General features: G+C 38.2%; 3 protein-coding genes and 3 long non-coding RNA genes across 12 annotated transcripts; 5 read left to right on the forward strand and 1 right to left on the reverse strand.

The window, feature by feature from the left end:
• The first annotated feature begins 49,255 nt into the window (after positions 1-49,255).
• LOC135776143 (uncharacterized) lies at positions 49,256-50,511 on the forward strand. The gene is made up of 3 exons (XR_010544070.2): positions 49,256-49,456; positions 49,551-49,667; positions 50,377-50,511. It is a non-coding gene; the product is annotated as an uncharacterized lncRNA (long non-coding RNA).
• A 17,245-nt stretch (positions 50,512-67,756) lies between these two features.
• LOC135775971 (uncharacterized) lies at positions 67,757-78,453 on the forward strand. The gene is made up of 4 exons (XR_010543985.2): positions 67,757-68,285; positions 68,394-68,499; positions 72,319-72,340; positions 73,991-78,453. It is a non-coding gene; the product is annotated as an uncharacterized lncRNA (long non-coding RNA).
• An 11,495-nt stretch (positions 78,454-89,948) lies between these two features.
• tp53inp2b (tumor protein p53 inducible nuclear protein 2b) lies at positions 89,949-106,269 on the forward strand. 3 transcript variants are annotated; one of them, XM_065282578.2, is made up of 4 exons: positions 89,949-90,208; positions 91,460-91,814; positions 100,725-101,145; positions 101,638-106,269. In XM_065282578.2, exons 2-4 carry the CDS (start codon positions 91,691-91,693, stop codon positions 101,888-101,890), a joined length of 798 nt encoding a protein of 265 aa, XP_065138650.2. In that variant the 5' UTR covers positions 89,949-90,208; positions 91,460-91,690; the 3' UTR covers positions 101,891-106,269. The 3 variants fall into 3 exon arrangements, with proteins under 3 accessions (XP_065138650.2, XP_065138653.2, XP_065138652.2); XM_065282581.2 differs by having other exon boundaries at positions 89,955-90,208; positions 101,016-101,145; XM_065282580.2 differs by lacking the exon at positions 101,638-106,269 and adding an exon at positions 101,405-101,631 and having other exon boundaries at positions 90,069-90,208.
• A 1,147-nt stretch (positions 106,270-107,416) lies between these two features.
• LOC135772987 (glutathione hydrolase 7) lies at positions 107,417-138,427 on the forward strand. Its single transcript, XM_065282582.2, has 16 exons — positions 107,417-107,569; positions 113,093-113,292; positions 113,440-113,666; positions 116,471-116,622; positions 116,814-116,928; positions 117,075-117,142; positions 117,546-117,619; positions 117,753-117,946; positions 118,088-118,175; positions 131,021-131,148; positions 131,721-131,809; positions 132,765-132,917; positions 133,006-133,123; positions 133,549-133,686; positions 133,788-133,887; positions 135,789-138,427. Exons 2-16 carry the CDS (start codon positions 113,100-113,102, stop codon positions 135,956-135,958), a joined length of 2,007 nt encoding a protein of 668 aa, XP_065138654.2. The 5' UTR covers positions 107,417-107,569; positions 113,093-113,099; the 3' UTR covers positions 135,959-138,427.
• An 879-nt stretch (positions 138,428-139,306) lies between these two features.
• On the forward strand, positions 139,307-191,480 carry ncoa6 (nuclear receptor coactivator 6). 5 transcript variants are annotated; one of them, XM_065286585.2, is made up of 15 exons: positions 139,307-139,498; positions 140,708-140,986; positions 141,674-141,829; positions 142,046-142,168; positions 145,044-145,181; positions 170,773-171,624; positions 171,720-171,851; positions 181,182-182,472; positions 182,566-182,681; positions 182,790-186,233; positions 186,328-186,387; positions 188,378-188,408; positions 188,732-188,773; positions 189,106-189,257; positions 191,028-191,480. In XM_065286585.2, exons 2-15 carry the CDS (start codon positions 140,752-140,754, stop codon positions 191,078-191,080), a joined length of 6,825 nt encoding a protein of 2,274 aa, XP_065142657.1. In that variant the 5' UTR covers positions 139,307-139,498; positions 140,708-140,751; the 3' UTR covers positions 191,081-191,480. The 5 variants fall into 5 exon arrangements, with proteins under 5 accessions (XP_065142657.1, XP_065142659.1, XP_065142660.1 ...); XM_065286583.2 differs by having other exon boundaries at positions 139,308-139,498; positions 186,328-186,399; XM_065286584.2 differs by having other exon boundaries at positions 139,308-139,498; positions 186,328-186,399; positions 189,106-189,251.
• LOC135775975 (uncharacterized) lies at positions 157,139-159,404 on the reverse strand. The gene is made up of 3 exons (XR_010543986.2): positions 158,826-159,404; positions 158,244-158,318; positions 157,139-158,087 (listed from the first exon to the last, which is right to left on the reverse strand). It is a non-coding gene; the product is annotated as an uncharacterized lncRNA (long non-coding RNA).
• Positions 191,481-223,597: the final 32,117 nt, after the last annotated feature.

Consider the following 223,597-nt stretch of genomic DNA (forward strand, 5'->3'; position numbering starts at 1 on the left):
GCTCTCGACTCTCATTTGTAGATCTTAGGTTCGAACCTGGGAAATGTATGTGCTACGTCATCATAATAAAATAGTTTTGTTGTTGTTTTAACATCTGTTTGACAACTACATGAGCTTTTAGGCTCACAATTGTCGATAACTATAGGCTATTCGGGTCTATTTAATGAAAAAAAATAGAATAGAAATATACCAAATAAATAATAAGAGATTCATAAAATATATCAAGCCATAATATGCCACATTGTTTACATATAAAGATCTTTATTCAAATATATAAATTGTTCTGTGTTGATAAACTCAACCAGCTACTTTTTTACATATAATTTCTCCAGCCTTTGAAAACATTCTCACACAAGGGACACTTGCTGGCATGCATTTTTTGTAAGTAGCCTAAGTGTTACATACCTATGAGGAAAATTTACTTCTTTTCAGTAATTTATAGTATTTGATCTTGCCAAAAACGCATCTATGAGGTATTGTCAGTTTTGTTTCCTACCGTCAGTTTAAGATTCGAAGCAGATTCGACAGGTACGCCACCTTTCGAAATACTTGTGAAATGCACCGCTTGGTGTTTCGAATCACTTCATCACGTGACATGGGTTTTTCGAATCACATTTCGGAGCAGTGTTTCGAAACATTTACGCTTCGGGATCTCGACACAGTGTCGAAACGTCAGTTTCGCAGGAGCCATCCCTATTAATCTGTGCTCTCTGCTGCCCAGGATTTCCTTCATGCCTCTGTGATCGCTGGCGGCTCCAAGGACTGTTATTCATTAAAGACTGCCTTTTCATCTGCAGCGGCGGACGCTCACCGCGGCATTGCCGCTGTCCAGCGGGGCGGTCCTTCGCCTCTGGAGCTGTCCAGTCTTTCCCGTCAGCACCACTAACGCTCTCTCTCTCACTGCCCGTCTAAGGACACCTTCGAGCGGTCTGCTGGGTTCCAGAATGGCCGGTTCATTCTGTCAGGGTGTGGGGGTGGATAGAACCCAATCGCAGACAGCTCGTAACTTAAAGATGTTTAATAAACATAAATCCCCTCGATGGGGGCAAACAATGACAATAACTAGAAAATAATCATGACTTGGACAAACAAGGCACACGCGACAGTATCTCACAATACACAATGAACCGGCACAAGACGTAAGACACAATGGCTTTAAATAGTGAGAACTAAACTAGGGAACAATGACAAACAGGTGAAGGGAATTAACTAATCAAGACTTAACAAGGAAACAGGAGGGAAAGGGTAAGACTAAAGACAGGAGAGCATGCGGTACACAAAACATACACAGACCACATGACTCTCCACACAAAACAAGACAACAGTGGGCTGCCATGATCCTGTCACATGAAACACATAAAATACATACAGGGCTGACAGGACCATGACAGTCTAGTGTTCTGTTTTCATGTGTATATATATTTATATATTTGTTTATATATATATATATATATATATATATATATATATATATATATATATATATATATATATATATATATATATATATATTTAACTATATTTATGGTTTGTCTTGTTAGTGCTGTGGTTGTCTTGTGTTTGTGTTTGTTTTGCAGGTTCACGTGTGATTCCCTCAGGTGTTCCTGCTCTGTGTGATTGCCTCCTCATGTCTTCCTCACCTGTTGCTTGTTATCCCGTCATCATGTCTGTGTATTTAATCCCTGTGTGTTTAGTGTGTCTTTGCAAGTTCGTTTGTCTAAGTTTGTCTATATACGCTTTGTCTCTGTTCGCTACAGTATATGTGCTCTATACAGTTCTTGTCTCGTCCAGTCGTGTTTCTCTTGTTTGTACCAGTCTTTTATTTGCCCTTTTCCCCTTTAATCTGTGCTCTCTGCTGCCCAGGATTTCATTCATGCCTCTGTGATCGCTGGCGGCTCCAAGGACTGTTATTCATTAAAGACTGCCTTTTCATCTGCAGCGGCGGACGCTCACCGCGGCATTGCCGCTGTCCAGCGGGGCGGTCCTTCGCCTCTGGAGCTGTCCAGTCTTTCCCGTCAGCACCACTAACGCTCTCTCTCTCTCTCTCACTGCCCATCTAAGGACACCTTCTTCCGCCAGTCTAGTGAGACACGGAGCCCAGTTGAGTGGTGGATTCCCTCGCCGTTGAGCCATCGGTGGATTATCGCCCCAGTGCTTGTGTGTGCTCCCCTCCTCGAGCCGTCTGCCTTGGTGTGGCTTTGCCCAGACGTGCCATTGTTGGTTTTGCTGTCATTATTATTTAAATAAACATTTCTGTTACCTGCACTGGGATCCCCTGTGTTTTTGTGCCTGACACTATGATACTATAAATTACTCTATCAAATAAACTCTGGAGAGACAAGGGGAAAAAGCTTCTGTCCAACTTAAAGTTAGGAAAGTGTTTATTAATTGTTGCATGGTAAAGACTTACCATAAGTGAATAGTTAAAAAAAAAAACGTCCCAAAAAAGGATTTCTGCATCTCATTCAACTCATATGAAAATTTTGATTTTGAAAGTTAGGGGTAAGTGTTATCCTGTGTGAAAAATATTGTCCATGATGGAATGTCAGTTGTTACTGAAAACATTGAATTTTGGTGGAACCTGAAATCTTTATCTAATATTGAAAAGTCATTATTAAGTGTATTTGATTTAACAAAAGAAAGGTTAACAGAAGGAAGTTTAACAATTAAAACAGAAGACTCTGAGATAAATACAGTTACGTCTGCATATAAAATAGCACAATTAATCAGAGAGATCTTTTGTGTTAATTTTAGTTTGCCTGAGATAAGAAGTTTTTCCAGTTGTAAGATTAATGTGTCAAAGACAATTGTGGGATATAAAGAACTGAGCATTGAAAGTGGTAAGTTTACATTTGAATCAAATCTTAAAAGTGGTTGTGTGACAGATAAAGTGACTGGTGAAAAGGAGATCATATACATACTTGTGGGACCCTTTGTGATTTATTCCAGTCGCCTGACTGGAACATTTTATAGTGCAGAGAAGTGCATTGAATTATTGGTAAATAAATAAAGCAAACAACCATTCAGTGTAACATGGAAGCAGCAACAAAAGAATTAGAGCGTGCTATCACTGTGGCCCCGGCAGAATGGTGTAACTTACAAGACAAAGGTTTTGATGGTAAAGCATTGGCTAAGTGGTGTAATGATCTAAAATGTTATACCAGAAGTAACAAATATAAGAAAGGAGAGCAGCCTCCCTTTCACTGGCCAGAACAGGGAACGTGGAATAAAGAAAAAATTAGGAGTATGAAAATTTGGATGACTAATTATATGGCTAATCAGGATTTGAAAACCAAGAAAGATGGAAAGAAGAAAAAGAGAAAAGCTTTGTTAGATGGAATGGAATTGTGGGAAAGAGCTAGAGGTTGCTGGAGTAAGGAAGCTGAAAGAGTGATGGCTGATAGAGAAGAGGTCAGAGCTCGAGAGATGGCAAAGCAAAACGAAAGAACAGAAAAGACAAGATTGCTAGAACAACCATTAGACACTGCAAACCAATTACCTGTGATAACTACAACAGTTAAGCCACCACCCTATGCACCACCCACTGCCTCTGCCTCCCTCAATCCATGCCCTCCCTCTACCACACACACAAACTGCCCTCCCTTCACAGCTCTCTCTGAAAGTAACCCTCCCTTCACTACTCTTTCTGAGAGTGGCCCTCCCTTTACAGCTCTCACTCCAGCCCCAACCACCCCTGTTGCTTCACCAAATGCTAGCACACTGTATCCAGTTATTAAAGGAACTATGCAGATTAAAGGGGAATTAGAAGTTGAGGGAAATGTGGAACTGTATGATGAGATGCATAGAGGCAAGGAAGGATCATTCAGTGAACAAAGTCAGGCAGAAGGAGGAGCTAGTCAGTATACCAAGACTCAGAACATCTGGACCGAATAACTGAACAGAGAGCAAAGGAAATAACTGAATTAACTAAAGAGGTGAAGTCTTTGGGTTTAGCAGGGCTATCGCAGGACAGAGAGCTGGGTAAAAGATTACAAGAAGAAGAAAGGATGATTTTGGAGCAAGAAAGGCAGGATAGAGAGAGAGAGCAAAAGAAAGGGTGCTTAAGCAACAAAAGGTTAGGGCAGTGCAGGCTATGGAACAGAGAAAGCGAGAAACTGATGATTGGCTAAATATGAAAATGACACAAGAGTACCCAGCCTCTAAAGGTGGTATAGATATGACAAAAATGTCAGGACCTGATGGATTAAGAACTTACAGAGCTAAGATGTTGGTAGAGGAGAGAAACAGAGATTTGGAGTATAGGGACACATTAGCTTTAGACTTTGACCCAATAGAGCACAGATCCCCATTATTGAAAAGCACCCCTAGAGGTGGAATGAATGAGCCAGGTGTGAGTGTATTTCCATTACGTATTGAAGGGAAAACAGCTGTGTATGTCCCATGGACTCATAGGGATTTAGAGACTATAATAAATTTGTTGCCAAGTTTAAGAGACGGTGCTGGTCCCTGGATTGGTGTGTTGGAGAGAGAAACACAAGGTACAAGATTGGCGGTGGGTGACATAAAAGCCTTACTGGCAAAAATTACTAGTTTAAGAGAAATGGAGGATGTGTTGTGGTTAGCAGGTATGGGACAGAGTGTGGTTTGTATGATTTTGACAGCCAGGCTCTTGACTATTACAGAGGCAGACTTTGGGGTGCCTTGAGAACTGAGTTTCCTGTCAAGTTAGACAGCACCAAACTGACCCCCGCTGCACTGGGTCAGGAGGACTGTGCACTGTGGATTGATAAAAACATGCAAACTTGGAGAGGGCAGGGGCTGAGAAAAGATCCCACTGACCCAAGAGACTTTGAAACCAGACTTTTCAGAAAGGAACTGCTGGACGCACTGCCTTGTGTCTGTGCAAAACAAACTAAGTGACACCCCAGGGCTAGATGCAATGCCACTCAGCCAGTGGGTGGAGACCCTGAAACACCATGCTTCCAAACACCAGAAACACGAAAGAGACTTAGAGCAACAAGCTAAAGAGGTTATACGAAAGCTGTCTCAAGTTAGTCTGGAAGAAAAGAAATGACACAAAGACATTAGTAAGGCCCCAAGGGTAACCTATGTAGTGGGATGGGCAGGGTCATACGAGTCAGCGAGCCACTCTCAGGGCGAAATGGTTGCAACACACCCTCCTAACAAGTCTGAACAAGTAGCAGATCTGAAAAAACAAGCTGCGGATCAAACCCAAAATCGGAACCTATGGCAGCATCCCCAGGGAGCAGCCCCGTCTAAACCAGTAGTTGTGAATGTAATGGCACCTAGTTGACAGAGTAGAGGAATTAATTTTTGAAGATGGCCAAGGGGCAGAGGAAGGGGATATTTTCAGAACAGGGCATCCGCTGATCAGTGATGGGAATAACGGCGTTATAAGTAATTGGCGTTAGTAACGGCGTTATTTTTTTCAGTAACGAGTAATCAAATAAATGACTGTTTCCCCCGTTATAACGCCGTTATCGTTACTGACATTAAAATGCGGCGCGTTACTAAAATTGATCTTACTGTAGTGATTTTCAGCCGCGTATGCTCACTCTCTCAGCCAAACACTGTTTTTCTCTTGTGTGTGTTGTGAGAAACATAACGAATGATGATTGGCTTAATTTCCATCGGTAGCCAACCAGAGGCAGAGTTCACAAAAAGGCCCGCCCACACGCGCAGTCCAAGTCAGAGGAGCGAGCAGCAGTGTTAAAAAGTCTGAGCAACTTGGTCACTTTGTCGCTAGATTTAGCAACTTTCTATCACTTTAGCGACTTTATAGGACAAATCTAGCTATCTTTTCTGACGTGGTTGGAGACTTTTGTAGACTGACATGAAAATACGCGTCGTTTTGTCTTCTCAACGAGCAGCGGTGCTGCTGCTGACTGTGCCCCATCTCAAAGCACTGACATGCAGCCCGGTCATCGCGCATCAATCACTCCGAAAACACCGGCGACAGGGCGATGGCAAGTACAACAAGCTCAAAGGTAGCGGTCGCAAACACGAAGTTTAAAGCACTACTTTTCCATTGTTGAGGTGAAAGGCAAGAATGTTTGTGTAATGTGCAACATATGCCCATGAAGAAAAAGTCTCTCCACCTCTGTGGCAAGTAATTCTGATCTAATAAAGCACCTCACATCGTCACATGCTGCCAAAAATGAGTGATTTCTCTTTAGTATCCATTTTATTAATTTAACATATTTAATTTTGTAAGGGGCATTCAAGTTATTTGAAATATAATTTTTTTTTAAGTAACGCAGTAATTACTTTTCCTGGTAATTAATTACTTTTATAATAATGTAACGGAGTTACTAACTCAGTTACTATTTGTGAGAAGTAATTAGTAACTATAACTAATTACTTTTTTAAATTAACGTTCCCAACACTGCCGCTGATCTGGGTCCATATTTCGGGCAAAACAATGTTTGCTGGGGATGTGGGGAGAATACTCAGGCTACGCGTGACTGTCCAACAAACCCATGGAAGCAATAGGGGTGTTCGGAGGGTCCCATTAACCAACAGGTAGCATTATCCGAAAATGATTGGGAAGAACCTAAATTAACATGCATTATTAATGGTGTAAAAATTGAATGTAATTGACACCGAAGCTACATGTAGCTAAATTGATCCAAAATTGGTACCTGGGGTTGTTGCATCACAATCATTTGTTAGAACAATAGGATTCTCTGGAAAACTTATGCAAATATGTCTGTCAGAACCAATTATGGTTCAGATAGAAGAGAAAACGGTTGTAAATCAATTTCTGATGGCACCTCAGGTTCCAATCACATTAATTGGAAGGAAAATTTTGTGTAAATTAGATGCTACCATCAAAACCAAAACACAGGGATTAACGTTGCAGTGTCTAACCAAAATAACTCAACAGGAGCTAACCCTTTTAGTTAGACCAGAAGTATATTGGATAGGGAAATTGGAAAAAAATAATGGCATGGTGCATTATTTTGGGGGAATATGGCGTGAAAATGGGTTTAAGCGAAGTAACGGCCACCCAATTAAACATCTTACAGAGATCACACAACTATTTGAGGCAATACAAAAACCAGCTAAAGTAAATGTCATTAAGTGTGCAGCACACACAAAAGGAGATTCATTCATTGACAAAGGAAATGAAAAAGCAAATGAGGAAGCAAAATTAGGCGCAGCAAAACCAGAGCGAGCTGAAACCATGACCATGGTAGTGACAAGGTCAGGTAAAAAGACTGACAGTGAACAGGTGAGCATTTTTGCAGACGTAACTGTAGATGAAATCAGAGACATGCAAAATACAGCGTCACAAATTGAAAAGATGGAGTGGCAAAGCAGAGGTGTTGTCAATGTAAAAGGTTTGTGGAGAACAAAGCAACAACAATTACTAATACCATCTAGAATGGAGAAAATGGTGATGATGAACGCGCGTGGTAGTGAACATTGCTCGAGGGGGGAGATGGTAGATAAGATTTTGAGACAACGGGGTTTTTGGTTTATCAATATGCATAACAAAATTAGCGAATTTTTGTCAGAATGTGACATTTATAGAAATCTCAAACCAGCAGTACACCAAATGCGTCTGTTTCCAAGTGTGGAATGACCATTTGTGTGTCTAGTGATGGATTTTGTAGATATGATCCACCCAATTAAAGGGGAAAATGTTTCACATTTTTGAGATGGACAGAAGCTTCAATCTAGTGTGAACGCAGAGTGCGCAAGCAGTGGCTGGAGCACTTAAGAGGGAAGTGGTCGTAAGATTTGCGCTTTCCAAGGTATTACAGTCAGATAATGGACCAGAATTTCAGGCCAACCTGTTGAGAAAAGCACTTGCTAGGGTAGGAGTAACCCAAAAATTTGGATCAGTGTATCATCCACAGTCTCAAGGGGCGGTTGAGAGGTGTAACGTTTTAATTAAATCAAAAATAGCCAAAATCTGTGCACAGACTAAACTAAATTGGGTTCAGGCCTTACCAAAAGCGCTCATGGCCATAAGATCTAGTACGAACAGGGAAACACGTTTATCCCCTCATGAAATGGTAACTGGGAGACCAATGTTCAAAGCTTACCAAAATTAAATGAATTTGGAGCATGAGGAGGATCTAAAAATTAATTGAATATTAATGAATATAATATATGAATATATTAATGAATATTAATGAATATATTGCTGAACTAATGAGAAAACATAAAGCTATTTTACAGATTAAAAGCAGGCACAAAGAGACACCTGATGACACCTTTTCCTGTAGAAACCGGGGTGTATATTAAAGTTTACAAGTGTAAGTGGGATGAACCCAGACAAGAAGCCCCATATGAGGTCACAGAAGCCAGCCCAACAGCCAGGCCCGGAGTGGGTAATCGGGAGAACCGGGAGAATTCCCGGTGGGCCGCTTCACTTTTGGGCCGGTCGAGTATTTATTTTATTTTTTACATTTGTCACGTTAGTGAGTCTATCTTCTCTTAAAAAACACTTCACAAGTTTCGCATTGACACTGCAGCGCGCAGCCTCTGCATGGGTTGTACCATGTGAGTTCCAACTCCCATAGAGTTGGTTCGGTCCATAGCGCGTCCAAGAAAACTTTTCTCCGGTAGGCTGGGCCGGCCCTACCGTAACAATACGCCTCTGAGAGGAGGAGGGCGTAAAAAACAGGTTGAAGAAAAAATCCATTAGAGGATGATGCTGCCAAATGTGCCAAACTTACAGATTTATTTTCAAGAGGACAACAACAGGTAACTTAAAGAGAAATAAGCCTAGTAATGATTAGCATTAGCAACGTAATTATTTGGCTAATACCGATGTCAAACTATTTACAAGCCAACATTTTTTTTTTTAAGTTAAAATATTAGCCTTTTGTGTATACATGACGATTCATAGACTTTGCAAATATTATGCAAGCAGCTTCTGAGCAGCAGATAAGCCAGTTCCCCGCTAAAAACGAGGAGGCAATGAGTAAACAATATGAATTAAAGTTATGTAACAATCAGGTTGTGTTCATATAACGCCTTTTGTGTCCCCAGTCAAAAAGCTTATAAATCACTTGTTATGCTATATATTTACCCAATATTGGATTCAATATTTTTGTCAAATTGTTTTCTTTTTTAATTCGGACTGGGTTTTATGTTTCTATTTGCATCTGATTAATCATAGCCCTCATAGCATTAGCAATGCTAATAATTTATCAACCTTTTCTTGTGGAATAGACTCCAAAAAGGGCTGGATTATTTTTGACCCATAATGTGTAAATATTGGACAGAACACGCTGCTGGGTTAAAATTGACCCAATGCTGGGTTGTTTTAACCCAACTGTTGGGTTATTATAATCCATGGTTGCATCCCTGCTGAAAAAACCAGCATGGACCAGCATGGGAATTATGCTGGTCTATGCTGGTTTAGCTGGTGAACACAGCATACCAGCACCAAAACACAACATATGCTGGAATGACCAGCATGGGATGCTGGTGCTAATGCTGGTTTAGCTGGTGCTAATGCTGGTTTGTTGCTGGTTTAGCTGGTGCTAATGCTGGTGCTGATGTTGGTTTGATGCTGGTTTAGCTGGTGTTCACTAGCAAACCAGCACCAAAACACAACATATGCTGGTCTTGCTGGTATGCTGTTTTTTTCAGCAGGGATAACAACAATCCAACATTGGGTTATTTTTAACCCAGCATGTGTTCTGTCCAATATTTACCCATTATGGGTAAAAAATAACACAGCCTTTTTTAGAGTGTAGAGGAATATTTTTGTTAACTTCTCATCTTAAGTGAAATATTATTTAACTTTTACCTTATTTGTTTAACCATGATATTAATATAAACTATAGTAAGAGCTGAACTGTTGCTTTATTTATCCAATTTGAAAAAAGTGCTAATTTAGAATAACACTTTGGAAAAAGTGGGCCGGTCTTGGGTACGAAACTCCCGGGCTGAAAAGTGGCCCCACTCCGGCCCTGCCAACAGCTGTTAAGGTAAAAGGTTCCAAATAGTGGTATTATAATACTCATTGCTTCCAGGTACCAGAGAAGATGACCCCCAGCGACTGTCTCCATGTCATTATGTTGAAATAACCATATGATAAATAAACACTGTAACCTTATTTTTTAGATTCTTATTATTTAGTGATGTGATGAACCATAGAAACTGGATTTGGAGATCACAATGAATGGGTAATGTATGATCAAAGCATTTAAGGATATGGAGGATGAAGATTGTATGACTGTTTTTTATTTGTTTCTAATAATGAAAATGTTTCTCCCACCAAATGTACAGGCTTATAAGAGTAATTATACATGTTTTAACCCTCTGGGGTCTAAGGGGTTTTTAGGGCCCTGGGGAAGTTTTGACATGCACTGACATTTGTGCTTTTTTCAGTTGCTTGAAAACATATTAATGGCAAAAGTCTCATAACACTGTGTTCATCACAAACTGGGCTTCAATATCATATAATCAACATGTATATACATGTTTGTATTTTTGAGAGAAAAATGTTTATGCGTGGTTTTTGAAAAAGCAAAATTTTTAAGTCACTGAAAAGTCATTCTAAACAGGTTTTCCCAAGACTTTTCAAAACAGCATCTAGTAGTCTAGAGTTTTTTCTTCAAAATGATGTGAAAATCATATGGCCTACTTATTCACATAAAGCAAGATATTGATTTACAATTTCTAAGACACTTTTGCTTGGGAAAGGCTGTATGCGTGGAGGCGGGAAAGCTCCTGAATAATCAGTGATTGACAGCTGAGAGACAAAAGAGTTGAATAATGAGCCACATAATGTATTTTTAATGTATTAATGTACATCTATTAATATCACAAGTATAAGTTACCCTTTAAAAACCATAGTAGCCTAATCATGGTAAAGGTACTGTTTGGCCATCGTAAAGTGAACACAGGGTTTGTGTTTGGTTGGCCAGCGAGAGGTTTACTTTTGTGCAGTAAAAAGCTCAAAAGAACAACTGCCTATCGTTGTCTGGACTCCTATTTGTGTTTTTGTAATCATTATAGTAGAAACACAACCAGGGACACGCGTGGTAAACATATCAATGTTTGTTTACAGCCGCCGCCATTACCTCACGTGTTGATCATGAATGCAGTAAACGTGTGCACATGCGAGTGACATGTGTTTAATAAACTTGCTGTGCGGAGATATGCGCTTAGACGCAACTAAATAAGGATTGTACTGTTTGCAATCGCGTATTTATAAGAATACCAAAAAGCGCATCGAGTTTCCTGACTCGCGTGTTTGTGTATGTGTGTTCCCGTCGAGTCAACTGTTTGACGGAAGACAAAGAAAACACTCGCGTCTGGAGAAACTGACACACATCCGCAAGTAAATAAGGATTTAGATGTCGGACATCGATCGCGTCACACTGAAGAAGTACACACACTCGCGTCTGTCTGGAGATTTAGGCGCGAGTAAACAACAGGGTTCCCGCGGGGTCTTAAAAAGTCTAAAATTCAGAATGTTAAATTTAAGGCCTTAAAAAGTCTTAAAAACACCCAGATTTTTATCCCAGGTCTTAAATTTAATTTACCCAAGTCTTAAATTTCTTACCTCTGTTCATTCCCGAAAAGCGTTGTCCGCAGAATATAAAATAGTAATTTAAAACGCTGAAGAATTAATCAGTGGCGGAGGCAGAAAGTGTATGATGGTGGGTCTCTAAAAAGAAACGTTCCGCACTTTTTCATAATCCACGCAAATCGTGCCATAAGCTATATTTCAGGTGTTGTAATCTGACTGTATACTGTGGGTTTGGCGAGAAACAATCCTTAAATTTAGTTTTGTATAAGCAAAAATCTTTTTCGGGGTAAATTATAAGCCCGTGGCTTACCTGAGCATTTGCCAGGTTCTGAAACATAGAGGACTCAGAAGCGAACAAAAATCAATGCTGCTTTATTGAAAATCAACTTAAACAGTCGGGCTGTCGAGTCACGAGTCAACTTTAGTGTACACAGTTTTATATTTTAGACTTTAATATTGCTCTCTGCTGCAATGCACTCGAACCTAACGCGCTTTCCCTTCAGCTCTCCACAAACAGCAGCGATTGGCAGACGGAAAGCAAGAAAGTACCGTAATAAACCATATATTTCAAAAAAGTGCAATTGTCTTCTTTTAGGAACAATTCAAACTTTATGATGGCGCAAATGCTTCAGGAGTTACGGTTAAATGAATAGCGGTAGAATCAGAGCCCTTTCGTATAGGCAGCCTGCTGCATACACCATCGCCTGGTTTATTTAAGTTAACTCAGCATTACATTCGCAAGTCATAAGCATATTACAACAATTAACGATTAACTAAGAATAATAATCAATATTTTAAAGTTAATTTCAAAGTTAATATTCTGAAATAAGACAGTCTTTATGACGTATCCATCTTAGAAATGCGACCCTTCGGAGGCTACAGCCTTGGGATTGAGAAACGGTCTTAGTGGATAACGTTAGCAACACATATCAAACAGCCTTTTAATGGTAAATTTCATTTTCTTAATGCAGATTAATCCGTTATAGTGTAATTAGAGAGGCTATTAAACCTGATGGCGGTATATAGTGCATATTTATAAAACGTATGGGTGGAAGTGTTTTTTTGGCTCTGTGATTCTGTATTCAATTAAATGCAATACATTAATTTATTAATAACTTGTATTAATAAAATGCATATATTAATGCTTTTAGGGATTAATAATAATTTAAAATGATCTTTTGTTCTTTGTATATTTATAAACAGGCACAAGATATATACACAGCACACAGTCAGTTGTACATTAAACATTCTGGGGTGGTTTCCCGGGCAGGGATTAGCTTAAACCAGGACTAGGCCTTAGTTTAATTATGACATATAACTAGTTTTAATAAACATGCCTTACTAAAAGCATTACTTGTGTGCATTTTGATGTATTTTAAGATATGTCAGTGCAATTAGTTTTCAAGTTTGGAAAGCTCTTAAAACTAGTCTTATCCCTGTCTGGGAAACCTCCCCTATAAGCTTACGTACTACAGAGTGTGATGCATTTTAAAGCTTTAAAGTTGTATGAGGCAGTGTAAAACTAGGCACAAACCATTAGCTGACCATACTAACTGATCTATTATAATAGTGGTTTTTTTTTTCAAAAAACATTGTTGATAGAATTTTATAAAAATACTACTTATTACACATATTAGCGTGATGTATAAATATTATAAATCAATGCATTTCTTGACTATTAATTAAGAACAATCACAGCTCTTTGTCTCTAACTCAATGTATTTCAATGGCTCACTATGAGCCATTTTTGGGCTTCCATTGTCAGAAGTCTCTTCCTAAAGGGCTATGGATCAAATTTGTCGGCACCAACACTCGCGGTCTAATAGAGTTAAGCATAATGTATTTCCATGTATTTTGATTATCTGTTTTAAAACTGCATTCATTTTATATTTTTCTATAACTGAATCAATAAAAATAGAAAGTTTTGAGAATTTCTGAGATCATTTGAATGCTTCTAGTAATGTGTCGTGTTGGTCTTAAATTTTACTAATAATGGTCTTAAAAGGTCTTATAAAGGTCTTAAATTTAACTTGCTGAAACCTGCAAGAACCCTGTAAACAAGTATGTGATGTGTGCAATCGCATCTTTTATGATGATACCACAAAGCGCTTCAAATATGAGGCATTGTGTGTTTGTGTGTGCGTTTGGACGTCGATCGAGTCACACTCGCGTCTGGAGATAACTTTAGTTACAGTCACGAGTAAACACGTATATGTCATGTTTCCAGCACTCGGATTAAAACTCAACACAGCAGTGAATGGCTGCAGAGACAGAATGTCCATTGACTGTGGGGTTGACTAATGAATATGGATGATCTCTGCTCTTCTCTTCAATGGAGCGGGGCGTGGCTCATTATAGATAATGAAGCAACTGAAGAAAGACGGTACATCTCTCTCTTCTAATACAGTTAACAACGAATTACAATATTTGTTTTCGATTTCACTTACATCTTCCAAAAGCAGACATTCCAAGCATTATGTAGACATTTATCTTTTGTTTCTATGACAAATATTCGTTAAGTTAGAGTTAATTTTTCTGACGTGTTTCTGAAAGGACTTCACTGAGGGAGAGAGAACAAAACGCGCATCATGTTTATTTTCTTAATTTTGCGAAAAGCACAACATGCTGTTTTTATTGGGAGTGGACAGAAAAAAACTAGACAATTTAATGTTTTAAATGATGTATAAATCATATCTGTATGTCCAAAATCAGCAGAGTTATCTAAGTCTCTTTGGGGAGTGATTGAAAAATAAAGGGTTTGCGGCGCCCGCGCCGCAGCCGACCCCAGAGTGTTAAGCTCTGATAGAGTTTGTGGGCAGCTTCATGCTTGGAATTTCCGTTTTGCCTTTACAAAGCAAGTAAGTTGATCCCTTTATCACTATTAATATGGCTACTGAAGCAGTCTTCAGAGCTGATGTGGGCTTAAAATTCCTGTTGGATCTTTGTGATGAAGTTTAAGAAAGAGTCTTGGACACAACATTTAGTGCTTTCAAGCTAAATAAATTCATGTATTTCTCAGTCTGTGTTTGGTTGACTCTGACTTTCCCAGCCAACTTTTAGCATAGAGAGCAATGAACAGGATCAGCAACAGGCTGCCTTGATTCAGCACATTCCCTGTGGTCTAGTGATTAGAGCACTTGCTCTCCCATGTGGGAGTCCCAGGTTCAAATCCCAAGAGGTGTAGGTGTTCTTCTCCCTTGCCAGTAAGGCACTACTCTATCTATGATAGAGTTTATGAGCTTCTTGCTTGTAAATTCTGTTTGCCTTTACAAAGTGAACAAGTTGATCCTTTTATCACTATTAATATGGCTACTGAAGCAGTCTTCATAGCTGATCAGGGCTTAAAGTTCCTGTTGGACCTTGGTTATAAAATTTAAGAAAGATTCCTGGACATAACAAGCAAAATGCATTCATGTATGTGTCAGTCTGTGTGGGATTAACTATAATTCAACCAGCCAACCAAGTGCTTAAAAATAGACAGCAATCAACACATCCTCTGTAGCATAGGCACTTCTTAAGCTCTGATAGAATTTGTGGGCAGCTTCATGGTTGGAATTTCCGTTTTGCCTTTACAAAGCAAGTAAGTTGATCCCTTTATCATTATTAATATGGCTATTGAAGCAGTCTTCAGAGCTGATGTGGGCTTAAAATTCCTGTTGGATCTTTGTGATGAAGTTTAAGAAAGAGTCTTGGACACAACATTTAGTGCTTTCAAGCAAAATACATTCATTTCTCAGTCTGTGTTGGGTTGACTCTGACTTTCCCAGCCAACCTTTAGCATAGAGAGCAATGAACAGGATCAGCAACAGGCTGCCTTGATTCAGCACATTCCCTGTGGTCTAGTGATTAGAGCACTTGCTCTCCCATGTGGGAGTCCCAGGTTTGAATTGTAAGAGGTGTAGGTGTTCTTCTCCATTGCCAGTAAGGCACTACTCTATCTATGATAGAGTTTATGAGCTTCTTGCATGTAAATTCTATTTGCCTTTACAAAGTGAGTAAGTTGATCCTTTTATCACTATTAATATGGCTTCTGAAGCAGTCCTCATGGCTGATGTAGGCTTAAAATTCCTGTTGGATCTTTGTGATGAAGTTTAAGAAATAGTCTTGGACACGACATTTAGTGCTTTCAAGCAAAATACATTAATATATTTCTCAGTCTGTGTTGGGTTGACTCTGACTTACCCAGGCAACCATTAGCATAGAGAGCAATACACAGGATCAGCAACAGGCTTCCTTGTTTCAGCACATTCCCTTTGGTCTAGTGATTAGAGAACTTGCTCTCCCATGTGGGAGTCCCAGGTTTGAATCCCAAGAAGTGTAGATGTTCTTCTCCCTTGCCAGTAAGGCACTACTATATCTATGATAGAGTTTATGAGCTTCTTGCATGTAAATTCTGTTTGCCTTTACAAAATGAGTAAATTGATCCTTTTATCACTATTAATATGGCTTTTGAAGCAGTCTTCATAGCTGATCAGGGCTTAAAGTTACTGTTGGACCTTTGTTATAAAAGATTCCTGGACATAACAAGCAAAATGCAATCATGTATGTGTCAGCCTGTGTGGGATTGACTCTAATTCTACAGCCAACCAACAGTTTGAATATAGACAGCAATCAACACATCCTCTGTAGCCTAGGCAATTCTTAGGCTCTGATAGAGTTTGTGGGCAGCTTCATGCTTGGAATTTCCGTTTTGCCTTTAAAAAACAAGTAAGTTGATCCCTTTATCACTATTAATATATGGCTACTGAAGCAGTCTTCAGAGCTGATGTAGGCTTAAAATTCCTGTTGGATCTTTGTGATGAAGTTTAAGAAATAGTCTTGAACACAACATTTAGTGCTTTCAAGCAAAATACATTCATGTATTTCTCACTTTGACTTTCCCAGCCAACCGTTAGCATAGACAGCAATACACAGGATCAGCAACAGGATGCAATAATTCAGCACATTCTCTGTGGTCTAGTGGTTAAAGCCCTTGCATTCTCATGTGGGAGTCCCAGGTTCAAATCCCGAGAGGTGTAGGTGTTCTTCTCCATTGCCACTAAGGCACTACTCTATGATAGAGTTTATGAGCTTCTTGCATGTAAATTCTATTTGCCTTTACAAAGTGAGTAAGTTGATCCTTTTATCACTATTAATATGGCTTCTGAAGCAGTCCTCATGGCTGATCAGGGCTTAAAGTTCCTGTTGGACCTTTGTTATAAAATTTAAGAAAGATTCCTGGACATAACAAGCAAAATGCATTCATGTTTGTGTCACGGCCGGGGCGGACCCGAGATAACTAAAGGGCCACGCCCCTCTCTACTTCCACCTCGAGGAGGTTCCCAAGACCGCTCCAATGACCAGACAGACAAGTTACTACGTTTAAAAGTATAGCTTTATTTAAATAATTAAAAGTAAGGAAAGGGGAGGGGAAAAAGGGATAGGGGCACTTTAAAACGACTTCTCGCCCCCCAGGGCGGCTTGAACCATGAAGCGGGGCTGGGACTCCTTTCTTACTTGGTCCTATAATCCGTGGCGCCCTCCGCTTCCTCCTGGAGGCATAACAGGTAAAACACAATTATTGGCTTGCTTTCTGTGCGGGATTACAACTGGCCTAATTTCTCTCCGTATCTCATGCACCCTCAGGTCTTCCCCGCTGGGACGTCCTGGTCACTGGGGCTCTCACTGGAGCACGGGCAAGGGCAGACTCTCTTCGTTCCTTCCTCTAGGCGTTGCTATAGACCAAGGTAAGTTACGAAAGTTACTCACACGACTTGCAATCTTTACACTCCAGGACAATCACGTTGGCACGGGGCGATTTCACGTCCCCAAGGTAAGTAGTCCACACTATCTCCACAGTTCGTTCTTCCTCAGGGCATGGCTGTAAGCACAGATAGACAACACATCACACAGGTAAGTTACTCACGAGGCTTGGACTTCTCGTTTCCTTCAGGACGTGTACTAGGGCAAAGGTAAGTAGTTCACACTATTTCCACAGTTCGTTCTTCCTCAGGGCGTTGCTGTAAGCACAGATAGATAACACATCACACAGGTAAGTTACTCACGAGGCTTGGACTTCTCGTTTCCTTCAGGACGTTTACTAGGGCAAAGGTAAGTAGTTCACACTATTTCCACAGTTCGTTCTTCCTCAGGGCATTGCTGTAAGCACAGATAGATAACACATCACACAGGTAAGTTACTCACGAGGCTTGGACTTCTCGTTTACTTCAGGACGTTTACTTGGGCAAAGGTAAGTAGTTCACACTATTTCCACAGTTCGTTCTTCCTCAGGGCGTTGCTGTAAGCACAGATAGATAACACATCACACAGGTAAGTTACTCACAACGTTATAGCAACAACGTTCATACACAATATACCTCCACCCGTCCGCTTACGCTTCAGGGGTGTCGTGGAGATTGATGGGTCGAGTGTCACGGAGCCGAACGCTTCCCTAGCTCCCCCTCTTTGTTTCCACGACCGGGTCACGAGCTGGGGCGAACTCTCGATGAGGCTCCGCACACACCAGTGGCTTCTGTTGAATGGATCTAAACACCGCCACGACCCAAAAATCCGTACCGTGCACTCAGTATGTTACTCACTTTGACGTCACACTGGGCTTCACCACTGTCTGCTTTCAAAAGTGATGCGGTTATGACTGACACACAGGGGGCCGAAAGGTTTGGTCTCCTCTTCTCACGGGGCGCGGACCACAACGTGTTAATATTCCCTCACGAGCCGTCCGAGGCTGGGGCGGTTCTGGCCACTACAAACACAGCATACCCAGCAAGCTTTTGTGAAAACACCAAATGTTAATTTCAACTCACCCACAGCACTCTTACGTGAATCTTTACAAACTGGACCGCCTGGCTGCGACCGGCCAGTGAGGCTGGTTGGGCGTTGTTCTCGCCTCAGGAGGGACGGTATAATACACAATTGCAATCAGCACCACCCCTGTATGTTGCTTAGCTACCGGTTTGGCTCACCCACGCTTCTTGTCTCCGCAGGGCCAGACGGTGTACAGCAAACGACTCCCCAAACGAGTTTTCCTGTTCGTGTTTCCGGTTGTTCCACGGCTCACCCACGCTTCCCTCTAAAGTGGGGCCAGGTACCTTTAACACACTCAAAATACACAACAGCAGCCCTTTGTCCAATATTTCATCCACATACAACAGCTGTTACTCACTCGTTGTTTGTCCACACAATCCTGCATTAACTGCACTCGTTGACTCTGTATTTAGCACACTCACGAGTATATCCGCCCACAAATCTCTTCGCCCAGTCACCTTCTGCCTCTTTTCTTCCCCAAGGGATCGATATGAGTTAGTGATGGGTCGTTCGCGAACGCCGGCTCTAAGAGCTGATTCTTTGTAGCGAACGAGCAGAGCCGATTCTTCAGACGCATGCAGGGGAGCCGGCTCTTCTAAGGGAGCCGAGCCAGAAGAGCCGAATCTATGAAAAGAGCCGGACTGCCATCACTAAGATGTAGAGCCGGAGCTTGAGCCGAAAGAGCCTTACCAATGGAAAGAGCCGGACTGCCCATCACTAATATGAGTCAAAACGGCGGGTCTGCACAGCAGCAACACAGCGCACACAAAGTACACCAACAAGCACCCCGTCTGATGTCTTCAAAGGTCTTTTTGTACTCTGCATTCCCTCCTTATCGACCTATCAGCAATTGCTGTGTTAATCGCCTTCACCTGTACGTGATTCGGCTTGATTTAGTCTTCGGGGAAACCTCGGAGATTCCGGTGTTCGGAGTTAGTCGTCCGGGCGGAACCCATCTTCCACGCTTTTGGTTCCGCCCTCATAAATCGACACCTGGTGACATTTGTGTCAGCCTGTGTGGGATTGACTCTAATTCTACCAGCCAACCAACAATTTGAATATAGACAGCAATCAACACATCCTCTGTAGCCTAGGCAATTCTTAAGCTCTGATAGAGTTTGTGGGCAGCTTCATGCTTGGAATTTCCGTTTTACCTTTACAAAGCAAGTAAGTTGATCCCTTTATCACTATTAATATGGCTACTGAAGCAGTCTTCAGAGCTGATGTGGGCTTAAAATTCCTGTTGGATCTTTGTGATGAAGTTTAAGAAAGAGTCTTGGACACAACATTTAGTGCTTTTAAGCAAAATACATTAATATATTTCTCAGTCTGTGTTGGATTGACTCTGACTTACCCAGCTAACCATTAGAATAGAGAGCAATGCACAGGATCAGCAACAGGCTGCCTTGATTCAGCACACTCTCTGTGGTCTAGTGATTAGACCACTTGCTCTCCCATGTGGGAGTCCCAGGTTTGAATCGTAAGAGGTGTAGGTGTTCTTCTCCCTTGCCAGTAAGTCGCTACTCTATCTATGATTGAGTTTGTGTGCAGCTTCATGTTATAAAAGATTCCTGGACATAACAAGCAAAATGCATTCATGTATGTGTCAGCCTGTGTGGGATTGACTTTAATTCTACCAGCCAACCAAGTGTTTGAATATAGACAGCAATCAACACATCCTCTGTAGCCTAGGCAATTCTTAAGCTCTGATAGAGTTTGTGGGCAGCTTCATGCTTGGAATGTTTGCCTTTACAAAGCAAGTAAGTTGATCCCTTTATCAATATTAATATGGCTACTGAAGCAGTCTTCAGAGCTGATGTAGGCTTAAAATTCCTGTTGGATCTTTGTGATGAAGTTTAAGAAAGAGTCTTGGACACAACATTTAGTGCTTTCAAGCAAAATACATTAATATATTTCTCAGTCTGTGTTGGATTGACTCTGACTTACCCAGCTAACCATTAGCATAGAGAGCAATACACAGGATCAGCAACAGGCTGCCTTGACTCAGTACGTTCCCTGTGGTGTAGTGGTTAGAGCACTTGCTCTCCCATGTGGGAGTCCTAGGTTCGAATCCCAAAAGGTGTAGGTGTTCTTCTCCCTTGCCAGTAAGGCACTACTCTATCTATGATAGAGTTTATGAGATTCTTGCTTGTAAATTCTGTTTGCCTTTACAAAGTGAGTAAGTTGATCCTTTTATCACTATTAATATGGCTTCTGAAGCAGTCTTCATAGCTGATCAGGGCTTAAAGTTCCTGTTGGACCTTGGTTATAAAATTTAAGAAAGATTCCTGGACATAACAAGCAAAATGCATTCATGTATGTGTCAGCCTGTGTGGGATTGACTCTAATTCTACAGCCAACCAACAGTTTGAATATAGACAGCAATCAACACATCCTCTGTAGCCTAGGCAATTCTTAGGCTCTGATAGAGTTTGTGGGCAGCTTCATGCTTGGAATTTCCATTTTGCCTTTACAAAGCAAGTAAGTTGATTCCTTTATCACTATTAATATGGCTACTGAAGCAGTCTTCAGAGCTGATGTGGGCTTAAAATTCCTGTTGGATCTTTGTGATGAAGTTTAAGAAAGAGTCTTGGACACAACATTTAGTGCTTTCAAGCAAAATAAATTCATGTATTTCTCAGTCTGTGTTGGGTTGACTGACTTTCCCAGCCAACTTTTAGCATAGAGAGCAATGAACAGGATCAGCAACAGGCTGCCTTTATTCAGCACATTCTCTGTGGTCTAGTGGTTAGAGCCCTTGCTCTCCCATGTGGGAGTCCCAGGTTCAAATCCCAAGAGGTGTAGGTGTTCTTCTCCCTTGCCAGTAAGGCACTAATCTATGATAGAGTTTATGAGCTTCTTGCATGTAAATTCTATTTGCCTTTACAAAGTGAGTAAGTTGATCCTTTTATCACTATTAATATGGCTTCTGAAGCAGTCCTCATGGCTGATCAGGGCTTAAAGTTCCTGTTGGACCTTTGTTATAAAATTTAAGAAAGATTCCTGGACATAACAAGCAAAATGCATTCATGTTTGTGTCACGGCCGGGGCGGACCCGAGATAACTAAAGGGCCACGCCCCTCTCTACTTCCACCTCGAGGAGGTTCCCAAGACCGCTCCAATGACCAGACAGACAAGTTACTACGTTTAAAAGTATAGCTTTATTTAAATAATTAAAAGTAAGGAAAGGGGAGGGGAAAAAGGGAAAGGGGCACTTTAAAACGACTTCTCGCCCCCCAGGGCGGCTTGAACCATGAAGCGGGGCTGGGACTCCTTTCTTACTTGGTCCTATAATCCGTGGCGCCCTCCGCTTCCTCCTGGAGGCATAACAGGTAAAACACAATTATTGGCTTGCTTTCTGTGCGGGATTACAACTGGCCTAATTTCTCTCCGTATCTCATGCACCCTCAGGTCTTCCCCGCTGGGACGTCCTGGTCACTGGGGCTCTCACTGGAGCACGGGCAAGGGCAGACTCTCTTCGTTCCTTCCTCTAGGCGTTGCTATAGACCAAGGTAAGTTACGAAAGTTACTCACACGACTTGCAATCTTTACACTCCAGGACACTCACGTTGGCACGGGGCGATTTCACGTCCCCAAGGTAAGTAGTCCACACTATCTCCACAGTTCGTTCTTCCTCAGGGCATGGCTGTAAGCACAGATAGACAACACATCACACAGGTAAGTTACTCACGAGGCTTGGACTTCTCGTTTACTTCAGGACGTTTACTAGGGCAAAGGTAAGTAGTTCACACTATTTCCACAGTTTGTTCTTCCTCAGGGCGTTGCTGTAAGCACAGATAGATAACACATCACACAGGTAAGTTACTCACGAGGCTTGGACTTCTCGTTTCCTTCAGGACGTTTACTAGGGCAAAGGTAAGTAGTTCACACTATTTCCACAGTTCGTTCTTCCTCAGGGCGTTGCTGTAAGCACAGATAGATAACACATCACACAGGTAAGTTACTCACAACGTTATAGCAACAACGTTCATACACAATATACCTCCACCCGTCCGCTTACGCTTCAGGGGTGTCGTGGGGATTGATGGGTCGAGTGTCACGGAGCCGAACGCTTCCCTAGCTCCCCCTCTTTGTTTCCACGACCGGGTCACGAGCTGGGGCGAACTCTCGATGAGGCTCCGCACACACCAGTGGCTTCTGTTGAATGGATCTAAACACCGCCACGACCCAAAAATCCGTACCGTGCACTCAGTATGTTACTCACTTTGACGTCACGCTGGGCTTCACCACTGTCTGCTTTCGAAAGTGATGCGGTTATGACTGACACACAGGGGGCCGAAAGGTTTGGTCTCCTCTTCTCACGGGGCGCGGACCACAACGTGTTAATATTCCCTCACGAGCCGTCCGAGGCTGGGGCGGTTCTGGCCACTACAAACACAGCATACACAGCAAGCTTTTGTGAAAACACCAAATGTTAATTTCAACTCACCCACAGCACTCTTACGTGAATCTTTACAAACTGGACCGCCTGGCCTCGACCGGCCAGTGAGGCTGGTTGGGCGTTGTTCTCGCCTCAGGATGGACGGTATAATACACAATTGCAATCAGCACAACCCCTGTATGTTGCTTAGCTACCGGTTTGGCTCACCCACGCTTCTTGTCTCCGCAGGGCGAGACATCGTACAGCAAACGACTCCCCAAACGAGTTTTCCTGTTCGTGTTTCCGGTTGTTCCACGGCTCACCCACGCTTCCCTCTAAAGTGGGGCCAGGTACCTTTAACACACTCAAAATACACAACAGCAGCCCTTTGTCCAATATTTCATCCACATACAACAGCTGTTACTCACTCGTTGTTTGTCCACACAATCCTGCATTAACTGCACTCGTTGACTCTGTATTTAGCACACTCACGAGTATATCCGCCCACAAATCTCTTCGCCCAGTCACCTTCTGCCTCTTTTCTTCCCCAAGGGATCGATATGAGTCAAAACGGCGGGTCTGCACAGCAGCAACACAGCGCACACAAAGTACACCAACAAGCACCCCGTCTGATGTCTTCAAAGGTCTTTTTGTACTCTGCATTCCCTCCTTATCGACCTATCAGCAATTGCTGTGTTAATCGCCTTCACCTGTACGTGATTCGGCTTGATTTAGTCTTCGGGGAAACCTCGGAGATCCCGGTGTTCGGAGTTAGTCGTCCGGGCGGAACCCATCTTCCACGCTTTTGGTTCCGCCCTCACAAATCGTCACCTGGTGACATTTGTGTCAGCCTGTGTGGGATTGACTCTAATTCTACCAGCCAACCAACAGTTTGAATATAGACAGCAATCAACACATCCTCTGTAGCATAGGCAATTCTTCAGCTCTGATAGAGTTTGTGGGCAGCTTCATGCTTGGAATTTCCGTTTTGCCTTTACAAAGCAAGTAAGTTGATCCCTTTATCACTATTAATATGGCTATTGAAGCAGTCTTCAGAGCTGATGTGGGCTTAAAATTCCTGTTGGATCTTTGTGATGAAGTTTAAGAAAGAGTCTTGGACACAACATTTAGTGCTTTAAAGCAAAATACATTCATGTATTTCTCAGTCCGGGTTGGGTTGACTCTGACTTTCCCAGCCAACCGTTAGCATAGAGAGCAATACACAGGATCAGCAACAGGCTGCCATGATTCAGCACATTCTCTGTGGTCTAGTGGTTAAAGCACTTGCTCTCCCATGTGGGAGTCCCAGGTTCGAATCCCAAGAGGAGTAGGTGTTCTTCTCCCTTGCCAGTAAGGATCTACTCTATCTATGATAGAGTTTATGAGCTTCTTGCTTGTAAATTCTGTTTGCCTTTACAATTGAGTAAGTTGATCCTTTTATCACTATTAATATGGCTACTGAAGCAGTCTTCATAGCTGATCAGGCCTAAAGTTCCTGTTGGACCTTGGTTATAAAATTTAAGAAAGATTCCTGGACATAACAAGCAAAATGCATTCATGTATGTGTCAGTCTGTGTGGGATTGACTCTAATTCTACCAGCCAACCAAGTCCTTGAAAATAGACAGCAATCAACACATCCTCTGTAGCCTAGGCAATTCTTAAGCTCTGATAGAGTTTGTGGGCAGCTTCATGCTTGGAATTTCCGTTTTACCTTTACAAAGCAAGTAAGTTGATCCCTTTATCACTATTAATATGGCAACTGAAGCAGTCTTCAGAGCTGATGTGGGCCTAAAATTCCTGTTGGACCTTTGTGATGAAGTTTAAGAAAGAGTCCTGGACATAAAATTTAGTGCTTTCAAGCAAAATACATTCATGTATTTCTCAGTCTGTGTTGGGTTGACTCTGACTTTCCCAGCCAACCTTTAGCATAGAGAGCAATTAAAAGGATCAGCAACAGGCTGCCTTGATTCAGCACATTCTCTGTGGTCTAGTGATTAGAGCACTTGCTCTCCCATGTGGGGGTCCCAGGTTTGAATTGTAAGAGGTGTAGGTGTTCTTCTCCCTTGCCAGAAAAGGCACTAATCTATATATGATAGAGTTTGTGGGCAGCTTCATGCTTGGAATTTTTGCCTTTACAAAGCAAGTAAGTTGATCCCTTTATCACTATTAATATGGCTACTGAAGCAGTCTTCAGAGCTGATGTAGGCTTAAAATTCCTGTTGGATCTTTGTGATGAAGTTTAAGAAATAGTCTTGGACACAACATTTAGTGCTTTCAAGCAAAATACATTAATATATTTCTCAGTCTGTGTTGGGTTGACTCTGACTTACCCAGGCAACCATTAGCATAGAGAGCAATACACAGGATCAGCAACAGGCTTCCTTGTTTCAGCACATTCTCTGTGGTCTAGTGATTAGAGCACTTGCTCTCCCATGTGGGAGTCCCAGGTTTGAATTGTAAGAGGTGTAGGTGTTCTTCTCCCTTGCCAGTAAGGCACTACTCTATCTATGATAGAGTTTGTGTGCAGCTTCATGCTTGGAATTTCCGTTTTGCCTTTACAAAGCAAGTAAGTTGATCCTTTTATCACTATTAATATGGCTTCTGAAGCAGTCTTCATAGCTGATCAGGGCTTAAAGTTACTGTTGGACCTTTGTTATAAAAGATTCCTGGACATAACAAGCAAAATGCATTCATGTATGTGTCAGCCTGTGTGGGATTGACTCTAATTCTACCAGCCAACCAACAGTTTGAATATAGACAGCAATCAACACATCCTCTGTAGCCTAGGCAATTCTTAGGCTCTGAAAGAGTTTGTGGGCAGCTTCATGCTTGGAATTTCAGTTTTGCCTTTACAAAGCAAGTAAGTTGATTCCTTTATCACTATTAATATGGCTACTGAAGCAGTCTTCAGAGCTGATGTGGGCTTAAAATTCCTGTTGGATCTTTGTGATGAAGTTTAAGAAAGAGTCCTGGACACAACATTTAGTGCTTTCAAGCAAAATACATTCATGTATTTCTCAGTCTGTGTTGGGTTGACTCTGACTTTCCCAGCCAACTTTTAGCATAGAGAGCAATGAACAGGATCAGCAACAGGCTGCCTTGATTCAGCACATTTTCTGTGGTCTAGTGATTAGAGCACTTGCTCTCCCATGTGGGAGTCCCAGGTTTGAATCCCAAGAGGTGTAGGTGTTCTTCTCCCTTGCCAGTAAGGCACTACTCTATCTATGATAGAGTTTATGAGCTTCTTGCATGTAAATTCTGTTTGCCTTTACAAAGTGAGTAAGTTGATCCTTTTATCACTATTAATATGGTTACTGAAGCAGTCTTCATAGTTGATCAGGGCTTAAAGTTCCTGTTGGACCTTTGTTATAAAAGATTCCTGGACATAACAAGCAAAATGCATTCATGAATGTGTCAGCCTGTGTGGGATTGACTCTAATTCTACCAGCCAACCAGCAGTTTGAATATAGACAGCAATCAACACATCCTCTGTAGCCTAGGCAATTCTTAAGCTCTGATAGAGTTTGTGGGCAGCTTCATGCTTGGAATTTCCGTTTTACCTTTACAAAGCAAGTAAGTTGATCCCTTTATCACTATTAATATGGCTACTGAAGCAGTCTTCAGAGCTGATGTGGGCTTAAAATTCCTGTTGGATCTTTGTGATGAAGTTTAAGAAAGAGTCTTGGACACAACATTTAGTGCTTTTAAGCAAAATACATTAATATATTTCTCAGTCTGTGTTGGATTGACTCTGACTTACCCAGCTAACCATTAGCATAGAGAGCAATGCACAGGATCAGCAACAGGCTGCCTTGATTCAGCACACTCTCTGTGGTCTAGTGATTAGACCACTTGCTCTCCCATGTGGGAGTCCAGGTTTGAATCGTAAGAGGTGTAGGTGTTCTTCTCCCTTGCCAGTAAGTCGCTACTCTATCTATGATTGAGTTTGTGTGCAGCTTCATGTTATAAAAAATTCCTGGACATAACAAGCAAAATGCATTCATGTATGTGTCAGCCTGTGTGGGATTGACTTTAATTCTACCAGCCAACCAAGTGTTTGAATATAGACAGCAATCAACACATCCTCTGTAGCCTAGGCAATTCTTAAGCTCTGATAGAGTTTGTGGGCAGCTTCATGCTTGGAATGTTTGCCTTTACAAAGCAAGTAAGTTGATCCCTTTATCACTATTAATATGGCTACTGAAGCAGTCTTCAGAGCTGATGTAGGCTTAAAATTCCTGTTGGATCTTTGTGATGAAGTTTAAGAAAGAGTCTTGGACACAACATTTAGTGCTTTCAAGCAAAATACATTCATGTATTTCTCAGTCTGTGTTGGGTTGACACTGACTTTCCCAGCCAACCGTTAGCATAGAGATACACAGGATCAGCAACAGGCTGCCTTGATTCAGCACATTCTCTGTGGTCTAGTGGTTAGAGCACTTGCTGTCCCAAGTTCGAATCCCATGTGGGAGTCCCAGTTTCGAATGCCAAGAGGTGTAGGTGTTCTTCTCCCTTGCCAGTAAGGCACTACTCTATCTATGATAGAGTTTATGAGCTTCTTGCATGTAAATTCTGTTTGCCTTTAAAAAGTGAGTTAATTGATCTCCTATCACTATTAATATGGCTACTGAAGCAGTCTTCGTAGCTGATCAGGGCTTAAAGTTCCTGTTGGACCTTTGTTATAAAGAGTTTATGAGCTTCTTGCATGTAAATTCTGTTTGCCTTTAAAAAGTGAGTAAGTTGATCCTTTTATCACTATTAATATGGCTTCTGAAGCAGTCTTCATAGCTGATCAGAGCTTAAAGTTCCTGTTGGACCTTTGTTATAAAAATGTAAGAAAGAGTCCTGGACATAACAAGCAAAATGCATTCATGTATGTGTCAGCCTGTGTGGGATTGACTCTAATTCTACCAGCCAACCAACAGTTTGAATATAGACAGCAATCAACACATCCTCTGTAGCCTAGGCAATTCTTAAAATCTGATAGTTTGTGGGCAGCTTCATGCTTGGAATTTCTGTTTTGCCTTTACAAAGCAAGTAAGTTGATCCCTTTATCACTATTAATATGGCTACTGAAGCAGTCTTCAGAGCTGATGTGGGCTTAAAATTTAGTGCTGTGTTCAAAATATTTCTAATAGCTAATAAATGAATGGCAAAAACACAACTGTTACAACACTGCTTATTCAATGTACAATAAACAAATAATAATAAAAATAATAATAATAATGTTACTAAATTCTGAACAAAAATGTAATTCAAAATAGTCTTGTATCGTGATGCGCATCGTATCGGGACCCTTGTATCGTGATACGTATCGCATCGGGGAATTGTTGGCGATACACAGCCCTAATGTTCATTAATTATTGGTTAATTTTGTATATATTCTGTTCCCTTTCAGTCGGTCACTACGACGTCACGTCGTGACCGACGAATTGGGAACTCGCTTAGAGAGACCAATCTGCTTCGAATACTACTAAAACGCCAATGAACTTGGCATTGAGATATTTGCATAATGCTGGCGCCGCCCCTCCAGGTGCGTATATAAGCATATACTCCAGTTGCATATAAGCATATTCTCCAGTTGACTGAGGTGTGTGGCTGTTAAGCTCGTACAGGACGACCTCCGACCTTCGGATTTCCTGTCGTCGGTGAGAATTACATCGCTGGACGCCGCGTGTGGTCTCTTTCTTCTCCAGTTGACTGAGGTGTGTGCGCATCATCAACTGAGCATCTGAGTGAATTTCCCTAAAAGAGTGATACGAGAGAGCTTTGTGCCTTGTTAAAGGCAGCCACTCTCTCGTATATCCGGAAATTCTTTTCAGGATGGCTTTTCGTCCGTGCGATCTTGGGTGCGGCAAATATATGGGTCCGAAGGACGGTCACGAGCGTTGTCTTTCGTGCTTGGGCATCGAGCACGCGGAGGCAGCGTTTGCTGGGTGTAAGTGTTCTCACTGCGAGAATATGTCCCTTGTGGATTTGCGGAGACGGTTGTCTTTCCTTCGGGAAAAACGCAACCCGCGTCATGCGAGTGCTGAGCGCCGCCACGGTGCGGCTGTCAAGCTCGTACAGGACGACCTCCGACCTTCGGATTTCCTGTCGTCGGTGAGAATTACATCGCTGGACGCCGCGTGTGGTCTCTTTCTTCTCCAGTTGACTGAGGATTTATGGTGTTCGTCTTCCCTATCTTTCTCCTCTCTCTTCTAAATAAACATTTCCTTTATTTTCGCATGAGACTCGACTCTGAGTTTTTCCTGACAACAATAACATAATATACAGTAAAATGACAAATTTAACCTTAAATTGTATTAAATCTAAGTAAAGTATATTACACTGATTTATTCTTTAAAGATTATAATTTTCTTGCCACGGATGCATTATTTTACTTACTAGATGCTTACGGATAAAAAATGCTTTACTGGTGCTTTCTTTGAAATATTGAACATGGAGAAGTGCTATAAAAATCAAGATGTATTATCATAATAATAGTTTTTAGAGAAATGTGCAATCAAACACTAAAAAAATCTAATTTATAGAGAACTACATACGATAGAAATGACAAAGTCAAACACCAGCGTCTTTAATTGGCTGCTGAGATGTCAATATTCAGACCACACTTTATGATTGGTTGTTTTTGACACTTGGGAGTCTTTCGCAATGAACGTGGAGTGGGCGGGACAATAAATATTTACAAACAAAAGAGACAATAGGTGTGTTCGTGATCATCCGTCGCTGCGCAGACCTATCGGCGAGGTTTGCCGCTTGCAGTCGAGGGAGGAACTAAAGACGGAGCCGTCAAGCCCGACACCAGCTGCTTGCCGTAGTGACGTGTGCGCCGTGTTTCCTTGTTATTAATCGCGATGAAGTGAATTAGATGCTGAATTTGATAAAAACAAACCTTTAAATAAAAAGTTGCAACCAGAAACATTTTATATAGAATATTTTAAATGCTGCTTATACTGTATACCCGAAAATAACGTGAAACAAGCCTATATTTTTTATTTTCATTTTTATTTTATTACACGACACAATATAACATATTTATACATAATAACGTGTTTTCCCTGTTTTAAAACATGAATTTATAATGTTTATTAGTGGAACTAAAGGTTGGATCAAACTTGAGACGCACGTGATAAAATACTAACAAAAAAATACTAAACCGGAATCCACTGCTTCAAGTCAGCCACCGATCAGTCTGCGCAGCGCCGCATGAAGTCGAACACACCTACCGAGTACACAACGCTCACTTAACAACGCTAAGTACACAACCACTTACCGCACTTAATGTTTACCCCAGCTAGTTGTCATAAAATAATATTTTAAACATTTAAAAAAGTGATACATTATATTTTTATCTCTATTTATCTTAAGCTAAAGTATAATAATACAAAAAAATATTTTGGGCATGCCATGTTAACTCAGTCTAGTAATCTGCTTTACTATTTCCATATAATTTTACTATGCATTGTATTTGTAGGTTAAGTGTTAAAATCTATACCTATATCTATAGAAACAAATGATTCTGATCTTAGCTACTCTTCAAAATATAGCATGATAAAAGTACCCAATTTGACTCGACCGAAGAAACGTTCTAGATTCATTTTTTTTTTTTTAACTAACAGACTACAAGACTTTAAAACGTTGGTCCGAACTGTGCGGTTCACACTACATGACTTGCTCTCTGTGAAATCAGGAGTGTTCACGTTGTTGAGCAGTTCACACCACACGACATAACGTGAATGCCCCACAACAGGAGGTAACGCACTACACGAGTTGAGTACAACTCTATCACCCGACGACTCTATCTTGTCTACAAACCACGTTTTGTCACGAAAAATCACGCGATAAAACAAACCAGAAATGACACGAAACAACACGCGCACCAGTAAACCCACAGAAGAAGAAACAAGACGATGCGCAAAACTTTTGTTGGTATATATAGACTTCAGACAGGGGGCCGGGCAAGATGGCGGCGTGAACAGTTGAAAGTTACAAGCTCTCGGTACAGAAAATTTGTAAGACGCTAAGGAATATAAAATTAATAGCCCAACTTAGATTGTTCCACATTTTGTGCACATTGGTGACATTAGCCATGCCTAGAGTCGCCCAAAAAAGATCAAGTGAGGCGGGAAAAGGAAAAAAAACCTGGAACTGGAGTCGGAAGAAGAATTTCCTGCTCTACCTGTAACGCCGAGTAAGCCTCCAATAGCGAAAAACTCTACAATCTCCGGAGTCCAAGCTGCAAATATCTCTAAACCTGACGAAATTGTGGCTATGCTTGCTAATCTAATAAACACCAGGAGTGATGCGCTCGAATCCATGATAAAAGGCACTTGCGCCGAAATAAAAGAGTTGAAAAGCAAAATGACTTATGTTGAAAAACGGGTGGAGAGAAGTGAGCAATCTACCAAGATTTGCATGACTTGTGTGTCGAATCTGGAACAGAGACATATGAAAAATAATAAAAAATACTTTTTTGCACCACAGGGACGCGACTCCGCCGTACGTCGTCGAGGGTCACGCGACGCAACTTTCTGTAAAGTTTGGGGCCCTTCGGGCCCTCGGGTGCCGTACGGGAGCCGTGTCCGTTTGGCGTCAAACAAGTCGCCGGTGGGAGTTTCCTGTTTGGCAGGAAGGTCGCAGGGGCCCAGAACTCGGCACGTCACACCACCTAGGGCCACCTAGAGTTCCACAGCCCCAGGCGTTTTGGGGGCGGGGAAAAATCATCTAGGGGGCGGCGCGCAGCGTCCAAGACAAGCCTACCGTTCGCCGTCATTTAAGCAGTCCAGACTCCCCTGTCCGATTTCACTTCCCTAGGGCGAGAAAGTTACGGTAGATGCTGGAATCTAAGGCTCCACGGATTACAAGAAACGGCAAAGGAAAATGTGCGAGAAGAAGTCATACGTGTGTGCCAAAAAGTGTTACCACATGAGGCGACAATACCAGATGCTATTGATGTTGCACACCGAACAGGATTCAAACATTCCAACGAATCAAGACCTCGAGCAATCATCATTTGCTTCATTGCTAGACGACTTAGAGATACTCTGTGGAAAGCTGCTAAGAGTAACGAGTTCCTCAAAAAACAGGGCTTGCAGTTTAAGGAAGATCTCACAAAGGAGGACAGAGATAATAGACAAAAGCTATGGCCTTAGATTAAGAAAGCTCGTGAAGAAGGTAAACCGGCATACTTTGTTGGGGGTCGTGCTTTTATCGAAGGGACAGAAATTTCTGAAGGATAAGACCCGGTTAAAATGTCTGATTTTGATGATGGTCATCATCGGGGCTTTTCCTCCCTGAAACTTTGAAACACGCTTACTTAAATGGATCCTGATATGTTGTTACAAAGGTAATAACTGTATCCACACTATATTTAAAGACGTGCTATTAAGCCAACGTTCAAAAGGGCTTTAACATTTTGGAAATATGTTTATACTAAGTTTACTGCTTTCTAAATGCTGCTAGTTCTACTAAGACATCCTTTATGTTATGTTAATTATATTATATTCCCGTTATATACGGCATTATTTAAGTACCGATCTTGATTGCAATCTGTTCATTACCTTCTTTAAATTCAAATAACACCTGTGTGTGTTTGTTGGAAGCGCTATGTCTAAGTTATCTTTTGTTTCTTTTAATGCTAGGGGGTTAAGGAAAAATATTAAAAGGAAAGCAATGTTTTTGTTTGCTAAACAGTTTATGTCAGAATTTTGTTATTAACAAGAGGCTCATTCTATTAAAGAGGATCTAAATTTTTGGAGTTCACAATGGGGTAATTCAATATGGTTTTCGCATGGATCTGAACGATCAGCTGGAGTGGTTACCTTAAAGAATAGATTTAATGGGGATATATTACAAACAAAGTGTGATTCAAATGGTCATTTCATTTGCCAATTAATTAAATATAATGAAAATATCTTTATTATTTGCAATATATATGGGTACAATAACAATTTGGAAAACTCATATCTTTTTGAAGCTATAGAAAGTATATTTCAGGAATGGCTAAAAAATTTCCAAGTGCCACCCTGTTGGTAGGAGGGGATTTTAACATTGTCTTAGATGGAGTTTTGGATAAATGGCCTCCAGGTCGACCTAATATTAATAATAATCATACATTTACACTGGGGACGCTTGGGACATGTCCCCACCACTTTTTGAAATGGCTGATTTTGTCCCCACCACTTTTTGAAAGCATTTGGTTAAAATGTTCTGAAAAATCAAGTCATGCCTTTGTGACCCTGGTGAAAAAGTAGTACAGATGGATAAAAGTTTTCCGTCACTAGAAAATTGCAAAATTATTAAATTCACTTTTCATAAAGACGACGTGTATTAAGTGGGATGTGATCAAAGCCTGGAGTGGACCCCAATCACGTTCCTCTCTCCACTGTAAGCATTCTGTAATCGCTACGTACCAGATCCAGTTTTGTGGCTATATCACGTTAAGCTGAGATAAAACTTTATTTCAGCTAGCATGGACAAACTTATAATGCATGAAGGCTTCGATGTTTTGGAGATCGATAAAGGTGTAAAAGACCAATGAAGATTGACTTGGCTTAGCGAAATGATGAAGATTGGCAAGCCTTTCAGTTCGAGGGCTAAAAAAACGAAACAGAGAGGTACCTTGCGTGTCTTTGCACAGTATGATTAGGGTCCTGTATTTTGAGGGTAAGTGATTTCTCCCGTATGTGATCACCCGCCTCCCGTTTTTGACTGCTATGCTGATCTGACCAGTGGCTGATACAACGGGTTTGTTAAACTCGTAGGTAAACTTCATGTGGTGCCACAAGAACCAAGAGGCAGATGACATCCAAATCCTGTGAGAGCGATTGACGAGAATAATAAGAGGAGACTGCTTCCGAAATGCTCTCGCGGCACTTTGATGTCATCCACCTGTCGGTTCTTGCAGTTCCATTTGCGTGTGGTCACAAAAACGTAACATTTGTACATATATTTAAGCACCGCAGTTTAAAAACAAGTGATTTTAAGCCATTCAAACACAAACAACAGTGCTGTTTCTGTGTCAGAGGAGTATGCAAGTTGCGCATTCGCTTCTCATTGAGCTTGTGTTGTGAGTATTTTTGCCACTTTATTGGCCTTAAATACAAATATGCGTCAAAAATCATGTCTTTGCAAATATCTTCATATAAACACGACCATTTAGGTCTTAGGAGAAAGTAAACAGCAGAAACATTGCGCATAAAATAGCACATCAGCACTGCCTCTATTGTAACATAATATTTTGTTGATAAAGGTACAGTCATCAAATTTACAACTGTCACTATGGTTACAGACATCCTGTGCGAATTGTACACGAGTTTGACTGGAGTTAACTCGTTCAGGGTTTATATTCATACATAACGTTACTGTATTAGAGCTGTGACTGTAAGCTGTTGTGTGAACAAAACAGACCCTGGATTATTAGTTTATGTGTACTGAATAATATGTTATGAAAAAGTTGTATTTGATCAGTCAGAAGAATTTTTTTCACTTTAATACATGACTTCCATAGTGTACTTAACATGCTTTATTTTCGCACACTAATTTTGTACTTAATATAATAAAAATTAATCTTTAGTACTTCTTAAAATGTTCTTAAGATCATCTAAGTTGTGCTATTTTGAGACACCATAAATATGAACTAAAATGTGCTAAAAATGTATTTAAAAAATGTATTTAGGTACCACTTGTACTAGTAAACTTGAACCAATCTTTGTATGAAAGCTGAGTTCAAGTTTAATACAAGTGTTAACTAAATACATTTTTAATACAGATATAGTATGTTAAAAGTGCATTTTAGTTCATATTCATGGTGTCTCTAAATAGCACAGAACATCTTAAGAAGTACAAAAGATGAATTTTATATTAAGTACAAAACTAGTGTGCGAACATAAAGCACCTTAAGTACACTATGGTAGTGTACTACTTTTTCACCTGGGGACTTACGACTAGTTTTGTGGTCCAGGGTCACATATGTTGCGTTTTATGCTTATAGTTTTCTTTTACATATGTAATGAATTTCATTGTAATTATTGACTTAATGCGCTGCTGTTTTCTACAGTATGGTGCTTTGGCACTATTCATTTGAGCTGGTGTTGCAGGGACTGTTATATGTGCAGTCGACATTGTTAAGGGTTTTATGCTGAGTATTTTTGTGTTGTTGACTGGCCTACGCTATGCCCATCTTTGATGCGCCGTTATTTAGTATTTTTCCCATACTGCTGTAATGTTTTTTCATCTGATCTTTTGTCCCCACCACTTTTCAACACAAACTGACGCCCCTGATAATAATAACCTAAAATCCTTTATGGAAAAATTTAATCTCATAGACATCTGGAGAGACAAATTCCCATTACAAAAGTCCTTTACCTGGAGTAATAAAACCGGTTCTAGCCAATCTAGAATAGACTTCTGGCTAGTGTCAGAAAATTTTAATAGAGACTACGTAGAAGTGAATATAGTATCAACACCACTTACAGATCATAAAGCTATATGCATCAATATCAAACTATCTAATACAAATTGTGCTGGTAATAGGACATATTGGAAATTAAATAACTCATTATTGTTGTACAATGAAGTCCAAATAGAAATTACAAAACTGATAAACAAGTTTTGGGAAAAGGCCAACAAAGACTGTAATTATGGTCTAAATTGGGAACTTCTAAAATTTGAAACTGCAAAATTCTTTAGGATGTTTAGCAGCCAATTGGCAAAGTCTAGAAAAAATGAGGAGATAATTATTCTCATTATTCTAAAGCGGATTCAGATACTTTCATGAATAACTTAGAAGTTAAAAGTATTAATGACAGTGATAAAACATTTTGTGAAGCACCATTTTCCATTGAAGAAGTTGTTCATGCAATTTCACATCTCAAAAATAATAAATCACCAGGCACTGATGGCCTGAGTACAGAATTTTACAAACAATTTTCTAAAGATCTTAGCCCATTTTATTTGAGGTTTTTAAGGAAAGTATGGAAAATCAATGCCTCCCACCCACCCTAACTCAAGGATTAATTACATTACTTCCAAAACCAAAAAAAGACATTCTCCTCCTTGACAATTGGCACCCAATCAGTTTACTAAATAATGATTATAAAATTTTCGCTCTCATTTTAGCTAAAAGATTAAAAACTGTATTGGACACAATTATTGATGAGACACAATCTGCTTTATGAGAAATAGGCACATAACAAATAAGATTAGATTAGTTTTAGACATTTTAGATTACCCAGAATTTGTTGAAGATAATAGTTTTATTTTATTTGTAGATTTCTATAAGGCATTTGATTCTGTGGAACACCAGTTTATTTTTGAATCACTGAAAAGTTTTGTTTTGGGGACTACTTCTCTAATGCAATTAAAACACTCTATAAGAATAATAACAGCTCAATCAAGTAAGTACAATTGAAGGCATTTCCATTATTGAGAAAAAGCTAATTATAACTCAATTGGCAGATGACACTACGCTTTTTCTTCAAAATGACAAGCAGATTCCTACTGCAATTAGAGTTATTGAGGAATTTTCAAAGGCCTCTGGTGTTTATCTAAATTTAACCAAGTGTGAACTATTGGCTATCAAAGATTGCTCAGAAAATTCTTATTGTGACATTCCTGTGAAATCTGAAATTAATTACTTGGGAATTTTGTTACATAAAAATCAACAAAATAGATGTTCTTTGAACTTTAATCCAATTATGCAAAGAACCCAGAAGAAATTAAATCAGTGGCTCGTGAGAGATTTATCCTTAAGGGGAAGAGTCTTACTCACCAAAGCAGAGGGAATATCCAGATTAACGTATGCAGTTCTGGCTCTTCATGTGGATAATAAAGTAACTAAGGAGGATGATAAAATGCTGTTTAATTTCATCTGGAGGTGCAAAATACACTATATCAAAAAAAAACGGTTAAATGAACTCATATGAAAATGGTGGCCTTAATGTTTTAGACTTTGGTTCTTTGAATAATACATTCAAAATTAACTGGATGGCACAATTTATTAGAAGCCCTAACTCCATCTGGAATGTTATCCCCTTCCACATCTTTTCTAAACTAGGTGGCATGGAATTTTTTCTAGCTTGTAACTATGGTGTCAACAAAATCCCTATTAATCTTTCTAATTTTCACCGCCAGGCTCTTTTGCCATGGAAACTAATTTACAAACATAACTTTTCACCTCATAGATACTTTATATGGAACAACAAGGACATTTTATATAAACAAAAATCACTTTTTTTGATAATTGGTTTCAAAATAACATTGTTTTAGTAGATCAGTTGTTTGATGCAGATGGTTTTCTTTTTAAGTATGACAAATTTATGAGACATTACAACATACCTGTTAGTTTAACATCCTGTCCTTGTGGGGGCGCTAACAGGGAGAGAATGCCTCATGTTGGTGTATGTTTATGTTTATGGGAGACCGGTGAGCAGTGGTTGCTGTAGTCGGGGGTTGCTGATAATAAAGTCTCAAAAAGCTATTTGTTTGTTGTCATTCGAGTTTACATTGGTAGCAGAGGATGGCTGCGGGAAACTACAAGGTCCCGCCACAGTTTGATGAAAAGAAGTGTTATGAGAGCTGGAAAAATGAGGTGGAAATGTGGATGCGTGTCACAGAGCTGGAGAAAAGAAACAAGCACTTGCTGTCGCGCTATCGTTAACGGGGAGGGCGCGAGATGCTGCTCTGGAAATATCTGCGGATGATTTAAACAAAGATGATGGTATGAAAACTATTTTAGACAAGTTGGACTCTGTATTCCTGAAAGAAGAAAAAGATCGCCAATACGACGCGTATACGGAGTTTAATCGTATCACACGAGAGCACGGAATCCCGATGGCCGATTACATCATCGAGTTTGAAAGCAAATATAACAAGCTGCGGAATATCGGTATGACACTTCCAGATGCTGTACTGGCGTTTAAACTGCTCGACACAGCGGGTCTCGATGCTAAAGATAAACAATTAGCGCTTACCGCTTGCGCAACCCTCACATTTGTGGACATGAAATCTGCTCTGAAACGAATTTTTGGAGAAAATTACATGCGTGGAAATCACTTTACTGGTGAGTCTGCATGTTTCACTGATTTTAGTAAGAAAGAAAACAAGCCACGTCTACAAAGACCACTGAAAACACAGCCAGGAACGAATCCTCTTGATAGATATGGCAGGCGATCTAAATCTGTCAGAGTACATATCACTGGGCAAAAGACTGCCCTCACAGAACTGAACAAGCAAAGCTGACTGAGGATGTAGAGCAATGTAACATCACTTTATTTTCTAAAGAAACTTTGTCAGATGCAGAAGTGTTTATGGTTGAATCACTTGGGTCAGCAGTTATTGATACAGCGTGTACTAAAACGGTGTGCGGACAGAAATGGTTTGATCACTACGTCAGTGGACTAAAAACAGCAGAGCTAAAAAAGTTGAAACGCACAGATAGTGCAAGAGCTTTCAAGTTTGGAGATGGAAAAGTTGTACATTCTACAAAACAGGTCAAGATTCCAGCTATGATTGGACAGACCAAATGTCACATTGAAACTGAAGTAGTCCCAGTTGATATCCCTTTGCTCTCGAGCAAAACGTCCTTAAAAAGAGCAGGTGCTGTACTGGATCTTCAGAATGACACCGCAATAATGTTCAAACACCCTGTGACCCTTGAGCTTACCTCATCAGGACATTACTGCTTCAACCTGATGGATCAAGACTCCTCCTGTGATGCTGAGAAATGTAGTGAAGATGAAATTCTATTTGTTACAGAGAACATGACATCTAAGAAAGAGAAAGAAGTCCTTATAAAGTTGCATAAACAATTTGGCCATGCTACTGTGGATAGGTTAAAAAAAGCTGCTGATCAGTTCAGGTAATCATGATGAGGAGTGCATTGTGATTTTAAAGGACATAGTAGATCACTGTGAAACATGTGTGAAATACAGCAGGCCCAAACCTAAGCCTGCGGTGGGACTGCCTATGGCCTCAAGTTACAATGAAACAGTAGCTATAGACCTGCATGAACTGGGTACAGGAGTGTGGTATCTTCATGCTATTGACCACTTCACTCGCTTTAGTGCTGGAGTTATTATGACCACAAAAAGGGCAAGTGAAATTGTAAAGAGCTTCATCCACTGCTGGATTAGCATACATGGTCCACCTAAAAGACTGTTAATGGTGGAGAGTTTAACAATGAGGAAATGAGGTGCATGGCAGAAAAGTTCAACATTGAGGTAAAGACCACTGCAGCATATAGTCCCTGGAGTAATGGTCTTTTGGAAAGACACAATCAGACGCTTACAGACATACTAATGAAAGTGAAAACTGACAACAGATGTGACTGGAAAACCGCCCTGGATTGGGCACTGATGGCAAAAAACTCAATGCACAATGTCCACTGTTTCAGTCCCTACCAGCTTGTATTTGGTCAAAATCCAAACCTACCATCAGTCCTTACTGACAAACCGCCAGCTCTGGAAAGTAGTAATACAAGTACTTTGGTAGGACAGCACATTTCAGTTTTACATGCTGCAAGGCAAGCGTTTACAGAGTCTGAATGCTCTGAAAGAATTAGACGAGCTTTGCGCAAACAGTTACGACCTACAGATGAGAAATATGAGACTGGTGACAAAGTTTACTACAAGCATGCAGATAGTGCACAGTGGAAAGGCCCAGGTGTCGTGATTGGCCAGGACGGGGCAGTGATTTTTGTACGGCATGGAGGTACTTATGTTCGTGTACACCATTCTAGGCTCCGAAAGACAGATGAAAATCACACAATACAGGAAGAAGGAGATGCAAAAGAACAAGACATTGAGAACAGTACAGTTTTACAACCTGCAGTTTTAAACAGAATGGAGTACGACGATGACACTGATAGCATAGAGAAATCACAAGCAAATGTTGAAGGTGAAATTGATGAACAAAATGACACATCGACTCAGTCAGAAGATGACACACTGACTCAATCAGGAGAAGATGCAAGAAGTTGTACTCCTAAACTGAAAGCGGGACAAACCATTATCTTTACAGACAGAGAGAGCAGTGAGTCACGTACAGCACAAAAATTGACCCTGCAGTGTTCTACTGGCTGGACGACAAAGGTGAGTTGACTGGAATCCTCGCCTCTCATGTTGATGATTTTCTGTGGGCTGGTTCGAAAACGTTTTCCTCTTTGGTCATCCCACATTTGAAAACAGCTTTTGAAGTTGGCCGTCAAGAGATTGATAGTTTTAATTATGTGGGAATGGAAATCTCCTCTGGAAATGGAGAGATACATGTACGTCAAAGCACATATATAAAGAATCTTCAGCCTTTTGTTTTGGATCCAACCAGAGCTGTGCAACGTACAGCTCCACTGACAAACTTGGAAGCTGACATGCTGAGGTCCAAGATTGGACAAATCCAGTGGGTTGCTAGACAGAGTAGACCAGATATAATGTGTGACACTTCTCTCCTTGCTTCAACTACAAAACATGCTACTGTTCAGACTTTGCATGATGTAAACAAGCTTATCAGAAAACTAAAGTCAGAGGAGGTCATTTTAAAATTTCAGAACCTGGGAAAAGACAGCTCCCTGAAACTGGTTGTTTTTAGTGATGCCTCATTGGGAAATCTTCCGGACGGTGGTACTCAAGGTGGACATCTAATTTTCTTGGTGGGAGAAGATGGAAAATTTTCTCCTATCTCCTGGCAATCTAAGAGAATCAGAAGAGTCGTCAGAAGCACTTTGGCAGGAGAAACTCTGGCGCTCGCCGATGGCATTGATAATGGGATGTGTATATCTGCTCTTTATTCAGAAATTACAACAGGCAACATTGCTTTAAACTACCTGCCAATTATCTGTGTAACTGACAATCATTCTCTTTTTGATGCTGTGAAGTCCACAAAGTCTGTTACAGAAAAAAGACTTTGTCTTGAGATCAGCAGCATAAAAGAACTAATCCACTCTGGAAACATCAAGCAGATCCTTTGGTCTGCTACAAAGCAACAACTTGCTGACTCTCTGACTAAAAACGGAGCTTCTACTTTGTTTCTTCTAAAAACCCTTAGTGAAGGTGTATGGGAACATAAATAAGTTAAAAAAAAAAGGGATAATGATCTCTTTAAAGAGATGTAACTGTCATTTAATTTTGTTAAATATGTTCACCCCTTCTTTTAGGATAATGTTTCTCCTCCCTTTAAAAATGTGTATTTGGTTTTATTTATTTTTTTTTTAAGAGGGAGATTGTTAGTTTAACATCCTGTCCTTGTGGGGGCGCTAACGGGGAGAGAATGCCTCATGTTGGTGTATGTTTATGTTTATGGGAGACCGGTGAGCAGTGGTTGCTGTAGTCGGGGGTTGCTGATAATAAAGTCTCAAAAAGAGCTATTTGTTTGTTGTCATTCGAGTTTACAATACCTATACCACCTGGAGAATTTGCTAAAGTTTTTGGTGCAATCTCTGATGGAGTTTGCATGTTATTTAAACAACAGAGAAGACTGGACTATAATCACCTTCCTCCTTTTACACCTATACACTCTTTTGTTGGTGAAATATGCTTCTCTTCTCATTATCGCAATAATAATAAATCAATCAGAGCACTGTTCCAAAAGGATATTGTTACACAACCAAAGGTAATTTCTTACTGGAATCGGTCGGTTTGTGAATTATGTTAATTGGAAAAAAGTTTGGCATTTGCCTAATCGTTTCTTTGTCACAAACAAGATTAAAGAGGTGACCTTTAAACTTATCCATAGAATATACCCTGTCAAAAATTTTCTTCTCAGATATAAGAGGGATATAGATGTTAATTGTAGCTTTTGTGTTTCTTCTAAAGAGACAGCCATTCATTTGTTTTGGTATTGTAATGTAGTTGCAGTTTTCTGGCAACATATACTTGACCTCATTGTTAAAAATATTGACAAAAATTTTGTTTTACTGGAAACATGTTTTATTAGGTTTATTTGTAAATCAGAAGGACAAACAAATTCACACATACATGATTAATTTCATTATCTTAATGGCGAAATTCCACATACATAAATGTTAATTCTCTGGGCGAAAACCATGCTTTAAAGTATTTAAAGAAGAAATTGTACACTATGTTGATCTAATATTACCCTCAAAAAACCAGAAAGCCTCTCAGATTCTAAAGGCATGTAATTATTTTCATATTTTTATATAATTTTTTGTTTCCCCCCTAGCAACAATGTCTTTTTTTTATTTTAAATTATTTAATTTTGTGTTATTTTTGTTCATTTTCATATTCATACAATTTATATTTGGCTACACTGCTGTAATATTTTTTTTACTGTCAATTATTCAATAAAAAAAAGACTTCAGACAGAAATTAGTGCAGCAAACGGTTTGCGCGATGCAAAGCCGCAAAAGAAAAAAAATTAAGAGATGTGTATGTGGAGAGGTGGATCAGCACCACACGCGGACAGCAGGGATTAAAGAGTTGGAGGTGAGTACAGCTTGTTTATATAGGAAATATAGCTGCATGCTTATGTTTGGCTATGATCACATTTAAAATATCAAAGTGTTGTCTACTGTGCTTAAAAGCTGTGTTTCTTGATTTAATAATCGTTCAAATAGAACAGGACAGGCTTCGCAAAGCATGACTTGGAGAGCGTTTGTCTTTGACCCTGCGATTCTATGCAACAGGTTTGTGTGATTTCATTTCAAACGAATATGAACTGAATGTTATCATAACGTTTTTCTGTCTGGGTATGTTTTTGAACTTTTTGGTGTCATGCAGGTGACACGTTCAAGTCCCTCAGGTTCAAGTCCAGGATGGGGGACCAGCACCATCCCACAAATAGTTTTGGATACCTGTTCTGCTCTATACCAGGTTATAAAGGAAGATTTCTTAAAGGTAGGGTTATTACAAAATATAAAGATATATAATCTTCTACTAGAAACAGGGATGTAGTTCCGAAAAGCATAAGTAATTCTATTTTTATGTCTATACATACCTGTATACATTAATTTCATAATTTGATCTGAGCTTACACTATGTGTATATTAAAGTATTTTGTGTATAAACATGAATTATGTTAACACAGCAATAAATATAAAATTACTTCCAAACTTTATATTGTAATATTTGTTATTCTACATGTTGTTTAGTCCCTAGTTTATCTTTATACTTATTTATATGGATTAAGTAAGAAGGGGTCTCATTTATAAAGTATGCGTACGCACAAAACAGGTCATGAACCATTCGTACGCCAGTTACCACGCAAAGGTTGTGATCTTTAAAAAAAAAAACTTAATGGGAGAATGGACTTGCATGGTGGGATCAGAAGATAATTCATGTACGCACACTTGCAGAAAGGGAACATTGCCTTGTCTGTTTTAATATTTTTTGGCGTATGCCATTTTTGGTTTTTTTTGTGCATACGTAGACTTTTAGTAAGGATCCTACGCACAGTTTTATAAATGAGACACAATGTGTTTGACTAACAAAAGCATGGCTATCCAATTTTGTTCTACATATAACTATGCAAATAAATCCATTGTAAACCGTAGTCTTGAATATATAATAATTTAATCACTGACATTTGGTGTGTCCTATTGTTTTAGACACCATCAACGGGAGGAGAGTGGCATACAATAGCCATGGACTTCGAAAGGAAGTGGCAGTTTCCACATTGCTTTGGGGTACTTGCTACCACTCCAGCTGTAGCAGACTGCTGACCACAACATGGTTGATGGGCAGTGGAAAAATCATGGGATGGGTGCTTTTCAACCGATGAAGAACACCTCACATCACAATTGTATGGCAATAGCAAAAGTGCAATGCAATCTGATGCGGGACTACTTTGTCTCACCAGCGGGTAGTGTTTATTGTCAAGTTCAACACATTTTAAAAGGAACTGATGTAGAGTTATCCCTGGAAACAGCACATTAAATCCAGTTATTGTCAGTTTAGGACATTCGTTTTCTTGTGTGTTCTAAAGTCCTGTATTTGTAAAGAACACAAATGTGGTTCACTCATTCATTGTTTTAAGTATTCTGTTTATTGTTGTGTTATTATTCAATAAATTTTAATTGCATACAAATCAAAAGGTGCAGGAATGTAACAAATAAGGGCAAATATGCATGTTGCAATTAAGTGCCTTATACTAACTTTATTTCTTGATCCACATTCATTATTCACAGAACATTAACAATGTTTCTATACTAGGGCGATAAACATCAACATATCTGATCATGATAAAATGTATGGCGATTGTGATGATAAGCTCTGGGCATTTTTACTCAATGTGGATTAATCTAACAGCCAATCACACACAATTATATTACGATATTTATATATCACCCAGCCCTTAAAGGGGCTCTACATAGGGAGTTTTGTAATTTAATGTGGCGAACTGCACGTGTTCTAACAATGTATATTTTGTCTGTCCACATAATATACATTCAAATGTACTACATTGTTTTCAAGTTGCACAAACAACAATGCAAGGCTATAAAGCACTATTCATATTGTCTGTTTTTGTAAAATATGACTCACTGTGTTTTATACTTTGTTGCATCAAATGTATTACTTTTGACAGACCATTTATTTTCATGAAACAGCACTGGGAAATTCAATCTAAACCCTTAAACAAGTTTAATCACCTTATTGATAAATGTAATACATAGTAAAGTCAATAGTTTGTAAACAAAAACACATTGGGACTGCACATGTCTTGCATGATATATGCATAGGGTAGGTTTGTCAGGTGACAACATTGATCTGCTTCTGTCAGTCTCCTGGGCGTTGTATATCATCACCATTATGCTTCTTTTGAGATGTGATAAGAGAACTGGGTCTTCAATATCCCTCAAATCCAAAGCCATGGTTCCCAAATGAAGTTAATGTATCCCTAGTTGTTTGTTAGTCCACTTGTGCAACATTAAAGTCTAAAATCAATAAAGAAAGGCATTGTTTTCAGTTAATATTTACCTCCACACTTTCATTTATTTTGTCTATTCAAACTAAATATGAGAATTTATTCCTTTGTTTACAAACTCTTTCGATTGGTACAACAGGCAGATTGTAATGTAACTAAATATCCTCTAAAACACAATATATAACAACTAGATATTAAAGTTTGAAGACAAACTTTATGTTGGCTTGAAAAAGCGTAGCCTGAACGTTTAAAACGGATTGACAGAAGTTTAGTTTAGTAGGCTATCTGGCAGTTAGTATGTTTAAGTATGAAGCTAACATGATTAGCATGAAGCTAGCATGAAGCTAACATGATTAGCATGAAGCTAGCATGATGCTAGCATGATTAGCATGAAGCTAGCATGATGCTAGCATGATTAGCATGAAGTTAGCATGATGCTAGCATGATTAGCATGAAGCTACCATGATGCTAGCATGATTAGCATGAAGCTACCATGATGCTAGCATGAAGCTAGCATGATTAGCATGAAGCTAGCATGATGCTAGCATGATTGGCATGATGCTAGCATGATTAGCATGAAGCTAGCATGATGCTAGCATGATTAGTATGTAGCTAGCATGAAGCTAGCATGATGTTAGCATGATTAGCATGAAGCTAGCATGATGCTAGCATGATTAGCATGAAGCTAGCATGATTAGCATGTAGCTAGCATGATGCTAGCATGATTAGCATGTAGCTAGCATGAAGCTAGCATGATTAGCATGAAGCTAGCATGATGTTAGCATGAAGCTAGCATGATGCTAGCATGATTAGCATGAAGCTAGCATGATGCTAGCATGATTAGCATGAAGCTAGCATGATGCTAGCATGATTAGCATGTAGCTAGCATGAAGCTAGCATGATGCTAGCATGATTAGCATGAAGCTAGCATGATGCTAGCATGATAAGCATGAAGCTAGCATGATTAGCATGAAGCTAGCATGAAGCTAGCATGATGCTAGCATGATTAGCATGAAGCTAGCATGATTAGCATGAAGCTAGCATGATGTTAGCATGATTAGCATGTAGCTAGCATGAAGCTAGCATGAAGCTAGCATGATTAGCATGAAGCTAGCATGATTAGCATGAAGCTAGCATGATGCTAGCATGATTAGCATGAAGCTAGCATGATGCTAGCATGATTAGCATGAAACTAGCATGATTCTAGCATGATTAGCATGAAGCTAGCATGATGCTAGCATGATTAGCATGAAGCTAGCATGAAACTAGCAAGATTAGCATGAAGCTAGCATGAAGCTAGCACGAGGCTTGCATGATTAACATGAAGTTAGCATGAGAATAGCATGATTAGCATGAAGCTAGCATGATTTAACGTGAAGCTAGCATGATTAGCATGATGCTAGCATGATTAGCATTAAGCTAGCACTATTTAGCGTGCAGCTAACAAGATTTAACATGAAGTTAGCATGATTTAGCATGAAGTTAGCAAGATTTATTATGAAATTAGCATAAAGCTAGCATGAAACTAGCATGAAGCTAGTATGACTTAGCATGGAGCTAGCATGAAGCTAACATGACCCAAAGACCCAACCCCCATGTCTCTAAGATGTTCAGATCCAGAGATATAAGGCTTTGTTTATTATGTTGCTAGGGTGCTCAAATTGGTTGCTAGGGGCGTGGTTTAATACCTCAGTAGGAATCCTAAGAGACTGATTGGATGCCTGAGTAAAATGAGCCCACCCCTATGTCTCTATGACACTCTGGTGTAAAGATATCCATCTGGGCTTTTTATAATGGTAGTCTATGGGAGATGTTGCTAGGGTACCCAAAATTGTTGCTAGGGGCGTGGCTAAATAGCTTTGGGGCGATCCTAAGAGACTGATTGGATGACTGAGTAAAATGAGCCCACCCCCATGTCTCTACGACACTCTAAAGTAAAGATATTCCATCTGGGACGCTTTTATTCCCTTATATGGGCATGTTTCCTGCCCCATTATAAGTCAATGGGAAATTTTGGGGGCCTCTTACACCCCAGGGGTATAGCTTACACCCCATTGTGATGTATGTTCTTACAGAGCCTGTCAGCCACCTTAAATGTGGTAAGCCACAAGTTTCTACAAGTTTCTCACTCACAGCTATGACCCGTCAAAGTTTGTCTCAATGTTAAGTCAATGGAAATTTTGGGGTGTTCGAGACCCGTTTAGGAATTCGGAAGGTCCCATCAGTTAGAAAAGATATAGCACACTAAGTCAGACCAGTCTGAAGGTCTGTGGAAAATTTGGTGCATGTAGCTTGAAAGCTCTAGGACGAGTTAGTGTCAGAAATTTTGGAACAGAAAAAGAATAATAATAATAATAATAAGATATAAGTTTAAAAGCAATAACAATATGTTGGCTTTTTCAAGCCAACATAATAAACAGAATTACAGTAAAAACATTATACAATTTATATATGTTTTACAGACATATCCCAAAAATAGGATTACGCTAGCTTCTAAAATATGCATGTATATGGAAATATGACCAATTAATTTACATTTTACCCTATAACATTTAGATAATGTAATAATAACATTTGCTCACCTGGCTGTTTTACAGCGTTTGCTATTTCTCTCCACCGTTTCTTTTTCTCAGCACAGTTGTGGTAAATATATGTGAAACGTCATACAGGCATTCATGCCTGAGTTCAATGGTGACATGCTGCTCATCTTTCCGTGTGACGTCAACCCCTCGTCGGATTGGCTGTAGCTCGTGACATCATAGGAGGTCGAGTCGCGCGACAGCTCCAGATATCTAGCGTGCTAGATATTTTTCTGTTGTCGGCGACGCGTCTGGGAGCGTCTTTGATGCGTTGTTGGCTCTTTCATACCAACACCCGATCACACCCCGACCTGTCGGCGAGCGAACGACTTGCAAATCGGGCTAAAATCTGGCTTTAAATCATGTAGTGATCTGGCAATCTAAGAGAATCAGAAGAGTCGTCAGAAGCACTTTGGCAGGAGAAACTCTGGCGCTCGCCGATGGCATTGATAATGGGATGTGTATATCTGCTCTTTATTCAGAAATTACAACAGGCAACATTGCTTTAAACTACCTGCCAATTATCTGTGTAACTGACAATCATTCTCTTTTTGATGCTGTGAAGTCCACAAAGTCTGTTACAGAAAAAAGACTTTGTCTTGAGATCAGCAGCATAAAAGAACTAATCCACTCTGGAAACATCAAGCAGATCCTTTGGTCTGCTACAAAGCAACAACTTGCTGACTCTCTGACTAAAAACGGAGCTTCTACTTTGTTTCTTCTAAAAACCCTTAGTGAAGGTGTATGGGAACATAAATAAGTTAAAAAAAAAGGGATAATGATCTCTTTAAAGAGATGTAACTGTCATTTAATTTTGTTAAATATGTTCACCCCTTCTTTTAGGATAATGTTTCTCCTCCCTTTAAAAATGTGTATTTGGTTTTATTTATTTTTTTTTTAAGAGGGAGATTGTTAGTTTAACATCCTGTCCTTGTGGGGGCGCTAACGGGGAGAGAATGCCTCATGTTGGTGTATGTTTATGTTTATGGGAGACCGGTGAGCAGTGGTTGCTGTAGTCGGGGGTTGCTGATAATAAAGTCTCAAAAAGAGCTATTTGTTTGTTGTCATTCGAGTTTACAATACCTATACCACCTGGAGAATTTGCTAAAGTTTTTGGTGCAATCTCTGATGGAGTTTGCATGTTATTTAAACAACAGAGAAGACTGGACTATAATCACCTTCCTCCTTTTACACCTATACACTCTTTTGTTGGTGAAATATGCTTCTCTTCTCATTATCGCAATAATAATAAATCAATCAGAGCACTGTTCCAAAAGGATATTGTTACACAACCAAAGGTAATTTCTTACTGGAATCGGTCGGTTTGTGAATTATGTTAATTGGAAAAAAGTTTGGCATTTGCCTAATCGTTTCTTTGTCACAAACAAGATTAAAGAGGTGACCTTTAAACTTATCCATAGAATATACCCTGTCAAAAATTTTCTTCTCAGATATAAGAGGGATATAGATGTTAATTGTAGCTTTTGTGTTTCTTCTAAAGAGACAGCCATTCATTTGTTTTGGTATTGTAATGTAGTTGCAGTTTTCTGGCAACATATACTTGACCTCATTGTTAAAAATATTGACAAAAATTTTGTTTTACTGGAAACATGTTTTATTAGGTTTATTTGTAAATCAGAAGGACAAACAAATTCACACATACATGATTAATTTCATTATCTTAATGGCGAAATTCCACATACATAAATGTTAATTCTCTGGGCGAAAACCATGCTTTAAAGTATTTAAAGAAGAAATTGTACACTATGTTGATCTAATATTACCCTCAAAAAACCAGAAAGCCTCTCAGATTCTAAAGGCATGTAATTATTTTCATATTTTTATATAATTTTTTGTTTCCCCCCTAGCAACAATGTCTTTTTTTTATTTTAAATTATTTAATTTTGTGTTATTTTTGTTCATTTTCATATTCATACAATTTATATTTGGCTACACTGCTGTAATATTTTTTTTACTGTCAATTATTCAATAAAAAAAAGACTTCAGACAGAAATTAGTGCAGCAAACGGTTTGCGCGATGCAAAGCCGCAAAAGAAAAAAATTAAGAGATGTGTATGTGGAGAGGTGGATCAGCACCACACGCGGACAGCAGGGATTAAAGAGTTGGAGGTGAGTACAGCTTGTTTATATAGGAAATATAGCTGCATGCTTATGTTTGGCTATGATCACATTTAAAATATCAAAGTGTTGTCTACTGTGCTTAAAAGCTGTGTTTCTTGATTTAATAATCGTTCAAATAGAACAGGACAGGCTTCGCAAAGCATGACTTGGAGAGCGTTTGTCTTTGACCCTGCGATTCTATGCAACAGGTTTGTGTGATTTCATTTCAAACGAATATGAACTGAATGTTATCATAACGTTTTTCTGTCTGGGTATGTTTTTGAACTTTTTGGTGTCATGCAGGTGACACGTTCAAGTCCCTCAGGTTCAAGTCCAGGATGGGGGACCAGCACCATCCCACAAATAGTTTTGGATACCTGTTCTGCTCTATACCAGGTTATAAAGGAAGATTTCTTAAAGGTAGGGTTATTACAAAATATAAAGATATATAATCTTCTACTAGAAACAGGGATGTAGTTCCGAAAAGCATAAGTAATTCTATTTTTATGTCTATACATACCTGTATACATTAATTTCATAATTTGATCTGAGCTTACACTATGTGTATATTAAAGTATTTTGTGTATAAACATGAATTATGTTAACACAGCAATAAATATAAAATTACTTCCAAACTTTATATTGTAATATTTGTTATTCTACATGTTGTTTAGTCCCTAGTTTATCTTTATACTTATTTATATGGATTAAGTAAGAAGGGGTCTCATTTATAAAGTATGCGTACGCACAAAACAGGTCATGAACCATTCGTACGCCAGTTACCACGCAAAGGTTGTGATCTTTAAAAAAAAAACTTAATGGGAGAATGGACTTGCATGGTGGGATCAGAAGATAATTCATGTACGCACACTTGCAGAAAGGGAACATTGCCTTGTCTGTTTTAATATTTTTTGGCGTATGCCATTTTTGGTTTTTTTTGTGCATACGTAGACTTTTAGTAAGGATCCTACGCACAGTTTTATAAATGAGACACAATGTGTTTGACTAACAAAAGCATGGCTATCCAATTTTGTTCTACATATAACTATGCAAATAAATCCATTGTAAACCGTAGTCTTGAATATATAATAATTTAATCACTGACATTTGGTGTGTCCTATTGTTTTAGACACCATCAACGGGAGGAGAGTGGCATACAATAGCCATGGACTTCGAAAGGAAGTGGCAGTTTCCACATTGCTTTGGGGTACTTGCTACCACTCCAGCTGTAGCAGACTGCTGACCACAACATGGTTGATGGGCAGTGGAAAAATCATGGGATGGGTGCTTTTCAACCGATGAAGAACACCTCACATCACAATTGTATGGCAATAGCAAAAGTGCAATGCAATCTGATGCGGGACTACTTTGTCTCACCAGCGGGTAGTGTTTATTGTCAAGTTCAACACATTTTAAAAGGAACTGATGTAGAGTTATCCCTGGAAACAGCACATTAAATCCAGTTATTGTCAGTTTAGGACATTCGTTTTCTTGTGTGTTCTAAAGTCCTGTATTTGTAAAGAACACAAATGTGGTTCACTCATTCATTGTTTTAAGTATTCTGTTTATTGTTGTGTTATTATTCAATAAATTTTAATTGCATACAAATCAAAAGGTGCAGGAATGTAACAAATAAGGGCAAATATGCATGTTGCAATTAAGTGCCTTATACTAACTTTATTTCTTGATCCACATTCATTATTCACAGAACATTAACAATGTTTCTATACTAGGGCGATAAACATCAACATATCTGATCATGATAAAATGTATGGCGATTGTGATGATAAGCTCTGGGCATTTTTACTCAATGTGGATTAATCTAACAGCCAATCACACACAATTATATTACGATATTTATATATCACCCAGCCCTTAAAGGGGCTCTACATAGGGAGTTTTGTAATTTAATGTGGCGAACTGCACGTGTTCTAACAATGTATATTTTGTCTGTCCACATAATATACATTCAAATGTACTACATTGTTTTCAAGTTGCACAAACAACAATGCAAGGCTATAAAGCACTATTCATATTGTCTGTTTTTGTAAAATATGACTCACTGTGTTTTATACTTTGTTGCATCAAATGTATTACTTTTGACAGACCATTTATTTTCATGAAACAGCACTGGGAAATTCAATCTAAACCCTTAAACAAGTTTAATCACCTTATTGATAAATGTAATACATAGTAAAGTCAATAGTTTGTAAACAAAAACACATTGGGACTGCACATGTCTTGCATGATATATGCATAGGGTAGGTTTGTCAGGTGACAACATTGATCTGCTTCTGTCAGTCTCCTGGGCGTTGTATATCATCACCATTATGCTTCTTTTGAGATGTGATAAGAGAACTGGGTCTTCAATATCCCTCAAATCCAAAGCCATGGTTCCCAAATGAAGTTAATGTATCCCTAGTTGTTTGTTAGTCCACTTGTGCAACATTAAAGTCTAAAATCAATAAAGAAAGGCATTGTTTTCAGTTAATATTTACCTCCACACTTTCATTTATTTTGTCTATTCAAACTAAATATGAGAATTTATTCCTTTGTTTACAAACTCTTTCGATTGGTACAACAGGCAGATTGTAATGTAACTAAATATCCTCTAAAACACAATATATAACAACTAGATATTAAAGTTTGAAGACAAACTTTATGTTGGCTTGAAAAAGCGTAGCCTGAACGTTTAAAACGGATTGACAGAAGTTTAGTTTAGTAGGCTATCTGGCAGTTAGTATGTTTAAGTATGAAGCTAACATGATTAGCATGAAGCTAGCATGAAGCTAACATGATTAGCATGAAGCTAGCATGATGCTAGCATGATTAGCATGAAGCTAGCATGATGCTAGCATGATTAGCATGAAGTTAGCATGATGCTAGCATGATTAGCATGAAGCTACCATGATGCTAGCATGATTAGCATGAAGCTACCATGATGCTAGCATGAAGCTAGCATGATTAGCATGAAGCTAGCATGATGCTAGCATGATTGGCATGATGCTAGCATGATTAGCATGAAGCTAGCATGATGCTAGCATGATTAGTATGTAGCTAGCATGAAGCTAGCATGATGTTAGCATGATTAGCATGAAGCTAGCATGATGCTAGCATGATTAGCATGAAGCTAGCATGATTAGCATGTAGCTAGCATGATGCTAGCATGATTAGCATGTAGCTAGCATGAAGCTAGCATGATTAGCATGAAGCTAGCATGATGTTAGCATGAAGCTAGCATGATGCTAGCATGATTAGCATGAAGCTAGCATGATGCTAGCATGATTAGCATGAAGCTAGCATGATGCTAGCATGATTAGCATGTAGCTAGCATGAAGCTAGCATGATGCTAGCATGATTAGCATGAAGCTAGCATGATGCTAGCATGATAAGCATGAAGCTAGCATGATTAGCATGAAGCTAGCATGAAGCTAGCATGATGCTAGCATGATTAGCATGAAGCTAGCATGATTAGCATGAAGCTAGCATGATGTTAGCATGATTAGCATGTAGCTAGCATGAAGCTAGCATGAAGCTAGCATGATTAGCATGAAGCTAGCATGATTAGCATGAAGCTAGCATGATGCTAGCATGATTAGCATGAAGCTAGCATGATGCTAGCATGATTAGCATGAAACTAGCATGATTCTAGCATGATTAGCATGAAGCTAGCATGATGCTAGCATGATTAGCATGAAGCTAGCATGAAACTAGCAAGATTAGCATGAAGCTAGCATGAAGCTAGCACGAGGCTTGCATGATTAACATGAAGTTAGCATGAGAATAGCATGATTAGCATGAAGCTAGCATGATTTAACGTGAAGCTAGCATGATTAGCATGATGCTAGCATGATTAGCATTAAGCTAGCACTATTTAGCGTGCAGCTAACAAGATTTAACATGAAGTTAGCATGATTTAGCATGAAGTTAGCAAGATTTATTATGAAATTAGCATAAAGCTAGCATGAAACTAGCATGAAGCTAGTATGACTTAGCATGGAGCTAGCATGAAGCTAACATGACCCAAAGACCCAACCCCCATGTCTCTAAGATGTTCAGATCCAGAGATATAAGGCTTTGTTTATTATGTTGCTAGGGTGCTCAAATTGGTTGCTAGGGGCGTGGTTTAATACCTCAGTAGGAATCCTAAGAGACTGATTGGATGCCTGAGTAAAATGAGCCCACCCCTATGTCTCTATGACACTCTGGTGTAAAGATATCCATCTGGGCTTTTTATAATGGTAGTCTATGGGAGATGTTGCTAGGGTACCCAAAATTGTTGCTAGGGGCGTGGCTAAATAGCTTTGGGGCGATCCTAAGAGACTGATTGGATGACTGAGTAAAATGAGCCCACCCCCATGTCTCTACGACACTCTAAAGTAAAGATATTCCATCTGGGACGCTTTTATTCCCTTATATGGGCATGTTTCCTGCCCCATTATAAGTCAATGGGAAATTTTGGGAGCCTCTTACACCCCAGGGGTATAGCTTACACCCCATTGTGATGTATGTTCTTACAGAGCCTGTCAGCCACCTTAAATGTGGTAAGCCACAAGTTTCTACAAGTTTCTCACTCACAGCTATGACCCGTCAAAGTTTGTCTCAATGTTAAGTCAATGGAAATTTTGGGGTGTTCGAGACCCCCGTTTAGGAATTCGGAAGGTCCCATCAGTTAGAAAAGATATAGCACACTAAGTCAGACCAGTCTGAAGGTCTGTGGAAAATTTGGTGCATGTAGCTTGAAAGCTCTAGGACGAGTTAGTGTCAGAAATTTTGGAACAGAAAAAGAATAATAATAACTAGATAGAAAAGTTTGAAGACAAACTTTATGTTGGCTTGACAAAGCCTAGCCTGAACGTTTAAAACAGATTGAGAGAAATTTAAAACAAGTTTAGTTTAGTATTATAACTTTCCGTAAACATGATACCAAAAGTTACCATGTTAGCATGTTTAGCACTAAGTTAGCATGATGCTAACATGAATTTGCATGAAGCTAACATGATGTTAACATGAATTAGCATGAAGCTAGCATGATGCTAACATGAATTAGCATGAAGCTAACATGAATTAGCATGAAGCTAACATGATGCTAACATGAATTAGCATGAAGCTAACATGAATTAACATGAAGCTAGCATGATGCTAACATGAATTAGCATGAAGCTAGCATGATGCTAACATGAATTAGCATGAAGCTAACATGAATTAGCATGAAGCTAGCATGATGCTAACATGAATTAGCATGAAGCTAGCATGATGCTAACATGAATTAACATGAAGCTAGCATGATGCTAACATGAATTAGCATGAAGCTAGCATGATGCTAACTTGAATTAGCATGATGCTAACATGAATTAGCATGAAGCTAGCATGATGGTAACATGAATTAGCATGAAGCTAGCATGATGGTAACATGAATTAGCATGAAGCTAGCATGATGCTAACATGAATTAGCATGAAGCTAGCATGATGCTAACATGAATTAGCATGAAGCTAGCATGATGCTAACATGAATTAGCATGAAGCTAGCATGATGCTAACATGAATTAGCATGAAGCTAGCATGATGTTAGCATGATTAGCATGAAGCTAGCATGATGTTAGCATGATTAGCAGGAAGCTAGCATGATGCTAGCATGATAAGCAGGAAGCTAGCATGATGTTAGCATGATTAGCACAAAGCTAACATGAATTAGCATGAAGCTAGCACGACGCTAACATGAATTAGCATGAAGCTAGCACGACGTTAACATGAATTAGCATGAAGCTAGCACGACGTTAACATGAATTAGCATGAAGCTAGCACGACGGTAACATGAATTAGCATGAAGCTAGCACGACGTTAACATGAATTAGCATGAAGCTAGCACGACGCTAACATGAATTAGCATGAAGCTAGCACGACGCTAACTTGAATTAGCATGAAGCTAGCACGACGCTAACATGAATTAGCATGAAGCTAGCACGATGCTAACATGAATTACCATGAAGCTAGCACGATGCTAACATGAATTAGCATGAAGCTAGCACGATGCTAACATGAATTAGCATGAAGCTAGCACGATGCTAACATGAATTAGCATGAAGCTAGCACGATGCTAACATGAATTAGCATGAAGCTAGCACGAAGCTAACATGAATTAGCATGAAGCTAGCACGAAGCTAACATGAATTAGCATGAAGCTAGCACGATGCTAACATGAATTAGCATGAAGCTAGCACGATGCTAACATGAATTAGCATGAAGCTAGCACGATGCTAACATGAATTAGCATGAAGCTAGCACGATGCTAACATGAATTAGCATGAAGCTAGCACGATGCTAACATGAATTAGCATGAAGCTAGCACGATGCTAACATGAATTAGCATGAAGCTAGCACGATGCTAACATGAATTAGCATGAAGCTAGCACGATGCTAACATGAATTAGCATGAAGCTAGCACGATGCTAACATGAATTAGCATGAAGCTAGCACGATGCTAACATGAATTAGCATGAAGCTAGCACGATGCTAACATGAATTAGCATGAAGCTAGCACGATGCTAACATGAATTAGCATGAAGCTAGCACGATGCTAACATGAATTAGCATGAAGCTAGCACGATGCTAACATGAATTAGCATGAAGCTAGCACTATGCTAACATAAATTAGCATGAAGCTAGCATGATGCTAACATGAATTAGCATGAAGCTAGCATGATGGTAGCATGATTAGCATGAAGCTAGCATGATGCTAGCATGATTAGCAGGAAGCTAGCATGATGTTAGCATGATTAGCATGAAGCTAACATGAATTAGCATGAAGCTAGCACGATGCTAACATGAATTAGCATGAAGCTAGCACGATGCTAACATGAATTAGCATGAAGCTAGCACGATGCTAACATGAATTAGCATGAAGCTAGCACGATGCTAACATGAATTAGCATGAAGCTAGCACGAAGCTAACATAAATTAGCATGAAGCTAGCACGATGCTAACATGAATTAGCATGAAGCTAGCACGATGCTAACATGAATTAGCATGAAGCTAGCACGATGCTAACATGAATTAGCATGAAGCTAGCACGATGCTAACATGAATTAGCATGAAGCTAGCACGATGCTAACATGAATTAGCATGAAGCTAGCACGATGCTAACATGAATTAGCATGAAGCTAGCACGATGCTAACATGAATTAGCATGAAGCTAGCACGATGCTAACATGAATTAGCATGAAGCTAGCACTATGCTAACATAAATTAGCATGAAGCTAGCATGATGCTAACATGAATTAGCATGAAGCTAGCATGATGGTAGCATGATTAGCATGAAGCTAGCATGATGCTAGCATGATTAGCAGGAAGCTAGCATGATGTTAGCATGATTAGCATGAAGCTAACATGAATTAGCATGAAGCTAGCACGATGCTAACATGAATTAGCATGAAGCTAGCACGATGCTAACATGAATTAGCATGAAGCTAGCACGATGCTAACATGAATTAGCATGAAGCTAGCACGATGCTAACATGAATTAGCATGAAGCTAGCACGAAGCTAACATAAATTAGCATGAAGCTAGCACGATGCTAACATGAATTAGCATGAAGCTAGCACGATGCTAACATGAATTAGCATGAAGCTAGCACGATGCTAACATGAATTAGCATGAAGCTAGCACGATGCTAACATGAATTAGCATGAAGCTAGCACGATGCTAACATGAATTAGCATGAAGCTAGCACGATGCTAACATGAATTAGCATGAAGCTAGCATGAAGCTAACATGAATTAGCATGAAGCTAGCACTATGCTAACATAAATTAGCATGAAGCTAGCATGAAGCTAACATGAATTAGCATGAAGTTAGCATGATGCTAACATGAATTAGTATGAAGCTAGCATGATGCTAACATGATTAGCATGAAGTTAGCAAGATTTATTATGAAATTAGCATAAAGCTAGCACGAAACTAGCATGAAGCTAGTATGACTTAGCATGGAGCTAGCATAAGGCTAACATGACCAAAAGACCCAACCCCCATGTCTCTATGATGTTCGGATCCAGAGATATAAGGCTTTGTTTATTATGTTGCTAGGGTGCTCATATTTGGTTGCTAGGGGCGTGGCTTAATACCTCAATAAGAATCCTCCGAGACTGATTGGATGCCTGAGTAAAATGAGCCCACCCCCATGTCTCTGTGACACTGTGCTGCAAAGATATCCATCTGGGCATTTTATAATGGCAGTCTATGGGATATGTTGCTAGGGTGCCCAAAAATGGTTGCTAGGGGCGTGGCTTAATAGCTATGGGGCGATCCTGAGAGACTGATTGGATGCCTGACTAAATTGAGCCCACCCCCATGTCTCTACGACACTCTAAAGTGAAGATATTCCATCTGGGACGCTTTTATTCCCTTATATGGACATGTTCCCTGCCCCATTATAAGTCAATGGGGAAATTTGGGTGCCCCTTACACCCCAGGGGTGAAACTTACACCCCAATGTGAGGCATGTTCTTACAGAGCCTGCCAGCCTCTTCAAATGTGGTAACCCAGAAGTTTCTACAAATTTCTCGCTCGCAGCTATGACCCGTCAAAGTTTGTCGCAATGTTAAGTCAATGGAAAATTTGGGGTGTTTGAGCGCCCCGTTTAGGAATTCGGTAGGTCCCATCAGTTAGAAAAGTCATAGCACGCTAAGTCAGACCAGTCTGAAGACTTTTGGAAAGTTTGGTGAATGTAGCTTGAAAGCTCTAGGAGGAGTTACAGTCAAAAATTTTGGGGATCAGAAGAATAATAATAATAATAATAATAATAAGCTTAGATCGAAGAACAGTATGTTGGCTTTGTCAAGCCAACATAATAATAACTAGATATTAAAGTTTGAAGACAAACTTTATGTTGGCTTGAAAAAGCGTAGCCTGAACGTTTAAAACGGATTGACAGAAGTTTAGTTTAGTAGGCTATCTGGCAGTTAGTATGTTTAAGTATAAAGCTAACATGATTAGCATGAAGCTAGCATGAAGCTACCATGATTAGCATGAAGCTAGCATGATGCTAGCATGATTAGCATTAGGCTAGCATGATGCTAGCATGATTAGCATGAAGCTACCATGATGCTAGCATGAAGCTAGCATGATTAGCATGAAGCTAGCATGATGTTACCATGATTAGCATGAAGCTAGCATGATGCTAGCATGATTAGCATGAAGCTAGCATGATGCTAGCATGATTAGCATGAAGCTAACATGAAGCTAGCATGATTAACATGTAGCTAGCATGATGTTAGCATGATTAGCATGTAGCTAGCATGAAGCTAGCATGATGCTAGCATGATTAGCATGAAGCTAGCATGATGCTAGCATGAATAGCATGAAGCTAGCATGATGCTAGCATGATTAGCATGAAGCTAGCATGATGCTAGCATGATTAGCATGTAGCTAGCATGAAGCTAGCATGAAGCTAGCATGATGCTAGCATGATTAGCATGAAGCTAGCATGATGCTAGCATGATTAGCATGATGCTAGCATGATTAGCATGAAGCTAGCATGATTAGCATGAAGCTAGCATGATGCTAGCATGATTAGCATGTAGCTAGCATGATGCTAGCATGATTAGCATGAAGCTAGCATGATGCTAGCATGATTAGCATGAAGCTAGCATGATGCTAGCATGATTAGCATGAAGCTAGCATGATGCTAGCATGATTAGCATGAAGCTAGCATGAAACTAGCAAGATTAGCATGAAGCTAGCATGAAGCTAGCATGAAGCTAGCATGATGCTAACATGATTAGCATGAAGCTAGCATGATGCTAGCATGATTAGCATGATGCTAGCATGATTAGCATGAAGCTAGCATGATTAGCATGAAGCTAGCATGATGCTAGCATGATTAGCATGAAGCTAGCATGATGCTAGCATGATTAGCATGTAGCTAGCATGATGCTAGCATGATTAGCATGAAGCTAGCATGATGCTAGCATGATTAGCATGAAGCTAGCATGATGCTAGCATTATTAGCATGAAGCTAGCATGATGTTAGCATGATTAGCATGAAGCTAGCATGATTAGCATGAAGCTAGCATGATGCTAGCATGATTAGCATGAAGCTAGGATGATTAGCATGAAGCTAGCATGATGTTAGCATGATTAGCATGAAGCTAGGATGATTTAGTATGAAGCTAGCATGATGCTAGCATAATTAGCATGAAGCAACCATGATGCTAGCATGATTAGCATGAAGCTAGCATGAAGCTAGCATGACTAGCATGAAGCTAGCATGATACTAGCATGATTAGCATGAAGCTAGCATGATGCTAGCATGATTAGCATGAAGCTAGCATGAAGCTAGCATGATTAGCATGAAGCTAGCATGATGGTAGCATGATTAGCATGAAGCTAGCATGATGTTAGCATGATTAGCATGAAGCTAGCATGATGCTAGCATGATTAGCATGAAGCTAGCATGATGCTAGCATGAAGGTAGCATGATGCTAGCATTATTAGCATGAAGCTAGCATGATGTTAGCATGATTAGCATGAAGCTAGCATGATGCTAGCATGATTAGCATGAAGCTAGGATGATTTAGTATGAAGCTAGCATGATGTTAGCATGATTAGCATGAAGCAACCATGATGCTAGCATGATTAGCATGAAGCTAGCATGATTTAGCATGATGCTAGCATGATTAGCATGAAGGTAGCATGATGCTAGCATTATTAGCATAAAGCTAGCATGATTAGCATGAAGCTAGCATGATTAGCATGAAGCTAGGATGATTTAGTATGAAGCTAGCATGATGCTAGCATAATTAGCATGAAGCAACCATGAAGCTAGCATGATTAGCATGAAGCTAGCATGACTAGCATGAAGCTAGCATGATGCTAGCATGATTAGCATGAAGCTAGCATGATGCTAGCATGATTAGCATGAAGCTAGCATGAAGCTAGAATGATGGTAGCATGATTAGCATGAAGCTAGCATGATGTTAGCATGATTAGCATGAAGCTAGCATGATGCTAGCATGATTAGCATGAAGCTAGCATGATGCTAGCATGATTAGCATGAAGGTAGCATGATGCTAGCATTATTAGCATAAACCTAGCATGATGTTAGCATGATTAGCATGAAGCTAGCATGATTAGCATGAAGCTAGCATGATGCTAGCATGATTAGCATGAAGCTAGGATGATTTAGTATGAAGCTAGCATGATGCTAGCATGATTAGCATGAAGCTAGCATGATGCTAGCATGATTAGCATGAAGCTAGGATGATTTAGTATGAAGCTAGCATGATGCTAGCATGATTAGCATGAAGCTAACATGATGCTAGCATGATTAGCATGAAGCTAGCATGATGGTAGCATGATTAGCATGAAGCTAGCATGATGCTAGCATGATTAGCATGAAGCTAGCATGATGCTAGCATGATTAGCATGAAGGTAGCATGATGCTAGCATTATTAGCATAAAGCTAGCATGATGTTAGCATGATTAGCATGACGCTAGCATGATGGTAGCATGATTAGCATGAAGCTAGGATGATTTAGTATGAAGCTAGCATGATGTTAGCATGATTAGCATGAAGCAACCATGATGCTAGCATGATTAGCATGAAGCTAGCATGATTTAGCATGATGTTAGCATGATTTAGCATGAAGTTAGAAAGATTTATTATGAAATTAGCATGAAGCTAGCATGAAACTAGCATGAAGCTAATATGACTTAGCATGGAGCTAGCATGAAGCTAACATGACCCAAAGACCCAACCCCCATGTCTATATGATGTTCAGATCCAGAGATATAAGGCTTCGTTTATTATGTTGCTAGGGTGCTCATATTTGGTTGCTAGGGGCGTGGCTTAATACCTCAATAAGAATCCTAAGGGACTGATTGGATTCCTGAGTAAAATGAGCCCACCCCTATTTCTCTATGACACTCTGGTGCAAAGATATCCATCTGGGCTTTTTATAATGGTAGTCTATGGGAGATGTTGCTAGGGTAACCAAAATTGTTGCTAGGGGCGTGGCTTAATAGCTTTGGGGTGATCCTAAGAAACTGATTGGATGCCTGAGTATAATGAGCCCACCCCCATGTCTCTACGACATTCTAAAGTGAAGATATTCCATCTGGGACGCTTTTATTCCCTTTTATGGGCATGTTTCCTGCCCCATTATAAGTCAATGGGAAATTTTGGGGGCCTCTAACACCCCAGGAGTACAGCTTACACCCCATTGTTAGGTATGTTCTTACACAGCCTGTCAGCCTCCTTAAATGTGGTAAGCCACAAGTTTTTACAAGTTTCTCACTCGCAGCTAAGACCCATCAAAGTTTGTCTCAATGTTAAGTCAATGGAAATTTTGGGGTGTTTGAGCGCCCCGTTTAGGAATTCGGAAGGTCCCATCAGTTAGAAAAGATATAGCACACTAAGTCAGACCAGTCTGAAGGTCCGTGGAAAATTTGGTGCATGTAGCTTGAAAGCTCTAGGACGAGTTAGTGTCAGAAATTTTGGGGTAGAATAATAATAATAATAATAAGATATAAGTTTAATAGCAACTAGATATTAAAGTTTGAAGACAAACTTTATGTTGGCTTGAAAAAGCGAGTCTGAACATTTTTAACAATTTCACAGGATAAACGTTTACTTGAGAAGTTTAGTTTAGTCTAGCTGTTTGCATGTTTTAGTATGATGCTAGCATGATTAAACAAAGTTACAATGACTTAACATGAAGCTAACACCATTTAACATCATTTAACAAAGTTAACAGTATTTTAGCATAATTTAGAATGAAGTTAGCATGATTTAGCATAAAGTTAGCATGATTTAATACAAAGCTATAGCCTATAGTTTAGCATGAAGCTCCCTGCTGACAAAAACTGCATCACACCAGCATGGATCAGCGTGGAAATTATGCTGGTTTGATGCTGGTTTAGCTGGTGGTTACAAGCACCAAAACACAACATATGCTGGTCTTGCTGGTATGACCAGCATGGGATGCTGGTGCTACTGCTTGTTTGGTGCTGGTTTAGCTTGTGCTAATGCTGGTGCTGATGCTGGTTTAGCTTGTGTTCAGTAGCTAACCAGCACCAAAACACAACATATGCTGGTCTTGCTGCTAGGCTATGCTGCTTTGTTCAGCAGGGCTAGCTTGATTTAATATGAGGCTAGCTAGGATGATTAGCTAGGATGCTGCTATGCAGTTGCTATGTAATTGTAAGCTACAAGATCTGAGTATGCAGTAAACATGAAGGTCTTGATGCTTGAAACTTCAATATATTTAAATTCATTATTAGTTGGGAAAACATTTATGCAGCATTTTTCGGACAATAATGTAATGCATAATGATATTCATGTTTTTTTACGTCTGGGAACTGATACACAGTATACTTTAATGCACACTGCTGTTGTTTGTATGTGAATATTGATGCATCTTTTCCTTTATCTATGTTTTAGACAAGATAAATAGGATGTTGACCTTTGATTTTTCCCAGCTGGTGCTTTACTGCAACATCTATGTGAATTGTTTGCCATTTAAGAGGTTCACAAATAGTCACTAGGATAATGACACTGATGATAGTGTGTCTGTACCTATCAGTGCCATCTTATCACTGTGTAATATTTTAGGCCAGAGCTTCCCAAACTTAACACTGGTAAGCCCCCCCAAAAACATAGCAAAAGCTCCACGACCCCCCCCCCCCCCACCCCATTTGTAGTATAACATATCTTTTTAATAAAGCCGATTGTCTCTTTGCACATTACCAACATTTAATAACCAGTTTTTAAGAATCTCACGTGAATCATGAGAACTATGGAAAGTATTTTATATTCTGTTGAAAGATGACGTAAAAATTCTTTACAAATAAATGAAGAGTTAAACGAGATAAATCCATTTTTTAACATTTTTGTGAAAATATGTTTATTATTATGTTATCATGTTATTATTTTGTTTTATGGTGCTACTTAGCTGTATGTTTTAAGTTATGAAGGTTTAAATCAAAACAAATCAACTGCAGTTGAATTGAAATTAATTGGAATGCACAACCAAAAAACAAGATTTCTGAACATTTAAAAAAATGGTGGTTATCTCGTTTTGCAACGAAACTCTTCATATATAAAACCATAACCCTACATACTTTCTGCATAGTATTTACCATTATAACACAAAGGGGTGGTTTCCCGGACAAGGATTAGACTAGTCCTAGACTAAAATAAATATAAGAGCTGTCCAAACTGAAAACAACATGCACTGACATATCTTAAAATACATCAGTGCCCTTTGTTTTTCCTTAAAATGCACGCCAGTATGTTTTTAGTAAGGCGTGTTTATTCAAACTAGTTATATTTCATAATTAAACTAAGGCCTTGTCCTGTCTTAAGCTAATCCCAGTCTGGGAAACCACCCAAAAGTGTGTAACAGAAGCTACATAGCTCACAAATAGTTAATAAATCTATTGCAATTAATTACATAACTATGTTAAAAAATATTTAAAAAAAATATAAAAACGTTTAAGCAATGTATCTCACCTCAGTATAATAAAAAAATGAAATAAATATAAATAAATATAAATATATACATAAATACGCTTTAAAATCACATGATTTTTTTATTTAGCCTAGTCAAGGTCCCCCGCAGTACTGCGACGGCCCACTGGGGGGCAGCGGCCCACAGTTTGGGAAGCACTGTTTAAGGCAAAGAATTTATCAATTTATTGTAGAATTGTCCATTTTGGGCATTTCTCAAAGTTAATCAATTAAATAAAATAACGAACAAAATGATAAGCATTTTATATATATATAAGAGCAAATGAGTTCATATGGCCATTGATAGCATTATATTTATTTTATTTTCATTTATATTACTGTTTAAGGAAGGTTTTCTTGTTTTATTATTTTTAATATTATGGTTTAATATTGTCTGGCCCGTATCCAAAGCTCAAATGTGATAATATTTTATATATATTTTTGAAATACTTTTGTTACACGACTAGTATTCTGGTATTAGGTAACATCACGTGATTAATTCAAACCAATGAGACGACAGCTTTGGACGAGAGTCTGTATAGCTAATGAGCTTGCTTCCGGTTCTGGTTTTACCTTCACTGAGCGAGCGCCACTTTCTCAGCTATCTCTTGAGGTAGGTCAAATTTCCTCATAAAAGTCTTAAAATTTCACAGACAGACGGTGGATTAATCAATTTGATGATTTTAAATATGTCGATTGTTAATTTAGATGAGTGTAATATTACTTACGTTTAAACAATAAAAAAATATAACGGATTATCTTCTGCTATCATTGTTTTCTGAGGTAAATTATGCGTTGGAAAAAAAACAAACGGATAGTTCAAATAATTGTAGCCTAAGAAATTGTGGCTAAAGCCCATTTTTATTGTTTATATGATTTTAGTTTGATATATTGTTAATGTGAACCGTTTAACGGACGGACCGACCGAACAATTTCAGTGAGGGAAAAGGTAACCGTTAACTTAAGTGGTTGTCAGACACTCAGGCGTCTGCCTGTTTTTGGTAACAAAAATCAGCTTAACCGAGGTTATATGGATGGTAGGAACAACCACTTAAGTTGTGGACTAACATATGCAATTATATATAATAAATGCATGGTGTCGTCTATAGAAGAATAACATAACGTTACGTTACTCGAAGCTACAGTGACATCTGCAGGCGAGGCTTTACTTAAATGCCTTGTTTGTTCATGAGTTTTTGACGTGTTTCATATTTTATCATAGTTTTTTACGTTCATTTTGAAGTTATGGTAACTTAACTTATTTGTTTAAGATACGTTTGGTAGGCGCGAACCCGGGAGGTCGCGCCCAGCTTGAGCTTCCGCATTATTAACACTGTTAGCTTCACTGTTATTTGCGATAGACGAAAAATGTTTGAATAAAGAGCCTAGGTAGGGGGAAGTACGCAAAATACATGGGTTTTTTCTAGTGTAACGTTTATTAATATGTTGGAGGCAATTCCTCAAAATATACTTTATAAAATATACTATTGTAAACAGAATATGGTTGGTATATCAACCCTTATGATTTGATAATAATGTATGTTTTTTTTCTCTTCACCCTGTACTTTTGTTACATCATTTTTTGCTGTCTAGACATTTTTGTGGTAAGTCATTTATATAATACGGGGCCCTTCTGGTCACCCCCTGGAAAAAAGAAAACAATCCGTGATCACGGTTTTGTAATTCGTCCCCTCAGTTTATAAACCGTACTCACGGATTATTAAACTGTTCCCTCAGTTTTACAAACCGTGCGCTCGGATAAATAAACCGTACACACGAGTTAACAATCCGTGCTCTTAGATTTGTAAACCGTACCATCAGTTTTTGCAATCCGTACCCACGAATTTATAAACCGTGCGCACGCTTTTGCAATCTGTTCTCACAGTTTTGCTAACTGGATTTGTAGCCCCTCCCTCATTTTAGAAATCGCTATTCATTCTTATTCATTCTTTCCAAGTTTCCTATTAATGTTTGATATTTTCGGAAATTAATAAAGTTAAAACCGTGTTAAGCTGTTTTATACGTTCCTAACTGGAAACGTGCTTTAATATTTACGAAATATTTTAATCGGATGCTACAGTAAACAGATATCTTTGTGTAAAATTAACATATGTTATTTAGATTTATTCATCAAATAAAATAAATATTTAACTAACAAATGATTTCTACATATCCTTAATATTTTAATCAATATATTTGAGAATGCCACACTTAGGCTTGCTATATATTTTCGTTTTTAATTGCTCATTTCAAATTCATATTTTATGTATTTAACATCAGCTTATTAGGTAAGATTAAAAGATTATTAAGAGCTGCACAATAATATACATATAAGTTTTATATACATATAATTCTTAATTATTGTAAATCAATATTATTATATCTGATTATCAATATATTTGAGAATTTCACACTTAAATATTTACACGTTTTAAAACTTATAATAATAATTGCTCATTTAAAATTAATATTTTATGTATTTAACATCAACATAACATCGACAATCAAACATTTTTACATTGTAGCCTATTATTTGAGTAAATATAGGCAAACAAAGTAGATCACGTGTTAATTTAAAAATCAACAAAGCAAACGGGTTTTATTCAGCAGCAGATGAAATTGCGTCTTTTGCAGAAAATAAACATCTCCGAATCTCCTCAAAAATCCTGGTAAGTGTGGAGTATGAGTAATTACATTTACAATATAGGTGCAGGATTCTGCTGATCCACCTGTCTGGAATGAAGAAGTGATTCTGCAACCTCTCAGAGTTTATTCAGCTCATTGTATTTGTAACATGTACTGTTTGGCATTTTTGGAGTTTCATGATGACTGTAGAGTTATGTCATGTGTAAATAAATGTTCAATAAAATAATTGTGTACAATTGCTTTGTTCATCGTTCATAAAGGATGGTATGAAATAAATTCACTTTACATTAAGTAAATTCAACTCATTTTTTATTTAAATAAAATTCATAAAAAACAGCTACATCTACTTAACATTTGCAATTACTTATTTTTACTCAATTTTATTTTTAATAGGAAATCAATTTAATTATTGTTAATACCAGATTTAAAGCTTTCAAATTTACTCAGTATTTGTAAGTATAAAATGTTTTACCAAAAATTGAATAAATCATAGTAAATGTTTTACAGAGTGTGGCTCATATACCCGCTCATTGTGCATTAAAAATATGACCAGAAATTGATTCTTTTACACACATTTCAAAGAGCACAGCTATTTTAACACTTTGGTGACCTAAATAAATACGTACAATACAAATAGTCACGATTATTCTAGCAGTATTTGCACAGAAAGCTGTTACCCAGTTAATATAACAGTATAACTTCAAGTATTCAGATAAAAAAACTTTACGCAAGGACAAAGACAATATTTAATTAACAAAGTACAAATTTTAAGTTTAAATATTAATAAACTCCAAACTTATCTGGATTTTTTAAAGAGTTTCTCAGATGTTTGTCATCCCAGAAGTTTCCTTTGATTAATATTTTCTCATTGATCCTTAAATTAACATGTGATCTACTTAATTTCTAACTACTTTTTTGCTTACATTAGCTCAGATAATAAACATAATGTAAAAATGTTTCACCAAAAAATTAAGTAAATCATAATAAAAGTTTGGCATGAAGTTGATGTTAAATGCAAATAATATTGATTTACAATAATTAAGAATTATAGGTATATAAAACTTATATGTTTATAATTGTGCAGCTCTTAGTAATCTTTTAATCTTACCTAATAAGTTGATGTTAAATACATAAAATATGAATTTGAAATGAGCAATTAAAAACGAAAATATATAGCAAGCCTAAGTATATTGATTAAAATATATAGGATATGTAGAAATCATTTGTTAGTTAAATACTTATTTTATTTGATGAATAAATCTAAATAACATGTTAATTTTACACAAAGATATCTGTTTACTGTAGCATCCGATTAAAATATTTCGTAAATATTAAAGCACGTTTCCAGTTAGGAACGTATAAAACAGCTTAACACGGTTTAAACTTTATTAATTTCCGAAAATATCAAACATTAATAGGAAACTTGGAAAGAATGATTAAGAATGAATAGCGATTTCTAAAATGAGGGAGGGGCTACAAATCCAGTTAGCAAAACTGTGAGAACAGATTGCAAAAGCGTGCGCACGGTTTATAAATTCGTGGGTACAGATTGCAAAAACTGATGGTACGGTTTACAAATCTAAGAGCACGGATTGTTAACTCGTGCGTACGGTTTATTAATCCGAGCGCACGGTTTGTAAAACTGAGGGAACAGTTTAATAATCCGTGAGTACGGTTTATAAACTGAGGGGACGAATTACAAAACCGTGATCACGGATTGTTTTCTTTTTTCCAGGGGGTGACCAGAAGGGCTCCGTAATATAACAATCTCTGTTGCAACATAATACTTTTTTTCTGAACAGTTAACCTTGCACATGATATTTAAATAGTAATGTTTAATTTTTCTTTCTTTTGCTCTTTTGAAAACATTTAACTGCTTTAGCTAAGTAAGTATTAATTTTGAATGTCAAATTTTTACTAAATGTACAAGTTATGACATATTTTATTTAGATATTTAGTGACCATTTCTTTTTCTTCTGTTTGATTTTCTTTAGACCTCAGCCAAATTCCTGGTTTTGCTGGGCAACAGCACCTATTTCATACAATTTTGTTATAGCGAACCCAAAGGCTCTTTTCAGAGCCATCCACATTGCGTCACTGGTAAGTCATTTTCAATTACTTTTGAATCAGTAATTGCCTAATGACATTATAACATTGTTTTTCTGTTAATGTAACAGATATTGTTTACCAATGTTTATTGTTGTTTGTCAGTTTTGGCCATTTCAGCATGTTTGAAATAGGGGTGTAACGGTTCAAATTACTCACGTTTCGGTGCGTATCACGGCTTAGGGTCACAGTTTCAGTACACATTGGTCACAACAGGCTGCTTTACAAAAATAAAAACCTAAGCCGTTTTTAACCTCTGCCAAAATCAACATTTTCACTTAAGAGCACTTGTATTATTATACTATATACCAGCTTTACTGTGCAATTCAATATGAACATAAAATAGCTTAGAACACTGGGTTACTTTTTATATTCTATGCCGCTATCTTCAAGTTTTTTTTGCAAGAAGATAGGTTTGTTAAAATTCAAACACAGAAGGCAATTTGTGCTGTTTCTGTCTCACATGCGATCGTGTGCTATCTAGGCTTGCCGCGATGGTCGGTGAAACGGTGATAACCGGTGCTTCAGCCTCTCACCGGTTAGATCACTTGCCCACCGCGACACCGTCTTTCACCGTCGTTTTGATATTTTCGTGTAATTGCATCATTTAGTTTCGTTAGAGAGAGCAAACACTTACAACTGAAAGTGTCTGCTGAGTGAATTTAGCGGAGCTGAACGCGCGTCACATCACAGAGAGCAGCAGGTGTCAGATTTCATTTATTCCTGTCAGAGTTTGCGAGGCGAGCTGACTGAACAGACGAAGGCAGAAGCCGCGTGCTTACTCGTTTTTGTCATAATATACATAAATGATGTTTAATATAACCGAGATCGTTTTGTTCTGGTGTTTTTCATCAAGAAAAATAATAAAGCCATCATTCAAGCAGCGCTTTATGGAGAAGTAGCCGGTTGCTCTGCTTGGGACTGAGGGGTTCTGTGAGAATTACATGGGCACATTGACTTAAGCACTTAATTAAACCAGCTGTTGCACTCGCATTGCACACAAATGCATACGCGATTTAACGCAGCGTACGCAAGCACTGCATTTAAACAGTTGCGTAATTCAAAAGTGAAAGTAAAATGTGTACGTCTGCATGCGCATTTATAAGCCCCTCCCACCCGGTGAAACCGGGATCACCGGGTTTGTGACGCGCCGATTAACCGGTGAGAAAATTCTGTCACCGCGGCAACCCTAGTGCTATCAACAAAACCCTGGTGATGACGTGTAAAGCGACTCGTCATATTAGATGTATTGCCTTAGGCATACAGCACTTGCGAATTTTACAGTTTTGTCCACATTTTCTTGAGCATCGCTGCTGCAGTAGACTTAAATGCAGCTGGGGATGACTCTGTTAGCGTCTTTTCTCCTTCGTTTGCCGTGCTAAACGGTCTGTGAAACACACAAACACGCGAGGATGAACTGTGAGGTTGGCAACAAATTTGCATACTTCGAGTTGATTGGACAGGTACTCTCACCTTAACACATGCAGAGATTATTCAGAACCATACATTAGCTTTTTTATGCATCGTTTTTTCACCAAACTATAATAGAAATGTGTGGTCGAATTAAACACGGTGCACGTGCGTCCCAAACTGTGGGCGGAAAACAGGACGATTCGATTCTTTACCGAGAACCGTTACACTCCTAGTTTGAAAGTAAAACTGACTTTATTGAAGATGTACTCCACCTTCAGAAATAAAAATGATAGATTTTTTTACTTAGCCCCATCTAAGTCATCTAAGGTGTTTATGCCTTTTTTTCATCAGCTGAACACAATCAGAGTTCTAATTATTAATATCCTGGCTCCTTTTTGCTTTGTAATAAGTTTGATCATGGACCAAACATTCACGATCTCAAAAAAGTCCATCCATCCATCATTAAAGTAATCCATATACAACCCAGTGGTTTAATAAATGTATTTAGAAGCAAAGTATAAGGTTTATAAGAAAAAGTTTAGTTCTGAGCACTTTTAGTGATTAGTTACATATACGTAATTTTATAAAACAAAATCAACTATAGATTTAAATATAGTGGTATGTAAAATCTTATTGGTTCTTGTGTTTCATCATGAGTTGTGACAAAACTGACAGTCGTTAGACACTAAATGTTTTATTGTCTGTTTATTTAAGGTATGTTTTGTAACTAAAAGGTCCAAATATGAATTGTTTTTTTATTAACCCACTGGATACATTAAATTTTGATTACTTTACTAATGGATGGATGCAGTTTTTGGAGCTTCTAAACATTTGGTCTCTGATCAGAGCCATTACAAAGCAAGGAACAGCCAGGGTATTATTTAATATAGGTCTGGTTGTATTCAACTGAACAAAGAAAGACAAACATCTTGGATGACAAGGGGGTGAGTTAAAAAAAAAAAATAATTCTGAAGGTGGAATTTTACAGTTTAGGTTCTATTGTGTTGCCTGATGCGATAATTTATTAAATTAACAATCTTTACATTAATACCACAGGAAAGGGAACATTTTGAACAGGAATATCATATAATTAATTGTTTATTCTGAAGCATATGTGACTAACTAGATCATTTTGGGTACGACTAAATAAGATCAAGACTTAATTTTTACCAATTATTATAGGACAGCAGAAACACTGAAGTTTGAATGACATAATACTGCACATTGTGGACCTTTGTATTTAGAAACTATTTAGACCCCCTACACAGTTCAATTTTGTTAGGTCTCAATCTGATACTACAATAATCCCCCCCCCCCCTTATTATTAATCTGCACTCAGTACCCCATTATGAGAAACTGAAAACAGGATTTTGGAAATGTCTAAATGTATTTAAAAGAAGAAAAAAACTGAAATTATTCAGACACTTTACTTGGTAGTTAGTTGAAGCACTTTTTGCAGCAAGTACAGCCTCGAGTCTTTTTGGGAATGACGCAACAAGCTTTGCACATCTGGATTGAAGGAATTTCTGCCATTCTTCCTTTTAAATCCTTTCAAGCTCAGTGAGTTTGGATGTGAACTGTCGGCTGACAGCCGTTTTCAGGTCTCTCCAGAGATGCTTGGTGAGGTTGAAGTCGGGGCTTTGGTTGGTCCACTTCTCACATAGTTGTCCCTAAACCACTACTGTGTTGTCCTTGTTCTTTGCTTAGGGTCATTTTGATAAGGTTTTAGTGAGGATATCTCAGTGGACTCGAGTCAAGGTGTAGAAAATATCGGCGTTGATCAACACAAATAAATGGCACCTAAACAAAATTTCTAGTGTTATCGCAAAGGGTCTGAATACTTAAGTAAATTTGAAATTATTTTTTTCCTTTAAAACATTTTACAGAAATGTCTTAAATTCAGTTTTCACTTTGTCATTATGGGGTACTAGATGTTGATTAATGAGAATGATTTAAATTCTTTTTTTTTTTTGAGTCAGAACATTTTAATTAGGCCTTGAAAAGCTGCATCTGACATGGGACTTTTATTAACACACCCCCAGGTTCACAGAGAAGGTTTAGTAAAACACATCTTAAGATATGCCAGTGCCATTGATTTGTCTTATGATACACACCAGTAATGTCTTCTTCAAAGGAGTGCTTTTTAAAGATGCTTAATAGGCTTGTCTGTGAAACCAGTCCACAGTGTTTAATATTGTGACTGCGTTAAACTGCATTATCTTTGGAAAGTAATATAATTTTAAATTCTTGAGGTATATATAAATTATTAAAAGGATTAATGCAAACATAACAAATTTGCAAATAAAGTAAAGGGGTTTAAGTACTTTCTAAATACACTGTAAATGTGGTCATGCCTACTTTGAACTAATTTGTCGTTTTTGTTGATTTTGTTTTTCCTAGATTGGACATCTAATTCATCTTTGTAAGTAACAGTTACATATTTCACATTTAAAGCAATAATTCATCTTATGTTTATCAGCTTACCCCCAGGCCATCCAAGATGTAGGTGAATTTGTTTCTTCAGTAAAACACAAATATAGATTTTTAACTCCCAACTGTTTCAGTCTGTCAGATGTATAATGCATGTGGGTGGTAACAAAACTTAGAGGAATGTACAGACAAATCCAAATTAAACTCTGCGGCTCATGACGACAACTCAATGTCCTAAGATACGAAACGATCGGTTTGTGCAAGAAACCGAAAAGTATTTATATAATTTTTTTACCTTCAATACAGCACTATGCCTAAAGGAGTACGTGTGTACACATCTTCTTCTTGGTGTTTAAGGGTAGGTTGCAAACCAACTTCATAAGAGCATACCGCCACCTACTATATCGTTGCCCCGTATAGTGCTTATGCACCCTCATGCAGTGCACCCGATACAATAGGTGGCAGTATGCACCTATGAAGTTGGTTCGCAACCTGTTGGTTCAGTTTTATCTCTTAGGACATTGATGTGTCGTCACGAGCCGCAGAGTTATTTTTCTCTATCAAATTTTAATACCATCCACATGCATATTCACTGAGAGACTGAAGGGTTGGAGTTAAAAATCTACATTTGTGTTTTACTGAAGAAACAAAGTCACCTACAATTCGGATGGCTTGATGGTAAGCTGATAAACATAAAAATTTTATTTTTAGACAAACTATTGCTATAACAATGGGGGAGAGATGACTGGGATTTTATTAAAATAATTTTCCTAAGGCTGAATAATATTACTCAACATAAAATTTGTACAGATTAAAAAATTACTACATATCACATACCTGGCTGTCAGAATATTGCGCATTACATGCCCAAAACATAAGATCATACATCGTCCTGCTGTCTAGTCAATCTGAACACAACAAACCCATGTGTAGTCACATCCTTGTTTCTGCCAAAATGGCAGCCAATATGGTTTAAAGGTAGCATCTAGTAACTGCAATGCACAATTGATTTTCACTGCCTGGTTACTTTATGACCTCATGAAGGAACATGCACTATTAAATTTAATCAGCAGTTTGCATGGAAAATGAAAAATATTATATGATTTTAAAAGAAGAAATCAGAGTCAGTTTGTGTCATACACTTAACACTGTACAGAGCATCAGCTTTTGACTGCCCCACCCTTAACAGAATGGACATACAGACTGGACCTATATTCTGTGTAACCAAGATAATTCAGCCTTTTCAAAAACTGATATTAGAGTGTAGTTTTAATATGATCTTAATACTTTGAGTTTAAACAAAAATTTTAACTTATTTTTGTCCTGCAATATGTTTTGTACAATTAAGTATGTACTGTTAATCATTCTGTAATATGCGTGCTATTTTGACTTTAGAATGTAACTAACTTGTTTTTTTTCTCTTTGTGTTGTGTTTGTTTGTCATGTCCTGTCCTGACCTTTATATACATTTTCTTTCAAACTTTTATCTTGCTAAAATCATTGCTTCTCTTCTATTCTGTACTTTTACTTCACAAACACCTGGCTGCGCATTTCAAAACGTTGCTGCTTTGCTTGCTTGCTTCCTCTTCAAACGCATCCAAACCGCATTTAAACACTGCAAAACATGCCATGCATACCCAAGCAGCTTGCCTCTTAAAAACTGCCAGGAAACCCAAAAAATCACCGATTCAACTAAAAAAACAAAGCCTACAATTTCTACCCAAAAAAAACGACCCAATTTTTTACCCCACCCAACCAATCTGTTGCCCTAACCCCCATACACCGACTTTCCCCAAAACAGAACGTCCCTTTAACTTTTTGCTTTGACAGAAAAAGTGAGAACAGAACTACCTACAGCTCCAGTGTGCCCTGCTGCCTTGAGTGTCTTCACAAAGCAACGTTGATTAGAGGACTGCGTTGGGAAATCAACACCATCAACACACACAATAATTTACTATAGTTTTAAAATTACATAATTTCCTATAGTCTTTTAGACTGCTTATAATAGATAATACACATTACAGTACTTTTAAAAGTCATTAATATATCAGTAAAAAAAAAATTGTTTTTGAAGTTCATCTTTGAAACGTATTACATTTATATCTGAGTCTTTTCACATTTGCTTATACTCTACTAATTAATTGCATTAGTTATATTGCCTTTGGTTATCATTTCTGTACAATATTGGGGTTAACAGTTCAACAGTTCCATTGCTATAGTCTTGTGTGTTTGTATATCTAATTTCTTGACTGTTTTAACGGTGAAATTTTAGTACAGTACTTTAATATATCAGTAAAATATTCTAAGTTTGACTGTTGTTGTAACTGCTATTTGAATAGACTACATTTAAAGGTCATTAAAATATTTTGGTTTGCCAAGTTCCTCTTTGAATCTTACCACATTGTAACATTTACCTTTATTAATTGGTTGCATTTCTGATATTGCTTTTGGTTAACATTTTTGTACAATATTGGGGTTGACAGTGTTTGACAGTATAACAGTTCAATTGCTATAGTTTTGTGTGTTTGTATATTTAATTTGTTGACTTGTTACTAAAATTTCAGTCCTGTACTTTAAAAGCTAATTAATATATCAGTATTATATTTACAGTTTGACTCTTGTTGTAATTGTTATTTGAGTGCAGTACATTTAAAGGTAATTAAAATATCAGTAAAGTATTTTGGTTTGGCAAGTTCATATTTGAATCTTACCACGTTGTAACATTTGCCTTTACTAATTGGTTGCATTACTGGCATTGCCTTTAGTTAACATTTTATAATTCAGTGAAATACAAAGGCTTGACGGTATAACAGTTACATTGTGTGTATGTAAATACAGTAGGTTGACACTTGTTACCGTGGTATACTAGCATAACGTATAATAAGCATTAATATTCATTGAGTGGGTCTTTGTATTTGTTATTAAGGTTTTATCCGGAAAATTTGCACTTGTTTAACATACGAAAGGTACTTTGCTATAAACAGATCTTTAGATTTCTAACACCTGTTCCATCGTCATGCCACGTAAAGGTAAACGAAGTGAAGCCCAGAAGCAGCGCAGAAAGGTAGAAGCTTCACTGTGCATTAACTCCGTGTCAAGTGCGAGTGACGTAAGCCCAGACGTGCTCTCTGTTACGGCGTCCCACTGTCAAAGTGACCCGAGGTACGGTATTTATTCGAGGGGGCAACAATGCACGTGCAATTCCTTAATGTTTCTCGCGGTGCACAACGAACGTAATGAGCTGACCAGTTTGGAATTAGATGACATTTTAAAGAAAGGTGATGCTTTGTACACTCTTGTCAAGCAAACACTACAGAGTAAAGGACAATTTCGGAGTAATTTCCTTGATTTTGATGAGCTACCGGATAAACTTGAGACAAACTTGTGCTCTTACAACATCATTAAACATGGCCAGAAGTTTGGATTACTAAGAGATGCACCTGCACTAGGCAGCTATGACAACCTCGAGAATACTCTGCAATGTTTCAGAAGTGAAATCAGCAACTGCCTGTTTTTGTGTGGACTTTATTGTGTTGCTTTGTTTAGAGATCGCTCAGGGAGGTTTGGATTTTTTGATTCACACTGCAGAACACCAGATGGCATGTCTACTAATGATGGCACGGGTACTGCTGTAATGTTGACATTTTCACGTTTAGAAGACATGATAGAGAGACTGTTGCTGTTGTTTCAAGGGTGTTTCCAGTTAAGCGATAACGTGCAATTTGATCTGCTGCCAGTATCATTCACAAGCACAACAGTATGTACTGATGTCTCCATGGAGTATCTTGATAACATAGAGCCGTGTGTAGCATCTCAATTTCTGTCCACTAATGACCAATGTGCATCGTCACAACAGCAAATTCAGGTCCGAAATCCAGTTCAGTGTCCAGTCAACATAACAGATGAAGATGAAATGGAGATTCAAACTACTGTAACTGACAATTTGGACAGAGACAAAAATGTTCAATTAAATAAACTTTCTCATAACATCTCAAAAGATTCCTCAATTCAAATTATATTGTCAGATCCAAATGATCACTGTTTGGAAACATCCGACTTAAATCAACAATCAAAAAAGCTTAACAAATCCAGAAGGCGCAAGGATTACAAGATAAAATGGCACAAAAAAATGAATTTAAACAAAAAAGCCATGATAAACAACTATAAAAAATCTGAAGAATATAAGAATAAAAAAAGAATTTATGCTATTATGAATTACAGGAATAATGAGGAATACAGAGAGAAAAAGAAGAGAAAAATAATCAGCAGTTACAGTAGTAATGCAAAATTCAGGGAGAGACAAAGAACTTATATCACAAAAAATTACAGAATGGATGAGCACTTTAGAGAGAGACAAAAAACGTATGCCATGAGAAATTACAGGAACAATGATAAATTAAAAGAAAAGCATAAGAGGTACATAACTGATAGATATTCAAGAGATGCAATTTTCAGGCAAAGGCTAAAAGACTATTATAAAAACCGGTGCAAAATAGATTCAAACTTCTATGAACAAAGAAAGGTCATGTTTAAAAAACGTTATCAACATGACTCGCTTTTCAGAGCTCGTCAGAAGGCATATAATTTATTCAAAGCTAAAGACGGGATATCAGCACTCAAATTACTTCACAAGATAAACTGTGCACAAGACATACAGCACAAATATAAAGTAATTGACTGTGTGCGCCAGGCCACACAAGTGTTCAGACATAACCAACCTGTTGAAATACAGAATCCAGTGATATTGAAGGCATTGCAAACTTTCAGAGACATTATAAAACAGGGACCAACATATATATGCACATGCTGTGCAAGAGCACTCTTCTCAAATCAAGTGCGCACCTGTGATCGTGAAAGCTATCAAAAGAACCCAACAGTTGTTTCACTATGTTTGACAGGTAACTATGTTCATATATGTTCTGATTGTACTGATCACTGTAAGAGGAACACAGAATGGATCTGTCACAGCTGCCATTCAACACTTTTGAGAGGTACAATGCCAGACATTGCTGTAGCCAATAAGCTTCAGTTTAGTCCTATTCCTCCAGAGCTATGCAATTTGAATATTCTAGAAAGACATGTTATTGCAAAGTACATTCCTTTTGCTAAAATCTTAACACTTCCTAAAGGCCAACAGAGAGCTATAAAGGGTGCTGTGATTTCAGTTGCATCTGAAGTGGAAACAACAGTTAATTGTTTACCTAGACCAAGAAGTGAATCGCAGCTGCTTACAGTGAAACTGAAAAGACGTCTTTGTTACCAAGGTCATTATCAGTATCAGACTATTAATATGCACAAAGTTTTATCTGCTTTAGGAAAACTTAAAGATACGCATTCCGAATATAAAAATATTGTTATAAATCCATCTCCGCTGGCAGATGAAATGCTGAATGAACAGTCTTTAAATGACAGCAGTGCACACAATGAGCCAATGGACATTGACAACAACAGCCAAAGTGAAAACACAGAACGACAAAGCAATGAAAATGAACATGATAATTCAAGTGATGACCCTGAATCTAATAATGAACAACAATCTGGTCTTGTCTTGGACACATGTCTACAGCCCCCAGATCCTGGTCAACATTTGTTGTCTTATGATGATGGAATATTTTGTATTGCCCCTGCAGAGAAAAACAGTCCTGTAAGCATTTTTAAAATTCCTAAGCTTGAGTCTATGGCATTTCCAGTGCAGTTTCCTGATGGTAACAACACTTTTGATGAAACTGACAGAGTGAAATGTGTCTCCCCCAGCAGATACTTTAACACCAGGTTATTCTCTGTAGATAACCGTTGCGCGAAGGATACAAACTACATATTTTTTGCACAGTTTGTCACAGAAATGCACATGGCCAAATCTAGTATGTCCATTCAGTTGAGAAAAGCAAAACCTATGACACGTGATGGTCGTAGAATAAACTGTTTACTGCTGCAGAATAAATCTGAGTTAGAAAAACTTGTACACAACAAAGAGGCAACACGTTTCATGCAGCCACTAAGAGGAACACCAGCTTACTGGGAGAAGACTCTGCGTGATTTGTTCTCTATGCTAAGACAACTGGGCACACCTACATTTTTCTGTACATTTAGTGCTGCTGAGATGAGATGGCCAGAAGTTATTACTGCTATTAAAGCACAACAAGGTGAAACAGTGAACTTTTCTGAATTAGACTGGTCAGAGAAATGTGACATTCTTAAAAGCAACCCAGTCACAGCCATGCGCATGTTTGAAAAACGAGTTGAAGCCTTGATAAGAGATCTAATAATGTCACCTGCTCAACCCATAGGTGAGGTAATTGACTTTTTTTATAGAGTAGAATTTCAACAGCGTGGCTCTCCACACATTCACTGCTTATTTTGGGTGAAAGATTCTCCAGAATTTGAAAAAGATCAAGATGAAGATGTGTGCAATTTTATTGATAAATATATCTCATGTAAACTACCAGACCCAAACAAAGACCCAGAACTGCATAGAATTGTAAGTGAAGTACAGATGCACAGTCGAAACCACTCCAAATCCTGTAGAAAAAACAATAAGCACTGTAGATTTGGATTTCCTAAACCACCCATGAACACGACCATGATAACTCATCCCAGGCCTCCTCCAATAGATCAGTCTGATGAAGAAAATGAAGCAACAGAGGAGAGAGAAAATGACAGTACTGCACAAGCAAAAGCACAACTTCAAAAAGTGTGGGATCTGCTGAATGACACAACACAGAGTTTTGAAACCACAACACAGCTGCTTCAAAAAGCAAACATGACTTATGAAGAATATAAAAATATTTTCAATGTCTGTCAACATCAAATGTAATTGTCATGGAGAGACGACCACGTGACTGCTGGGTTAATGGCTATAATCCAATGCTGTTAAGAGCCTGGAATGCAAACATGGACATACAGTTCATTATCAATCCATACAGTTGTATCATGTACATTCTCTCATACATTTCAAAAGCTGAACATGAGATGAGTGATTATTTAAAAAAAGTAATAAAAGATTCAACTCATGATAACATGTCTGACTGTGAAAGCATGAAGCAGGTCATGAATTGCTATGCAAAATCTAGGGAAGTTTCCGCTCAAGAAGCAGTTGCTCGCACATGCAGTCTAAAACTGAAATCATCATCACGAGCTGTCATATTCATACCCACTGATGACAATGCTGTAAAAATGAGTTTACCAATGAAGTATTTGCAGACAATGGACCCTGACTTAGAGAATGTGTGGATGACTGGACTCCCAGAAAAGTACAAGGCCAGACCAAACAAACCTGAATTTGATAAAATGTGCATGGCAGAATTTGCAAGTGAATACCGCATTGTTTATGGAAGACAGAAAAAGGGTAAAAATGTTTTGCCACTTCAAAAGAATATAGGACACATTCAAAAAAGAACACGGGGTAAACCTGCTGTTATTAGATTTGCCCGTTTCTCAGAACAAAAAAACCCAGAAAAATACTTTGGGACATTGTTAAAACTCTACCTACCATATCGCACTGATGAACAGCTTAAGTCTCCAAGATTCCCAACATATGAATCATTTTACAAATTTGCTTCAGTAAACCTTCCCGGCACTGATGAACTGCAACGCGTGTGCATGATTGTAAATGGAAACCGTGAAAAGTATGAGAAGCATAATGAGGCAATAGAACAAGCAATTGAGGATTTTGAACAGAACGGTCCAGTCGAGGATGCATGGACTACATTAGCACCGGCAACTGAGGTGATCAGGCTGGAATGCATAATGGAGCGTGAACCATCTGATGCAAACGATGAACAAGATGATATTCCTGAATATACAGCATCTTCTTCTGTCAATAATACAGCTATGCCAGTAATAGAAGTTCCCCAGCTCAATTCTGCACAGATTCGCAAAATGTTTCAAAGCTTGAATCAAATACAAGCTTCAGTATTTTATGCCGTGCGAGACTGGTGCAAAAGATGTGTTTCTGGTGAAAACCCACAACAGTTTCTATATTTTTTGAATGGAGGAGCAGGAGTTGGCAAATCACATGTTATTAAATCTATTCATGCAGAAGCATCTAAAATATTGCGCAAACTTCCATGCGTGAGAGAGCACACTGACATTTCCAAACCAACAGTTCTTTTAACAGCATTTACGGGTACTGCTGCTTTTAACATTTCTGGTAAAACATTGCACTGTCTTTTAAAACTCCCAAGAAGCTTAAAACCTCCATACCAAGGCCTAGGAAACAGCTTGGATGAAATCAGGGCAGATTTTTCTAATGTACACATTATAATAATAGATGAAATATCTATGGTATCAAAACATTTGTTTGCATATGTTAACTGGAGACTGCAACAGATTAAAGGAAACCAGAAACCTTTTGGTGGATTGTCTGTTCTTGCTGTTGGAGATTTTTTACAATTGCCACCGCTTGGAAAAGCTAGACCACTCTGTGTGTATGAGAATCATGTGTTGGACTTCTGGAAAGATCAATTTCAGATCATAACACTGACACAGATTATGAGACAGAGAGAGGACCTTGAATATGCTGAGCTGCTCAACAGACTAAGAGTAAAACAGAAGCATGACAGGCTCACAGCTGCAGACCAGTGCATGTTACAAACTGCCACACGTTTGTCTCCCGAAGAGTGCCCCACTGATGTTTTACACATTTTTGCAACCAATAAAGAGGTAGACAATCACAATACTGCAGCCATATTCTCTCAATTTTCAAATATTATTACCATTGATGCCAATGACTACAAAAAAGATCCACGAACAGGTGAAATGAAAAAGCAAACTGCACCATTTAAAGGAGACAAAGGTGATCTTATTGACAAACTACAGATTGCAATTGGTGCACGAGTAATGCTTACCAGAAATATTGATGTGGAAGATGGACTGGTTAATGGTACTTTTGGTAAAGTGGCAAAAATTACAACTCAGGAACGAGATGGTGTTCCATATGTGCTGTTAATTGGTCTTTACCTGGATGATGTAAATGCTGGACATAAACATCGTAACAAAGCACCTGGTGGAGATGACAACATTGTTTATATTGAGAGGTCAGAGGAGCCACTAAAAAAAAAGGGAACAGTTCGAAGGCAATTTCCCATGAAACTTGCTTTTGCATGCACTATACACAAAGTTCAAGGAATGACAACTGATCGTGCTGTTGTATCTCTGAAGCATATTTTTGAACCAGGCATGGCATATGTTGCACTAAGCAGAACCACAGCGCTTAGTGGATTGCACATCATAGACTTTGATGAAAAAAAAATTTACTGTGATCCAGAAATAAATGCCTCTTTGGAGAACATGTCAAAAGCTGATTTTCAACATGTCCAACCTCTTCTACACACTGAGTATGATGTAAATTCTCCTCTTACTATCATTCATCATAACACAGAGGGACTACAGTGTCATATGGATGATTTAAAAAGTCATCATGAGCTTTTGTTGGCTGATGTTTTGTGTCTCACTGAAACACACCTGTCTGGCTCATCTGCTCATGAGTGTCTCCAGCTGGAAGGATACAGAATTTATAATCGCAACAGACATACATCCTACACAAATAATCTACAGTTGGCAAACAGAAATGGTGGTGGAGTGGCCATTTATGTGAGAAATAGCTTACAAGCTCATCCTCTGATGTACATACAGAACGTGACAGACCTGGAATATTTGGTTTTAAAAGTAGAACACCCCAAAGAAGCACTGGTCACAGTAATCTACAGACCACCTAAATACAACCTAGGAGTGTTTTTGACTAACCTAAATGCCCTTCTGACATCCCTGGAAATCATAAACATCAACCCTGTTATCATTTTAGGAGACTTCAATGAAGACCAGCTGTCCCATGGGAACAAACCCATTTTGAAACTGTTTAATGACAAAGGATATACACAACTGATCCACACTGGGACTACTGAAAACAACACCCTTCTGGATCTTGTTTTTATTAGTAGCACACACTCACATATCAGAGCAGGAGTACTGCAAACATACTACAGTTATCACGATCCTGTCTACTGTATTTTGGAATAGATACTGTAAGAAATTATCAGCTGTGAAACTTCATCCTGATCAACAAGTACACATTAGGATTAACATTGCCTTTAAAACATTCCAGGTTAAAAAGATTCCAATAAAATATACCCACATCAGAGCCATTAACAACAATCTGTCACATGAACAAGATATATATTATGATTTTATCATATTACATAAATGTAGATGAATTCAATTTATCACATTTACTATCAGGGATGATGCAACCCTATTATTTAAATGCACACACACACACACACACACACACACACACACACACACACACACACACACACACACACACACACAAAAAAACAAACACCCATCTATTTGATTCATTCTTATCTGTGTGGGGACATTTGGTCCCCACAACGTAAATACCAGGTGTTTGTGCACATGTGTGTGTGCGCGCGCACACACACACACACACACACACACATTTTTTATTCTTTATGGGGACATTTGGTCCTCTCAACATAATAAAAACTAGGTATGTGCATGTGCGTACACAGACACACACACAGTTTTCATACTCTTCTAGTTTTCCTATACTATTCATGATTTAAACATTTAAACTGCAACATATACTATAATGTTTTTAAGCATGATAAACACATTAAAACATAAAAAATGTAAATGGAAAAAAGATTCATGCATCTGAATTTTTTTGTTTTTGGTTAAGACAGATTTGCTGTGCTGGTTCTCAAGTGCCCCACTACCAACCCAAAAAAACACCTACATGATAAGAGTTGCCAAATAGGATGGAGCATGAACCAGGTGCATGAGGTGATGATCCAATGACGGGTAAGACTCTCTTTTGGCCAGCGGAGGGCAACCTAAGGCAGGACATCACCGCCCTGGGCATCTGCCTGAGCAGGCAGGTGTGAAATGGATCAAGAAAGTGGATATGATGCTTTTTGGGCCAAAAGCATCAAATAGGAGGGGCTGTAAGACATTACAAGCTGCCTCAATCAAAAATCCACCAGATCATCCCGACCAGCTCCTCGATCACATCATCCTGGCAGGCAATTCTGATTTTCGTTGCCACACTACTTGAGTGTGAGATAAAACAATTATGGACAATCAAATGTGGGTCACTTGAGAATCATCTCTAAATTTGTAAGGCTACATTTTATAGAAAACATACAGCAACCCAAAAGCATGACTTTAATATACACAAATATACATATTCAAATTTATGTGTGTGTGTTTGTATCAATACAAATAAATCACTGTTTAAACAAACTTACTTCTTGTGGTTCTTTAATATTTATTACAGCATATCCAAACCCCTCATACAATAAAACTGTATGTTTAAGCAATGATGTAAACACATTTAAATATTAAGCTAAAATGTTTTAACATTTGTGTTTTAGCATAATAACAACATGAAACATCTTGAATAAGGGCAAAACATTTTATCATGTTGTTAGCTTGTTTTACAATAATGATTAGCATGATACAGTTATGTGGTTTTAAATGTTGTTGCTAGGGTGCTGCTAAGTAGTTTCTAAGGGAATGCTGGGTGGTTGTTATAGTCTTGCTATGTGGTTGCTAAGATGACAATTTATATTATAGCACAAATTAAAAACAATGGCTGTCGACTGATGTGCCATTGACAATGTAATCAAATTCATACACAAACAAACAATACAAATAACAAAAAAAAAAACAGAAATGAACATAAAATCGCATGATTAATATGTATGACACAATGTCAATCAAAAGCTTTTGAAATTTAAAAAGTTTTTAGTCTGGACTTAAAAGTGAGAAGAGGTGGAGCTTGTCTTATCCTAATTGGAAAGGCATTCCAAAGCCTGGGAGCTGCAATGTAAAAAGCTTAATCTCCCCTACACTTAAGCCTCGATTTAGGAGTACACAAAGCCTGATTTGATGACCGAAGAGATCTTGAAGGTTGATATTCAGTCAGTAGTTCAGAGAGATAGGTTTGTGCTAAGCCATTTAAAGGTTTGTAGACAAGTAACAATATTTTAAAATTTACTCTAAAATGCACCAAAATACCAGGGGCCCATTTCAATAAGGAGGTTCAACCTACTCTGAGTTAAAACTTGAACTGCAAGTTGATTTACACTGATATTCGAAACTCTTACGTTTTCGGTTTCATAACAGCTGAAAAGAGTTAGTTTAAGCAACTCTGAGTCTATGAAAAGTCATTATCAAAGGAGCTCAGATATTATGATTCACCATGGCAACAGCATGTGAAAAGAGGTCTGGTGTCATGAGCAATTTTGTCCCCCCTTACAATTTTGCTTCCCAAGCCCCCCCCCCCCCCCCGATGGTATCTAATACTATTGCCTGATCAAGATTTGTCATTGCAATATCATATAGCACGCAGTCTAGCAAACTAATTACTTCGTACAAAATACACTGAAAAAAATCATTCATTGAATTTTATAAATTTTTTTAAGGTAAGTGGTTGCAATCAATTTATTTAAGCTACATTTAAACAAAAAAGATTAGTAACGTAAAATAAAATATAAAACTTTTGCTTAAATGTAGATTAAATAAATTGATTGCAACCACTTAGGCCACCTTAAAAAAATTATTAAATTCAATGAATTATTTTTTTCAGTGTAAAAGCATACAAAATACTTATGTGTCATTATGCCTTAAAATAATCAACATTCAACATTTCTAACATGCATATGTTTTATACTAAAAGTTTAGTAATCATGGCTTATAAATAATCATTTTAATGTGTGATTCAACTATGTAGTAACCATGTTCTGTATAAGTAATTTATTAACTTTACACAGTACAAAAGTGGAAAGGGTATAGTATATTATATTTAAGCAATAAAATGACACAAGCAATGTGTAGATCTCACCACCTATAGCCTCATTTATATACTACATGAAACATATCATTTACATAAATTCTAATTTAAGACGCAATCAGATGCGGCCTCATGGGGCAAATGCAAATGACGCAAATTAGGCGACGCAATTGCCGCGAGAAAACACGCTTTTTCCTCAAGCGAAAAAAACGAAGAACGCGCTCTCACACAGGATCATTTGACATTATAGAGGCGAGAGAGAGAGAGAGAGAGAGAGAGAGAGAGCGAAAGAGATAGAGAGAGAGCTAAAGTATGTATGTCACTCATCTAATTACAGTATGTTAACTGGATAACAGTGGATATAACTCATTGTATAGTTTAATAAAATAATGTATTTTGATTACAAAAATCAAACCTAGTTTTACTAGCTGCTGACCAGCATAGGGAATCTCTATGGCTAATTTATAAGACATGTTGATTATAAAGACAGTACTGTGTGTTGTACCTTTTCTTGTTAATTTAGTCTTTTTGGGTAGCCTGTCTTATGCATAGAATGATTCAAGGAGGTTGATTATTTTGCTTCCTTTAAAGTTTGATCAATTGTGCATAAAGACATGTGCAACAAATGGATATAGGGTGTCAAACTCATAGATTTGCATAATTTAAAATTCAGACGCTCTTTTTAAAATATTTGGGCTCAACCTCTGTCACAGATTTAAAGTTGAAACTTACAAAACCTATCAGAGGTCCAGAATGTAATTAAAACACACCAGTGGCTTTGCTGTCAACAGTATTAAACATGTTACCCCTCAAAGAACCCCTCCCAACAGAGTCCCCACATAACAAATCCCAATTTAACCCCTGATGTTAACATGATTAATCATGAAGTTAGCATGATTTAACCTAAAGTTAGCATGAAACTAGCATGATTTAGCATAAAGCTAGTATGATTAAGCATGAAGTTAGCATGAAGCTAACATGATTTAACATGAAGTTAACATGAAGCTAGCAGGATTTAGTATGAACCTAGCATGATTTAGCATGAAGTTACCATGATTTAGCACATAGCTAACATGAAGCTAACATGAAGCTAACATGATTTAGCATGAAGTTAACATGAAGCTAACATGATTTAACATGAAGTTGGCATGAAGCTAGCAGGATTTAGGATGAAGCTAGCATGATTTAGCATGAAGTTACCATGATTTAGCACGAAGCTAACATGAAGTTAACATGATTTAACATGAGTTAGCATGAAGCTAACATAATTAACATGATGTTAGCATGATAAGCATGATGTCAGCTTGATTAGCATGATGCTACCATGATTAGCATGAAGCTAGCATGATGTTACCATGATTAGCATGGTGCTAGCATGATGCTAACATGATTAGCATGAAGCTAGCATGATGCTAGCATGATTAGCATGAAGCTAGCATGATTAGCATGAAGCTAGCATGATGTTAGCATGTTTAACATGAAGCTAGCATGATTAGCATGAAGCTAGCATGATGTTAGCATGTTTAACATGAAGCTAGCATGATGTTAGCATGATTAGCATGAAGCTAGCATGATGTTAGTATGATGTTATCATGAAGCTAGCATGATTAACATGAAGCTAGCATGATGTTAGCATGATTAACATGAAGCTAACATGAAGCTAGCAGGATTAGCATGAAGCTAGCATGATGCTAACATGATTAGCATGAAGCTAGCATGATGCTAACATGATTAGCATGAAGCTAGCATAATGTTAGCATGATTAGCATGAAGTTAGCATGATGCAAGCATGATTAACATGAAGCTAGCATGATGCTAGCATGATTAGAATGAAGCTAACATGATGCTAACATGATTAGCACGAAGCTAGCATGATTAGCATGAAGCTAGCATGAAGCTAGCATGATTAGCATGAAGCTAGCATGAAGCTAGCATGATTAACATGAAGCTAGCATGAAGCTAGCAGGATTAGCATGAAGCTAGCATGATTAGCATAAAGCTAGCATGATGCTAACATGATTAGCATGAAGCTAGCATGATGTTAGCATGATTAGCATGAAGCTAGCATGAAGCTAGCAGGATTAGCATGAAGCTAGCATGATGCTAACATGATTAGCATGAAGCTAGCATGATGCTAACATGATTAGCATGAAGCTAGCATAATGTTAGCATGATTAGCATGAAGTTAGCATGATGGTAGCATGATTAGCATGAAGATAACATGATGCTAGCATGATTAGCATGAAGCTAGCATGAAGCTAGCATGATTAGCATGAAGCTAGCATTAAGCTGATTGATTAACATGAAGCTAGCATGAAGCTAGCAGGATTAGCATGAAGCTAGCATGATTAGCATGAAGCTAGCATGATGCTAACATGATTAGCACGAAGCTAGCATGATTAGCATGAAGCTAGCACGAAGCTAGCATGATTAGCATGAAGCTAGCATGAAGCTAGCATGATTAGCATGAAGCTAGCATAAAGCTAGCAGGATTAGCATGAAGCTAGCATGATTAACATGAAGTTAGCATGATGCTAGCATGATTAGCATGAAGTTAGCATGATGCTAGCATGATTAGCACGAAACTAGCATGATTCTAGCATGATTAGCATGAAGCTAACATGATGTTAGCATGATAAGCATGATAAGCATGAAGCTAGCATGATGCTTACATGATTAGCATGAAGCTAGCATGATTAGCATGAAGCTAGCAGGATGCTAGCATGATTAGCACGAAGCTAGCATGATACTAGCATGATTAACACGAAGCTAGCATGATTCTAGCATGATTAGCATGAAGCTAGCATGATGTTAGCATGATTAGCATGAAGCTAGCATGATGTTAGCATGATTAGCATGAAGCTAGCATGAGGCTAGCACAATTAGCATGAAGTAAGCATAGGTTAGCATGATTAGCATGAAGCTAACATGATTTAACGTGAAATTAGCATGATTAGCATGATGCTAGCATGATTAGCATGATGCTAGCATGATTAGCATGAAGCTAGCACTATTTAGTGTGCAGCTAACAAGATTTAACATGAAGTTAGCATGATTTAGCATGAAGTTAGCATGATTTAGCATGAAGTTATCAAGATTTATCATGAAATTAGCATAAAGCTAGCATGAAGCTAGTATGACATAGCATGGAGCTAGCATGACGCTAACATGACCCAAAGACCCAACCCCCATGTCTCTATGATGTTCAGATCCAGAGATATAAGGCTTTGTTTATTATGTTGCTAGGGTGTTCATATTTTGTTGCTAGGGGCGTGGCTTAATACCTCAATAAGAATCCTAAGAGACTGATTGGATGCCTGAGTAAAATGAGCCCACCCCTATGTCTCTATGACACTCTTGTGCAAAGATATGCATCTGGGCTTTTTATAATGGTAGTCTATGGGAGATGTTGCTAGGGTACCCAAAATTGTTGCTAGGGGCGTGGCTTAATAGCTCTGTGGTGATCCTAAGAGACTGATTGGTTGCCTGAGTAAAATGAGCCCACCCCCATGTCTCTGCGACACTCTAAAGTGAAGATATGCCATCTGGGACGTTTTTATTCCCTTTTATGGGCATGTTTCCTGCCCCATTATAAGTCAATGGGAAATTTTGGGGGCCTCTTACACCCCAGGGGTACAGCTTACACCCCATTGTGAGGTATGTTCTTACACAGCCTGTCAGCCTCCTTAAATGTGATAAGCCACAAGTTTCTACAAGTTTCTCACTCACAGCTATGACCCGTCAAAGTTTGTCTCAATGTTAAATCAATGGAAATTTTGGGGTGTTCGAGCCCCCCGTTTAGGAATTTGGAAGGTCCCATCAGTTAGAAAAGATATAGCACACTAAGTCAGACCAGTCTGAAGGTCTGTGGAAAATTTGGTGCATGTAGCTTGAAAGCCCTAGGACGAGTTAGTGTCAGAAATTTTGGGGTAGAATAATAAGATATAAGTTTAATAGCAATAACAATATATTGGCTTTTTCAAAGCCAACATAATAACAATATGTTGGCTTTTTCAAGCCAACATAATAAGATATAAGTTTAAAAGCAATAACAATATGTTGGCTTTTTCAAGCCAACATAATAAACAGAATTACAGTAAAAACATTATACAATTTATATATGTTTTACAGACATATCCCAAAAATAGGATTACGCTAGCTTCTAAAATATGCATGTATATGGAAATATGACCAATTAATTTACATTTTACCCTATAACATTTAGATAATGTAATAATAACATTTGCTCACCTGGCTGTTTTACAGCGTTTGCTATTTCTCTCCACCGTTTCTTTTTCTCAGCACAGTTGTGGTAAATATATGTGAAACGTCATACAGGCATTCATGCCTGAGTTCAATGGTGACATGCTGCTCATCTTTCCGTGTGACGTCAACCCCTCGTCGGATTGGCTGTAGCTCGTGACATCATAGGAGGTCGAGTCGCGCGACAGCTCCAGATATCTAGCGTGCTAGATATTTTTCTGTTGTCGGCGACGCGTCTGGGAGCGTCTTTGATGCGTTGTTGGCTCTTTCATACCAACACCCGATCACACCCCGACCTGTCGGCGAGCGAACGACTTGCAAATCGGGCTAAAATCTGGCTTTAAATCATGTAGTGTGAACTTAGCTTAAAATGAAATGAAAACTATCTACCCAACCCCCATAGTTTCACAGCATAGCTCTAGGTTTTGTGTAAAGCTCCGATTGGTCTAGCGGCCAGAATAGGCGTGGTGAGCTCGTTGCTACGTGCACTGTGACATCACGATCAGCTGTTTTGTACGGTCTGATCTGCGGATCAGCTGGGCGAAGCAATAACATCACAATATCTGCCGGAAAGAAAACAAGCTGCAGATACTACGATTAAAACGTTGTGTGAATCAGAATTTACACGAAGATTCCTTCTAAGAAGAAATACATTTTCATATTTATTTTTATTTTTTTGTGAATTTACTACCTCATATAAAAGAACACCTAAGCTATGCTTAAGATCGTTGTCGTTTTTATTGTGTGGTCGTCGCGTTTACAACTTGAATAATCTTGCAGGTAAGATCGTAATCTTTTAAAACTTGGTTTGTTCTGATAAAACCACAAATTGAACTTTTGTACAATGCAACGATAATAAGAGTTATCTTTAAATTCTCACTTTTCCTTAATTGTGTGTATGTTTTTATGTTGCCAATTATTGTGTTAAATCTTCTTTATGGCGCATTATATTCGTTATTTCGCACTCGTCCAATATAATGTCGTTTTCAAGGTTGATACGGTGTCAGGTTTGTCAGTGTCAGTACGCTGGTAAATATTATACCCTTGATCCGAGCTGTCATTGCTTTGACCCTTTGCGCTTTCTTTTGCCTTGCTCTTCACAATATATGCTTATATTTAAGACTTCGGGGTGTTTTATCAATGACAATGCCCTCTCTTTACCCAGCTGTTTTGCCGCATATAACAACCATTAAGCTTTCGAAATTGTACACATATAATGTTTTATCCATTATCTTGATAGACATAACCTAAAATATTGAATCAAAGCATTCTCCAAATAAGATGTATTCATTACATGTGTACCCTACTTTTGAATATTCTATTATAAAACCACAGTCATCGACAGTGTTTTCTGTGGTTGCTGTTACTGAAAACCTGTCCCTGTTTCCTTTCTGCTGTTACATACATCGTCCGCTAGTCTAAAGAAGGTGACGTCAATTGCGTCTGACGCTATCACGCATGGTTCGTAGTTGAGGCTCTGCCCACTGAACAGTAGGCGTCTATGAATATAAAAACCATCAATGACCATACACGAACAGGCCACCATTAGGAAATAGGAAAGCAGTAGCACATAGCATCTAGGCATCTAGTGGTGAGATTGCGAATATATTGCGAACCCATTTGGTAGCCACCACAGGACAAACATGTGTAGGGATGAAATGCCATCTATAGAACAGTTTGTACAAACTGTACAAACATGACAGAGAAAAATTGCTCATTCTAAGATAATAAAAACAATACAATTCATTATGTCAAATTATGTATTTATACACTACTTTATACAGTTTTGTATTCATCCTAAAAGCTGTGTCAGGGTGCAGCCCGTCTTGGTCCATCCCCTTTTGTGTAAGGAAATTAATGAAACAAAAAACACTGAGACAAATTTCCTAATCAGATTGTTTAGAATATTAAGAATAGTTTTTTCTTTTGACCAGCGATTTCTCCAAAGAATGATAACCCATTTATGGTAATTTAATCATCATATGATTCCCTTCACCAATTTTGTTCTCTTTCTGTCTTTGTTCATTCTAGATCTTTGCACAACTTGAACCAAGTGACACCTTAAATTGTATAGCGCCTTTTCTAAAATTCTTGTAACAACAACAATACGGCCAAGAAACCTGTGATCAACCTGCCCTCTGTTACATATTTTAAAAAACAACAACATTAACTATAGTTCAAAAACAGTTTTTGTGAGATAAACTTTTAAGGCAGCTATCCCTTGGGAAATAAAAACTGTGACCATCGAACACTGAGGCAGGCATGTTCCAGCAGCTCAGCAATCTGTTCTTTGGAAGCGTGGAGCAAGTTACTCCAGAGCTGAGTGGACCAAAGCTCTCTGTGACTGAGGCTGATGAAGAAGGATGGCTTCTAGTCAACCTGCCAGGTGAGTGTCATGAAGAAAAACATTGTCTTTATTGAAAGCATTATGCGTTTGGAAAACATTAGCTCTGTTCCAAACCCTAGTGAGCTGCTTAAGATTTATAGACAGACTCCAATGTTTAATTTGTTATGCGTTTCGCCATTTAGGATCCACCATCCAAACATTCATACAAGCCGTGAAAAAAAAAACTTTGGTTCCACTTTTGCAACAGTTTACACTAAAATTAGCATCAGTGTTACACAAATGTCACTTGGAAGTAATAGAGATATGCCGAGACAGCTACTGATAAGAAAAGGAAAAACTAAAGGTGATTTTAATTGATGAATGACAACTCGTTTATAAAAAAATTCAGTTCACAAGCTTTAATTTATATGTGTATGGCCTTGTATAGCTTAATAGATTTACACTGAGACTGGCTATAAAATGTACTAAAAACAAAGTAACTATTACAGGTTTGATCAATTTTGAAAAAAAAAAAATTTAATAGAAGGCCGTTTTTTTTTAGTCTACCTACATGACATCAAATGGTTGGAGTTCAAACATGTTATTTTAATGCTACAGTGAGGTAATCATGTTTTCTGTCAGATGTAATCATTTCAATTAAAAAGCTGTCAAACAGAAGATGAACTATAATAATACACATGCAGGTGGCAGTATGCACTCATTTTATTCGTCTTACAAGATAATAATAATAAAAATAATTTGTTACATTTATATAGCGCTTTTCTGCAGCACTTAAAGCACTTTACAAATGAAAGGGGGATTCTCCTCAACCACCTCCAATGTGCAGCATCCACCTGGATGATGCGACAGCAGCCATATTGCACCAGAACACCCACCACACACCAGCTTATTAGTGGAGAGGAGACCGAGTGATATAGCCAATTAGAATGAGGGGATGATTAGTAGGCCAACGGGCAAGTTTGGCCAGGATACACCCCTACTCTTTTTCGAAAGACATCCTGGGATTTTTAATGACCACAGAGAGTCATGACCTCAGTTTAACGTCTCATCCGAAGGACGGTGCTTTTTTGACAGTATAGTGTCCCCGTCACTATACTGGGATGTTAGGACCCACACAGACCACTGGGTGAGCACCCCCTGCTGGTCTCACTAAGACCTCCACCAGCAGCAACCTGGTTTTCTCAGTTGGTCTCCCATCCAAGTACTGACCAGACTCAGCCCTGCTTAGCTTCAGTGGGCAAGCTGTCTTAGGCCATAGGGTGATGTCTTCGGTTGAGCCTTTTCAATTTGAAACGGAGCATAACATAAACGCTGAGTACAATACAGAAAACTATAAAACATCACGCTAAAATCGAAGACGATCAGATAGGAAAAGAGGCAAAAAATCAGTGATGTCTCTGCAGCAACTTTTTTGTATGCCAACTGACAGAGAGAGTGTGTGTTGTAAGGAGCTGCGCTTTCTATCAATACCTGTTCAGAGTAAGCATATTCATTATACAACATTACACAGAAACAGATACTCATCTACAGTCATGTGAAAAAAGTGTTGCCCCCCTTCCTGATTTTTTTCTTTTTTTGCATTTGTTACATTTTAATGTTTCACATCATGAAGCAATTTAAATATGAATGAAAGATAACATGAGTAAACACAACATGCAGTTTTTATTATGAAGGAAAAACAAAATCCAAACCCACATGGCCCTGGGTGAAAAAGTGTTTGCCCCTTAAACCTAATAACTGGTTGGACATTTGCAACACCCTTTGAAGGGATAGTTCATCTTAAAATAAAATGTGTATGTTTATCAGCTTACCCCCAGATTTTTAACTCCAACCGTTTCAGTCTGTCAGTCATATAATGCATGTTAACAAAACTGGTAACAAAATAACAAAAATGAGGGCACATACTAGTACACCCGATAAATGCTGATATACACTAATTATGCGTGGCCAATAACTACTCCGAATCGCACAGCCGATATTATTCACAGCTATTTCATGTAACACGGCTTTTGATCAGTAAGTCCTTATCCATCTGAAATAACTTGGGTTTGAGTCGTTTAAAACATGCATTTTAGAAAGCGACACTCGTCAAACATAATCATTATACATATTCTTTATTATCATGAAAATACCTGAAAAGGTTTGAAGAACAACAATATAATTAAAACTGCAAGCAGAGATGGAAGGGCCCTCGCACACATGACACCGCCACACCGTGGCATAAGAATTAAAGGGAACAGTAGTAAATAGGGATTTAAGCATGTAAACATAGGTGAACCATTTAAAAGTGTAGTATAATGTGCCACATTTCCTGTTGCTAATTACAAATGCCAGCAAGGTAGCATTGTGTATGATAGCATGAGAGAGAGAGTGAGTGAGAGAGTGAGTGAGAGAGTGAGTGAGTGAGAGAGAGAGTGAGTGAGTGTGCGTGCGTGCACGTGCGTGTGTGTGTGTGTGTGTGTGTGTGTGTGTGTGTGTGTGTGTGTGTGTGTGTGTGTGTGTGTGTGTATGTGTGTGTTAATAATGCATAATCATTGTAAAAATGTCACTTCCTGTTGCCAGCTGGTGGCGCTATTGCCATTGGTGACAAATGGCATGTAGATGTGTGCAGTCCAGGACTCTTGTCAATTATGTAAAGTTTGGGACAGATCAGACATTGCATAATTATTGTAAACATGTCACTTCCTGTTACCAGCTGGTGGCGCTATAACCACAAGTGACTAATGGCAGGTAGATGTGTTCAGTCCAGGACTCTTGTCAATCATGTAAAGTTTGAGACAGATTAGACATTGCATAATCATTGTAAACATGTCACTTCCTGTTGCCAGCTGGTGGCGCTATGACGATAAGTGACCATCGGCATCTAGATGTGTTCAATACAGGACTCTTAGCAATCATGTAAAGTGTGAGACAGATTGGACATTGCATAATCAGTGTAAACATGTCACTTCCTGTTGCCAGCTGGTGGCGCTATGACGATAAGTGACTATCGGCATCTAGATGTGTTCAATCCAGGACTCTTGTCAATCATGTAAAGTTTGAGACAGATTGGACATTGCATAATCAGTGTAAACATGTCACTTCTTGTTGCCAGCTGGTGGCGCCATGACGATATGTGACTATCGGCATCTAAATGTGTTCAGTCCAGGGGCCTCATTTATCAAGCGTGCGTACGAACAGAAGTGTGCGTAAAGTGTGCGTAGGAACAGTTTTACGCAAAGTGTGGAATTTATCAAATTGTACTTATACGTAGAAATGTGTGTAAATATACGCACACCTCGGAGTATGCGTACGCAGAGCAGCTAGTGGTAGAATAGCGATACTACACAGGACCGTCCATCCCCAGCGTTAAAAGAACACTTTGCCTATTTATTATCCACCCCAAGGTGTTAAAAATGATTACTGTTAATAAAGTAACTGCAAATCAGTGTTGAAGTTAATTAATGAAATTAGTGTCTAACCCTATATTAGAAAGCTCCGTCAAATGCTTGACACAGTGCAATGGCTTATCTTGCATTATTGGAAGACTTGGCAAATCATCCATTCCGCCGGGAGCGCGTTTTCAGAGATCGCGCCGATGATGCTGGTTATGCGGCTGTCCAAGTTGTGTCATTGTCTGTCCTCCCACAGATTTCACGTCGGTGTGCTGTGACGCGTTTTTTTTTTTGGCTGATAATTTAATGTCAAACCACTTTTTTATTTCTAGAAGTGTTCTCATACCCAACGGAATTAAACTCACTGGTAACATGTTCCCATGCAGATTTGTTTTCTTTTGTTAGTCATTCCTCCCGTACTAAGTGAACCAAACAGATGTGTTATTAACCTCATCCACCAGTAACTCAATTTCTGTGTCTGTAAAGTTCCTATTTTACGCTCTCTTTGCCATTATTGCGATGAGGGAAAAAGCAAAACCACGTGACTTATAACGGGAGGTGTTGTCACCATATATGGTTCATTGGAGGCGTTTCGGAATGCAAATGACCATGAACGTGCACGAGCATAGGGCTTAACAACAAGTGGGATTTATCATCAAGGATTACTTACTGATGTGCGTACGAACCCCGTGCGCACGTTTGATAAATCCCGATTTTTTTGTACTTAGGCACATTCTAAATTTCATTCGTAGGTACAAATATAGAACATTTTCTACGCACTGTTGATAAATGAGGCCCCTGGACTCTTGTCAATCATGTAAAGTTTGAGACAGATTGGACATTGCAAAATCAGTGTAAACATGTCACTTCCTGTTGCCAGCTGGTGGTGCTATAACCATAAGTGACTATTGGCATGTACATGTGTTCAGGTCAGGACTCTTAGCAATCATGTAAAGTTTGGGACAGATTGGACATTGCATAATCAGTGTAAACATGTCACTTCCTGTTGCCAACTGGTGGCGCTATAACCATAAGTGACTATTGGCATGTAGATGTGTTCAGGTCAGGACTCTTAGCAATTATGTAAAGTTTGGGACAGATTGGACATTGCATAATCAGTGTAAACATGTCACTTCCTGTTGCCAGCTGGTGGCGCTATAACCATAAGTGACTATTGGCATGTAGATGTGTTCAGTCCAGGACTCTTTTCAATTATGTAAAGTTTGGGACAGAACAGACAGTGCATAATCATTGTAAACATGTGTCAATCACATTATTTTCCTAGAAGGAGTATTTAAAAGTTCACTGCATGCAACTGAAAGGCTTAAATATGCCTTTAAAATGAAAGTAACATTTGACGCGTTGCCATGGGGACAACGTTCGAGATATCAAAAATCCCTTTTGCAATTTATCATCTACAATGTCTCAGCATCATTTTAACCACTTTTGGTGTCCATCGCATGAAAAACCTAGAAGGAGTATTTAAAAGAACATCGCATGGAACTGTCAAAAAAATTCACTTTTGTGACTGACACACTTCCTGGCGCCTGGTGGTGGCGCTATACCCAAGAGTCACAATAGGCACATCAATGCAATCGGAATCTTCAGACGAACAAACACCCCGCTTGGGATTGCAATAGGCATTTTTTGCCTTAAATATTAGACACTTCCTGTTTTTCTGATTTCCCCACAACTTTGTCGCCTCGCCATGGCAACACCGTTCGAGATATCAAAAATCCCTTTGCAATTTATCATCTACAATGTCTCGGCATCATTTTGACCACTTCTGGAGTCAATCGCATGAATATTCTAAAAGGAGTATTTAAAAGTTTACTGCTTGCAACTGTAAGGCTTAAATATGCCTTTAAAATGAAAGTAAAGTTTGAAACTTTGCCATGGTAACAGCGTTCGAGATATCAAAAATCCCTTCGCAATTTATCATCTACAATGTCTCGGCATCATGTTGACCACTTTTGGTGTCAATTGCATGATTATTCTAGAAGGAGTATTTAAAAGTTCACTGCATGCAACTGTAAGGCTTAAAAATGCCTTTAAAATGAAAGTAAAGTTTGACACGTTGCCATGGGAACAGCGTTCAAGATTTAAAAAATCCCTTCGCAGTTTATCATCTACAATGTCTCGGCATCATGTTGACCACTTTTGGTGTCAGATGCATGATTATTCTAGAAGGAGTACTTAAAAGAACATAGCATGGAACTGTCAAAAAAATCCAGCTTTGTGACTGACACACTTCCTGCCGCCTGGTGGTGGCGCTCTACCCGGGAGTCACAATAGGCACATCGATGCGATCGGAATCTTCAGACGAACAAACACCCCGCATGGCATCACAATAAGACATTTTTTGCCTTAGATATTAGACACTTCCTGTTTCTCTGAATTCGCCATAAATTTGTCGCAGAACCGTTGGAGATATCAAAAATCCCTTCCCAATTTAGCAAGATCAATGTCTCAGCATCATGATCACCACGGTTGGTGTCATGCGCATGGAAAAAATTAAAAATAAAATAAAAATAATACATCCGAGCAAAAACAATAGGGCTTCGCACCTTTCGGTGCAGGCCATTCTGGCCTGCTCCTCGGTCCTCAGGCCCTAATAAGAAGTAGAATATAGCGGCTAAGGTTAAACCGTACAAGCGAGCGTATGAATAATGTAACGTATACAGTAAAGTGCTAAGTTAAGCCAAAATTGGCTGACTCTCCCGGGGACTAAAAAACCCCATAGGAGAAAACCCGGTGGGAAAAACTCCTAGAAGGACAAAAACCCTTGGGAGAAATTAATATATATTTATATATATAAACACGGTAGGGATATTATTAGGTAGTGAGCGACTTAAGAGGCACACCTATGTCTGACCTGTTTGCCCACACTTAACAATCGACAACTCTGACGTGTGCCAAATTTGAAGTTAATCTAAGCATGCCAAGACGCTTAAATATGCCTGAAATTATAGTAAACTTTGATGCGTTGCCTTGTAACAGCGTTGGAAATGTCAAAAATTATTTCGCAATTTATAATCTTTAATGTCTCGGCATCATGTTGAACTCGTTGGGTGTTTGACACGTTGCCATGGGAACAGCATTCGAGATATCAAAAATCCCTTTGCATTTCAGCATCTACCATGTCTCAGTATAATGTGGACCACTTCTGGAGTCAATCGCATGAATATTCTAGAAGGAGTATTTTAAAAAAAATCACAGTCAACTGAAAGGCTTCGGCATCGGAATCTTCAGATGAACAAACACCCCGCATGTCATCACAATAAGACCTTTTTTACCGTAGATAATAAACATTTTCTGTTTCTCTGATTTCGCCATGAATTTGTCGCCTCGCCATGACAGAACCGTTCGAGATGTAAAAAATCCCTTTGCAATTTATCATCTTTAATGTCTCTGCATCATGTTGAACTCATTCTGGCCTGCTCCTCTGTGCTCTGGCCCTAATAATAGTCCGAGCAAAAACAATAGGGCTTCGCACCTTTCGGTGCAGGCCATTCTCGGTGCTCGGGCCCTAAAAAAATAATAAATCCGAGCAAAAACAATAGGGCTTCGCACCATTCTCCTTGGTTCTCGGGCCCTAATAACTCCTTGAAAAACAATAGGGTCCTCACACCCCGGTGTGTTCGGGCCCTAAATATAACCTCAAGCCATTTCCTGGATCTGCGTGTCATAGGCTGTTTTTCAATATGCGTTCTTCAGCAATCTTGCGTCTTTGTATTGTCGCTCTACGTCATCATTAACCGTTGAAGTTCAATTCCAATTCTCAAGAACACAAGTACAGAGGACGCATGAAAATACCCGGATGTGTTCTTGATATCGAGGATGCATCGAGTGCAGACTTGCGCGCTGAAATCTGGAGAGGTCAGGTGACCAACAGCAAGATCACACACATCTCAATTCTTACAAGTGCGCTCTGTGTTCTCGCGACCTTCTGAGTTCATTTTTCCAAGGTCGCCTGGCAAGACCAATTTCCACGAGAACATAAGTCCATTCTTTGAATTGAGAAACAGCCATAGCTGCATGTGTATAGTTCTTCGTCTGCAGCGCATATTGAGTTTGTGCACGAGAGCCCTCTTGCTTTTGGATGTAGCGGCATTTCACTGTAATTCATTGAGAAGCATAGCAAGCATCATCGGCCAATATATCGGTGCACCCCATACACACCATAAACTGTAAAAAAAAGAGCTTTTTGAAGCTTATAGTAGGCAGTGCCTGCTGTCGCCATCTTGGCCGTGCGACACTCACGGTTTACCGAAAATGGGTAAAGAGGTGGGACGTGGGTGAAGCTGAGGTGGTTGGTTGCTGAAACCACACCCGCCTAGCTCGATTTTAGAGACAGCAGTGGCAGTTCACATGTCACTCAAGTGGCCACGCCCTTAATTATGCAGAACTTTAAGGCTTAATATAATTTAAACGGATGACTTACAAAATAATTCACCCCCTCACAGTTGTCATGAAGGGCAAACTTCTATATAGCTATATAGACGGTTTCAGCAGTAACAACATAAACAAGCGGCTGTCGCGGTCCGCGCGTAACTTCCGGTAAACTCCGCTAAAAATAAATAACAACAAAGTACTTTAAACGTAGTTTATTTATATAACAAGCAAAAAAACAACACATAGATTAAATAGGAAACCAAAACATTTGTTATTTTCGACGAGGCATTTGTTCAAGAGATCAGTTTAGCAACTAGTCAGACCATTAAAAAAACGAAACCGGAAGTAAAGTTCGGATCCAGACGTGTATCACGTGCGTCCGATGAAACCGTCTATAGACCAAAAACACTTTTTGTACCAGGCAGTTAACATATTATTTTCTACTGTAAAGTTGGACATTTAAACATGGAGGTCTAGGGGAATTGACTCTCTTTTGGAGCCAGCTTCTAGCGGCCAGTCGATGATTTGCAGTTTAAGTCACTTCCATATTGGCTTCATCAGGGAGATCGAAAGGTTGCCCCTCTGTGGTGGTATGCACCTCATTATATGACTAACCGACTAAAACGGTTGGAGTTAAAAATCTACATTTGTGTTCTACTGAAGAAACAAAGTCATCTTGGATGCCCTGGGGGTTAAGCTGATAAACATAAACATTTCATTTTAAGATGAACTATCCCTTTAAGTCACGTATGGCTGCACGATTAATTGTTTTTGAACCAAAATACATTCATGTATTGTTCTGTTCCGAAATGTTAAAAGATGCATGGCCAAAATTAGGCATCTTGACAGGCTGCCTATTCTTTGGAAAAGCCTTTTGGAGTGCACATACAGAATATGCTTTACAAAGTGGTTTATGTTGGCAACTCACTTGGTTTGGAACATATTCACTATGAATTCATATATTAGTAAATGGTGATAAGACTTTAAAGGGTTTATAAACACTAATGACAGTATTTCTATGTTTTATGTTTTTCTGTTGTTTCTGTACCCCTTCTCATTTTATCATATTTGATTGGACTATTTTTTACTGGTATGTGTGCTCATTGTACCAACATTTCCCAACTTTGATATTCTGAAATACATCCTTAAATTCATACATCCTCTTCATCCTTCACTGAAGGCGAGAATGGGCCAAAGGCAGAATCAGTAGCACATGCCCATCCTCACAGTGAATGTCATACATCTAAAATATGTGTCTCATCACCTCATACCTGCAAAAAACGCAGAACTAGAGTGGCCAGGGTACAGGCAGGACATCCCACTTCCCCTTCCATATACTCTTCTGGCCCTGTCCCCTTCTGTCACCTTGAATCAGTAGAAGTGAATGTGGTGTTAAGCAAGCAGGGCTCCTGTAGTGACTGCAGCATGGATGAGAGCTGGTTTGTCACCCCTCCCCCCTGTTTTACTGCAGAGGGAGCCACAGCGGAAGCCAGCCCCATGGAGGACCTCCTCATCGAGCACCCCAGCATGTCTGTCTATGTCTCACCTGGCCATCTCCCTGCAATGGAGGAGAGTGCCATCAGCCTAGCTGGGAGTGTGAGGTAAGTTTCATATCTGCTGTGTGTGTCCTCAATGCATTTACACATTTAACACATTGAGCAAATGTGGCAGGTCATGCTTGTTTTACGAACTGAAAGTTGACTGATGTAAAAGAAACTACCCATGATGTAAGTGTACATTTATTGTCTAATATGTGCACAAAAGACTAACAGCAACATTTAAAAAAAGTGAAAATGATGTAATGACCAATGTCTGGTAACCCATACTTGGAATGTGTCTTCTGCATTCAACCCATCCCAGTAATGAACACACACTGCAGGTCATGAACATGCACACACACCCTGAGCAATGGGCATCTATAACTGCATCACCCAACCAGCAACTGAAGCAATGGTGCCTTCAAAAATCAAATCAAAACAGGAACCTTTGGGTCACAAGTGTGACTTTCTAACCACTAGCCAGCAACAATAATATAATCATTCTGAAGAGCCTTTTTGTACTTTCAATAAATCTCCATATCCACTCTTTTTTAGCAGGATGTCTGAATCAGCACATCCCGTTACCAGGAGCAGCATGCCCACAAGGGTGACACAAGGAGCAGACGCCCTGACTAAAATCACCAAGGTCTCCAGGGTTCAGAGGGCCAAAGCTCGCACAGAGCGTCACCATCTGGGACGCAATCTAATGCAGCGCCAAAACCGTGCGCGTGAACAGGTCCAAGGCCGTGCAACCCACACCCGCAACTCCTTCCTGCACCAACCGTGCCAGCGCAACTTCTACCACTGAGGCACCTAAAGTTTACAATGAGGGCATTATTATACACAAACACCCCACAGCCCTTCTACTTTCTCAGTTACCCCTTTAATTTACTGGTTTTGCATCCATAATACTATTGAGTTTATGAATTAAGTTTGTCTATCCCTCGTTAAGCACAAGTGAGTGCATGTATATCTGTTCCCCATTCTTATCTGACAGCCCACCGCTAAGGACAATTTCTCCAAAATTTCTTGATTTCAACAAGAAGCTGCATATTTTCTGACAATGGCCCCACTAAATTAGACCCCAAAAGCAGAAGTTGCAGTAAGTATATCTAAAATGAGATGTAAGCAAACTATGTAGGTAGTTCTACGAACAACACATTAGATCTAGAACACAAACAATTCAAAATCTATGTTTCCTTTTTATATTTTCATATATGTGTAATCAGGTAAATTATCCCAACCTTGTTGAAAGGTTTAGAACATAACCTATTCCTTTGTTTCTGGCTGCTGAGATACATGGATATCGAGATAGGATCGCCATGTATCTCATGTACTAATGTCACATTAGTAAAAGCAGCTACTACATCAATAGTGATCACTTTTGAAAACGACAATTATAAGAAAGTATATAAAAATGGATGAACATGAAAAACAGACTAAATTGTAAAAAACGTTTGCAGAGCAAGACAATGATTAGAGAAACATGTATTTGTTAAGAAGAAAATTTTAAAGCATATGTTAAAACAAAAAAATCATCAACACTTTTAAGTAGTAATTGTAACACACAAAACTGTGTTTAAAACTATGCCATTACACAAGCTCTGTTGCAAACCCTAAACATCTGACTCCCCATAGAAAGTAGCATCTTAGGTTTGCAAAGGATGTTCCAAAATTTTGCAGCAACATTTTATCTTTTGCAGATTTGGTAATCTTGGTAAAATATTGTGATGAGATTCCAGGAACAATGTTGAGATAAAAATGGAGATGGAAAGAAATTTTAATTTAAAAGTATATTTTTTTTAATAATTATAAATACCAATAAAATAGTAAATCAAATAGCTATTGAAATAATGTAAATGACTTATTTTAACAAATATTTGTGTTGTGAATTGTTTTATTAGCTTAACAACATGCCAACAGTAAAATCTAGTCACCAAACTAAAAAACTGTGGCATCTAAAGTTGCCCATAATGAGTGGCTAAAATAAATTATAAACTTTCCTACCTTGGAAGGCAGCTAGGTGCAGCAGATATCTAAGAACTTACTAGGTTTTCACTCTAACGATTGATATTACCAACATCTCACTGAATGAGTGACATTGCACTTAATTAATAAATTAATTCAGCTATTAAATTAACATAACATAAGAAATAAGGAATGAGGAAAAGCTGAAATGCAAGAAAGAGTTGTATTTTGATGTTTGTTAACGATCGCAATGTTGTCTAGTCAACAATGTTCATTTCCATTATGTGTTAGTATGTCCCAGTACTTGCAACCTCTTTAGTGCTACTTATTAAAATATATATACTTTCCCATAGCAAAAACAGTGCATACTTTTAGGGCATAGTATAAGTAGGCGAATTGGGATGTAGCAATGGTCTTTTAGCTTTGATGGAGGGTCCATCATGACATAACTCAAAGTATGGCAGGAACTCGTTACTAAGAAGATGTATTTAGTTATTTTAAGTTATCTTTCAGGTATATTGCTGTTTAGCTTTTCTTTAAAACATGAACATCTAAACATGAGGTATGGTTGCATGTCAACATCCAATCTACACATGCAGACGATCATAGGGGTGTCAGGGCAGTGTGCAATGTAATTTCAGGTCACATTATCAACATGAATACAGAGACATTACCATGTGATATGGATTATTAAAAGTTTTCTAAATGGAAGAATGTTGTTGGGTGCATCTCATAAAACCATGTATGGGTAAAATGCCCTCGGATAAATAGATTTATATAAAATTTGATTTAAATATTAGTACTTGTTATATTCTATATAATCACACAAAAAATGTAATTGGCAAACACAGGAGTTTAAAATTGTGTGCTTCGTCGATTCGTTAAAAAAAAGGTGTGTTTGACTTCCTTTGTCACCATGCAGGCCAACAGGCGTATGGGATCAAAGTACTACGGGAATAAATTTTTTCCTCTGATTCGCCATACAAATGATTGGCAATTAATTTGCCCTGACCATTGAAAACGTTTTTCTTGGTTTCCTAGACAGGGTTTAGATTAATCCAGGAATAGGCCTAAATTATATTGGGGGAATTAAGTGTTTTTTTTTTTACAAAAAAACCTTACAAAAACATTACTGGTGTGCATCTTGAGACAAGACAATGGTCCTTATATGTGTTAAGATACGTCAGTTCAAGATGTTTTTTAATTAAAGCAGCTTAAACAGGCATGTTAACAGAATACCGCCACATAATGTTAACCTAAAAATAATTTCCAGGACAATTTCCTATTCAGCATATGCTTATGTGAGAAATCACTGTGAACACGGATTGAAAGAAAACTGCTGATGTTGTTTGGTCCTTTTCTCCAATAATCTGTTACTTACAAAAGGCAGTTTTTTGCATTGTTTATAAAGTTTTGTTAATATATTGTGCTCTACTTTTATTCAACATTTTCATTGTAGTCTAATTTAAATTTGTTTGTGCAAGTTTTCAGGGTCTTGCTTGTGACAGACCATGCAAACATACTCTTACACTAACACAAATGTTGAATCCTAAAATGTGCACTTCCTTAATAGTCAGTAAATACTCTGCACATTTATGGGAATTCACAACATTGTGATCTATCTCATATGTGTATTCAGTAATGAATAGACTAACAATGGTGCTAAAAATATATAAATATATGACTGTTTGTACATTTATGAGACATTTAAGAGAGAAAGTCTTAGGTTTTATGGAAAATTATGGTATTTAGCAGTAAGCTGTTTTGTTCTAATGGTAAATGAGATGTCAAAATGTATGGGTTAGGGGAAAAGCTATCATAAAAGGTAAACAATTATTTGCATTCAAATGTATATAATTGCAAACTATTTGCAGTACAGTGTTTAAATTATGTTCATCTAAAAAACATCTTCCTGTTTGAATGGCATCGTTTTACTTTATGTGTAAGCCTATTGTTCCACATACTTCTTCTACTTGGTGTTGTTATTATACAAACCAACATTTACCATGTTGTCTTTACCACTGTCTGCTATACCTTGCACCTCGTGCATAAGGAGTAAAAAAAAATAGGTTTTACATGCAATTTTGTTTCATTTTCTGTTTAATAATTTTTGTTATACTTGTTAAAGTCTTTCTTGTTACTCGCCAAAATCAGTAAAATTGTTATTTTGATAGTAGGCTAAAGCTCTATATAAACAAATCAATGTAATTATATATAATTTAATTCTAAATGCTTTTATTTCTTTGTTTGAATGTAACATGTTTGAACATCATCAATACCCTACAGAGATCCCTGTAAGAATGTCATTGGTGTATCTAGAAAAATCCAATGCCCTGTACCCCTACAATGGTCCTAAACATGGTCCACTTAAAAACCGTCCTCTCTCTTTACATGGTTTTTGTAGTAGCCTAACATCTAGTGTAGTAGATGCAGGGGACAATGCAATATTATATGATGAACATAAAAACAATGATTTCTGCCTAGAGATCCACCACTTTTGTTCACCATCACAGCTAGACACTGTATATGTTTTTGTGTGTGTGGGTGTTTAAGTGTGACTATTTAATTTGTAGAATTAAAATGTCTGCTAGGCCTCACAAGAGGCTTGTACAGCTGGAAGATATATAGTTATTGTGATTTAAAGTAATAGTTCACAAGGTAATGAAAACTATCCCATAATCTATTCACTCTCATTCCATCCCAGGTGTATTTAACTTCCTTTCTTCAGCTAAACACAATCCTATTGTATGGCAAGGCATGCTGCAGTTGACCACCATCCAATGGCATTACAAAACTAGTAGGAGTAATATAAATACGTAATGGCATGAGGGTACATAAATTATGAGATCATTTTTATTTTCCAATAACTATCTTTAAAGGTGGGCAGCAGGTTGATTTAAAACATGAAATGATAAAGGACAACAACAAAAAAATGCTTGTATTTTTTCCGATTTTGTTAATACAAGAAATATTCAACTTAGTAACAAAATACAAAAAGAGTATTAAAAATGATTGCTGATTGCTGTATGTACCAGTAATATCTTTGGTGATTGTGCCTTTTCTGCACTATTCTGCATGGTTTTCATGATGTGCCAACTGTTGATTTCATCGATATTACAAGGGCATCAGAGACCTATGCAAAATACTATGAGTTTCCAGCATCCATTCAGAACTGCAGGTACCAGACGATAACAATAAACACTCAGGATGAAACTGCAATCTGGACTTTGTTATTTGTGTGTTTCCTTTAAGACAAATCTGACACCAAAACACATTATGGGAAATTAAAACCATATCCAAACACTGAAAAATATATGAAACCTTTTAAAAATTAACTATACATCACAGACAAGGCTTTGCTAAAGCCAGGACTAGGCCTTAAATTCAGATGTTTAAGCATTTTTAATAAACATGCCTTGGAAAAAAACTTTACTGTTGTGCATCTTAAGACAAATCAATAGCACTGGCATATTTTAAGATCTGTCGGTGCAAGTTATTTTCAGTTGAGACAGCTCAAACGTGTTTTAGTCTAGGACTAGCCTTAAGCCTTGTCTGTGAAACCGAGGAATAGAATACCATGTCACTACTGTACATGTCCACTGTTTTGTAAGTGTTATATGGATATATACATAGACAGGCATATGTAGCCTACCCTATTATACTGTATACTAAATGCTTTGTGCAATATAGGCTACATATTACAGAAATGGTATTAGATAGTAGATGATATTTCATATATGCAGAGGCGGAGGACACTACTTGAGTATTTTAAGTAAATTTTCAAGCATCTGTGCTTTATCAGAGTGTTTGTATTGAGAAAAAATGTACTTTACTTTAAAATTTTCACTACATTCTAAAGCATAGAATACTGTGTATTTCTTTTATATTGCATATTAAAATTGATTTAGTAGTTAATTACATAAAAATTGTGTACTTTTACTTTTCTTGAGTAAAAGTTAAAAATGTTTAAGATTTTTAATGTATTTAAATATTAAATATAAACCAAAAACTTGAAATCATGAAATGTAGTGGAGTAAAAATTATGATAATATGCTTTGGAATGTATGTTTTCCAAAGAAAAACACTGATAAAATACAAATACTTAAAAATGTACTTTTATGTAGAAAGTCAAAATACTTAAGTAGTGTCCGCCTCTGTATATATGTGGCACTAAATAATTACCATGATATTTACATGGTTTCCAAGGTCCTTCTAAGATTACCATGGTATTATTATAGTTTAAAAACATGGCAACACCAAAGAATTGGGGAAATTTTGTGGACATCATATAGTGTATACATTGGGTAGTAATAGAACTTATGGGAATAAGGACGGCAATGTTGTCAACGTTATAATTACCGCAATAGGCACACCCACACCTTTCCTCTACTCGATCTTGCTTAACTTGTTCTGCAGGATCGAGGAGCATCACGACCGAATCAGCTGGTACGCATGCGTCATTTCCCTGGGCTCATATGCGATTGCGACAAGGAACTGAAGTGAAGTGTATACCGCACAGGTGAGTAGGATGTAAACACTGTTTATCACATAAAGACGCTATGGCGTTTAGTATGCTTTATTGTTTTATTTCTGGTCTCGCACGCGTGCGTTGCGTCGCCTCGCAGATTATGACAACATGTATGGGTTAGGTGTTTAAGTGGTGCGTGTTTAAGACATTATATTCAGTCGTACATATTTTAGATATAATCCTTCAGGTTTTCTGCTCTGTATCTGTATGAGTGCAACGAGTACGTGGAATATCCGATGCGTGTTTATGGATACTTTTATTATATTTGACGTGTCGCGCTTTTCCTGCTGTTCAGTGATTTCGCATATTGTGATTGTTGAATAACCCGAAGCCTGTGTTTTACTCAACAGTGATTATTTTGCGTTGATATATATTTTTAGATTTATCAGAGTAAAGCACAGAGCTTATTACAGTGATATTGCCAAAAGGGCTAATCCATGAAGCGTCTGCTTTCATACTAGCATCCTGCTTTACTGTACATAGTTGTTTGTGAAATCCAGGCTAAAGTCTCATATCTAATGATGAGATTGAAGGTTTTCTCATTCATTTCACTTTAATTTCTATGTTTAACCAGATATCAAGATTAAATTTTATCTTTAGGCTACATCTTTAGGATATTTTTAGATATCACAAAAATGACTTTTTTCCAGGCAGGATCACATTTTAGTAAGATTGTATTTTAAAAATGGACTATAAACTGTCAGCTATATACATAACATCCCTCAAGCCATCATTATGCTTTTAAATCCAGACACATTATTCAACAACATTTTTTTGTTAAATTTTATTTGTATAAGCTTGGACACAATTGTTTATTGTTCCAAAGCAACAAGACAAAAATATGGAGTATTTGTCCTAGAAAATAATTGTTAGGCCTGTGTCAAATGCCATGTATTCTGTTTCAGATTATTCATGTGTTCAATTAGGTGGTAGTGTTTTGGAGATGATGACAGAATTATAATTTTAGATTAGTCCAGTTAAACTGTGTAGTATGTGTGTTGAATTGTAAAGGGACATTCCACTTATTTTTGAAAATATGCTCATTTTCCAGCTCTCCTAGAGTTAAACATTTAATTCAGCTGAAACCATTAGCATCGCACAAAAAAAATAACCAAAGAGTTTCGATATTTTTCCAATTTAAAACTTGACTCTTCTATAGTGATATTACGCACTGCCCGAAAATAGTCCCCTTGGTTACTTTCAATAGCAGGGGACTATTTTTGAGATGGTCCTGACTGGGGAACACAACATCCAGGGGGCGGGGTTGGATCTAGATCCAACTCCTCCCACTTTATATACTTTGTTCCGCCAAATGAACCAGTATATTTGCGTTGTTGCAGCCCGCAATTAGTTGCAACCTGTGGTCGCCAACGTTTGCTCTTATCAATTTAAATGTACGTTTGATTAATGATATAGTTGAGAAAGATTCATAATTTAGAAAGTATCACAGTTAGGTGTAAGGAGAGGTACGGACACGTTCCCGACAGTTTGATATCACTGAAGAGATTTATTTGTACATTATCCCACTTAGAACACAGCTATTCCTATACGAGTAAATATAAAAACACATTTATTTGATATCTTTTATTAGCAAATAAAAAAAGTTAACCATCTACGAGGGAAACCTGTTTCCTAATGGCTGTAAGCAAGACGCGTTAAAACAAGTTCAAAGTCCATACAAGATAAACATTCAATTTATTAATTTCTAAATAACATGCCATAGCCTATATATTTTAATAATTATGCATATTTATACTGTATCCATTAATAGGTCTTAAACTGCATGTGGTAAGATTACTCATAGTAGGCTTACCCGAAATGTTTTCCTCCAAACATTATAGTAAAAAACTTACATTTCACCCTAAAGGCACTACTTTTATTGTAGTCATAAGTAAAGTTAGTTTTTTATGTCAAAATAATAACTTAATTTAGTTACGACTTAATGCGGAAATGGTAACGCAGCAACACGTGTATGACGTGTCTTGTGGTAAAACTGCCGACCAATGGGATCTCTGGATGGGGATCCAGCTCTGCCCCTGGATCTAAATCCAACTCCGCCCCCTGGATGTCGCGTTCTGCAGTGAGGCGCTACTGCTATTTTTGGGCAGTGCTTAATATCACTACGCCAGCTGCAGCCATGTTACAGCAGTCCTTGATTATTACGCCAGAATGAGAGTATAGTTCCTAGCCATATCTGCCTAGGAATTGCACCTTTTAATTTTCTGTAGGTCTTAGTACATGATGTAACTACAGAAGAGTCAAGTTATAAATAAATGGTGATTTTTTTAGCACGATGCTAATGGTCTAATCAGATTAAATGGATTGTGCTAAGCTATCTAAAATGGCTAGCGCCAGACCCGGAGATCAGGGGCGGTGTTTGCGTATGGCAGGGTATGGCAGTTGCCATTCAGACAAAACACCAGAAATTAACAGGCTATAATAGGGATGCACCGATACTGGTATCGGGTATCGGCCTCGATACCACATTTTCTAAAGTACTCGTACTCGTTAAAAGTCCCCCGATACCTGGAATCAATACCACGGTCTGAGAAATGTCTATGTTTGAGCGGCGTGTAAGGGGTTAATGTCTCTTGTGTTGTCCAAAGAGGCAGAGTTTACAACAAACTGGAAAACTAGTCCTTTTGTTTTTTTGTTAAATTATATGACTAAAGCTGTTACCTGTAAATTTAAATCAGGTTTTTTTTATTAAGTACTCGGTATCGGTATCGGCAAGTACTGAAATGCAAGGACTCGTACTTGTATTCCAAAAAAGGCTATAATGATGCTCATTAAAGATTATTTTAAATATTTTCAGTAGAACATATCTGAACATTGGTACATCACAAAAATGGACAATTTACACGCGTGTTCGACTTCATGCTATGACATAGGAACCGACATGCGGATGACATTAACGTGCCGTGCCGCGAGAGTGGTTTGAAAGCAAACTCTTCCAATGTTTTTTCGCCTCAACCTCGCGGTACTTTGATGTCATCAGCCTGTCGTTCTTGCAGCGCAGCCTGAAGTCCCTGCAGGAGGTTTCATCAGGGCCGGAGTGGGGCCACTTTTCAGCCCAGGAGTTTCAGGCCCAAGACCGGCCCACTTTTCCATAGTGTTATTCCAAATTAGCACTTTTTTCAAATTGGATCAATTAAGCAACAGTTCAGCTCTTACTATAGTTTTTATTAATATCATGGTTCAACAAATAAGGTAAAAGTTAAAAAATATTTCACTTAAGATAAGAAGTTAACAAAAATATTCCTCTACACCATAAAAAAGGCTGGGTTATTTTTTTTACCCATAATGGGTAAATATTGGACAGGACACATGCTGGGTTAAAAATTACCCCATGCTGGGTTAAAAATAACCCAATGTTGGGTTGTTTTTATGCAACCATGGATTATAATAACCCAACAGTTGAGTTAAAACAACCCAGCACTGGGTCAATTTTAACCCAGCAGCGTGTTCTGTCCAATATATAAAATATATAAATAACCCAGCCCTTTTTAGAGTGTATTCCACAAGGAAAGGTTGATAAATTATTAGCATTGCTAATGCTATGAGGCGGATGACTAATGCAAATAGAAATATAAAAATCCTAATTAAAAAAGAAAACAATTTGACAAAAATATTGAATACAATATTGGGTAAATGGCATAACAAGTGATTTATAAGCTGTTTTAGGCTGGTAATTTTTGACTGGGAAAACAAAAGGTGTTATAGGGTTCTGAACACAACCTGAGGGTTAAATAACTTTAGTTAATATTGTTTACTCATGGCCTCCTCATTTTCAGCGGGGGACTGCTCAGAAGCTGCTTGCATAATATTTGCAAAGTCTATGAATCGCCATGTATACACAAAAGGGTAATATTTTAACAAAATAAATGTTTGGCTTTTAAATAGTTTGACAACGGTATTAGCCGAATAATTACGTTGCTAATGCTAATCATTACTAGGCTTATTTTTTCTTTAAGTTACCTGTTGCCACTTTTGTTTGTCCTCTTGAAAATAAATCTGTAGGTTTGGCACATTTGGCAGCATCCTCCTCTAATGGATTTTTTCTTCAACCTGTTTTTTATGCCCTCCTCCTCTCAGACGCGTATTGTTACGGTAGGGCCGGCCCAGCCTACCGGAGAAAAGTTTTCTTGGACGTGCTATGGACCAAACCAACTCTATGGGAGGGGAAAACTCCCTCACATGGTACAACCCATGCAGAGGCTGCGTGCTGCAGTGTCAATGCGAAACGTGTGAAGTGTCATTTAAGAGAAGATAGACTCACTAACGTGACAAATGTAAAAAAAAAAACTCGACCGGCCCAAAAGTGAAGCGGCCCACCGGGAATTCTCCCGGTTCTCCCGATTACCCACCCCGGGCCTGGGTTTCATGATGACCACTGCTGTTATAATCTTTTTTCGCAAGTAAAATCTTTTTGTTTTAACATTAAAACAGACTCGTACGGTTCTCCCCCACACTCACGCTATGCATATTGCAAACATTATTTCAGAAGTAATATGATTTGTACTCTATGAATTAATAAACATGTTCTGTTCCACTGGGAAATTGTAGCGCAGTCGAAGTGAATTGTATTAATTATTTGCGCGCATTTTTGAATATTGGCACTTGTGTAATAAAAACTGCATGACGACAAAAGGTAAGACTTGTTTTTACATTTAGCCCTGTTTTACTAAGAGTTTTATTTAGTGTTTTAGTCTTAGTTGGTTAACTACGTGATCTATCACATCATTTAAAAGTCTTTATTGTGTTTTTATAAGTTTATGGGCAGTTGTCATGACAAGATTTGTGAAGGGATGTCACAGTATGTTTTGTTTTGATATTATCTTGTTTTGGTTTATCTGTTGCTGGAGTTGCACTTAGTTAAGAATTACAACATTTGAAAAGCATTTTAAACAACCATGATTTCTATTTTTGTTTTTCATTTGTATTGCTTCCATCTTGTTGTCAGTAGGCCTAAGTGTAAAGTTACATCCGAGCAATCGTAGTATGATTTTGTACAGGTTGGTGGAGTATGTACACATATTATGTGGTTTCATAGATTTGTTATTTGAGAATGGCCTTCTTGTACGAAGATTTATTGCCATACCCTAGGTTTTCGTGAAACGCCGCCACTGCCGGAGATCAGCTGAGGAGAGCTGGAAAATGAGCATATTTTCAAAAAAAAGTGTAATGTCCCTTTAAAGTCGCCATGAAACTGAAGTAGCGATCATCTTATTTTACCTCTGGCGATGTATATCTGAGTGAAACGGCTTCTAAAATGAAATTAAGGTTGGGCCGGACTTTTAATTCATCAATCGAGAACTGGTTGAATCATTTGAAGTTGGGTCATGTTGCTATTTGCTCATCGCTGCGATCTTTTGTGCCCGCCTATGACCAGAAGTAAAGATCGTTTCAAAGAGGGAAAGAGATTTGCGTTTTTGTTTAAAGATTTTCTTTAACTGTTTGTAAGTTGAAATCTTATTTCAGATGAGTTATGTGTCAGAGGCGTTGTGATTTCAGGTAAGTCATGTACACTCCAGCGGCTGATGCCGGTGTGAATGTGGTGGAAAAGGATGCAACTCTAAGCAGCGCTTACTCACCTGTGGACTACATGAGTATCACTAGCTTCCCAAGACTACCAGAAGATGATGTGCTTTCTTCAGACAATACCCTCAAATCACGCAAAGATGATGACAACTTCCTCAGTGAGCAGGACACAGGTACAAGTGACAAAGTGTATTGCATCATAGTTCTTTGAGGAGTTGATTAGACCCTGGATGGTGATTTCAGATTGATCAGTTGTTACCTAAACTTATCCAGTTGTTTGCTTCATGTATTATCCTAATTTCTTATCACTCACTCCCTAGACCCTGATTTGTTTCTAAAGTCAGCTCGACTGCAGCGCATGGCCTCATCTGCTTCTGACTTGGGGAGCCATGATGTCACTCCTCTGAGAGAGACCACCAGGGACCCACTGGCACAAGAATGTGCGTGTACACGAGATGGCCTTACCGTTATCATCACTGCCTGCTTGACATTTGCTACTGGAGTCACAATGGCCCTCATAATGCAGATCTACTTTGGGAACCCACAGGTGCAGTGAAATATTTAAAGCAATAGTTCAGCAGGGGTGGGGGGGGTATACATTACAATTAACATTTCTGAATATTACAGCAGTAAAAAATTTGTAGGAAGTAAACAGACCCTTGTTTTAAATGACTTCTGCATCCACAGGACATCACTAGTCTTTCACACTGCTCTTGTGGGATTTTGGTCCACTTCTCTTTTAGTCTCTTTTAGGGATGGGATGGTATGAAATTTTCATATCATGATTATAGTGACCAAAGTTATCACGGTTATCAATATTATCATGGTTTTCTTAAAATGAGATAGAAATGTTCAAAAATAACTGATACTCATACTAAAAACATATAACAAGTTTTATTTTTGAAAATCAGCAAACAACAAATACAGTTAGCAGCTATATGCACCTTTTAAGCATAAACAATAAATCAGGGTTGTCCAGACTTTTTGTGTGGCGATCTACTTTTAAAATGATAAAGCCGACAAGACCTACCTGCTAAAAAACACAGTAAATTTTTTTTATTACACTTTAAATGTGTGTTTAGGACTATACTGCATATACTACGTTGAATTTAGGGCTGTCACCATTACTCCATTTTTTTGTTTTGTTTAGGACTATACTGCATATACTACGTTGAATTTAGGGCTGTCACCATTACTCCATTTTTTTTTTTTTGCGGAGTTTAAAAAAATCCTTGAGTACCTGCTTTGAATAGCGGAGATGCGGTTTTGATGAAACAAACTAGAAAATGACAACAGTATCACATCAGTCTCTCTCTCTCTCTCTCTCTCTCTCTCTCTCTCTCTCAGTTATTAACTTATGTGCTATCTACCGGCATTGCCTTTGCAATCTACGTATTGGACACCATTGGTATATGAACTTGTTTTAATGAACAGTACCTTAAATCCACCTGTTACTGCCTTCTCGTGCAAAAAACAATGTTGCATGCACGCGCCTGCTTTAAGCTGAGTCTGGCTGGACAGGATTTACCGGTAATCATCCCATCCCTAGTCTCTTTCACAGTTTGGTGACTGTAGTGGGTTTCTTAGCCATAACATTGTCACCCGAGATTTTCCAACTTCAAATCAGTTACCTTAAATTTTTTGGGTTATGATTTTCCCAATTTTAAGTATGCAAAACCTAAAAATCAAAATCAAGTTTTGAGTTTGTTTTACTCGTGTATAATAATTGCTCCTAACTGGATGTAGTAGGTAATCTTAACACATATATTTTGATAACAGTTAACATTAAATATTTAAGTTAATAAACTTTTTAATTTAGAGTTTTTACAAATTAGAGTTATTTACTATATCAAGAAAAAATCTAAACTTATAAATTCTATTCAAAATGTATTATCATTTCAAACAAACACACATGTAATACAATTTTAGACATTTTTTTGAACAAGAATGCCCAATGTTTACAGTATATTACAAACCAATACAGTTTATGTGAACATATCTTCATTAAAATTACAAATTTGCTACAACCTAAAAAAATTAATTCTGTTAAATTCTAGATAATTACAGTAATGCTTTTAAAGGGTGCAAAGTAACAAACTGACTCTACAGTACAGTAACCTTTTAAGAGGAGCAAAATAACAAGAAACTGTTTAAATATATTCTGGAATGAACAAGAAATGCCTAGAAGCCAATAAGAACAAAAGTAAAAAAAACAGTAACTTGTGTCTTCTGAGTCCACACTGATTTGACAAACAAAATCAAAATAACATCAGTGAAGTAGCCTTTAAAAGATTGCAAGTTTCAATGAGTAATGTACTGTTGAATGAGCGAGGAATGCTTTAAAAACAACAATGTACAGCAAAACCAAAATATTTTTTGAGATACTTGAAGTTTCAATTACTTTAACTTCGCAAAAATTAAAAGCAGTCTCAATAACAAATTATAAGTCAGAATAACATTGTTAGTGTGTGTTATTGTAGTGAGAATTATGCTTTACATCAACTCACTCTTTAAGGTTTGCAGGCCATGCCGACCAAAACTTTTTTTACAGTCAAAATTGTACATTAATTCAAACAAGTTATGAAAGGCCTCCGGAAGCTGGTTTTGGGTGGTGACCAATTCATTCTGAACTACAACTTGCACATTCGCTTAGTCGTAAAACATTGAAGCAGTAGTGTTGTCTTGGACAACAGTAAGTAGAGCCACCGGAGCTTCTGTACTTTAGATTCATCAAGCTAAAATAGAAAAGAGGGAAAATCTATGTTAAGGACATGGTAATTATTATTTGGCAAATATTTAATGAATCACCTACTAGTAATTATAATATTAATATTTTACAATGACAAAGTGACAAACATTGAAATTAATAACTATGCCCTCAACCCCTTCTTTCAAATGGAACATGGAAAAAATAGGTTTAAAAAGCTTTATTGTAATTTTAAGACAGAATTTGAAATTTGATATCCAAAGAAACACACAAAAAAAATGTAACATGTGACACTGAAATATAACATGTGACATAAAATGAGACCGTACGAGTGTATGTGTCTCAGTGCGTGCGCATGTGGGTGTTGTGTGTTCGAGTGCGAGGCGTTGTGGGTGTTGGTCCAGTTGCTTGTAAAATTTGTAGGGCAAGTTCTCATTTGTTGAAACTGCAAACAGCTGAATAAGACAATAGAGGATAGTGTAAAACTAACCCACATCACATGATACATTTAGCAAGAGATACAGAATACTATAGTAAATAGGCCAGAGATGCAGAAACACTCACACTGTTTGGCTGGTGTTCACAATGATCTCCGGTCGTAGAGCAACATTTTTGTTTTTTGCAATTGTCTCTAACATATTCAGGTGTATACTCAAGCTGCAATAGTAACAGATGTGGCACGCTGCACATCTCTAGGCTTTGACGTGCTGGGCAAACAAGGATCAAGCATAGATGCTGCAATAGCCGCCTCCCTCTGCCTGGGCATCATTCACCCCCACACCTCAGGCATCGGAGGGTAAGAATGCTAAATCTGAGTTTCATAACTTACAAAAGATTCTTTGATTATTTCAAATAGAAACTTTTAAAAATTTAAAGTCAAAAAGAGTTTAAAGGCTTTGGAAGAAGACATGTGAGTAACACGGATAAATGGATTTTATGGTTGTTTAATCCAAAACAATAAGTGGCCATTGTTTACTTTATTTTCAGTGGCGGGGTGATGCTTGTCCATGACATCCGTAAGAATGAAAGCAGAGTCATTGATTTCCGTGAGACTGCACCATTTGCCATCCATGAAGGCTTGTTGTTAAATGTTAATCAAAGGGTAAGGGTTATTAAGATCAGCTTTCTTCTTGTCTTAATTTTATTACGAAGACAAAATATTTTCACAAACATTTCTGCACTGTTTTATTTTTAAAGGGCAAGTATTTATGGACAATAATTTTTTTGTTGTTGTCTTTGGTCTGTTAGCCAGGTCTGCTAGTGGCTGTTCCAGGCATGCTGAGTGGCCTACATCAAGCTCATCAGCTGTATGGAAGGTACAATTCAAGTTACAACTACTTTAGTCAAAGCTTAAATGCTACTCCACAATGCAGCTCATAACATACTAGGGGTGTTAAGTACTTGAGTTCTTAGCTTTGTAATGGCATTAACTGGGGATCAGTGCTTGCAAGTAGAGCTCTGCGTGAGGCTGCTTTCTTAAACCCGCACACTCCCGCAACCTGTGTTTTCCACTGCCGCCCGCACATGCAATGTTAGTGTCCACTCCCGCCCGCTCCCACAGATTTTCTCAGAGCTTGTGAAAAATGTACACAAATGCTCAGACTAAACATTCGTTGAAATTAACTTTCAGAATTAATAAAGAAATGAAATTGCATGAAAGTATAATCACTTGAGTTGATGAATGTAGTGATTTTATTTGAACACTCTCCTCTTTTCTAGAATGCAGTGGAAAGAGCTTATCACTTTGGCTGCGGATGTTGCCAGGAATGGATTTAATGTTACACATGAACTGGGTGAGAATGTGGCACATCTGTGTTAAAGATACTTATTTAATTGTGGCTGTACTTTCCATTAACATCAGTTGGTAAGAGCAGTTCACTCTAATGAGATTCTCAAAGCATCAAATGTTGTTAAATATCTTCACAGCTGATGCTTTGTCTGAAGTGAAAGACCAAAATGTGTCTGATACATTCAGAAATCTCTTCCTGCCGAACGGACAGACGCCAGTAGCAGGACTTTTCACTACACGTCTGGATTTAGCTGACATTTTAGACAAGATTGCAAGCAATGGGATCTCAGAGTTCTACAATGGGAATCTGACTAAAGAAATAGCATCTGTGGTATGTCTAAACCCATCCAAGGCTTTAGAACAATTTCACACAAGCACTTATTCATATTTTAATAAATGATCAACTGCATGAAGCTCTTTACTTTGTTACACCAACATTAGCAAATGATTTATTGTTTTGTTTTGTGATAAGGTTCAATCGGCAGGAGGTGTGCTGACAGAGGAAGATTTTCAAAACTATACCACTGTTCTACAAAAACCACTGCAAAGTCTTTATCAGGGTAAATATGCATTTTTTGTTACTATGCAACTCTTAGAAAGATTGCATATCTCTAAAATATTTAAGTTGAAGAGGGAAAATCGTGCAGTTTAGACATAATAAGACAATTAAAATAAGATTTTCAACTCTACATTCATGAAACAGAAGTCCAAACAGTTGTGTAAACCAGAGGTTTTCAATAGGTGAGGCGCGCCTCCCCAGTGGGGCGCCAAAGAGCCACAAGGGAGGCGCGACACGCGAAGAAAAAATAACGGCACACATCTGTACACATCTGTATTCAGCTCTATTGATTTCTGTAATTGTGCGTGCGTGTATTATCTTTAAAATGCATCGTTTCCTTGTCCCAATTCAACAGAAGTCAGCATTAAGGGAGGAGACAGGACCCAGCAAAAAACGTAGGAAATATGATCATGAATACTTAAAGTTAGGTTTTACCTGGTCGGGGTCTGAGGCTGCACCGCTGCCGCAGTGTGTGGTCTGTAAGGAGGTGCTAGCGAATGATAGCATGAGACCATGCAAACTTCGGCGTCACATTGAAACTAAGCACACAAATCTAGTGAACAAGCCTGTTGAGTTTTTTGAGAGGAAGCGTGATTATTTGCAGTTACAAAAAGCATGATCCAGTCATTTGGCACTATTAACATGAAGGCGACAGAAGCATCTTATCGTGTTGCGCTACGTATAGCAAAGGCAGGCAAAGCCCATAACATTGGTGAAACATTGCTACTCCCTGCAGAGATGTGTGTTCAGTGATGCTGGGAGAAGCAGCTGCTGCTAAACTTGACTCGATCCCTATGTCTGATAATACCATCCAGCGACGAATATCAGACATGGCTTGTGATGTCAAAGAGCAGGTCCTGGACGGTGTTCGTGAAAGCCCCTTTCACGCCATTCAGCTGGATGAGTCCACTGACGTCGCACACTGTGCTCAATTGATGGTGTACGTTCGGTTTATCAGAGAGCTCAGTGTGCAGGAAGATTTTTTGTTTTGCGTTTCCCTACCCACCCGCACAACAGCTGACGAACTTTTCAAAGCCTCGAACAACTTTTACCAGGCTAATTTCCTTGACTGGGGTCGGTGTTGTGGGATATGCACTGATGGCGCAAGATCAATGACTGGCCGTCACAGCTGTCTCGTACAACGGGTTCAGGCAGTTGCCCCCGCGGCTGTGTGGAAGCACTGCATTATACATCGCCAGGCATTAGCAACAAAAAAGATGCCCCACGAATTGCGTGCCGTTCTTGATGATGCTGTCAAAATTGTAAATTTAATTAAATTGCGTGCCTTAAATGCCAGTCTGTTCTCAATCCTCTGCAATGAGATGGGCGCTCACTTCCAGCAGCTGCTCCTGCACTCCGAGGTCAGGTGGCTCTCTCGGGGCAAAGTCCTCGCCAGGCTGTGCGATTTGCGTGAAGAAGTCCTCGTCTTTCTCACCGAGATTAACTCCCCACTGGCAAAACATCTGGCAGACATGAACTGGCTTGCTATGTTGGCCTATCTCTCCGACATCTTCGATAGGATCAACTCCCTCAACACCTCTCTCCAGGGCAAAGAGTGCCACGTCTTTTCGGCACACGACCAAGTGTCTGGGTTCAGGAAAAAGCTGGACTTGTGGTGTGCTCGTGTTGAACGAGGTTCGTTGGAAATGTTTTCAACCCTGGAGGATGTCGCGGAGAAGACAGGGCTGCCTCTTAACTCTGTACAACCGATCATCGCTGCGCATTTAAATGGGTTGCGTGACCAGTTTGGCGAGTATTTCGGAGAGGACGCATTGGGAAATCAGTGGGTAAGAAATCCGTTCTCTTTCCCCCACACACCCGGTGATGGACTGAGCCTGCAAGAGGAGGAGGCCCTGATCGAGCTCAGCTCGAATATGGACTTGAAGCAGAGACTGGGAGAAATGCCGATCACGCGTTTCTGGTTGTCTGTGGAGAGCGAGTTCCCCCAGATCTCCACGAAGGCTATGAAAGTCCTAATCCCCTTCACCTCCACCTACTTGTGTGAATGTGGGTTTTCCGCACTGACACTGATTAAAAACAAATACAGATCAAGGCTGCAGGTGGAGGACGACTTGCGTTTATTTCTCTCTGCAGTGCAGCCCCGCATCGAACACCTCTGCGCATCAAAAGCGAGGCCTCATTGTTCCCACTGATATTGACGATAAAATTGAAAGTCAAAGTTATGTTGTGTTGATGCATAAATTGGTTGGGCCATGGGGTTGATGCCGCTCGTAGCACACATTATGTGAATGGCATTTTGTTTGTTTTTTAAGGTTTTATGTGGCTGAAATCGTAAAAAAAAATTTGATGAAACTATGTTAAGCTGTTCGATCTGATATACCTGCAATGCAGTTGACTGTTAGATGTTATGTGTTCCGTGAACAAACAGCGTTGTTTTTTTAATTGATCAGAGAGCTGTCCATTGTGCTGATTTTGTTTGAGACAATCTCCTTCAAATATGCGCAGAAACACGCACCGATTGCAGCCGTGGAGTGTCGTTAGTTGTATTTTTGGCGCTTGTTGTATTGTTGTATTTTTAAGCATGTTTTGTTGACTTGTCAACTGATGCTCAGTGATTTTAAGCCTCAATTAGGCCTGCATGAAGTTGGAAATTATTTGCTGTTGCAAAGAATCATTTATGAATGCACTTTTTAAAAAAGTTGTGGAAATAAAATGTTTTCAATCAGATATTGAATGTCATCATTGCCTGGAACACACAAAAGATGGCATTACTGAAGAGGTGTGTGCACTCAAAAAAATAACTAATTGGATGAGTTATGTCAAAGAGTTACCTTTGTATGTTAGTATTATGCATTGCAATTGCAACAAAACAAACAACCTTTAAAAATCTTTTTTTTTTATGTGTGGGTTAGGGCAGGCGGACGGGATTTTGGGGAGGGGGGGCTTGGCTGTCCTTACCTACTCTAAGGGGAGGCTCACATTCACCCAATTTGAAAACCCCTGGTGTAAACCAAAAACTTTAGCTTGATCTGTTGTACAATGACACAATGAGATTCTTTCACAATCATTGAAACTGTGATAAATGGCACTTCATTGTAGTAGTAATTAAGGCCTCTTTAGTGGTAAGTGCACTTATCTATTTTAAATAATTACTGAGGTCATGTTTACCATAATGGCTTTCAGGTTTAAAACGCATTACTTTTGCCATGTTTACGCCTTTCATTTAGACTATGCTAGAGTTCTCAACAGGCCTGAAAATTACAACCCGACCCGGCCTGTGGCTTTTAAAGCCCGGACCCGATGTAACCCGACACATCAATGTGAATTATCTGCCCGAACCCGACCCGCAGCCCGACGCCGCCCCCTTTTTTTCTTCTCATATACGTATTATCATGACCAGCAGACGGGAATTCAAATCAACCTTTAATGTTCATGCCTTTTAACAATACAAACAACTGAAACAATAAACTTTAAATATATAAATAGGCTATATATATATTTATATATATATATATATATATATATATATATATATATATATATATATATATATATATATATATATATATATATATATATATATATGCCTTAAATAAAAATCACACAATAAAAAATAAAAAGAAATCAAACATGTACCCAGCCAGCGGCTACCCCTCCTGTAATAATGGCGGTGAATTCACCCGCGGCAAGTTTACTTTTCACAAACTTCATCTTCTTCTCCAGGCTAAAGGCGTGCACGCATTGGCATCAAGTCTGCCCCCGCAACTCTGCGTGATGCACATTGCACGCATCAGCCAGACTTTCTTAACGGTAAACAGCAGCAATAATTAATAAAAAAAAATTCACTGAGTGGAAAAGATTAAGCCAGACGTCCAACCTGACCTGAGTCATTTGCTTATATTTTTGACCTGAACCCGCGGGTCCCGTCAGGTTTTTCAGGCTGAACCGACGAGGGCTGGACTGGGACAAAAAATTGGCCATGGCGTTTTGGCCCAGACCGGCCCACTAAATAGGATCACAAATCTTTGTGCAACCTTGACTACCAACTCCATATAATGATTAAGTAGAAAAGTATAAGAGCTGGCTGACATGTGACATTACAAAAATGTAAGCTCTGTAAAAGGCTTTGCAGGTTTTAAAAATAATAGTGTTAGCCAGTGAGTGCACAATGTTTACAGTTTTTCTCAATTGCTTTGGCTCATTTCTTGAAACAGAAATTACATTTTCAAAACAACATGGACAAACCTCTAAACCACTTGGCAATTGTTCACAACAGAATTGAATTTCTCATTCATTTCATCAAATTGCAAATGTCTAAGTACATGTCTCAATATATCAGTACATCTTTGAAAATGATTAAGTACAGGTAGCCTTCCTTTAGCACAATTTCCAAGTGAATAGATCTTGTTGAACTAAACTGTTTGGTTGATTCTCAGTCTAATGGTTGTTCGCTTCAAAACATGTCAGCGTCATTTCATTGTATAAGTCATCACATTCACAATACTCTGTTCAATTGTCAAAATTAGTCAAGAACATAATACCATAAATACCATATATGAATCCTTTGAACATTTGTTAAATTTATTATAGCAATTGACAGTCAGGTGAAACTAGAACTTGACTAACGTAGGAGGAGTTTACGCTTTTTAAGAGAATAATGGCATTGGAAGGAAAGAGACCCCTCACATCCTTGTGTTTGTGGATGAAGCTGGCTTCAACTTGGCCAAGGACAGAAAACATGGCCGTAATATTATTGGCCACCGGGCCACAGTGGATGTCCCTGGACTGTGAGGGGCAATATAACTATGTGTGCTGCCATATCTGAGAATGATGTGGCCACTCACATCCCCAGTCTTGGCCCATACAATACACAGAAGCTCCTCATATTCTAGGACCACCTTCATTTTGATTTGATCCCTAAAAATAAGAAAGGTCTCGTAGGGCCTCACCTACCACAATATGTAATTGTATGGGACAATGTGAATTTCCACTGTTGCCCGCTCATCATGGACTGGTTCACTACTCATCCAAGGATGGTCATGGTTTTCCTACCACCTTACTCTTCTTTCCTTATTCATATTGAGGAGTTTTTCTCTGCTTGGAGGTGGAAAGTGTATGAGCATTGGGCTCAAGATCAGAGGTCCCTGCTCCATGCAAATCTGTGGCCAAAGAGACAGCAGTGTGTAGATGGCGTTGAGGGTGAGGACGGTGGCCAGGATAGGGAAGGTGAGGACAGCGACCAGTGAAGAACTGTTAGTTGTGAAACTCCAGCTTTATTTACAGCATTGTAGGCTTCATATAATTTTCATTGTTTTTTGTATTTTTATTACAGTATATTATGCTGTATATATATATTTTTTACTCTAATGTATGGAAGTTACTTTGCGTGTGAATAAAAGTGGTTACAATTTTCATTGGCAGTATGAGTGCAATGTGTGATGTCAAACCTTGGAGGCTACTCTTACCCTAAAATGCTATTTCTTTTTTTCCCCAGTTTTATACACAATTGTATTTTGTTAGCTATACAAAAAAACAGTAGAGTAACCATTGTCAATGAAGGACTGGTCTAAGACTTAAAAGGTGGACATAAGGGATATTTCAATGGTCCCTTGTCATAATGACAAAACATCTAAACATTTTGACTTGCAGTGCTTACACAATGCCACATGGACGAAGCATTTTGGAGGCACTGACTGTTTAAATGAGAAAGAAATGTAGTTTTGACAAATGAGTGAACTGTTTTGGGAGAGGTATGAGCTTTTGCAAGTGAGCTATAGTGTTGTGCTGAACTGTAAGACTGTTTTGCCAAATGATCTTAGACTTTTGAAAATGTAATTTCTGTTTCAAGAAATGAGCCAAAGCAATTGAGAAAAACTGTAAACTAACCATTCTGAACACCTTATGATAACACTGAGACCTGATAAATGTTACAATGAAGTCGCAGTCTCGCGGCAGAGCCACGAGTCCCATTACAGTGTTTGCAGAATATTTGGATCACTTTTTTTCTGAACACCTTTTACCAATTCCAAACCACATTAATTTAAATAACCAAAATTAATTTTGTATATATCTTTTACTTTCATCCTATATTATGCCTTTGCTGCCCGAATCAGGATTTCTTGTCTAATGGTCACACCTCAATTTTGCAATTTCCATGCATGGCATCTTTCTTATGGACATTAAATAATAAATTTGAAGAGCTCTTTTCCAAAACGCTATAAATCCATTTCAATAGTTTTCAGAAAAAGTACATGTTTTACCTAGACCTACACATTTTGTGAATATTCAATTTATACTGTTAAAATGGTTTTTTTGCTCAATCTGAACATGTTGAATAATGATTATTAAATCAAACAACAATATTGTTGATTATAAATTCAAAGTTCATTTTATTTTTTTTCAAAACGCTATAAATCCATATATTTTTTCCATAAATGTATGTTTTTTCTTTAAAAAAAAACAAAAAAACAAATAAGAGAATATGCAACATATACTCAGGGACTCTTCATACTATAAATGAATAAGTAAATTATTCATATTGTGATATACATTGGAGCCAGTTTGAAATAAACAGAATTACACATAACTAACACACAGTTTGTATTAACCTCACACGCACACACAGCGAGCTCCCCTCGGCTCGTTCTGTTCTTAATGACATACCATGTAACAACACGCTCATAATGTCCAATCCAAAAAGCACAACTTTACAGATGTCCCTGCATTGTTCACTACCCACATTTTGTAATTTTGCACGACATTGGTCAATGTATCAAACGCAAGTCTGTCTATCAGCAGGCTATCGAGCTATTCAGTACTTTTCATGTTACGTTAGCAGGCTTCTTCACAGGAAAAAAACTTTATCGCGAACGTACAAAACGGTATTAAACGAGCCAGTTCTGAAACGAAAGTTGCACATACCAAACACTTTGATGAAGATCGCCTTGCAAACGGGTACCTTCTCCGGGTGATGTATTAACATGACATTAATCCTCATTTTGAGTAATGAATGAACATAAACAAACATCTGTTCAGAGCGCCGCCATTGGATTGCGTCGAACGCTCATCGAGTTCTGATTGGTCGAGAGGATAAATCGCGTTTAGGCTAAAAATAGGCTCGGCGCTTATCGCGTTTTGGAAAAGAACGGCATCTTGTACCTACATTTTAACAAGGAAATGTAATAATTTGACATAAAACATTCATGGAGCAGTGAATAGGTTCAGTACACAGCCAAATTACATGACAAACTCATTTTTTTTTAAATGGCGTTTATCGCGTTTTGGAAAAGAGCTCTTCATTTCCACTGTGTGTGTTAAACATTTTTTGGCCCATTTTAAATGTAAAAGAAAATGTGCCTAATAATTCTGCACACTTGAATATAAGGTGTTTTTTTTCTCCAGCCAACCAATTAACAATAACGTATTACTTATAAATGCTTTATTTACTAAATTAATGGTAGTTATAAAGATTAATTTGGTTTGCAATTAGTAAAATATGTTTTATAAAACTGTGAACAAAAGTTTGATTTAGCTACATAATAATTCTGCCCACACTGTATTTTATTGCAGTGTCATTTTGCAAACAGCCATTGGTCTATCACTTGTGTTTTTGACTGTGTTTTATCAGGAGGATATCTAATGACAGAAAGCAGTTCTGCTTACCGCACATCAACTCGGTTCTCAGTCATCTCTTATTTTGACAGATGCACACTGACACCGCATGCTTCATAAAATGCGCTAAAAGTTGAGATTGGGCTAGCCAAATGTCATATAAAAAAGAACCAATGGGCTGCTGATTAGCAGTCTGTCCGAAAAAAAAAAAAATCTTACGCTAACGTTTTTGGAAAATGCAGTACATTGCCATCACACCTTTTAGCGCCATTAATGAATTCCATTAAAACAAAGAAAGAAAGAAAGCAACGGGCTGCGTTGCGCGATGTACGAGTGGCTGGTCAGACAAAAATAGTGTGAGATGTATGATACGTCTGTATGATACTCGCTCTCTGTTTCTTGTGTCAGATTATCGCTCTCTGTTTCTGTCCATCTGAAACAAGAAACAGAGGGGGACGGTGAAGCTTGTTATGAGATGATTGGGCCAGTCCAGTGTCAGTATGGAAAATGAACCAATGGGCCACTGTCCAAGTTTATGGGCCGGTTGTTTGCCAATAAAAAAATCATATTATATTCACCGGCCCCCAAGGACGTCGGCCCACCGGGCATTTGCCCGGTATGCCAGATTACCAGTCCAGCCCTGGAACCGACCTGTTGAGAACTCTAGACTATGCCACCGTTTTCAGCCTTCATAAATGGAGTCCAGGGCAGGACTTACTGGGGTGGGGGCCCCTGGGCTTGAGTAAATTGTGGGCCCTACACTCTCAGAACAAAAGCTGTCACTGGGTACCCTTTAAATGGGTCCTAATATTTACATATTTAATATATGTACACACGAACACACCAAAGGAAATGTAAAATCATGAATCAGAGTATTATGGGCCCTATTTTAACGATCTGAAACGCAAGTGCGAAGCGCAACGCGCAAGTGAGTTTGTGGGTGGATCTTGGGCGTTGTTGCTATTTTCCCGGCGTGAGAAATAACTCTTGCGTCTGGCGCAAATCAATAAGGGGTTGGTCTGAAGTAGGTTCATTATTCATAGGTGTGGTTTGGGTGTAACGTCAAATAAACCAATCAGAACGCTATCCAACATTCCTTTTAAACGCAAGGACGCAAGTTCCATGGCGGGTTGCTATTATTATGACGGATTTACCAGGCGCACGCCAGGAGCGGTTCACAGCCGAGGAGACCCACGTTCTTGTAAGAGCAGTCAAAGACAGAGAAGTTGTTTTGTATGGGGATAGGAGAAACCCGCCCAAATCAGCGTAGGTTAAACAGGCGTGAGAGGAAATAGCCACAAGTCTCATCAGCTGGCATCCCCATCGTTGCGCCAAGTACAATGATGTCAGGAGACGGGGGAATCCCAAGCTTGCCAGCATAAATCGGGCACGCCGTGTAACGGGAGGTGGATCTGCCTCTACACAGGACCTGACCAGCAGAGGACATCGCTGCGTCCACCCTCACCGCTGAAAGGGTTTGGGGGCTTTGAAATCGGACCCAAGAAACGCAAGCAAGGTCCAACCCCAAAGTACTCTTACAAATCAAGTTCATATACATTAAGGTTTCTTATGAAAACATTTTAATTATTATTTACATAAAATAAGATTAGATAAGCAAAGTGTGCGCGCGTTGTGCACGCTATACATTATGGTCAAGCATGCGCCCTTAAAATAGCATAATGAACAACGCGCAACGCGCCACTGACTTTAAAGGAGCGGTGAATCAAATACTCAATTTTAACTTGATAATTTGTTATATAAGAGGTCATCATACTTAAATGAACATCCTGCAAGTTTCAGAACTGAAAACATCCATGCTACTGAAATATAACAGTTTTTGGCACCAAGCCAGTAAAACAAGCCAGTGTGGAATTCGGAAATCTATGACGTCAAAGTAGAATTGAAGCACCGCCCCATAGCCAAATACAAGGACCACTTTTGAAGTCCCGCCCACAGCTTCGCGTGACACACGTGTGTCTCAACAAGTAAATATGTCTTTAAAGATTGACAAATGTAACCAAAATTACATTTTTTCTGAGAGACTTTTATTTTGACGCGGTGATCTGTTATGATAGACTGGAAACGCATTTTCGGTTGTGGAAGAACCGCGTGGGAACAACACAGAAGCTAAATACTTTAATTCGGAGGCTTGGAACATAACATTAAATGCCTGGAAAAAGTTTGCTTTTTAAGAAGTTCCAGCTCGTGTGGGGAGTGTTTGTTAACTTTGTGTACACGGATTTATTTGGAAAGAAGTCGATGCTGGATTTGCAGAGAGACTGTGATTAAAAGCACCACTTATATTGGATCTGACAACAATGACACAGCATTATACACAGTAAGACATTTTACTTTATTTAAGTTACTGCGTTTCACTATTGCTTTGTTAGAAGAGATCGCTTGATATGTCTGTTGTAACATCCGTGTCTAAATGTTTGACTGTTTTAATGTACTAAAAACATTAAACGATTAATAAAGATACACCACTTAACAACACGACTGTAATTTAACGGTAGAAATATACAGTGTTATTTATAAAGAAGGATTTATCAGCCGCAGTTTAGATTCTGATGCCCGTTTACTGTGTTGTATACGGTAATTTAGGCGAGTTACGTTTGAAAGGTCAAACACTCAACAAAGCTTATTTTTTATCATATAACTGTGGTATTTAACATTACGTGAATTTAAAAGCAACCTCACAAGCACAATCGAATTATACAAAGTTATTGATAAGGATTTATTAGCCGCAGTTTAGATTCTGATGCGCGCTTACTGTGTTGTATACGGTAATTTAGTCACGTCGAGTTTTGTTTCTACTTTAATATACGTATTGTCATTTATGTGTATCATATTTAGCACCCAGAATCTTTTGTGGCTCAAACATATTTGTGTTCGGCTGCTATTTTTATCACATTAATGTTTTTAAAACATTTGCCCACATATAATGACGGTGAATGAAGCCGTCCAATCATAGCAGTGGGTGTTTACGTCCAGGTCTTCAATGCGGCCCGCCCCTTCAAACGAACCATTTCTCCAGAGAGCCACTAATCCATGTTACAAAATAGCCTATTACTTATTGTTTTTGATGTTTTTGAATGTAAAAACCACGCGGACATCAGAAGTAGATATCAGGCAACAGTATAAAACAATAAAATCGACAAATTCACCGCCCCTTAAAACTTTTTTTTTCTGGTCAGTGGCGCAATTGTTTTTTGAAACTGCAAAATAGCACCAGGGATGGTTTGCGCCGGAACACGCCTCCTTTTTTGCGCTGAACCGCCCAGGGAGCGCAAGTTCATTCCCTAGTTTGCCGACGTGCGTCTGTGGAGGGAAAAACCCGCTGTGCACCGGTGCAAAATATGAATGATACATGCGTCACTGACAAAGTCAATTGCGCTTGGCTGCAAGATAGGGCCCTATGTGTTTATGGCCGTGTATAGTGTGGACGAAGATATTTTTTGAAATGCCAATATAGACGAGGATCATTTTAATGCTCTAATGTAAACAGGGCCTGAATTTAAATGAAAATAAAGGTAAAGGTCAGTGTGTCTCATTCACTTAGCATGCGTACGCACTAAATTGTTTGTGAAATGTGTGTTCAGACATTTTAACTAACAAATCATGATTCAACAAAAATTTTCATACTAAAATTTCTTCTTAAAGCAACACTATGTAGTTTTTTTACCTTTAAATAATGTCTCTAAAATTATTTCAGTGATAGAACAACTTTTAACTGGACAAATTGTACTGTTGCTGCAACCTGAGCAGCCTCCTAGCTGCTACAAGCACACTCTGAAAGTGGCGGTGGAGGGTAGGAAACACAGCCCCGCCCCTCCCCCTGCCTGCAGAAGAGTGTCTGATACCAGGCACTGTTGCGCTTTTCAACCACATGGGGGAGCTGTAAGTCATTTTTAAAATGGAAACTACATAGTGTTGCTTTAATGTTTGCAAAAACATAAGAACAACTTAGACCACACTTGCGCAATAATCATGAACAAGGAAAAAGAACCCTATAATATATATGTGTTATATTTGATATATTTTTTCATTGTTCATGATTATTGCATACAGGTGGTCTAAGTTATTCTTACGTTTTTGCATATATTTAAAAGAAATTTTAGTATGAACGTTTTGGTTGAATCATGATTTGTAAGTTAAAATGTCCGTTAGTGAATGAGACCCATTGTATCTGAACCGAATTTAATAATTTTAATTTTAATGACAATTTATTTGATATGGACATAGCAAATACATTGGACAAACCAGATGCATTGTTTAAGTGTTTTAGCACGAGTGCTAATTCGCAACACTTGTCCATAGGTGACTTTTAAAAGATAGAGCAATTAAAATACCAAAAAAGAAGACAGAGAGAGAGAAAAAAAATAAAAAAATAAATGATAAATGCAAGCCTTTTCAATATAAATAACAAAATAAAATACAGAACAAAGATAATATGAACAAGTTATCAATTATTTAAAGACTATTCATGTGAGCACTGTTGTTTAGACTTAAGCCATTGTTTAAGACCTTTAAAAAGTTTTACTATTAGTTTCTAATTTTAGCTCAGTGGGTAAAGAGTTCCAAAGTTTGGCCCCCTTTACAGAAAGAGCAGACTGACAGAAAGAAGTCTTGCATCTTGGGACCAAACAATCCCCACAGCTAGTGGCTCGTGTTATTGCTCTGTGAGAACTCTGATGCCTGATGGCCACTTGAGAGAATAATTCTGACACATGATTATTTAGACATTTAAAAAAGAATCTTAAAATACTAAAATTGATAAAATTTTCAAAGGTGAAAAGGTTGTGTTTCCTTAAAATACGGCAATTGTGCCATTTTAGTGGTTTCTGATCCATGATTTTTATTGTTTGTTTGTATATTGAGACTATAGGTTTCATAGTGGTTGAGGAAGCCTGTGACCATTATGTGATGCAATATGAAAGATGAGAAAAAATCATTGCATGCATATATAATTTTGCAGCTTGATATGACAGGTTCCTTCTGATAAAACGAAAACAATTTAAATTTGGTTTAACCTTATTACAAATATATTTAACCTGACTCTCAAATTTTAAACATTTATCCAAAATAATCCCCAAGTACTTCACTTCATTCACTACTTCAATAAATTAGTGAATTAGTGCACACACACTTGAAATGACAGTAGAGAAGCTCATTGCTGAGGTCTATAACATAAAGTTACCTCGAGTATCCAGCGCTGATGCAGTTGCTGTGAAATTCACTACTTAATGCTTTTTATTCTACTACCACTGGTAGGTTACAAGGTCTTAGCTGTCCCTCCACCCCACGCGGGAGCTGCTCTCCTCTCAGCTCTAAACATCCTGGAGGGATATAACATCACAAATCAGGTGCCGAGGAACACAGTTTTCCACTGGATAGCTGAGGTACTACATGTTTTGATTGATTTAAAAATGATTGATTTATTGTAGGGCTGCACGATAAATCACACGCGATTGTCATGCGCATCTCGTCAGTAAAGTTTGTTTCTTGATTAGTAATAAATCCCATCAGCTGCTTTCAGATGGAGCGGCATTTACTACACAGAGCCGTAGTTCACTGACAAGCAGGGAAATATCGAAATTGCAGGCAATTAACCCGCGATTATAAATACGATATTTTCCCGCTTGGCATAATGTGTAGCATTTAAAGGATCTTTTGGTCTACTTCACTTTGTCAGGCAGGTCCATTTTTTCAGTAATTTCTTGATTGCTTGATTGAACAGGTGTGGCAGTAATCAGGCCTGGTTATGGTTAGGGAAACTGAACTCCGTTGTGATAAACCACAGTTATGTTTTAATGTTGTGTTTACTTGTGTTATCTTTGATTAATATTTAAATTTGTTTGTTTTGACAAACATGCAAAAAAAATCAGAAAGGGGCCAACACTTTTTTAAACCACTGTATATGCTGCTGTACATGTAGTTCTGATATTTATTTTCTGTCTGTTTAAATTCGTAGTCTTTGAAGATCGCTTTGTCCCAGGCTAGTGGACTTGGAGACCCAAAGTTTGATGGCTCCGTTTCAGAAGTTGTGGCACAGATGCTAAGGTGATTGATGTGATTAATGTTCTCCTCAGTACTAAGTGAAATTCTGAAACTTTTGTAAAAACAGGTATTAGAATCAGTTACATAACACACATATGAGCAAATAAGTATAAAAGTAAATATATTTTTAATTAATATTTTGTTAGCATATATTCACATGCTCGTCAATCCTCCCATTTTTTTCTGGGATTCTCCCGTATTTTACCATTTCATCCCACCATCATCCCGTTTAAATAATTTCCTGTGTTTCTTCCGTATTTTTATCTTTTTATAAAAATCCCACTGCCCATATTTAATGTTTGCCAAATTCACTTCCGGAAAAGCATGCAGCAGTATATCTGTAACATTTCACTCAAACAACATCCACCAATAAAACAAGAAGAAGAATAGTGGATAAAGAAGACGAAAAAGAGGATGAAGTTGGATGACAAGCTGCGTGCAAAGCTACACAAGCTTACACAAACTTGCACATTTGGATGTGCGTGTGGTGTGCAGTTTTTATAACTTTGCATGTTGGGAACCACTGCTTTGTGTGCTTTACTGCTTATCTCAAAATGTGTTAAGGAATGCAACCTCTATGACCTATGTGTATAACAAATCCCTTGCAAATGCAAGAGAGCCATAGAAAATTTATGATACAAGGTATACTCATTCAAGGGTCTTCCTTGTGTAGTAGTAAAAAATACTTATTCCCAACCCAATGTTGACAGGTATGTATATTTACCCATGTGGCAAGTAACTGTGTAATAAGTAGGATGATGTACACTGGCAGTTATATAATATTACTGAGTGAGAGGTGTTATTTTTTTAAAGGAATAACCAAAATAGTTTTAGACTGAGTAGCATATAACACCCCAGGACTTCCCACAATGTGTCTTAAGGCAACAAGGAAATTCAATTTAAGTGACACTACAATCCTACTGACTAACATAAACTTATATTGTCATTGGTTTCTCAGTAAAACTCAGGCTGCTGTATTTCGTCAAATGATTAACGATTCGCGTGCGTCTCTCGCTCAACATTACACACCATCATATGAGCTGCAGAGGGACGCTGTCGCCAGCCAGGTCATGGTCATGGGCAGAGATGATTTGATTGTATCTGTTATGAGGTGAGTAACGTCACATTGCGCTGTATGAATCAGAAAACCCTTATGATAAATTAATTTGGTTTGCAAATTTGGCTTATTTTATTCCTAGCTCACTGAACCGGCCATTCGGAAGTTATATTATGACACCCTCTGGGATTCTCCTTAATAGTCAGATTCTGGATTTCTCTTGGCCCAATAAAACCCACGGCTCAGCAGAGTTCAATCCGGTATGCCTAGAGCAAGTGCAAGCTTTTTAAATGACATAAACAAACACATACTTTATAAATAATGTGACTTCTGTGTATATATATCTGTAGATTATGTGTATATGTAGAATTCACTTTAAGTATTCATAATACCTTTTCACATTTGGTTATGATACATTGTGATATGAACATGGTACAGTTTTCTAAGTTAAGAATATATGATGAGATAACTCTGTTTTTTGATTATGCATTCCAATTAATATCAATCAAACTGCAGTTGGTTTGTTTTGTTTTTAGCCTTCATAACTAAACAGTTACAGCTAAGTAGCACAATAAAACATGATAATATAAAAATAAACATGTTTTGACAAAAAAAAATTAAAAACAGAGTTATCTTGTTTTGGAAGCAAACTCTACATATGTAACATGCTGTATGTTATCATCAGCGTAACAGTATTGATCCAGGGAAGCGACCCGCCTCCTTCCTAATTCCCGTTGCAATAAGACCCTCTGTTGGTCTTTGTGGGAATTACCTTACCCTGGGTTCCTCTAATGCCGACCGGGCCCTTAGTGGCATCACTCAGGTAAAGTTATTGAGGCAGTACCCTTAAAGTTAAATTATAAAATATGAACTTCATCACAGCTGAATTAGGTTACTTCAAAATCTGTGTTTTTTTTCTTTCAGGTTTTGCTTAATGTTTTATCATTACGCAAAAACATGAGTGACAGTCTAGCTAACGGCAGGCTTCATCCTCTCATACAAACTAACACCCTCCTGGTAGACTGTAAGTTCTCTTCATTTAACCTGTTGACATATGTGATTGTGTACAGGGCTCGCAAAATTTCAAAATCCTTGGTAGCCCTTCGGGCAGGCACTCTTCAGTTTTTGGTAGCCCGAAATGAATGCAAGTAGCCCGAATAAAAAATACATTACTTTTAATGTAGAATATTAAGTTAAAACATCTATCAAAACACAAATAACACATATAAATTTTCAGTACATATCAATCATCAGTACAAATTTTTCTTCTAACCGAAGTGAAATATCTATACATCAGATTCTAAATCTGAAATATTAACTGAAGTCACAGATAAGAAAATGCCACTTGACTTTGTGGGCATAGCACTGGCTTATTCAATTAGTTTAACCACAGGCCAAATTTTGCTAATACAAAGCCAATCCGGCCTCTAACCACAATGTTTAATCTGCTATTCTTGTTGTTGTTTTGATGCTGTTGTTTTTTAACAAACAAAAAACAGGATTTCCATGTAAACCAACTTTTCCTGCTCATCCCCACACCAGATATACTCACCATTTAAAAGTGGTTTAGTGGATCATTTTTTCGGAAAAACAGGGGCTTTTGTCGCTTTAAGAGCGATTCTGTACAATCTATACTTTAAAGCTTGCTGCGAGAGATTTAATTTTCTTAAGTGAGGATAGTAATGACTGACAGGACGAAGTTGGAGGATTTGCCCAACAAATCCATGACAAATCATTACAGATTGCTTCCTGTACTGCGTCTTTTCGCGCGAAAGTGAAAGTAAAACTCGAGCGCAGCGCTCAAACGTAATTTAAATACCCAATGCCTGAATTTCATACACCATTTTTACCCATCCAAATCTGTGAAAGAATGCATAAACATTTAAATATATTTTTTCCTCCTTTTCAATTTAGTCGCCAAACGGAAAATCTACCCGCATTTGGCGCTTGGCGGGTGTTAATTTCGGACCCTGAGTGTAGATGTGTCGGAAATCCCTCAAATATATTTTCCTTTCACATATTTAAGTTACTAACTGAAGAGAGAAAAAAGTAACGCTAAAACAATGTTAGTCTGTTAGTCTGTAAATGACTTGAGTTCGCGCTGTCAGCGCGGCGCTGAGCACAAGAGCAAGCATGTGCTCGTGAAGAGCGACACCGGGAGAAGCGCGTGCAGAGGGTCGCGCGCATTTCAGACGTGCACATTAAAGGATGGGTTTATTTATGCTTTCACTTCATTTCCTGACAGTTTCACTTGTTACGTGAGGATAATGACTGACAAGAGGACGCGTGGCCGAAATACATACAATATTATTACCTAACTAAATCTGAGACAAAGCAAAAAACATTAAATTATTATTTCCTCCACAAGATAGCCCGACTGGCAGGGCGGAGATACATTTCGGTAGCCCGACAGGAATTCACAATAGCCCCGGGACGTCGGGCTAGCGATTTTGCGAGCCCTGGTGTAAATGTAGATTGTAGTACCTAACTTTTTGATTATAACAATTGGAATCAACTTTATTCGACAAGTGTGCACAAAAAATTTACTTGCATAACATAAAATATATTAATAAACACAATAACACATGTGACAAATTTTTCATGAACGAGCGTATCACATAGTATATTGTGCCTGAAGAGTTCAGATGCAAAATCCACTAAATACCACCTCTGTAAAAATAAGATAATAATTGTAATTGAATGCTCTCAACACGTACTATACGTTATCAGATATTTTCACATCAAACCCACTTAATCCCGCTCTCAGGTGATTAAGAAATAAAAAATTTGGGGGGCAGAATCCTTTAAAAGTCTAATAAAAAAATGCTAATCAACAAAGAAATCATCTCCCACATTTTGCGTGCAAGCCTATAACCCTAAATCTTTTGTCATGACAGTCTTATTTCTGTCTTTTTACTTGTCCAGCTAAATTTATGCAGGCCGACGTGGAGTCTCTCATACAGATGGGCCATAAGGTGGAGAAGGTGGACATCATCTCACTGGTAGAAGGAACTAAGAGAACCAATGACCTGATTGTAGGTGTGAAGGACCCCCGCAGCACTGACGCATCTGCACTGTCTATGTCTATGCCCTAGAATTCAACATATATCCTGCTCTGTCATGTGTTTACATGGTTATTTGTACTGTTTTAGATATTGCTTGTGAAATAGCTATCTCCACAACAAACACAGATAGGAACAGTAGGCTAGCACATATGATGTGTCTTCTTGTAAAAGTAAGATTTGAGTGTGTATTTATATTTTACCCTAATATTTCTTAAACTACAATTCATGACGTTTCAGGATTGTTTCTTACATGATGTACTAGATTTGGCAGGTCCAATTTTTTTTGATTAAATGTTGTTTGTCCTACACATACAGTACATGTAAAAGTTTGGACACAGCTTGTTTATTTATTATAACTTAATTAAAACCAGTAGTGTTAGAATATATAAGTGTAGTGGCAGAAAAATGGTCAGGAAATCTATGAACTAACACAATTTTAAGTATTGTCATTAGGAAGTATTTTCAAAATAGCCTAGCATTTATTTTTTTGTTAAAAAGCTAGCAACAAATTTTGCTAGTTTGAATAAAAAATGTAGTTCCTTTCAAAAATGCAAAATCCGATGAGGTTTTTAAAAGTGTGTGTGGGGGGGGGGTCAGTCTTGACAGGGTCGCAGTGAATGGAATTCTGAAAATCATGTCCAGCGGTTTTAGTCATGATGTCAAATCAACCAGTTTGGCAGGTATATGCTCTACAATAGAGTGCCGCATGATGACATATTTGTGGAGGCCAACCTGGAATTTAGAGGGACATTGGTTCTCTTGAAAAAAAACCCGTTCATTTTTCCCTTAGACTTTTTGATTATTGCATAAAAGCTTTGTTTAACAAACATTTATGACACTAACACGTTATGTCAAACAAGTTTGTCTTCACAGATGAACACAAGGTTTATGAATCAAAATTGGCATTTGGCTGCCAAACCTCTTCGCACAGTTGTGAACAAAGGTTGTCATCTCCCTTGTCTTTAGCAAACCATAACATTTTATTTTCGTCGAGGTAATGTTATTTGTTTCAGAGATCAGTTTAGCCACTACTAGCCAGAACGATAAATAGAGACAGGAAGTTCACTTCGATTCAGGCACGTGCCTGCAACAACGTGTGTTTGTCTGATTATACCATATACAGTACCTTCTCTAATGGTTATTTTTTAAGGAAATTAAGTGAAAACATTATTAAACCAGTTATAGACCGTTTTGCAAGATGTAAACAACACTGGTCCAGAAGCACTTTCTGTTTTAGTTTTTTAACACTGAACAAAATATTAATATTTATTAAATATTAATTAATGTTTGAACGAAATACAACCGAAAATGTAGAACTGAATTAAAATGTAAAGTAAATGTCAGGGCTCAACATAAAGGTCTGCCCGGTGGCCATGGGCAAGCTTGAGAGACATTCGAGCCAGTAAAATGAATTGTCACTTGCCCGATCGGGCCAGCGCTTCACCCTCAGTCACAAAAATATATTTTCATCGATATTTAACATTTTGGAAGTAGACATTAACTTAGGTAAAACACAACGAAAGAAATAATGTAATATTTTGCACAGTTTGCTGTCAGTTTACAGGTAAAGCAGAAAAGTTGGGAGACTTTTTTCTTTGGAACATGTCTGTTGTATATGTATACAATTAAATTTGACTTTTGAATTAGTATTTTTAAATATGTGACACTGACATATTTTATTGGGGCCAGTGAAAATGTTGGCAGCGCAAGTAAAAACCTGAACCACTGGCCGGATTGGGCCAGTATAAAAAAATATTTGCATTGAGCCCTGAATGTGAACTAAAAAGCTTAAAAACAACAGGAAGTGCTCCTGGACCAGTGTTGTTTGCATCTTGTAAAATGGTCTGTAGGTTACTCATCCAGGCACGCTCCTTTGCATGTGCTTCTCTGGATCTGCTCTTCACCAGTATGTGCTTTCTCCTGTGCTCAGTCATTTAGTTTTTACCTTCGAGACTAATTTTTTTTTAGGGATGTATTTTTTCCCTCTTTCTTCATTTAGTAGCCTAACATACGTGAGAACAAATATGTATAGTAATTTCCTATTTATTTAAAGAGATGAATTTGATTTGAGGTGAGCAAACACTCAAAAAATACTTGCAGATGTTAAAACTGACATCAAATAGACATCAATTAGTGTGCTACCTAATTTTAAAAGCTTGTGAATGTTGTAAAAACGGATAGGTGGCTAAACTGCTGATCTGTTATAAGTGAATAAAATGTTTGTCATTCCATTTAACCTCAGACACTAACATTATTTTAGCGTATTATTTTTTTCCTTTCTTCATTCAGCAACTTAGGCCTATATGAGACCGAATATATATATATTTTGGGGATTTCTGATTTTGGTTGTTGTATAACGGAGATGCAGCTGCTATGGTAAGATCTGTTAATGTAAAGTGAATTAAATGTTTATTTATTTTCAACAAATATCTGTTTTAAGTCCTCTATTTTGTGTTGAAGTCATTGGATATTTTTAATAAAATACAATACCAGTATGATGTTGAGGAATTTTTATTAAAAAATACATTCTATGGATGATTTCCTGGACATGGATTAGACTAGTCCTAGACTAAAATAAATGTAATGCAAACTGAAAACAACTTGCTCTGACATATCTTACATCAGTGCCCTGTGTTTTGACTCAAAATGCAGGCCAGTAATGTTTTAGTAAGGCATGTTTGTTAAAACTAGTTATATTTCTGGGAAACCATCCCATAATATTTAAATAGAAAATTAATCCAGTAACTAATGGAAAATTGAATTATTATAGACAATTTTAATTATATACATTAATTTAATCCTCCTTATATGTTGTATTTATTATATTTACATAGATATGATCGATAAAACCATAGACTGTAAAAGTAAAAACACGACGTGCAATGGTGCTCCAGAATAAAAATAGGGAAACCATCAGGGGAACGTTAAGAGAACGTTAGCTTAACGTTAGAACGTTTTACTTACCTAAAACGTTCAGTTTTAGTGAAGACAAAATTCCTGGCTAAACAAACCTTGCAAAATTACGTTCTGAAAACCAAAAACTAGCCATTTGGGAACCAACGATCGTTAGCTGGCTGGGGTGAATGAAAGGCTACAGGCCAAGATCCATAACCAGATAAGTTAAATGATTTAAGTTTAAAAACCCGATAATAATTCAGTCTGTAAAGTGTGAGTGAATATCTACGTTGGGTCACGTGAATAAGTGTGTAGTGTATAGTAATATTGACCCCAATCTTTTAATGAAAAGAACTGTATGTAAAGCGGAACCTCAGAGCTCCCCCGTCTCTTGACTCCCTGATAGAGCTGTACTGATAGAGCTGTACTTCCGGTCACACACCACGCCCCTTTAGTTCGGTTTACTTGGTGATGATGGCTTATCTGTCGGTTTATTTCTGTGATCGCAACCAGCTCTTTGGTGTCTGTGCACCAGAAAGGACTCTAACTTAGAAATGCTTGAGCGCGCGCACCGCGCTGAACTGACGTGCACAACCTCTTCGCGAACGCGCTGTTAGCGCCTTCTAGCACAGATCTGTTTACTGCAATAAAATCACACCCGATGGATTAAAAACGGTACGGTTTTACAATATTATTCCCATTTTCAAATATAATTACAGACTGAGCTTATAAATGTGCAGATGCACGAAAATTAAAGTCTTTAATTGATGTGATAGTAAAGGCTAACTCAAGGTGTTTGTTTAGCTAAAACACTAGCATTAGTACATTAATGCACTATGATAGTTACAGTTTTCATTACAATAGAGTATTATAATATTGCATGTACAAAAATTAGTTCTAAATTCGTTACATTATAGAATTGTTTGTCTTAAGTTGAGTCTATTGGTTTGTCTTTGTTTTGAAAGGGCTAACAATGCTAATGCTAGAGAAATCATTTAATCTAGAGTGTTTAATTGTCTAACTAATTGTCAAACTATCGAGTGATTTAACTATTTCATACTAGTGATATAATAAGTTATTAGGCGTTTTATTTTTTTTATTTTTTTTTATGTAACGTTAATACCATTTTGTTGTGAAACACCTCTTATATTTACTAAAGGATGAATATTTTTATTTGACAGGTGAGTTACAACTGGAGAACAGTTTTTAGTTTGTTATCGTGAAGTTATATTTTTAGATTAAACGATAAAACATTTGATAATGATATTCTTGGGTGCACAAACAATCAATTAACGTATAAAACTCGTTTTCTATATGCCAGCCCTTTTTTTGTAAGTGCGAGATGAGTTCAGGAAGTCTTGCATAATTATATTATACAGTTTGATCACACTAGTGTTCCTGTAAAGTGGAACTATGCCTTTTTATGTAATTGCATGTTAGTAAATGTTTTGCAAGTTAAATACAGTTTTGGGACATAAGCAAAACATGCTTAACGTGGTGGAAATGATTTTGGACATTCATAAATTAGTTGTCTCCATATAAATTATTTATCGTTTTATACATTTAATTTCAACTATACGCTTTTCAAACATTTGATTATGGAATTAACATTTAGGATTTTATTAGTTTGGGTAATGTTTTGTGATGTTGCATGCCATATTTCACCTTCAAACTATTTTGAACAGATTTTTTTCAATTTTTGTTATTGTGTAGCTTTTTCATTTATTGAGGATAGAAGGTCACTAACATAAAAGTAATGCTGGCATGCAGGACCTAAAACTGACAAGACATTTATATAAATTTTGTTTTCGTCATCAGCACATTAACCGTTTTGCAAATGTGGGTGTCTCTGTCTCATTAACTGTGACATTTTCTTTTGAGCAGTGTTGCAGGTTTTAGAGGCTTCGTGGCTCTCTTGGTAAACAGCTATGGCACGTCAACACAGCTCGTCTGAGCTCTCCTGGGATGCACAGTCCCTTCAAGCTGTCTCATGTACAGATCAGGACTCCGGAGTAGAAGATGGAGATGAAGCACCCAGCAGCCCTCTCCTCCCTGTGGAAGACTCCACCATATATGTGGCTTTCGAAGGGAACATGACTGATGCAGACTTTCAGAGGAAACTGGATGCCATTTTAATTGGAATGCCAGACATGCTATTACTAGGTAAGGCTTTGGTTAAAACTTATGAGCATGGTAAATTACTTAAAAATAAACAATTGCTTAAACTTGTGAATATCCCTATTGTATGAACAACTTTAAAGGCGGAGTGCGCTATTTCTGATAAACTCTTTGGAAAAGGGAGTTGGGCCGACTACCAAAACACTTGTTGCCAATCAGCAGTAAGGGGTATGTCTACTAACTGACAATGTTGCCTGGCTTGCGTATGTGTGGGTCGGTTCTATCAAAAGAAGGTCCAGATTCTATTGGGGTAGGGGCGTGTTTGTTTAGGTGATTTTAAATGTCAACATTGGCTTTCAGAGATCATGAACCCTGCCTTTAACAGTAATATTTAATAGAGCCTGACCGATATGGTTTTCTTGCACCACCATATCATAGAGTGATTTTTGCTTAACCTCCATAATTTTCTGAGTTATCTTACAATTCTGTACAATTTTTAATGTCAATGGTCTATATTAAACTATAAATTCAGTCCCTTTAATTTCCCAAGTACTCTCAAACAGACTGATATAAATTGTGTGCGAGACATTGCCAAACAACAACCTCCTCTGCAATTTTCTAACGATTTTCTTAATTTTTTATATCAGCTTTCTTACAAATGCAATTCAGGTGCATTTGGATGGTTTAATTCAATCATTGTACTCCTTATATTGCTCATGTGTCTGTCTGAAGGTACTAAGAGACTTGAACCTGAGAAAGTGGAGCCGTGGAACAGTGTACGAGTTACTTTCAACATCCCCAGAGAGGCGGCTGAGCGACTACGCCTCCTGGCCCAAAACAATCAGCAGCAGCTCCGGGATCTGGGCATCCTCTCTGTGCAGATTGAAGGTATGGACGTGTGCAATTGCACTTTTGCTCTCAAAACAGCTCTGTTTGACAAACAGGTCTGTCTGACATAAGTATGTTGACTGAATTACATGTGATGGAGAGGTTTGGGTGATGCTTAATATTATAAAAACAGTTATTAGATCCGTCTTTCTGTTGATTTGTTTATGTTGAGTGATGAGGGAATGAATATGTATGTGCCCTTCTGGGTTCATCCAGGTGAAGGAGCCATTAATGTTGCCGTTGGACAGAACCGAGTCCAAGAAATAAGGGTCAATGGACCCCTTGGTGCACCTGGCCAGATGAGGATGGATGTTGGCTTCCACATGCAGCAGGGGCAGGGTAATTATTAGGGAATTGGGAATATTGATTCTTAGGCCTTTTTCACACCATACATGTAAGCCTATTTTTTGGCTGTCGTGTTACAAGATTAGAGCATTCAGACCTCCTGCTAAAGCGATGTGGTCAGCAGCAGCAGAGCAGAACCAGCAGTTCTGCGATCGGTTCTGAGTGTATTTTTGTTGTGCTGCTTGCATTGTTTATTGTGTGAAAAGGTAATGCTGATGTAAGCATGTTAATTATATCGGTAACACTTTACATTATGTTTTTGTTAACAATTAGTTAATCCATTAGCTAACATGAACTAACAATAAATAAAACAATAAATCATCATCCTCAGGCCATCCAATATATTGTTGACATTTTTTTCCGACGTCCTGGGGCTATTGTGCCTACATGGAATTACACTCTTTGCGAAACCCCTTCAAGCCCCCCCCCCCCAAAAAAAAGACAAAATTCTGCACACACGGTTATATATATATAATAATTTTTTTTTTTATTAAAACAACATAGAGAAAAGATACAAATATACTTGTCAATTGCACAAATCCTTTATTAGAACATTTTAAAACCAGTTATTTAAATTCAGTTATTTAACTTTTGCAATTACAAAATGAAATACACTTTCTAAGGTGCACAATCTCCACCTCCAACATTGTCAAAAGACAATGAACACAATTCTGTACAAAATATTACAGTATAAGTTAGGCCTGCACGATTAATTGTTTTCAAACCGAAATAAAATATAAACTATCAAATATAACAATCATCTACGCAGTTTTTGACAGTTTGCTTCATGTGCATTTTACGTTTGATGCAGTTTTGATCATGATCACTGTAAAGGTTTTTATGAGAATAAGGTTTGCATAAGTAAAAATACTTTATATTTGTAACAAACAGGAGATAAAGAATTTACAAATGTGTGAGAGAGCTGTTTCGGCACTGCGCCGTAACTGTTTTGAAAAATATTACTATTGTTCCATCTCACCATATCCAGAGGTACAAAGTCATCATATACAATAAATCTGCGGGGTAGCATCTAAAAACATTTTTAACCTCCTAAGACCAGAGAATTGGTTTGTCTTTTTTGGGTTAGAAAGAACCAATAAATACAATTATCAAATATTTGTCTTGGAACATAAAGCAGTGTATTTGTCCATGTTTGTGTTCAGCAGGATCCAGTTACACAGAATTAACTATTATGGTACAAAACAGCAAAAAAATTTAATGTCCACGTATGTGGACATCCAGGTCTTAAAGGCGCAAAAGGGGATGTTTTTCGCCGACTGAGAATCCAAAAACGGTTATTGAGTTTTTTTTTAAATGAGCGCATGCGTAAGAACAGCCTCCCTCCTTCACAGCTCATTTCTAGGGAACGCCTTCCAAAACTCGTGCACGAATATTTGAACACGAGTGTTTGTTTAACACCGGCATATGCTATGTCGCGTGACTCCCGTCAGTGGATTCATTATGTGAAATGATGATAATAAACAAATAAGACGTTAAACCGTTAGATCAGTCTACGCTACTCCCATTTCAACTAGCATGTAGCAGACTGGTTACTGCCTTACAACTACAGTACAAGAACAACGTCAATATACTTGAATAACAGTACAACAATAATTATTCCCCAAAGAAAGAATAATCACTGTTACCTGTCGGGAAGAATTTTTGCGAACTGCGGGTCTGTCTTGACACCTCTCTGTTCCTTCATTGCTCTCCAGCGTTGAAATGTTTCTCCAATAACGACTCTGTTTACATTCTTCTGACAATTTTCTCCTATTCCCAGCGGCTTAAAAACTCTTTCTTTTGCGTCCTCCTTTGAGTTTCTTCTCTAACGTGGTGCAAATTCGAGGAGGATCGACAATGAAAACAAAACGAAACTTAAGATGGAGTTTCATGCGCTATGCGCATGCGTCGCCTGTGTTTAGTTACTGGAGCGTGCACGTCTCTCACAAGGATCGTAATGGCAGTGATTGACAAGCCAGAGGGCCAATCGCTTATGCGATGACCGCATGAGCAATTGGATGATGTTTTTAAGGCCCTATCTTGTGCACAGATGACGTATATTAATAATATTACTTTCAGTGCAGCTAATAAATAGTCTTTTATCATTTAGTAAAGACAGTTTCAAGTAATATTGCAAAAATGTATAAAACAAACATCCTCTTTTCCACCTTTAAATGCAAGATTTGAACTTTTTAAAAGCAAAAAAATCATCTTACCACTGTACGGGTAAAGCAGCTCTTCTAAAGTCCAGTAATTTGTTCTCATGTATGTCTAAAAGACAAAATAATAATCTTTTACTTTTTAATCCTTAATTTTTTTCATACTTTAAAATGTTTGTGTGCTGCTATACATCAACATGTATGTGCGTTGTCATCCCGTTTATAGGCGGATATTACTAATGCGCTTCACCAGGTTTTAGTTGGTCAAATGGCGTGGTCTATTTTAACACACCTAGTTTTTAAACCAGCACGCCCATGTGCGCAGAAATTGTCGCAAATGCATTTGCTATTTAATCAACGGTCGTGAAAATAACTATTAGCAAAAATACTGAAATACTGGGCTGAAATTAGCAACTGATAAAGTCCAATTCTCTTTTTTTATCTCTCTATAACTCACACTACACAGACCAAAAAGGGCACACAAACAATGTGGGTTAAACAAATCAAGGTTATATAATCGTAATCTACAGTAAAACAAGCTTCTTGAAGTTTTGCAGTCTCTTCTCGTCTCTGTTTCTATGATTAATATTCCCCGTGTTACAGGGGTTACAAAATAGTTTTTGTAACTATACCTAGGGCTTTAGACTGCGGGGTAAAGTTGTAAACAATGATAAAGTTGCTAAAGGTAATGCTGTTTTTTTTTTTTTCAGCTGGAATACGGATAAATAACCCCTCCATGTCGATGATGCCCCCTGGGGCTAATATAGCAAATATGGCTGCACAGGGTATTGTACAGAATAGTGGTGGACAGATACACCCGAGAGCACCAAGACCACCTTCACAGACAGGTAGAAATTTAATGTTTTTCACAAAAGCTAATTGTTACTTCAATAAAATTGAAGGGACTGTAAGTAGGATTTTAAGTGTTGTATTAATCCAAATCAATGTCTTTATTCATAAATATGTCCTCGTTGGTGCCAATGACCTCTGCCAGTGATCTGACTTTTCTTTGTAAACATAGAATTTCTCCTCTTTACTTACATTGAAGGGGTAAGTCCAAGGAGGCATCCATATCGTTCTGCCGTATTTATAAACTATAATAGCAGAGAGGGACAAAAAGCACTAGCCTACCAATGCCTTTCTACAACGCGTTTTCATTCAGAACAAGTGAACCAGCTGCAACGGACAAAGGAGATCAGATCAGTGATTGCATAACGGCTAGAGCTGTCGCGGTTAAGAAATGTCCCTTGCGGTAATTTTGGGTTGCTTTATAGCACGATGTGCGGTTTTACCGCTTATTTTTTACAACCCTTATTTATCCTGAATTTACTGCATAAAAAGCTCTATTTTTGAGTGAGTTACCGTAAAACTTCAAATAATAGCCGAGTCCCAAATAGACGCCTGTCTCTTTTAGACGCCTGGTGTGATGACAGGTTTGGGTAAATAAACGCCTGTCTCAAATAAAGGCCTGGTCTGTTTTTTTAGTTTCGGGTTGTATTTAATCTTCTAAAACCCGTCAGATCGTCTGTTTCAGCCAGTTCTATGGTGCAGATTGTACACGCTAAAGTTTTGATTACCGGTAGATGTCACGTGACAGACGCAGTCGTTCCATTACTCATCACTATGACAACACAACAAGGTTCGTCCAGGATTGAAGTGAAGATGACAGTAGCGAAGTGGCAATCGGGAGAGTCGGGACTTTTCCCGGTGGGCCGATAGTGTTTTGAGGCCGCTGATAATAGCCGGGCTTTCAGTCTTTTGTCATGCATGCACTCCCGGCACACGTTGTATTTCTCACGCGGAAACACTATTTATCATATTTAATATGCTGCAGCGCCCAAAATGTATCTGGCCGCACTGCTCTCTCTATCAAGCCCGTCTCCCCTGGAGTTCTAGTTGAGCGAGCAAAAAAAAGAAAAAAGAAAGAGGCTACACAATAGCCAATCAGAAAATAGCACTGTTGTATCTGGGTAAGATTTCACGCAACAATCCTTGTTTGCTTTATTTATGCTGCCAATAATTTAAGACACTTATTCTTACACAAACTAATTTGTTAAACACATTCAAATTATAAATAAAACGTAATATGTGGTAACCTCCTGCTGTCATGCTGGAACAATTAAATTAAAGGAGTCATATTGTAGGTCTAAAAAGCACTTTACTTTGTGTATTTGGTGAAATACAATGTGTTCGTGTGGTTTATGGTTAAAAAAGTCGTTATTTTCCACATACCATAATTTTTTTTAGCACCTCTAAGACCCGCCCATCTGAAACAGGTCGTTTGGTACAAAGCTCATCGTTGTAAGAAAGCGCTGTGTCAACGGGTGTGAACTGATTGGCCAGCTATCCAGTGCGTTGTGATTGGCCGAATACCTCAGTATCATAATCGGAAATATGACACTCCTTGCCAAGTTTTGGAAGATGAGCTCCCAAAACAACAATGAAAGCCACGATATACTATCATATTTACTACTACCTTATCAACATGAGCCTGAATCTGACCCAGAAAACACGGATGGCTAAGCTATCAATCAACTTTACCAGCGCGATGTGAGCAGAACGTAACCGATGGTAAGGTAAGGAGGATACTAAAACATAAACCATGTTTGCATTTGTGAACGTAGAAAAAACAAACAAGCACTAATCTGCACTTCTCAAATCTCGCGTTTGGATCATCATTAGGAAATGCATTAAAACACAGGCTCTTTACACACGTCTTTGAATCGTCAGTGTGGAAATTTATTAAATATTAAACATCAGCTACTTAGTGTCAGTGTAGTTGCAAAGTTACAATTGCTCCACTTTTTAGACGAAGCTTTTGTGTACATCCAGCGGTTGTACTCCGCAATGTTTAGAAATTAATCCTCCTTAAAATGTGCAGCACACAATCGAACATTCGGGCTGTGCTGTACTCAAACAGTGTTGTAAATAAAACCTAACCACTGGTTTCTTAATGTTTACTCTGTTGGAATGCCAACCAAAGTAGTTTTGCAACGAAACACAGCGTCTGCTCGACATGGCGGAAACAACAATACTACAGCGTGCGTGAAAGTTACACCCTCTATCTTTGCGTATACGAGGGCGGTGTTATGAAAATGTTCAAACCAGTATGACGTCTAACTGCATGGGTGTGTTAAACGAGCCGTTTTAGGTGGGCGTGGATGAGGCTTCACGTTTAAAAAGAATATCTCTTTGGATTTGAAACTTTAATTTTTGCAACTTTACAGATCTTTTATGTGCACAGACATCATTTAACACTCTAAAAACAAAGGAAAACATGCAATCTGACAATATGAATCCTTCAAAAGCCTGTCTCTTATAGACGCCTGTCTCTTTTAGATGCCTGGTGTGACGATAGGTTTGGGAAAATTAAAGCCTGGGCTATTATTTGAAGTTTTACGGTATGTAGCTTATATTTTATCTGATAGAGACACGTTTTAAAACATTTTTGTTTATTGTTAAATGCCAAACAGCAACAAGAAAGAACATGCCTTTACCAATTTAAAGCTCCACTGTGTTCTTTTTTGAGTTAATTCTTAGCAAAAACCCATGTTTTCTTTCAAAAGTATGTGCTCATTCATGTGTAATTACTTCCCACCCACTAATCAAAGTATTCTCGTAAGTCTAGAATCTGCTATTTAAAATACATACGGTCGAGTCGCTCGACTGGCGCATCCATGTTGTGCCTCCATCTTTGAAATACATTCGCCGACGAGGGACATTGCTAAAATCCTGTAAACGGGTTCGGGCTTTAAAAAAGCTTCGGGTTCGGGCCAAATTCTGTCGGGCTTCGGTCATTTCTGGCCTAACTTTTAAGGCCCGATTACAGCTCTACCATGATGATCCCGCAATCTAATGCTTTGATTTGAAAGCCTGTTGAAGACCTTTTTTCGAGGACATTAAAACACGTCGCCAAGGAAGCGAAAAGGGGATTTAAAACAACAACACGACAGGAAAAACAAGAAGACCAAAGTCAATATTGGAGTAATGTTAGTTTTCCAAGATGCGACTCAAGGGAGACAGAAGTTGCACTTTATATCTTCTCCACAGGTAATTCAGCATATTCGTTTACATCTATACAGTCTATGTTGTAAACTTGAAGTTTTATAGTTCCTTGGCTAACTATAGCATGATTATGCATAACACTTGTTAGTGGAACTTAAACATGCATGTGGTTTAATGTGTTCGAACAGACACACGCCGTCTCTCCGGCCATTTATGTAATCTGAGGTACTGAGATAAATGTTTTTCATCTTCTCTGACCTCTAGCACAAACACACGGTGACAGCCCTATTTTTAGCCTTTCATTGATAAAACTGATCTGCGCATCTTTCGTTTCATTTTACAAGCGTGTGAAAGTTGAGCGATCTTATTTCACCAATATCAGAGAAAGCTCTTACATATACACGGACACGTAACATGTTTACTTAAAACATAAGCATTGGACTCTGAAATACTCAGGGCTCTAGAGTGCGACCAAATTTCTCAATGGTGCGACTTAAAAAAATATCAGGTCGCACTGGTGCGACCAGGAGTTCGAGGGAAAAAGCCATGGTCCAGATCTATGTGTGTACGTTTAAAAATGAGAGAGAGAGAGAGAGAGAGGTGAGTCCGTCTTATAAACAGAGTGGATGTAGCCGCGGATGAAAAGAGAAGAGGAAAAGAGCGATTGATAACATTTTTTGTTAAGAATTTTAAGTTAATGCCTGATCCGTCCGAAGATCATAACCAATGCTCTGACATCAACCTCCCGTCACATCAGGTCCGAACCCGAAGATGGAATTAGATAATGAGCCTCTTACAATCGAGTCAGAGCCAGAGCATAATTCTTTTGAAGAAAATTATTTGAACGTAACCCCGAACAGCAATGTCGCGTGCCGTGCGCCAAATTTATAGAAAAAATCCAGGAGTCAGGACCGCTGTTTTCTTCATAATCTTACTTCCAAATCTAATCGTATAAACTTTTCGGTGTTTGCTGTATCGCTTTTACCGCCCTGCCAGACTGTCTTAAATAGAGAAATAAGTTAATTCCTTGATTTGCGTTGTTGATTCATTTATAAATAATTCCCCCAAGGGTTTATTTTATGCGCAAAAAGCATTCAAATGAATAGAACAAGATGATTACATCTTTCTTTTGTAAAAAAATAATAAAATAAATAAGCCTACATGAAATGTGTTTAACTTAAATATTAGCAAATTAACTAAACGAATTTAAAAGTAGCCTATAGCCTATATGAGTTTATTTTTTGTGTGACGCGCTCCAAATCCGATGCAGCACAAAAAACTTTTTTATGCAATCTCATCACGCGTTCCATGCCATCACCGGTGCGGGTTTACGCAGGGCAGCAAGAAAGAGACATTAAACTTTAAACATTTAACATTCTAGTTTTTTTGGACATCCCTTTGGAATCACTGCATTCATATCATCAATTTAAAGGTATAAATATAAGCGCATCGCTTATCAATGTTCAAACACTGCTGACAGCTCAGCTGTCAATCTGCCGACCCTCACAAAGTTTCACATTAAATGTTAATATATTTGTCCAGTCATGGTCCTGTGCTTATTTCTGTCAATGTTCTGCATGAAGATCTTTAAAGGTTTCTACTTACTTCACGATTTGCGGTGCAGCCGGTCGCAGTCTTTATGTAAAACGGGCGGGTATGAAATAAATTGATGCTGATGTCGGATAACGGGTCAGTGTTATTTTAATCGCACGGATGCGGGTTATCAAACAGGACTGTGCATGACTCGTATAAGGAAAATTATAAAATAGCCTACATGTTTATATTCTGTATTAAACCACCATGGGCGCTAAACTTGCGGTGTTAAAGGGACAGTTCAGCCAAAAATGACAATTGTCATAATTAACGCTCCCTCATTTTGTTACAAACCTGTATAAATTTCTTTGTTCTGATAAACACGAAGCAAGATATTTTGAGGAATGTTAATAACCAAACCAAGCATGAGCCCCATTCACTTCTAGGAAAAAATAATACTATGGAAGTGAATGGGGCTCATGAATGGTTTGGTTACAAACACAGAACAAAGACATTTATACAGGTTTGTAACAACATGAGAGTGAGTAAATTATGACAGAATTTTCATTTTTGGGTGAACTATAAATCCGATGCGGTCAAAAATTAGGGTGCAACTAACTTTTGTGCTGGTGCACCTAAGAAAAAATGTTAGGCGCACCAGTGCAGCCAGTGCAAAAGTTAGTCTAGAGCCCTGATAATATTAGTTCGCGTCCATTTAAACCTGTCATTACTCTCGGTCATGATTAAATGACAGGAGAGGCCCTTACAGAAAAAGCACATGTATTTCACATGTGCAAAACACATGTGCTCACATGTGCAAAACACATCTGCTCACATGTGCAATACACATGTGGGCACATGTGCAATACACATGCTCACATGTGCAATACACATGTGGCCACATGTGCAATACACATGCTCACATGTGCAATACACATGTGGCCACATGTGATCACATGTGTGTGATTTTGCACATGTGAAATTTAATGTGTGAACACATGTTAAAATCACATGTGACACATGAAAACATGTTAAAATCACATGTAGAACATGTGTTTTGCACATGGGAAATGTGTGCTTTTGGAACACTTTTGTGTGAATCACATGTGAATTCCCATGTGAAACACATGAGATCACATGTGAAACACATGCAAAATCCCATGTGAAACACATGCAAAATCCCATGTGAAACACATGCAAAATCCCATGTGAAACACATGCAAAATCCCATGTGAAACACATGCAGATTCACATGTGAAACACATGCAAATTCACATGTGAAACACATGCAAATTCTCATGTGAAACACATGCAAATTCACATGTGAAACACATGCAAATTCTCATGTGAAACACATGCAAATTCACATGTGAAACACATGGGCTCACATGTGAAGCACATGCAAATTCACATGTGAAGCACATACAAATTCACATGTGAAACACATGCAAATTCACATGTGAAACACATGCAAATTCACATGTGAATCACATGGGCTCACATGTGAAACACATGGGCTCACATGTGAAGCACATGCAAATTCACATGTGAAGCACATGCAAATTCACATGTGAAACACATGCAAATTCACATGTGAAACACATGGGCTCACATGTAAAACACATGGGCTCACATGTGAAGCACATGCAAATTCACATGTGAAATACATGCAAATTCCCTTTCAATTTCACATGTGAAATGTGTGCTTTTGGAACATTTTTGTGTGAATCCCATGTGAAACACATGTGAAATTTGTGGATCACATGTGGCACATGTAAAAAAAAATGGTCACCACATTATGCACATGTGATCACATGTGTTTCACATGGGATTCACACAAAAATGTTCCAAAAGCACATATTTCACATGTGAAATTTATTGTGTGAAAACATGTTAAAATCACATGTGACACATGAAAACATGTTAGAATCACATGCAGAACATGTGTTTTGCACATGGGAAATGTGTGCTTTTGGAACACTTTTGTGTGAATCACATGTGAATTTCCATGTGAAGCACAAAAAATTGTCATCACATTATGCACATGTGATCACATGGGTTTCTCATGTGATCACGTATTTTTTTACATGTGAACTTGAGAGTTAAAGTATATAAAGTAGGCCATACAATTGCTTATCATAACCCAGGACTCAAACTCACCCTTTGACCCCAAGGGTAAGCTATAATCTTGCTAAGATGTCGGTGTTATAAAAAAAAAGGCACCATGATGTGACTTTGACATAAGACACATTTTACTTTAAGGAAAAACTGATTCAAATGGAGAATTTATTTGCAAACATACAGAAAATTATAAGAAGTATCCAAACATATTCATAAAAAAACAAGTATCAATAAAATGCTGTCCATACAACAACAACTGTATATCTGAGTGTGTGTGTATGTGGGAGAGAGAGAGAGAGAGAGAGAGAGAGAGAGAGAGAGAGAGAGAGAGAGAGAGAGAGAGAGAGAGAGAGAGAGAGAGAGAGAGAGAGAAATGTGTCTTTATGCATGTCCATTGTTAGAGATGTGTCTTTATGCATGTCCATTGTTATATGTGCATCAGTCCTCAGATTCTCTTCCAGCAGGCTCCCTGTTTTAGGATAATAAAAATAAATAAAGATTAGAGCAATACAAGCATCAGTCTCTCTTGATAGCATTTACTTTTTCTTTTTGAATTTCAGGATTAGCTGTTTTTAGTTGTATGGTCTTTGTAGGAATGGCCACTCGAATGTGGCATCGACGATCGATTATGAAACCATGATCGTGTGGGTTTATTTATTTTTTGTGGTTATGGCAGCATTTGGTTAGCATTACAACTTTTAAATATTGATTATGATGAACTATGCATGTGCATAATGAAACACCTGTTCTTGTCGCAGGTCCTGGCATATACAGGTAGATACAACAATAAAATGCTCACTACTGTTTCACCATGCGAGAATGCATGAGAAAAGTCAGGAATCGATCAAAAGAATCAAAATGCGTGCATCGTAACGAATCCCCGGTTCTTTAAAGTTTTAATCGGTTCTAAAATGAAACTGATTCTTCATACCCAACCCTAGTAAGTATTGTTATTTGTATTGGTGTATGATCTTACTCTGCACTTATGGCGCTTTTCCATTGCATAGTACCCCACGGTTTAGTTTAGTTTGGGTCGGGTCAGCTCACCTCACTTTGGCGTGGTTAGCTTTTCCATCGAGTTTAGTATCACTTCCTAGTGGGAGGGATTATAGGGGTGTCGTTATATTTGCGCTGCAGACTGTGACATCATACAAGTGAGAGCATCATTGTACATTTCCATACATTTATTATTTTCTCAGTCCGCCACAAAATTAAAATTGGCCACCACAAATAGATGTTTGCACATCGCGTTTATCACTAACGTTACCTCTGTCTCACATGACAGTTTCTGTTCAAACACCGCGGCGTCAGTCGACGGCGCTCCGCTGAGCCTCAATGAAGTTGCATTTAAGCATATAATGCTGAAGTGCTCGATGTGAATGTTCTGCCAAAAACTGCAAGTTTGGAAAAAACTGTTATGGTGTTCCTGATTCTCAACTTGTGGATGTTTTTCATCGCTAAAAGGGAGTTTGGGAACTTATAGCAGAGCACAGATGACAACATGTTTGCTCGAGACAGCGCAAGCTAGCACAGGTAAAGCTAATCTACATTATAGGATGACGCGATTTTCTCAGACCAATCAGTGATCTACAGTGTTTTCGCATCACGTTTGGTATCAGCTCGGGTCGCTTTGAACCCCAACCGAGGTGGTACGAAAAAAAGTATCGGGTACTATGTACTGCACCCAATGGAAAAGCTCCAAAAAGTAAGCAGACCCGACCCAAACTAAACCAAACCGTGGGGTACTATGCAATAGGGCTGTCACTTTTTATTCGATATTCGAATATGCATTCGAACATGACGTGAAATATCCGTATTCGAACTATAAATAAACCATCCGGTTCTTAAAATGCCATGGGTTGCTAGATATTCTAATATATTCGGATACATTGCATGATATTCGAAACCGTTCGAATTTGATTTTTCTCAAAAGTGACAGCCCTACTATGCAATGGAAAAGCAACATTAGAATAGGAATGTAATAGTTAAAAAGAATAATATTTGTGTAAACAAGTTGGTAAACTATAATTTGCCCAAAACTCACAATATTGTAACATCCTTACCTATTACTAGCTTCACTTTCTCTGTCAGGACTCTGTCTTTGTTCACCAGTGGTCCCTTTTTTCCCTGTGACGGAGCATGTTGTCATTTTTTCTAAGGTGGAAATGGAGTCCATTACAGTTCTGGTGAGTTTCTTGTAATTCTCACACTTTTGGGCATAATCCAAGGTGACTGGGTTCAATTTAGTGACAGATGTGTTCTGTAAAGATAAAAAAAACATAATCCTATATAAACAGGCCAGCCCACCTTGGAAAAATATTTTAAATACAATAGTGTAACAACTAAAGGGACAGATGACCCCAAAATAAACATTATTTACCAATTTACCATTATGTCAATCTTCAATATTGTGAGTAAAACCTTACATTCTGTTCATCTTTCAATCTGTTTATATTACTAGGTATTATAGAAATACCTTTCTTTGTGTTCCACAGAGTAACATAAGTGTATGGAATTGAAACGACATAAGGGTGAGTAAATGACAACAGAATTTTCTTGTAAGGGTGGACTTTGCCCTTAAAGGCCTGGAGAACTTTGTAGAATCTTTTGTTGCCCTGAAAGTAATAAGAACAAAACCTATGCTTCTTTAATTTTGCTCAGTACAACTAAGAGACAAACAAAGAATTGTGTTTTGTTTTCTCTTAACTTTTACTGCCTGTCTAAAATATACTTTTTTGCACATTAAAGCAGGGGTGCCCAAACTTTTTTCTACCAAGGGCCAAAAATCCAACCTGACTAAGAGCTGAGAGTTTAAAGTAAATGTTGCTGTGTTATATATTAAAATTAAAGTTGCCCTGATTCTCCTAATTTATAAATTTCTAATATTTAAAAAATAAATAAGCAAACATTACTTTGTTGCCAACAATTTCCCGATACGGTACATATCCAGATACAAGGCCACGATACGATGCACATCACAATACTATAATATTTTGAATTACATTTTGTTCAGAATTTAGTTACATTATTATTATTATTATCTGTTTATTATACATTGAATAAGCAGTGTTGTAACTGTTGTGTGTTTGACATTCATTTATTAGCTTTTGGGGTAATTCGTAGAAATACTTTAAGTAATACTTAAATAAAGTTTTTTTTAAAGCAGATTTACAAATATAGTGCCTTACTCTAAGCATTATATTTGTCTCTCATTTAATTATTCTATATCTATGAATATATGTATACACATGCAGTCAAACCTAATACTACTGTATTTAATAGAAGTTTGCAAGTTGTGCAGACCCGTGCGCCCTTTAACTTTAACTCTACATATTCCGCGAGTCATATGCGTATTTTCGATCAACAGCGATTCGTCATGCTACCTTCAAAAGTGCATCCGAATCGATACGGAAGGTGAGGTATATATGCGCGCATCGTCAGGCGTTCATGACGATGTATCTTCGTATCAATATTTTGAACACAGCACTACTGTTTATGCATAACTAATACAGTTTTATTTTCAAAGGTAACTGAGAAAATAATTTTGCCAATCATTTTTACATTTACATTTTCCTTTGTCTGTGTGCCACTCCCTCGACCTCCCCATTATTAGCCTATAGTGCAGGGTACCTGAGTTCGTTGAGTTTCGTGATGCACACCTTCAAGTATCCATGTACATTAAAAATAAATGTATTCATTTTAATTCCTTGCATTTAATTTCAATTTACATTTTTGTAATGTACAAATAAAACAAAAAAAATTACATTTTAAAAACTGTTTAATTAGAAATATGAACATCTGCGTCAATGATGTTTCCTTATCTCACGTGGCATGACATGCCAAATTAAAGGTCATTGGCCCTAGTTTGGGCACCTCTAAATTAAAGGGATAGTTCCCCCCAAAATGGTCATAATTTACTCACTTTAATGTTGTTACAAACCTGGATACATTTCTTTGTTCTGATGAACACAAAGGAAGATATTTTGAGTAATGTTTGTAACCAAACTGATCAGAGGCCCCATTGACTTCTAGTATTCTTTTTCCTATTATGGAAGTCAATGGGGCCTCTGATCAGTTTGGTTACAAACATTACTCAAGATATCTTCCTTTGTGTTCATCAGCACAAATAAATGATGCAAGTTTGTAACAACAGGAGAGTTGGTCAATTTCCCTAATTTTATTTTTGGGTGAACTATCCCTTTAAGCAAGTGAATGTAAACAAAACAGGTTCTGTTTTATTTGGCTTACCTTTCATTGCTTTGCAGTTGAGTGTGAATCATCCACTATCTGAAAAAGAAGTGTATGGAGTGTTGAGGTCAGCAGTATTTTAAATAATGATTATGAAAAATTGCACATCTATCAGCTGTTTACAAACCCAGGTATTGCTAGTGCAGGAGTTTTTTAACGGTATGATAGCTAGTACCCCATATGATAAAGTTTTAGCGAGAGACCCGTTTCCTAAAGTTTTTATCCATATTTTGTAAAGAAACATTGTAATTATGTTTTCAGCAATTTTTTTACAAACTCAAATACTTTGCTACTACTGTGTATACGTTTACCATTTTTGATTTGTCTTTTCCCTTGAAATTTGCTGGGGAATCTCTTACTGTACGTTCACACCGCCGCCGACTTGAGCTTCCAAAGTTACCGGAAGTCATTCATTTACAATGAAAGCTGACTTCTATCAGCTGCAAGGAGCGTCAAATCCATCGGCGTCCCGTTTTGAGCGACCAGAGCATCAATCAAAAAGTTGAAAGAAGCTCAACTTTATGGTAATGAGGTATGACGGGGTTCAGCGGCAAGCAGTAGCAAAACACCAGCAACCAATCGGAATATAGCCTAGACATTCTTCGCTAGCTGATTCCGAAGAAACATTTCATGGTGACAAAGACTTCATAGCGGCCAAAGCGTCAACAAGCTTCCGCGTACTTATTGACAAATGTCCTTGACCAGGCGGCCTGAGCTTTTTTGGAAGCTCAAGTCAGCAGCAGTGTTAACGTACAGTTAGACCACAACCTGAGGGACCCCAGTTTGAAAAAACCGTGCTCTAGTGGACCAAACTGTCTATTACACAATGGCTCTGTTTACATGCACAAAATTTTGTCAATCCGACAATACGATTGAAAGTTACGACGATACAGTTTACATGCACCCTAAACACTGCAATCTGATTTAAATGTTCGTTTACATGTACATTATATAGAATCCGAACCGACAGTCTGCACAAGCACACCGCCAGCGTTGCCAGACTCGCATATCAAAACCATCCGAATGGATGTTCAAAACTAGCCCAAAAGCCCACTGACTATTCACAGCCCAAATACCAAGAACTAAGCAACTAAATAATTTAATCTTTAACCCGCAGAAAAAACAACTGCTGGAAACAGTTTAAACAGTAGCCCAAATCTAAACTCGAAAAAAAGCAGAGGACTTGGCCACGCTACGCTGCGGACAGCATCTCTCGTCGAGTTCACGCTTTATCTCTGGATAAAAGTTAAAACTGAGTTAGAAAGTTGTTCTTAAGAAGTTTTCAGATATAGGTAATGAAAACACACATTTTAAAAGGCACAACGCTATATTAATTACTTTAAGTAGCCTAATGTTTTAAAAGTACACATAAACGCTGCAGAATTTAGTACATTGCGTGCACAGCGTGTGACCCTATTAACGTTACGTGATGCATTACCTTGTTGTTGCATGTTTCTGTGACGAGAATCATGTGATATAAGAGGTAAATATAATACGTGAACTTGGAGCACAAATGTTCAGCGCATTTGCACAATGTATTTTTGCATCCGATTTAGAAAATACTATGATTCACGCGTTTACATGCATACTTTTCTCCTGCTGATTGGATCACAGATCGGAGTACACCACTTCAATACGATCCAATTTGCATCCGATCGTCCTCAATCATATTGATTAAGGTGTTTACGACTTTTCAATACGATTGAGCCATCAATATGATTACAAACGGATTATTTGGTTGCATGTAAACGTACCTAATTTGGGGTGATACCGGGTTGCATATTCACCTTTTGGTTTGAAGGAGTCTCATCCTCTTCGTTATCATCTTCCTCACGAGCAAATGTAGCCTTACAAAACACCAAAGCACATTTAAAAGGACAGAGGACACATGAGAGTAATATATGAAAAGATATAAGAAAAGAGACAAAATGAGAGCATGACAAAGGAAATGTATTAAATATTTGATTTGAAGGACAATATCTCTCAATTATAGCATAACATACCATTTGTTTTGATGTCCACATTTTGTGTGTCTTTAACCACTGACTGGTACTCTGCCTTTTTTTACCCAAGGCTCTCTGTATTGAAGTAAAGCAAAAGTGATTATACAACAGTATCTTGCAGAGTATAAAATAATAACATAAATGAAAGCATCAAAATATTTATAGACTTTCCTTTTTAATAAAGGAAATTTATTTGTTAAAAATAAGTTAGCTGATTAACTTAAACCTATTTCTGTCAGATGAACTTTCCTGTCAGTAAGGAATCACCTCAAAAATACATTGTTGTAGATATTTTTGCTATCAAACGACATAGTTTTTTTACAACTTTACTCACAGGTTGTGGTTTTATCACGTGTATCAATTCGGAGATCGGTCCTATCAGACTGCTGTGCAAGCGCTGGTCTGAGTTCAGTTTAAGGCGCGAGGCGCGTTTTGTTATATTTCCCATTTATGTTAGCTCAACATTTAAAAATAGCAGTCTGCGTAGCATGTTAAACATGACTTATCAAATAAACATGTTTACCATGAGGCGACTTAAAACCTATAAAAGTTAAATAAACGAATTAAATGAAATTCACTTACCGTTCACGTTGAGTATTTGTGCTGGAAACGCTTTCCAACCGCCTTTAGGCGGTTTGTTCCTCGTTGTCCACAAGACCAACCGTCTTTGGGTCACTTAACATTTATTGTCCTTCGCATATTTATCCAAACCAACTCTTACATGGTTTTCTTTTATCCATTTAATGAGCAAGGTTCAACTTTCTCGTCTTATTTACCTCAGACAGCAAGTTGCAACGGATAAAGAGCGCGAATCACATTAAACCAGATCAACTGACAGACGTCAAAGTTCCGCGAGAGCGATTTGAAAGCAGACTCCTCGAATCGCTTTCGCGATACTTTGACGTCATCGTCAGCCTGTCAGTTCTTTTGGCGCCGTATGAAGTCGAAAAAGCCTTTTGACTGGATGATCTGGATGAATGAATACGACAGACTGTAAAAAAAAGATGAATACACAGAACAGATTGGAACCGCCTAGAAAAAAAGAGGAGTGTGTGCGCGTGTGTGCCTGCGTGCGTGTGTGCTTGCGCATGCTCACTGGGATTGGTTAAATGCGGATCAATATACCCCTTATTTGCACAGCAGAGCCATCAAATAATTCTGTGTTCCTTGGATATGCAAGTTTGCAATTAATGCATATTTTTTTCATGCATATTTTTTTCATGATAATGCACTGTAACTAACAGGGTGGCTTTTTTCCAGGTTGATGATGACAAGGTGATGACACAAATGAGCTTCCATTGCCTTTATTGCAACTAGGACTGACAATAATGTCTGCAAACCCTTCTCCAAATATTAAGTCTTATTCTATTACAACATTGCCACCTGCCAGCAACCAAATATCTGTTTAAAAATATGTTGTCAATTTTTGTAAATAGATCATTTTGTCAAAATAAAGATTAAAAAAATCTGCCACCACATTTGTGTGTATATTGCCTTTATGCAGATTTCAAATGTATTTATATAATTTATCATTGGAACCAAAGTACACATTATCACACTTGTTGATGCACAGTAAAGCCAAAAGTTGATGTTTACGCAAACATTAGCCTACTTGTGGTTTGGTAACATGTGATCCACATGTTGAAACTATTGCATTATATAAGACATTTCTCACATGTGCTTTATGTTATAACATGTTCCACATGTGCGCTATTATGTTGCAGCATGTGGTGAGATGTTGTTCACACGTGGTAATATTGTCCACATGTGAGCACATATTTTCCACATGTGAGCATAAATTGTCCACATGTGAGCACATATTGTCCACATGTGAGCACATATTGTCCACATGTGAGCACATATTGTACACATGTGAGCACATATTTTCCACATGTGAGCATAAATTGTCCACGTGTGAGCACATGTTGTCCACATGTGATAACATGTGATAACATGTGGTCACATGTGACCACATGTGAACAACATGTGAAAAACATGTGAAATGCATGTGCTTTTTCTGTAAGGGGGGACTCGTCCACAGACCATCCCCTCAGTAATCTGGAGAGAAGCGGTCGAAAATGGACAAAAAGAGATGGATTTAAACACCAAGTGTAAACGTGATGTGTCTCTCTCGTCCACTTGTGATCCGATCGACGAAAACACATCTTAATACCAAGTGTAACAGCCCCTGGGATATTTTTCCTCGCGTCGATAAAAAAGGAGTGTCTAAGCTACATTAATGCATGTATGTGATTTTAAGCGGACATATCATGAAAATCAGACTTTTTCCTTGTTTGACATAAATCTGTGTGCTTTGATGGATCACAGGCAAAGGACATTGCAAATTGTTAATTTTTTTCATTGCTTTTGCTTTGTAGCTACTGGAAGCCATGTTAACCTTGGCATGACACGGCCACCGTATGCGTTAAAACACGTTCCGAATGGGGGGGCTAGAAAGTAATATTCAGTTGATTGTCATATATAATTTCACTGCTAGATGGGAGTAGATCTTACACAGTGGAGCTTTAAAATAAAAAAGTTCTAAATTATCACATGAAAACAAGCAATAAGAAAATGGCTTTTTCTAATTTGAAAAACGAAAGAATTCTAAAGTAGGCTATCACATAAAAACAACGTGTATAGGCGTAAGTGAACATACAGAGAATAAACTAAATATTACTTTATCAGTAACGAATGTGATTTAGACATGGGATCATGTCATTGTTTTGTACAGCAACAAGAACATGCCTTTACCAATTTAAAATAAAAAAGAAATCAAAGAGTTCTAAATTATCACATGAAAACAAGCAATAAGAAAATGGCTTTAACGAATGTGATTTAGACCTGGTTTATCATGTCCTTGTTTCGTGCTAGGAAAACCAACATATTAGCCTTATGTGGTTTCAGGGAGGATCGCGCGGGGGTAACAATATTCCCCGCGGCACTAAAAACCATTTCCGACGGGGTGCTCGTTGCACAAATACACATGTATTTGCGTGCGACTTTGGACAGCAGCGGGAATCTGGACTGATTATTGCGCCACCAGGACAGTGGATTTGCGTTGGAGTCGATGCACTCCTCATGCAGAAAGCGCGAGAGCTCATTATCTGCTCGCGCTCTCTTGGGTATAGGCGCAGACGCGGAGGTTGTCCGTGACTTCAGCAGGGCTCCAAGAGTCTTTTTCTTTGCTGCAGGTGGCACCACCGCTTGCCCTTTGTCTCCAACCACAGACACACTGTCAGCATTCTCTTCGTCCTCCATTCTCACCATCTCTTCGATGAGTGTGGATTTTGTCTCCATGTCATTGACACGATCGCCCCTATATCGAGGATCTAAGCAACACGCCTTTGCCAAAAGATTTTGTAAGGCAGCTGGTTCATATTTCCCCTGTAGAACACTACACATTTTGTGCTTTATGTCCGATGTTAAGGTGGTATCCTCGTTTGATGGTTTAAGCATATCTTCTGTCAGGAGTTGCAGGATGGGTTTGACTGAAGACACTGTAACGTAGCTCTCGCCAGACAGCAGATCCGTAAATTTTGATGCGGGTTTTAGTGCTGCATTCATGACAGTTAACTCTTTCACCGCCAGCGTTTTTAAAAAAAAGTTGCCAGCCAGCGCCAGCGTTTTTCATGATTTTCACCAAAGTTTAATGCCTTCCAGAAAATGTTCTTCTTTAAATATATAAATATACCAAATGAAAGAACAGACCCTCTGCTTTCAAAAAAAAAAAAAGTTTCTTCTTACCTTCAGTGGTTCTTTTGTAATCAGCTTTTGAATATGGGTAGGTTTCTGCAAAAACACCACATTTTGAGCAAAAAGCAGAGATAATTCCATTTTTGTGACGGACTTTTCATAAAGCGATCTTTAAAACAGACACGGACATGCAGCCGCTTGTCATAGGGCAATACTTCCGGTTTTAAAAAGTTGCGGAAGGGCGCCACCTGGTGGATAATAGCGGTATTGCGGAAAGACAGAAAATCTCGTCATTGGCAGGGAAGCGTTTTCTCTTAATTGACGAGATATCTCGTCAATGGCGGGGAAAGAGTTAATGAGATGACACCTCAAATTAGATGTATTGCCGCATGTCACACAAACCTTTTAGCTGCAAATTTTGCATATCGGCTGGTCTAAATTCGCTGGCTCGCCCTTTTAATTGGGTTGAAAGCCGAAATGTTCCCAAACTGGTGACGTGACATTAGGTTTTGGGACGAGCGCGCTTGCCATCATTTCAGCACCAGATTCGCGGGACAGCAGTTCGCGGGAAAGTGATGTAACAAAATGTCGTAACCAATTGTATCATTCATTCATTTATTTATTTATAATTTATTTATTTATTTTTTAACATTGAATGCACAATGACAAATTGTAAAACAAGAAGGCCACAGGCAGCCTCATGAAAAAAAACCTTAACACTGCGGTTGCAGCGGTTTCTGCGGTTGCTATCTTTCCTCTGCGGTTTGCTTGTCAATAGCGTGGTGTTGCGATATTGCGGTAAGCGTGACAGCCCTAATAACGGCTACCGTAGTTGCAACACGCATTTGGAAAGGCGAGGTGCTAGAGAGCACTGTTCGTTTGAATGCAAAATACAATTTCACCACTAGATGGGGGTAAATCCTACTTATTGTCCCTTTAATAATCCATGTTAATACTCTTCAGATTTTGCTATCAATTTCTGAATGTTTTGTTATTATGAAGTACTCAAATTTAAGGACAGGGTTATTCATTAAAGTATATTCATTCAGTATAGTTAAATACTACGTTAAATACTATTCTTGTTCTGATTAAATCAGTACTAATACTAATTCCAAACATTAGTAATTAAAATTTTAGACAAATTAAAGGTCCTTTCTTCCTGTGTCTTTGAAGCTATGATTGCTTTTAAGGTGTGCAATATAACCTGTATTAACTATACTTAAGCATAAGTATTTTGACACAATTTACTTATCTTTTAAAAACGGGCTGATGTCTTACTTGTTCTATGAAGTCCCTCCTTCAGAAATACGTAGCGAGTTCTGTTTGTGCAGCTTGCTCGGCTTCGCTTTGCCAGAGCCGTTCAGGGCTCGCAAAACCGCTAGCCTGATGTCCTGGGGCTATTGTGATTTGCAGTCGGGCTACAGGAAGAAAAATATATTTAAATGCTTATGCATTCTCTCACAGATTTGGATGTGTAATTGTGGTGTATGAAATTCAGGTATCGGGTATTTAATTTGTGTTTGAGCATGCATGCTCAAGTTTTACTTTCGCGCGAAGCTGCAGTACAGGAAGCAATCCGTACTTATTTGTCATGGATTTGTTGTGCAAAATCCTCCAACTTCGTCCTGTCAGTCATTGTCATTCTCAAGTAAAAAAAAATAATCTCTCACAGCAAGCTTCAAAGTGATATAGATTCTACGGGCATTGAAGAGAATAAGGGAAAAAGGCTACATGTGACTCGTACAGAATGGCTCTTAATGCGACATTTTTTTGATTGAAAAAATTATCCAGTCTGTAACTGGATGATCCAAACTTTTAAGTTTTGTGACCCATTGAATCACTATTAAATGGTGAGTATATCTGGTGTGGAGATGAGCAGGAACAGTTTGTTTGCATGGAAATCCAGTTTTTCAAAACAACAACAAGAATAGCAGATTAAACGTTGTTAGATGCCCTATTGGCTTTGTATTGGCAACATTTGACCCGTGGTAAAACTAATTAAGGAACCCTGTGATATGAACACAACGTAAAGTGGCATTGTCTTATCTGTAACTTTAGTTAATATTTCAGATTCAGAATATGAAGTTTATAGATTTTTCACTTCAGTCAGAAGCAAATATTTGTACTGATGATTGTAATTTTATGTGTTATTTGTGTTTTGATAGTTGTTTTGTCTCAATATTCTACATTAAAAGTAATGTATTTTTTATTCGTGTTACTTGCATTCATTTCGGGCTACCCAAAACTAAAGAGTTCCTGCCCGAAGGGCTACCAGGGAGCCCTGCCATTTGAGCTTAGCTGGCAACGGACATATTCCTGTGTGCTGAGTTTAGTCAAACACTCTTTTAAATGTTTAAAAGTAATGATTTGGCACCGGTATTGGGGAAAAAAACAATAACCATCCCTTGTGTTGGTACATGTTACAACGATATGCAAAGTTACAAATCCCAAAGTAAACGATTACTTTAGTTATCGTCTCCAAATTAAATCTCTTTTCTTTTACTACAACGAACACAAGGAATGTAGGCAAGAGTTTACTTCCACGGCCTGTTAAAGTTGACAAGGCTTTCATTATCATAATTCCGCCCACTTTGGACTTACTGTGGTAAGAAGTATTTTTATTTTTATATTTAATGAATTGATCATAAACCATGATTCAAACGCAAGTTTTGGGCAGTGCAGAGTGGCGCTTATCGTTTCTACAATCACAAATGCAGACACTGCACCTTTCAGAATGATGAGCTTTGTATAAAATCAACACGTTTCAGGGAGGCAGGGCATAGAGGATCAACAATAATGTACAGTATGTGGAAAATAATGTGTTTTATGAACCATAACCATGCAAACACATTGTATTACATCAAATACACAAAAAAAACGTTATTTTTAGCAATGAAATGTTCAAGTAATTTTTTTACAAAAACAAATCAAGAGGCCAAACATCTTGGTTACTATCTCAACCTTGGTTTCCTGATAAACGAGAATGAGACATTGCATCAGAGTAGCTGACCTATGGTATTGGATCCTCCAATCTCAATTCCCCTGAAGCCTTATTGCACAACGCCAGTGCAGTTAGAGCTCGCGCTGGCCAATGGCGCTTAAGACGACGAAGCCTTTGATTGGGATTTTCAGGTTTGTTTGATTAGGGTTGGAGCTAAACTTTGCAGGACAGTGGCCCTCCAGGACCAGAAATGCCTACCCCTGTGATACACCATTAAAAACAGAGATGGACAGTAGTGAAGTATTTTTATATCTCCTTAAGTACATTTTTCTTTGAGAAAACTTCACCAAATTCCAAAGCATAATCTTACTTCACTTACTCCCATGTGTCTCTGTATGCGTGTGGAAGTAACACGTTAACGCAAATTCATTTTTAACACCACTAATTTTATTAACATGCGATTAACGCAACATGCAATTTCTGTTTGACGCCTGGTCTAGCCTACAGCTGGATAAATTGAGACGCAGCAAGTGACCCGCGCTGTCTAGGTGAGTCGGAGGTTTTCATAAAAATAAGAACATTAAGCTCTCGTCTAGCGAATCCAATGCTCTAAATGGTCATTAAACATCTAAAATGGTCTTTACCTGTACGTTTCCTGAGAGGTGTACCGTCCCAAATCCATAATCTAAAGCAAAGATGTGTCTTCATTCACTTGCTTGTATTTTGGTTTCATTTTTAAAGCATGCAGAAATGATAGAAAATAGACTGCAGGACTTGCTTGATGTTAAAATAATTATTAAGAGAGATAAAGTTCGGGATGTGATTGAAGTTAAGGGCTATTAAGAGTGACAAGACTCAGAAGCGATCTTCCTGACGCTGACGTCTGAAGCGCATGCACACAAACTCGTGAGTGTGATATATAGACATCTACACACAATTAAAGTTTAAAAATCTGTTTTGACAAGAATTTACGCAGGTAGGACCTATAATCTGAAGTGGATGTTGGTTAACTGCTCAGGAAAAGTATCTGTTGTGTAACATTATATTAAACCCTTGCATTAGTATCTTAAAACGGTCTGTCTCAATGGCAAAATTAAACTATAAAAGAAAAACATATATGTAACATACACTCACCGGCCACTTTATTATGTGCACCTGTCCAACTGCGGTTTAATGCAAATTTCTAATCAGCCAATCACATGGCAGCAACTCAATGCATTTAGGCATGTAGACATGGTCAAGACGATCTGCTGCAGTTCAAATCAAGCGTCAGAATGGGGAAGAGAGGTGATTTAATTGACTTTGAAAGTGGCATGGTTGTTGGTGCCAGACGGGCTGGTCTGAGTATTACAGAAACTGCTGATCTACTGGGATTTTCACACACAACCATCTCAAGGGTTTACAGAAAATGGTCTGAAGTGAGAAAATATCCAGTGAGTGGCAGTTCTGTGGGCGCAAATGCCTTGTTGATGCCACACTATTACTAATAAATACTTTGATAGATGCAGAAAGTACAATGTGCTAAATTTTAAAATTCAGTGTCACATCACCAAAAAATTTGGTCAATTTACTGGTTGCACATGTGCGACTGGATGTAAAATTCAGTGGCGCACACTCAAATTTTGGTGGCAAAAGCCCGCCCTACTACTTCCAGCAGGATAAAGCGCCATGTCAGAAAGTGCAAAAATCATCTCAGACTGGTTTCTTGAACATGACAATGAGTTCACTGTACTCAAATGGCCTCCACAGTCACCAGATTTCAACCCAATGGAGCATCTTTGGGATGTGGTGGAATGGGAGCTTCTTGCCCTAGATGTGCAGCTGACAAATCTGCAGCAACTGCGTGATGTTATCATGTCAAATATGGACCAAAATCTCTGATGAATGTTTCCAGTACCTTGTTGAATCTGTGCCACAAAGGATTAAGGCAGTTCTGAATAGGCCTGGCAAACTCGATTCCTTTTAAGGATCCGGGTTATTGTGAGTCACTCACTAAAGTAATCAGGGTTGTGTGAGTCACTTGAGTCAGTATTGCTAAATTGCCAAGGAAACTCAGTACAGACCACAGACCCACTTGTAACCGGCTGATTCACGCGACTCGAGATTCTCAGAGCTGGAAACATTGCAGACTCGCAGGCAATGGACATGAAACTCGCTCTACAGATCCACTAACCGGTTACGGATCAGCCGGTTACGAGTTGAGAGATTCTCGAGTCAGAGCAGATTTGCATGTCTCTTGAGTCCGCATTGTTTCGGGCTTTGAGTGAGAATCTCGGGTCAGTTTGCGTCTCGCGCGGATCCACAGGTCTCTCGAGTTTGCAATGTTTCCAGCTCTGAGAGAGAATCTGGGGTCAGTTCTTGCGCAGATCAGCCGGTTACGAGACATCCGGACTTCTGTCACAAAATACTACATTTATGATGCTAGAGCATCTGTATCTTAAAACATAGACCATACAATGCTAAAGCCGTAGACGATTTTAAACAATGTATAGTAATGTTAATATTATTAATGTTTGTAGACAGTAGGTTATATAGATGTTGTCAGCAGCGTTAAAAAACTGAGGTCATCCCGCCCACAAATTGGTGCGCGTTGAGGGGGTGAACTTCCGACTTTCAGACAAGCCTACCCTCGAGTCTCCATCACTTTCTCAAGTTACGGCGGACCTCCCGCTAGCTTCTAGCAATTAGCATGGTGCCCACAAGCAGTATACATCCCCCGCTGGGTCTAAATTTCTGTAATTTGCAAAAATAATGCATTTGAAAATGTTTTATAAACGGGAAAATGTTAACGTTGTCCAGGGCAAAACGAGTGTATTGTTGAGATTGCTACATCACAATTGCCAATCATTATGTGTAATGAGTAGGGATGTAACGGTATCAAAAAAAAACAAATTCACGATACGTTTGTATTTCGGTATGGTGCACACAGTATGGTGATTATTGAAACGTTTACATAAAGGAAAACACAAACGAAGACTTAGAAAAACTGTGTTTATTAAACAAGACTGAACATTAAAATTTACAAAGTGTAGTGTAGTGTAGTGTTTACAATTTTCATAAAAAGGACAAAAATAATTAGACCATAATTAAAAAATAAAGTTTCAGTTTAGTTTGTCAACTTTAAACAACTCAGGTTTTAAGAATTGAGTCACTCCCTCAATAGTTTTTTTTTATTATTATTATTAATGCTAATGCTTGGTACTCCTATGAAAGCAACAGTTGTGATTGTAAAAATCAAGAAAAGATGATGGGTTTTAAGATGGGTCAATTCCTGAAAACAAAAACAACCCAGTAAAAATGAAAATAGCAGCTTACTTATTGTTGCTGGACCTAGAGCTGAGGTCAGCTCACTCAATACAAGGGTCCATAGGTCGCATTTGTAGGCTGCATACGTCATGAAGACCATCATATTTCAGAATATTAAAATTTTTCAAGTTGACTATTATTCTTATTAGGGCTGAACGATACATCGAATTTTCATCGTCATCGCGATATGAACTCACGCGATGAACACATCGCAACAAACAGCCTTGACGCGATGAATGAAGGGAAAACGGTAAGCGCATGTAATAAACGTTTGACCTATCACGTTTAGTCCTGAAGACATGCCCTGCGTCCTAAACCGCATACTTCCATACTATATAGTAGGCGAAAAGCACCAATTCTTGTACTCTTTGCATACTATATAGTATGGAAGTAGGCAGTTTGGGACGCACGGATGGTTTGCACGTTCATGCTTTTAGGCAAATCAGGGGAACCCCCAAGTCAGCTATGCTCAGATTGGTTTGTGAGGTGTCAGTCGCGACGCTGTGCCTGTTAGCAAAAACGATGGCGGAGGAAGGAGAGAAGAGTGAGGAAAATGTGTTGTCAGACGAAGACCTTGTGGTGAAAAGGAACTGCACTTCAGCTATATCATGGAATTATTTTGGATTTAGGAGAGATGACGCCACAAACACAGGTACTGTGGAAACGGTGATTCACATATTGCGTCTATTGCGCGCTCAAGTTCATCATTTCAAATGTAGGCGCGCAGTATGTGCGCTCTGGAAGCGCCGCGGTCGCGACTCGCACGCGGTGCGACGCGCTCGTTTTTTCCAGGCTTTTCAAAAACATTTTAACTTTTCAGAATGACACAAGCGCAGCATGCAGGTCATGTGACAATAACCTACGTATCTTGCGTTTTCCACATGTTTTTAGACGCGACATGTGAATGGCCCCTAAAACATGAAAAAATATAAAATATTTATCGCAACTCATCGCAACATTAAACAATGTCACTGCACATCGCAACTTTTCCTCACATCATGCAGCCCTAATTCTTATTTAATCGTATATTGTTGTAACACGCTTATGACTTGCGAATGTAATACTCCGTTAACTTAAATACACCAGGCGTGTAATGACGGATGCAGCCTGCATATGCGACCTAAGGAGGCTGCCTTCTGATTGAGAAACGGCATACGCACTCTCCTCATTCACGGATTTATTCACACTCGTTTTTTGTATGTCCATCACATTTTGTCCTTTCTCGTTTCTTGTCACAGAGAATGCGAAATTTTTCCACACATCAGATTTAAAATTCGAGTTTCTTTTGCTTCCGCCATTGTCGCTCCGCTTGTAAAGAGGCATCAGAGTGGCACGCATGGGATTATGGGAATTGTAGTTCCCACGTCCCTCCACTCGCTTCACTTGGCCGGAAAAAAGCTACACGTGTTTCCCGGAAGACCTAACTTTTACCGAATGATGTGACCACGGTGCTACCGGGAAAATCATACCGCAATACCACGAAATGTATAATACCGTTACATCCCTAGTAATGAGTTTCCTTTCATGGACTGTACTTATTAGTAATACTTTCTTGCTTGATTTGTCTGTTGATATAATAATACATAAACCGTTAATAATAATATATAATAATATACAGTATATGGTCTGTACTGCTCGCACATGCGCACATGGCGTTAGTAGTGGGGCATGGCCAAATATGTAACCTCAAAACGGCACAATCTGAAAGACACTAAAAACAGAGGCTACTAGAGATGGGTGGGAATCTTTTCCAACACGCTTTTTTGAGCAACTTCTGAAACATGTTTTATGGAACTCATAGACCTATTCAACTTTTGAAAAAGCGGCCCTATTATGGGCACTAAGTAAATTTAAACATCTAGTACTTTCTTATTTTTACTTGAGTTAAAGTAAAAAAGCATACATTTTTTTTTAAAAGTAATAAGGTTAAAAAATGTAATGTGCAGAATAAAGGAATAAACAGTATGATTTACATGCTTTCAAATGTAGTCAAGTAAACATTTTCCAAATATAAACACTGATAAAGTATAAATCCTTGGATGTACTTAAAGTGGAGTAAAATTACTTGAGTACTGCCCACCTCTGTGGAAAACAAAACACAACACCTTTGCATGTCCACACACACAGTGCATCAAGAACTTACAGGATTGGGACTAAACTGCGGTTTTTCACAAGAAAAAGTACATTTTCTAGGGATTGTAACACTGGACAGTGAGCAATAAAAAAGTTCATGTGGCTTTTTTAGTCTGCAACAGACATGTCAGGGTTGGAGGAGAGCGTATCAAGTCATGCACCCAACATGCATATTGTGGTATTGGTGGCAGTGTTTTGATAAGTGTTTTGTGTTCAATGATAATGCTGATTAACTAGAGTGGTGAATGTAAATGCTTAATCTTTCTTGATAAAAGAATTGCAGAATAGGATGCATTGATTGTGATGCAGTTATTCATGGTACACCACGTGGCAGCAGAAGTACTCTGTGTGTTTGCCACCAACAGTTTTATGCTGTGTTGAGTGCTATTCAAATCAAAAGTCTCTATTAAACATGTTCTCAGGTATTTCCAACATTTGTTGATTTCTTTTCAGATACAATGAATCCCATGCTGTCGGGCATGGGTTTACAGCAACAGCAACAACAACTCCAGCATTCACAAGTTGGACATGGTTCACTAGGCACCATGGGACCACAGGGCCATCACATACAAGCCATGCAAGTGAATCGGCAGTTAAATCCTGCAGCCCTACAGCAGCACCAACAACAGCAGCACCAGCAACAACAGCACCAACAACAGCAGGTTCAGTTAGCTCAACTAAGCGGTTCCCGTGGTCCTTTCAACCCCTCTAACCAGATGCCTGTACCTCCTGGATGGAATCAGTTGCCCTCTGGAGTTCTCCAGCCACCACCTGTTCAGGCTGCAATGGTACCAGGTTGGAGAAAAGCCCCGCCCCTGCCACAAATGGGGCAGCGGCAGCCCTTGGCATCTGTTCAAACACCCAATCATCCACCACCTCCATATCCATATGGCAGCCAACAGGCTGGACAGGTATTTAATACAATGCCACAGCACCAGTTACAACAACAGCAGCAGCAGGCAGGTGCAAACCAGTTTGCAACCCCTCAGCCCAAAGGTCCCCAGACTGCATCAGGGGTGGTCAGTTTAAGAGCACCTCCTCCCCTGCCTCCTTCCTCTGCTCCACAGGGTAGTCTTTCAGCTAAGTCTCCTGGTTCCTCTTCATCTCCTTTTCAACAAGGCTCACCTGGAACTCCTCCAATGATGGGGGGACAGGGACAACTTGGTCCACGACCCACAACCCCCCAAGGGTTCCCACAGGGTGTTGGGTCACCAGGAAGAGCTGTGATGGCACAGCAAGGAAACATTCAGCCAGGTTTTATGAGCATTCCACAGCACGGACAGGTTTCACAGGGTGGTATGGGAGGTGTGTTGTTTACAGATTTTATTGAAAAGTTATATATATATTTTTTTTTGTTGGATGCCTGTAATATCTTAACCTTAATTTTTATTTAAATACAGGTATGCCAAAAAGAATGCCCATGGGATTCCCAAGTACTCCTGTCAATCAGAATTTTGCACAAGGGCAGGTTACTGCAAGTGGAACAGTTAGTACACCCCAGCTGCAAAACAGCCAGAGCATGGCAAACTCGGGTAAGAAAAAAATACTGTTTCAATTTTATACATTTTGAATATACAGGTATACTTGGAGGATGTTTACTCAACTTTTTTACTTTATAGCAAGTAAACAAATCACAGATACAACACAATACGTACATCAAACAAATTATATTAAATTACATTAATTAAAGGTGCTGTGTGTAGATTTTATCGGCATCTAGCAGTGAGAATGCAAATTGCAACCAGAGGCTCAGTCAACAGCTCACCCTCCTGTAAAAAAACACATAGAGAAGCAGTATCAGCCACAGGACAAACATGTCATTGTCTGAGACAACGTAGTGACAAAACATGTTCTTTTGAGCAGTTTGTGTGTTTAGGGCTTCTGTAGAAACATGGCAGCGCGAAATGGCGATTTCCATGTAAGTGGACCTGCGGTGTATGTAAACCAAAACGGCTCATTCTAAGGTAAATAGAACAACAGTTCATTATGTAAGGTCAAGAGATCCTCCTAAAAGTTACACAATGCACCTTTAATGTATTTTTATTGTTCAAATGAAGTAGATCAGTGATTCTCAAAATGTGGTGCGAGCTGCCACCAGGGGGTGCGCGAGAGGAAAAATGTAATGGCAGTCTGTTTCTTTAAGTGGGATCTTTCCATACAATAAAAAAAATAAAAAAATGAACAGTAAACATTTCCTTTGTAATCGCTTTATTTTAAATAAAAAAAATATAAGTAATTAGTTTTTGATAGTTTGTGTGAGAGTGTGCGTGTGTGAGAGTGAGCGTGCGCGTGTGAGAGTGAGCGTGCGCGTGTGAGAGTGAGCGTGCGCGTGTGAGAGTGAGCGTGCGCGTGTGAGAGTGAGCGTGCGCGTGTGAGAGTGAGCGTGCGCGTGTGAGAGTGAGCGTGCGCGTGTGAGAGTGAGCGTGCGCGTGTGAGAGTGAGCGTGCGCGTGTGAGAGTGAGCGTGCGCGTGTGAGAGTGAGCGTGCGCGTGTGAGAGTGAGCGTGCGCGTGTGAGAGTGAGCGTGCGCGTGTGAGAGTGAGCGTGCGCGTGTGAGAGTGAGCGTGCGCGTGTGAGCGTGCGCGTGTGAGAGTGAGCGTGCGCGTGTGAGAGTGAGCGTGCGCGTGTGAGAGTGCGCTTGCGCGTGTGAGAGTGCGCGTGTGAGAGTGCGCGTGTGTGAGAGCGCGCGCGCGCGTGTGAGTGTGCGCGCGTGAGTGTGCGCGCGTGAGAGTGTGCGTGCGTGCGCGTGAGAGTGTGCTTGCGTGCGCGTGTGAGTGTGCGCGTGAGAGTGCGTGCGCGCGTGTGAGAGTGTGCGTGCTCGTGTGAGAGTGTGCGTGCGCGCGCGCGCGAGAGTGTGCGGAGTGTGCGGAGCAGGTTATGTTGCAGGGTAAGTTCATTTAGTTAATGAAACGAGGCTCCGGAGGATGACTGCGCATGCGTGTACTTATGATGAGCGTGAAGCGAGGGTGGAAGCATGTATTTAGCATAATATTACAATGTTAAAGCATTTATTTTATTACAGTCGCGAATATTTATTGCTGTCTTAGAAAATATATGATATTTTAAATAACATGGATTGATATTTGTGATTGTACTATGTACATTTAGTTATGCCCATTATTAATAAACATTGATTCATATATGTGTTCGGACTAAATACTAAACATTTAATTATGTCTATTATTAATGAAACACAATTCCATCAGAGTAATTAATGTTAACAATAAAGTACTTTTCCATATCAATTCTGTCAATTCATAAATAACCACATCAATCTCTTTCCCTTACTAGATCGTTTGAGATGAATCTAAAATTCTAATAAATGTGTGTGCAAATACATTGTCATTATTGAGCCAGAAATCTTAACATATGTTACTTAAGTGACAATGTGGCAATGTTACAGTAAATGGGTATAACAAATAGAAACACATGATGCCTATCATAATAATAATTACTAAGGGACAGAAGTTACCCCTGCCTGCAGTGTCTGTACATCTAACCTGACCCACAGAATGACACCCATGAAGCACAGGCACGATTTAACAATGACCCACAGAATGACACCCATGAAGCACAGGCATGATTTAACAATGACCCACAGAATGACACCCATGAAGCACAGGCATGATTTAACAATGACCCACAGAGTGACACAGGTGAAGCACAGACTTCCTTAGGTGAAACACCATTGAATCACAGACATGCTGCCACGTGGTGTACCATGAAGGGAAATTGAGATATTTGGTTGTATTAGATGATACAGGACATATTAGAACATGTTACTATTGACACTAATGTAACATTTCTATTCTCCACTTCTGTCACAGCAGATCCTAATCGTCCAAAGCAAATGAATGATATTTTTTAGTGTAGTGTACTGAAAAGCATTACACAAAATTATTGAAAATCTGTAAGAACTGTAAGGAAGCTTTACAATTAAAATAGGGTTCATTTATCAGCTAAGTAAATGTTTAAAAAGATGGTGATACAGTGTCATACAATGGAAAGTCCAAAAACTAAACAGGGTCACCCAAATGAGCAGAAGTGAAATAAGTAAAATATAGGGAATATAATCATAGTGCATTTTATGCATACACAATACAATCATATAAAAAAAAAACTGTAAATAAGCCTTATGACAGATTTATGCACTTTATGTGCCACAGCCCTTACGAAAATTAACCATGGTTTTATTGGTGTAAAGTTGTGGTAACCATGTTTTTTTGTTGGTGCATTGATTACAATCAGCAAAACCATGGTTTTACTACACTAACCATGGTTTAACTATGGTTTTTGAAAACCATGGTTGTCAAAACCATGGTTATTTTGTGGTTACCATGGTTTTACTGTAACCATGTTTTTTGTTTTAACTGTAGTAAAACCATTGTTAATTTTTGTAAGAGAAAAGATCATCTTAAATATGTCTAATTATATCTAATTAGATATAATTAATATATTTAAAATCATACATAAAATATATTATTCTTTTTACAGGCTTTTAAATAATATTTAAATAATATGTGTATTTTTGTTGAGACAACTATAATATTGGACTTAAATGGGGTAAAATAGGTTCGTATTAATTAATTATTTAATTAATAAATTTTATTTGTTTTGTAATCACGCACTTATGTAACGTTATAAAACGTTGATATTGCCAGAAAGTATTGGTTTATAATGTTATTTCTCATTTAAAAACGTTTAAGTTCTCTGCCGTTTCCATGGTGACTCGTGAAATCTGTGATCCATTGACAATGCCTTTATGTTGTTACCGTGAGCGCAAGTTAACTCTGGGTTACTTTCAGCGGGTTGATTGAACTAACTCTTAAACTGTGTTTTGGAACCGACATACCCAGAGTAAGCAAGTTTGGGGTTGATCAACCCAAAGTTTGGGGTTAATCTGATGGTAAATTAACCCTGCTTTCTGGAATGCACCCCAGGACTCTTATTGATCATGTAAAATGTAGGGCAGATCTGACATTGAATAATCAGTATAAAACATGTCACTTCTTGTTGCCAGCAGGTGGCTCTATGGCCATAAGTGACTATTGACATGTAGATGTGTTCAGTCCAGGACTCTTGTCAATTATGTAAGGTTTGGGACAGATCAGACATTGCATAATCATTGTAAACATGTCACTTCCTGTTGTCAACTGGTGGCGCTATGACCATAAGTGACTATTGGCATGTAGATGTGTCCAGTCTAGGAGAGATCGGAAATTGCATAATCATTGTAAATGTCACTTCCTGTTGCCAGCTGGTGGCGCTATAACCACAAGTGACTAATGGCATGTAGATCTGTTCAGTCCAGGACTCTTATCAATCATGTAAAGTTTGGGACAAATCAGACATTGCATAATCAATGTAAAAATGTCATTTCCTGTTGCCAGCTGGCGGCGCTATATCCAGAAGTGACTAATGGCATGTAGATGTGTTCAGTCCAGGACTCGTCAATCATGTAAAGTTTGTGCATTAGTCATCCATTAGCTTTGTGCGCCAGAGTTCTAAGGTTTCTGATGAGTTTGGTGACGCTCATGCAGAGGTGGAAGTAACAAATTACAACTACTCACGTTACTGTAATTAAGTAGTTTTTTCGTGTACTTGTACTTTTATGAGTACATTTTTAAGTCTGTAATTTCCCTTGTACTTAAGTACAAATTAAGGTCAGTAATGTACTTCGCTACTTTGAAAATCACATTCGTTACTAAGTACTTGTAGAATTTGAATCAAATTAATATTCAAATCTTTGACAGCATTTGGATATCCAATAGAAATAATTGATCGTGGGCGGGCCAATAAAAACCCTTGTATTTGAACCGGAAAAAAGCCCGGTCTCTGGAGAGCTATTCAATTGATCCTCGTGCGTCCTTCACTGTGACGCTGTATTTAGTGTTTTAATGTCAAAGAACTTTGGCGTTATGGACGCTGAATTAATTAAAAATTCAGAAGAAATACCGGATGATGAGTGCCCATGGCCGCACCTGGGAGTTGTTCAAACAGAGGAAGGAAAGGAGACAGCGTGTAAATGTAATGCAAACTTTGTTTGCCATCTGCAGTGATTTCGGCTTACAATACTTCAGCCTCTAATCTCAAAAAGCACATTATGGTAAGAAGACTTATAACCATATTTATTTGATCGTCTTCGTTTTTAATGTTGGGTAGACCTCACGATAATTTGCCTGAAAACATCACTTGAAACATGTAGGTATGTGACAAAATGACGTAATACGCACGAGCGCTTTGTTCCCACGGCTGTGTTCCTAGCAGGTATTCAGCGCCAGACGCGTTGTTGACTTAGGAAATCTGTCATATCTTTGCTTTGTGAAAACCTCTAAAGCCCATATACTAGTGACATAAATTACTTCCTCACGTTGATTCTCACGTTCGAATTTCCAAGATTGCTGTTGTAAGAAGAAAGTTATAAGCGAAGCAAAATTTCTCTCGTGTTTGGCATTGAAATCCTCTATGAAGGCGAGTATTTTTTTGTTTCAAACCAAATTCTTTTGATAGAATATACATTTAACTTGAATTAGGTGAAGTTTGGGATTGATTGTAACATTCGCATGTGCTTTTTTAAGATCCGCAAGTGACGTTGTTGTCAAAAGCAGAATCGCCCATTCAATCATTTTGGCTTCCAAAAATTCTCCGTTTTCATTAATCCGTGCATTATTTTTTAAAGTAATCATACAGAACGAAGGATTAGAATCTCTAGATTACATTATTGGCATAATTTTGTCAAACATATAAATAAATACATGCATGCAACATGCATGCATTTATTGAATTATTATTAATGATAAATAACATAATCATCAATTAATGTATTAATAATATCTGACCATTTAAATTGCTCGCCAGCATTATTATTCAATTAAGAAATATTAAAGAAACAATGAAATGTTTCTTTAATATATAAAAATACAGCTTTTATTTGAGAGGGCTTTGATTTCATATGGAAAGATATGCGTGGATTGATGCTCTCGGTTTCATTAATTAGTGGTTAATCAAAAATAATAACATTTATATATATATCTTTTAAAAAGATGTCATCTTAATCTTGGGCTTTTAATTACATACAATGTGGTGTTTGAATTATGCAAATAGACCAAGAAATGAGAAAGTTATGATATTTTAAAGTGTTTGGTCAAGCGGAAGTTTTTCATAGTTTTATAGTTTTAATTGGGTACAAAAATGCCCCCTAATTTTCGAGTTAAAAAATTCCATATCTTTCTTAATAATTATCCGATTTTAATAATTTAAAAACCATTTTAAAGTTCTTTTTATTATCTATCATATGGTTATAATTATATATGTATTTATATTTTTTGTCACATACCTAAAACATGAGCTTCAGTTACCTAGGTGACGAGCATGTAGACCGTAAAAAAAGATTTAACATTGTAAAATGGTGCTCAAAGTTAAATTTCATGTCATTGTCAACATTGTATTATTCATATTGAATCAGTGTTTTAAGCTTATAATAATAAACAGTCAAATAAGGACTCTTTTATCAAATTAGTCTGTTGCCGCGTCCCACTGGCGTAGCAGTGTAACTGCACTGACAGCCTGTCTAAATTACACATATGTCAGTGCTAAATCATAAATGCTGATAACTTTTGAAATATTGTAGTGTACTTTTGGAAAGCTTTCTTGTCCAATAATATTTTTAACTCTTTTCCCCGCCATTGACGAGTTATCTTGTCAATTAAGAAAAAAAACATTTGCATAAAACGTGTTTCTGAAGAATTTATGTTAATGTGCAATACCGCGATTGTCCACTAGATAGCGGACTTACCCAATTTATGGATAAACTGAAGCCAAAACGTTATTTACTAATTTTATGTTTGATATTCGTTCTGAATCTGATCTCTAACTAAATTCCTTCACAAAAATGCAATTGTTTCAGCTTTTTGCAAAAAAAAAATGTGTATTTGTAAAGAATAACACCAATATTTAAGAGTTAAGCAGGGAAAAAAATAGGATGGAACGGTTTTTCACTTTTTTTATTGTTTGTTTGAAAGTAGAGGGTCTGTTCTTTCATTTGATATATATATTTTTAGAAAAAAAAATTTCCTGGAAGGCATTTTGTAAAACTTTTGTGAAAATCATAAAAAATGCTGGCGGGCAACTTTTCGAAAAATGGCTGGCGGGCAGGCACGTGCACACATAGACATCAAAGGGGGCTTGAGCACCTGCCCTTTTTATTCCTAGAGAGAAAGTGCCCTTTTTTTCTGGGGTGCTTCTAAAAAAATATATAATAATATATAACTTTATTCGTATAACAACTGATGTCTGTCTGTTTCTTGTGTTTTTTACTAGTTGCTTATTTATTTTAACATGAATTTATTCAGAAATCATTTAAATGAGATTCAAACTCTTATATAAAGAAAAATAGCGCTATTTGTGGCACACAAACGGTTAACAGATGAGTCCCGCCTCCAAAATTCACATCGCTAAAATGATTGGTTTACCTTTCCTTAGTCCCGCCTCTCTAACTTACTTCGCTTTATGATTGGTTTGTCAACACTCGTGGTGCATCATTCGCGCTTCAAGCGCCAAAGCTCAGCCCGGCCGAGACGCGATCATGTGCATGATTATGCAGGCAGGCTACCGGTAGGTGTGTGAGGAAGAAAGCATTCTTATATTAACAGTTTTATGCACAAAATATGGGACACGTTGTTACACATAACGATTCAGGGACATTGTTTTCCATGGCAATCCCATATTAACCTGAAGAGTTGCAAACTTGTAACAGTGTAGTGTAGTTTAAACAGACTGCTCATAAAATAATAAAGCACAAACAATAAAATAATTGCTAACTGCAGTAGTAAGCTTTTTTGTTTGCGTTTTTTGTAATGGCTGTTAAATAAGTATAATGTGTTATACTGGAGTGCTGGAGTAGATTGGGAAGAAATCTGATGGTTCGTATTTTACTTGCCCAGTCTGAATTTTCACTGACATCACAAAAAAGTAAAATATAAAATACAAATAAAATAGGCCTAATCTATATTTGATGTTTCTGACATGTGTAACCCTAATAAATATGAAACCTAAGATTAAAGGTGCCATAGGATGTGTTGTCATAATATGTTAAATTGTTCTTTGACAATTACATAGAAGGTATGTTGCTTTATTAAGTGCAAAAATTATCCAGAAACGTTTTTACATGTCTATTTACAACCCTAGAATTTGACATTTTAATTAAATGGTCTATTTTTGCCCTATTTGAAAAGTTTATGAATAATAATGTTGAGCTCTGCTCTGATTGCTCTGCTCTGAGGCTCATGCCAGCTCACATTAGTAAACAGACCTTATATTTTGAGCCCTTATCAGACAAAAATACATTTTGAGTAACAACCAACAACTAATCAGCTAAACGCTAGCATATGATATAGCATTTATTGGCATGTAGCGCTAACTCAGCAGTCACAACTTTGTTTTTAGCATTTTAACAAATTTGTAATTAATGTTATTGTAATGTAATTTAATGTTTTCAAAACATGCACATTGTGTAATGGCTTCCTTTGCTGCTCTATAAACCTACTACTAAGGAGACCATGGTGTCTGTGTGAACTGATTATTTTGTAGACATCTTTTGAAAATTAAACAATTGCGTGAGTTTGAGGAAGATAAAATAAATTAACCTTTTTAATATTTTTTTTTTTAAAGGAAGTCAGAATTGCGTTAATATATATATACTTTTTGTTTAAAAAAAAAGAAAGAAGAGAAGTGCCCTTTATTTCACTTGAGCCCCTGCCCCTCAAAATGTCTGTGCACGTCCCTGCTGGCGGGGAATGAGTTAATGTAAAAAAATCTGTTTTTAAATAAAATAACCCAACAAGCTTATTTATATTGTATCATAATTCATTAATAATAATAACATTAGACCATTTTTATAACTTGATAAAAATTATATGAAGAAACAATATGAAATAATATAGCTGCTGTTAAAATCATTTAACATTCTTTAAACAGACAAAATTCCTGTACTATGTGTTTATTCGTATAAAACACAAATTGCCTGTTTTTAATCCATTCATACCTCTGATTTCATTCTATGGATTTAATATTTATTCAATAAATATCACCGGCTAAAAAGTAATTTGTACTTGAGTAGTTTTTAAGAGGGGTACTTTGTACTTTTACTTAAGTACATTTTTAACACCAGTACTTTTACTTGTAATTGAGTATTTTTTTAGCAACTACTTGTACTTGTACTTGAGTACAAATTTTCAGTACTCTTTCCACCTCTGCGCTCATGCTAGGTTATCACAAGTGCAGTCGCTAAGTTAAACTTGAATGGGCGCAACGGCTTACTAACACTGAATTGAGTGCATCCTTCCATCCACAAACTCACTAAATCTTTATTCAGAAATCTCTCTGATAAATAATTTGTTTATGACTTGTTACTTCTGTAGTTGGAACTATTCTGCCACTTTTTAATAAATCCTTAATCTGTATTTACATTTCTAACTTCTTTTTGATGTGAAATTTTATTGTCAAATTTTTATGTGTTTTAGCACAGTTTACTATTTAAATACTATTTAAATATATCTTGCAACTTTTTCTTTGGATTTTTACTGTTTTTAATGGTATATTTTAGTCTATTTGATGATGGGCTTTTTACTTTTTTTACTTTTAGATCAATGTTTGTGTTCTAAGGCAGGCTCTCAAGACTGCATGTACCTTTTACTTGTAGCAAAAATCAGTGGTTAATGGTGCTGTATTTATATCGTCATTAGATCACTATCGGGATATAATTCATATACCAATATACATTTTAAAGTCCATTTCGCCCATCCCTAGTTTTTTTGTGTGTGTAAGTCTAAATTAGCTTTCTTATCATCAAACATTTTATTATAGGTGGCCAGTCTTCAACATCAGCACCAAACCACATGCAGCCCAATCCACTTGGTGGTGGACTGAGCCACCACACTGGCATCCCAGCCCAACCCCAAGGTACCACCTCAGGTGGCACTATGGGGCAGCCTCCGCAAGGTCTTCAGAGTCAAATGATGAGCGTACAGTCCCAGCATCAAACACAGGCAGTAGCCTCCTCCCAAAGTCAAATGGCCCAGAGCCAAACAGGGGGTCAGACTGTCTTGTCCAGGCCAGTAAACACAGGCCAGCAAAGGATGACTCCACCTAAGCAAATTATTCCACCGCAGGGTCAGGGGGTAATGCAGAGCCAAAACCAGCTCAGTGGAGGACAGGGTCATCAGGCTTTATTACTGCAGCAGCAGCAACAACAACAGCAAAATGCCATGATGGAACACATGGTAGCCAGTCAATTGCAAAGTAACAACCAGGCCTTTGGCCACAAAGGTCAACCTGGAGTCATGCAAGGTCCAATGATGAGAGGCCCTTCACCCAATATACAAGGTAACCTGCCTCAGTTTCAATCTCAGATAGGTCAGCAACAGATGACCCAGCAGCAACAACAACAAATAGCTCATTTGCAGCAACAACAGCAATTACAGCAGCAGCAATTACAACAGCAGCAGCAGCAGCTACAAATGCAACACCAACAGCCACAACAGCAGCAACAAATGCAACAGCTACAGCAGCCCCATCAACAAATAGTGCAACAACAGTCTCAACAAATTCCAATGAATGGCAACCCCAACCAAGCTTTGGGAATACATGGTCCACAACTGCGACTTTCAGGAAATCATCATATAGTACAACAACAGCTTCAGCAAAAGCAGCAACAGCAAGTGATGATGCAGCAGCAACAGACTGGTCAGCAACATACAAATCAGCTAGCAGATGGTAGTATAAATGCTGATATTGGCCAACAGATGGTTCCAGACATGCAGAATCAGCAGCAACAGCAGACTATGCTGAGTGGTTCTCAACATTTACAGGTGGGCAATGGCCATTTTCCTAACCACGGAATGGCATTTAATTCCCAGTTTAGTGGTCAGGTGCCCTGTGGGCAGGCAGGTGGGTTTCAAATAAACAAGGATGTGACAATAACCAGTCCCTTATTAGTTAACCTTCTCCAAAGTGATATTTCTGCAAGCCAGTTTGGGCCTGGTGGGAAGCAAGGAACAGGTGGGGTTTCTGCTAACCAGGCCAAGCCTAAAAAGAAGAAACCTCCTCGTAAGAAAAAACCCAAAGCAGGTGAAGGACAACAGTCAGAAGGTCTTTGGTAAGTGCTTTTAGCTCTAATTTTATAAATGGTAAATGTTTAAATGCACGGTTGTTTATATGTTCAATGTTTGTTTATCTGTCTCTGTTTTAGTGGTATTGATTCACTTCCCCATGGAATGGAGGAAGTAGAGATCCAAGGGTTGGGTGGTGATCAAGTGGCTGGCATTGACTCCAATTCTAAACTGTCTGAATTTGCTAATCGACCAGGTATTGAAGTGCTTTGGTTAAGCACAGAATTACTTGGACATGACAGATGTTTATTTTTTGACATTGTGAGAAATTATTTTTATTTATTTTGTTTTATTTTATTTGTAGGTCTGCAAGGTCAACCTGGAGATCAGAGGGTATTACAGCAAATGCCAGTGCAATTTATGCCCTCACAACAGCAACAACAAATGCCGCCGCAGCAGATGCAACAGCAACAGTTACAACAGCAGCAGCAACACATGCAACAACAGCAGCAAATGCAACAGCAGCAAATGCAACAGCAGCTGCAGCAAATGCAACAGCAGCAAATGCAACAGCAACAGATGCAAATACAGAGTATACAGGATCCTTTAGGTCAGGCTGGAACATCACAAGGATCTCATAATGTCCAGCCCCTGATTCATTCACAACAGTCAATACAAGTACAACAGCAGCAGCAGCCACCACAACACCTTCAACAACCTCAACAACAGCAAACACATCAACAACCTCAACAACAGCAAACACATCAGCAACAACAACAACAACAGCAGCAGCAACAAATGATGATGATGGTTAAAATGCAACAGGAAGCTAAGAATCGAATGCCACTACAAGGTGGGCACATGCCAAAGGCTCTTGTTAATCCTAATGATCCTGCTCAGAGAATGCCTGTATCACAACAAGGCAACATGCCTGTGATGATAGATCTTCAAGGGCATGGGAGTGTGCCACCTTCTCCGGATAAAGCCAGGGGATTGCCACTATTGGTAAATCCAGCTCTAACTGGTCCAGCAAGAAGGACACCCCTTTCAGAGGCTGGACAACCAACACAAGGGCTGCAGCCAGAGGAAACCCCTGGAACACATAGCTTGCAGGACAGAGGACCTCTTGAAATTGTTCCACAGTCAGGAAATGGAAATCAACAAATTATTTCTAACCAAGGTGCTAATACTCATTTAATGAAGTCTGTTCCTTTATCAGTGCCCCATCAGCCAGGAACAAGCCCCCAACAGCAGTCACAGCAGGTGTCAGGAATGGCTTCACATAATATTCATTTTTCCAGTGCTTCCTCAACTTCTCAAAGCTCCCGGCCCAAAACCCCTAACCGGGCCAGTCCCCGACCTTATCACCACCCATTAACTCCAACCAACCGTCCACCTAGTACTGAACCCTCTGAAATAAATCTCTCTCCTGAAAGACTGAATGCCTCCATTGCTGGTCTTTTCCCTCCTAAAATTAACATTCCTCTGCCACCCCGGCAACCAAACCTTAATCGAGGCTTTGATCAGCAGGGTTTAAACCCAACCACCCTTAAAGCAATTGGCCAGGCCCCACCAAGTCTAGCAACTCTTCCTGTCAACAGTAACTCTAGTGGCAACAACAGTGGCCCACAGTCTTATACATCAGGTGGTGGCATTGTAAGTTCTGGAGGAAAACAAGACAAACAACTTGGAGTTGGCCAAGCAAAACGGGCTAGTTCGGGTAGTGGACGGCGATCCGGCCCTACTTCAAATAAAAAAGCTGCCACTCCAAGCCCAGGAAGACAAAAGGTTGCCAAAACCTCACTGACATCCCCTCCACACCAGCAGCAAATACTGGGTCTACAGACTATGATGGTTAGTACCACTACAGTGCTCCCAACTACATCTGCACCACTGCCTTCAGCAGGACCTGGGGAATCACATAAAAATTTAAATTCCCTTCAAACTGTACCTTTTTGTGCTGATAAAAATGGACAGATGGGGGCTCCACAGCCAGAGCAGCACCAGGCAGTTCAGTTAAGAGAGCAGTCGTCTTCTAAAACTGCAAGCTCTCAGGAGCCAAAAAATCAAGAGCCTAATAATTCGGTTGAACAGCATGCTGAAAATAAGAACCAACCACTAACAATACCACAACAAGAGCTTGGCACTGCTATATCTACGGGTTTTAGAGACGCTCCAACATCTCTAAATCAACTGTTGGATAATACAGGTGCTCCACCTTTGCAAGTAAAATCTCAAACTGTTCCTCAAGTAGGTAGAGATGCTGGGCAGAAAGAGAGTCCCCATGCTCCACTAGCCCAAGATAACCAAACTCATCCTGTTGTCTTGCAAAGCACAGAAAGTGGTATTTCCTTGTCTACAAGTAGAACTGATCAGAAAGTAAAATCAAGCCCAAATTTGGTTTCCAATAGCAGTCCAAATGTGCAGTCTGTCAGTGAGGTGTCTAGCGTTAGTTCAAACCAAGCAGTGCTCTTAAGCCTCACATCCATTCCCAACACCTCAGTAAGTTCAAGTCATAACCTTATTCCCATTTCAAATGCATCTCAAACAGTATTACAAAGGCCCGTCTCATCAGCACATTCCACAATGCCACAAAACCAGATCACAGTCTTTGTAACATCTAATCCAGTTAGCTCAGCTACCAACACTGCTTCAGTTGTTCCATCAGCTATTGTATCCAAAGTTCTTGCAGTTCCCAATAAAAACCTAAGATCCCCAGATGTTCGTCAACAAAACCCCAGTAGCACACAATTTATTACAGGACCTGTGTATTCAATATTTCAAGCTACATCTGTACCGTCAAGTACCAATGTCATGTCTCAGCCTGTTACTATGGTTGGTCCCATAGTCTCTGCAAATATCCATCTTACTGCTAACCCACTGTCAACTACATCACCTTCTTCTGCACCACCACCATCAACCATGACAACAAACTCCCCTGCGGTCAGCATGGCTGCTAGTCAGCAAGGACGCCCCGTTATTGGACACCTTCAAGTTCAAGCACCTTCAAGTCAGGCTTGCCCTGTAAGCATAGCACCACCAACTCAACAACCTAGTACTGGAATTCCAAAACAGGAAAGTGTTTCAGATTCAAGTATCTCAAAACCTAGTCTTTCTGGACAATTATCCTTGCACTCCAGCATGCCTTCACCTTTTCAGCAGTTTTTAGTATCTTCACCTGCTTGCTCTACTCCAGGGGCTACAGTTGTTGCTCATAAAAGTCCCCTGTCTCTGACAACAACGTTGGCCAAAAGCAGTCTAGTCCAAACAGGTCTAGCCAAAAATACTGTACCCATTATCTCTTCAAGCAGTGATGATGGACAAAAAGTGCAAAGCCCAGTCACTCAAATAGGAAAATCTGTGGAAGCCCCCACATCTCTTGCTTCTTGTGTGATTGCTTCTGAAATCATATCTTCACTTCAGCCCTCTCCTTCATTGACTGTTCCAAATGTTCACGTAGCATCTCCACAGTCTACACTTTCTCCAAAAAATTCTACTCCTGAACTTGTGCCCACTTCTTCGTCAGTCCACACTTCTACATCAACTTCTAACATGCCACCCCCAACCTCTAACTCTGCCTTGCTTCAGGTGTCTAGTTATGTTACTAATTCTTCACCACTCTCTAGTTTGCCTGCAATTTCAGCTGCCCAACCTGGCATCGCTTTAGGAACTTCCACTACCACTTTTAGCTCTTCCACAGAAACATCTCCTCCACTCCCTGGGGAACAGCAGGCTACTTTGCTGGTTGATCCTAATGTACCAGACTCAGTTGAAACAAGGGAAGCAGTTTCTGCTTCAAATCTTTCAGGTAACTACCTTTTGATAGCAAAAAAATGTCTAGTCAAATATTAATGGTTTTATAATTTGTAGTTATCTTTACATCTTTTTAACAATCCTTACAGCTCACGCTGAAGCTTCTCAGGATGATCAACCTCCATGCGACCAAGCTGGTGATCAAGCTGGTGATCAAGCTGGTAACCGATTAGTCTTTAAATGAAAAAAAATGCCTTAACAAAATACAAATACAATGTAACAAAAACAGATGAAATCGTCAACCTTTGTGACAGAAAGCTAAAATGAAACCTGAGATGTAACGTTAAAATCATTCTCTCATAGTTGGAACTGTTCTGGAGCATGGTACTGGATGCTTGACGTCAATGTGACTGTTTACTTTCTGAGCTCAACATCAGTTGTCACTGTAAACACCTAATACAGGCAGCTAGATTATGTGCAGCCGCATGAACGTGTCTCAGGGGCTGTTTACACTTGGTATTAAGATGTGTTTTCATCGATCGGATCACAAGTGGACGAGAGAGACACATAAAGTTTACACCTGGTATTTAAATCCGTCTCTTTTGTCCACTTTCGACCGCTTCTGTCCTGAATACTGTGAGGGGGGGGTCTGTGAGACGGTGGGCGAGTCTCTCTGCTGTCATTCAAACCCGAGCGGGAGTAATTATGAGTTTATATGGACGCAAACTAATATTATGTCGGAGTCCACTGCTTGTTTAGCAAGTATACATGCTGCACAGTGTTTTGTAAGTGTATATGTTGGAGCTTTCTCTGAATTTTCAGCGCAATTGATGAAATAGGATCGCGCAACTTTCACACGCTTTCAAAACGAAACTACGGAAATCAGCCGCTTTAGTTGTATCAATGAAAGGCTAAAAATGGCGCTGTTCACCGTATGTTCACGCCAGAAGTCGAAAAAAGATGTAAAACTTGTGTTTAATACCTCAGATTAGATAAATTGGCGGAGAGAAGGCAGTCGCGTGTGGCTGTTCAAACACATTCAACCACATCTGCGTTCCGCAACTCCAAAGCGATCCGATCGAAAGTGGTTTCGACTACCTCTGGATGTGGCTGAAAGTGGTCGAAAGTGGACGAGCTCAAAACGTTTTGAACACCGTTTACACCTGGCATTAACGTCGTCCACTTGTGATCCAATCGACGAAAATGCATGTTAATGCCAAGTGTAAACAGCCCCTCAGATGACCCCAAATAAAAGTTGCATTTGACTTCATGTGGCATTGTACAGAAGGATCAGTGTATGCACTGCAAAAAATGACTTTCTTATTCATATTTTTGTCTTGTTTTCAGTAGAAATATCAAAAAATTCTTAAATCCAGATGTATTTTCTTGATGAGCAAAATGACCTAAGAAAAGTCTAGTTTTTAGACAAAAATATACAATTTAATTGAATTTGTGCTTAAAACAAGCAAAACTATCTGCCAATGGTGTGAGAAAATTTTGCTTGAATTAAGTGTTTAAGAAAAATGAAATCTTATTTCAAGATATTTGGCAGATATTTTTTGCTTGTTTAAGGCACAAATTCACTTATTGTATATTTTTTGTCTAAAAACTAGACTTATTTTCTTGGGTCATTTTTCTCATCAAGAAAAAGCATCTTAATTTAAGAATTTTTAAATATTTCCACTGAAAACAAGACAAACATACTTAGTAAGAAAGTCATTTTTTGCAGTGTGACACAAAAAACCACGAGTTAAATTTAAAAATGAGGAGCAGTCTACTCAAATCGCTCTCATGTTACTTCAGTGTCATTTGCGGATGGTTTGCACTGTGCCACATGAATCCGAACTCATCTGATAAGCCACAAACTGAAACTTGTGACGTGCTCCATTGTGCTAAGAGAGAGTGCTTATCTTCTGGTTTTCTTCAATATAGATGCAAATAGTTGTAAAAATGTAAGCGTGTTCATGTCACATTGTAAAGTGTAATTTAAGGAATTGGGGACAGTTGCTTTCAGGCACTGTTCAATGTAGTCATGCCTACTGTAAGTTTGCCCTTCAAATACACATTGATAAAAAAGACAGAGAAAGCACAAGCATTTAATATAAGAATGAATCAACATCGTAGCAGTGTTAAATATGCATGAAGAACAAGTTTCAGCAAGCTTTAGGAAGAGCTAATTTCAGTTGTCTCTGTGTACAGGCCAAGGAATTAACGTTGCAGTAGATCAAGGGTAAGTCGTCTGTAATTCTGTTCCTTCACTAAGCAATCACCTGGAAATTCATCAGTTTTTGACTGACTTTTGTGTGTTCATTTTTTGTTCTTTTTAAATTGTGCAAATATGTTTTTAATTTTTACTACCTTTTTTATTATTGTTAATTCAGCATGTGAGTCAATGAGTAATTGGCTTATCTAAATGACTCACCTCATGAAGACACTAACTATGAAAAGACTGAGATCATTCTTTTACTTGATCTTTACTCAAATTTGGGGAAAGAGAAAAAATGTTGTTTAACAACAAAGCAGTTTACCGCTGTTTTTCCACTTCTATAACAGATGGGCAAAGAAAAGAAAGACGCCCGTCAACTTAGCCCCAAGGTATGTATGTACCAACTCTGTAGAATCCCTGCACAGCTATGTGCACGGGGCAGCGTGGCCTTTTTAGAACCATGGCCATAAACAGGACGGACGTTATCTGTGGTAGATGAGGAAAAACAGCAAGTGGAAATTATTAATTTGTACAGGGACCAGATATGGCATTTTACCTAAATGTTGAGACCATTGAGAACAGTTGATTTCTAAAACCCAAGGAAAAATAGAATGTGCCATATATGTCTTAGTTTGAATGGTATACAAGCTGACTTTGAAATTGCACTGTATGACAATTTTGCTTTATTCCTGCTATAAATTACTCTTTTTGTTTCTTCTAGGGATACAAGGGCCACCACTGAAAAGGCAAAAGGTCCTAGTCGTCGAAGTTCACGAACAGACAAAGAGCATGAGGAGGAAGCATCCGACAATAGCCTGAGAAAGAGGAATGCTAGGCCAGGGTCAGCCTCATCTAACACAGGAAAAGGTGCCGGTTAGTTTCTTTTTAGCTATTGCATGTAAACTTGTTGTCCGAGTTATGGAAAATAACTTTAATGTTGCAAAAAGAGCTCCGCTGTTGACTACACCGTTGTTGACATCCATGTTTAACGTTAGCTTACAAGTGACGTCCTTGACCGTTAAGTCATATATATTTATCATATATATGTATAAATGCATCGTCAGTTTTGAATTTGTTAGTTTTGAATGTGAATGTGTGTATGCGTTTTTTTTTTATGTAAAATGTAAGTTAACATTTGTTTAATTATTCCTCATAACATTTTAAAGCCACGATCTACAGAACATCACACAAAAAAACATTTTGATAACTACAAAAATAAAAAAGGGGATCCTGCCTTTGAAACTCCGGCTACAATTCAGTGTTTTTATTTAATTTGGAGATTTAGCGCGTCAAAGCAGTCATGACAAAAAAAAAAACGACAAATGAGAAATGACAAATAATTTGTGATTGTTACTGTAAATGATAAAAACTAAGCTTTATATACAATTCATTAAACGTTAATTTATAACAAGAAAAACACTGAAATTAATGATTTTATAGAACACTTCGCGTTATTATTTAGCATAGAAATACCTGCTTCCTTGATTTGACTTTGATCATCTCTGTATTCACTTCTCGAGTCGGACTTGAGTCCAAAGAATAGTGACTCGAGTCGGACTTGAGTCCGAGTCCAGGACTCGAGTACTCCATCACTGGTTTAAATAAATTTTCAACGATGGACATTTGACATGTGTATGTGTCTGTTCAAGTCCAAAGCCTCAAAGGAGAAAGGAGTTCGGCCGTGCACTTGGTTGAGATTCTTTTGTCTCCAAACAACTTACAAGAACTACAAAACTATAAATTGTAATGCATTATGACATTGCTTCACCTGGTTTTTACTTTTATTGAGACTGCAGGTGCCGTTTAAATAAAAATAAATAAAGCTGAAAATGATCACAGAGTTGTCTACTTTGTATCATGACAGAATATTAGATAATTTTATTTATTTATTATCAGATCACATTTTGATGATTTTGTGCTGTTTTACAATTGCAAAATCACAATAAACTGGAGGGACTGACTAACACCGGTGGGGTCAAATTTGGAAATCAAAACTTACGGATTTTAAAAATGCAATGAATAAGCAAATCAAGATAACTTCCGACAAGACAGATTGTGATCCATCAGACGCATAATGCGTGTGCACAAGAAATAATTGCTTCATAAGCTTGCTTGTGATTGGCTGAATGTTAGTTCACTCATATCTTGGTAACAAATCAGAGAATATAGACAGGAATGGTGGTGGTGTGTGGAAAAAGTGAGCTGGGACGTGTTCTCCAGTCCCCTGTGGTTGCTACGCACATGGTTGCAGACAGTCTTTAAAGTTTTATATAGTCTTGTCTTGATTTTTGGTGTAAACTCGCAAATGCCCACCAAGAACACCTACTGTAAACTTCTTTTGAAAAAAACTTGCTTCCGCTCGTTGGTCCCGCCCCCATTGAGAAACGCTACCCTAAACAGTGCAATACAGTTATTTTAGCATGCCAAAGTCAATTTTAATCATATAAAATGTATTTTCCCAACAACAAAACCACTAGCCACTGTGGCAGGAGAGCAAAAAGGTTAATGTCAAGCCCTGTATGTATGTATGCACGTATGTATGCATTTATGTATGCGTATATGCATGTATGTATGTCCCAAGAAAATGAACCAAATGCCGAAAAGATGATAACATATACTTTTCTCCCCTTTCTATCTTTCAAGAATCAAACACTGGAGCCAGTCCCACCCAGGCAAAACGAAGGAAGTCGAAGTAATGAGAATGAATAAACTTGTGAATAAACTTTTTCGTTGTTCTTCTCTGAATTTATTTTATCTGCTGTTTTTCCTTGTGTTCCGTGTTCCAAGTAAGATAACCATGTACAGCTTTTTTAATCCTTAAACTGTATTTTGTTTATGGATACTAGATGACTTTTAGATTTGTGTATAATGTGTTTGTATGTCATTGTTTTGATGTGTTTTTTATGATTAATATTGATTAAGTTAATCATGTGATGCTGACTAAGAATAGAATCATGTCTGTAGTATCACTATATGTGACCGAATCAGATTTTTTCCCTATAAAGTGTCAAGAATTAACTGTGCTTTGAATACTGTCAATACTTATATTCATACATTAAGACCCCGGATCACATGCATTAAACAATTTTTTTACAAGTGTATGTTTGAGCTTGTTTTTTTTTTGTATAGCCACTAAAACATGCTGCTAATTGAAATTGAGATGGACTTTCAAAGAAATCATCAAAGATTCAATTTATTGTTGGTTTATAAGTATTTATACACATTCTGAATCACAATTTTTGTTCAACCAAGTCGTTGTACCCGGAGTCGAGCTAACGTCCACGCTAGCTGCTATATGTTTTGCATTGAGATGATACTTGAGGCTCAATGTGCTGCGGGTGATATGTGAATTCCTTGTTGCATAGCTTTCACACAACCATGCTCTTATGGACGCTTCCATCCGTTCGTTTTTTATAAAAAAAAATTCCCATCCACGGGGCCAACCAAAGCGATCTCATCAGCTTCTTCGTTCATGTTCACTGTGGTTTGTTGTTGTCTGAAGCCATGAACGCTAGTTGGTGCTCCAGTATAACGGTCCGCCGAAACTCATCCAATGAGAAATGTTCCGCGGTGCAAAAGTAAGTGCGATTAAAATGCGTTAAAAATGTTTAACGCGTTATTTTTTGTGTAATTAATTAATCTTAATTAACGCGTTAAAGTCCCGGCACTAGTAATTATGTTATCTAAACTTATTTAAAGAAATAACGCTCACCGTGTAGCTGAATGTCAAATAAACTTTATTTATTACAGTGTCATTAACAAATGCAGCAGACACACTCACCTTAACGGTTTATAATAAATCCATTATCCTGCCCTATTAAAACATAAACATTGCAAATAACACCAGAATTAACAAATAATTTACGTACACATATCCTAAAAATTAACCTTGTGTAACTGATACGCTGTAAAGGGGGTACATTTTGATCATGATTTTGAATGGAAGTCAATGACGCCCTCTGCCGGTTGGGTATACCAAGATGGCTGCTCGAACTCTGCGCTGGCTTCACCTCACGCAGTTACGTCAAGCCTTCTATGCGCAATCCAGTCATTTATATAGAACAGGTTTTTACACTAAATGGTTATAACTCTGCAACAAAATGTGATTTTTACCCCAGATTTGATACGCTGATTTATCAGCAGATTCTGAGGCCACACAAAAGTATACTTGCAATAGTTGGCCTCATAATTGAACAAAACCTTTGATATCAAGCAAGCCCTATGGTCATACAACTGTTTCTTTGCTAAACTACAGTTTATTGTTATGAAACAAGCTAGATGTAACACAGTCATGACCTGAGGTTGCATGAACAATACGTCTAAAATCATGAATCATCATGGATTATTCCTTTCATGGCTCAGAGTATATTAATTGGTGAATGTCAATTCACTCCCTAGCAACCTATGAGAAAACCTTATCAACCGTTTTTGCAAGAGCTATATCTCTGCATCAGAACATTGTAGAGACTTTTTTGACTTATTAACACCATTGTAACATTTTGTGACCCGAGTTTTGCCACTGCAAGTACCACTTACATTTCCTTTAGTGTTCTAGTTGTCAATGCTCCTCGACAAGAGAGGGAGAGAATTCACTGAATGACAGCACAAATTTTTAGCTGATAACTTTTATATTCTTTCGTCTCAAATAAATAGGTTTTTCTAGGTTCTTTAAACTGGTCATCCAAACTCAACTTTACTTTTTTCTGATTTATCACACATGAAATATATTTTGGAATGCATTGCGTTACAAAGTTAAAAAGCCTTTATTTTATCATGGCTAAATTTTTCAATTCAATGAAGAAGCAGATTGGTCATTTTAACCCACAAACGAAGAAGAAACAGCAGCCTATTGTGTATGTTTTGAGAAGACCAACAGTGATGGAAGTAAATAAACAGCAACTTTTGTTGCAGTTTCAGCTAAATCACTCCTTAACTTGGCCCATCTTTTTTCTCACTGTTGCAAATGGAAATACCTATGACTTTTTTACCTGACAGGAGGGGTTCTAGCAGACGGATCACAGTGCTTGCGGCCCACGTAGAACTAACGCGCTGTTAACATTTTAGAGGTCATGTAACGCAGAGGCTACGCATACTACGGTGTAGATCAGTGGTTGCCAATCCTGGTCCTCGAGGCCCCCCTCCCAGAAAATTTTAGATGTCTCCTTATTAAAAAAACACCTGATTTAACACATCAGCTTGTTAGGGAGACATGTTTACCATTTTGGAAGGAGGCTGAGGAGCTGAATCAGGTGTTTTAAATAAGGAGACATCTAAAACTGTCTGTCAGGGGGGCATCGAGGACCAGGATTGGAAAGCACTGGTGTAGATCTTACGCACGACTAAAAGTTCATAAAAGAGAGTTGAATGACGTTAACTTTTCGAGGGATGAAAAACCAATACAATATGTATAATGCACAGCTTATTTCATTCCCTACTGAAAAATCCAGCAAGGACTAGCATAAGATAGTAGCTGGTATAAGGTGGCAGTAACTGGTTAAAGATGGTCCTCCCATCCTGGCAAAGCTGGTCAAGCTGGTGGGTCAGCTTGTTTTTCAGCCTGACCAGCACAGTCCAGCGAGACCAGCTTAAAAAGTGACCGAAACACAGCTAGACCAGCTTGCTACATCAGCAAAACCAGGTAAGACTAAGCTGGGAGACCATCTAAGACTAAGCTGGGAGCACAGTTTACCTCGTCTCGTACAAATCTTATTAACATAAAATTAGAACACAATACATTAACAGATGAAACCCAAATGTTACAATTCGGCCTTCTTAACATTAGATCGCTTACCAATAAAGAACCTATTATCAATGAAATAATTACTGACCAAAACTTAGATGCACTCTGTTTAACAGAGACCTGGCTTAAAGCAGAAGATTACATCTGTTTAAACGAATCCACCCCACAAGACTATTATTATAAACACGTTCCTCGTCTAAAAGGGAGAGGGGGTGGTGTAGCTACAATATACAACAAAATATTTAAAGTAAACCAAAAATCCGAACTAAAATTTAATTTGTTTGAAATAATACTGTTAAATATGGAAATAACTGATCTTAACAACAAACAGATTTTGTTCATCAGACTTCCTATCTGACCTTACAGTCACTGTAGATAATGCTCTTATTGTTGGTGATTTTAATATCCACGTGGATAACCCAAAAGATGCTTTAGGACGTGCGTTTATGGATGTTCTAAATTCTCTCGGTATTAAACAAAACGCGTCAGGGCCCACGCATACTCGTAAGCACACATTAGACTTAATTCTGTCACTTGGACTCAATATTAATGACATCGAAATATCACCCCAGAGCGATGCCGTTTCAGACCATTGCCTTGTGTCATACACTGTACTTCTTAATAGGATCACTCAGTCAACGACATGCTACAGATTAGCCAGAACAATAATTTTCACCACTAAAGATAGCTTTATTAGCACTCTTCCAGACCTATCTCAAATAAAACATGTAGCAGATAACCGTGAAGATCTGGATATTATAATAGAAAACCTGAACAACGTTTGCTCTAGCACTTTGGATGCCGTTGCTCCCATTCGAAAAAAGAGAATCAAAGAAAAAACGCCAGCTCCATGGTATGACCATCATACTGCAGCACTTAAAAAAGTAGCTAGAAAAATGGAAAGAAACTACCGAAGCACAAAGATAGAGGTATGGTGTTTAGCATGGAAAGAGAATGTTCAACACTACAAACAGACTATAAAAACCGCCAGATCTACCTATCTCAGTATGCTTATTAAAGAAAATCATAACAACCCTCGTTTCCTCTTTAGCACAGTTGCGAAACTGACTAGAAACAAAGAACAAACAGAAACAAATAGTAAACTCCAACACAATAGTAACGACTTCAAGAACTTATTTACTAACAAAATTAGGTTTATTAGGGAAAACATAGAAACTATGCAATCAGCCACCACTCTACCCAATAGTAACACTAGATTACCTTACGAACATCTTGAGTCATTTAAACCTACTACAATAGACGAGCTCTCTAAATTAGTAACTCTCAATTCAATTTTATTTATATAGCGCTTTTTACAATTGTTAATTGTTGCAAAGCAGCTTTACATGAGTAGATGTAGAGTAGAACACTGAAAATCAATAGATAGTATAAGAAGTAGAATATAGCGGCTAAGGATAAACCGTGTAAGCGAGCGTATTAATAATGTAACGTATACAGTAAAGTGCTAAGTAAAGCCAAAGTTGGCTGACTCTCCCTGGGACTAAAAAAACCCCTAGGAGAAAACCCAATGGGAAAAAATCCTAGAAGGACAAAAAAACCCTAGGGAGAAATTAATATTTATATATATATATATATATCCTATATATATAGACATGGTAGGGATAGGAAGCGGGTAAGCGGATTAAACTGGTTCAGCCGGTGGTCGTTGGTCGCGCATTGGCTGGGCATCACGTTGAAGGACAGCCAGTAGATCAGTGGTGCAATGACCTTCACAGCAACAGGAACTGGGTCTGTTTGTCTCATTGTCCTCGGGGTTGAGGACGAGACAGGGAGACAAAAACAGAATTCTATTAGCGTAGGGGCCGTTCGCATGTAATGCAAGTGTCGTACGTTATAGTGGTTTAATTCAGCTCGGTTCCAGACAGGCTAACTATTGCGGCAAGAGTAAATTACCCATATGAGGAATGTGAGTGCTTTGTTCTAGACAAAATAACTACTCCGGGAAAAGTACATTTACTGGACATTCTATGTGAATGCTTTGTTAAAGAAGAATGTCTTAAGTTTAGATTTAAATTGCTCGACTGTGTCTGATACTCGAACATTACTTGGTAAATCATTCCAGAGCTTAGGGGCCAAATAGGAAAAGGATCTACCACCTTTAAACACTTTTGATATTCTAGGGATAATTAAGTAACCAGAATTTTGTGATCGCAGTTTACGTGGTGGATTGTATTCTGATAGTAGTTCTTTAATATACGAGGGCGCTAGGCCATTTAAGGCTTTGTAGGTGATTAGTAATATTTTAAATTGTATGCGATATTTAACTGGTAGCCAGTGTAGAGATGCCAGAATTGGACTAATGTGGTCATACTTTTTAGATCGAGTAAGCACTCTTGCAGCAGAGTTTTGAACCAGCTGTAGCTTGTTTACCTGATTTGCATTGCATCCCCCTAGTAACGAGTTACAATAGTCTATTCTAGAGGTCATAAAAGCATGGATAAACTTTTCTGCATCTGATGCAGACAGCATATGGCATATTTTTGAGATATTTCTAAGATGGAAGAATGCTGTGCGGCAGACATTGGCACCACCATGCAGCCATCTATGGGCAACGTGTAATCTGACATATTATGTTTGGAGCGATTTGGTTCAATAATAAGTATCTCAGTCTTATTGGAGTTTAGCATAAGAAAGTTATGTGCCATCCAGTCCCTAATATCACTAATGCAGTCTGTTAGCTTAGCAAACTGGTGGGTTTCGCTAGGATGTGACGAGATGTAAAGCTGGGTATCATCCGCATAGCAGTGAAAACTTATGTTATGTTTCCTGATAATGTCTCCTAGAGGTAACATATATAACGAGAATAGGATAGGGCCTAGAACTGATCCCTGAGGTACGCCGTATTTAACGGGGGAGTGTTAGTAAATAATTTTGTTAGTAAAGAAGTTCATGAAGTCGTTACTATTGTGTTGGAGTTTACTATTGGTTTCTGTTTGTTCTTTGTTTCTAGTCAGTTTCGCAACTGTGCTAAACAGGAAACGAGGGTTATTATGATTTTCTTTAATAAGCGTACTGAGATAGGTAGTTCTGGTGGTTTTAATAGCCTGTCTGTAGTGTTGAACAGTCTCTTTCCATGCTCAACGCCATACCTCTAACTTTGTGTTTTGGTAGTTTCTTTCCATTTTTCTAGCTACTTTTTTAAGGGCTGCAGTATGATGGTCATACCATGGAGCTGGCGTTTTTTCTTTGATTCTCTTTTTTCGAATGGGAGCAACGGCATCCATCGTGCTAGAGCAAACGTTGTTCAGGTTTTCTATTATAATATCCAGATCTTCACGGTTATCTGCTACATGTTTCATTTGAGACAGGTCTGGAAGAGTGCTAATAAAGCTATCTTTAGTGGTGGAAATTATTGTTCTGGGTAATCTGTAGCATGTTGTAGACTGAGCGGTCCTATCTAGAAGTATTGTGTATGACACAGTCTGAAACGGCATTAATATTGAGTCAGAATTAAGTCTAATGTGTGCTTACGAGTATGCGTGGGCCCTGACACGTTTTGTTTAATACCGAGAGAATTTAGAACATCCATAAACGCACGTCCTAATGCATCTTTTGAGTTATCCACATGGATGTTAAAATCACCAACGATAAGAGCTTTATCTACAGTGACTGTAAGCTCAAATAGGAAGTCTGCTATTTCTTTTAGAAAATCTGTGTGGTGGCCCGGAGGCCTATATATGGTAGCTAAAAGGAACGAAAGCTGTTTGTTGTTACGATCAGTTATTTCCATGTTTAACAGTATAATTTCAAACGAATAAAATTTTAGTTCTGATTTATGGTTTACTTTGAACATTTTGTTGTATATTGTAGCTACACCACCCCCTCTCCCTTTTAGACGAGGAACGTGTTTATAATAATAGTCTTGTGGGGTGGATTAGTTTAAACTGGTGTAATCGTCTGCTTTATAGCCAGGTCTCTGTTAAACAGAGTGCATCTAAGTTTTGGTCAGTAATTATTTCATTGATAATTGGTTCTTCATTGGTAAGCGATCTAATGTTAAGAAGGCCGAATTTTAACATTTTAGTTTCATCTGTTAATGTATTGTGTTCTAATTTTATGTTAATAAGATTTGTACGAGACGAGGTAAACGGTGCTCTGTATTTATTTGTTCGAGGAACAGACACAGTCGAGATGTGTTGGTACTCTGGTAAAAAAGGCTCTATGTGCTGGGATATATGTGATCTTGACATGTCAAGGCAGCTAACAGACTGATGGGTAAGCCGATCTGTCTGTTCCCTGACCTGGGCCCTGGATAGTCAGACAATATCAAAAGTAAGACTATTGGTCAGATTTCTAGAGAGTATAGCACTTCCTTCCGGAGACGGATGGAGGCCATCTCTCTTTAGCAGGTCAGGTCTTCCCCGGAAATGCTTCCAATTGTCTATAAACCCTACGTTATGCTGAGGGCACCACTTTGACATCCAGCCATGAAGAGACACTAATCTACTGTAAGTTTCATCCCCCCGGTAGGCGGGGAGGGGACCAGAGCAAATTTCATTGTCTGACATTATTTTTGCAATTTCACACACCTCTTTAATAGTATCTTTGGTGATCTCCGACTGGCGGAGTCTGGTGTCATTCGTGCCGGCGTGAATAACAATCTTAGAAAACTTACGTTTAGCATTAGCCAGCACTTTAAGTTTGGATCTAATGTCAGACGCTCTGGCTCCCGGTATACAATCGACTATGGTGGCTGGTGCCTCAATGCCAACGTTCCTGAGTATAGAATCTCCAATAACCAGGGCACCTTTAACAGATGTCTCAGCCGGTGTATTGCTGAGTGGAGAAAATCTGTTTGATATTTAAACAGGAACGTGATTTGGATGCCGAATGTGACTATGCCGCCTGATAGTCACCCAGTTAGTCAGCCGCCTTGACTCTGAAGTCGGAACCGAGCCATGTGTATTACGTTTAACACTAGGCGCACCTGAAACAGTGTTCGTAACATTAGCGGTATTACTGTCCTCAACTAGCGTTCGGATGCGCGCTTCTAGTTCTGCAACCTTCTCCGTCAGCCTTACTACTTCAATACACTAAGCACATGTAAACCCCTCTATGCTGATGGAAGAAGCTAAACTGTACATGTGGCAAGTAGTGCAGGTTACAATGACAAGCGGAGTCTTACCGTTTTCATGCTGGGCGATGGCGTCTCCGTTCGCCCGAACGCGGTCCGTGAAGCTGCATCGAGATGGGTGCTCGCTCGTTGCATGCCTCGGTCGTCTCCGGGTGCCTGGAGCCAGGGTGATGTGGGGCACGCTGTACCGTCTGGTGCGAATGCCGGGCAACAACTCCACAGCTTCCCGCTCTGGTGAGGAAAGGTCTGAAAAACATACATCGGATGAGTCCGCCATTAGATCAAAAAGGAAGGCAGATTTACAGTAAACAGACAGTGAGAAAGTGCTAACTTCAGCCGACTTCGTTTGTTGATGCTAAGTGGGCTATATGCTAACACTAGGTGTTTACTAGTGATAGATCGTTTTACTTATTAATACTGTTCAATAATCGTCACGGTAAAGTATTCCTAAGATAAACTAGTACGTTATATTATATAGATAGGAACGAGTTAGTAGTAGGAAAATAGGATTTAGATGATTAACTCGACAGAGCTCCAATGCACGGAGCAGCGTTGCGCTAGCGGGCTATATGCTAATACTGGGTGTTTACCAGCGATAAATAGTTTCAGTTATTGATACTGTTGAATAATCGTCACGGTAAGGGATTCCTAAGATTAACTAGTAAGTTATATTATATAGATAGGAACAAGATAGTAGGAAAATAGGATTTAGATGATGATCTCGAGGGAGCTCCGACAACATTGTTGCCACTCTCTTGCGTCTCTCTCTTGCGTCTCTCTCTTGCGTCTTTCTCTTGCTTCTCTCTCTTGCGTCTCTCTCTTGCATCTCTCTCTTGTGTCTCTCCAACGCCGATGTTATAAAACAAGGTGTTTGCCATTAGACGCTTCTGTGTTTCGAAAGCAGGGCCCTTCTTGTTTCCCTCCCGCCACCTTACAGTCCAGGCCCTGCTCTAACTCTTAAATGAGACCCTGGGGTGAACCGTGACCCGCGCCCGCCCTGCACCGCAATCCATGTGCGGTACAGGCCACAGCTGTCTGCGCACATAGGGTGCGCGTCAAGCGGGCGGCATGAAGCCGGGGCAGCCAAGCCGCTAGTCCCGCCCAGGGCGCTGCATCCCGCGCTAGGAAACAAGCAAACCTAATGGCAGCACCTTCGAGTGACCTAAACTTGAGGGCGGACAGGGCACAATGGTGTAAACCAGGCACATTCTGAAAATAACCATCTATGCGCTTGACTTGCAGAAACAGTTTAAGGACATTTAATGACAGGCAATAACATTTCCATGAATTTATGCCCATCTCTTGTACACCGATGCATGAAAAGTGGAACTACTCACGGCGGGCCGTAACGCTCTCAGTGTCATCGCTGGGTCCTGTCAGGGGGCGTGGGGTCCCGCGGGGAGTTTTTGGGGTCTTATGCCGCTTAAGGTCTCAGCCACGTAACTCGGCTCCCTGTGAAAAATACGAAGGCGCTGCGTCATGGTGTTGATGCATAACAGGCTGTTCTCAATACACTGAACAACAGCCCAATGAAGCAAAGCATACTATTGATTTCACATGGAAAGCATTGCAAGAGGACGGGTGTCACAATTACAGTACAGATACAAGTTGATGCTTGTGCATCTGTTTCATCTCATACAGCATGAGATGCAGAGCGCGAGTCATGTGACTGCCGCGAGCAGCTTTGTCACGTGTTCATATTCGTGCCTTGGTCCGCAACACAAGCCTCCCCGATCGCGCCAGCGTCTCAAGATGCTGTAACTGACAGTGGTGAGTTAGGAGACTATGGCTGTTTTATCTTTATTTGTTTTATTTTCAGCTTACAACACCACCTTTTCCTACAATTTTTGTCTGATATGTCATCTCAATGATGACTTGCTTATCCACAATGACATTAAATGTCTTAATAAAGAAAACGAATTGAAACGATCAGCCCCGCCGCTCCCATAATGCGCATCACGTGCTGTGCATAGGGCACCAGGTGCTGAGAGGGCACCAAAAATAGCCTATAATGAAAAAATAATATAATGCTGATAGAATTTCATTAGCCTATAGAAATATTATTAGGCACTTTTTATCCATGTATATGTTACAAAAAAAAGGGGGAACGAGATAATTTAATTGCTCTAGTATAGAAAGTATGCCCCCCAGCCTTTGATGGTCCGTGCCGGTTGATCGCGCTGGTGCCTGACAAAGTTTGACAGAGGCCGTTTCTCAATCCGAAGGCTGCAGCCTCCAGAGGTCACATATCTAGGCTGCATACGTCATCAAAACTTTCTTATTTCGTAATATTAACGATTATAAAGTTGACTATTATTCTTAGGTCATCGTAAATTGTTGTATTATGCTAATGACTTGCTAATGTAATGTTCAGTTAGATATACCAGGCTTTATGACGTATGCAGCCTGCATATGAGACCTCGCGCAGCCTGCAGCCTTTGGATTGAGAAACGGCCAGTCAGTAGACAACTTTTGGAAATGGCCCCGAAAAGACAGCAGGAGTCAGGATTGAAAAAAATAAGAAACTGTGGGATGACTTCATCACTTGCAAGTAAGTCCATCATGTTTAATAATTCCTAAATAAGGGAAGTGCTCATGGGCTGCAGCTGCTGCTAATTGTAATGCGCCTCGAACTTGCTGTGCTGACATTAATGTTAGCAAACTATGTTGTTAAAATGTATAACTTCAGTGCAAGCTAAATTGATATTTTACTGTAAAACATTACCTATGCATATGCATTTTACAAAAACTGACACCAGCTGTTACTTTCTTTACCACGTTTCTTTAGATATTGAGCAGTAGTTTATTTTGTGGTTTATATTGACTCTATATTATATTGACTCTTTATATTGGTGGTTAATACTTTCTCACCCTGCTGAATAAAACAGAATCAAACCAGCATGGACCAGCATGGGAATTATGCTGGTCTATGTTGCTTTAGCTGGTGGTCACCAGCATACCAGCACCAAAACACAACATATGCTGGTCTTGCTGGTATGACCAGCATGGGATGCTGGTGCTAATGCTGGTTTGGTGCTGGTTTAGCTGGTGCTAATGCTGGTTTGGTGCTGGTTTTGCTGGTGCTAATGCTGGTTTGGTGCTGGTTTGGCTAGTGCTGATGCTGGTGTTCACTAACAAACCAGCACCAAAACACAACATATGCTTGTCTTGCTGGTATGCTGGTTTTTACAGCAGGGCAGTAAAAGTTAACGTTAGCAGTCACTGCACACGGTTGGCTAACAAATCCTGACAGTTAAATAAATATAAAATATCATCATGTATGATATGAAGCAAACATTACTGTGACACTTAGTTCTCTAAATCTTTGTTTTATTTAAGAATATTGAGTATTATTGTTTACTTATTGATGTTTATTTAATGTAATTTATTTAAAGTGACATTGTACTTGGGAAAAACATGTCTGGATTATTTTGAAAAATAATTTTAAAAATCTATTTAAGTTTGGTAATTTTTTTCTATTTTGCTATTCTATAAAAGTTTGCACTTTCAAATGTGTAGTGTGTGTTGGCTAAAGCTGGGAAGATTTTACTTTCTGCTATTAAGTTATATGTTTGGTAATAAAAAGTTAAACTGGCAAAAACAAACTTTTTTTTCTCAGGGTCGGGGTGTGGGGCATTATAAAGGAATTATGCTTAGGGCACCAAAATGGCTAGCAGGGGCACTGGAAACGATTTTGTGAACGAGAGAAAAAGATCCTGGCATTTCTTCAAAATTCAAAGCAGACAAAGGCTCAAATATTATGCGAGTCATCGTTCTCACACAAGAATGCAATTAAAACGAGTAACAGTTAATCGCCCATCGCTAACAGCCCAGCACCTGCACCACTGTATGTGTATCGCGCTGACAAACATACACCTGATTTTACTGCTCTAAAAGTATAATTTCTCTTATTAAAAGCTAGCCTAATGTTTGCCAATTATTAAGATGACTGTTGTAGTTTAAATGGGGGTGGTGAAATAATTAGCTTTGACAAAAAACTGCATAAAACAATATCATGTCCCATACTGTAAACTTTTTTTGTTATGTGTAAATAAGTTTAATTCTCAATTAGTGTTAAATGACTCCTATTTACCCCTTTAACCCTTGTATTGTGTTCGATTTTTGTGACCATTTTGATGGAGCAGGTCAAATTGACCCGCATTGGATTCAATGCAATTCCGTAAATATCACATTATGAAAAACAAGAAGGGATTAGGTATGAACAGAACCATTTTAGTATCAGTCTTTGTCACACATTATAAACACTTTAAATTAAAAAGTAAGATTAAAAAAAATGCATTTAACCACAATTTTTAACATGTTTGTTTCAACAAATGTTGCACAAAAACTGTTGCAACATTTAACATTTTAAATTTTAATTCAACATGTTTTTTTTAACATACCTGTGTTTAAGACATCCTAAGTGAACAATTTAATATTGCTGTGAAATGAAATTAAGCTTTTCTTTTTCTAAACAGGCTCATCTTTTGTTCTTGAGGCTCATTCTACAAATTCAAGAAATCACTGTTTACATGATGTGCACACATCAAGCATGTGCTTTCTGACCTCTTGCATTTTACACAAATGATGCTTATTTTGGTGTCATGTTTTGTGGGGCACAGCTGGCATCACCTGTATTCACATCTGGATTTACTGTGGGTCTGAATTCATCTGCTTTACATAGTATTTCATATACATTGAAAATAGAAATGATAGTTCACATTTACTTTTTCTGTGTCTGAGGAAGTCTTTATCAGTACTGAAAATAGTGAGGAAAAGCTCACTTTTCCCTTTCCAGGGTAGTAAAACACCAAAATATACGCAATAAATGTATTTAATTTGTGTTTATACAGTTGCCTTGGAACAAACAAATATGGGTCAAATTGACCCGCGAACATCAAAATTGTACCAAAAATCATTATTTGTGCAAAAAAAAAAACACTTCAAAACACATCAGTGTTTCCTAACTTTGCATGCATGTTCATGGCCCTAAATGAGAAAAAGTGACAAAATTTCTGGAAGAAAACTGAAACTTAAGTAGTATTTAATATATATTGTAAATAGAAATTATAGCTCACTTTTACCATCTGTGTCTGTAAAAGTCTTTTTCAGTACTCAAAATAGTGAGGAGAAGCATTTTTACCCACATTTCAGGATAGTAAAACACCAATATAACAACAAACACTAAAAATATATATTTAATTTAGGTCTATGCAGTTGCTTTGGAACAAAACAAAATGCAGGTCAAATTGACCCGCGAACCTCAAAATCGTTACAAAATTATTTTGGTACACTTCAAAAAATATCAGCATGTCTAAACTTTGCATGCATGTTCGTGGCCATAAATGAGAAAAAGTCAGAAAATTTCAAGAATAAAATCGCAGGTTAACTGGTTTATCCGACAGCTGAAAAATCAAAACGGGTCAAATTGACCCGGAACATAATATAAGGGTTAAATGTAGAATAAAGCTTACTTGGGCATCTTACAATGCACCTATGTTGTTATGCAGTTTTAAAATGCAACATACAAACAGTGGTGTAGTCTATGTGATACGCAGGTATACGCCGTATACTCACTAGAAATTGTCAAGGATTTCCGTATTCACCTTATTCCGCCACGCCCCTTTTTAATTCTTCGCTCTTCCGCATTTTGTCAACCGACTTCCTCTGCTAATATGGCACAGTGCATTCGGTGGTTAGTTTGGTGGTTAGAAGATTGTTTGTAGTTCACTATAACTTTAGCGAAATGACAAATATCGCTACTGCTGTAAATGAGTTAAATTAGTAGCAGGGTTCAAACTTAATAGGACGCTCAGATAGTCTTATAATGTCCCATCAATCTTCACGTGGTTAGACGATATGAAGCGGCCGCGGCAAGTAACCTATGGGACATATTCAGTGGCGTGTTTACCCACCACGCAAACCACGCAATTGCTTGGGGCCCCACGGGCTTGGGGGGCCCCCTACTGTCCACAAGCGGTTAACTTATTTAATGATTTTTTATTTAATGATTGCAGAGTTATAAAAAGTCTGCGTGGTAAGCATTCCGCTTTTTTCTTATTTTTTTTTTAAGATCACACACTGAAGTTGCAGTACTGTATTAATTACATCATTTTAAATACATCCTATAAGGAATTTGCCAGCAAAGGATATATCTGAGATAGGCTTAAAAATATATTTCTGTACAAAAGGGAGGCCTTTTGGAAAAAGTTTGGAAACCACTGCGGTAAAACCAAGACCTTTATGTTTTTGACAGATAATGATTCTTTATTCTTTTGAATAAGACAATGGGCACTATTTGTATTTTTAAACCAAGAATTTTTTTCTTAATGTTGGGGCATGGGGGGCCCCAGGTCCTTGGACTTTGCTTAGGGCCCCCAAAATGGTAAACACGCCACTGGACATATTTAATTACCTCGTCCTGTCAGGAGTTGATGGCATTGAAAATTATTAAAGTACTTATGCCTACCAATATTTACACAGTGATTTCTTCTTTTTTTTAAAGCAAATGTGCACCTTAGCCAGTCCAGTAAGTTACTCGCCATTTCGTTTTTATGTGGTAATGTACCATGATAGAATTCATTTGCAAACTTGCCAACACTTATTCCTTCAAATCAGGAGACTTAAATCCTTTTAAGTGGAATCTACAAAGCTCACATATGGTTTAAGAAATTCCTTACAGGTAACATCTGATCACATAGTAAAGGTTTAATATAAATGCATGACAGGTAACATCTGATCACGTTGTAAAGATTAAATATAACTGCACAATATCTGATCACATAGTAAAGGTTTAATAATACTGCATGACAGGTAACAGCTGATCACATTTTAAATGTTTATTATAACTGCATGACATCGGATCACATTGTAAAGGAACTGCATGGCAGGTAACATCTGATCATATTGTAAAGGTTTAATATAACTGCATGGCAGGTAACATCTGATCACATTGTAAAGGTTTAATATGCACTGCATGACATCTGATCACATATGAAGGTTTAATGTAACATCAGGTCACATTGTAAAGGTTTATAAAAATAACTATGGACTAATAAACAGATAACTTTTCAGCAAGACCACCCTGCAATAAATTAAGACACAGCTTTATCAGAGTCATCAGGAGCTGATCCCAAGTGTTTATCTGGAAGCTGTTGGTGTATGTACTTGTAAAGTGCTCGGCAACTGAATGTAATGCATGCAATATCAACCCTGTGTAAAGCTGACAAAGATGGTTGTTTCTCAGCAGAAGTATGTACATTTGTGCCAGCTCAACACATTGGAGCAGTTTCTCGGACAGGGTTACCAGGACTAGGCCTTATTTATATTAGGACATTTTAGTTTTTACAAACAAACCTTACAAAAAAACAAGACTGGTTCACATCTTGTGACAAAACAATGGCTCGTATATGTTGAGGTATGTCAGTACAAGGTGTTTTTAAATTATTGTAGCTCAAATATGCGTTTTAGCCTGGGACCAGAATAAGCCCTGTCAGGGAAACTGCACCAGTGTTTTCTCATATCAGATGTAGGTTGCTTCAGGTTGAGTTGTGATTTTAAAGTGTAGTTGTGTTCATAGACGGATTGATCCTCCCATTGTGTTTCTGCATCACAGTTTAGGAACATGTTGATTGTATATCATCCGTACAGTCCACTGCATCACTAAACATCAATGCATCTGTGAAAATAATATAACCAAAAACATTTTTATGTTAGTATTTAAAATAAACTTGCATCATTAGAATTAATATATAATGGCACCTATACTTAAAAAAAACAGTGTGTGAGAGAGAGATGCATTAAAAAGAGACAGTAACGTTATACACACAACCTTTAACTTCAGTGTTAAATAATATGACGTTTAATAGGTCATTATCATCAATATCTGAATGAGAAATGAACTGACCTCCTAGCATCTGAAATCTCTGTAACTTGTAGGAATCCTGTAAGCTACTGTAAAAATGTAATGTACTATAATATCTCGTTGTACTATCGTAAATATAAAAATATAGGTGGACAATTAAAATCATTCAAAATAGTTGCATTTTATAAACTAACGTTAATGTATTCGTAGAACGGACTTCACAAGCACATTTAGCTAAGATAGCTTACCTGAAACTGACCACCTTTTCAACACCCGGCGTGGTTTAAAGTTACTGGAACATCGTAGTCGAACCATTACTTGGGATTAGGGTGTTCCTCAGTCGGCTTCCCGTCCGTTAAAATTGGTAAGAAACAAACATAAAGGCGCTTGAGTGAGCTTTTTAAGTTTAACGCGTCGCCTTCAGCCACTGCCTCAGCTGCTCATCTTATGCAGCCGGAAGTATGTTGACAAAATGAGCGCAATGGCGCCGCCCTTGTTGTCGTGAAAAATAAGGTGAATACCCACTAAAAATAGCGCGAGGATGCGTAACAGCATGGTTTTGTGACATTTTTAAAGTTTTGTCATAATATAGATGTGAAGCACTGACCATTAGCATGCTACACTTGCTACTTTAGCGGGTTGGTTGAAATACATATAAGGCTATATACTTCATGCCAAACTGCGCGATCCGATCGGCGTATGAATTTCTATGAAATCAGATTACTATAGTGACGCGAAAGTAACTGGGGAGCAGACTGGCGAGTGACAGCAAAGTACCGCGAGAGAGACTCCAGTTATCACATGGAGAAATCTGCTTTGACTCGCTCTCGCGGTACTTTGACATCACCAAGGGGTCTGCTTAGCGCCAAATGAAGTCGAACCTACAGTGTAGCTGCTCACGCGACACTGTAAACAAACAGTCCAGAGAAGTGAACGAGTGCTGCAACATAAACTCCATATAGTTTACAACGCACATGTGAGTAAACAACATTTAAATCATCAGTCCAGTTTATTACTTTATCTGGAGGTAAGGCTCCAAATGCAATAAAATAAGCCCGTGATTATACCCTGATGGTTTTTAGCTGCCTTCAGTTCCTCTGCATGTTTGCTTGTGCTTCACAGTGTTAAACTTCCCTTCTCTGTGTTCATTTATATATCTACGTTCAAGATGTATATGATCTTAAACTTCTGTTTGGTTTGGGTGTCTAATATTAGGCTACATGATGGTCTTGTAATAATAATTATGTATAAGCCTATTTTCATTTTTAGACAATGCTTATATTATATGCAAAAATAAGCTTTTATATCAATGACTATGCAAATTAGAGTTAATTCATGGTCCTCTTAAATGTGTATTAATTAAAAACATTTACACCATTAAATTACACATGGTAATGTTATCAATAGTTGTCAGATAATAGCTATTGAAAGAATTTAATATTTTTTCTCCTTTAATGCATGTGTTAGCCACAGATTGAAGATTTATTTAATTTTAATTAACAGTTAAATAACTTTTGTCCCCGAGTTAGATGTTGATTAACACTAAACCAGTCTAAAAATCAGTCCAGTTTCCCCAGCTGTAAACCCATTGGCTGTTAAAGTCTTTTTTTTCTTATAATAAACCAAGCGTGCCGCACAAGCCCTGAAAAGTGAAGCCAAAACGTCTCGATCGCCCCCCAGTGACTGGTCCCAGTATAGGTCATAAACCCCGCCTCCCCATGTTATTCAATGGGACTTGAGACCAACTAAAAAAATTAATTACACTTCAATTATCTTTTTTCCGAAGCTGGTTTCTGTTATTTAATGTAGTTTTTATCACGCTGATGTACATTCAAATGTTTGTTTTTAAAATAGGTTTGTGTTTAGTTAGTTATTTAATGATATAAAAACGGTGGTGTCACGTCATGATTGACAGCTGTGATATCGTGTGATATGCGCATCCTACGAGAGCGAGGGCGGGGTTTTGACTTCGCGGCTTCCCTTCCTGCTCACTACTGCGCATGACTGGTCCCGAAATCGCTATTGTGCAGACTCAAGACCCAAGATGTCAGCGCCATATCGGGACACTGGCGGCTTCACTTTTCACCAATGGAAGAGAGCGAACAGGCGTCGTCCATCTTTTTTTACAGTCTATGTAATAAACTGACATGTTGATAACACGTTCAGTTTATGTGTTATGAGTACACTTTCAGAATGCTCTTAGTTACATGAATATCTATACTGTATGCATCTGTGAGTGTGGTGGTGCTTATGAGGTGTCGCTAGGACGAGTAAGCATAAGGGTGAGAGGGAAAAATCACAGTATACTCACTACAAAAATCTAGACTACACCACTGCATACAAACATGTCTTGATGTAGTAAAAGCCTACTTGGACATCTTACAATGCACTCATTTTGTTGTATGCAGTTTGAAAATACAACATGAGTATGTTTAAATGTAGGAAACATGTAGTCATCATCACTGATATATCTCCTTACCCTTATTTGAGATGCTTTTCATGAACTGGCCCCCATGACAAACTAATTGAATAGCCCTGTAGTAGACACTCAACACAATCATATTAATTAATTAATTTTGTTTTTAGCATTTTATACTTTATTGAGGTGTTCATTCGTTTTATATATTTTGAAGTAGGCTAAAAATAATATTTGGATAATTTTTAAACAGGTACAGTAGTTCACCCATGGGCGTCGGAACCATTATACGTGGGTGGGACAGGACCCACCCACTTTTTAAGACCAATGATAATGGACCCACCCACTTTTTCTCTAATTTAGCGCATTTGTCTGTTCACTTATCAAAGCGCTGTTAGTCCAAATCCATTCCACTAGAGCAGGGATCCCTAACCTTTGCTTTTTTTACACCGCGGACCCGTTTCAGCTTTTAAACATAATTCGCGGGGGTGAGTGGACGCTGAGTTGCTGTTCGAACATAGTGCTGAAAAACCTCATTTGCCAAATGTATAACGTTTTATACAGAAGTAAATGTCAAACAACCAAAGGAGGAGATGATGAGGAGAGATGCCAGAAGAATTGCGTCTGTCGCGGAGGCACAGAGACTCCCGTTTTGCTTTTAATGATAATTAACACAGCACTAAATGGGGTTCCTTTCAAACGTTAAAAGTATAGGCTACTTGTTAAAATATTATTACTGCTGTAAAATAGTTTATTTTGATTATGGCACGATCGCTGGATAATTTTCAAGCCAATTACTTTTCATTTGCGATATGAACGTCTTCACGTATTGTTATTATTTGCGAGGTACATTTGCAGATAATTCATAAAGTCATACCTCTGTTTAATCGATTGTGTTTTAGAAGTACACATGCTCAAACTCTTATGACAGCATTGTTTCCCGACGGATACCATAAAATAAAGTGATCTCATTTCCAGAATCTCACATTTATATTTCTCTAAGAGAGAGAAAGAGAGATTGGGTATAACAAATAAAAAAGGTATACAAAAGTTGTATCAGTTTACCTTCATTAGTTTTTCTTACCTTTTATTTCCTCACAATAAAAAATAAACATTGTAGCCTACTGTCAGCAGAGTAGAGAAAAAAAATGACACAGAGAAAGATAAATGAAACATGACATCTGTCATTATTTGCAAAATATTTAAAGGGCTATTACCAGAATTTCGACTGTAATAGGCTACTGTCTTTAATAAACGCAAATGTTCAGGCTAATTAAAAGGAAACATGAAAATGTCATCTATTGCAGTAAATGTATTTTTCGGGGGGGTTGGGGTTATGTGAGGACCCACCCACTTTTCATTTGCTTCCGACGCCCATGAAATAGAAAATTCTGTCATTTAGTAGGCCTACTCTCCAGCATGTTGTTCCAAACCTGCAAGACTTTTACCCGTATGTAAAGCTGCTTTGAAACAATTGACTTTTGTGAAAAGCGCTATATAAATAAAATTGAATTGAATTGATATACGGAACCCAAATGAAGAACGTTTTGATGAAATTGAGAGATTTCTTTCCCTCCATTGACAGCCTACACAACTACCACTTTGATGCTTCGAAAAAAGTTAATAAAAGATCATAAAACTAATCCATATGAATTGAGCAGTTTAATCAACTTTTTTCACTGTGCTCCTAAATTTTTTCATTTAGGAGCACATGTACTCCTCAGGAAAAAGGTTAGCGTAGAGCCCTGCATCAACAGACCAGCTAAAAGATCCAAAATTTTAAACTACCTTAAAAAACTCAAGACAGACATATGTTTATTACAAGAAACCCATCTTTTGGAATCAGAACATAAAAAATTAACAAAAACACAATTAACGCAAATATACTCTGCATCTTATAATTCAAAGAAAAGAGGGGTAGCTATATTAATTAGCAAAAACATTGCAATTACTAACCATTCAGCTATATGTGACCCAGGGATACATTATCATCAACATATCCTTTAACAATAAAATAATAACCATTACTAATATATATGGAACAAACACAGATGAACCCCAATTTTTCCAAGATTTTTTTCATCAATATCTAACCTTGCTCATTCAGTTATCATAATTGGAGGTGACTTCAATACACTTATTGACCCATCTCAAGATAAATCAAATATGCCACCACAATTTAAACCCTGGCAGTCTACAGAAATGATTAAACAATACATTACTGATCTTGGTCTTGGCGACAGCTGAATACTGACAAGCCCGAATTCTAGAGTATACACTTATTTCTCAGCAGTTCATAAATCACATTCACGTATTGATTATTTATTACCCAGCAAACTCTCTCATTCCAGACATATTAAATACAACAGTTAATCCTATTATCATATCTGACCACGCACCCGTTACTATAACTATCAATAGTACAGATCTTACAAAAAAATCTTTTAGATGGAGGATGAATACATCATTACTTGAAGACAAAGACTTTAATGAATACCTAAAAAAAATAATGGGAACAAATAATACACCCGTCACCTCTGCAATAACCCTCTGGGAGACAGCCAAAGTTGTGTTAAGAGGAAAAATGATATCATACTCTACATATAAACAGGGGCGAAATTTTCATCTAAATGTTGGGGGGGACAATAAACATAACATTTTTCAAGAACAATTTTTGAAGGGGACACCAATAATACAGGCAAAATTGTACTTGCAAGGAAATCTGTACAGATAGAAAACGTTTCTCTTTCTCTATGAACGGACGCAAATTTAATTTTAATACACATGAATGCAGAGGTGGAAAGAGTAATAAAATATTCTACTTAAGTAAAAGTAAAGTTACTTTAATAATATTTTACTTAAGTAAAAGTAAAGTTACTGGTCTAAAAAACTACTCAAGTAAAAGTAAAAAAAAAGTCATTTTAATTTTACTCAGAGTAAAAGTTACTTTTTTACAGCGGGTAGAGGTTTCTAGTATAGTCAAAAAAGGACAAGGGATTATAAATCTCAAAAGTTGTTTTTTATTGTAGGAACATTTTTACAATTAGACCTCGAAGGATAATGCGCATGTATTAAAAACGCGTCGTGCAAATTAGCGGTAAAAACCCGGTCGGCAATTCCGTACTGAAGAGCATGAATCCTACCTGACTGAAACAATCGCTTCGCATCAATGGCCAGGGGTTTCTTTCATAACAATTGAATTGAGGGTCTGCATTAGCCCACGCCTGTCTCGTCCCTCTCCATGGTTCTTTTTGCGCGTTCCCCCGCCCATCAATCAATCATCCGTGGCCAGGGGCGCTGTAAAGGGGGGGTTGACAATGACGATTCTCGGGGCCCACGAGTAAAAGGGGGCCCAGAGAAGCCCCCAAAATTGTGGTGCTAAAAAATATTTAATAGTAAAAATTATTAACTTTAAATTATTCTATTTGCTGTTTCCTGGCATCAAATTGTTTTTATTTGTTTAGAAAACACAAACGTCCGTGGGCCCCTTTCCCCCCTCTGAATTATCATAAAATGGTTCAGTCCGCCCAAATTGTATAATCCAGGCAACACAGCTTGACTTCAAATATAGCGCTGGCAGAATATCAACTTGGCAAAACTCAATTTAAACAGCGCAAAATGACTGCCTGTGGACGTTATAGATAGAAATGATTATATTTCTGTTTTTATTCACACAGTAAATATTTAAACTAGTTTTAATGAAAATGCATGTAGTTTTAAGAAAGGTCAGGGAGCAGCAAGGCTTTATGATTTATTTAGACAAAGTTATTGACTATGCAAATTTCAAAACGGTCAAAATGACGCCCTGTTTGTTCTAGTGTTTAAGATAATTACCACACTGCAAAAATTGATTTTCAAGAAAAAACTTCTTAGTAGTTTTGTCTTGCTTTCAGTAAAAATATCTAACATTTCTTAAATAAAGATGCTTTTTCATGATGAGCAAAACGACCCAAGAAAATTAATCTAGTTTTTAGACCAAAAATATTAGATTTAAGTGATTTTGTGCATAAAACAAGCAAAAATATCTGCCAATGGGGTAAGCAAAAAAATCTTGAAAACTTTTCTTAAACACTAAATCAAGAAAAATTCAAGAAAAATTTGCTTACCCCATTAGCAGATTTTTTTTTTGCTTGTTTTATGCACAAAATCCCTTAAATGTAATATTTTTGGTCTAAAAACTAGACTTATTTTCTTGGGTCGTTTTGCTCAAGAAAACCTTCTTAATTTAAGAATTTTTTGATATTTTACTGAAAACAAGAAAAAATACTAAGAATTTTTTTTCTTGAAAATAATTTTTTGCAGTGCATAAGTTTAAATGTTACGGTTAAAATGACTGCTGGTGGCCGTTCTAGTGTTAAAAGTGCATGATAAGGGAAATCAATTTTCTCCCCATGTTAGGTCAAGAAAACGCTGGAAAAAATAACAATACATAGTTTTAGTTAAACGTTCAACACTGCAAAACTTTCTTACTTAGTATTTTTGTCTTGTTTTCAGTAGAAAAATCTAAAAATTCTTAAATTAAGATGCTTTTTCTTGATGAGCAAAATGACCTAAGTAAATGAGTCTAGTTTTAAGACAAATTAATATACAATTTAAGTGAAATTGTCCTCAAAACAAGCAAAATGATCTGCCAATGGGGTGAAAAAAAATGGTGAAATAAGATTTATTTTTTCTTAAACACTTAATTCAAGTAAAATTTTCTCACCCCATTGGTAGTCAAAATACCATAAAAGCGCATGATTTTATGTAAATTAATATGAAAAAAGTCTCAGCTGTGTTGGGGGCCCTGTCAAGATTCTTTTCATGGGGCCCAAAATCCTTAGCAGCGTCCCTGTCCGTGGCACTTCTTTATCACCTTGCTTTTTATTTCATTTTTTACTCAGTAACGGATATGATTTAAAATGTAGCGAAGTATAGCCTACAATACTTTAAACAAAACATACTTAAGTAAAAGTAAAAGTACAGACTTTAAACCTACTCAAAAAAGTAAAAGTACACAAAAAAAAAACTCAATTACAGTAACGTGAGTAAATGTAATTTGTTACTTTCAGCTCTGCCTCACCTCTGCATGAATGCATAAAAATGTTTTCTTGTTCGTTTATCTGCTTCTGTTCTCATAAAACGAAATATGTTTATGTTTATATATACCTAAATTTTATAAACACTTCTGCACAAAAATATCCCCATTATTCATGCAAATGACAACAGATATTAAAAACACTTCCAGCTCATATGAACACGGCATTAATAACAATTCTACTCAAACCAAATAAAGACTCAACATTATGCACTAGTTATCGACATTTATCTCTTATTAATACAGATTTTAAATTAATAAGCAACGCCTTGCAACCCGTTTGGAATCGGTAATCTCATCCCTCGTACATTCGGATCAAACAGGTTTCATTAAAGGACGTCAATCCTCTATTAATACCAGACGATTATTTAATATAATGAATATATGTAAACAAAACAGGGAAAAACAATAATTATATCACTGGATGCAGAAAAGGCATTTGATAGTTAATTGGTACTTTCTCCTTCATCCATTGGATCAAAACATTATACAATACACCACTAGCTTCTCTCATAACAAACGGTATAATATCTTCACCGTTTCAGCTTCAGCGAGGGACTCGCCAAAGTTGTCCCCTATCTCCATTACTCTTCTCTTTATTCATAGAACCTCTTGCAGTTGCAAATAAGACAAAATGAAAAAATCCATGGAGTACTATCACACTACAGTAATCATAAAATCTCATTATATGTAGATGATATATTGCTTTTCCTACAAAATCCTCAAGTCTCACTCTCAGAAACAATTAAACTCATTAATAAATATTTTATTATATCAGATTATTCCATAAACTGGACCAAATCCAAAATTTTACCAATAAATATGAATCCGCATTACACTAGTACACAATTTACAATAAATAATATTACATATTTAGGAATAAAGATATCCCAGAACATGTAAGATCTATTTAACCTTAATTTTGGTTAAAAAAAGAAGATGACCTGACCAGATGGATGAAGTTACCACTTTCCATTATAGGTCGCATTGCAACAGTTAAAATGTGTATCCTACCAAAAGTCCTTTATTTATTCATGTCACCATGACACCTGTACAGCCAACTAAGAAATGGTTTACATCACTAAATCAAGAAATAATTTTACTGGAAAAACAAGAAACCTGAAATAAGTCTATAAAAACTACAAAAAATAGCAGCACCACATTTTTTACACTATTACTTAGGATCTTATTTACAATATCTCTTCAAATGAATAATATATGACACTACCCAAAACCCATGGCTAGAGTTAGAACAAGCAGAATGTAAAGAAATTATTATATCTGATCTCCCATAACTCACAAAAAATTAAACAACATAATCTATTTACAAATATAATGATTAAAACAACTCTTAACGCTTGGTGGCAAACTAATACGCTGGTAAATCATGAGCTCACTCCACATATCAACTCACCTATATGGAATAACACGGACATTCCTATCAACCATAGTCCATCGAAAAATACCAAATGGAAGGAGAAAGGCACCACACATTTAATTCACCTGTTTCCGGGTAACACATTCATCACATTTCACAAACTAATGCAGAAATTTAATCTAGGAAAAGAACAATACTATTACTATCTACAAATCAGAAATTCTATTAAAACTACAACTGGAATCAAAGATATTGCACACCCCCCACAATCTTAAAACATATTAATACAATTAGGTAGTAATCAAGTAAAGTTGCTAACAAAACTATATACTTTAATATCATCTATAGACACAAACACATCAGCACCAGTAAAACAATGGGAGAAAGACATCAATATACAAACAGATGAGAAATAGTTTTATTTTAAGCACTTACACACAAATATCCAACTAATTCAGTATAAAGTTATACATAGAACACACATTACACAACACAAGATGTTTAAAATGGGCCTGGAAACTCCTGACAGATGTACCAATTGCAACTTAAATACACAGGACTCACACCTTCATGCAATTTGGTTATGCCCACCAGTCCCAATGCTCCCTGTACTATGCCTCTTGGGCGACACCTCTTAAATTAACCCATCTTTTAGACATTCAACACCCTTACTCATGTCTCTGTCACGGAAGGAAATCCATTGTTTCCTCCGTGTCATGTTTTGTGTTTGTACTCACGTCAGTCTCCATGTGCTTGTTACACTGTAAAAAATGGCTTTTTTTACTGTTGATTTCACAGTTACATTACTGTATAAGATTTTTACAGTAGAACATTTGAAAGTTTACAGTAAGACCGTAAAAATCACAGTAGACCAAGCATTACAGTTGAAATCACAGTAATCAAATCATTACTGTAAAAAAAATCACAATTTAGCCACTATGATACTGTAAATAGTAAAGTAAACTACTGTAATTTTCCTTTTTTATCATATCTTTCTTTGTACCACTTTCACGTGGACGGCCCCAGATTATTGTTGTTCAGAATTAATTACCGGAACATGATATAAATACTCGATGGTGAGCTTTAAGTAAAAGTGTAATATAAATAACTTAAAATGTGTCATGTAACTTGTACTCTGATGTACCTGCTGCAAGAGCTTTCTATTCCATACAATATATAATTTTTAAAGAATTCACATATAAGATTCCAAGAATATTTTATTTGTGACTGTAAATGGGTGTTTGGGTGTAAAAATTGGTTTTAACAGGGCAATAAAATATTTGATAAGCCTTATCTTAAACTTCTCCAAAGTCTTCCCTGACATGGTCTAACAATATTGGCTTCATAAAAAGCATAATTTTTGAAGATATCATCCTCAGATTTGAAATGAAGCATGACCATTGGTTATAAATTGCAATAGTATCTTCTAGGGGTGTGACGAAATATGTATCGGGAAATTAATTATGTTACGAGAATTCTCGTGGAGGAGAAATGCTGTTCGTTTCTCAAACAAAAGGCTGCATCCTTGAGGTCGCATTTGTAGACTGCATACGTCATAAAGACTGACTTATTACAGAATATTAACAATTATAAGGTTTTACACTATTGTATTTAGTTAATCATAAATTGTTGTAATATGCGTATGCAAACTGCCTTTACAATAGAAGAATGAAAAATAAGTTTTGATTGTATGATTAATCAATTAATTATAGATAATTAGAATGTATATGTACTGGACTATACAATTATATTATAATTATATGATAACGGACTATGAGAATGTCCTATTTTCCTGATTTTATTTATTTACTATTATTAAAAAAATTGCATATGCGAGCCTACTCAATAAACTTTATGAAATGCAAACTTTTTATAGAGACAAACGTTTGTTTTAGTTTAAATATAAACACACATTGTTAGACAGTTAGGGACCACAATCTACTCAATATTTAAAATAATATTTATTTTAAATTGTAAAGATGTTTATATGCAGAGATGGGACCAAGTCACACATGTGCAAGTCTCAAGTAAGTCTCAAGTCTGAACCTTCAAGTCTCAAGTAAGTCCCAAGTATTTTTTTTCTTGGGCAAGTCAAGTCAAGTCGAGTCACAGGCTATGTCAAGTCAAGTCAAGTCCTGTAGTAGGTCAAGTCAAGTCCAAGTCAAGTCACCTTATTATTGTAATTTTACTTGCAGAATCTGATCTTAATCAAGTGAAAGGACAAGATATACAGAAAGTAACTATCAGTAAATTACAATAATTTGGATTTGCATCGTAAATACTCATGTTCAGTAAAATACATCATGGAATCAAATAAAATAGTTGCTTCATAAATTATTTATTTTTCACTTCTGCCAACCGTGTTTGAAATTTTTGAAATTTTCAACATTGAGTTCATATAACAAATAACAGCTTAACATCCAACAGACTCCTCTCTGAAAACCTTCCTCTCTCTCAAACACAGATTACGTACAACATTAAACTTTGTTACATTTCTCCTCTCTCTCTCTCTCTCTCTCTCAAACATGCGCCCAGAAAAAACGAGCACGTCGCACCGCGTGCGCGTCTCTTCCGTTCGCGCACTTACATTTGAAATAACGAACTTGAGCGCGCAAAAAACGTGACATGTGAACCGCCACTAACATTGTAGAATCAAGTCATTTTTCTCTGTGTGTGTGTGTATGTGTGTTCAGGTGGCAAACTTAGAAAAAGTAGGCAAGTCTTGTACCACTTTGAGGCTGTCGTCTGGCTGCCCGTGATTTTAATGTTGCATGTCTTGCAACGCACTGTTCGTCTTTTGCCATCTTGTTGAAGCCGAAAGCATGACCCTCGGTACCCCTCCGGCTGACATGTTGATATCTGATCTAAGTGGGCGTGGTGTGCGTGTGCGAGAGGGCATGACTGATGATAGTGTCGTGATTCAGTCATGACAACGCCATTCTCAGCCTGCGCTCCAGCTGGGCCAACTTTATTTTTTTAAATAATTTATATATTTTATATTCAAACTGAAAACATGGTGTGATTAACACTCAAGTCATTCAAGTCATCATGTCTCAAGTCAAGTCAAGTCCCGAGTCTTTAACTTCCAAGTCTGAGTCAAGTCTCAAGTAGTTTATTTTTTGTCAAGTCAAGTAACAAGTCACAAAAATAGTGACTCGAGTCGACTCGAGTCCAAGTCACCAAGTCACAAGTCCCCATGTCTGTTTATATGTAACATTTAATAATAATCCTCCAATTTTATGCACGTATATGTAAGAACATAATTACAGCGCTTTTTACAATGTGTAAACATGTTGGTTTTTCCGGTTGTTGATGAGTAACAGCTGTGAATGATCACAACGCGTAGCCACGTCACAGGAGAATAAGTGAACAGTGTCCCAATGTCAAGTGAGCTAGAGTCCTTACCAGTGCCCAAACCTGCATACACATTCACAACATCGGGAGATTGGGAACGAATTGACACTCGCCGAGCAGCACCCACAGCCAGCTAGGCCCTGTCCCAAATGGCGCACTTCATGTGGACTTTCGGTCTCGTGGCCTTAAATTGCGCGTTCTCGCTTAGTCTACGAGTCCGTAGGGTGTCCCATCTGTCGATTTTACGCTTTGAAGTGTGCTCATCAGCGCCTCCTTTGCCCCCTTGATGCGGTCTTCAGCGAAGCCCGCACTGCAGCAGGCTTCGCGCACTTTGCCAACCCAGAAGTCCTTGCGAAAGGGCAATCGGACCAATCAGACGACAGAAGGGAGGAGTTCACACTGACGGGCAACTTCTCTACCTATTTCCGCTGTGATGCTCGAGTCTGTCCCAAAATACGACTCCGGTGCACCCACGTGGACTCGCATCAAGGGTCCCTAAAGTCTGGACTACGTGATGTCATCAAAGTCCGGAGTGTGCCATTTGGGACAGGGCCCTAGAGTCCAGTGGTTGGGTGCGTCGCTCTAATTTGCCCGTGTAGAACGTTGCGTCACATTAGTTCCGCTTTTGGCGCTCGCGTGTAAAATCAAAATAAATGTATACATTTTTATTTGGTCAGCACGGGGTGGCCACAGGGGTGGCCAGGTACATGTCTACAGAGGCACGGGCCACCCTTGGCCTCCATGTAGAACCGCCACTGAGAGACATACCCTATCATCAAAAATGACTTCTAATGTACTACTTCAGCTGATTTCATAACATTGTAAACGTGAAGAACAGAAGAAATAATGCAAAATGTAAACATATTTAGCCTACACAAAACAAATGCTCCGTAACATACTGTGATCAGTTCACTTCATTGGTTTATTACTTTAATTTAACATGAGTAGTTAGTACCTTAAGCCCCCATAACTTTAACTGTTTTCATATCTTATGAGGCTGTAAATTAAAGTGGGGCTTATTCCCCGCTTGTTATGTGTATGTACCAAGTAACTCTTATATTTGCGGGCTGTAAATTAAAGTGGGGCTTATTCCCCGATTGTTCTGTGTATGTACCAGGTAACTCTCATATTTGCGGGCTGTAAACTAAAGTGGTGCTTTGTTCACCTCTTGTTTTAAATGTTATAGGGTAAATACCATAAACATACAGAATATTGTTATTTTTATTTTAAAACAACTTATTTCAAAACATCTTTAAAACACTATAATTAATCCAACACTTAATGTTTATTATCACATAAATAAAAAGTCATGACAATTTTTCATTGTTTTTGCGGCTTGGCTTCCTCTGTTGGTGTTCTTGTCCACTCGGATGATGAGTTGATGTCGTCTCACAAATGCTGTTCTGCATTACATATAAAAAACATAAATGAGAGCCTTCAGTAAATGTTTCTTCACTGTGCCTTGACAGAAACAGAGTTTTCTGAGCCAGTTACGTTAATAACTTTAGGCTAACTTATGTGCTAACCTGCTACTGTTAGCTGGCAACTTTCTTGAAAAAACATTGTTTGAAATGCGTGAGTCATGTATTAACAAAACCAGTCACGTTATCCAGCATGCGGATCCTGCTCAAATCACTCGCAGCCGTACTCCACAGTGTAGAACGTTTTTAAAACCTCTTAAAGAAATTTCACCTCAGGATCACGTTCCAGCAAACCTCCTGCAGACGGCCGCGCGTTCTACACCTGCGCAGTAGCCTACGCATGTAGTCGTCTTTTGCTTTAGCGGGAGCTGATATCTGCTGTTGTTTTATTCTGGTTTGCCATTGCATAAATTATATTTGGCTAAAATACTTGTGTTTACAGTAAATAAATTGCAAACCACCACTTCAAATATGTCCACAAATGTAGGAGTTTCCTGGTAAATAGGGAATAAGTTGCTATTTTTATTGTACTTACCTTAAAAAAAAAAACATAACCACATTAAATTTATTAAAAGCAAGTAATATAGGCTACTAAAATAAAAGTGATGTGCTGTTATAGTTATTTGCTGATGTGGCTCATAGACATTGACTGTATACAACATTCAGTAGTCAATATGAAAAATTCACAATAAAAATAAATAAAACATAATTTCCCCATAGACTTGACTAAGTCATACATACCACGTAATATTACAATAGGTACCCTGTTGTTATAAAATACTTAGAGTATAAATAATTTATAATTCTTCATATTCTTACCCTCTTATTACCCCAAACTTAAAATATTATTCCCTTATACCTACAAGTACGTACTGTAGAGGTACCCTGTTGTTACAAATAGGTACGCTGTAAATTCGGTTTAAATACGCAGTACTTTGCGGGTCGTAAAATAAAGTGTTACCAAAAATATTTATTGTCTAGTTTGATAGTCAGACAGTGATTTCACACATAACTTACCGGTACTGGTGGTATACAGTGATATGTAGTTTGTTTTCACTCTGTTCCAAACGCCATGTTTTCATGACGACTGACCAGAAAAGACGCACGTGATGTCATGTTTACATGACTCCCGATTGTTAAAATAAGTCTCAAATTAACTATAAATCATACAATAAACTTTAACAACGGAGACACACGCATGCAACTACCCACTGAGACGCACTGCATGCGTCTTGCGGAAGAACATTGTAACCGGCGCTACTTCTCTCCGTTTAAGTCTATGGACGAGTCACCCAGGTACTTTGCTACTCCGCAGCGCGGCTACCCGCCGGACTAAAATAATCCGACAATAAACATTTATTACACGTGTACCATGGTGATTCATTATAAGACAAAAACACGGCTTGAAAGATTGATTTGTGATGTACTCGCTCATTATAAACATATTATGAACATTTTAGAATAATTTAATTTCTTGCCCCAAGTTTTAGGGGTGCTGAGCTCATTTTTAGGGGTGCTGAAGCACCCCTAAAAAGGGGCTAGCCTCGCCCATGGGCGTGCACAAGTAATAAGTAGCTCGCGGCCCCCTTTGCTGGTGAAAATAATCATTACATGATTGCTCCGGTCTGGTACTACAAACGCTATGTTGATCGGGTTTTTCAGTGTATTTGCTGGTTGTTTTGGACATGCTGTAAAACGGGGACATTTCCGGGGACAGCTTTAGTCGGGGACAGAACACCAAAAAATGGGACTGTCCCTGGAAAATGGGGACGTCTGGTCACCTTACAAAATAGACCTTTAATTTGGCCCATCATGACACGTGAGATAAGGAAAAAGAATAAAAGTCATTGATGCAGATGTTCATATTTTTAAAGCTCCACTGTGTACTTTTTTTGAGTTAATTCTTAGCAAAAACCCATGCTTTCTTTCAAAAGTATTTTCTCATTTATGTGTAATTACTTCCCACCCACTAATCAAAGTATTCTCGTAAGTGTAGAAATCTGCTATTTAAAATACATACGGTCGAATCGCTCGACTGGCGCATCCATGTTGTGCCTCTATCTTTGAAATACATTCGCTGACGAGGGACATTTCTGAAATTCAAGCTCCGCCTTTCGCGCTTTCAGACTACACTCACGCTGGCCGCTAGCTGAAGCCTCCATTAGGCGGTATACGTCATCAACATCTTATTTCAGAATATTAACAATTATAAAGCTGACAATTATTCTTAGTTAATTGTAAATGTATGTAATATGCTTATGACTTGTGAATGTAATGCTCAGTTAAAGGTGCTCTAAGCGAATTGAAGCGTTTTAGACCATAAAACATTTTTTGTTACATACCGGAAACATCTCCTCACTATCTGCTTGCTGCCTGTCCGCTGATCAAACTGTAAAAAAACGCGATCTCTGTAGACAGCCCAGGCTTCACAAACGGCAATATCAACAAATGGCCAAACCTAGCAGCACAAAACAAAACAAAGTATTCCAGCCAATAAACGACAAGAAGGATTTGGGGGTGGCGGTTGGGCGCGTTCATGAAAGCACGGAAGGGAGGGGGAGGGGGAGGAGTTAGCTACGCTCTGTCTGTTTGAAAACAGTTCAAACATCAACAGGAAGTGACGTCGCACATTATTCGCTTAGAGCGCCTTTAATTTAAATAAACCAGGTTTGATGACGTATGCAGCCCACATATGCGACCTGAATCCTTCGGCTGCAACAGCTGCAAACCGTGATGATCCCGCGATCTTTGATTTGAGGCAGATTTGAAAGCCTGTTAAAGACCCATCTCTGAAACCCTGCCCCCCTGCCAAACTTAACGTTATTCTGCGCTTCTAAACTGAGTGGTGGTTGGCAACTGAAAGGTCAT

Source organism: Paramisgurnus dabryanus, chromosome 21 (genome assembly GCF_030506205.2).
Source record: "Paramisgurnus dabryanus chromosome 21, PD_genome_1.1, whole genome shotgun sequence".
In the NCBI taxonomy this organism is placed as follows: Eukaryota; Metazoa; Chordata; class Actinopteri; order Cypriniformes; family Cobitidae; genus Paramisgurnus; species Paramisgurnus dabryanus.

Coding starts and splice junctions, on each gene's coding strand:
- tp53inp2b (XM_065282578.2), top strand. CDS start 91,691: ATGTTCCAGCAGCTCAGCAATCTGTTCTTTGGAAGCGTGGAGCAAGTT. Junction 91,815..100,724: donor GCTTCTAGTCAACCTGCCAG/GTGAGTGTCATG, acceptor CCTTCACTGAAG/GCGAGAATGGGCCAAAGGCA. Junction 101,146..101,637: donor AGCCTAGCTGGGAGTGTGAG/GTAAGTTTCATA, acceptor ACTCTTTTTTAG/CAGGATGTCTGAATCAGCAC.
- LOC135772987 (XM_065282582.2), top strand. CDS start 113,100: ATGTACACTCCAGCGGCTGATGCCGGTGTGAATGTGGTGGAAAAGGAT. Junction 117,620..117,752: donor TAATGTTACACATGAACTGG/GTGAGAATGTGG, acceptor ATATCTTCACAG/CTGATGCTTTGTCTGAAGTG. Junction 133,888..135,788: donor TAACACCCTCCTGGTAGACT/GTAAGTTCTCTT, acceptor TTACTTGTCCAG/CTAAATTTATGCAGGCCGAC.
- ncoa6 (XM_065286583.2), top strand. CDS start 140,752: ATGGCACGTCAACACAGCTCGTCTGAGCTCTCCTGGGATGCACAGTCC. Junction 171,625..171,719: donor TTCACAGGGTGGTATGGGAG/GTGTGTTGTTTA, acceptor ATTTAAATACAG/GTATGCCAAAAAGAATGCCC. Junction 182,473..182,565: donor CAACAGTCAGAAGGTCTTTG/GTAAGTGCTTTT, acceptor TCTCTGTTTTAG/TGGTATTGATTCACTTCCCC.